This window comes from Agelaius phoeniceus, chromosome 1 (genome assembly GCF_051311805.1).
Source record: "Agelaius phoeniceus isolate bAgePho1 chromosome 1, bAgePho1.hap1, whole genome shotgun sequence".
In the NCBI taxonomy this organism is placed as follows: Eukaryota; Metazoa; Chordata; class Aves; order Passeriformes; family Icteridae; genus Agelaius; species Agelaius phoeniceus.
The window spans coordinates 20,580,937-20,869,294 of record NC_135265.1 but is presented as its reverse complement, the minus strand read 5'-3'; the positions used below and the strand labels follow the sequence as shown (position 1 = coordinate 20,869,294).

The 288,358-nt window shown below is 37.7% G+C and overlaps 7 protein-coding genes across 9 annotated transcripts; 6 read left to right on the top strand and 1 right to left on the bottom strand.

Moving 5' to 3' along the window:
• Positions 1–1,110: 1,110 nt before the first annotated feature.
• Positions 1,111–19,737, bottom strand: HACD1 (3-hydroxyacyl-CoA dehydratase 1). The gene is made up of 7 exons (XM_054641430.2): positions 19,369–19,737; positions 15,155–15,272; positions 13,932–13,950; positions 13,762–13,850; positions 10,900–11,021; positions 8,191–8,369; positions 1,111–6,716 (listed from the first exon to the last, which is right to left on the bottom strand). Exons 1-7 carry the CDS (start codon positions 19,497–19,499, stop codon positions 6,634–6,636), a joined length of 741 nt encoding a protein of 246 aa, XP_054497405.1. The 5' UTR covers positions 19,500–19,737; the 3' UTR covers positions 1,111–6,633.
• Positions 19,738–28,773: 9,036 nt separating this feature from the next.
• STAM (signal transducing adaptor molecule) lies at positions 28,774–61,839 on the top strand. Its single transcript, XM_054635590.2, has 14 exons — positions 28,774–28,974; positions 39,408–39,492; positions 45,995–46,070; positions 46,161–46,256; positions 46,784–46,930; positions 47,202–47,292; positions 48,299–48,491; positions 48,819–48,913; positions 50,104–50,192; positions 51,775–51,862; positions 54,379–54,433; positions 54,751–54,904; positions 55,422–55,597; positions 56,736–61,839. Exons 1-14 carry the CDS (start codon positions 28,935–28,937, stop codon positions 56,983–56,985), a joined length of 1,635 nt encoding a protein of 544 aa, XP_054491565.2. The 5' UTR covers positions 28,774–28,934; the 3' UTR covers positions 56,986–61,839.
• A 16,261-nt stretch (positions 61,840–78,100) lies between these two features.
• LOC129130975 (macrophage mannose receptor 1-like) lies at positions 78,101–133,829 on the top strand. Of its 2 annotated transcripts, XM_054649695.2 has the most exons (30): positions 78,101–78,713; positions 82,442–82,843; positions 84,341–84,514; positions 88,307–88,468; positions 91,532–91,645; positions 94,077–94,223; positions 98,646–98,828; positions 101,867–102,024; positions 105,108–105,221; positions 106,804–106,919; positions 108,268–108,416; positions 109,795–109,994; positions 110,898–111,022; positions 112,113–112,200; positions 113,105–113,249; positions 114,401–114,442; positions 114,559–114,722; positions 115,645–115,712; positions 116,684–116,784; positions 117,287–117,429; positions 118,134–118,248; positions 120,129–120,298; positions 122,294–122,396; positions 123,258–123,487; positions 124,593–124,758; positions 125,103–125,255; positions 126,102–126,218; positions 127,713–127,880; positions 130,375–130,434; positions 130,823–133,829. In XM_054649695.2, the coding sequence occupies exons 1-30, from the start codon at positions 78,650–78,652 to the stop codon at positions 131,071–131,073; spliced, it is 4,392 nt and encodes a 1,463-aa protein (XP_054505670.2). In that variant the 5' UTR covers positions 78,101–78,649; the 3' UTR covers positions 131,074–133,829. The 2 variants fall into 2 exon arrangements, with proteins under 2 accessions (XP_054505670.2, XP_077030338.1); XM_077174223.1 differs by lacking the exon at positions 105,108–105,221.
• Positions 133,830–136,321: 2,492 nt separating this feature from the next.
• Positions 136,322–167,904, top strand: LOC129130965 (macrophage mannose receptor 1-like). The gene is made up of 30 exons (XM_054649682.2): positions 136,322–136,501; positions 138,296–138,694; positions 139,951–140,124; positions 141,016–141,180; positions 141,467–141,583; positions 141,821–141,964; positions 143,305–143,487; positions 143,675–143,829; positions 144,607–144,720; positions 145,407–145,522; positions 146,339–146,487; positions 146,911–147,113; positions 147,484–147,605; positions 148,357–148,444; positions 149,128–149,272; positions 149,727–149,762; positions 149,851–150,020; positions 150,881–150,948; positions 152,608–152,708; positions 153,966–154,108; positions 155,046–155,160; positions 156,436–156,584; positions 158,093–158,195; positions 159,039–159,271; positions 160,731–160,896; positions 161,885–162,037; positions 162,282–162,398; positions 163,818–163,985; positions 165,888–165,929; positions 166,332–167,904. Exons 1-30 carry the CDS (start codon positions 136,441–136,443, stop codon positions 166,571–166,573), a joined length of 4,341 nt encoding a protein of 1,446 aa, XP_054505657.2. The 5' UTR covers positions 136,322–136,440; the 3' UTR covers positions 166,574–167,904.
• Positions 167,905–178,986: 11,082 nt separating this feature from the next.
• On the top strand, positions 178,987–212,132 carry LOC129134906 (macrophage mannose receptor 1-like). Its single transcript, XM_054654686.2, has 30 exons — positions 178,987–179,164; positions 180,970–181,371; positions 182,511–182,684; positions 184,187–184,345; positions 185,539–185,652; positions 186,120–186,254; positions 187,251–187,433; positions 187,964–188,121; positions 188,781–188,894; positions 189,227–189,342; positions 189,644–189,792; positions 193,065–193,264; positions 194,624–194,751; positions 195,354–195,441; positions 196,630–196,774; positions 197,822–197,857; positions 197,979–198,154; positions 198,679–198,746; positions 200,325–200,425; positions 201,423–201,559; positions 202,579–202,693; positions 203,201–203,397; positions 204,604–204,694; positions 206,043–206,275; positions 207,103–207,268; positions 208,353–208,505; positions 208,942–209,058; positions 209,270–209,431; positions 210,580–210,612; positions 211,223–212,132. Exons 1-30 carry the CDS (start codon positions 179,107–179,109, stop codon positions 211,390–211,392), a joined length of 4,278 nt encoding a protein of 1,425 aa, XP_054510661.2. The 5' UTR covers positions 178,987–179,106; the 3' UTR covers positions 211,393–212,132.
• Positions 212,133–214,286: 2,154 nt separating this feature from the next.
• On the top strand, positions 214,287–247,501 carry LOC129130987 (macrophage mannose receptor 1-like). The gene is made up of 29 exons (XM_054649714.2): positions 214,287–214,502; positions 215,723–215,896; positions 217,068–217,229; positions 218,152–218,265; positions 219,337–219,483; positions 220,636–220,818; positions 221,704–221,858; positions 223,005–223,118; positions 223,994–224,109; positions 225,040–225,188; positions 226,067–226,266; positions 227,546–227,673; positions 228,936–229,023; positions 229,528–229,672; positions 231,951–231,986; positions 232,084–232,247; positions 232,778–232,845; positions 233,633–233,733; positions 234,055–234,194; positions 235,319–235,433; positions 236,013–236,194; positions 236,834–236,936; positions 238,165–238,394; positions 240,360–240,525; positions 241,840–241,986; positions 243,060–243,176; positions 243,994–244,161; positions 245,994–246,023; positions 246,418–247,501. Exons 1-29 carry the CDS (start codon positions 214,442–214,444, stop codon positions 246,657–246,659), a joined length of 3,945 nt encoding a protein of 1,314 aa, XP_054505689.2. The 5' UTR covers positions 214,287–214,441; the 3' UTR covers positions 246,660–247,501.
• Positions 247,502–249,036: 1,535 nt separating this feature from the next.
• LOC129130959 (macrophage mannose receptor 1-like) lies at positions 249,037–280,715 on the top strand. 2 transcript variants are annotated; one of them, XM_077174207.1, is made up of 30 exons: positions 249,037–249,194; positions 251,501–251,896; positions 253,064–253,237; positions 254,212–254,370; positions 255,189–255,302; positions 256,424–256,570; positions 257,534–257,707; positions 258,257–258,414; positions 258,830–258,940; positions 260,039–260,154; positions 260,569–260,717; positions 261,565–261,764; positions 262,072–262,199; positions 262,817–262,904; positions 263,487–263,622; positions 265,740–265,778; positions 265,885–266,048; positions 267,122–267,189; positions 267,600–267,700; positions 268,443–268,585; positions 269,692–269,797; positions 270,580–270,776; positions 272,295–272,397; positions 273,063–273,295; positions 274,436–274,601; positions 275,945–276,097; positions 277,564–277,680; positions 277,934–278,101; positions 279,181–279,216; positions 279,631–280,715. In XM_077174207.1, exons 1-30 carry the CDS (start codon positions 249,125–249,127, stop codon positions 279,828–279,830), a joined length of 4,314 nt encoding a protein of 1,437 aa, XP_077030322.1. In that variant the 5' UTR covers positions 249,037–249,124; the 3' UTR covers positions 279,831–280,715. The 2 variants fall into 2 exon arrangements, with proteins under 2 accessions (XP_077030322.1, XP_054505644.2); XM_054649669.2 differs by having other exon boundaries at positions 257,525–257,707.
• The last annotated feature ends 7,643 nt before the right edge of the window (positions 280,716–288,358 follow it).

Sequence of the window (288,358 nt, the reverse complement as noted above, 5' to 3'; positions counted from 1 at the left end):
GGGATGATCTACCCTGCCTATTTTTAATGGGATGTCTCACTGGGCCTAGATTAATTTCAGAAATTAAAGTCACTTATGTAGATATGTGAAGGGAGTTTCTACAACTCTGCTGAATTCAAATTGGTATAATGCAATACTGGTGTACTACTGGAGATTTCCAGGTGTTCTGGAGCATTGTGCAGGGAGCAGTGATGGGCACCCTGCAAAGCTGGGAGGAAGTGTGCCACAATGCACAACAAGCACAGGCTCTCTCCCAGACAGTACTAACAGGAAAGCTACAGCTTACTCTTTTCCTGGTAAATCCAGAATTACACAGAACAGAATAAACAAATGTCTTTGTTCCCATCACACTCCTGTGGAGATCAGTGGATGTTCTTTCACTAGCTTCTATAGAAACCTCGGTAGAGGGCCCGGATACACGGAAATCCTGTCCTGTAAATTTAGATCAGAAGACCATTTCTGTGACTTCTAGATTAGGAGATCTACATCTCCATTATAATACATCTGACTAACAGGATTTAAGCTTTATATGCAGTTAAACTCCTTGGGGTTCCAACCACTTGATTCCTAATTCAAAAGAAGTAGGTGCGAATGCTCACAAACTGCTTTCTCATACTGTCATGGCAACGAAATCCTCATAGCTGCAATGTCATTGTTAGTCACATGGCAAAGGACAGACAGAGGATGTTCTCTGCCTCCACCCCTCTCAAAGGTTAATACCACCAAAGAGTCCTGTTCCAAAACACTGAAACATCTACTACTGGAACATCTATTTCAGGATGACTGTAATCCATTTTTTTTCGTACATATTGGTATTCTCTTGAATGCCCTCTGTTTTCTGCTCTTCTTTGATAAACCAATATTATTACTACTCAAACCTACCTGGTTTTTATGGAATATATTTTAAGAAATATGAAAAAACTGTCTGGGTAAGAGTAAATAGGGGACCTCAAGATTAATTTGTTACAGGGGACCTCACAATAATTTGTGAAATAATTCTAAATAAAAAAGTATCCTATTTGTAGACAGTACCAATGTGGTATAATATGCTGAATGTTTATAGGAATTGACTTCTACATGCTAAAAAAAATTTAGAAAATCAACTAGAACAAAGTTTAAAATACGTCTTTTAATTGATGATTAATTTCTACAGTGCTACAGAATTAACAGGCACTAAAACAAATATCTGAATCTATAGATCAAAAAAAATTGTACTTCTTGCAAATAAGTAAGTTATTAGAAGTATCATATTGTGTTGCTTTCCTGTCCGTGTAAACTTCTAATGATAATGCATTTTAGAAGAAATAACAATAATAAGCAGTTGCAGTGCATTTACATAATTAAGAAACTTGCAGTACAATTCTATACATATACATTCTATACACTTAGATAAATTTTTCTGCTCTTACACTTTTACAAAGCCATAAACTGAAAAGACATTCAAATACATTCAAGACCAAACAGAGAGGCAGGAGAGTATGAATAAAAGGACAGCATGTTTCAGATGGTACAACATGACACAGAAAGTATTGTACATCACCAGCCACTACCAGCTGCAGGTGTGAAATTGACAGCAACTTCCTCGAGAGGGCTGGAGTCACCCAACATTCAGTTCTCTGCAGTTCTCTCAGCACAGCTCTCAGTTCACTTGCCAGATTTGCTTTTGTGACCTAAGAGCTCTGTTCATCTGGGAAGCCATAGGGATGAATCAGCTGGGGACATCTGCAGAGCTGGCACTCCTGAAGGTGCTCGAGACCCCAGACTGGCACTGGTGGCACCGCGGTGCCCGACGCCGACCCGAGAGTGCCATCCACTGTGGAGCTGTGCCCTCCTGGAAGCAAGCTCAAGGAGCTGCCCTTGGCACACTGAAACTGCCCTTCGGCAGCCTGGCAAAGCATGGCAGGCAGTAACAATACTGAAACTCACTTGAGCAAGAGAACACAGAGCTCTGCAGAAAAATGGGGAGTTTGTTCTTTAAACAGCCATTGTAACAAACACAGAATGAAACATTTTAATGGGCTACAGTTAATCATCTATAAAAACTGCAGGTTCAGCACGAATTTAAATTGTAAATTGGTAATAAATAATACAGTAAGTCTCAGCACATTTTAAAATATACATTACGAAATAAACTTTGATTTTCAGAAAAGCTTTCACCTTTTTTCTTAAAAAAACCCACTTAAAAAATCCTGTATGAAATGCAGCCAGTTTGCCTGCCTGAATATTTTGATTTATGAGGCCCTACTGCCTAGTGCAGAACATTTATTTGTATTAACTTTCCTTTCTTTTTTCCTTTCTGAGGCAGATTAAGCAAGAGCTCAATTCAAAAACTGTTAACATCATTTAAACTAATTTGAAATTATAAATTATTGTAGCAATTGTGAATTGGTTTCATTCTGGTTTATTGAGTAACCATACACATATCCTAATATCCAGTGAAGTAAGCTACTGTGAAGACCAAGAGTACAACAATCAGAGCAGTAGCTAGACCTAGATTTAAAATGTACAGATTTCCATCTGGTCACAGAAAAGGTCTCCATGCATCTCTCTGTTAACTAGACTTGCAATCTATCCATGAACATGAACCTGGCTAAATGTTACGTTCGATGGGAATGAGAAACAGCACCCTGCACCATTTCTCCAAGTCAGTTTATGTTGAACTGAGCTGTTGAGATTGGTGTGCCATGCCCATCCTGGCAGACCTGTATATCTCAAGACATGCAGGCCAAGAGATAGCAAACCACAGCTGAGTGGAGTGGGAAAGCCTCTCTGTAACACACCCCCTGTGCACAGCAGAGATCCTCCAGCTGATCCCCTGAGCTCCCTCAGCAGACAGCAATGACAGCACACTGAGCTTCCTCTCATCTCACATCCTGCAGGGTGGGAGAAATTACATCTATCAGCTACTGCTCACCACGGCCTCAGTGATAACACAGAAGATGCAATAGCTCAGCACCATGTTCCTTGCTGCTGCCCATGCCCTGAAGCTGGGATCTGACCTCCAAACATTCCGGGCTGAGCTGTGAAACAACCCAATCTGTCCCAAAACAGCTTTTCACAGTATGTGAGTGCTGGGAAAAACCTCAAGAAATCCAGCTGCTTTCAGGTAAATTTTATACAAAAGATGGTTTCTGTTTCTACCAATAGTAGTAAAAGTCACCTGATTAAAAGGAATCTCCCTATTTCTATATGCTGCTATTCAAAAAGTTTCATAAAGCCATGCTCTATATAAATTCATTTCAGAAGGCCTATATAGAACAAGTAAGAAAATACCTTTATAAGGACAATTTGTGAAAGACTACATGAAAACATTAGAGATGCTGATGTTTGAATACATTCCTAATCTTATATAAGCAGGAGGATTTAAATGCTTTAGAAAACTAGGAATAATGCAGAGAGGAAGAAAAAAGACAGATGTAAAAAAGAAGTTGGAAAGAGAGCACCATATGAAAATCATACTTAAGTTTTAATGTCCATTTGCCAGGTTAATTAAATGTTTCAAGATGGTATATTGAAATTGAAATATAGCTACCTAGGATAAAATCCTAGCTCATCTGAAGTCAATAGCAAGAAGATTTTACCTGCAATTCTCACTATGTTTCAGAAGATATGTTAACAGAACCAGCAACCAGACAAGAGGAAAAGGCCTCAAGCTGTGTCAGGGGAGGTTCAGGTCGGACATCAGGAAGAATTTCTCCATGGAAAGGCTGGTCAGGCACTGGAACTGGCTCCCTGGGGAGGTGGTGGAGTCACCACCCCTGGAAGCATTAAAGAAGCAGCTGGACATGGCACTTAGTGCTACAGTCTACTTGATGTGGTGGTGTTCAGTCAAAGGCTGGACTTGGTGACCTTGGAGGTCTTTTCCAACCTTACTGATTCTGTGAAAAGGAGGCTTCAGTGAAAGGTTTCAGTCAAAAAACAGGAGGAAGAAAAGAACATGTTGCTTACTTTTTTTTGGTAAATATCATGTAAACTAATCTACATGGCAATCTCTCTGGTCAATGAAACATTGAATGTGATACTGTGAGTAAATTTTAGCTTTACTTTTATTAATGCATTATTTAGTAAGACTGTTTTGTAGCTGTAAATCCAGTTTTAAATTGTATCATTACCTTGTACATTGTTGCTTTATGGAAGTAGCAAGATTGTAGCAAACAGTATTGGTGTTTTTCATTTCATACGTACAAAAGGATATAAAAATAGGTCACTGATTAACATATGATAATATCCTTAGGCCACGATGAAAACAAATATAATACACTTTTATAGTGCAAGCATTTCCTTTAGTAAGAATACTATCTACAGGATACACTCATCTGATCAAGGATTTCAAAATCACATCCTTAGGTATCCAATGCATTTTCAATGAATTGATAGCTATGGTCTTCAGTGAGCTGCCCTGACAGTAAAGAGAGACACAGAACTTAATCTAATCTTAGTTTTTCATATTTCATCACACTCTTCTGTTTGCTAATGGAGATATATTTCCCAAAACTGCCAATATGTTCCTCATAGTTTATAAAACAGTACTGAAAGAATGTTGGACACATACAACTGCTAGTCTGAACACATAGTAACACAACTATTTTGTGATTCAGTGTTGTAAATGTAATTTATATTTTAAACTTTTAATAATTTTAGCTGCATATAAAACAGAAGCAGTAAGTTAAATTAGAGCACCGTGTGTGAAATTTAAGGAATATAAAGATTACACCTTTTAACATTTAAAGAAATACAACTGTTCTGTCTCAAGTCCACTATGCACCTGTCACATAAAAGGAAACTCATTTACGTGTAATGAAGACATACATAAATATCACAAATCCAAGTCACAACATGGAATTCAAAAGTTAGGGATATAGTAAATCCTTGCTTTTTTATTAAATTACTTGATACACCTTATTCTGGCATATCTACAAATTTCAAAAAGCTGTATTATCACAGTATCATTGAAGCTAAAAATGGAAACTGCCTATTCAAATATGTAGTTCAATCTCTTGCCAACTTTAACTGAAACCCTTCCAAGACACTGCGTGCATTGATAAGCATTACTGTGTCATTCCATAATTGATCTAATCAGTAAGACCTTTCTTCTGATATTCATTGGCACTTTACCTTGTTCCAAATTCATCATAGCTACACCTCCATACTTAGAAAAGCTCTTCCATGTATTTATCATAGAAAAAAGAATTACACATATTAGCAACTCAATCTTTCCGACTTCCTTCTCACTTCAACTAGTTTTGTTATTGTTCTCTGAGCTTTCAGAAGATTATCCAATTCTTCATCCCTGAGGTAGCCAAAACCTAAGACTGTACTCCAGAAATTACCTCAGCAACCACAAGTATTCTGATTTACAGCTGCCTGATGCAGCTCTTCCACATATGCATACGCTTCTTTTGACATCAGTGAAGCCAGAAACAAGACAGGTTTGCTGCCTACGTTTTCAAGGCTTCGTACCACATTACCACGTTTCAATCTTCTCTCTCTCACTCAGTATCCAAGTTTCCTCAAATGCATCACCTTTTCTCTGAATCTGCTAGGCTTTTAGATCAAAATCTTCCAATTTGTTGGACCTCTCCCACTCAAGTATCATATAGTATAAAATCACCTCTAACTTCTATCAATATACTGTAGATCCTTCCTGCAGATTATTGAAGACATGAAATAGAATTAGGTCAACACAGTATAAACAATTAATGGGGAGGGAGCAATTAAAATTGCCCAGTGGGATGAATCAAAGCACAATTTATATTTTAAGATTATATTTTAAATATATTTTATCCCTTCGAGCTATTGAAAAGAAGTCAAATATCTCACCATAGCTACAGATTTTCAATGCAATACTGATTTTTCTGCATACATACTTTAAATGTAGAACGGCAAACATGCTGACAATCAGCTTTGCTCTGCAAAGGAGTCCCATTCCAGCCACTGATTAGAGAAAGGAAGGCACAACCTGTCTTCTCCTCAGCACAAACTTTTAACCAGTTAATATTATATCTATTACCCTAAGTACCTTTCAAATTACAAATAAAAATACAGGGAGGTCTAAATTTGCACTGACAATCAAGAATTCAACTCTTTTCAAAAGTCCTTCTGGAATTCTGCATGTGATACTGTAATTCAAAAAATGTTAAACAACGTGCTACAGTACTTATAATTGGAAAGGTATTACTTAATATAAAGCTTAAATACCATTCAATTCACCTAGTCTATGAAAAACATCATTACCTAATTTACACTCTGATTTCCAGAAGACTCACTTTCAGTACAACTTATCAACACTTCTTCTGTTCTTGATAATGACTACAGGTCATTACAGAACTTTCAGAACAGAAGGCACAGCAGCCAACTATTCTAATTCTTAAAGCTACTCATCAACCTATTGAAAATAAGAAAATATTTCTTTGAAGAAATGAACAATTAAAAACCAAAGTGAATCTGAGGATGAAAAGGTAGGTCTCAAAAGATATTAATTGCAAAAATAATACAGTCCACAGGCACAGGCACAGTTGTTTATTCTTGTTCCATGTTTTAAAACTTGGACTCAGAAAAATCAGAGGAAGTTTTGGGTCTTTACCCTCTCTTCTTTTCCTTTCCACTGAAAGCACCATGGTTACACAGCTTGATTCAATCGTCCTTTTCCACAATCACTTCTCCATGAAGCACCCTTCTTCTCTGCCGCAGCATGTGGAAGTACAGTTGTGGAAATACTTGATCAAAGCATAAGAGAAAGCAAATTAGATGGAAAAATTCAACAGATCACATAATGGAAAACCACTATTTTACAGAATGATGAACTGAGTAAAAATTATGGCACACAGTGGTTGAGTTGATTAAGGTGAATAATAACAAATCATGAACATTGCAGTGATTTAAAAAACAATAATTAGTCAAATTATAATACCCTGTGTTCAAGGAACTTCACTCCAACAGTTTCCTTGTAGAAACAGGATTTAACCACATTCTGGTAGTGCTTGATAATTTCAAATCTGTCCTAAGCATTTTTGAAGACTTGGAGGAGGATACAAAGTTACCCCATTTGTTCAAGTCTGAAGTTAGGAGATCCCTCTTTGCTGTCCCTCTGTCATCTATTATATTACTGTCCTACTGACAGAGTTGATCCTTATATTTAATGGCTAGAAAACTGGGTTTATTCCTGAAGTATTGTTACATAAACAGATGTAAAACTCTTAGTAAGTTACCACACCTTAGAATATTTTTTGTTGACACAAAACCCTCTTGTTGGCCTTCATGACTTCTTGGAACCAAAAATTTAAGTGTGTGTTCATATTGTAAAAGTCCGTATTGAATGCTGCCTTCTCAAATGAATACCTTTCATGAATGCAGATCACAGACCCTTTAATTTCAGTTTTCCTGCTTTTCAATTTCTCTCTAATCTGCTGCCTTAATGTACTTAAAATGTATTTTAAAATATTATATATTCTATCATTAATATTATCTAAAATATTACATTTGCCTAGTTTGGTCTAGCCCTATTCATGGTGGAATATCTGGTATATCAGGTTACTTTCTCCTTGTCTTCACTGCTTAGGTAGCAGTGGAGATAACACTGGAAGTGAAAGACAAATAAGATACTCTCTCTACTGTTGCCTCCATGGTTTCTGGCATGCATAAGTACAAGGGCAAACTGATTAAACCAGGGACTGCAGATGTTCAGAGAGGTTTGGGGGGGGGGAGTGGGATTGATTTCTGTGAAAATGAAATCTTAGAGAGTACTGCTTCAAGTTTTTCCTGAGCATGCTTGAATGATGGTTTTTCCAAGGTAAATGGTTATTAGTAGTAAAAAGCCACAGCAAATCTCTGGCACAACTTGCAGGACCATTTTAAAGTCATTATTTCAAAGTGGGAGAGGCACTAGAAAGTCCCAGTGACACAGTTACAGACATATCTGCGTGTAAGCAGCAACTTTTCTTACTTTGTCCAAGTCTGAGAAATAATTTTAGCACGTTCATTGAAAATTTTAAGACAGATTATGTTCCTAAGCAGATAACAGGACAGAAAATTTCAGCCTAACCAATTAAAGCACATAAAGCTTGGAACAACAGAAAGGAGGTTCTTACAGTAGAAAGTGTTCAGCAAATTTTAATACAGGTAGTTTTTATAGCATTGCTGAGGATTTATTTTTATGATTTTAAAATGTTTCTACAGTTAAAAAGTACTTACATGGCACATAGGAGAACATGACAATAATAAGGAAGTAATAGTAGTCAAAGGAGACATTGTATTTGTTGGGAAGTCTCAGTGAAAACATTCCTGTTTTCTTCACGTAGGGTAAAGCAGCATATATGGTTAGCAGTTCACCTGCAACTCCAGCAGGATACAAAACGATAAAAAAGTTGTATCTGCATTGAAAAATAATAATAATAAAAAAAAACCTTGTGAGAAACACTCCATAAACTTAAAATTTTCTCTTGTTATTAGTGGCACAGAAATGTATTAAAGTAGTTCCTGCACCAGAATCAGGGATCACATCCTGACTTTACATAAAATATCAGTTTCAGTTACTTTCAGTAGAGTTGCTTAGATTGACAAGAGAATGCATTCCTCAGTGCTTTGTTTAAAATCAGTGAAGTATCAGAACGTTTTTATCTCTTTCTAATAGAACAACCCTCAAATTTTTAGCCTCCAATAATGATTTTTTTAAAATGGACTATTCTTACCCCTGTTGTCACTGACACAATTCAGACCAGGACTGAATGTCAGATGATCCTACATATTTTCATCACAGTGCACACTCACTGGGTCAACTGTATGTAGTACAACTTGTTTGAAGATAATGGCAATGTTGAAAAGTATCAGAAGCCTGTTTTACTCACTACAACATGGGAATACTACATTTACCACTAATGGAAATTGGAATAAAAAGAGAAAAGAAAATTACTGTGCCAGAAACTTATCAGATCCATTTTAAAGTTGAGATAATGTTCAAATAAAAGGCAAAGCATCCAGTTGATAGAAAATGTGGTTTGAATGCCAAAGGCCACATAGGCAGTGACAAAATGAAAATCGTAATCAATAGGTTATGTGCTGTCCTTTCACACAGTGCACCATGGATATGCAGGTTCTCCTATGGAACAATTCTCCAGTTCATATAGGGAACAGCAATGAGAGCTGTCACACAGAGACAAAGGTACAATGTGCACTCCCTGACCAAAAGAAATAACATCCAAAACAGCAGCAAATAAGCATGAAATCCTCCTAGAAGCAGAAGGGCTTAGAAGACTCACAGATGAGGGGAATCACAGAATAGTTCAGGTTGGAAGGGACCACAATGAGTCACCTGGTCCCAACCCACTCCAGCAGGGTTATCCTAAGGCACATGGAACAGGATTGTGTCCAGATGGGTTTTGAATATCTCCAGTGAAGGAGACACTGGGTTGTCTCTCTGGACAATCTGTTCCAGTGCTTGGTCACCTGCACAGTAAAGAAGTTCTTCCTCATGTTCAGGTGGCATTTCCTGTGCATCAGTTTCTGCCCTTTGCCTCCTGTCCTATTGCTTGGCAGCACTGAGAAGAATGTAGATTAGATAAGAAGGAACTAATACCTTACATATTGTTTCATATTGTTTTTCTTGATGCAGTTATAAGCTAAAGATCAGACATTCCATCTCTCTTGGTACTGAATTCATGCCCAATTGTGGTATTTGTTTATCCATAAATCTTGAAGGGATATTTTAGACTCTATGAAAAAATAATATATTTTCAAATGTTTTATTTATATTAATATTTGACCATACGCCTTTTCAGTGAGAATGTTGGTTTTCCCTACTGTGTATATTAAGGAAACAAAATTCTGTTATTTTAAGGCACACTGACCTGATGGCAAAAATTATTATCTGTCAATGTAGTTTGTTCTGAGTGCATTTCTCTTTCTGAAGTCTGTAAAAAGAACTACTGATGATAGCCAATCTGGCTATCTTTAAGTTTGTCATTTAGTGCTTAAGCAAGTCTCTCACTTAGGCACTCGCAAAAAGGAAATTTTTTACAAGAATGGACATAAATATCAGACATATCAAAGAAGTGCATTAGAAGCCTCAAACCTGCATTATCTACAAAACAAAAATAAAGGAACATAACAAACAAACTCTCTTAGATAAGAGTCGCCTGTACTGAATGTAGGCTAGATATTCTTCTTCTAACATAATAAGTCTGCCTTACATGTATTTTTCAAATAATGACTACATAGGATACTATTCCAGTCAAGTCTCCTGATAAACACACACAGTCTCTGTAGTGTATGTGATCTAGTGGTCGACCTTAAGAATGCTTCAAAATCAAGACAGTTTTGATTTGGAACTCAATTTTTGTGGCCTAAACTAAGTCAGTATTTAACTTCACTATATATATAATCTTACAAAAGCTCTGATAATATATACATATATTCACTATATATATAATCTTACAAAAGCTCTGATAAAGCAGAACTTCTTATAAAGTAATAACACAGATTGAATGACAACAACTCCCCCATTTTCAAAAAACTAACATCCACAAAGACTAGCACAGGTGCTTAATTTTGGGCACTGTATTCAGAGCATCGTAAACAGTCATACTGCAAATTAAAAGATGAGATAAAATTAAAAAGATAGAGAAAAAAATTAGAGTAAATGAAAAAAAAATTAGAGTAAGTGAAAGCAGAGTTCAAACTGTGAGAAACAGAAAGCAAAGAAAAAACCATACTCCATAAACCTCAGCTAAAATATTTTAACATATTAAACCAAGCAGCAATGATCTCAAATACAGACAGCAACTGACTTGCACTTTGCTGACACATAACCAAAGCTCAAACATCTGCTCTCCTGTGTGTTAGTTCAGCATGCGTGAAACCAACATGCACAGAACCATAAGAAACTCAAGTGCAAGACATCTCCACCTGGCCCATTTAATGAAGTATGGCAAATGGTTGAGCAGGTTGAATGTGTAGAAGGAATATCGAGTAATCTCTGTCACAGTCCATACGACCAGAAAAAGAATAACGCTCTCCTCATTCTGGATCTGCAGAAGTATAAAGAACCAACATTTTCTTCATCCTTAGGCTTCTTTTCTGTGCAAACTGCAACAGACTTCTCTTTAAGATATATAGAACAGAACTAATACCTTGTAAAGAAAGACAATTTTGGCACAAAAGTGATATGCTGAAACTATGACCATGTACAGTTCATTATCATATGTGATCACTAACACACAGACACTTATCAACTGAGCAATCTTCCTCCATTATGCAAATATCAAAATATAAAGCCCTATAATTATGCTTATTCTTCCTCTGTGTTCTCTACCTACATTCCACTAGACTATCTAACTATCCCTCTTCTATTTTTGGTTTATCTACTTGTTTATATTTTTCCTCCTCAAAACAGCAAGAACAACAAAATGCTACGGAAGGTATGTTCTTCTCATAATCACTTTTTAATCATTCTGTATTTCACTACTCCATTTCCTAGGTTTTCTCTTACTTTTCATCTTGCTTCTTCTTCAATATATAATGCACATCTCCATGAAACTTTAGACAAAAGGAATTGCTTTATATAACCTACTAACTGGAACTTGGTCACAGAAGATCAAGGTTGGCAGACTTCAGGGAGCTCTAAGATAGTTAAGGAGCTGGAGCACAGATGGCTCACTAAATGAAGAGTAGTTGGTAGATCAGGAGCTTTGGGTAAACTCACTCAACAATCCCATGTAAGATTTAAGTTCTGAGTCATTAAACTGCCTCATCAGTAAGTAGCACATCTCTGCTGTTTCAAAACACCAGTTCTTTTTCACTCTGAGTGAACAAATAAACAAAAGTCCCCAAATACAGAGAAGGCACCTGGGGATCTATTACAAACACTACCTTCTGTGAGGAAAAATTACACACAAGTAATTTTCTTTCCTTTAAGAGGGGAGGAATTTTGTAATACACTTCTACACTTCTATGAAGGCTGAAAAGCTCCAGGGATGTCTGTGAAATAGAATAAAGCAACACAAGTTTTGTTAAAATTATAAAAGAGGGAAATGATTTTTCAAAATAAAATGCAACTTGGTGACAAAGCTTAATATATCTCCAAGATGCTGAAAATCCACAACTCTGACAAAAGTCAAAAAGAATTATAAGTGCTCAAAAATCACACCCTCAATGTGTCAGTCAAAGAAGGTGCAATTTTAGCAGAAGGATCTCACCAACATCATAAAGAAAATGGAGACATAAAAATAGCACCAAAATCACAAACAAATAGCAGCAACTGAAGTGCAAAGACACCCAAACAAATAAGCAAAGGTAAAGACAGAATTAGGCTGTTCTTTGCCTCATGCAATTAGAGACAAACATTGATAACTCAAACTTGGATTCATGTCACAGTGCTAAATCCAAGCAGAAGAGCTTTAAATAAGTATGCAGAGAATTCCTATCTGCTGCCTTGCAAATCTGCAGTCAAGTGGGGAGGTCTGGCTCTGGCTATTATCACTGACGTGCCTCTCACCACCTAAAGTGACCCTGAACATTCATGCCTGCTAAGCAATAACAGCGTGAAATACAATCAGACATACATTCAAATGTATTTCTTCTTGGACACAGATTGGCCTACAGTAGTGTAGATAGAGGAAATAAAAGAAATTTCTGGATATGCTTAAGATTTAGTCCACTGCAGATAGTAAAAAAGGCAAAATGCAGTGCTATAGTCCAGCTCATGTGTAGATATTCAGTAGAGGAATCTTGTTAATCTTTGAGACATTTTGCCTTACAGAAAAACATAAAAAGTTAGCTTACAAGAAAAAAAACTAAACCAAACTAAAACAAAACCAAAAAAACTCCAAATCAAACTGAAAAAACAAACAACAACAAGAAAAAAGAAGGACAAAAAAATTAACCTTATGAGAACCCTATTTAATTTATTCCATGTCAAAGGAAAAGATGCAGTGTAGAAAAGAAGTCCTCCTGTGAAATGAAATGAAGATTTGATAACTGAGGCAGGTGCAAGGATAATTCATCTGCAGAAAGGCCTATGCCATCTGCTGGTGAGACAGTTTAATGGCTCAGCTTTTCAAGTTCTGAAGAATTCAGGAGCTCAAAACCTATCACTTAGTTTTTTATACACCTTTCATAGAAAGCACACCTCACAAATTGAACCTGTTGTCCTTACCTACTAGTTGTGAACTGCTTGCTTCATTCTACTAATGGATCACTAACCTTACAACAGCCACCCAAAGCCAGGCAAATAACCATTGTCATTTACACAGGTCCTTAAGTGCCATTGTGACACACTGGATGTCATCAAATTAACAATCTTAACAGATTACCATAACATTAAAATTTTGTGAAGGTTTCTAAAAAAATAGCAAAATCACTACCATGTTTATCCATGTGAATTCAAGACATAGATTTAAAGACATAAATTTACCTTTTATTTAGATTAATTCAGCAAGTGCTAATTAAAATTTTTGAAAGGGAACTGTTAACACTAGGGTAGTTTTGCTTGTAAATAATAGGAGTAGTCATTGATTTCATTTAGGCAAACCACAGAGGGCACGATGCTGAAAACACTGCTGATTCACAGCTATGACCCAGACTCTGTCTCCTGGCAAGAATCACACAAATTCTATTTTGTAACCCTAACTTCCAAAATTGCACTCAAATATGTAAGCATTCTTTACAGGAATAGAATTAATTTTTAGCTTGGTCTTCCTTGTGAAATGAGAACTGTAGTAATAGCTTCTCCTTAAAAGCAATCAAAACATAATTTGCTCAGACACATACCTGTTTTATACTGTGTGCAATGAACCACACCATGAAGATTCTGGAACTCACTTGGACCCCAGTCACAAGCACAGATGTGCGAACTATTCCTTAAAAAGAGAAACATGTTATCTCTGCTCCACAATTCGTGTTTTAACTAGCTACAGGAGAAACTAAAACAAAGAACTCACCAACTGCACAGTGGATTACCTGTAAATAAAAATGTCAGAGGTTACTGATGTGTGGCATGTTACTAGCTACCCTATAAACATGGCCTTTTGATATTAATATAAACCTAGGGTCAATTCTGGTTTTTGTCTCCCACTAACAGTCTTAAAAAGAAATACATGGCAGAGCCCTGGCAATAAGTATTGGGATGGTCTCAATATCTGAGCTGTGCAAATACATGAAAGACATTCAATTTAATTGTAAATATTAGACATTTAGATATTTACAAAGCATTTTATTCAACTAGTAAGCTTCTCTTCCTTTACCTTATTCAAAGAAGAATTTTACAGGACAGTGTAGAGGAAGCCACATAATGAACGCTAAACACACAACAATTTTAAAATGTTCTGCATTTATTACAGATTAATAATATTAATATGCTTTTGTCAATGACAGCTATGAATCTTTAGACACAATGTATTTTCTGGTCAGTAATGTTTAGCAAATGAAGTGCTTTTCATAATTTTGGCAGGTTTGAATAGAATTACAGTGAAAGTTTAACAGCACAAAAGCTTATATGCAGCTGACATGATTTTAACAGTTGTTTGAACTAGAGATGTTGTAGGCAGATTGAGAAAAAAAAATTAAAATGTAGATAGACATTCTTTGCTGTGCCTGGGAAAGAACTGCAAGTGCTCCATAAACCCAGCAATAAAGCTTCATTCCACAGATGTACCAGAACTGAGACCACTAGTGCACAGTTTGCAAAAGTATTACTTAAAGAATACTTTGCAAATCTTGAACAGACCCTGTAGCAATGGATTATATGGGGTGCGTGAATCCTGTCTTGAAATAAGCAGAAGCAGGAAAGACACAGAAGGATAGTAAGCCCAGTATAAATAAAATATTCTTTATATATATTCAATCTCTGAGATGGTGATATCTACTACATTAGAGGGCTGATCTGCTGGCTGTAATGCCTTCAAGATTTTGTCTTTTGCATTAAAGACTCAAATCAAAGCAGTTCCCAGGCACTGATTTAAAGAAATATTAGAATTAGGTCTGAAAACCACATGCTGATTTGTTTCAAGTAATCACCTTGTCCCACCCCCAAAGCTTCATTAAATAAGAAAGTAAAAAGGACTTTTAGAACTGATATAATATTCTTATTTTAAATTCAGGATAATAATGTGTTTTGCCTATGATATGCAGCATCCAGTAAAGCAAACTAAGGTTTAAAATTTACCTCAAGCAAAGCAAATGTCTGGAAAAATTTAAGCGTCTTTTGAACGCTTCTGAATAAGCCTCTATGTGTTCCTTTCTGTATATAAAACCGCACCATGGCAATACCTAATACCAGCCACCTATAAAAGAAAGAGAATGGATACATTTCAAATTAGAATTCTAAAAATATCCATCCATCGTAAATAATTTAGTAGACTATTTTTCTTCACAGGTTAACTTTGATTCTTCACTTGTCAGTGTTCTTAGATCATCAAAAAATATCTTTAGACATAAATAGTATATAATATTATGTAAACATTACACTCATCTCTTTACTTGGAAAATAATGGAGAATAACTTGCTGCCTTCTGAAGACTGACTTAATTGAGGGAACCCCCCAAAACCACCCATCCATCAGACTTTTCTCCAGCAGTGACTACATATTTTTATGTAAATTTTTATGCATCTATTAAATCCTCATGCATCTTGACTATTAAATACTGTTATTTGAAACCACATGGTGAGCTTGGCACTGAAGTCACTGTTTGAGTTGCAAGTTTCTCAAAGTAAAGGACTGGAATTTATTCACGTCAGTTTTACATTTTTCATTTTCATAAAATCATTTGTGATTTTAATGCTCTTGTTTGTGATTGTCCAAACAAAGGTACCACTATAATTATGTTTTCCAAAGTGTTGAGAAGTATTTTAAAAGTTGACTTAAAAATCAGACTCCAAAGTGCTGAAAGATGGATGTTCTATGCTCCTGACCTCAAGAAACATATGTAACTAGCACATTTGAGGGTGTTGGATAAATTTATTTTGGTTTTTTTTTAGGAAACTGAACAATGATGCCAACTAATAACCCTTCCAATGTAAAGAAAGAAAAAGTAACAGTATCTTTTAATCATAGTAGAATTTGACATAAAATTTAAATTGAGATTTAGAATGGAAATTGAGATAAAAAAATAAACATCTAAATTGTGGGTTGATCCCACCACATGCCCAGACTCTGTAAAATAATCCAAGGCATGAGGAATTCCTTCCATGTAATAAACCCATTTTTATATAATAAGGATTTTCAAAACAGTGTACTATATTTTCCTTAATCATGGGATTGATTGGGTAGGAATGGAACTTAGAGATCATCTAGTTCCAACCCCCTCTGCCACAAGCAGGGACACCTTCTACTAGACAAGGTCACTCAGGGCCCCATTCAACCTGTCTTTGAGCACTTCCAGGAATGGGGCATCCAGGAGTTCTTTGGGCACCCTCTGCAAGTGCTTCACTACCCTCTGAGTAAAGAATTTCTTCCCAATATCTAATCTAAAGCTGCCTTCTTTCAGTTCAAACCCATTATACTTTATTCTAGTGATAGTCTCTATCACTACAGGCGCTTGTGAAAAGTCCCTCTCCAGCTCTCTTGTGGGCTCCCTTCAGGAACTGAAATTATGTCACCCTGGAGCCTTCCATTCTCCAGACTGAAAAAACCCAACTCTCTCAGCCTTTCAGACCTTTGTTCTTAAAACATCACATTAGCAAGAAGCCTGAAAACATCAGGTTTCAATCCAAAAAAACTAAGTACAAAAATTCTTTAACACAGACCTAGGCATAGCAAGAGCTATGGATGGCTATTTGGAGAGGTAAAAATAAAAATCAAAAATGACAAAAATTTTAGTTTAATGTCTTCTCTGAAATTGCTGGAAACAATTACTCAGTCCTTTCATTCTCCACAAAGCCATGGCAAGTATATTCTGCAGCAACATGAACTCTGGCTAAGGAAGGGCCCAGCAGAAGGGCTTCAGAAATACTCAGAGACAGATTCAGAGAGATTATAAACATTCAGAGAAATATTTACATAAACATTTGGACAAATATTTAACTCATCCTCTTGTAGCCCTCCCTGAGCATAAGGTAGAGGCTAGCACTGGAAAGAGGGTACCTGGAAACAGTAATCTTTGGTCAGACCCACTGTGCCTGGATCTGACAGCTCCTGGCTCACCTCGCATGGCACGGACGTCAGTGTCAGCCCCTCTCCAGCTCCCTACGCACAGCGGCCTCTGCTATGCAGGCACTTGGTGTGCCCCATTCCAGCACTTCATGACAGCATTTCAAACTCACATGGAGCTAGTCAGGCTTCCCCACACAGCAGGAATGATTCCCCTCTTTGATCCCTTCTACTTTAAGCCCGTGAATCTGATCTGTCAGCGCTCCAAAATCTTCCCCTGCAAGTGTTACTTAGATTTTATGTCGGATTTTAAATATGAGTGCATTTATTTCTGGTTGTCTCCAACCCCTGTGGAAACAAGGAATTACTGGAATATCACTGGTAGTCTTTCACAGTGGAGCTGCCCCGTTTTACAGTGAGGTGTTTGACAAGAGGAAGGTGATGGTGAGTTTACATCCAGCTGGCAGCACAAATGTGGCAGCAACAGCTCTGTATGTGACCTAGACTGAGAAGTCATAATATATTTAACCTAACAAGGCATTTTCTGCATCTCATTCCACAACCAAAGCATAAGCATTGCAGAGAGAAGTAATCTTGGACAACACTCAGAATCAAAGATGGCAAGTGTGTTTTTCTTAAAGGATTTTTTATGTGGACATAAATTTCTGTAGATAGATTTATTCAGCTGTCCATGGCTTTGACTTTGGATCTCAGGAAAGTCTTCGTACTGATTATTACAAATCACCAGGAAATGGAAAACACCTTCTGTAATAAAGGCAGCATCTCAGTTGGGACTTTCAACAAAACTGAGTATTGATCTGTCATTTTAGTCCCTTAAATCTGTTTAGAAACAAAGATAAGCTGCAGGTTTTTTTATTAGAATGGTTGTTAACATGTAGTTATGCATTAGTTTGTTAAAATTCCAGAAACATTTTGATATATTGCACTACCACCTGGACAACTGGACAAATATGCTGTTCTAGTTAAATATTTATCCTGTGTAGTGTCTCTGTTCAGTATACCTGTATTTCAAATATGTATTTTTCTCTTAAATTGTACCCATAAATGATTATAAGAATTTATTCCAACCTCTTTTTTTTTTTCTGCTTCCACATAAAATATCCAATTTTGTGTGTCCTAATTTCTTTTGATATTAATGGAAAATGAGAGAGAAGGAAGTGGGAGATACTGATGCAGCACCTAAGGTCAAAACTAATATGGTTCGATAATCTTTTAGAGACATATAAAAGTCAGTGGCAAGAGTCAGTGTTCATTAGCAAATTCACACATGGAGCACAAGACTGGTAATTCAATGAGGTAACATTAACCTCACGTAAAAGCACTTTTCGAAAAGTGCTGCAGTAATATATGAACAGACTTTAATAAATAATCAAGATTCACAGTTGCTAGTGAGAAGAAAGCCATTACGATCACATTCCTGGCTTTCTCCAGCAGTGCTTGAGCTCCTGCCTCAACTGCGGCGTGTTAAGTTTACTCTACGGGATTCAAAGGGCAGTGAGACCACCCATTAGTAACCAACGTAAAACTGTTCTCATGATGAATATCACACTGGAAGTTGTAAATTTTTCATTCTTAGCTTTCTTTTAAACATGCGGAAATGAATAGGTTGAGTTTTTTTCCCCCAGGAGTTAGTGAACAGTGAAAATTTTCAAGAAGTGAGAACATGTGCTTCGAGTAAACCTGACTGCCCTTATGATCTGTTATTCAAAATCAATACCCTCTTTCCTCACAGCAAAGCCTCGCAGCACGGAGCACAAGCTCAAAGGAACCTCCTGGGCTACTGTTCTGTCTGCCCCGGTCCCCGCTCATCGCTCCTGCCCGCGGGCCGGGCTGCCTTTGGACAGCTCTGCCTGCGGGCAGCCGGGGCGGGCTCTGCTCGCTCGCAGCCAGGGCGCACCGACCCGCCCCTCACGGGACCCCGGCCCTGGAGCCCCCGGGGCACCGCGGAGCGCTGTCGGCTCCCCGCGGGCGCCCGGCAGCCCCGTCCGCATCCGGGAGGCCGCTCCGCGGGACGCGGCTCCCCCGCCCGGCATTCCGGTCCCGGCTATACTTAACCTCCGCGGCGGGCGCGGGGTGACGCGCCGGCGGCCGGCAGCGCTGCACCGTATTAGGCAATGCTCGGCAGGCGAGGAGAGCCCCGCTGCCGGCGGCTCCCCCGCGTCCCGGCTCTCCCGCCCGGCCCCGCCGGGCCCCCGCCTCGCCCCGGCCGCGCCGCCCCCGCTCCGCCGCCCCGCGCCCGCGGAGGCGCCGCGCCGCCCGCGCCCGCTCACCCCGCGGTCATGGCGACGTTGTAGAAGATGAGCCATGTCGTGGCCAGGACGCCCAGCTTCTTCTTCTTCTTGCCGTTCTCCTTCTCCTCCACCGCGCCGTTGCCGCCTCCGTCCTCCTCGCTGGACGCCATGGTTCCCCGGCCGGGAGCGCGGCGCGCACGGCGGGGAGGAGGGGCTCCCTCCGCGGCGGGGCTGGGGCCGCGCTGACAGCCGGACCGGGCGCTGTCTCTCACCCCATCTGTCTTCCCCGAGGGCCGCCGCCGCCGCCAGCGGCTCACATGGCCCTGCGCGCTCCTCCCTCCGCGCCGCGGGGCTCCCCGGGTCAGCCGGAGCCTGCGGGGGCGGGTGAGCCTCCATCGGCCGGGAGATCCTGGTGGGATGGTACCTGGCGTCAGGCAGCAGCAGCGGGAACAGCCCACCTCAGAAAAGGTGACAGAAAATAGCGCAGTTCTTGGAAACACAGAAATAGGTGTCTGAGACTGGGAACACCTGGGAGTCTGGCCAGAGACCGACTGATGGGAATATGCCCAGGCCCCCATCTCAGAGGCCAAACAGCCACCTGCCAGGGTGACAGTCTGGTAGGTCTCTATAAATACCACCCTCAATACATGAGGAACACTAAGGCTCCCACCTGAGAAGGGGAAATTTCTTCCAAGGGCTTGAAGAGCACCAGGTGGCAGACTGAAGGATGAGATTTGAGTAGGCAAGTTACCTTGTAAATGTCTGCTCTCTGTGCAAGTGCAAAGGGAAGCTAAGCCAGCACAGGTAGCATTGGTGGGACTGGCTCTGGAAGGGGGACAGCCTTAGCCTGACTTGTGACATGATGCTTCAAAAGTGTGGGCTGCACCCACTATCCTGACACCTGGCACTGTCTCTGCTAGTTTGGGGATGCAGGCTCCTCATTTCCACAGCTAAGCATGGTGACCATGACCTCTCAGCCCAAATACCTCAGACACAGGCATATACAGACAGAAGAATTCAAAATCTGGGTCAGGATATCTTTGAAATGCTACTTGTTCAGCAGAATTTAAAGAGTCCAAGTCTATCTACTTTAGAAGGGGATGGGTATTTCAATGCTGAAGACACCTGGACGTCTCAGGATGAGGGTCTTCATGTAAAGATAAGCAGATGTGCCAACAAAACCTAAGTCTCCCCCTACTCACCAAGCACACAAGCAGATGTTCATCTTTCAGCCTCAAAGCCCACACCCACTGGCAACAGCAAATGTATAATGTGCAAAATGAGCAGTTGGCAAAAGAGCACATTATATATGTTCTTAGATTACACTAGGTATCAATATTACACATGCACAGCTGCTTTTTGTGTTCAAGAAATAAATATAATCCAGTTTGAGAATCCTGTAGTTAAAAAATCAAGACAAAGAATTTACACACAGGATTGAATGACCCAACTCAGTAATTTTTGCCAATACTGGTTAATCTGAGCCTATATGTCATCTCAATGTGACAGCTATAAGTTGGTTTAAAATTTACTTTTCAAAAATATTTTCAATATTTATTATTTTAATTCTGGATATTCCTGCTATCTTACTTACATGTTTTCTCCACTTGAATTCCTCTTTCTTCAAACCATTCTAATTTTTGGCTTTGACAATGTAGTCTGGAAAGAGGCATCAAAAATTAACCACGTTATGAGCAAGGTGGTTTTTTTCTCATTTGATTTTGTCAAATTTAGGAATTCATTAACTGATGAAGACTTTCTTAAATTATGATACATGGAGAAAGGCATGACTCAATCCCAATTTTTAATCAGTTTGGGGTTTTTTTACTACTTTTAGCTGTCCTTTGCTATGTTTCTTTTTAGATTTTTTCACAGCAGATTTGAGGCAACAGATCCTATTTTCTTTCTGAAGTAAAAATTTTCCATTTTTAAATCCCTTCTTGGATGTTTTCCATGCTTTTGATCAGAATCTTTTGAAATTTGATAAGTAGTTTGTCTAATTCTCATCAGAATTCTGTATTACTTTCCTTCCCCTATTTATTTGCTCAGATTTATTGATTTTGGATATACACATTATCTTCTATGATGACTGGGTTTGTCTTCTGTTAATTTAGTCAATTCAGAAGTCAGTGGTGAGGAAAGTGTCTCAATGTGTTTGCTCTAATATTGTGGTTACTATTTATTAAGCTTACGGTTTCTCTTGCTATCACACCACTCAATCACCCAATTGATGAAAACTTTCTCAATATCCCCATAATCTTTTCTTGGATTGAAATAAACGAAACTTTTTGTTCAATTTGCAAGATTTTTCATCCCCATTTGGCTATGTTTCCCAAACATTTATTAAAGTATTAAGAACAAAACATATCGCAGACCTTTCATAAACACCCAATTGCTGTAATTTTTCTGTAATAAAGTTGCCCCTTGTTTCTACTTCCCATGTTTTAATCCATGGAGATATTTCATTCCTTAATCTGTAACTACTTCATATCTTAGGTAGTTCCTGTGTGACATTTTTCAGCAGCATTTTCAAAGCATATTTGTTGTGTTAATCCTTTTTTTTTTTTTACAAATCTGTTTTTATAATTGCATGTTCCCAGGAATTTCAATAAATTAGTTGAAATGTAATTTCTTTTTCATGTTTCCTACTGTTATTCTTTAAACCATGATATCTGTCAATTACAATGTATGTATTTGTGGTTACTAGTCTGTATTTTCTGAATCCTTTATTTAAATTTGATAAAGTGTCAGCTATTTTCAAAGCATTAAGTACAGTATCTTTACTTAATTAGAAATAATGTTTTTATAGTAGCAAAATTATTTAATCTAATATTTCAACTTTGGCTAGCGCCTTTTGATCCCCAAAAATCTCAAAATTATTAATAAGATAGATTTTCTTTACATACAGAAATTTAATCAATAAAAGTGAATAACCTTATATATTAATGTCACTATCTAAATCAGCTTTTAAAATCAGTTATGACTGGCTTATCAATTGAGGTGATCTTTGTTGTTATTCAAACACAAACCAACCTTTCCAATAAATTTCAAGACAGTCAGCTCAAGGTCTTTTATGTTGTAGGTGAGAGCATCATTGTGTTTCATATTCATTCTCAACCTTCCCTGGCAGTTTACCTTTATTTATTCTAGCTCCAAATCGTCAACACTGCTATACTGTTACTACAAAAATAGGTGGTTTTCTTGGTCTTCTTCATGATTGTTATTATCAGTATATATTTTACTTCTAGATTCCTATTGCACACACAGATACTCAAAACCTTATAAAGCTGAATAAACCTTATAAAGTTTTTACTTTCAATCTATTTCCAGAAATACAAAGTGAAGCTTATATGAGATTATTTTCTAATGAAATGTTCTACAGTGTTCTGGGGTTTTTGTTACAAAATTTATCTATTCAATATGGAAACACTTCTATGGAATGAAAAATTGTAGTGCTCTGAAAAAATTATAATGACTTATCAGCTCCACTATCACAGGGGAAAGTCATCTATTATTGAATGCTTCAAGAACTACTTGATATGAACCCTGCAGAATTACCTTTATACTTCAGACTAGTTAAATGTTAGACAGCAACTTAAAATCCTGGCAAAAGGAATTTGTTAAAAAACTTAACAGCTTCAATTCTGCTTGTGCTTCTGCCCTGCCTTCAGTTAAGGTTCCCAACACACTGCAAGAGCAATGTGTTTAGACAACAGACTTTATATATACTACTTGTACACTATTCTAGGTTTATGGTATGTAGGACTCAATGAGATATTCAAGCATAAATGCAAATAAACAGAATTTTGTCTAAATTAAACAACACTCTGTGTGTGTCTTTTAGTGTATTCATCCAGTTGTGTATATATAATTTTTAATTTACTATGCTAGGAATTTGATAGAAGATGCTTTCAAAAGATGTGGTGCATAATGGATTGCACAAATCTTGTGGGAAGAACTAGAGGATCTCATATTTGGCACTTCTAAAGCAGTTGGAGTTTTGCACTGCTACTGCAAAATAAATGATTCATATTAAGCCTCTGACTGTACAGCTAAGTAGTCAGCAAAGGAAAAGAAATGTGATAAACATAGGCTGAAGTGGAATTTTATAATTCTGTTATAAAAATACAAAAATTTTGGTGTGAACATTTGAATTTTTTTGTATGGAAGTTATTGATTCTACATATCCGAAACCTTATTAAATGTTCTGAAAAGCACATTAAGTCTGTGATGCCCTTGTGTATTGTTGTATTTAATCTTCTACAGGAACAAAACCATAATGCAAACTGCAATGCTGAAGAACAAACACATGTTAAAGGGAGATGGCTATCCTGTTCATTTGAGTTTGGTTTATCTGAGTTTTTGATTTATCCAAACTCAGTGTACTTTTTGCTATAATAGATTAATTGAACTCCGTACAACAATTATTTTCATTGGGATATTTTAGATATTATGTGATCTGCACAGTTGGAACCTTTGCACACTGCAGACTGGCTGTATCAAGAAGCTAACTCCACTTTAATATTATAATTTTATAATGATTAAAACTGAAATTAGTACTATTAGTTTCAATTGTACTGTTCATGTGAGTAAAATAAAATACACTTTGGAAATACCTTGCCCAAGAGATATCAGGCAAGTTTTTCACAGGGTTTCACAAAACACACTTCAATAATATTAAAAATCCCTTCTGATTTTTTGTATATTTCAATGGTAGCTTGCTTGTGTGAGAGCTACAATCTCTACAGAGGAGACCACTTCCATTATTAGTTTCAGAGCGGGCACAATCTAAGCTTGTTATTTAGTTTTATTTCAGAGCTTGAGTTAAAAAGGGCTCTTTATCAAGTGATTAGTGTTCCAATTTGATGCCTGCTGTGGTCAGTAGAAGTATTTCTATTTCCTTCTTCAAAGAGTGGCAAAGAACAAAAAGATTAATTTTAACCTCATCATTGGTTGAAAACTGGTCCGAGTTATCAGCATGAAAAAGTGACCATATTGGGTGTAGTCAGTTTGGCCACACTGAGAACAGGTGTTTGTGCCAAAAAAAGCACTAGGACAAGTGGTTCCCTACAGCAGTGTCAGGAAGCTGGCACAGAGTGATGCTCTGGCCAGCATCCCCAGGGAAGCCCAGGCACCCAGAGATCCCAGCAGCCAGCACCTCACAGGTTATCTGCCTTTCACAGGTTTATCACTACACATTACCATAAGAGTACTCAAGCAAATAGCATGGACACATTTTTGTGTTTGACTTCAGTGAACTTGTTATTCAAAAATATTTAACAAAACTTCAGTGTAAATACATGAAGTATTACTTCATGTCAGTTGCTTTGAAATTACTGCTTTGAATTCAGAGAAATTGAGGAAGATATAAACCCTTGTTTCTGGCATCTGTGTGCAAATATTAACTAGAAGGTTGCACATCACAATTTTTAATGTGGACAGGGCAAACTGAACTATTTTATGAAATTTATTAGTAGAATCTTTGCCTAGTTCTAAGATTACATGGGTTTGAAGGAATTCCAGTTATATGCTTCATATAATTCTACTTGCATTCTTCATAAATATTAAGACAAAAGGACAATTAAATAATTTTAGTCTGATTTCCTTACAGCAGACACCAGACTTACTGTATTGATGTGTTTCATATATTTTCTCTATACATAATGAAATAGATAAGAATACTGTAAGCCATGCTGCTTGGACACTTGCAAAATATTAGAACATATACAATAAGATTATAGATGGGAAGTAAATCACTGTGGTCCAGTAGCTAAAGCATTTACATGTGCCCTGCAACTGGGAGACATTTTGTCTTCGTCATATCATCATATCCTTATGCAGTACAGCATCTTGTATGCCATCCAAAACATTTTGTACTTGCCCTGTCAAAGACAAAAGCTGTGATTAAATGGATGGCTGGCACTTGGTCTATTCTGAGCCTTTCTGTTTTCCTTTGATTATCCTTTCTTCACAGTTCCAAAAGCAATGCACACAGTGGACTATAATGAAAATGCAGCTAAAGTAAAGGTCAGTGGGACTGAGTTGTGAGACAATCATTGTTCTTCCTATCTGTCTCCTTGCTGGAAGTGTACTGGCTTGACTTTTTCCTGGCATCATACACCTCATTTTTACAATGCAGCAGCTACAAAACTAAGATATGCTAAAACAAATGGGCATGACAAATAAAATACTACCCCAGAAAACTGGAGCTGCAGTGGGCCTCCATGGCTATGATGGCACTGTCTTATTTTAAGAAAATGCTTGTCTAATGCAGATGGGTGTCAACTGAGTGATGGTAAAGAATATTAGAACTTCCCCAGAAGATTGTTATTTACAAGTTGCTCCTCTTAGCTATCCTTTCCTAGTGAAGACTATATAGAAATGAATAATTGTATATCATCAGAATCCAGAATTTACTTTCATATGGATAAACTCTTGTCATATTTAAAAAATAAGTAATAAATTATATAAACAAACAACATAAATAAAACAGTTAATCAAATTTAAATGTATGTCACATCTTTAAAATCCAGGAAGTGTGTTATGCTGGAAATTAACTGAATACCTGCCTTTATGAGACTCTGCCTGGAGTACTGGATTCAGCTCTGGATAGCCAACATAAGAAGGATGTGGACCTGCTGGAGTGAGTGCAGAGGAGGTCATGAATATGATCAGAGGGCTGGAGCAGCTCTGCTGTGGAGAAGGGCTGAGAGAGTTGGGGCTGTGCAGACTGGAAAGAGAAGGCTCTGGGACACTCATTGCAACCTTCTGGTAACTGAAGGGTCCCTGCAAGAAAGTTGGAGAGGGACTTTTTAACAAGGACGTTGTAGAGACACAGCAATAAGACAAGGGGTAATGGCTTTAAACTGAAACAGAGTGGATTTAGATGAGATATTGGGAAGAAATTATTTACTGTCAGGGCGGTAAGGCTCTGGAACATGTTGCCCAGAGAAGTTGTGGGTGCCCTATACCTGGCAGTGGTTCAAAGATTGAACAGGGGTATGAGCAACCTGGTGTAGTGGAAAGTGTCCCTGCCTGTGGCAGGTGCATTCTAACCCAAGGCATTCTATGATCTCTCAGCTGTATCTGAACAACAGCACTATATAAAAAGAGAAGTGTGCAAAGAAAAAATGTCTGCACCAGCTGTCTGAGACTGCTTACTTCAGACAAAAGTAGCACGTATTTAAAAAAAAAACCCACCCTACTTAAAACTTGCTATAAGGTTGTCTAGAGACAAGCCCTAAGTCAGAGAACTGTTGGACAGATAGACTCATCTGTGAAATGAACAGAGTCACTGTTGCAGAGGCCATCTTCAGAATGAGGTCCAAAATAGAACAGATGAATAATCCCCTGGACATGCCTGTTTTTCCTGCCCCAGACCGCTGCAGTACTGTCCCCAGCCATGCCTTCCCACCTCTTCACATGCCTGATCTAATTCCAAGGTGAGTCAGAGATGTGACATGATCCAACAGGGAACTTCTCTGCAGTGAAGTAGTTTTCAGCTGGATCAGCTGATTGTGCAACCACAAATGAAATGGATCAAATTCCAAATCTAATACAAGAAATGTGGTGGCAGCACATAGTTGTGGGCACAGGGCAGTGTTGCTACATTCTCTTTCAGCTGTAGATCCCCCAAAATTAGATGCAATTTGAGACTGTACCTTTGATCTATACGCCTTACTTTTAGATAGCTAACTTGGGCAGCAGTAGGAAATAATACAAGTATTTTGAACTACATCCAGTAAAGATGTAGTTCACACCTGTTTATTAATAGCATATAGATTAACACACCTGTTTTTAATAGCATATTCATTATACTACTCACACATAAGGTGGAAAAGCTGGTTTCTATAGCCATTTATGTCTGAGAGGGCAAACCCCACACTTCCTGGGAGAGTGCCCTACCTACCACCCATTGCTGTGCCATGGAAAAATGATTGAGCCATGAGACAGGGAAAAGAGAGAGATACAATACAATACAGAGTTTTGGAAGGATTTCCCACTATGTCTACAGTAAAAAAATCATTACAGAATCAAAATATGAGCCATGATTACAGACCCTTGAGATGCTTCCTGGTATAGACTGCCTTTTTACAAAATGTTGAGTAGGGTACTGGGAAGGAAAGTTGGGTTGGAATGCTTTTAGGCTGAAAGCAGTCCAAACCCAGTTCTCCACGAGTGTTGTGTTAGCTGCTCCTACAGAACTACTGAATAAAAGCTCTGCTTATTTTGAAAGGTTTCCTACAACTAGTTTTGAACCCCTCAGAAAGAAGGGATGAGAAAGGAGGGGATAAAACAGGCTCAAAGAGCATCTACCGTATTTCTTTTGTGAACATAATGGGGGATGATGAATGGGGAGGAGGTAAAGCATCCTCTGAGGATATCTAGTTATTGAATTGAGGTAGAATCCAAAGAAAACATGCAATTCCTTACAAGTAGTCAGATCTACACAGTAGATCAGTGCTGACCTGCATTAGCTACTGAAAACAATTTCTATGGATAGGTAAACAAACAGAACTAGAGGTCTGAGAAAAAACCTGTAGTAAAATAACAAAGTGCCTAGTGACTGTAAATCCTTGAGGGAAGGGGCTTGGTGTGCAGTTTTCATTTGATGTGTCAGAAGTCTGCCTAATGCATGCAATCACATTCATTATTGAGCGTGGTTAGTGTTATTGATTGCATCTAGTGTTTCTGCCCTCCAAACAGCTTTCTTTATTTCTTGTTTGCACGCCTGTGATATGCCCCTATTGCTCTGTGTCTCTTTCCCCAAGTGTATACATAAGCCTAGTTTTACTTAATTTGCAATCTAACTAGTTCAGAGTAATCGAACAGTACTAAAAGGCCTTTAGGTTAATGACTTAGAGTTTTATGTGACAGCAAGAATAGGCAGAACGTGTCTTATCCTATGAGTCATATTGTTAACGTGGGACACACCCCACTGAAGCCAGCAACAGAGGCTTACAAAAGTGGAGCACCAAGATAGGCAAGCAGAGGCCAGGGGATATTCCAGGCCCTGTGAGCAGCTGATATCGGCTGCTCTCCATGGGATGTGACCGCGGAGAACGGCTCAGGCTCCCGAGCGATGCTCTGAGGGATGCTGGCATAACCACCCGCCTGCCCCTTGCCGTCAGGCTAACCCATGTCACAAGCACTATGGCATTACCGAGGAAAATATTTAGTCAGACCAACGTATAGGGAAGCTCCAAAAATCCTCCATAGAGAGCAGATGTGTCTGGATACAAAACCGTCTCGCCTCCCGAGCAGGGGGGAGGAAAGAACTCCACATAAGTAAACAATATAAACCCCCGCCTAGCGTAGCCGTGCCGGGGCTAAGATGCCCGCCTGGGGTGGTGGGCGGGCCGGCCCGGGTGTCGCTGCCGGGCCCGGGTGTCGCTGCCTGGCCCCCGCGGAAGGCGGCGGGCCCAGCCCCGGTTCCCGGCGTGCTGCGCGGGAGGCGGCGCCCGGCCCTGGGAGGAGGTGGCGGCGGAGCTGCCCGGGGCGGGAGGAGGAGCCGCCGCCGCCGCCGCCGCCGCCGAGGGCTGCTCTCTCTCGCCGCCGCCGCTGCTGCCGCGCCGCCGGGAGGGGCGGCCGCCCCCCGCCCCGCCATGCCGCTTTTCGCCACCAACCCCTTCGACCAGGATGTGGGTGAGTGGCTCCCGCGGCCCGGCCTCCCCTGAGGTAACCCCGCGGGCGGCCGGCCCTCCCAGCCGCTCTGGCTCCATCCCCCGAGGGCGGCCGGCCCGCTGTCCCGGCCCTGCGCTGCTGGGCTCCCGCTGGCGCCCGGCCGGGCAGCGGGAGCAGCGGCGGCGGCCCGGCGGGCGCGGTGCGGCGGGAGGGCCGGGCCGGGCCGGGCCGGGCGGGCTGGGTTGGGGCCGCGTCCCGGCGGGCGCCGGCCGAGGACAGCGCCGGGGCCCTTGTGGCCTTGCGGGCCGCGGGGCTGAGCGCGGGGATGCTCCTGGGGGACGGGCTGGCCTGCTCAGCACGAGTAACACTGCAGCACAGCAAAACAAGTAGTGCGAAAGGTCCGCGCCGGAGTGTTTTTGAAAGGCTGAACAGTAAAAAGCACCATCTACAGTTGCTTCACAGACAGGCATGAGAAAATCATTAAAGCGTTTTGTATTTAGTTCTCTAAAGGGGATTCCTGTGGGAGCTTTTTCTTTTCCTTTCAAGTAAAGCTTGACGTGCTGAGCTCAGGTGTTATCCCCACCTTGCTTGTTCCAAGGCCAGACTAGATGGAAAGGAAGTATCTTGCTTTTACACTACAAAAATTGTACTTAATGCTGATGTGTCGAAACTGAAGATAAAATAACATATAGATAGTTAATAATTAGTTTTGTGTGTTTTATTTGAGATTGTGTAATATGGTTTGGTTTTGACGTCTCTTTTGCTTTGAGCCATTAAAGGCTTTGTTTGGGGAATCCCATAATATACTTTTTCTCCTGTGCGGATAAGTACACCCCTTGGTTATTTTCTTACAGAAGTGTAACATTGTATAAGTCTCTTGAAACTAATTTCTTTAGTAGTATTAAACTAGCTGTAACTTTCAACTAAAGATACATTGTTTCTAAATGTTTATCAGACGTCTGACGTTTAGGCTCCAATTCAATTCTTCCAGCTCTTCAAAGAAATACCAACTCAAAACCGTTTGAAAAGTATGTAACCTTTCAGGAGAAAGGAATAGTGCCTAAAAAAAGTACTGAGACATAAATTCTGTGTGTATGTTATCAGAAATTCTTAGTTTATTGCATCAAAATAAGACATAGCTCTGTCTTCTCATTTTGAACTGTTAACACTTTTAAACTGAAGACTGCGCTCCAATTAATGATTTTGTTGGTAGCAAACTTGACTGACTTATTTTGGAAAGCAGTAAAAAATTCTTCTTAGTTATTCTGCTGTCTTCTAGTGTAATTTGGCAGCTGAAAGTGAGGAAGAGATTGTACTGCTTGACAGTTTTCCATGAACTATTAGAGAATTATTTGAACTAATAAGATTAAAAAGTGATAGGCTCAGGTTCTGGCAGGTGTTCACTTTTTTCTTCCTGGTGCTTCTGGCTGGCAGGGACGCTCAGACTGCTTGAAGGGGTCTCTAGAGCTCAGTTCACTGGATGTGCTCCTCAGCACTGCCAGTCTCAAGGCAGGGCAGTAGCACCCATCAGTTGCTTTTTTCCAGGTGCAGAAGATGCCAACCCCTTACCTACTGTGCTTGCCTAATATGATCAACAGGGAAGAATTTTCAAAAGTGTTATTCTGTAAACCATATGAGGAGATAGAAATAACCACTCAGTACCAAATCGTTCTTGGAAAAGCAGAGAGTGGGCAATGAGCTGATTTTCACTGGTAGACAGCCTCTTTCTTTTGGTCCCTTTCATGGTGTCCTGAGGGAGACTGAAGGAGCAGCAGGTTGTTCAGCTGGTGACAGCCTACTTTCAGGAGCCTGCTGCCTTTATCCATCACTTAACTGGATTTGTGCCAGGGAGATGGGAATGATGAAGTTTCCCAGAAAGCGTCCCTGGGCTCTTCTTCTCTGGGGCCCTTTGGGAATTTGCTATTATCTGGATGAATTTTTTGGCAGGCTTCATAAGACAGCATCAGCTGTAGAGTAAGCTATCATGTTCTCAGGAAACTTCCAAAAGTTGTCAAGACATAGTGCTATTTTTCATTTGTTTTCTGTGAGTGAAAGTTGAGTGCTCTGCTTTTGTTCTTAACCAGCAAGAAAGTTTTCTTTTTAAAATCAGATTCCTGAAGCAGAAAGGCAGTCAGCAGCTATTCTTAATTTCATATGAATTAGGACATTGGTGTAGTTGATAGTATTGCAATAGCTGTGCATTCTTGTCTACTGAACAGCTGATCAGCACTGTGGAGTAGTTGGAAATTATCTTGGAATGATTTAGGATAATGGATTGCAGAGAACATATCTGGAACTAAATTGTTTTCCATCATTTTGAGGAGCATAAGTATGTCTTACATTCAGGACAAATTTTTGTTTGTCTGGCCAGCTAGCAACATTTGGCTAGTCCTGTTAGTATGCTGCTGCAGTGGAACCTGGTCATCCATAATAGTTTACCATTTGTGCCAACTGTTTTTTTTTTTTTTTTTTTGGTGTAGCTGGCTAAAGAACGTTGTTTAGGACTGCTATTAAATTAATAATACTAAAGAATGCCCAGAGATTTGAGAAGGTTAACCATTGTCATCCTCAAGAGTCCAAATATCTGGATGAAGCCCAAATACTTTTCATTTTCTGAAGTTTCTTTTTTACCGTATTTAGGAATATTTCAACAGGAAGGGATGCTAATCAGTGGTGACACAAGTTTTCACAATCAAGTTGGGGAACCTTTGATGATGTGCCCAAGTAAGAAATGTAATAATGGAATTAAAAAAAAAAATCACCAAGAACTGGGCCTGTTGAGAGTATAATTAAGAAACTCTAATCTTCCATTTAAGGAGTTAGAATTAAAAATGTGCTTATTAGGTTTGTAGGCTTTCTATTTCTGCTATATTTTTCAATCTTAATAATAAAATTATTCCCAGTGAGTTGTTCCTGAGAAATGCAGATTTATCTGTAAGTTTGACCCAGGTAAAATAATGGTGACATTTTCTTTAAGAACCAAAAGACTGTCTACTAATCTGTCATGACAGGCTTATTAGTAATGTAGTGGTGCTTAGGCTAGGTTTGATGAAGAATTTACTTGTAAAACAGTTCTCAAGTGTCATTTAGATATTATCTCAAGAATAAAATCTGTAATTCAGGTTCTGGTATAAGGTGTCATAGAAATCACACATGATATTAGGAGAAGGTGTTAAAAAACATGGTGGATTGGGTTGTTTTTCCTTACACACAGTAAAGGATGAAGGTATTCGCACTTGCTCTGGATGTTACTCTGGATGGTTTGAGGCAGCACAGGATTGAAAAGAAATTCAGGCTTGTTATTACCAGTAATAGGAAATTATGCAGGTGGTTTAGTAAGATAGTAGAACTTGATGTGACTTGTAATCATTTTCCCCGTGTTTTATTAACTCTAGCAGTTGTTGATAATTTTATCCTATCAACTCTTCAAATATTTAATAATATGCTTGAATTACATATGATCAGCCTATAGTTTGATACTCTTAGAATGTATGAAATGGTTTGACCATGATTCCCATGGTGCAATTTCTTGAAATAAAATCCTCTTGCTATTTAAGCTCATTGTTCTTTAGATTTATCCCCTTGCTTAGTCAACATTTTCAAAATGTCCAGTTACATGTCTCTCTGAGCTGAACTTTTTTGCTGGGCCAGGTTGGCCAAAAGAAGGGAAAATTGTCATCGATTGAGTTCCTTGACCCCAGATCATTATGGAGATTGAGTTTCTTGACCCCAGATTATTATGAGTTTACATCTGGCTGCAAAGAAAGATGAATTCCAAAGATTGGTTCAGCTTGTCATGAGACTGACACTTTTTTGCCTGAGTTGGCCTGCTGTTTTTCTCAGCTTTGTTTTACAAAGGACATTAACTGTGAGCAAACAGAGAGACCGAGTAGAAAATGTGTGGAAAAGGAGCTATATCCACCCCCCTTTTCAGTAATTTATGCATATTTATGAAAACCAGGAGCTTCTTACTTAAAGATACCTTTGGTGATAGGTCCTCAGTGAAAAATGGCAATGCTGACAGGGTAAGACTAAGTGGAATACCCCTTCAGTGTATCAGCCAACAAAAAAAAAAAATCTTTTCCACTGTCAATTAGCAGGCTGTCAGTTCAGGTGGGCACTTTGAAACCAACATAGTATGTTCCATAGTGAAAGACTGCACTTTTCTGGTAATTCTTTCTTTTCTTCCAGGGAGGAACTGTCACTTAAGTAGTTCTCCTTTCAGCTGTGACAGTGTGTATTATAATACCAAAATTTAGAAGAATCAAAGTAGATCTTCAACATGTAAAATCTGTTCCTCTAACTGATAAAAATAACACTGCATACCTGATGTGGAAAATTAAGTTTCTTGCTGATCTTCCTTCTGAAATTCTTCTTGTACTGTGGCTTGGCTTGTGGGCTTCTGCAAGTATATCCTGGCACTTTTTGTTCATATGACATGCCTGTGATACACCTTGTTTACAGACTATTCATCCTTCTGATGTATCTCTAATGTGCTCACCTTCCTGTTGTATTGTAATATTTCTGGGTGAAAGGTAGTGTGAGTCCTCTGGATTTGTTAGGGTTTGTGTGAGAGATCTAAACATCTAAATTATTTTTGCTCAGCTAGTCTTACAATTTCAGCCTTTTTTAACCAGGTTGTGAATCCTTTTGTCTTCATTCTGCTCAGTTCATTGTACTGAGGGATGTTCATTTTTGCTGGGCCCCTGTAAGCACGGTGAGATCCTGCACGGTTTTCTGAAGGAATGGGCTGAGGTGGCCTCAGTCACTGCTGCTTGCTTTGCCTTGGATCAGCTGCAGGGCTTTCACCTCCTACAATTGCTCCCAGAAGGACTTGGGAACACTGCACATGTACAGTTAAACTGCAGAAGTTGGTTAATAGCTTTATCAAAGTTAATGGTACATGGAATTCAAGTTTCTCTCTGTGGTGTCATTGCCTGTTAGGGGTGAGTTTCAATCTTGTCTGAATGGAGTCTGGTTGGACATATTCTTCTTGTGCAGTTCTGAGCATGTTAGTGAAATGCAAAGTGGTAAATATTCAAGTGATGGCTTCTGTAGAATGGACCAACAAATGTACTTGTTCTTTTTATTTGACAGACAAAAAGAGCAAAACTTAAGTGCATTTAACTTCAGTGATGGGGAGTGGCATGAATCCAAAGTTCTCAGCAAGTCCCTGCAAAAAGAAAGAAAAAATTGCAGTCACTTTAGTCTTTAAGGGCTATTTAAACTATATTGTGTTGGAATTTTAGTGTTTGTAATTTCATAGGGAAGGGGAAATTCTTTAGTTAGCCATATGAAGAAAAGAAAACTTTGAGCAGAAAAGGAGAGAAGGCTTAGGGGAGTATTGAATTTTTCATTAAATCTGTGTTATTTATAATGATATAAGAGATTTTTGAGGATTTTTATCATGCTAGAAAGTTGTAATATGACTTTGTGAGTTGAAGACTTTCTTTAGCTATTCTTTTGAAGACTTTCTGTAGCCATTTGTCTCTTTGTAATTGAAGTTACAACTTCAGTATTTCATTTTAATGATGTCCAACTGTGAAAATGATGTTACATCCATGAATAGAGTAATAGCAAATAATAAGTAGGATGGTTGAAAACCTTATATTGGTAGAATTTTCTGACAGCTTTTACTGCTGCTTGTTTTAACTGCTTCAAATAATGTACATTTTAAGTGTTGGGTTTGAAGGTATTTTGATCTAGCTTTGTTATTTCTTGAAATTCTACTAGTTTTAACATCTTTGAGACTTCATTGCAGAAAAATAGCTCAGTTCTTAGACTGGGGTTTTTCTTTCAAAATAAACTTCACTAAAAACTGAAGCTTGGGAAGCTCAAGCCTGCCAAGAACTCCCTCTGAAAATGGTGTTAGCAATGGATAGTCACTAAGTTTTCTGCCCTTAGAAATGCATCATGTGGTTCACTGCAGTATCCAAACAGTCATGAGAGTATTTACTCTTGCAAATTTCTGTTAAGGCAGTAAAATGCTATTGTTAAGATGCAGAACTAAGGCAGTGACTAGCACATATTTCCATGGCAAATCTGCAGCAATATTTATATTCCTTCAACCAGCACCTAAAGCATCAACTACTAAATCTGGCAATGGATTTTTTTCAACGTGCACTACCTTTCTTCTGGCTAATAGTACTTTGTAAATCTGATGATAAATTTCTTTTAGGACAGGCATGTATTTTAGGTAATATTTATTTTTATTTCTGAGAAAAGGTGGTTTTTTTTTTCTTTCTTCTGTCCTAAAATAATCAACTGCAATTGTGTTTTGAATGTAATAGGGAACTTCAAATAGAATCAGAATGCAAATAATTTTTGCTTTGCCTATAATTTATAAATAATGCATAAAACCAGAGGAGCAAACAGAATTTTATTAATGCTCCAAGCATTCAGGTTTGTGTAAATTAGAGGGAAATGGGGCCTCAACACACTTAATGAACCTTAGGACACAAGGAGAGGCAGGGTGATTTAGATATCCCAAAAGAGCTGTGCAATAGCCTGTGTACTTTCAACGAATGCATAAGGAATTAAACTCATATATTTAGATCTTTTTGGCCTGGCTTCTCATTCAATAGGTGTAACTGTCTTCTGGACTTTAGGTACAGTATTTCAGTGAGATATTTCATTTCTATGGCATTTGTAATGAGGAATGATGTTTTCCTTAGAAGCCAGGTGCTATTCAGTGCCATGAAAAAAGATACAATATATGTTTGGAAGAATTATTTCAACATGTAGGTGCTTTATTTAAAGGACATTATATTCTACAGATTATTGAGAAGCTAAAGATACAAACACAGCTGAGATTTCCGTCAAATGAGGTGCATTTTGCTTCAGAATGTTTTATTTGTTCTGTGTGTGATTTATGACAATGTTTGTGTGGTTGGAGCACCAATTCTGACTCAGGAGTTACAAAGCTGCAAATTGTTGGTCACTGAAAGGTGTGTTGGTAGGAAAGTACAATTAATGCTTACCTTGTTCTCTTTTATGTTTTCCTAGGTGTCTGGTGTAGGTATAATATATATTTTAGAGATTGAATGTTGGGCAAGTTGGAACTGGTCTGGCCCAGTATGGCTAGTGTTCTGAATGCAGAAGTGTAAGGAGAGAGGCGTAGTGATTCCAAGGTCTGTGCCTTGCAAAATGGCCAAAAAATGATATAAGTTTTTTGTCTCTTCTGTCTTTGTTTTAGGAACTAAATAAATTGTTGAAATAATTTAGAAAGGTGTGTGCCCAATCATTGTTGGTTTTGACCAAAGAACCCATAGATCCAGTTATTGTTTTCCTCTGAAATTGTGGCTCCTATGAATATGTGTGTGTGTCTTTATGGAATTACTGGTAAGAAAAGAATTTTAAATAACTCCTGAAAAAATAAAGGTGAGCGGTAAAGGCAAGTAATGAAAAAAAAAAAACCAACCAAAGAAAAAAACAGTTTAAAAAATGTAAAACTACTATTTTACTAACTACTATTAATAGTAATTAGGATTAATAATAACTATTAATTACTACAAATTAACCTGACACAACATATGATTGTACAGTCTTGCACTGCTTAAAATTACTATTGTAGGCCTTGCTTGTGCTCTGAAAACAATGCCTTGAATTTGAGTGATGCAGCCTCATGGAAGAGAGCTGTGATGTAGTCCTTTTTCCTTTGTGTTTGGCATAGCATTAGTAAGAGGCCTTTTTTGTGGACAGTCAGCTCAGACAGTTGCTGCCAACATTCTCAGTATGTTCTTAACTTTTAACTTCCCTTGTTTGAGACAGAATTTAAGTAGAATTCCAGAGGCAATTTTTTTTTCTCTTGTCTTACCATTAATTTTGTTATCTGATTGATTTATTGGATTGTTACTACAGAAGACTGAAAGTATACAGTGAAATTTGGTTTCAGGCTGAAATTTACTAAGAAACTATCTAATGTTTGTTGGTGGAGGAAATATCCTAGGGGAAGGCATTACAAGCAAATGGCACTTTTTATATAGGACTAACTTCGACTGCCAAGGAAGAACGTGGTCATAGCAAAAAACTTGTAATTGTACTCATAGAGAAATTTGCAAAATGTTCTCATTGATAATTAAAATAAAGGCTATAATTGGTGTAGTTAATGTGGATCAGGGATTTCATCAATCGCTATCTTATTTGTAGTTTTAGCCAAAGTATTTAAATTAGCATAAAGCACAGTTTGCTGTTATAGTAAAACATTAAACATGCTTTAGTTTACTCCTTGGTTTTTAGAATACATAATTGATTGCTATGTCATATCTCTTTGCTGACATAGTGAGGAAAGAAGGATCAATTGTTGTCAAAAATACAGACAACTGTCTGTTATGTAGAACAATGGAAAATACCAAGGTTCCAGTTCCATTGGATTGCTCATCTCTCTGCTAAAGGATGTGCCAACTGAAGTGCAGCATTGGGCAAGAGTGACCAGTGTGGGTTTGTGAGCTCGGGGCTTGGCAGGAGCTGAAGGCTTTGGAGAGAACTGTGCAGGCATTCTTTGACTGGAGCTGGTACAGCTCCAGTAGAGCAGCAATGAACTGAAGCAGTGGAGTCCTGGAAGTAAACTGCCTCCATGTGGTCTGTTTTGTGTGTCTCTGGACTGTGCTTATCAGCTGCTTTCAGTCTGAGGAACGCAGTGTAGGAAACTCAGGCTCTGAGTTTCCTAAAAAAAAAAAGCAGTTCTGGTGCTACAGAGTGGAGACTGTCTTTGGAGCAGAACAGCTGCTGTGTGCATAGACTGCAATTTCAGAAGACTGCCTTGGTCTGTGATGGTTCATGCAAGGCATTGAGTTCAAGTGTCTTACCTGAAAATCACAAATCTCTATGACTGTTAGTCATAAGCATGAATTGGAACAAGAGCAGACTGAAGGGAAAATGAAGTGGTTGGTTGATCAGCTGGTATATCTTAGTACTAGATGTTAGCATGATGTCTACCCATCATTTTTGATATTTCTGTTGATTATGAATGCTTTTTCTAATCAAACAAGTTTTCTGATAGGTTTTAGAGAGAAGAGGTAATGTCCCTCTACTTTATCTGAGAGAACATACAGAATAGTAACTAACTTCCATTTAGGATTTCCCTATACTGTTTTGCTCTTTACTTGCATCAGGCCATAGAGCTGATGTGTTATCATTTCAGTTGTATATATGTCAGTGTTGAATTTTTCCTCAGAAATACTTTGGGAGCACATAAACATAGAGTTTTGCTTTTCTGCATTTTTGTTTGAATTAAGAAATGAATTAACTGTAACCTACATCAATTTGTAGGAAACTCATTCATAAGAAAAACTATCAATTTAGATATGAGGAATCCTTGTAATTTGTGGAGATTAGATGTTTTACTTTGTCTTTGTCTTTGCAATTTTGCCAGTGCTAATCTAGATAATGAATCTTTCCTGGCAGAGAAGTTTTTATAGGAAATCTTTGGTTCCTTTCATAAAGCTAAGTAGTCCAAGACATTCCCTGAAGGATGGTATTTACTGCTGAGGCATATTTTGTGTTTTGTAGATGAAGCTGTAAACATTAGATGAAGAGCAGGGATGGGAAACAAAGTTTCTGTATTATTCTATGCCCATTGTAGTACTTTTTGGTTAGTAATTAAAAATGCTGGGACATTCCTTTATGCTCTCCAGTCCTGAGCTGATGTATCAGTGTTTAGATAATCTTCTATTGAGCTGCAGTGTAAGGCCCAGTTTCCTTTAATGCTTTTATTTATTGTTATCCTTACTGTAATTAAGCTTTTGTGGGAGGACAAATAGAGAGGGAGTCTATTTTTTTCTTCTGACATTGAATATATTTCTTCTCTATCTCCTCTCTCTATTTCTTTAGTCTTTACCAGGGACTATTGTCCTATTCAAAAAATTTGGAAGAAAGAGTCACAGTGGCTTCTTTGAAATTAACTTTGTTTTAGCAGTCTTTATAGCTGAAAAGAAACAGTGAAATATTCCATCCAAAGCAGAAGTAAGAATGGGAATATAGAAGTTTAGTGATTATGATGACTTTTTAAATCTTTCTTGTTGAGATGTAATACATGAAAGGAAATGCAAGACGCAGCACTTTAGTGTCTGAGGAGGTGATAAATTCAGTTGTATCTGACTCTGCAAACAGTGAACCAATGCTTTGGGTATTCATATCCTATTAAACTTTATACTTCAAATGGAAAAAAATCTATTGATAGTTATACTGCTTGTGTCATATTTTGTGTGCATCTTTATGATGTGATAAAACAACCTCAAAATATATTTGCTTATTAATTAAAATTAATGGTCACAAGTGAACATTAGAAAATTAAAAGGAATTAGATACAACATTGTTAATATATGAGTTTTATTAAGTATAGGGATTTTTCATACATTTAGAACTATACAAAGAGGTAATACATCAATGTCTTTGCTAACAATTAAATTTTTTAAAAAATTTGTATTTTGATTTATTTGTACTTTATTTATCAGAGAAAGCAACCAGTGAGATGAACACTGCAGAGGACTGGGGCCTCATCTTAGACATCTGTGATAAAGTTGGACAGTCACGCACAGGGTAAGTAACTTCAGGAATTTCCTCCCCAAACGTTTTTAATTCTGTTACTTCAGTCTCATACCAAGGTGAGAGGACTGAATTTTTTGTTATCTTCTACAAACTTCTACAACAGCTGAATTTAACTTAAATTGATTACAAATAAAAGGAAAGTGTATGGGGTTTCTGCTGAAATATTTTGCAATCCTTACTTTGGATATACTGGCTGATGTGTTAAAATTAGGACTTGTGTACAGCAGCTTTCCGCCAGTGTAGCAGATAAAATAAATGGATATGTTTTAGCAGTATCCCTGTAAACCAGGAAGCTTCATGAGGCATTTTTCTTACAGAATCATAATCTAAGTTGGAAGTGACCTCCAGAGGTCATCTAGTCCAACCCCCCAGCTTCAAACAGGTCTAATTAGATCAGGTTGCTCAGGACCGTGTCGAGTCTTGAATGCCTCCAAGGTCAAAGGTTCTGCAACTTCTGTGGGCAGCATGTTTCAGTATTTAACTAGTTCTACTTACTAAGTAAGGAGATAAAAAAAACAATCTGTTTGCAATTTTTACGGTTCCAACTTGTCGGTTGCATCTTGCCCTGTGACTCTGCAGCTCTAAGAAAGGATCTGGCTGCATCTTCTGTGTATACTCTGATTAATTGCTTGTTGAAAGCAGTAAGCCCCACTTTTTGGCTGCCTTTCTCAAAGCTGAAAGCGCCTCTCTCATCTTTTCCTTGTATGTGACCCTCCCTGACTGTCCTGGCAGCTATCTATTTGACTTAGGGCAGTGTGTAAATAGCCTTCTTGCTCTGGGGAGCACCAAAGTGGACAAAATGCTCCAGATGCAATCTTACAAGTGCAAAATGGAGGGAAAAGGGTCACTTTCCTGACCTTATTGGTTGTGCTGGCCCATAGTTTCAGCTGGGATGTGGTTGGTTGTCTTAGCTGCCAGGCTGTGCTGCTGACACTTCTCACCCAATAGAACCTGCAGATAATTTCCTACTTTTCATGTGGTCAGCTCCTGGCTTCATTGAAAATGCAGTACCTTATCCTTGTTCTTATTGAATTTCCAGTGTGCCCATTTCTCCAGCCTGTCCAGGTCCCTCTGAACATTATCCATGGCCTCTAGTGTACTGATATGTTCCCCTTCAACTTGCTCTGGTCAGTAAGTTACTGAGAGTACTGTTGTTCCCAGCAGAAATCCCTGAAGGATTCCAGCCTGCTAGCTGGAATTTGCACTACAGGTGACAACTCTTTGAGCCTAGGAGACCAGTTTTCCACCCACTTTTATCCAGCCCATATTTCACTGGCTATGTGATAAGGACACAACAAAGGCATCAGCTGTATGTCAAATATTTGCTAAAACCAGGGTATAAAGCATCTGCTGCCCTCCATTGTTCTCACCATCAGACCACCAGTGTCTTTGTCACAGAAAACAACAAGGCTTTGTGTTTCTTCTCCTTGTTTTCAGAAGCTATTCTCTGCCAGCAGGGCTTTGGAAAATGTACATTTTGGAGATGTGATACTAAATTAAACACATCTTAATATGGGCTGCTAATGTTTCATGTTTGATTATTTACTGAACTCTTTCATAGAATTTATGCCTGAAATTACTTTTTGGACAAGAAAAGATAAAGTATAATTTGAACTAGCAACTAAAAAATACAGTTTAAAGACAATTTCAGAGTATTTATAGTGCTTTCAGTCAGTGTAGTATTAGGACTTGGAAATGTTTAAAATACACCTTTTTGAAGCATTTCTTGTAAAAAATTTAGGAATGGAACAAACTCAAGAAGAAAGTTTTGCTACTGATGCAGTGGAAGGCTTCTCTGAGAGTGACTTGGATTGCCTTGTTAGAACTGCTAGAAGCAGTATGAGATGCCAGACAACACAGTCCCACCTGGGACTTTTGTTCCTAAGGACAGGTTTGCAAATAATCTTATTCCTTGGGATTAGAAATGGTCTCTGGAGGAGTACATAAAAATAGCACAGCATATTGAGACTTCTCTGCTGTTGAGTATAACTGTAGTTAAGATAACAGCTGGCAAGTTGTTAATAATGTTTCATATTAGTCTTTATATGTAAAATTGCATTTCTATTCCTTGAGCACGCTGATGCCAAGCTTGTAACAGTAACTATATTATTGAATGTTTCAGTATTCTATTTAATCACTGAAAGCCTTTCCACAGATGAAATTTAGAACAGCAACATAGCCTGAACAGTGCTCGAATGTGTGTAGCTGCAAGAGACAGCAGTACAGATAAAGCTAGAGATCTGGTAATATGGAGATAAATTCTTAGGATTTCTGAGGTTTGTTTGTGTTTTGGTCTTTTTCTTTTGTGTATTTGTAGTTTAATCTTTTTCTTAATAAAATTGTTTTATAAAAGAGAAGTGGGACTTTAACCTTTGTAGTATTTATCCTGCTTGTAATAGGCTGCCAGCTGACTTGTTGCTTAAATTCAGATTCTTTTAAAACTTGCTGAGAGTGGGTTTTCTTTATTTTTAATGGATTATGTCATGCAGTAGTAAGGTAAAGCAATACAGTGTTTCCCATTAAGAAGTTTAAATGAGATATGCTTAGCTGTTTGAAATTCTCCTGCAGTTTAAGTTCCTCTTACAAGGATGCAAGTCTTCTTAACTGGGATTGGCTTTAATTTTTTAACCAATTCTGCTCTAGTACAAGCTGTTTGTTACTGTTCTTGGCAGAAGTTTAGATTACAAAAATCTCTCTTTTGTGGATTTTCTTTGTAGTAGTCTACAAACTCCATTGCATCCTGCAGCATTCTAGATGTGGATTGCCTTACACCTGAAGCCACAGCAGCCTAGAAAAACACTTATTCATTAAGTAGCACTTCTGGTATAGCACATTGTCTGCAAACTTGTTGGCATCCAGATTAATTGTTGGAAACCTGTTATGCTACAAAGGTGTTGCATTTTCTCATAAGATAAATTAGTTCCAGTTCCATAACATAATTGCTACTGTTATTTTTTATGTTGTAATTCTCTCCATACCAAGAATTACAAATTGCTGAAAATGTTATCTTGCTTACTTTAATCCAAACAACTAAAATAGATTTTTAGCAAGTTAGAATTCCATTGAATCCCTCTCTTTGACTACTTTCTTGGTTTTTTGTGAATTTCAAAATCAGAGTTGTTATTAGAATTTTTATAGAAAACACAGGAAAGACAGAAAATATGTCATATTTTAAACAGTATGACTTGTTTACAATAGCCTATATGAAATACTACTCTATGTAGTACAGAATTAACATTTTCTGCATGCTTCACATATCAGGTTCTTAGATGATCTAAAATTTGTCTAATGATGAGACAACACTTTTTTTTAATCTCTGAATTTCCATTAGGAGCTCATACAGCTCAGCAGTTGCACATCACATTGTTTGCATCCTGTTTTTTGCCAATATTAGCTCAATGAGCAAGTTGCCTTTTCAGCATAGAAACATGATTAAAACAAAGGTTTTACTGTTAGAGGCAATCCTTTCTGCCTCCTGGTTTTGTACAGCATTCTTTAAAACTTGTTAATTTTAAAATTTTTTAAAATTTTAATCACATGAAGTGATTCTTGAGGCCATCCTTTGCAGGGCCAGGAGTTGGACTTCAATGATCTTTGAGGGTCCCTTCCAACTCAGGATGTTCTATGATTGTATATTTGACTGGCATTTTAAATCTGACTACAGGAAAGGTATCAATTTTTGCATAGTGTTGCTTTTCTACAATGAAAATGCTTACAAAACTGAAGCTATAGTTTATCATCTCAGAATAAAATAACAGTATGAAATTTGGATGGTTCATTAAACAGAATAAAAGGAAAAATCAATGGACAGGTATGGTATATTTTAGCAAAGATGCCCCCCCTTCTTCAGTAATTTCAATGCTAGCCAATCGGGTTTGCATCTGGCTTTGAGACACTTGTACTGTTTATTTCATGAGACATACCAGTCTACATTGAAACTTTCACAACTTCAGGTTTTTTCAAGAAAAGTTACTTAAAAAAAAAAAAAGATGTCTGAAAAAAATGGAGTCAGTGGCTGAGAGGCTGCACCAAGTGTTGAGAAAATAGAAACGTTCATTGCAGTGCTCTCTGTTGGGGGTGGGTATTGGCAAATTGTCTTTGAGAAATGGTTTGTCCATATTGCTGCTTGCCTAACTTTGTCTTGATTCCTTAGGGATTAATCACTGCCTCAGCAAGTCAGTGTTCTGGTTAGCTGTTTCTTCTTTGGTTGTTTTCGTGCTTGTTCATGCAAGAGAGAGCAGCAAACTTGCTTACTTGATAGTTTTCCATTGTGTCTTCCATTTTCCCCCCTCACATTACACAATCTCAATTTTGCATTGTAATTGCAGTGTATGTCTCTAGGCTGACCAGGAAGCTTAATGACCAGCCTGTTTCTGAAGCTGCAAGGAGGAAAGCTGTGTCCCACAGAGTTACCTTAAACTGTAAATGAACAATAAATTCCTGAACATATCTGAAATGTTTTGTGCAGAGTAGTATTTTATATTGCAAATGCTGCTAATTGTGTCCTTGTTAAATATAATATAATCAGATTTTTTTTCTACTTTCTAAAACTAAATCTGAAATTCATTGAGTATTTTCTATATGAATTGGTTTATGATACTATATGATGCCACATATGATACATAGCTTCTATTATATCTTGCCATATTTTCACCCTACTTATTTGTTATAACTACTCATTGTGGTGCCTCTGAAATTATCATCATTGGAGTGGACCTGTGGCCAAATATTTGTATAGTACAATTTGGAGAGATGCCTAATAAGTAGACAGAATTCTACACTCATAGAGTGCATGCTTTCCTCTGGTTTCTGCATAGTGCTTCTCATAATTTATGCACTAAATTATGTGATGAATTAATTAGAAGTAAAAATAAGAATTACAGGCCTGTCTAGAATAGGTCTTCTTACTCTGTGTGACTAAAGATTGGTACACCTGGATTATTTTCCTATCTACATGTAATCAAAATTTTTCTTATTTTAAACATTTGAGTATTTAAAAACATTTAACACTCAAGCATTGATCATTTCTTTTAAATATATAAACAAGTAGATTGTACTTGAGACAAGTGGATGATCATTTGGCTTTGAGGCTTTCTTCTAACTTTTAATATTACTTTGGATTCCTTTGTAAAAAACATCATAGGCTAATGATCCTGTTCCTGAACTGCTAAGTTCTTGATCCTGCACCCTGCCTTTATAAATACTGGCTTCACAATGGGCAAGAACTTTTTTGAGCTTGCAATCATATCACATTGTTAATCCTACTCATAAACTAATGGTTAAAGAAAGCAGTTATTTCTAACAATTTTAGCTTGTATTCTTTCTCAACTAAAGTGAACATATGAGAAGTCTTGGATAATTAATGGATAAAAGGTAGCACTTGCCTTAAAGCCTTCATCTGTAATAATTGGTATGTGAAGGTATACACTGAATGATATGTACTTGTGCTGTGTGACAGCACTTTCTATAATTAGTGGCACTAAATATGAGGTGGACATTTCTGTAAAATGTAGACACTGCCAAATATAGTATAGCCAAGCAGTGATGTAACTAATACCTGAGTTTCATGTTAGTTTTTGGATATCAGTTCAACAGAAAAATACTTTTGCTTCCAAAGACAGCCATGCTATAAATGTGTAAACTCCATAAGTGTGTAAAATCTCTTAGTTTAGATTTACCTTCTCTTTTCCTCCTTCTTTACTTACCCTCTTCCAGGGTTATCTTTCCAGGGCTGTTCAACAGATAATGATTTTATGCCCTTGAAAATTCCTACTTCAGCTTGGCTCAGCTTTCCATTACTTTATAGATGGAACAAAGTGTCAGAAAGCAGAAAGTCACATACATTTTAATATGTTAAACTTTCTGAAGTCCCTTTTCAAATTATTTGTTGAAGTTGCTTTTCATGTTATTTCTATCTACCACAACATAGGTAAGACTTGAATTCTGTATTTAATTGTTTTGTAACTTTAATGTAGATTGTCTAACAGGTTTTTTTAGAAATTATTGGTTCATTACATGTCTTCTTTATTAATGTTATTCTGTAGATTAAAAGAGACTTTGAGGAATATGGCGGTAATTCAAAATAAAAGGGTGTTGATAAATCAGTATGTAAAGAAATGTTCTTACATAAATATGTGAAATATAGAGGAGTAGATGCATGGACTAAAGAGAATTCCAGTTCTCTAATTGTAAGGGATTTTATGCATTTCTGGAGTATTTACAGTAATTTGCTCTAAGTACAAGAAGTAATATAAATTACTGAAAGGTTTTGATAATTAAGAGAGATACAAATCCTACAGATAGAAATGGCTACAACTGTTTATGCTGTTTAATTTATTTTTAAATGTTCTTGTTTTAAATTATAAGCTACTAAATAATTTACTCACGGTGTTCAGGAGATCTTGCTGTCTGTTAATGTTGTCAGCATTGTCATGTGTGCAGTAGGAAATGTTCATTCCATTCCATATTTTTAAAGCTGGACTGTGTTTTTCAGGCCTAAGGACTGCCTCCGCTCTATTATGAAGAGAGTGAACCATAAAGATCCGCACGTCGCTATGCAAGCATTAACAGTAGGTTCTTTTTCATGTAGTTCATTTTCTTCCTGAAATGTTATATTGCAAAAAAAAATCTCTAATCTCCTTTAATCTTTCTTTCATTAGCTTCTAGGAGCATGTGTATCAAACTGTGGCAAAATCTTTCATTTAGAAGTCTGTTCAAGAGATTTTGCCAGTGAAGTAAGCAATGTGTTGAATAAGGTAATGTATTGCATTGACTTTTACGTTTCACTTGTAAGTGAAATTAGGTAGTGAATTGGGATAATCTGAAAGTGGAATGGAATCTACTTTTAGAGGACTGGAAAGAGGGGGGAGGGGAAGGAGAGAAGATTACTGTAAAGACTGTGGCTCTCAGAACTTCCTGAATGCCACTTCATACTAGTTAACATAGGTATTCTGTCTGGGGGAGGTGTGGCGTGTTAATTTATAAATAAGCTACTATATTTTCACTTTAAATAACATCAGTAAAACATTAAATACAAATATGATGAAATGGAGATAGAACAGGGGGTTCTATGTAATCTTATTTTACTTTATTTTGGGCCTAGCACATACTGTACTGGCACAAACACAATGCCGATGTATAATTCTCCCTTTCTAATAAAGACTGAGTGCTAAACTTGACTACAAAGTAAGGTATCTATGTTTTATATTGACAGTAACATGCAATTACTTGAAATTAAGACCAGATTCTTACATCATTTAACTAGTTTCTATTGTCCATGCAGGGTCATCCAAAAGTTTGTGAAAAGCTGAAAGCCCTTATGGTGGAATGGACTGATGAATTCAAGAATGACCCACAGCTTAGTTTAATATCTGCTATGATAAAAAATCTTAAGGAGCAAGGAGTTACTTTCCCAGCTATTGGTTCACAGGTATATTAGATTTTTGTGGTTGTTGTCAAAGTGTTTCACAAATTCTTTTTATCCTTAGCTCTGCATTTTACAGTTTGTAGTCTTGAATTCTAGAATGTTTGGCAAACAAAATGGAAGCTACCTTGTCTTAATAAAACATTTCTTTGAGGAGTGAAATGGTCAAAATTATTTTAGATTTTTATGTAGCAGATGAATACAAAGCAAAATGGTGAACTTAATGCACTGTCAGTTTTTTCTTGGATTCATTTTTACATCTTTTACTTTTGACTAGGCTGCTGAACAGGCAAAAGCAAGTCCAGCTCTAGTTGCCAAAGATCCTGGTACAGTAGCCACCAAAAAGGAAGAGGAGGATTTAGCTAAAGGTGAGTGCATTTATTTGCTGACATGATGCATATTGATTTATTTAAATGAACAGTAGTCAATCTGTATGTGTTACTAATGGTTTCTTCAATAGTCAACCCCCCAAAGTCTACATTTAAAGAGATCTGTGTCTCAAACCATATCTGCATGAGTTTCATAGTATTTGTCTCCACACTGCCCCTTCTTAAATATGATCCATTTTTTTCTGCAAACTTGAGCTGAGTTTAATATGAGTGAAACTTCTCTGCTCAGTCAAGCTCAATTGAAAATGACCCAGAAATATGAAATTATTCAAGGAATGATAGGGAGGGAAATAAAGGAAGGGGCAAATTTTTGCTTGTTTAAGCAAAAAATCGTTTTGTTAATTATGAATTAAGGAGGGACTTTACTGTGAAGGTGACCAAGCCCTAGCACAGGTTATCATGGGATAACCATGATAACCTGGTTCCCAAGGATATCATGGTGTCTTTTTTCTTGGAGATATTAAAAAGTTGTTGTTGGCAGTCAGCTGTAGTGACCCTGCATGAGCAGGGGATTGGACCAGATGACTTCCATGGGTGCCTTCCTACCTCAGCCAATCTCTGTAAATCTGATTCTGTGAATCCAGGCTAAGGGCTTCTGTCTAACAGAGAACCAGTGTGCACTGGAACAGATGTATCTTTTTAATGCTTCAAGCAATCTGGAAAAGTTCAACATGGTGTAAGATGTAAAATAAGAATGTAAATATTTTACATCGGTTCAAGGTTGTAACAATAATATACTTTGTGGAGTTATTATATTTGTTCTTAAATGCTATTTAATCATCCTGTCCATGTTGGAAGCCTCAGTAAATCCACAGACAGAATTCTGCTCTCTTTGTTATTTTCCATTAATTCTAAGAGACAGACACAAAGTCATTAAAATGCAACAGGAATAGAATTATACTAAAAGTTTTCACAGAATTAAATTTTCATATCCATCAGCCCATTTTTATAGGGAATTTTCATCTGAGTAACTCTTCTTTTGTAGCTATTGAGCTGTCACTAAAAGAACAAAGGCAACAGCAGACAGCACTTTCCAGTTTGTATCCAAGCACCTCAAGCCTTTTAACAAACCACAAACATGAGGGCCGAAAGGTTCGTGCAATCTACGATTTTGAGGCTGCTGAAGATAATGAACTAACTTTTAAAGCTGGAGAACTTATAACTATACTTGATGACAGGTAAGTTATGTAGAAAGCCTACTAGAATTATGTTAAACTGTAAAAATTAATTAGAAAAAATTATATCTTCTATGTAGAAGCATACCTTGAAATGCAATGAATGGAAATGTATTTTTGTATTAATACTTTATTTTGTTATCTTCTCAATTTTTTACAAATAAATATATTTGCATAAAATTTCCTGTGTAAAGATTTCTGCATATATGCAAGTTATATTCATGTGCTAGTAATATAAAAGCCTTTACTGTGCAATTCCTAGGAAAGTTCCATGTGAGTATGGGATTTCTGATGTATGGGGTCTTTACTTATTTTTTTTTTAATCTTTAGTGATCCAAATTGGTGGAAAGGTGAAACTCATCAGGGTATAGGATTGTTTCCATCTAATTTTGTAACAGCTGATCTTTCTGCTGAGCCTGAAATGAGTAAGTAACATTACATTTATATATATATATATGTTTAACTCTGCCATGATTTCCTTCCCCTTATGATAGGGTTCAGTTGCAAGTGAATGTGATCATTGAAGTAAAAGTGAAGAGCCCTTGCTATGCTATCACAAACAACAGTCAGACCAAGGTTGCCCAAACTGTCTTCTGCTGAAAAATGCTGCTGTCTGCTGCTGCCTTTGTCAGCAGCTTCTTTGAGACTCATGAAATCACTCCATTGACACCTAGACAGACATGGACAACAGCAGCTTTTTCTCCAAATGGCCTTTTTGTCCAGTTGCAATGGTACATATCTAATTGAGGTGGAACTGCAGGCCCCATGGCAGATAGGACTTGGAGACAGATTACCAGTGTTCAAATAGTTCAAGAAACCTACCTATTGTAGGTATGTACCTGTGCATAGTGGACAGAGGGATTTTCTGCATGCAGCTTATTTATATCCATCCAATCTACTTTAAATATTTAATAAAAATATTAAATATGAGATAAGACTTCAAGATTTCTGTAAATCTCATGGGTTTGCAAGATTAATCTTCTGTGCTCTCAATTTGAGGGTGCTAGAAGTATGAGCAGGTCAGCAGAATTATATGCTGTACCAGTCATTTGTGCTATGCTAAGACTATCTAATAAGAGTCATATTTGGCTTTTTTGCTAAATATAGAGCTTTTTTGTGCTAGTCTCCACTACAGAGGAATGAGATGCTTTGCATATAGGATTTGGTGAAGAAAGAATAGAGAATCTTGACACCTTTTCAATTGTGGACTTTGCTTTGGAGAAAAGAAGGCTCAGTTTGTCATAGATGATTTTATCAGTTTAATCTTAAACTTGACTTGGTAGCCCTATTTTTTCCAGTCAATTTTTCTGAGTCTTTTATCCTGATAACCTTTTAATATATGTTATGTATAGGGAGACTATGATAAAGCCATTTACTTGCTAAAACATATTTCTGCTGAGGTTGTGTGAACTGATCTATTTTTTATAATGTGATTTACAGATAAGAAAATTATTTAGGTCTGTGGCTTTCAAATGTCAATAAAATACTAATTTTTAAAATTTTCACAGTAGAGATTTCAAATGCAAGGAACCTAAAACCTATACTAGTTGTATAATATTTATGTCATTGTTTATTTTTTCTTTTGTAAAATTAAATCTGGCTGTTTATCTTACAGTGAAAGCTGAGAAGAAAACAGTGCAGTTCAGTGATGAAGTTCAAGTAGAGACAATAGAACCTGAGCCAGAACCAGTTTATATTGATGAAGTAAGCATGGCAAAAATCCTGATTGGTATAAAATGCACTGCTGGGACATTTAAATATGTGATGTTTAACCCTTTCATCTCATACTTCAAAAATGTGATAAAAAGAGCATGGAAAGAGAGTTTTCATTAAAGTAATAAATAAAATCTTCAGTATTCTCTTTTGTTTAAGAGTCTTGAAGTTTTTAGGAATTTGTGAAACTGAATTTACAACTGCATTCCATTTAGGGCCCTACTTGAGGGTTGTACATCTGTTTACCTCCAAGCTAGAATCATAGTGCTGAGTGGTACATCTACTTTCAAATTTTGCTTAAAGTACTTCAGGATACCATAGAGATACTCATCTTGACTGCTCACTTAGATTTATTTCCAGTGTAATCATCACTGTCTACCCTCAGACTGAAAGATCTCTTTCTGTTCCTGAAAAGTCTAAAATTCTGTTTCTGTGTAAGTAATATTTAGTAAGATATTTACAATCTCACCACGGTGATCCTGTAAGGTTTCCAGGAACATTCAGTCCAGGAAATTTTCCCCCCCCTTTTTTTTTTCTTTTTTACCTCAACCTGGGTTCTGTCATTGTTTTTTTGAAATGAGAAATCAGTTACTGTCTTCCTGAAGTCCTATTTAAATCCCACCTCAAAAACTCTTCTTCCCAGGAGGTACTAAGTTTGTAACCTGCTGATATAGATTATCTGAGACCTGCCTTGAGCTTTCAGCCTTCCAGCTTTTGTTTTCTGTGAGTCCATTGTTGATTTTCAGTGTCTTCTTTTGTTTTTGAATTGGCCACAGTATAATTTTTAAGGAAGTAGTTAATTTGACTTTTCCCAAACTTTCCATGGTTTAAGGAGGACAAAGCATGGTTTTCCTTTATACAACCTATATAACTCAATGTGAAAAAGGCTATTTATTTGATAGTACTCAGCTAATAAATGATTAAAAAAATTTACATATTATGTTTTTGGTACTTTACCAATATAGTTCAGTCCAAGACATATTTTTCAAAGACTTTATGCCTGTTTGTTTTCTAACCTTTGATGTTTTTATTACAAAAGGGTTGCACTTAAACTCCTTACTTAACTTATTCTGAAGTAAATCCTGAGATGCCTCCAAACATCATCTTAAAACAACACTTCATTACATTGGTAATGACATGGCTCATATGCTGAATAGGCCTCATGCACTTAAAATTTCTTTTCAGTGAATTTGAAGTACTTTCTCAATGTCTTCTGTCAAAATATTTCCACTAATCCCACTAGGTGGTGGTATTGCATATGTAATATCTAGGCTGGAAAAATAGGAACTGCTCAGAAAATAATACATGTTTAGAAGGACTTCTAGGAATAAAGGAGTATTGTGTACATTCCACTTGTTACAACTATTTTTTCTCATTTAGCATTTTCTTGTTAAGTATCTTCATTCCTGTAAAGTAGCATATATAATTTGCAATTTCTTAAAGTTAGTCTAGTTGATTCTGAAGTGCCAAGAGATCAAAATGGCTGTTGTGAACAGCTGCTTTAATTAACTATCCTGAAAGTGCTAATTCCCTTGCTGCCACATTTGCCCTAATAATACAATTTGTGTTTCAGGATAAAATGGACCAACTCTTGCAGATGTTACAAAGTGCTGATCCATCTGATGACCAGCCAGATCTCCCAGAACTGCTTCATCTTGAGGGTAACAAAAAAGAATGATTTTTTTCATTATTGTATTCCTCAGTGGTAATTTTCTGTATCAATGCAGATTGAAACTAAGCTGAAACTACTTCAGTTTCGTGTGCATGCGAGAAGCATGCCTGAGAAAAGTACCTGAGCCATAATTATCTTCTCACTTCTTGTTTCCCACATCCATGAGACCAAAGTCAAAAATATTAACTTAAAACAAATCTACTTTTCTCTACTGTTTCCTAAATTATTTTCCCTTTTCAAGACACAGAAATACTTGGTCATATTCATTCATAATTTTTTTCCTTCACAGGGTAGCACAGCATGAGTGGCAAAAGGAGTGTCAGGAAGATTCCATGAGAGGAAGCAGAAATACTAGAGAGATTTAGAATAGACCTGTGGGTGTCCCACATGCCTTTCACTTGCATGTGTATTTCTGGAGGAGTTGCATATTAACAAATAACTCATAGAGTGCTACAAATTATCCTACTCTTTGAGTCATTGTTTAGACTACCTCTTCATAGAGACATTATAGATCATTTTACCTAGGCTGATAGATGCACCAAAATTTTTAAATTTTGGATAAGGAAGAAAAGAAACTTCCCAATTACGAGACAGAACATAGGCTTAAAGTGACAATTCAGATGACACCAGACTTTGTTACAAAAATGGCAGTTTCTACATCTATCTAGAAGTTAATAATTAATTAGGTTTGTAAACTTTTAGATATCTCCCATCTTTCCACACCCATCTGGTTCATCATGTCTGTAAATGAATCCTGTTTCAGAAACTCACATCAGCAACATGTCTACACATATTCTAGTTCCACTTAAACTAAAGAGAGGTAAAAAGAAACATGACTGGTTTTATTCTTTCAAGTCCCAAACATAGCTATAGAGGCTGTTGTCTAAGAAGCAGATTGCCTGTATCTGATCCAGGACAGAGGCAGAGAAATTAAAGGTATGCTTGTCAACCAGCCTACAGATATGGCTTACCTTAGGAGTTGCTTCAAAATACATTGTGAGATCATTAAAGCAATGCTGAATTTTATATTGAACCATGGGACTGCTCCTGGAATCTGAAGGCAATAGTGTGGTCAGGTGATTACTCCCCAGCTACCTGCAACAGCACATGTCAAACTTATGGCTGCATATAGTTCTACAATGGTAATTCAAGATTACTTGCTATACACTTAATTAGGCTTTGGTGAACTACTGGTTTTGGCATAGGTTCTGAAAATTTTGCTGTAGATGTGTTTTGAGTTCTTGGTTCCTACCAGTGGTGGCAGATGCTGATCAAAGACATTTGTGACTGGACATGTGGATGGCAGAAGAAAATAAAGTGGTTTTCTATCAAATGTTGATCAGCATCTGCCACCACTGGTAGGAACCAAGGACTCAAAACATATCTATAGCAAAAATTTGACAGAAAAATCACTTCATTTTCTTCTGCCATCCACATGTCCAGTCACAAATGTCTTTGAACTGGAGAGCTCATCCTAATGTGTTCAGGAGCCCAGAGTTTGTAGTTGGCAGCAGAGCAGTCATCATGTTAACAGACATCTAAGCAATCCTTGTGATGCCTTTTGTCACACTTTGTGCTATACATAAAAGCAGGCAGAACTTTGACAGCTTTTACATCTTTGTACAACATTTCTGCCAATGTATTTCTGATCCCAGGTTCAAAGAAGCAGATGGGTACCTCTCATACAACTCCTCTTGCACCTGGAGTTGCCTTCAAGGAACTCAGTAATGATGTCCTGTCACTTGTCATGGCTCAGATGTTTTCAGGACCTTCTGCATTTCTAATATCCTAAATTTTCCTTTCAGCTTCTGTGTCTGTTTATTTTACATTTGACAAACTCTGCCTTTCTGCTAATTAGCCATGGTTTGCTTGGCAGGTAGATGAGCTCCATTTCCTTGTGCTGAAAGGAGGCAAGGGGTGTGCATTTTTGTTTATTTTAATGCTTTTTCATTCTGATTCTGAAAAATTTTGTGTTGTTTTTTGCACATGTCACTGGTTTGAAAGAGCCCATTCCCCCAGTTAGAATTCTAGTGAGACTAATGTTCAATTAGTGTCTTTGATGTGCAGATTGAATCATTGCAACCAGTGTTCTCCTTCATTGTTTTCATAGTCTTCTTGTAGCAAAATTGGATGAGCACATGATCTAGGTTGCAGTGCCAAATCTTCTTCCTTTAAGAAGAGATTTCAATTCATGTGGACCTTTAATGCAAAATAGTTTTAGTTTCATACTTCCTGGATGTTAAATGTGCTTTGTTTCATTTTATTTTTATTTTTAAATATATTTTTAAAATTGTACCAGTACTGAAAACTTTAGCTGGGTCTCACTTTTGAATTGTTCATGATGCTACCTCTGTTATTAAAAATTTTTTGACATACAGCTTATAGTAATGAACTAAAACAAAATTGGATGAGCATCTATTTCTATCTATTTTTTTTATTGCTTTCTGACTTTGCAGTATGGAAACATTTATTACTCTGATATATTTTAATGTGTTTCTATTCTAGCAATGTGCCACCAGATGGGACCTCTCATAGATGAAAAATTGGAGGATATAGACAGGTAAAAAGAAAAGTCATGTGCTTTGACCGAAATTAAAATTCATTCTTAGAAACCAGAGTTATTACTTGATAATACTGTAATTTCTATGAATACTGGCAAAGAAAATATGTGAAGAGGTCTGAAGATTTTTTTCCCATAGTCACATAACAATTTATAGTGTTATACCATTTGACTTTCTGTCACTTGTCAAGCATCAGTTCACAATAAAAAAAAGTTGCTTAACACACTTAATGAAATTACTCTATGTTGTCTGTCCTATAATAAAGTTATCTAAATTGTAAAATGAATGTATTATAACTGTAATATATATTTTCTAGGAAACATTCAGAACTGTCAGAGCTCAATGTGAAAGCAATGGAGGCTCTTTCTTTGTATAACAAATTGATGAATGAGGACCCAATGTATTCCATGTATGCAAAACTACAAAACCAGCAGTATTACATGCAGTCATCTGGTGTTTCTGGCTCTCAGGTATGGATGTAGCCTTTAATAGCCATTGACCTTATCAAGTTCACACTGACTGAGCAGTGTTTTCTCTTAGTTTTTTTGCACAATATGTAAAAAAAATAAAAATGAAAGCATTTGTTTTCAGCTACAAGCTTTGGATGCTCTTCTTTTGTGGGTTCTAATGCATTTGGTGTTTTTCTGCTCAGTTCCTTCTGATCAAGGAAAAAGCCCATCCTGGGCTTTAAGTTGCATAAAATTAAAAACTAAAACTGCCAGGACTTTGCATAGTGGGTCAAAGAAAATAAGCAACAAAAGGAGTACAATTTCTCCCTATCTACTCATAGATAATTCAATATGAAAATGATGCTTTGAAAGAATTACTATTTTTAACTTCAGTAATTTAAATGCTAAGTGCTCTTCAGTGATCTTTAAAAAAAAAGGAAACGAAAAGATTTGAGAAGACTTTAAGTTCTAAAGTCAGATATTAAATAGCAAATTTTTTTGTATTTTATTTCTAATACTGCTTTATTTAACTTCCTAGGTTTACCCAGGGCAAACTCAAGGTAATGCATATTTGGTGGCAGGGAGTGCACAGATGGGCCCCATTCAAGGTTACAATCTTCCTCCAGAACAGCTCCCTTCTCTCAGCCAAGGCACAGTTACTCCATCTGCCAGCTCAGTAATTCCTGGTCAGCCTGCACAGACGTCTTACACAAAGTAATTTTAAATATTTTTCTATTCAAGTTTAAATCAATTTAAACAGAGACTCTTTTTTAAATTACAGGAGTATAATAAAGACAACTGAATGATACTTTAGTGCAATCATTTCCAGAGTGCTTTTTATTGGTGTCATGTATTTGGTAAAAATTCCTGACAAACTTGAGTTTTTTATTGTTTCTTTTTAATTTTATATAGTTTTAAATTTTCTGTATACAAAATATGTAATTTATGTAGCTCTATGCTTTTTAATATAAACCAGAGAAAATTATACAGACATTATTTAGTAGAATTAGTAGTAACTTTTAATATAGTTTTAATGGTGAAGATTATATGCTGCTCTGGCTGGCTCTGCATAATTTCTGAGTGTAAATTCTACTGCTCATTTGTCAAATATCTTACTACAGAAGAATGGGGAGAATTCTGCTCATTTTGGGAAAGAAATGAATGGGCAATGAATACTGACTAAAGCTTATACAGCTTGCCCAAATAAGGAAGCTAAAAGAGGCTTTTTACATTGGCTGGATGGGCAAAGATGCAAAGTTTTGGTTCAGTTACCTATATTGTGGAAAGATTTGTGGGTTTTTGTTAATTGCTTTTTGTTTGTTTGGGTTTTTTTGGTTTTGTTTACTCTCTATGGAGAGTAATTTTATTCTAAAAAGTTGGGAGACACATCCATCTGAGTTATTAAAGTATTTGTTAGTCTTTGTCCCCAGAGGTACTTATTTGGGATATCAAAGCATACAATGATAAAGTGAATTTCTGCATATTCATCTGACTTATTTTGCTATTTAAAACAATTTGTTGGGTTTTGGTTTTTTTCATGAATAGATTGGAAGATAGATGGTACTCCATATTGCACCTTAAAATAAATCAGAAGTACAGATACATGGTCTAATTTTAAATTCATGGGGAGTGTCTACTGTATGTTTAAATCTGAGGAGTGTGTTTGAGTTTTAATGGGAATACTCATTGGCTAGTTTAAAATATGCAGTGTGTCCAGAGTTAGAAGATTTTTGTGTGTATAAATAGAACAACTGAAGAAGCAATAAAGTTTTGCTGTTCTGTTGGTAAATGGTTTGTTAATTCTACTTTAAATATGTTTTCTCTCATTTTTGTTGTTTGGTTTTTTTTTCAGTGCAATGGTTGGTTCTGTTGCTGGAAGTACCTTCTCTAACCAGCCTTCAGTGTATAGTCCACCACCTGGTACTGTTGATGTTGCTGCTTATCAGAATGCTGGAACTAATATGCCCCAGGTGCCAAACTATAACTTAGCATCTACAGCTCTGCCCCAGACAGCAGGCAGTCAGCAAGCACCTCCACAACAGCCACAGCCTCCACCACCTCAACAAGCACAGCACAGTTACTCACAGAAGGCTCTGCTATAGGATCCAGGACTTGTGATTCCTAATCTTCTTTAACCTCTGCTAAAGGCGGTTGGCGATTCTATGAGTTCCTTCATTTAATCTCTTAAACTTTGTTTATCCTCAGCTTAATAAGAATCTCTCTTGGTGAACAAGTTCAATTTGCACTGACTTTTTAGGATTTTTTTTTTTAATTTTGCGGAAGAACTGATATATTTAGGAAATTTAATTCCTTTTAAAATGCCTAAAATTGGTACAAGATTATTTATGTATGGTTAAATTGGCTAGTTTGTGAAAACTCAACCATGGCAAACTGTTGTGGCATATATGTTATGTACATATAGTGTGTGATTGCAGTAGTGCCCATTTCGTATAATTATGGTGGTCATGTGAATATATTTAACACAATGTTTAAAAATAATTTGCTTTACTATTTTATTTTAATCATGAACTGACAACCATATTTCATAGTTTTGTCTAGTTTTAAGACAGATGCAATGTCTTTTTCCAGTGCAGGAAAAACAGTAATTCTGCATATCATGGTTACAATTACAAGCTAAGGTCTATATATGAATTGATAAACTTATCTAAGTTTCACTACTTCTTGAATTGAACACAAATGTATCATGACTATTAGATAGCTTATCTACCAAAGTAAACTTGTTAACTAGTAAATAATTTGGGGGGATAAAAGCAAATTATGATTCTGCTTTGGACATAATTACTAACTTAAAACTACTATTCAGAGGCTGCTAAACATGTAATGGGACCATGAAACAGAACAGCATTTTATCATGAGAAGCATGTAATTTATTTTTCCAAGTTGTTTTTTAAAATGAGAACCACAACTGTATTCTATGTGTGTTGGTAGAGATTACACCAAAGAAAGACAGAGGAATTGATTTGAAAGAGAAACAATGGAGTTTTAAACTGGAACACACAGCATGAATTACACTATTTTATTCAAGTCTTCTTAATTAGAACATGGAGAATTGTGGACATGTAAATCACTTTGCTGAACAAACCTTCAGGGCTTCATTATATCTCTTGTGGCCTTGCTTAACAATTTGTTCTGTTTACTGTTCTAACACAAACACTTCTGCCTTAAATGTCTGTTTCAATTTCCAGTTGTACCATTTGAGTTTATTAGCCCTTTTATAATTTGAATAGTTCATGAGGCATCTCATCTAAATCCACTTTTAGGTTACTTTAAATTCTCTTCTGCAGCAACATGCATTAGCCTGTTTTAAACCCTTGTGTTCCTCAGTAACTTAGCCACATGGCTTTGTAAATCATGGTATTTTCTTTCTGTGGATGAGGTGCTGCAAAAGAAATGTGGTAATGGAAGGCAGCATTTCAGGTGTGCTTGAGCAGAGTTTCTTGTACAAAGACTGTTGTTAATTTGTGTTTGTATTCCATCTTGTAATGCATCCTGGTTTCATCTTTTCCAGCAGCTCTACTTTTCACTAGAGCAATACTGGGTGGCTTCAACATCAGATCTGGTTTTAGTCCTGTGTGTATGTCAGAAGTTGTTTGTTATGTGTACTATATTTTAGTGTGATGCTTCTGGAATTAAATGTTGCAATTGTACATTATACTATAAAATGAGCTCTGTTATGCCATGTACTCCTGCATCTGTTCACAGTTACCTAACATTCCTTTGTTTCACTATTTTAATTGACATCAGTGTTTTGCCAAATACTTTAAGATGACTGCTTTGCATAACTTCTGACTGGGGTGCTTACAAAACGTGCCCATGGTTGATCTTTTCCCATTGTGGATGTTCTAGCCAGCTGCTTGATCTAATGCTAGGGTTTTCACATATTTGTTTTCTCTAAAATTTCTAAGCATCCTTGCAAACAGTCATTAATTATTTCAGTGCTTGGTGTCATCACAAAAGGCTGTGAAATTTGAAAGGAAATACTAAAGAAAAAAATAATAATCTGACATACTGTGTCATGGATGACTTTTTATGGATCGAAGAAGTGATGTTTTTAGAAAGAACTTGTAGTATAATTTAGATAGTGTTCTCTGTGTGCATTAGGTATCTTATTCCAAAATCAGATAGTCAATGTATAGAAATGTATAATTTATACACAAAAGTGAAAATAATTTTTATTCCATTGTTCTTAGTCCCTAATTCAAGAAGAAGCTTGAAGCATCAAGATAGTCTTTTTGATATTAACAATTGTATTCTTAGGTTTTCATATGTTGTGTCACATGTTCCCTAATAAGGGTATGTGGAACTTCCATACAGAAATGACCCAGAAAAAAACCATTTTGTTTTTAAAACTTTTGAAGTTTTTCCTTGATTTACAGAAATGCTGGATCCTGGTTTCTCATTTGAACACTGAACCCTTATGTGCATCACAGTTTTTCTGCTCTCTCTTCTTATTTTGGTCATTCATCCATTTTTATGAAAATTAAAATCACCTTTCATGTTCATAATGACAAAAAAACCCACTTGCTAAAATTCAGTGCCCCTTTAAATTCAATGTAATGAAAGTTGTGAAAAAAGATAGACATTTTCTATTTTCCTCCATACTTTTATTAAAGTCACTGCTCTAAGGTATCTCCTGTAGCAGGCTGGGAATTTTAGTTGACTTTGAATCAGAGTTCATTGTCTATAACTGGTGGAGTAGGTCACTAGAATTTTAGGTTCTGAGTCTTAGTGTTTCTGTTGCAATGTACATTTTCCATTTCACGTGCAATTTTTGGATTAAATTGAATTTGGAGCTGTATTACTTCATGTTGATTTTTTTAATCAGAAAATGTCTTTCTGCTTGGTTGTGCCCTGTATGCTTGATACTCTGAAGTGATGCCTTCTACTTTGCTAGATGCTGTCACTGTATGAATTCTGCAGTCATCCTCTAATATTCTCTCTTACAGCTTAGAAATGATACTTCAGTTCACCTCCTCTCTGCTGGTTTGTTATCATGAACCTGGAGATGTCATTGCTGTTGCTTCTCTGCCATGATTTATTCTCAGATTCCTTGTTCCTGCATTGTTTTGACCAAGTTCACTTATGTTCTACCTTATTATGGTGTTGAACACTGAAATGTTAGTGAGCAGGGGAAAGCACTCGTACAGCTATTGTGTGGAAAAGCTTTTTAGCAATTAAATAAAGTGTCAGAATGTAAACTGTTTGAAAGTAAGGAATCATTGGAAATGTTATTCATGTTCCAAGAGAAGACCTGATTTTTGAATGTCTTGTTTCTTTACATGTAAATTGTCAGTTTAAGGCTAAAATGTCTTCCAGATACTTTGTATAACCCTTTTTTACTTAACCCTTTCTTTAAGGAATACAAAAATACTAATTAACTTCAGAAGGGGCATTTCAGTGTCTTGGTTGGCAGGAATTGGAGCAAACTCTGGAAAGTGCCTTCTGTGCATTTCACTTTTATGAGCAAAGTTTTTCTAGCCATGTGTATCATCTCAATTTATGTGGGCATGACAAAGGTATAAGATTTACTGTAAAACCTCCCAAGAAAAATACTGGGGTACTATGTTAAAATTTTCTGTATTGACATCATGGCAGTGTGTTCCAGAGTGTGCAGGAACAGTCACAATATATTTGCCCAACTCTGTTTAGTAACTGGTGCTGTGTAGATGTGTCTGTAATGTCATTGGCCAAAGCACATAGCAGTAAAAAGGAGCAAAATGTAAGAATTCCTGCATGTTTCAACAGGTGTGGAGCAGCATACTGCCTTCATGTCACAGTATTTATGTCTAAATACTGTTCATGAATTTTGAGGCAGGGAGAACTAAATAAATTTGAGCTTCAGAAAATTCTGCCAGATTGCAAATGGTTAGATGTAACAGAGATGGATTTGCTTTTAATACCATATACATATTTTGCTGATCAACTCTAGGCTGCTACTGTAGTTCTCTGATTTCCTCTAGATGGCAGGAGCATCAGATTTACACTGGAGAACTGCTTAATACCTCATTCTCCAATTTTTTTAGTAATTTCTCTAATATCACTTTATTTTTCACTCATATTTCAAAGATATCCGTGCAGTCTTTATATACAAAGGTCTTATCTTATTCCTTCTCTGCTGGGGTTCACAGAATGAAAAAGGCATCTCTAGTTAGAGCAGCTACACTGGCACTTTGAATTACACAACTGCACCTTCCTTTGGAGAATATGTATGTATCTGTTTTGAAGAGCAAGGAAGCATAATTTTTCCAGTTAAGAACTGCAAGAGTTATTTTTAAAGATAAAGGTGGAATAAAAGTTACAAAAACCTTCATTGCCAACAGCAGGCAGAATCATTTTTTACTTTGTTATTCAACCTTAGTAAAGCTGATCAACTCCACACTACAGCTACTCCTTTCTCATTTTCAGCTGCAGTGAAGAATATTGACCTTCATACATACACTGTCCAACACCATAGGAAAACATGGAGAAAGCCTTGACATTTGAACTTTTGCTTCAGTATGTAAAAACACTACGTACATTTTTGAAAAAACCTTGTTTCTTAAATTAGGATGGTTGTGTTTAAAAACATTCCATTTGCTACTATGTAAATTGCAGATCTAAAATTACCTTTTCATGCTGCTTCCTTGGCAAAAAGGTGGTAGCAGTTTTTGTTCTATCCTGCATGTTCTTCTGGAATCCAAATATTTTTTGTCTATGTCATGAAAAATAAAAACCTGCTGCAGTCTGCTTTGGTTTTAATAAAGTGTACACAGTAGCAAAGTGCATTTTTGTTTGGCTTTGTTTGTTTTGATGCTCCCTTTGATGTTGGCATATGTATATATTTAGATATACTGCACTGTTGTACAAGAATTGTTTTAGTAAATAACACTATTTGTAAAAACTGTTAATTGTTTTTGGTATGAATGCAAAATATTAAAGTTGGAGTATTTAGTTCATTATGTTGCAAAGTCAATTTATAAATTTTATAGAAGAATATTCTGAAAAGAACTTCTTTTGCTGGAAAGACTTAGAGATACAATAAGCAAGGTCTGTTAAAAGTACTTACATTTTCTGGTTTCAGATGGGGTGGAGGTGGGCTCTTTGTTCTGGTTGGGGAGGATTCGTAGGCTTTTTGTTCTTGTTTGATGCTTACACATAAATTACATTATCTTTTTAAACACAGTCTCTCATTGATTTCCTTCAGCTAACCCAGATAATCCATTGTAGATGTTATTTTGAGTATGCTGCATGTCCTCTATCTGTTGGTAAATACAGCATCAGTATTTTAAAGAGATTTTAAAGAACAAATGGAAACAATTGTGTCTGTACTGTCTGATGTATATATTTGGTTACAGATGAATAAGCTGATTCTATGGTAGCTTGACAGTTTGGTAGCTTGACAGTTCATTCCATTTCTGATGACAGCAACACAAAGTAGTGTAGAACCTGGTGTTCTGATCAATGTGAAGTGTCTTGAAGATCAGGCTAAAACCTGGTTTATGAATCTTAAAGTGCTGTCAGAATTGAAGCTTAATAGACTTGACAGCTGTATGCTGCGTTCTTAGAACAATGATAAGCATTAATTTCTTGCTTAAATTGATGTAGACACCATGCATGGGACTTTGGGAGCAGTGGGCAGCAGTATCAGTTTGCCTGTTCTTAGGGTGTCTTCCTAAAAATGTGAGGCAAACCCCTTAGAACAAGAGGTTATCTGGATTGTGGGTTAGTTCAGTAGCATAATTTGTGCCTTTCAAGAGAATGTCTATTCAGTTGATAGAATTAAAAGTTCTGCAGATTGTGTAGAAATGAAACTTGTTCTGTTTTGGATCAAGGAGAGGCAATTAATGTTGAGTTTACTGCCTATCTCTTAGGTAAAAAGCATTTCTGTTGGGATGCCTATGATTAAAATAGATTTTGGGAGTTTGTTTCATAGTATTTAAAGTTTATTGTAAAATCTGTTGCTATGAACCTGGGCAAGAGATAATATAAGCATGAAGTCTGTATTTGAGGAGCTGGAACCAACTCTTAAACTTTTGAAGAACTGGTTCATATATAATCTCTCTTCATAGCACTCACTTCATATCATATTTATGAAGCTGGAGACCTTAATGAATTGTCTTATTACTCAAACTAGTTTTTGAAATCTTATTCTACTCTGTTGCAGGATAAAGATTTTTCTCTCTCACAATATTTTTAAATTCAAATTTAGATTTTTTTAAGTCGAGTCTGTTTTTGTTGATACTGATTGTGATCTGTGTTTTAAATGAGAAACGAGAATTAAGCCATTATGAGAGAACCTGTGGGAGAACTCCCACTAATTAAGGCTGATTTGTACTTTTTAAAATTCGCATCAACCCTGGGACTGTACATGGGCAACACACACTAATGCAGATAATCCCATAGGGCTAAAAAAGACAAATGCAATTTTAGCATGCAATCTTCTGATATATATGGAATGTGGTGATTGTGTCACCTAATATTTTGCTTATTTGGCTTAACCCTGTTCAGCATGGGTTTGAGTCCTTCTGCATGCATCTTTGATTGCTACCAAACAGTGCAGCTTGGTGCCTACGCCCCATGTGCCCATGCTGGTGACACCCATTGCCTTGGCAGCTGTGCTGCAGAGCCCTGCAGAGGAGCAGAGCACAGCAGCAAGGTGGAGGGTGCTTGGCAGAGCCTGCTGTCATTGGCACACTGCTCAGTAGCACAAACTGGCTGCTCAGTGTCTCTGTTTATCACTTTCTGGCTACAGGAAGCATATATATCAAGGAATGGAAGCCTTCAATACACACATACCTGGACCACTCACAGTTCTGAAGCTTGATTTACTAACAACACTCTGATTGCTACTGAAATCACACTGGAATCTATTTCTGGCCCGTTGTGGTGGCTCACCCCTGTTGACTCATGCATCCTCAGGTATTTGTGGATTATGCAGATGTGTTTTATTTTGCAGTCTGTCAGACTGCCCCAAATTACTGTGCTTTTTAAAGAAGTGTGAACATTTAGTTCCCTTGGTTTTAATGGCTTTTAGACTTGTGAAAATTTCCCCAAATTAGTTTTTTCTTTGCCTTGTGAAACGCTGTCATAGTTGATGCTGAAGAATGGTTAGGCAAATTCTTCAGCAAAAATCATATGGCCTGAGGATTAATAGGTAATACAATGATTTTCATAAAAAAAGGGAAGTCTCCAGAGAATAGCAGAGAAGTCAGTGTTTCTCTGAACCTGAGTTTGAACACAGGATCAGGAGCAAGCATCTCACTGAAATGTGCTATTGAAACTTCCAGATAAGTTGGTTGGGTTCTTTTTCAGAGAAATCATGGCTAGTGTCTAAAAAACTTGTTAGGGGTGTGTTTGTTCAGAGAACTCCCTTTCTTCCTGGTGGGGTGAGGCAAAACAATTAGTGAAGAATTTTTTGTTTTATTCAAGTCCACAATCTAACATTTTAGCCAGTTTCTTGCAGCTTCTGTGGAGTCATGATTTATATTATCTGATTGTCTGGCTAATGATACTCCACTCTATCCACTGGGTTATTGCATTAGTAATTTTTAAACTCTTGCTGCTCACTTGAGTATGAAGTAGGTGATTTTAATTTAGTAGTTTATTTTAGTAAGCTTGTTCTCTCAAAACAGACATGCTTTCTACTCTTGAGCACTTCTTATCTTCTGGATAATCAAGACCTTCTGTAAATATTAGCTCTTCCTTCCAAGGTTTCAGAGTCCCACTGATCACTTTAGGGGGCAGCTATGTGTCCTAGTTGTTCAGACCAGCTCCTGATTGCCTCTTCCAAAAACTAGACTCCTTGAATTTGTCCATCTGTGGGGCTCAATTTGACACCAGATTTGTTCCAAAGCTTTCTTTATTCAAGACAGACAGTAGGTAGCATGAAACAATTTTGTGTATCTGTGAACAATAGAGTTGAGCAGCATTCAGTGGACTCCTGTAGTGCAGCAGCGATACAGAAAGTCCAAATCTCAGCTCTCCCCTATATATATATTCAATCAGTTTCATGTAGTATATGTATTTCCTAATGGTTATCTCCTTTCATATGCTTTCCATTCTTGATCCTTACAGCAAGCATGCCCAGAAATACTAATGGTTAATCATAAATCTAATTAATTTAATATATACACATACATGCAACCTCTCTCTCTTTGGATATTTCTAGTCTGTAGATTGTCCTTCCACATAATGCAGATGTCTTATGGAGCCTTTTACCTTGTTTTCTGAAATGCAGACAGTCCTGATCTTTAACCTCTGAAGTAGTGTCCCTCGTCACGGGTTCAGTCATACAATTGCTGGAACTGGGCTTTGTATGTTTCACGTTTCTGCAATATCCCTTTGCCCTATGGGGTATCCTTTTCACAACACCTTGCCATTAACTTGGGATCACTGCTTTCTTACTTTATTTTCTCTTCATCAGTGGTGCAGTTTCATCAAGGGAATTGGCCAGATTTCACCCAGGAAAGAAGCACCTCTGTTCTTGGGGATTGAAGTTTGGTTCTAAGTTGTTTAATGATACATGCTGGTAGTTCCATCCTACTTGCTAATTCTATTCATTGCAGGATTCAGAAACTCAGATACTGTAGTATGTGTGGCAAGTCCATAATAAAATTTTATGAGTAATTTTCTGTGAAAACACACAGAGGAACTGTGTGTTCCTTTCAAGATTTACAAAATCATAGAATGGTCTGGGTGGAAAGGGACCTTAAAGATTATCTAGTTCCAAACCTCCTGTCATGGAGAGAGACACCTTCCACTTTCTCAGAACCACATTCAGCCTGGCCTTGAATACTTCCAGGGAGGGGGCATCCACAACTTCCCTGGACGTGTTCTTACCTGTTGTTAAGAACTGTTATTGCATTGCAATACAGTTTCACATGTAGGCAGCAGTCAAGTAAAACCAGTGTTGATCTCCTACGTGTTCAATTTCATTTTTATAATGTTCTACTGCTGCATTAAGGAATATGATCTCCTGGCTCATCACAGTCAGTTTTTATCAGCAACCCTACTGCATGTTCCACAACAGTAAATCCTGTAGGCTTAAAAATCTTTCCTATCACCAGAGTCAGAAAAAAGTCTACCTTTCATGATTCCTTCTTAAACTCTGGGATCCTTCAGGACAGCTGTAGCATTTACATATTCGCAGAATATTTAAGCCTTCCTCATGCTCAGAGTTTACTAAAATATCAAAAATTGTCTCAATTTTTTTCTTCCACTGGTGTTACAAAGTCCTTTGGAAAATAAAGGACTTGGCCCCTGAGGTACAATAGTCTTGGGTTAATTTCTCTTAAAAATAATAATCAGTTTTGCATAAGATCAGTATCTCACCACAAGACTAAAGAGATTGTATTTCATTTGAGAAAGTTGGAAAGAAAGTATCTTTGTCTTCTTTGGTAGGAGAATGCTCTATTCAGGTATTGATACAGATGTCACCTTTTGGCTTATGCTTTGCATTGATAGTAATCTTTCCCTCACTGATTTTTCAATCTTTCAGTGATTGTGACTCCCAGTGCAAAACTAAGGGTTGTTGTGCTGTAAATTGGATCTTGACTACAGATTCAGTCTCTCATAATTACCCAGAAATACTTTGTCTGAATTTCTCAGCTAACTCGACAGGCTATCCATAGCTTGTTACAGGTTTTAAGTCTTTTATTTTCTTTGTAACATTTGTTTATCCTGCAGAAAGGAGCAGAAGAGGCAGCTGTTGAAGGTAACTCTGGCAAAATATGGAATGTAGTAGTCAATGTTTTTGGGTAATGTTCTACTTTGGAATAGCAATGACAAGCAAGAGACCATCATGGAATGGTTTTAGTCCCTATTCTTACTGATTTACTGTCAAATGTGGCTTCACTTTGAGCATGACAGGTGGGGCAGGGCATTTAGGAACTGAGAAAGGTGGAGAGGTTGAAAAAAAGCAAGAGAGAACTGGAGGTGAATGATGCAATTAGGAGAGACAAGAAGAAGACTGTGCAAATAAATGAATCTTTAATAATAAAGCTTGGTTTGTAGGAGGACACACATGCTTTGTTCAGAGAGGATTCATCCATACAAAGCCTCAGTTTCTGTAAACCAAGCAGTATTTTAAGTCTGTGTCAAAAGTAAATCAGGCCTCTGAGTGAAATCAAAGTTCTGATTGGCATGTTCTGTAATTTCAAGAGATTTACAGAAGTTTTCTACTTTGGGCGCATTAGTTAAACATCTCACCCAGAAGAATTATTAAAACAAACAAAATTTAAGGATGTTTAGGGGAAGCCTTTTTGGACCATGTTTTGACTCCCATGGTCTGTGATATCTTAAACACTTAATGTTCACCTTTAGTTGTTTACATTTGCACTGAGTGGTTTGTAGGGAGAATCAGATTTTATGATTTATGAAGCTCTTCAGCTTTCTTTCCCCCCTATACCTATGTTTTCTGTTTGCTACTTGGATCTCAGCTTTAAAAGTGTAAAGGAAGCTCAGGATGTATATGTGGAGCATGGTTTACTGTATCCTGCTTTGTTGCCTGTGTGACATTTGCTGATTTGGTTTCCTGTGAAAACTGATGGATCAGCTCACTTCTGGTCATAGATAACAGGCAGGAAGAGCTGCCAGGACTCCTAAGAAGAATAGTCCATTAAAATCCTGCATGCAGAACAGAGCTGAAGTGAGTATTTTTATTTTAGGAAGAAAAAGCAAATGCCATGTTTTGATACTGCAGAAGGAAGCTCTTCTCAGAAAATACAGATATTTTGAATTGTTCATGATTTCAAACCCATTACTCTACAGAAAGCTTAGATAAGGTGACAATGTCAGAATGAAACACAGAGAGGATGAAGCTGCTGTCTCATGGCTGTCTGGGCTGCTTGGCAGGCTGCCACAGTGGGGCTGCCTGAGCAGCTACACACTGCACTGGGGGAAACAACAAATGGCACATTGCTGCTGTACCTTCAGAAGCAGACTCTGAGATTCTCTTGTGCTGGACTGAATGCTGCAGATATCTAATTTCTGGTGGAGGAAACCTAGCTTGGGTCTAAATGCAGATGGCATAGCTGGCTACTAATCAGCAAAAATTTGGTTTGTTTTATTTAGGAGCTCTCAAAGTGCTTGAAATAACAGAATTAATTTGAAATATTTAAAAGTTTCTTATATGAAATAATGGAGATGGAAAATTGTAGAAAAGATATTGACAAAATAAGTCTCAAAAAAGGCAAATACCCCATCAGGAAACTATTCTTAACCTATTAATTATTTTAATTTGATTTTTTTTTTCTTATTTAACTGCCATTTAATCAGTCTTGCAACTCCACATTCAGGATTAAACTAACATCTAGGTTTCATATTTTCAAAGTTGTTATACCTAACTCCCACTGAAATGAGGCATCAAAATAAATTTGCCACAACTGTTGCTGATCTCTTGCTATTAGCCAAGGCACCAGGAAAGGCAGATACCAAATCCAAAATCTGTCTGGTTTGGGATTCTTTCTATGAAAATACCAACAGAAATTGGAGTCTAGCCCACCCACTGACAACCTGTATCTGTATGAAAACTGGAGATGAAGCTCTCCTGGTAACAGAACTGCTGCTATTTGGTCAAGGAGGAGGTACAGGACTATTTTGTAGGAGAGATGGGGAGATTGTATGAGGCTCCTCAGCCCTGTAGTGCTGTCAGTATCCCCATGTGTGAGGGCTGGTCTCCACTGCTGGTGCAAAAAAGAATGTAATAATCACAGAAAATACTATGAAAGTATTGTATCCTGAGTAGTTTTATTGGACAGGACACTTTCCCAGTAGGACCCAGGTGCTGCTGCCTTCTGTTTTGGTCTTTGATGTGGTTTTCAGACCCACCTGGCTCCCTGCTCTTCTGAAGGAAGCTTTCATGATTGTATTTAATTGGTCCATCTGCAAACAAGTTTTATCATGATGGAACCATCTCACCCAGGAGTCACCATCATCTTGCAAGTATTGATAGACCTTCACAGGACACTACATCAGCATGACTTAAACTGGAGAAATGAGGCATGTGGTGACTGCCATGTACCATGAACAAGTAATCTGAGTCCCTTGCTCAGGTGCTTCTGGCCTGAGTCATTTCAGTACTGGCTCACCCAGCACTTTTCAGGTGGCAGGTGCTGTAGTGATTATATGTATTTAACATATTTTATTAACTGTAATATTTTTTCTTGACTTTGGAGCTAAAAAAAAAAATCAAGGCAAGACTGGTGAATTTCACAGAAATTTATTATCTACAGATTTAGATTCACCCCTTCTACGTTACCAAAATTTCATAAGAGAGCAACTTAAACTTCTCTTTTCTCTTTATCTTGTCCCACTAAGCCTTGTGCAGGAGACACGACACCAAGAAGAAGTGCTAAACTCTTGATCTCTTGGAGCCACACTGCCCTGAAGTTCAGTTACAGAGGAGTAGATGGAGGAAAAGTTGAAAAGGTTCATTATTGCAACTCCAGCAGGCTCCTGAGATCCAGGGAAGGATTAAGCCCCAAAATATGCTTTACACCAGTCCCAGCTTGGTGCTCCAGCATGTGCCTTCTCACAGCAGCACTCAGCAGTGCTGAGCTCCTCCTCACCTCCAGCAGCTCTGCTCCCTCTGCCAGAGCTTCTCCCACACACCAGGTGGTACCAGCCTCCCTCCCTCTAGCCCTGTCTCACAGGTCACCCTCCTTCCCACACAGCTCTTTAGGCTACAATCTACAGGTTCTTACATGGCCTTTATTTCACTGGAAGTAGGCTGGGGGAGAACAACTTTGAGATTCTGATCTACTTTTTGGCTCATAAGTTTCATTGTATTGAGTATTCAATATACATTTCACCCCATAAACTTCTCTAGTAAGGGGAAGGAAGTAGTAACTGTGTCATTTGAAGGATGAGTTAAGCATGGGATTATGAGGCTGGGTACCTGGACTGGCTTTATGCTCAGCTGTGGGTGCTCATGGGGCTGGTGTTGTTCTTTGGTGATGCTGCAGTGACAGGACTCGTGCTCAGGTCTGAAATTCTCTGTGGGAAGCAGCCCTGGCTCTGCACACACCCGATGCAGCCTGCTGAGCTCTAAGGATCACCCTATGCTTGTGAAGCCACCATGACAATCACTCTCCAAACAGATTTAATGAGCTGCATCTGAATGCACAAACAATTTTGGACTAAACAAAGTGACATTATTTGGTGACTAAACAATGTCAAATAAAAAACATGATTGTCAATCTTGGCCATAGGGGAGACAAACCCAGCACATTTATGAGTAAAGCAGAAGGTGAGCTGTGGTGGGACAGGAGCCACCTCATGGTGCTGGATTTGGCCCAAGGGGAAGTCACTGAGGCATGGAAATTCTATTCTGTTCTGCAGGAGATATTGCCAAAATAATAATCCTGTTGTTGAAATTAGAATGAAATATAAACATGATCTGTGAAATAAAATTTTATTTCCCCTCCTACTATGCTGAAGCTTCAATAATGTGTGCTCAGTGACTGTTTAGTTTGTGTAATAATTCATAATATTTCAGTCTTTGCTAACTTTCTGAGAAAAAAAATTGATAAAATGATAAAATGCAGACAGCATAAACATAAAGACTTCTTGAATCAGACAGGTTTGAACATTAAATCATATACAAAACTGCAGTTCTCAGTACCTTTACTGAAATTAGGTAAATCTCCACTAAATAATCTGATATTCTGACTATGGGTAAATCCCATTCCATGGGTAACATTTCATAAATCTGGGGCTGGCAGCAATTTGTAAAAATTATCTGACTGACATTAGGGATAGTATAATCTGCTTTAAAAATACATGCTTTTTAAAATTCATATTATTGTTTAATTTCATAGTTCTTTGGGAAATTGCACTGAAATCTGTTTCCTTTCTTTTATGTCAGGTGTGTGGTATTTTGCTACTATAACCATCCTGAATGAGTATTCAGGCTGGCATAGACTTACTGGCATACTGATCATGGTTGTAGACTATTATTTAAAGTACAGGGTATTAAAACATTGCTCAACAACAGCTCAACAGAAGATTTGCCAAAAGAATGATTTAAAGATTTCTTGGTATCCTCTTAATACTTACAGGGATGCCAGAGTATTCCTATTCTAGTGAGACAAACCCGTGGTTAAGGAGTGTGGCCTATAATTTGATTATTTGAAGTTAAAAAGCCCAAGCAAACAAAGCCCTAAGTAACTCTCCTCTCTGTAAAGAAAGAGTGGAATCTCTAACTGTTGATCCCTTAACCTCCCCCTTGGATGTTTCTTCCTAAATACTTTCTCCTACTGTTTTATTTCTCTAATGAAGGTTTCTGAAGGACCTCTGTGCTCATGTCATGGCTCTATTTTGAGTTGATAATGACAGTGGATATGAAGATTGTTGTTTCTGAATTAAACTGGGTTCTCTTTGGCATATTTTATTTGTGATGTGGCAAAAAGAACATACAAATCAGCTCTGGATCTTTTCCTATCATCTGATACTTTTTTCTATCATGTGTCATCTTTTGCTATCCATTTCTAAAATACCTATTCCTCTTCATGCTTTAGAAAACACTGTTTCATATATTTACTGCAACAATTCTCCTACATCTCCTTTTAACCATGGTAAACAACCAGAAATGAACATCTCAAGGCAGTAACTGTTATAAGTAGGTTATGGCATTATTTTAATTTCAAGTGTGTCCTACTCTACTCCCACTGAGTGCCAAATTTTAGATATTAGAATTATTTTTTCCCCTGGAAGAGTGGTTAGACATTGGTATAATTGGCCAAGGATGTGATGGACTCTTCCACTGTCTCTGGAAGAATTCAAGAGATGTCTGGATTTGGAGATTTGGTTTAGGGGAGATTGTAGTGTTGTTACTTTGATGGATGGACTTGATGATCTTTAAGGTCTCTTCCAAACTTGATGATTCTCTGTGATTATTATGCTTGGAGAAATCTTATAGCCCACTGGTGCACTCACAAAGTTATGTTTTTTAAGGATTAAAGATATGTTTTCATTTTGTTTAGAGAGGTAGTCTTATCAGAAGGCTTATTGTGCCTAGACAAAAAAGACATGGCAGTCCAGTATTTGTCTCTTGTGCAGGTAACAGAGCCATGGGTCCCACTGTTCTAACATGTAGAACACTTAATTAAAGAAAAATTCCCACAGTGATAGTTAGGAGTGACTTATTACTACAGAATTAGAAAGAAAGTGGAATAGGCTGTGATGATCAAAAAATGCTTCTACAGTAGAATTCCCTTTCTGCCTTCTGGCTGCAGGGAATTTGTAGTATGGATTTATTGTAATTAAAAAAAGGAAGACATGTAGGGTTTCACAATAAAGGCTTGAGGTGTTGTCTTGAGAAAAAAAAATTAAAAAGTCATTCTGATTTAATATTTATTCTTTTGTATTACTCAGCACAAGGATGTATCTATCCTGTTCAGGAATACAGGCTCAGGCTCGAGTTAGGTAAGACCAAGCACAAGAGTATGACATCTAAATTGGTCCTCTATTTATTGCTCCTTCTTTGCTCCATCCACTGACAGCAAAGGGAGGTTAGGGTGACTGTACTGCAGCTTTAGGACACGTAAGACCTAGATATATTTGTGCATTTTCTTTTTTTTTTTTCTTTTATTTTTTCTTTTGGTGGGATTTAAAGTGATTATAGATGAATTTGATTTCTTGACAGTGTATTACTGCATTATTTTTCCTTTTTTTTTTCTCACCAGTGGTCACAATTTGTTCTTAAGATAATGGTATTGTAAAACCAGTGCTGGACTGGATCCTACTTACGTGTTTTGTTCATTGCTCCCATTGTTGTGTGTTGTGTGCTTGCAGAAGTCAACAAGATGAGCTTAAGCCTTGCAAAGCAAGAAATTAGATGGAAAAGTTCTCAAAGTGTCATAACTCTTCCTACTACTAGCTCCTCTATGGAGGAAATGTGTCTGATTCAGCTTTAGTTACAATCAAAATAAACTGTGGTGGCTGTTGATCCACACCCAGCATTCACAGATCTGTGTCCTGGCTCTGTTAGTTTATACACAACACTGTAAGAGCTAAACAATTTTGCCTCAGCTTGATAGATACATTTAGTTTGACTGTCATTGAAAATTCTTTGAGAAAATTTAAGATTTCTGTCCATTTTCTGGGATTTTCCTCTTAGCTCTTAACTCCTTTTGAACCTGAAAGATTTTGGTTTCAATGAAAAACAAAATCTCTCACTCCTAAATACTAATTAGAATGTATAGAATAGTAAAGTTATTGAAACCATCTGAATAAATAATGTTTTAATCTGTGTCTGTGGTAGTTTTACCCCAGCTGGCAGCTCAACCCCACACAGCTGCTCACTCACTGTCCTGCAGCAGGATGGGGGAGAGAACAGGAGGGTGAAAGTGAGAAAACTCCTAGGCTGAGATAAAGATATTTTAATAGGGAAAGTAAAAGGCTACATGAACAAAACAACAAAAAAAGGATTTTTTTCCCACTACATTCCAGTGGCAGACGGGTGTCCATCTACTTCCCAAGGAAATCAGGGCCTTGGGATGACAGACACCATAACTCTGAACGTCCCCCCTTGTGGCAGGTTTGGTGTTGGTTAATCACTAACACACTCCTTGTTGTCAAATCCTTGTTGTGAGACAGCATTAGGGGAAAGGTAAAGTAGGCTCAAAACTTTAAAAGGGTATAAAGAAAATGTTATTAAAAGTAACTAAAAGAAAGGAAAATAATCGAAACAACCCCCTCAGAACATTTCTCCTCCCCCTACAACCTTTTCTTTCCTATTGACGATGTCAAGAAACTAAACCTAAAATTTCCAGTCAGTTTACTACTTCTAAAATAATCTTTTTTCAGCTCACTTAGGGAGAGAAGCTCCTCTTGTTAAGGTTATGGAGATTTCTCCACAAGAGGAATGAAAACAGTTCTCTCATAACTCTCTATTTGTCACGAATAACAGCCACCCAAGGAACCCTATTATTGTAAAGTCCTTCCCATTTCCACAAGCCTTCCCACAACTTATCAATAAACTATGTCAACTTATAAAATTTTATTTTAAAGATAGGTTATTTAAAAGTAAAAATTATCATTATCTATTTCTAAAATCATATTCATCCCTAAAAACAAAAATCATCTTCTTCTCCTAAAAACACAAAACTACTCTTCTCTTTCTCTGTTCAAACTTCTCATAAAATCACAACTACTTCAGAATCTACTTAACATAAAAGCCTTTATTCAATATTAATTTGAATGCTTTAATCTCCCCATATCATACATTATAAGAAAAAAAGTCTTTTCTCCATAACTTGAAAAAAATTTCAACCCCAAAATCTAGATATCTCCTCATTCCCTCCTAAGAACTTAACTTCTTCCTCACTAACCTCAATATCTTCATATTATTCCTTTACATACTTACATCTTATTCCTTACTCTCACTCAAAAAAATTAAAACACTAGAAATATTAACATCACACCTAAAGCCTACCTAACCCACCAATAATTTATAACAAAAAGCTATAACTAGACTATATCAAAATCAGCCTCATAATTAATCTTTTGTTTTCTACATAAACTACAAAAGTGTCTAGTCTCAACCACACTGAAAAAACTGCCTGATGACAAAATCTTCACAACCACAACCTACCCTACTCCGACCCAGACTCCACAACCTCCCCATCTTCTTACCCAACAACTATTAAGACCCAACCCACAACAAAACAAAACCAATAAAAGGAACCGATGAACAACCTAAAAAGAAAAAAAGGAACCCAATCCACAACAAAACCACCCAACCCAACCTAACCAAAACAAAAAAGTCAAAACCGAAACATACTACATCCTCACCAACCAAAAAAAAAAAAACAAAACAAAAGGAAATCCCCGAAGTTTTTAATCTTTAACATGTATATTTCACAAAAACATATCCAACTTCTCAATAATTCAACAAACTATAAATTACACAAAAAACTTTGCATCACTTTCCTAAATTTCCTCCCATTCCAAACCATAACACCCCTTCCTTCTCCCCAGATTTTATGGCTGAGCATGACATCATAGAGTGTGGAATATCTCTTTGGTCCACTGGGACCAACTGTCCTGGCTGTGTTCTCTCCCAGCTTCTGCCCACCCTAGCCTGCTCACTGATGGGGTAGCATGAGAAGCAGAAAATGCCTTCAGGCTGTGCAAAACTGTTCAGTAAAAACTAAAACATCCCTGTGTTATCAGCCCTGTTTTGGTCATAAACCCAAAACATATCACCATCTGAGCTGCTACAAAGAAAATTAACTCCATCCCAGTCAGAACCAGTATAGTATCTAATTTTAATTATCTTCTTACAATAGGACAATCTTCTAGAAAGCTCTCTCTCCCAAATCATTCAGAAGTGTGAAAATGATGTTTAAATACTCTAAGATGACTAACGAAATACAAAAATGGTTTTAGGTTTCCATTGCAGGTAACCCACTGCAGCACCCATGCAAATATTTTTAATGTGTAGATAACTATTGAATACTATCTGAGAGATACATGTTCCCACAGGAAACATCAAAAAACATCTTGGATGCAAATGTAAAAGCATGGATAGTAATCCACTTGATTTCCTTCCACAAATACAGTATGGGAATATTACGCTTCAAGTCTGGATATGATTTAATTTAGCACTGAACTTTCCATTTTCCATCTGCTATAAAAGTCAAGGGCCACTGTGGCTTCAGGATTTCAAAGTATTTTACCAGGAAGAATGACCTGGAACTGGAACTGGATGTGCCACAAGAAAAGAGGGTCTGACCTGCCTCTGAGGAATTCAAGCCTTTCTGTTCTGTGTGAATGTCAGCTGGCTTCCTACCCACAGGAAAGATGGAAACATATGTCTATCTAGGACATGTACCCCACCATTAGTTATTTAGCAGATTGAGCTTTTGGTAGCTTTTTGCCTTCAAATCACCACAGCCTGAGACTTGGCTGAATACTTTTGTCTCAGAAGAGAGAAAATCTTTTCCTTTGACTATATTGGATCAGAATATCTAATTCATAATGAAAGAGGGAGCCAGATCCAGATGTAATTACTGATGAGTGTGCTGCAGATGAGACACAGAGGCTACATGGATAAGCTCATCAAGACCTGTGCTGCCCTAAACAGGGGCTATGTGTAGACATATGTATACACACATAGACATATAGGTGTGTATCACACATGTCTGTGTCAAAATGCCTTTGAACTGGTAATATCTCCAGTATATATATCCAGTGAGTGTAAGGAACAATGAGAAAAAGGCAGTTTTAAGATCAGGAAGGGAGGCTGCAATACTTGGAAGTAGGTCTTCTGAAGTCTCATTTTGGTTGGAGAGACCTTGGGAAGCCATCTAAAATGACCTCCTCTTTAAAGAAGGGCTGACTTGGATCAGGTTGCTCATTATCATGTCCAGTTCAGTTTTGAGAAACTCCAAGAATAGCCTAAAACAGTTTCTTATGTCACTTAGAGGAATAGCTCATTCCTCATAAAGCCACTGACAGCCAAAGAGGTATCACTTCTACTTAATTCCCTTTTTCTGCCTATTTGTGCAACACATTTATTCATTTAAGTTACATGCAGCCTTTGTTGCATGTAATCATCATATAATCAGTCTTACATAACCATGTAAAGTCTTTGGTGGCAGTTTTATATTTTATTTCAGGACTGAACTTCACGCAGCATCTCCCTTCTCTGCTTATCTTGAGCCAAAAGAATGCCACAAATACCCAAACTTTCAGTGATTGTCTTAGAAATAGCAGGGTTCTATTAGGGCAGCAGCACTTTTCTGAGTCTTCTGACTTGTTCCTTTTAACACCAGATGTTTTCCTGGGCTTTTGGGTTTTGCAAATAATTAGGGAAAAATAAATATCTCCCATACACTACAGCAAGAGATTAAGTTTCCCACATGACAATACATCAACACAACAATACAGAACATTGCTGATTATGGCTGAAATACTTCCCACCTCCTGTCTCTGGGCCAGGCTGTTCCTGACCTTTCTGTGGTTCTACAGATGTTGAGAGAAATTATGAAGCACTTCCTCTTTACACCCCTGATGTAGCCCCCAAGAGGACCCAGCACAGCTGAAGTGCCTGGCTGGAATCCTTTCCAATGTTAACAGGAGTTTCTTTGACTTCAAATGAGCTTGTTTTTCATCTCCATTGTTTCTTTTTCTCTTATAATAGTGTCAAAGTACCTTCTTACTCTGTTCTGCCTCTTTCCAAACCAATCTCATATTGGTGTTTCCTGGATGTGCTGTACTTTCCCACCCAGAACTTCCATCAAGAATGATTTGGATGCTTATTTAATACTTATCAGAGATTTCCAAGTGCATGACAACACAGGGGTAGAGCCTGCTGCATAACAGGCTTCATACACATTGTAGGTCTGATGCCTTACAGGTTCACAGAATCATAAGGTTGGAAAAGACCTCTAAGATCATTGAGTCCAACCATTAATCCAGCTCTTCCAAGCCCACCATTAAATCATGCCTCTAAGCACCACATCTCCACATTTTTAAACACTTCCAGGGATGGTTATTCCACCATTTCCCTGGGCAGCCTGTTGCAGTGCTTGACCACTATTTCAGCAAATAAATTCTTCCTAATATCCAATCTAAACCTCCTCTGGTGCAATTTTATGTCATTTCCTCTTGTCCTGTTCCTTGTCTCCTGGGAGAGAGACCAACCCCTGCCTCACCAAGCCCTTCTTTCAGGGAGCTGTAGAGAGCAGCAAGGTGCTCCCTGAGCCTCATGTATGCCCCATCAAAATATCCAGTAAGTCCCATATGTTACAAAAGCCTCTCTATGTAAAACAACAGTAGGAATGGTGTTTTCAATCTGTTTGGGACTCTTCAGACTGTACATTGATGGTGATCTCAAAGAAGTAGCATGCTGCTCTGCATCCAGCACAGCAAGAAGCTGTAAAATCACCAAGGCTGGCTATGCCCTAAAGGCGCCTTTTCAGAAAGACCATTTAATTCCAGGCAGGTGCTTCAGCTTGTGGAACCCAGCTAGGAGGCAAGGTTTTGCCTTTCCCGCGCCGATTCACGAGCAAGATTTGAGTTCTGTTAACAGCAGATAGTGCCATCACTGTCGGTAGAATAAACAAACAAACAAATCTGCTGAAGTTCATTTATTGGGCTTCAGAGAATGCCTCTTAGGGTCCTTAAACCCCCTCGTCCCCTCCTCGGCAGCCGCGCCCCGCTCCCGCTGGCGCCCGGGGGAGGCGTGATGGGCACGGGGGCGCAGCCCAGATCCCGGGATGCCAGAAGTAGGTCTGTGCTCCTTCTGCAGCCCGCGCTCTGAGCAGCAACACGGGCTTTCGAGCAGGGGATTTTTCTTTGAGACTTGAGTTTCTTCCCCTTATCTTTCTCCTTTCCTTACCCCAGAAGAAAAGGAGAGGGATATCCTCCTCCCTCCGAGCGGGGCTGGCTAATTTTCTTGGAAGACAAACCACTGACCCAGATGCAACGCTGTCAGAGTCGCAAAGGGGATAAAAACAAAACAAAACAAACAAACGCCGCGCACAACGGCAACAACGATAGAAGCAGCGCCTCTCTCAGCTATCGCCGCTTTATCACCTGCACATGCCTGGAAGAAGGCTCTTTCCTCCGCTAAGGGAAAAAAATCAGCTTAGGAAAGCAAAGTTTGAACAGCGAATTCCTGTTATTTCAAAACGCCCCATGTGACAGGATATTTCCTTATCATTTGGAGCCCAGAGTTTTCCCCTGATCCAGCGGCCCTCCACAGGCGCGGCGGAGCTGCCCGCGGGACGCCCTCTGCTCCCAGCCCGGGGCTCGGCCATGGCTCCGTCCCCGCTCCTGCTGCTGCTCCTCGGACTGCTCCCCCGGGCTGCTCCGCTGCTCGGTAAGTGCCCGCAGGGGCTGTGCGGGCGAGGCCAGCCGAAAAACCAGGGATCACCCAGAGCCGAACCTGCTCTGGGGCTGGCGGGGGGCGTGCGGAGGAGCCGCGGGTGCAGGTGAAGCTCACGACCATTTAAAGCCTCTCTGCGGCTGATGGAGGCGGCCTCCCCTCGGCACCCCCTCCTCGCCCGCACCCAGGGGTGCCCGGCGGGCAGAGCTGCCCGGCAGGGCGGCCTTTTGGGTGCCCGTGGCGCTGGGGACGCCGAACAGGGCTGTCACCGGCGCTGCCTCAGTTTCCCCCACCGCTCCAATGAGCCCCTGTTTGATTTGACACCATCACCAGCTTTCCCTCACAAACCTGCTCACGGCAGAGGTTTGCAGAAGCGCCCGGTACTGGCGGCTCTGCTTGTCCTCCAGCCCTCTTGGACAGGCCCTGGTTTTGACAGATGGCTTTCATGGCCATGGAATGTTAGGGTAGCTGAGGTGCTAGGATGGATAGAGGTGTGAGAACAGGGGGAAGTTGTGTTGGAAGGTGATACCTGGAGTTTTTACCCACTTACTCTGAGATTTGCCATGATTTCCAGCTCACAGCTATGTTTCAGTGAAAGTTTTGCACTTGCACTTTCTGAAAACCTTTCAGCATCCTTTGCTCTCTGGGTTGAGATCTAGCAATGCAAATCTTTGTAGCACTGCCTTGTAACCTTTCCTTGTGTAACCACCAGCAATCAGTTTTGGCCACCTGGCAGGCAAGAGCCTGTGTAGGGAAGACAGTCACCCTACCTGCATCTGCCTCCTTGCTCTTTCCTCTTTTGCTTCTGTCTTTGGGTCTGTTTTTTTGGTGCTCTCCATTAGTGTTTTACACTGGTAGCACTTCACTGGCTGCTCAAATTACTGCCTTATTTACGCTCACATAATCTGTGAAGGCTTGGAAATGCTGCAGAGTGTGAAATCAGTTTGGCATTCTGGAAATCTCTGCCATGGAAATGATACTGTCTGGTGAGATTCTGCAGTACTTGGCACAATTCTTAACTACAACTTGGGGCCAGAGATAGATAGGCAAATAGTCACAGTGGGGTGAGTAAAGAAAAATGAAAGTCTGTGAGAAAAATTCTTTGGGATCTACTTGGGACATTTGAGGGAAAAGATGCTAGATCTCCTTGGATGGCTGCTTGTGCACTGGTAGTGGTGAAGTTGTTTCCTAAGCCTGGCAGGTTCTTATGCATTTTAAAGACCTTCCTTCCAGGAGTAAGTTTCAAAATACGACTCACTGTTAGGAATAGGTTTAATTCAAAGTACTAACATTGTGGTACTCATGAGCACACTGTGGTGGACCCTAAAGTGTTCCACCCACTGTTCATCTGTGGTGAAGAACGGCACCTGTCACAGAGCTCTATAACAAATGTTGCTGCAGAACAGTAAAACACAGCTAATGGTGCTATGTGTGGTTCTGCTCAGCCCATTTCCCAGATACAGCTCATCATGTTGGCAAGAGTTGTGTCAAGTGTCTACAGAGAGGACTTGGCAGGGCAGAGGAAGTGCTGCACAAATACCTGGTTTGTTTCTTCTAGACAATCTAATTATTCACACAGATACTATTATATGGGAATCCCCTTTGGTGAGCAGGATGGCAGAATAAACAGAAATGAAGCTGCAAACTTGAGCAATACAGCACTAAGTTACAAGTCTGCTTGGTGGCCATGGATTAGAGAGGAGCAACACTGGGGGAAAGGATATCCTGCAATTACAGCCTCAGCCACAGTTGCTCCAGCATCCTGCTCCCTCTTGTTCTATTCTCCTGTTTTGGTGTCAGCTTATTTTCGATGCCTCCTTGGCTGAGCTGGCCTTTTAACTGCTTGCATATGCACTACTGCCTGCATTGGGAATATGCCCTTGTATAAGCAGGTGGGTTGGGTTTACACACTTCTAATCCCTTGTAAAGGCACCGTTGGAATAGTAGAGAGCCTCAGTTTTGTGCCCCTCTCCATCCCCACTGGCCGGACTGCTTTGTTTAGCTTTTTAACTTCATTTTTGAAGCCAAAACTCATGCTTGGATACAGTGATCCAGGCTTTTGACTTAGGGATACTTTTTTCATGTGAAATAGCATCTTCTCTTTAACATCACAAGAACCAGAAAATAAGGGCTGTTATTTTAGGCCACAGATACAATTTTAGCAGTTTGAAAAATCAGGTAGCGTTATCTACACATGCGAAATTATTTGACATCTCTTTTATCCAGAAACTTTGAACATGATTTCAGGAAAAGGAGAGTTGCAAGCACTGCATATATCAGTTTACAGTAACATTGTGCTAAATGCTAGCAGAAAAGCAGAATAAAAAGAAGTTGTCATCAGGAGTGATAATTATACATTTCCTTGTATTGTCTGTGAGTAAAACAGATTGGCAAAAGACAGCAAGTTCTGCCTCCAGTGCTCATCAGTTTTACATTACTTCCCAGTGAGTTGGAAGCCAAAGGACAAGAGAAGGAAGCTGAACTATAGATGAGATACGTCTAGGTCAGCTCTTTCTCTGAGAGAGAGATTATTTGTTCCCAGATTGTTCTTCTGCAGAATGATCATTTCCACATTAGAGCCTCAGCAGAGGAAGGAAGACTTTTGTGGTTAACCTGTTTTCCCCTTAACTATTTCTCCATTATAGAATTTGATAAGTTTGGTAATCATACACTCAAATAAATAGTGTTTTAATCAGTTTCCATCCCATATAAATTAATATTTCTCCTTCCTATCTCATAGCCAGGTAAAATACAGCTTTAAAATGTTATACAACCTGTTACCTTCCATGAAAGAGCATGATAAAGTTCCTGTGCCAAAAGGTATCTCAGGTGAATCAGAGAGGGGAAATTTTCAGTCTTTCAGCAAGACTGGCTCAGAAATGTTACACTCATAGCACATCCATGTGCAAAAGATGCTAAAACTTTTCAAGTGGCTACAGTTTTGAAACCAACCTTGAAGATGTGAAAATGCATGCTGTGAAGCACTGTTTACTGAGAGGGAGAAATAACCTGGGAAGCTATGAAGAGCTTTGCATATTTTCATAAGTCATGAAGAGGCATAACTGGTGATGGCAAATCCCACTGCTGTTGGTATTTCAGTCATAATGGAGAGATGCAAGAAAGAAGTCACTGATGACTGAATTGAAAAATAAATTTGTTCTATAAGAAGCTTGAGTATAAAGCTTAAAAACATATCCTTCTCCTCAGTTAATAACTTAAAGATTTTAGCAGGGCTTTTGAGACCAGAGCTCCCCACTGTGAGGAAATGGTGCCTGAAGAACTTAGGGACTGTTGTCATCTCCCCAGGCCTGGGAGCCAGTGCTGCTGGAGAGTTCAGTGTCAGGATCTGCTCTCTACAGTGTCCATGCTCCCTCATTTCAGTAATTCCCACGGGTGCAGCTTGGATTAACACCATGAGTGTGTTTCTCTCTTCACTTTAACCCAAGCTTTAAACCTACAGGAGACACTAGGTCTACACCTCTGCTGCCTTGTGCTTTTGTGTGTAGATGCTTTCACTGCCACAAACCAGTTGAAATGTCCTCACATCTGAGCTAGTTGCACCATACAGCCACTTCAACAGGTGAAAGTGTAGTCCACACCTTCTTTTGCTGAACAGATAATGAGATTTGCACATCAAGAGGAGTGTCCAGATTCATATTTCATTTAGATAGCAGGTAAGATTATTTCAAACCAAATCATTCCAGTGCTTGTTTTTTTTACAGATACTAGCATCTTCTTAATATATAATGAAGATCACAAGCGCTGTGTACTGGCTCAAAGTTCTAATTCAGTGACTACTGCCCCTTGTGTTCAAGAAAATGAGGCACAACAATTCAGGTGGGTCTCAGATCACCAGCTTATGAGCATAGCATTCAAATTGTGCTTGGGAGTGCCTTCGAAGAAAGACTGGGTTCCCATCACTCTGTACCCTTGTGACAAGGCTAGTGAACTTCAGCGATGGGAATGCAGAAATGAGACTCTCTTTGCAATCCAAGGGGAAGATTTGTTTTTCAACTATGGAAACAAGAAGGAAAGGAATATTATGCTGTACAAGGGATCTGGTTTATGGAGTAGGTGGAAAGTCTACGGAACCACAGACGATCTGTGTTCTCGAGGCTATGAAGGTAAAGTTCTGTAAATTAATTTCTGTATTTCAAACTCGTTTTTATGTGCAGATAATTAAAACATTTTTATGTGTAGAAGAATTTTCTTAATCTTATTAATGATCAGTGAGTGTGAATTCAGGTGAAATAAACAATACTTGAGTGGGTGTGCCTTTCGTTTTTTGAGTACTTCAGTTTGGTTTTTTATAAATTAGTCAAAGTGCTGATAGATGATTAACCATGCATGGTAGTGATTCCTTTGGAGAGAACAAAAAATTCTATGGTTATTCAAAACACGTGTACAACTATTACACAGGAGTTGATGATAACTTTTACTATTTACTACATGTGTACAGAAAGACACAGTGTAAGTGTTTAGTCTGTTGGTTATTTTTTTTTCCTTAGGATGTAAATATTAACTGGCAGTAAGATATTTCACTCTTGATATGTTAATTTCCAGTGTATTGCAGATGTCTTCCTAGGTGTTTGAAGGGAGTCTCAGAGTTGGTGCTAAAATGTTAGACAAAGAAATGAGATATTTTAAATTGTTAAATTTGAATAAGATATTTTAAATAGTTAAATTTGAAAAAGTTATGTATAATGCATCTCTCTCTATATATATTCATCTCCATATATATATTCATGATAAGTATCTGAAAATATATTTGACTTCCCATTTAGTATTTTTTGATAAACAGAAATGGTCACAGAGGGAGGTATGGATGCAGTTTCTGTGGTTTACACTATGACTGATTACAGTACTAGTCCTTGGCCAGAAGCCAGAATAGAAGAACCCTAGCAAAGCAAATTATGTGAAAGAAGGCAGGGGGGAGATGTAATAATGTCCTGCTTTTCCTTCCTCCTCTGTTTTCTAGCAGCTCTGTGAGACAGTGACCCTGATATGTAACCTTTCCAGAAATCCTTGTCAGGTCCAGTTCCCCTGTATGTCCTTCCATCAATGAATGTACATTATATATGCACACACAGAAAGCTGCTTTAGTTACTCTCATAAGTTCCATTGAGTCAGGTTTCTGATAAAACAAAAAGTGTTTTTACATGCAAATATAAAATTTGTTTGGGCATAATATATTGGAGTCACTCTATGGCATATATCTTTCAAGTTTACGTGGACATGCTCTTCCAGGTCCAAAATGATCAGCAGTTGGCTGGGTTACTGACAGAACATTCAACAGTCTTTTGCACTTTAAAAAATGGCATGAGTGTGTGTGTTTTGTACTTTTGATTGTTATGCATGGGAAATTTAGCATGGGACTGTACTTGTCTTAGCTCAGTTGTGGTCTGTTGTCTCCCTTAGCAACAAAAATTTGTCTCACTATGAACATGGGTATCAGCTTTGCCCTGGAGTAAAATGAGCAATGTTCCAGTTCTAGTACAGCTGTATACTAAGCTAGCAAGCTTTCCTTGCTATAATATTTTTAATAGGATCGTAAAGACGAACTCCTATATATCTCATGCTTATTAATTTTTATGCATTTTTGAATTGTTGTGTCTCCTTAGATACCTACACAGTGAAAGGAAATGACAATGGAGCCCCTTGCGTGTTTCCTTTTAAGTTTGGTGGTAAATGGTATGCTGACTGCACAGATGCTGGCAGATCAGATGGCTGGTTCTGGTGTGGAACCACCTCAGACTATGATGTTGACAGGAAGTATGGATTTTGCCCAATGAAATGTAAGATTTTTACATTCACAGTTCTGCTGTGCTCTTACTCAGCTGCCTGGAAATATGTCCATAACGTCTGCTTTATAGTTTGAAATGTCTCTGTTTTGCCTGCTTTCCATTTAAAAGCAACATAAATATCCAAACATAGGACCCATCATAAAAAACATTGCCCAATTATTTTTGGGTGAAAGTATTTTAATCGTATTCTGGAATCTCTATGTACACCATTTACTTAAATAGAAAGTAAATTAGATGCTTACATTAGAATAAGTGGCATATATAAAAGGTCAAAAAGTAGAAATCTATGAAGTGGAACTGAAAGCTGGAATACAGTTTCATTGAAAATTAAATTTACTTTGGGGAATGAGTTGCCTTTTAGACATGAAGGAACTTTCATGAACTCTTTAGTACATCCCAGTGCTTCCCAAATATGTGTACTATATTTTAGTTCTGTCTTTTAACTCAATTAGAAGTATTTTTATTCTAAATTCCTTGGTTTGCATATACTTGATGTTTAAATTGCAGTATTATCAAAATGCAGAACTTTATTTAGAAATGTTGATTCTTCTTTAAGGAAATGGGAGTAATTTATGCCTGCATGTATTTGAATTCTTTTAAATTCTAATGAATTTTCTCTGGACCTCTGTAAAATATGTAGTAAACATTTTGTCTGCAAGCTGTTTCTTCTGTCATGCTGAGAAGGGTAGCACTTTCCCCTCCTTTCTTCTTTATTATTGTGTTTTGCTGTAAAGCTCCAGCTGACTGCAAGCAGAGATAAGAAGAAAAATATGCCTTTCCTTTGATGTGAAGAAAACTGTTTGGGTTGATCTTACTGGTTTGATGACAAAATACTGGTGTCCTTTCCTGATTTCCATGAATGTTGCATTCAGTATTTCAGAAAATAAAAGCTGCACTTTTTTTTTTTTTTCTTCTATGCCAGTATCATTTTCAGGACAATAAAAACATGCCGGGAATAGCAATCCCATTAATAAAGCACATGCAAAGCTGGCTTAAGAATACTCCCTGTTTAATATTATTTGAGTACAAGAAATAGGAGGCATCATTAAAATTTTTTTTAATTCTTTGGCATAATTCAAGGAAATCCATTCAGATGGCAGTGATTGTTTTTGGAAAAAGCTGTTTTATGCTGACTGCCTGCATGTTTCCTTCCTGATTCTTCAGTACTAGCTATAAAATATTCAGGTTTGGGTCATATATTTTAGTGAGAGACAGCCCATAGCAGTAGAAGTTTTAGTCATCCCTATGAAAGAGAAATGAATGAGATGTGAGAGTGTGATAAGTTAATAAACTTCAGCAACACCTTTGAAAATAGGATGTTTAAGTTTGTGTGTGTGTTAAAGTTTATTTACTAAGAATAAAGTGTTGTTTCCTAAACTGTCTTCTTAAACAGACCAAGGGTGCAAACATGAAAATATGTGATGCAAACTCTTGCAGCTGCTCATACTGGGGCCAGGGCCTTAAGTGAAATGTCTGTGGCTGACCCAGTCACTTCTCATTGTGACCAAAACCACCTCAGATGTTCTCCAAAATGAACAGGGCATGAGGCTGCACCTGCGACAGTTATTAAAATCAATAGAGGTGGAGAAATTTTATCAGTGGAGGTGCCATAATTGTGATTATGACCCTTTATTTGGTGATTTAGAAAGAGATGCTGAGACAGTAACAGCAGAAGTTTAACCCCAAGTAAAGGAACTGAGCAGAAACAGAGCAAACAATTTTTAGTAGCCCAGGAAATGCTGCTTCTTTATAGGTTACACCATGTCTTTTTGAACTGTATGCTGCTCTTGAAAGAAGGTCTTGGAAGAAAACAAGTTGCACAGTGTAAGACCATCAGGACAGTGACTCAACATGTACCTATGGATCCATTCCAGTGGGAAAAAGTCCATTGAGGCCTCTCTTGACAGATGAAGGAAAAAACCCTTCTGAAGGGTTTTTTATGCATTAAGCAATGCATAAAAATGCAGGTGACTAGGACAGAAACAAAACCTGCAGAAAATAAATGCATGCTGAATTAATCTGTGTAGGGATAGAGTTCAGATTTTTATTAATTTTCTACTTATGTCCTGAGGACAGGTGTGATTTAACATTAATTTAGCTTAGGTGCTAAAATATATTATTCCAGGAAAGCATTTCATCTTTTTGTTTCTCTGGGGAACTAAGCTTTAAACAATAGCATATAGGCTTTAAACAATAGCAGATTTTCCAAAATCCTGCTCTGCAATCCTGCATTTGAACTCCTAAAACTCAGGCATCTTAAAAGCAAATTTTCCAAGACTTAGAAATGAGTTTGATTTTTATGAAAGGCCAAAATTCTACAAGAGAGCACCATATGGAAGTCAGCTATAAATTATGAGACAGGGGAACTGAGATGGAAGGTTGGATGAATGCCCAAGACTTGTTTACCTCTTCTCTGTAATAATTACACAAGATTTATAAACCCCTTACTATCAAATCAGAGCCAGTTTTCTTTACTGAATTATAGATTTTACTATTTTTGCAATATTAATTTTATCCCAGGCTTGTGCACAGGGATTTATGGTCTTTTAGAGTAGCAAAAAAGTTTTGATTCTGATAGTTATAAAATATTTTGGACAGAAGTTGATTTGCGGATAATGATAATCACATGAAAGTTATCATTTTTACTGAAATGTCATTATTACAGTAGGTTATATTTTATTTATTTTAAAAATAATGTGAAAAGAAGCACTTTATATTACCTATAGGCAATCAGATTTAATACAGGAAAAAGTGGAACTGGTTAAGTGACCTCCTGGTATTTAACATGTATCATGCTTTGTTTTGAGTTTTGTTTATTGTCCCGTTTCCCTCTGTTTGCAGACTGAAGTATTCTGAGCATTCTGAATTTAGATGAGACCTCTTTCTCTCAGTTTTTCAGATTGCAGCTTGAGAAGCTGATAAAGGCTTCAGGAATTCAGGTTTTTTTCCTTGTTGGCAGACATGCACTGATCTCTGCTGTGTTCTGCTTTAGTCATGCAACTTTATTCCCTTTATGTGATATTTCGCTCAGTGCTGGGACCTCACGTAGGTTCCATTTTTGGCAGATCAAGATCACACTGTTTTCTATTTCTTGTTTGTGGAGAAACAATTGAGATGAGGCAGGAGAGACTGCAGCAGTGTAAAGAGTGTGGTACCTTCTGGGGCAGCTTCTACTGTTGGGTCCTTTTGGGTGGTGCTTTCACTGGCATTGCCTGAAAGTGCCAATTCAGGTATTCAAGGAGTTCAGTCAGGCTATGTGGCAGAGGAGAAATTCATGCCATGTCAGACACATGCTTAAGGAATGAGGAATTGCAGGGGAATGTGAGATGGATACTGATGATGTCAGCTTTGCATTCAGCACTTGGGTCTGATTACCACAATCACAGTAAGAAAATCCATAGCCACTTTACATAGTGACCCAAATTAGTAAAAAATTTGGTGTTTATCTCAGAAAATAAGGTCAGCTTTATATATACCTTAGGTAGCATCAGCCTGAAAATTTTTAGTCTTTTTCTCCACATTCACAAATCAACTCTTTTATGGCATGTTTTTATCCACTTAAACAGCAGATTCTTTTGTACCAGAGAAAACAGTGACCTTGTTTCATACCCTGTCTGCTGTCCTGGATCTACTATTACCTTAGAGAACCTCAGGATTCCTTTCAAACCATTTGTCTATAGCAGTGTTCGGGCATTTTTTGTCTTTTGCTATGCAATTTTTTTGGTATGTTTTATCTGGTTCTGTCTTTATGATGAGTTACAGCATTTTTGTCTCTCCCTGTAGTTACTAGTAATGATTTGTGGAACACAGACCCTTTAACAAATGTCCAGTACCAGATAAACTCTGAGACAGCTCTGAAGTGGCATCAGGCAAGAAAAAGCTGTCAGCAGCAGAAGGCAGAGCTATTAAGCATCACAGAGTTACATGAACAAACATACCTTACAGGTAGGTTAATATTATCCATAATTTCCTTAAAAAAGTGTATTATTGCAACAGTGACACTAATATGGCATGTTCCATCTTGAAGATTATATTTTTTCAATTCTGGTAATTAGTAAATTGAAATTGTTACATTGAATGATTCATCTGGAAATATAGGACAGATAATATTTATTTTATCATGATTAAATATTGCCATAAGCTAATAGTGACATAAAAAATACTTCAATTAAGTAACATAGGCAATAAAGAATGGATTTTGGAAAGCAGAAAAATGCAAAGCAGTTTGTAAACTGAATATGCAGATATCAAGATTACATCCTTTTTGCATTCTTCTTGTAGTGTGTATTAGTCAGCAGCTTCGCCTATTTCAGTAAAGCCATTACATCTTCAGTATATCCTAAAATATGAAAAGAGAAACAACGAATAAACAAAAGGACTTATAAATATTCTTTTTTTGTTTCAATCTCTTTCAATGTTTTTTGGAAGGCGTTTCCACACTTCTCCTATGAGAAAATTCTTAAATTTTTTGAATATATTTACATTCTACATTGAGAAAGTCCTCTTTATTACCTTCTCAGCCTGTGTACAAACATGAAATAGTTCACTGATTCATTTATTAAATAGATTAGAAAATATTTTGAATATGGTACATCAGTTGAAAGATAAAATATTCTATACCATAACCTATATGTTGTACTCTCTAAATTTGTAGAATAAGAGGATTAGAGAATGGTTTGGGTAGAAAGGTGAACATTTAAAGATCATCTAGTCCAACCTCTCTGCCATGGTATAGGACATGGATTTGACTGCATTGCTCAAAGTCCCATCTAACCTTACCTTGAACATTTTCAATGATGAGGATCAACAATTTCTCAGGGCAACCTGTTCCATCAACATTGTAAAAAATGCCTTCATTATATCCAATCTAAATCTGCCCTCTTTCATTTTTAAACTATTAACCCTTCACCTGTCACTACAAGCCCTAGTAAAAAGTCTTCCTCCAAATTTACTAAAAGTCCTTTGAATTTATTGAAAAGCCGTGACACAGTCTCCCCAGAGCCTTCTCCTCTGCAGGCTAAACAACCCCAGCTCTCTGAGCCATTCTTCACAGGAGGGATGTTTCAGCCCTCTGATGAATCTTCCTGCCTCCTCTGGAGTTGCTCCATGCCTTTCTTGTACTGGGGACCCCACAGTTGAACACAGCACTCCGAGTGGATCCCCCAGAGAAGGGTGAGGGTCAGAATCCTTTCCCTTGCCCTGCTGCCCATGCTGCTTTGGAGGCAGCCCAGGACAAGTTTGGCTTTCTGGGCTGTGAGTGCACATGGCCAGGTCATGTCCAGCTTTTCATCCATGAAGTCCTTCTCTGCTCACAATCCATTCATCCCCTAGTCCATGTTGATATTGTGAATTTCCATGACCCAGGGACAGGACCTGGTGCTTGGCCTTGTTGAATTTCACGTGGCTGCCACAGGCCCACTCCTCCAGCCTGTCAGAGGCCTCTGGTTGCCATTGCTTCCCTCCATGAGCCAAACACACCTCTCAGCTGGGTGTCATCTGCAAACTTGCTCAGGGGGCACCCAGTCCCACTGCTATGTGAGTGACCTAGATATTGATAATATTGGTCCCAATCCAGACCCTAGAGGGACTCCACTTGTTACTGGTTTCCATTTGGATTCTAAGCCATTGACTGTAGCTCTTTAGATGAGCCATCCAGCCAATTCCTTATCCATCTAGAAGTCCTTCAATCAAATTCATATTTCTCCACTTTAGAGGAATGAGAAATGTATTTTTTAAGCTATGAACAATTTGTTCTGTCTAAACTTCCATTTTCAATTTAAAAATTTGGTCAAAACATGGGTTGTTTTCAAATGATTGTGAGAAAATTGCTCTTGAAATTAGTGCTCAAGGGAGCAAACTGGTGCTGGCACAGAAGGTAGTTATTAGTTGATATGTTTTAATAGCAAATTGATAGATATGGCTGCTAAATGTATGTGAATATCAGTTTTTCATTATACAACTGTCCTGGCAGTACTAGGATTTCCTGTCATGCTCAGTTCTCAGTTTCTCCTAACTACAAACTGTTTTTCCATAAGAAGTAATAGAGCATGTTAATGTGTTGATGCAAAACCAGGTCTGAAATTCCAATTCTTTCCAGTCAACTACCTCTCCTTTTAAGTTTGCCATGCTTCAAGTGCTACCCATCATTGTGGTGTCAAAGGCAGCTACAAACTGCAACATCTTGGAAGGATGCCATCAGTAGAAGCAGAAACAAATGATACATATTGCACAATGATTTTCTGTGAAATATGCAGAAACACACTTAAATTTAAAAAATCAGCATGCATCCAGCTGCTCTTCCAAGCCTTATACTGAGGGCAGAGATAGATAATTGATTATAGCAGACTATGTATAATGCTCAGCAGGGCCATACATAAGCAAGATATTTCTAAGTGCTTTTCAGAGCTAGAGGAATAAATGTGAGCTGTTTTTTTTTTTTTTTGAAAGCTTAACATTGGCTAACTGACTTAACATTGGCTAAAGAACTGAAACCAGATTAGTCTGAAAAAGTGCTGTTGAAAAGGTGGTGTTTGCAATGATTGCGTTTTAATGTATTTTGATAAATGAGAATAGGTTTTTACACTGTGAAACTCATACTTGTTAATTTTATGGAAGAGAAAATACACACTGGGAAACTATGTCTTTCATTTTAGAAAACTGATTTTTGGTTTTGTGATCTTTTCTGCAACTTTATCCATTTAATATTTTATAGTTCCAAAAAAAAACAAGTTTCATGTTTTTTTTATCAATGGTAGCAGAGTCATTTTGTTTTCTGTTGTAATAAAATTCTCCAAACCTAAATATGTCAAAACTCTAAAACTAAACTGACCAATGTAGGATGACTTTTTTATCAGGTTTAGCATAACCACCTTAACTAGAATGTTAAAAATTGTTAAAACTTGTACTAGGGAAAAAGAGAAGGCTTAACAAGAATTCAGCTCTCAAGTTTTGAGGAGTGTTTTCTCTTGCTGTGGACTTGCAATGTCTCTCTCTGTCTCTGTTACCCAGGTCTGACTCGCACACTGAGTTCAGCTCTCTGGTTTGGCCTCAACAGTTTGAATTTCAACAGTGGATGGCAATGGGTTGGTGGGGCTCCTTTTCGGTACTTAAACTGGGTTCCAGGTAAGATTGTATGCTTTGCTACTCAGTTCAAAAGGCAAAAATTTGGTCATTGTGTAACAAGTATGCTTTCTAGCATTCTATTCTCCTGCTATTATTGAACTTGTTTTGATGCTCAAAGATTGTGATTGTGATTTGAACACTGTGAGTAATGGCCCTTATGCTAGGGATATGGCCCAGGCTTAATTTATTATTCATAATGGAAATGGTAGGCTCAAAACCCATAGGAAAGTTTTAAGTAATTTGTTGACACTTCATTTGCTTATCTTCCTAATTTATTTTATTTTTGAATGTGGAAGAAATCAAGTGCTGTAGAAGTCTTCATTTGTGAGATTAGAATGATCAGTGGTGGGGTTTTCTGTTTGTTTGTTTGTTTGTTTTCCCCTTTTCTTCAAATTCCTCTCCAATTTGTTTTTGTTCTTTTGTTCAATTTTTTTTTTTTAATTTGCTTCAAGAACAGCTTTTCGTTTTCATTTGGGATTAACCTACCCTCAAAAGTAACACATATCAAGCTGAACATTTGAGGCTAGACTTCTTTGACAGAAGCCCAGCTACTCCACAGCTGTGGCTGCAGTGTTGAACTCTGGTGCCATCATTAGAAAGTTTCTGTGCAATCTGTGCACATGGTGAAGGGCTGCATCTCTGGTTGACTATTCAGAGTGCCTATGTAATAGTGGTTTTTTGCAGGACCCTTGCCTTGTTCCTTTGCACTGGCTGTTCAGGGAGCTTTTGGAGACTAATTTAAAGTAGGTGTCTGAAGTTCTGCAGTGTAAATGCTCTTTATCTTCACTGAGCATTTAATCATTAGTAACTAAAAGTGCATGCTCCAGTGTATCACCCAGGGCCTTCCTTGGGTAGGTAAGGCCAAAAGCACATTTTAGGTGGACAAACTTTGTGAGTAGGCAAGCTCTGAAGAGAGAATTGAACTACTTTATAAATAGCTCTCCAGTGGGGTGAGCACACAGGCAAACAGATGAACTGCAAGTTGCTGTGGAGGTATTTACAGGTCTGTAGTCTGAGTGCACTGATGAGAACCTGCATGTAAGGAGCACTGGGGGAAACAGTTGTGAGATGGAGCCAAAGCAGCAAGAGGAGCTGTTCATGGTTGTTAAAACTGCAGAAAACTCTCAGCTGCACTGTAAAGAATTAAATAGTTAAGATGGGGTTTTATGTAACAGAAATGGACTCCATTTATCCTTAACTCCTTACAGTCCTTAATTTCATTCAAAGGTAATACTCTACTCTTATGTCCATATAACACATCTTATATTTGTGCTACCTCCTTCATGACTTTATGTTGGCTCTGCCTCTCTGTCTCATCCCCATTACACTGAACGCTGAAGAACTAGCTGCTTTTTTACTAACAAATTTTAAAAGAATTTGTGGAAACTTCCTATTTTTCCATCACACTAGCCCTAAAGTAATAGAAAAAAAATTGAACTGTTATCAGTTTTTAAACAAAGCTAATTGTTTAAAACAAACAAAATCAGTGTTTAAACAAAGCTAATTTTGCTTAGAGATTTTGGGGATCTAGCTGCCAATAGCTGTACTTCTTTGTGCAATAAAACAATTAAAATTGTATTTTTGAAGTAAGCATATATATTTCTCCTATGGGAAGAAAATAGAGCATGACTGCAAATATAAGACTGTATTTAATCTAAAGTAATGAAATCATAATGATATAAGAAAATTTCAGTGAACAATCTTGAACTCTAAAAATATTGTTCTGTTTTGATTATTCTGTGTAGCACCAATGCTTGTTATGCAGCATAGTGGTGTATGGTCAGAAATTAAAGAAAAAACATGCTAAGTTTAATAACAGTATGTCAGATCTTGAAAAGTTCACCTGGTTTATTGCTGAAATTTATTCTGTTCTACAGCTTCTACTTTTCTTCTAGGTGTTTTTGTTAGTATTAATGCTAACCAACTATAACAAAAATATATCAATATCCTGATATTGTCATGTTGTTTAGACAAATGAAGTTCACATCTGCAAAATTATTACTTATTATTTTTCTTATACTGAGTACAGAACTTGACTAGCTTATGGAACAGGTTTTTTTTTACCTGAAGACTGTCCTCTGGAACTTAGACATTCTCTATTTAGAAAAGGAAAAATCCCAAAGAAAATAAACACATACACTGTAACACCTTCTACCAGGACTTTGAACATCTAAGGGGCTGTTAAATTATGAATTTGCAACTTATGACTACTGTGGAAAAATTTTCTCTTAAGGGAATGAACTTCCCCCTTCAGGTTAAAGGACTGTCATGTACCACAGTTGTCTATGTTTTAATGCAATTTATGGTTGAATTACGGACCAGAAGGGAATGTGAGAGTTGGGAGGATAACCATGTTGTGCTTATACTCTGTTGTTGATGAGAATTGTGGTGGTATTTTTTTGTTTTGTTTGTTTTTTTTTCTTTTTTTAAGGCCATCCTTCTCCAGAACCTGGAAAAATCTGTGGTGCATTGAATCCTGGCAAAGGTGCTAAGTGGGAGAACTGGGAATGTGATAAGAAACTTGGCTATATTTGTAAACGAGGAAATGCTACTTTAGAATCTTTCATTATTCCTAGAGGTAGGTTTGGTAATAAACCCTCAACAAATTCTTTGTGACCAGTGTTTTCTATCTGTAACTGGAATAGATGTTATTGCATGTGGCAAAACCAAGCAAAGGACTCTGTAGACTGTGGTTTGACCAAAATTCCCTCTAAAAGTAAACAGTGTGTACTTCCTTTTTGCTCTGGTCTCCCTATTTCCTGTGTAATAATCTTCAGTCATCTTGAGAACTCCACAATTTTGCAATTTAGAACTCTTTTCCAAAACCAAGCAGAACTGTCTGATTCTGACTATAAAATCATAAAAAAATGAATTTAATGTTTTTAAAATGATGCATTTCTCTCAAAACCCATGTACACAATGAAACTAATCCACTTCCTGTAATTTTTACTACTTATGAGTTGGTGCAAGTCAGTAGTGGAATAGAACAATGTTTTTAAATTCTTTTGAATTAGATATTTTTAATGTACCTACATGTCTTATAGAGATCTTTATATAGAAATATAAAAATATTCATTTGTATACATATAAAAGCATATACAATCCTTTAAGAAATTATTTAAAATATATATTTATATACACTTTTTCAGAAGAAATGTAACTCTGAACCTTGCCTCACGTACTTAAGAAAGACAGAAGAGTGATAGGATTTATTTTTACCTCTTTCCTTGTTATCTCTCAGTGTACTAGAAACACCTTGTAACTTACTCCTTTGTTTCATCACTCCTTCTTTCTGTTCTTTCCAAGTTCCTTTCTTTTTCAGGTCATACCTGTATGTCTTAAATCCACTGATATTATTTTGTATAGGCTTTGGAAGCAGAAGGTTAAACTGGAATTAGATTTCCAGTTAATTGATTAATATGCATCACTACTTGCAAAGCAGATGGTTTGGAAAATCAGTGTTTGATGTTTGGCTTAAAGAACAGTTAATGTTTTTTAATTTTTTTTTTTGCTTTTGCCAATATACAATCAGTCCTGTTAAAAACACTTAGGACAGAGAATTCTGCCTCATTTTTTTGCTTTGTTGCAAAGAGAAAAAACCACAAGAATTAGCTGGTGTCTTGCTAATTAGATATTGAAATACATATTAATTAATTAATTAAATTGATGATTTGGTATTGAAATCAAGTACATTCATTGCTTTAGCTGAGAAAGACTTCAATGCATGTTAAAATTGTTTCCTAATTTAAGATGTAAAGTTTCATTACTTTAAGTACTTTAATGTAAAGTATTTGTATACAGGTGATACCCAAATAGTTTCATTTATGGAAGTTGTTTTAGGTTGTTGGACTGGCCACTGCTCAGCTTTTCAGGTTTCATACATCAGTTCTGAAACACTGATGCCTATAAATATAATGTCACTTTAAGACTGGCTGTTACATTATTTCTATTTAAATTCAGGGGTTTTTTTTGGAGAAAGGTATGTGTCTAATGATCATTACTCTCTTTTGCATTCAGCTTTTGTTCCTAACCCCCACCTCCACCCTCCAATTAACCAGCAATTTGAAGGAAGAGAAAAAAGTTTTCAATTAAACAGAAATTGCTGAGTAAACACTGTGACAGATAAACCAGAGATTGGCAGTAGTTCAATTAATAAAATATTTTCCAAAATGTCCCATGGGGGGAAGTAATAAAAGGAGTAAGTATGGAATCATGCAAGGTGTTAGATGCCCTCATCTTCTAAAGGTGTAAAGGAAAACTCATAGCAGATTATGTTTTCCTGAGTTAAGAAATAAATTAATTGCAAATTCATACATGCACTTAGTTGTTCACCTGACATTAAACACAAAGAAAAGCCTTTGAAATTTTAATCCTGGGAGTTATAATTATGTCTAACAGGGCAGCATGTGAGACAGAGGAACGTTTTACAGCAGAATGTAATCACGCTTGTGTTCAAAACAAAGTAGGGAAAAATCTTTACAGAATATTTATTTTCATTACAGATGGGTTTTCATAAAACAAACACCTGCAGGATTGCTTTGGTTTTGTTTTTTGCTTCTTGTAACAAAATATTTTTTCCAGCAGGGGGCCACATCATGTTGTACATCAAAGTATCTTTGGCCTACAGAGCATTTGTTCTGTAACCCAGCAAAGTATATTAATAGAAATGTATTAATTTCAAATTCAAAATGCTGAAAGGAAAGGCTGTCTATTTATCAATCACTCCACAAAGTGACTGCCAACGTAGATTTCATCCCAAGCCAATGAAGTGTGGTGATCCTAAAGCACAGTTTACACCTGTTTCTTTAAATATTTGGTTAGAAGAAATAAATGCTCTTATTGTTATTGCTGAGATGCTGTGCATCTCTGTCTTATCAGACCACATAGGATGGGTTTAAGAGAGAAATTTGAATTTCAGAATCATAAGACTGAATTCAGCTAGTGCTTTCACCCTTTTAGACACACAAGTGAAGCACTGTGAGAGTTCTCAGACTTCAGAAAGTCAAGCTTACAAGAAAGTCAGCTGCACAAGAGTACCTGCTCTATATTTGAGGAATAACTATCCTACAGCTGCAGGCCAATACATTTATCAGCTTGACATTTAGAATAATATTGTTTGAATGTTAATGTAATATTATCTTTTACCTTTTATTCATGATAATTTGTATTGCTTCTTTTGTTTGAGTGAAATGATGTCCAGGGAGTAGTACTTGTTTGCATTAGGATGGAAAAGTGAACTGGATGGCTTTGAGTTGTCTAGTAGTCTCTTTAAAAGTAGAATGGGGAAGTACAGAGTTAATTTTTGCTGAGTAGCTGAAATGAAGAACTAAAGTTTCTTGTACTAAGAAATCCCCAGCAATGTAATTCAATAAGACTTACACCAAAGAAGCTAGACCATCAACATTTTTTTTCTTTTTTGTGGCCTGCAACAAGTTCCGTCTTGTTACTGGGTCTACAAGCAAAAGTTTTGCTGTCCTGCCATAGCTGCTTTAGTGTTTAGTGGGTAATATTGTCACAGTCTGCATCCAATTGAAAAAGAGATGCTCATGGACTCATTGAGACATAAATACCTTTGTGACTCTCTCTGTGGCTATGTCTGAACTGCTGATTTCTGTTCTACGCAGTGTTTGTAGTTTGCAGAAGGGTATGTTGAGTGTTCTCTGATTTATGGCAAAGCACTGCACAATGCACATGCTCAGAGCAGGTATAAGATGGATTAGGCAGCTCTCTGAAGCATCAGACTAACTCCTACAACAGCGTTTGTCACCTCCGTGTCGCTCGTTTCTCCCAGCTTCACCACGTACATTTAGTTTGTTTTCCTGGGGTTCCCCCACCCTCTATTTCACCTTTTCCTCTCCTTTAGCAGACTTGAGAAGTCTCTGCCCAAGCATTTCCCCTTGTCCTGGGGAAAAAAAGTAGTTTTACTCGAACTTTGTGAGAACATGCTGGCACTTTTTAGTTGCAGGTCTGAAAGAGCAGGTACTGTTTATAATAGAAACATGAGTTTGAGTGTTATGACACTAAGTATCTATTAATCATCAGTATCATCCAGTTGAAACGGGATATGTGCCTGCAACAAGGGCTTGATCGGTCATTAGTTTGGGTGCCTATTTAAACATTTCTACAGGATACAGCACACTGTTAAACACATTGTTCCTTCTTCTGATATATACAAGGTTTTTTTGCCAGCAGAATTTCTGAAAACCTGCTGTCCTTGTTCTACTCTATATATTGGTGTTTGCTAAATCCATCTGCTGATTATAAATAAAGAGCTGCAAGAATCATAATTTGTTTCTACAACAGCAATACTCTGTTTGTTACATGTTCAGGTGGCACTCCTTCTGAGGTTGAATTGTTTGCTGAACAGTAATGTGTTTGTTGGCAATACCCTGGTGCTCTTCTACTGAGCTTCTGAAAGCAAGTTTTAAGCATAAATTGTTTACTTTGACAACATAATTTTCTCAGTTAAGCTTCTGAAAAGGATTCCTAAATGCAGTAGTCTTATTTGGATTCTCTTAGGATTATGTATAATCAGTTATTTCTTTCAGTAGTCTAGCAGATGGGCTAATCCATAAAGTGCCTAAGTTTTTTTGAAAAATAATTACCCCCATAAATATGTATTGTAAAGTCAGGTAGTCAGGTTCTTAACATATAGCATGGTGGTTAAAGAGGGGTGCTGACATCAGTGTAGAAAAATGATAAAGCACTGTTCTGCAGCCCTTACATTTTAGTATGCATATACCCATGCACCTAAAAGACAAAACCGTGTTTTAATTGTCTTTTCTCAAGCTGCAAGCACTTGAGTAGTGTTTTTTAAGTACAGTGTGGAAGCTTCAATTATTCATGCAGATTTTTATCACTGTATATATTTTTCATCTTTGCTGTTCTTTGTGAAGAAAATATATGATTAAATTTTTTTGTTAAATATTTTCTGATCTGATGTTTAGTCTTTAGTTGAGAACAGAATTCTGAAACTCTTCATGGGAATTTTTCTTTTCAGAGACTAATGTGCCCATTAAGTGTCCTCAACAATGGATGTCATATGCTGGTCACTGTTATATAATTCATAGGGACCCCAAAATATGGAAAGATGCCTTAACATCTTGCAGGAAAGAGGATGGAGATCTGGCAAGCATCCATAATGTTGAAGAATACAGCTTTGTTATTTCTCAACTTGGGTACCGTGAGTATTTTTTCACAATAACATGTATCTATATATACTAAGTAAAGAAAGTGTTTTGAACATGTTAATAAAATGAGGAGACTGTTTAGAAATACTAGTTGTCCTGATCACAGGGTAAAGAAGGAGTTGAATTTTAAATTTAAAAAAACAAAGAATAAGATATAATAATATTCTATAATTGTCCTGACCACAGAGCTCAAAAGGACTTTAGTTTTAAATTTAAAAAGATCAGAGAAAACAAGAACACAGAATAGGAGCACAAAACCCAAACAGGCTTTACTGCCACTAAAAGCTGTGGTCAGTGATGCAAATTGCATTATCTTCAAACTCCTATTTCTAAGGATCTGCTTCTCCTCCCTTTCTCCTTCTATATAGGTTATAGCAATTTAAAACTTTTTCATAAGATAAAAGGATTTTACAATCAATGTTCAAAAATAAATGGGGGGAAGTGAGGTCTGCTGGTCCAGGACAGTTTGGGAAGATCTGTGTCCTTATTAACACTGCCACATCCTTAATCTTTCAAGTCATGCTGGTTGTGTTTCTCCTGAAACACAAATCCATCTGTCCCAGTACATGGATTCAGATCCATATCTCAATACAAATCAAATGTGTCCCATATCAAATACAGTGTTTATGTGCTTGGTTTGTGAGCACATATTTGAGTTGTTGCAAGGCAAGTTAGTCTGCAGGTGCAAGATGTGTTCATCAGGAGAATGCAGCCATGCTGACTCTGAGGCAATTTCATGGTGGCTATTGCTTTGCATGAACCTGCTCTTGCACGAGGGAACACTTAACTGCTTTTTGATGGAAGAAGCAGGTTCCCACCTACGTGTGCTCTGGGCAGTGACTGATCCTATGTGTGCTTTCAGTGCCAGGTAAAGATGAGTTGTTTATCCTTGACTTAAAGTGTAGCCATGTGCTTTGAGCTGTAGCATAGCAACAGTCCTGGAGTGGAAATCCCAAAACAGCTGATATGCTTTACTTTTGTATCCTAGCTACCTCCAATGCAACTCGTGCTTAACTTCACGTTCCTGAAAGAGTAACTTGGTCTCTCATGAAACTTTTACTCTTTTAAAAGATAGTCTTAGGAAAGATGGGACCTCTTGATGAGACATCAGGACATTTGATAGAAGTTAGATTCTAAAGGAAACTAGTTGTATTTTCACCTTACTTATACAAAGTAGGTTATTTCATAGTTTGATACCTCCAAAGACCTTTCCTGAACTGACTGCTATTCTGTTTCTGTAAAACTGGGTGTTTTTGAAAGGAAAATAATCATGAAGGAAACCAGGCTTCTCACAAATGACACACTAGCAGCAACAGACTATTTTGAAAGTGTTCTTTTCAGAGGAGTAAAATTGGAACTACTAAAGAAGCCTTTTATGACAATTTATGACTGAGTCAGATTACCCTTGTTCACCACTGAGAGAGAGGAGAACACCATGTATTGCAATGCCTAGAAAAATCTTGTCTGCATCAGAGCACTGCTGTACAGAAAGAACAAAAATTATCTTTGTGCCAAACAATTCACAGTCCCATGATAAAACAAAGGAAGAAGGGGTACAATGAGATGAATATTGTCATGGTAGCTGAGCTTTTGTTGGCATCACCCACAAAGGAGAACTTTAGAGAGGAACATGAAGAATAAAGAAGTGCATTCTGGATGTTTACACGGAAGTCCAGCATGTGACATGGCACAAATGTGGCCCAGAGCATGACTGAGAATGGGAAGCAGCTTTACAAATTGCTGTAAAAAACCCTCTCTTGGTATTTAGTCATACAGCTGTAGACATGATTGCAAAAAAGAAGCAGTTCTTCTAGTGAGGAAAAAGATGTTATGTAGGAAGAGATTTACATGGCTTATTTAGATGGCTTTGATGTAGTTATTTTGTTGAAGAATGTTGTTTATTGCTCATATTACCATGGTGTGAGCCCACCACTGTAGGAACTCTGAGCATGGACAATGCCTCTGCTGTCCTAAATGCTCAGTAAACACAGACAGAAAGATTTTAAGAGGTAACTGAACAAAAATAAATTAAAGATCATGGATGGCAGTGAGAAAGGAAGGAATGAGAGCATGATGGGCAGTAGAATTGGATCAGCTTTCAATGTGATAGCAGAAGTGTTTCAACAAGGGTACTGAACTGTAATTTTGGGAGACTTCTGAACATAAAATGCAGCCTGCAAGAAAGGGTAAAGGTGTGTGTTTGAAAATGGAGCCTGAGAATTTGAAGTCTTAGGGGTGGAGAAATGGTGAGAAATGGTAAGAAATTATGGGTGTGCTATGGGGGCTGATCACACTTAGGTGTAATAAAGGCAAGAGAGTCAAAGGAGGGAAGGAGAGAGGACAGAGAACTGACTCTGTCATTCAAGTGACTGACTGGGAGAGTGATATTTGCAGTATCTCAGTTGGTCAGAATGGGAAACCTCTCAGAAACAGATAGTGTGAAGTAAATTCCTTGACCAATCCTGCAGTTTCCTTCAAGCCAAAAGTCAACAGCTAACTCATTTAACTGTAAAGTGAAAAAAATCCAACAACCACATTAATTCCACTTTACTCTGATATGAAATAAAATATAGGAACACATATAATGGAAAAACTTGCAAGTACTCTGGTTTCCAGCTCTAAAAGACATCACTGGGTGTCTTAGCATTAGAAAATAGGACATTTATTTCTTCACTATACTAAAAGTAGGAGGAAAAGGGGACCTAATATCTTATTTAGATGTTTATTCATACCTTGTTAAAAGAGTTTTGAATCAGAAAAAACCATGACCCTTGTTGTGTTGCAAAATAATTCAGAAAAGGGAGTATTTTGGTTGTTTTCTGTGAAGTTGAACACCCTTATTTTATTGCCACTTTGGTGACTGGCCTTTCCTGATGACTGGAGTGGGTATGTGAGAATCAGTCTGACCTCTATGAGGCTGAGAACCCTAATTTCCTGGCTGCCTTTTCAACTTCCTGAGAATAAATTTTTTTCTTTTCCACAAAGAAGAAATTTCACATTATGTGACAGGATTGTTAATTGCATGTTTCAGAGCCATCTGATGAGCTGTGGATTGGGTTGAATGACCTCAAGGTTCAGATGTATTTTGAATGGAGTGATGGAACACCTGTCACCTACACTAAGTGGCTTCCTGGAGAACCCACCCATGCAAACAACAGGCAAGAGGACTGTGTTGTTATGAAGGGAAAGGTAAAGTCACATAGCTATTGACTAAATTGTCTTAAGATTTCCTTTTTGTTTTGAGTTTTTTCTATGCAAAACCAAATAAAAGACAAGTTTAAAAATGGGGATATTACTGCTTGAAGGAGCCTACTTTGGAGTCAGAAATTAATTTTTTGAGAAAGGGTCTCTAAGTTTTCCCAAAAATTTCACTGTCTTCCCTGAGAAGAAGAAAAGTAATAGCAACTGCCCCTCAAGATCCATAGCTCTGGATTTCAGTTTGTGAATGTGGACTTTCTTTTAAAAGAATCTTATAATTACACCAGGAAGCAGATGAACATGTAAATGTGTTTCTTCAGGAAGCTAAAAAGACCCTTGGGATATGTTTGGGTTTTTACGTTCTGACTGAATATGGGATTTGCCTTATAAAATTGCACTAGCAAATTTTTATCATTGCTAGAGAGAAGTAATCTCTTCAGAAGAAAATAAAAATCTTAATTTTATTTTTCTAAGCAAAGTTATAAATCTTGGATCCAGATGGTTTATTTGCTATGCTGTAGCTACACTGCACATGAAGAGCTGTGAGAAAAGTAATAAGGTATTTAGCAGTAGCAATAGTGAAAGCCTTTCCTGAAGTGACTCTATACCTACAGTTTAAAGGCTGCTTTGAAAGGGCTGTCTGCTGGAATCTAGCAATGATCAGTGACCTAGGAGCATTACAGGAACAGAGATAATACTGGGCATAAAAGTCAGTCTGTGTTGATGTTGTATTTTTCCTTTTTATGAGTTAAAAATATTAAACTTACCACCTCCTTTAGAGTTTGCCTATTTTATCAGGAGGGAAAAAAGCATGTACACATACCAAAGGTATTTTCTTATTTTGCAAAATTAGCAATGCATAACTAATTTGACTTTCTCAGTTTGCTGATATTTACCTACTTAAGTATATTTATGTTTCCATAGCTGATATTTTTGGGTTGATCAGTCCTTGGTGGAAGCCATGTGAATCTATGACTTATTTTTATGGAACAAAGCCTTGCCCTGTCTGTAACATCACCTTTTTCAAGGAAGTGTTTGGGTTTAGTTAATGAGAAAGTAAGAGAACAGAGATATAGTCACAAAAGGCTGCTCATAAGACAAGGTAAGAAGTAGCTAGAAATTACTGCATGAATTTCCCACTGAAAACATAGTTATGGAAAGGCAGCAAGCGATCTTCCTGCAACTAGACACCTGTCACAGCATAGGTTGCAGCACGTGTCACAGTTGAGATGGCCACAATACACAGAGTATCACATACAATAGCCACAGTACACAGAGTATCATACACAATAGCAGAAGGCTTCAACCCACAGAGTAACATCACACCTCATCTGGAGGCTCCAGGCATCCGCCCATACAGAGTAACATCCTACCACATCAGAAGGCTTCAAGCATCTGCTCTTCTTGTTCTTTAGCCCTTTTATACCCCTCATGTTGATGCAGTGCACCTGTGTGCCCTCTCTTCCCTTTGGTGGTTGGTCAGTGCCCCAACTCCATGTGCCATTGCTGTCAGTGCTGCTCACCTGCTCCTCACAGCTGTGCCCACTGGGGATGGGGCTCAGTGCCCCTGGGCACTCCATGTGCCATTGCTGTCAGTGCTGCTCACCTGCTCCTCACAGCTGTGCCCACTGGGGATGGGGCTCAGTGCCCCTGGGCACTCCCTGTGCCATTGCTGTCAGTGCTGCTCACCTGCTCCTCACAGCTGCACCCACTGGGGATGGGGCTCAGTGCCCCTGGGCACTCCATGTGCCATTGCTGTCAGTGCTGCTCACCTGCTCCTCACAGCTGCACCCACTGGGGATGGGGCTCAGTGCCCCTGGGCACTCCATGGGCCATTGCTGTCAGTGCTGCTCACCTGCTCCTCACAGCTGTGCCCACTGGGGATGGGGCTCAGTGCCCCTGGGCACTCCATGTGCCATTGCTGTCAGTGCTGCTCACCTGCTCCTCACAGCTGTGCCCACTGGGGATGGGGCTCACTGCAGCCCCACTCCCAATTACCACAAACTGTGTGCCTACAGAGACCCACAGCTTCAGAGCAGGTCTTCCTGTGTTGAGGAAGTCTGAAGGTATTGCAAAGCTAATTTCTCCCAGACTGAGAAGGTCAGGGATTTAGGTGATAATTTGAAGGGTCTGCTAACCTTATGAGAAAACATGGTAGGGAATGATGTGACAGCCACCAATGGACTTTCCCTGCAGTAAGCACAGGACAGACACAAACTCCAGGTGAACACCCAAGACTTTGTTGTTGTAAGCAGATGTGTTGAGCTTTGGGAGAGTTTTTGCTGGAAGCAGGGTTTCTTGAGTGTCTTGAGAACTTGGAATATTGTGGCACAATTGTCTGTGTATTAACATGATGATTATTTTACATTTCTGGCGGGGAGGGGGGTTTGAAAGAATAAAACAAATGAAAAAAGAAAAAAAAGAAATTGCCATCAACTGCTATGAAATTACAGTTGTAAAGGTGTAGTCTTCAAGGTACAGGTGAATGATGCACAGGTTTCCCTTTGTCTCCTAATATCTTAGTTCATCTGTTCAGCCAAAATGTACATAAAATATTTTGGGAATATGGTGTCATGTTCCTTACATTCAGTACAACTCCCACTGAATGTCATTGTTTCTTCTGAGAACCTGCAGTATGAGGAATAAGAATGTTAATTCTAACTTTGACAAAGAACTTTTTATCTTCAAAGTTTTGTGTAAGTATTAACTAAGGAATGCAGTCTCCTGGTGTTGTTTTTTTGCTGTTAGAGCTGAATTTCTCTGGGGATAGCTGATATCTCCCTTTCCTCCAACATGATTATTAAATCAGCAGTGTTTGTAAAGATGGTATATTGCAGTCATTCTCAAGGGATTGCTTTTCAGAAAGGCATATAATCAAAGAAAGTGTAAGTCAATGGTAAATCATCTCCAGAAGAAGTGAGATAGGAATAAGACTTTGCAATTAAGTATTGAACTTAGGTGAAGGATTTTCTCCATTGAAAACTAGCAAAAAATTATTAAATACTTAGAAGCATAAACCAGGTTTTTTTTGGAGATTAAAGCCTGGTTGACTGAGGTTCTGTTTGTATGTTCAGGATGGATTTTGGGCAGACCATTCTTGTGAAAAGAAAATTGGCTACATCTGTAAAAGGAAACCTATGTCAGATGCTCCTACAGAAGAGGAAACTATTGACATGGGCTGCCAGAGAGTAAGTGAAGAAAAACCTGTCTGATCGGAATAGGCTGCTAAGAATGATAAAAAAGAGAAACTGTCACCTAGGTGGCAGAAAAAACATGAAAAATAGCTTCTGTTTCATCATAATCAGAAGAGTTTGCCTTCTCATTTCTATGGCAGAATGATTAAACATGACTAAATCTAATCTATTACTGTCATTTGGCTCTTAATACTCACTTTCTTTTTCCAGAACTTAAATCTCAAACCTCTTTTCCCTGCAGCAGGCCATTTATTGGCATTCAAGCTTCCCTTAAGATCTTGCCTGTGCCATCAGCTGCACTTCAGCTCTGGCTACAGTTTTCTACAAAATTGTTCATAGCAGGAAGGGTGTCCCTGTCTAAATACTGTTCTCAGGGCTTTGCTGTGGTCTCTGGCAGTGCTCTCTACTTTGAATAACTTATTACCACTGAAGAAAAAAAGTCTATTGTGCTTCTTCTGAAACTTCAGCAGATCTATTTTTTACTTGCTTGCTTTCTAATGACATAACACCCAGTAATTACAAAAAACTACTGAAATTTATTATGTCACAGGAAATCTTATTGAGTATTTGTTTTCCTTGAAGAAACTGCCTTTTCTTCCAAGTCTGCTTTACACAACTTCAGAAAAAGCCTTTGATGATTATTCCCAGTATTTGTAAAGAGTACCTGGAATCCTTACAAGTGTTGGAGGAAATAAAGTGTTCCTCCTATTACAGATGTTATCATTGCCTACCAAATGAAGTGCATGCTTGTAGGAAAAAAAAATCTCTCAAAAGTGAGAAATTAAAAACCATCAGAAGAAAATTTTTGTCAACTGTGACTGATCACAGTAACCTGTTGTTCTATTATTTTTCTAGAGTCTCATATTGTTGTTATCAGATTTCTAAAGTCCATACCTCTTTGGTGTATTCTTACAGCTGCAGATCTTCACAGCACAGACTCCTTCTTCTGCATGTTGTTCTCTCTCAGTTCAGGGCTCTCCCTGACTGGCTAACCCACACCCTTTTATCCCAGTTATCTTCACTGGTTACAGCTGCAGCCCAATTAAGGACAACCGGGACCTCTGGGGCAAAGCCTCTATACAGATATTTAAATACATTTCCTCTACCATATTAACCTTCTCTGAGAGCATGTTCCCGAGTAAATGATATTTGAATGACAAAACTTTGGGACTGAGTTTTAATGTTAGCTAAGAATTAACAAACTTCTTTGAGGCATCATTCCCTTTCTGAAAATTCAAGCTGGAGTTTGCTTTTCAAGACTGTCCTCGTGATTTCATGTTGCCTATGTGCTGGTTATAATCCTGTTCTGAGCACAAAAAGTGCACAGCAAAAGCTCTCATCCCTTTGTGAGTGGAATACATTGATTGAAAATTAATTAGATTTGAAAAATTGTTTTGTGAAACAAAATTCTAAAAAGCTTTGATCTTGCTTGCTTCCACTCTGACTTTTTCAGTTACATTGTCCCTTTGACTAGTGGTTAGGTAATGGTGGTATAAATCAGTTTTCTGTTTTGTTGATTCCCTTTCCCTTTCCTTTTCCCTTTCCCTTTGTGATCACTTCATATTTATTTTGACAGGGCTGGAAAAGACATGGTTTTTATTGTTACTTCATTGGAAATACATTTGTAACATTTTTTCAAGCAAATCAAACCTGTGGAAGTCATCAGGCTTTTTTAGCAACAGTTGAAGACAGGTATGTAAATGTCTACATGTCTGAGGGGGTCAGAGGATGAGGATTCAACTTCTAGCATCACCTGCATACCAGAATAAAGACTCTGACTGGGCAAGCATCTAGCTTTAGAGGACAGCTATCTGTCAATACAGAACTTCTCACAGTTTTTACATGTAAATTCAAATCCAGGAATCTGGTTTATACTGAAAGTAGGTCGTGGCTGTGAAATCAGTATTGATATAGATGGTATTGATATAGATGGTTTTGTCAAATAAAAAGTAGAATTATATCTTCTACTTCTTAATTGTGGTGGCTTACTTGAGTAAGGCATATAGAATCCAATTTTGAGTATTAAATGAAGAGATATGGCTCTGAATTCCTTTCAAAAGGTAGTACAAATGAGCAAGAGGATATAATTTTCAACTATCTGGTCTTTGAATTGAGGTACTTTAAAAAAATTGAGAAATCAAATGATGTAAAGCACTTGGTACACTTGGTACCTGAAAATCTGTCACAACGCAGCCAGGGTTCAGTGAGTGCAAAATTTCTGGAGAAGCGGTGCACATTACTGTATGTGAAATATAGGAAAAATAAAAAGTTTAAGAAACAAAATATTTTTCTTGCAGATGACTTGATGCCTTATAAAATCTCTTATTTGTTTCTATATAATCAAAATTGGTATATTCTACTGTGAAAGCTCCAGCTGTCATGAATAGTAGCTCTATAAACACAGCACTGCAGCTGCCATAAAAATGTTTTAACATTAATGTGGCCTTCGGACTACACCTTGTTAGGAGGAGACTTTTTTATTTGCTCTGATTTCTTAAGAGCTGTTTGTTTAAACACCATAGTGAACTATGACAAGCTTTACCTCTACATAGGTTTCTTTGCTAAATATAACTTTTCTTGCCAATCATTGGATCTAATTTACAGTGTTCCTTAGTTTTATAATTTAGTATCATACTACTTTAGCCTCTACTTTTTGTAACTACAGTAACTCTGGGATTCCTTTTTCAGTTTTGGATTTTTCTGAAGCGAGAAGTAATAAAATACAAGAGTACTAGAAACTCACAAAATAAGTGATATAAAACATAAGGCATGTCAGGTTTCTTCTTTACCATCAATTTCCTGTCAGTCCAAGATTAGGCCATCTTAATCACTGGGCATCTGAGAAAAAGCAAAATACTCTGATATTGAAGCTTTCAAAATATCTATTATTTAATGGTTTTGCTAAATTCTTTGCTAAAGAAAATCCATTCAAACTACACTTTCAAGAAAGTGCAGCTCTAATTCTGAGAAAATAAGCCTTTTCCAACTTTTAAAAAATAAATTTAACAGTATTAATTTATTGGCTGATTTTTTTTAACAGATATGAACAAGCTTATCTGACCAGCCTGGTTGGGCTGAAAACAGAAAGATACTTTTGGATTGGACTTTCAGATGTAGAAGAAAAGGGAACATTCAAGTGGTCTAATGGTGAATCTGTCTTATTTACACACTGGAATTCTGAAATGCCTGGTAGGTATGACTCTGTGCTCTTTAATTGGTCCAAGGCCTGAAATAAATCGCTCACTGCTTGAAGATTTTTCCTTAGTGCTCTCTTGATGACATAATGGCCAATGGCTTTCAAATACATCAGGCTGCTCTCCCCAAGAATCCAGCGTGGCTGGAAAGTTCCTGCCTAGTGCTGAAATGAGCTTTTAGTATGAGTTTTGGAAGAAACTTCATTGAGATCAAGTTTCTGATTTGCAGCTGTTCTGGGGAAGTCTGTACCTGTACTGCTCTGGAGGAGCAATCTCTGCAGGCCCAGTGACCCTCCTTGCAAGTCCTGCTTGTTCAGCCATATCTCAGCACACTCGTTCACTGCATGTTCTGAGTGTGTGGGATATCAGCATGCATCAAGCATCTCTGAGTCCTAGAGAAAATGGGATTGTAAGGCCAAAGAGGGCCAAAATATAACAATGGGAGGTCATTTAATCTGAGATGATCACATCAGAAAGGGGGTGGTAATTAGTGTTCAAAGTTCTGGTATGTTGCATGTGCTTTTCAGGAGGTTCTCTGATTTTGTTTAATTTCAGTAACTAATTGCTGATTTGAATGTGGCAGGTGAAGTGGTAAGGCTATGTAGGCTTATATATACCTAGTTAGTTCTTGAAAATTTTAAGTCAAAATAGAAAAAAATTGAGAAACTAGCTCTAACCACATTCAGTTTTAGGGGAGAATTTCTCGGATCTAAGGTTATGATCTGGCGAGAGTCAGCCACTGCAGGCGATTTGGTGTGAAGCATAATTCAGTATTTCAGAGTGGATGAACTACAGATTTTTTTGTCTTTTTTTTTTCTTCATGAATTAGAATCATAGAATCACAGAATGGTATCTAGTCCCCACCCACTGCCATAGACACCTTTCACTAGACCAGGTTGCTCAAATTCAAGTCCAACCTGACCTTGATATCTTTCATGAATGGGGCATCTACAACTTCTCCACAGAACCTGTTCCACCTATTTACTACATTCATAATAAAAAAAATTCATTCCTTATGCCCAGTCTGAATCTACCTTCTTTCATTTTAAAATTATTGTTTCTTGTTCTGTTGCTATAATCTCTGGTAAAAAGTCTTCACCTTATAAGCACTCTTTAGATACTGAGTAGTCAAGGTAATGTTTCCCTGGAGTCTTCTATTCTCCAGGCTGAACAGCCCCATTCCCTAAGCCTCTCTTTGTAGGAGAGATGTTCCATCCTTCTGATAATTTTTGTGGTCCTCCCAGGGACCTGCTCTAACAGAAACATTTTTGACTCTGTACAACAACTTTATTTCTGCCAGGATAGAATATGAAATTTTCTAACTTCTTATATCACCCTAAATGGCATTTTTGTGCATTCCTGTTTACAATCAGGAAGAAAGCCAGGCTGTGTTGCCATGAGGACTGGAATAGCAGGTGGATTATGGGATGTAATAAAATGTGAAGAAAAGGCAAAGTTCATATGCAAAGTGTGGGCAGAAGGAGTGACACTTCCACCCATTCCCACAACAACTCCTATTCCCCGGTGTCCAGAAGGCTGGGACTCAAACAATCGTATCAGCTTCTGTTTCAAAGTAAGTATGTTGGTTATTTCTAATGTTGTCATTAAGGTAGTTTCTGTTTGCTTTACACACACGTGAATAGCTCAGTTTGCCAGAGCATAGTGCTTATAATGCCAAGGTTGCAGGTTTGATCCCTGTGGGTCTCTTAAACTCAGAATATTCTGTGTTCCCAATACAGATTGGCATATGTGTGTCCTATTGTTTCATAATCTTTTTTTCCAGATTATATGTAGAAGTCTTCTTCCTTTCTACTGAAATGCTCATAGTTTTCTTTATTCTGTTAAAGACTAATCTACAGGTTTGACCTTCTGTTCTTAAATTACAGTTCTGGTAAGTTTGTGGTCTGGTTGCTGTCTTGCAGTAGACACTCCTATCAGCAATGCACTGTGCTAACTTGACTTAAAGAGCTCATTCCAAGGCTGTGCTTCACAGAGAGCACTCCTAAGCCCCGTACTCAAAGTTTCTGTAACCCCCACGGAATATAATTGTAAATCAACTGCTTTTGGGTAGCTAATATATAGTAGAGGTGGCCTTTGAGTCTTAGCAAAATGCATGTATTGTACATGAATATCTGTATAGAGGCTTTGCTCCTGGAGGTCCCGGTTGCCCTTGATGGGCTGCAGCTGTGATGTCCATAATTGGGCTGCAGCTGTAACCAATGAAGATAACTGCGATAAAAGGGGGTGGGATAGCCAGTCAGGGAGAGCCTTGGAGGAGCCTTGAACTGAGAGTGAACATGTAGATGGAGTCTGTGTTGTGAAGATCTGCAACCATAAGAACGCACCGAGAAGTCATGGACTTTAGAAATCCGATAACAACAGTATGGGACTCTAGAAATAGAACAACAACACTAATATTTCTTGATCTTGAGCTCTATGTGGTCTGTTTTTTCTGATGGCACGATGGTGTCTGTAGCCTTTTTCCAGAGCAGAGCACAAGAAGACGTGGCTGGAATCGCAGGCGTTTTGCCGCTCCGTCGGGGGGGATCTGGCCTCCATTAACGGCAAGGAGGAGCAGTACGTGATCTGGCGCTCCATCGCGTGAGTGTCCGCGGGGACAGCGCCTCGCCTCAGCACCGCCGGGGCTTCCTCAAACAGTTCTTCTTAGCTGTTGTTGGCTTTGCTTCTGTGAGAGCCAGTCTGCAGCCCCTGTCTGTGTCAAACGCACAGCAAAAGTGTAGGGCTGATGAAGTAGTTGCATGACTAGCAGCAATAACCTCAAAAGGTTGTGCTGAAATGGCATTGGCTAGATATCTAGTTAAGGCAACATTTATCATCTGAAGTAAAGCTATTTACTGTGGAGTTGTTGATATCATAAAATTACTAGAGATGCCAGTCATTTTCAGCTAAGTATACAAAAATGGTAAGAGTTTAATAAATCTGGATAATATGTTGATTTTTTGTCACTTTTATGAACTAATAAAAAAGCAGAGGCAACTTCAGGTTAATTTTTTTTTTTACATCAGGAAGGTAAATAAGGTTAGTAAGTCCCTGAACTGCAAAAAACAGGTGTGAGATTTCTAAATAAGATGAAAAGCTAACACTTGCAATATGACCCCAAGAAACCAGGCTCAAGGATCTTGTACATCCCTGGCTAACCAAGAAGCAAGACTGAAGCATCAAGGCCCTGCAAAAAGCTATGACCATACTAAAATCCCAGTTGTGTATTTACAGTAGGAAGATTCTTAGATGCATCTTTGCCACAAATTAACTGAATATATTCAGATTAATCAGTAAAGTGTGCCTGCTTGCAGGCAAGGATTAGTTGAAGGTGATATTTTTAAAATGTGATTCAACTGCAGAAAGTAACTCTCTGTTTGAAAGCTTTAAGTGCCTTTACAGAGAAAATGAGGAGTTGAGAAATGGAGCAACAGTAGCCAGTGAACCATTATACAAAGGCATTAAGCCACTTTATGTGCAGGAGCTGTATCTGGTGATTTTCTTGATCTGTATTTCAATCTGAGTTAACGCATAATGATAACAGCTAGAAGGAGCTGCATTTTAATTTATTTCCACCTTGTTTTTTTTAACAGCATTACGTTATTTTTAGAGAACTCTAAACTGTAGTAAATGATAGATTGTTAAAAATATTGTAGTGCCCTTATTAGTATTGGTACTTTTTTTTTTTTAGAAACAATGGCTATTACCACCAGAATTTCTGGATAGGTTTATATTACTTGAATCCTGATGATGGCTTTGCTTGGAGTGATGGATCTCCAGTGAGTAATTTAAATTTCTGCAGCTGTTATTTTGCATTCCCTGTGCTTCTTATTTATGTGTAGTGTATGTGTTTCTGTGTATTTTTATGCTTAATCATGACCCTCTGTATTGTGCACTCTTTAGGAAAGCTAATGAATAGCAATTTCATGGTTTGATATTTTTGGCTAAAGCATACTGATTTTTGATAAGAAGATACACATTGAATCAACAAGGAAACTAAATACATGCAGACTGAAAGGATATTCTTATGAATGCAAGGATTTTTTGTGTAAAATAGTCTTTCTTTAGTTGATATTTTCTTTGCTCATTATCTGCAATGGCTTACATGCCATGGAGATGAAGACACTTTTTTAATGCCAGTTTGATTTACTTTAAGGTATAAAACCGTAGAAATGAAAGTGATTTTGGAGATGTAGGTGTACTTGATACAAGGTTGGTCAAGATATATTGATGGGGATTGTCAGTACAGAAACCTGAAACTGGATTTTATATAGGAAAATTAGAATAACAGTAATACTTCTTCTGAGGCAAATGCCAACATTTTTATTGCATCTCAGTAACATCCTATTCTACTCATATTGTATATTTAACTAGTTTAATATCAAGATGTAGCATGCCACAACATTGTTATTAAATGTATTTTAAAGAATTTAGGTCCCATAAAAAATGTTTATATTCTTCCAAGTGTGTACGAAAACAACTGTTACCTAAACTGCAATCCATTTGCCATCTGAAAAAAGTTTGAAGTGTCAGCATTTGCACAGGAGGATCCTCGTTTCACCCTCAGTTTTTCACCTGACAATAGGAACAATTTGTAGGTCTGTGCTTTGATGCTGTCTCCTCCCTCTCTCCCTTACTTTATTTCCATATAACAGAATCTTCACAAAACTTCTTCTGTCATAGGTGAGGTATGAAAACTGGGGCTTTGGAGAACCAAATAATTATCAAGGAGTTGAACTTTGTACAGAGATCAGTGGTGAATCCAGCATGCTTTGGAATGACAGGCACTGTGATTATATGTATGGATGGATTTGCCAAATAAGAAAAGGTATTGCTCACTCCGGCATATTAGTGTAATAAGAAGATGTTCTTGGTTGACTTTTATCTTGTAAGAAACAAAAATTTTCAAAGCCTCTTTTAAGAATAGTTCCCTCCTTCACTTGCTTTAGGTGCTGTTTTGTTTGATAAGAATGTGTAGTTTGAGGATGGAGCCTGATTTCAAGATATTTTATATCTATATTCACATGTTGATTACTTGCTGAATTCTCATGAAATATGTGTTTGGATGCTTTTTATTTACTGAAGATATCAAGACAATATCTATAATTTAGGGAGCACTTGAGTTTCACTAGCAGTGCATGTATTTACATTTGAGCTTTTTAGAAAGTGCAGCACATTTAAGTGATTTACTGCATTCTTATAGTGGGACAGAGAGGAGCAAAATAAAGATGTTGCATTATATTATTGACAATAAATATCAGCTCTGCCTTTTATTGGTAAGATAACTTCTTAGGCATAGATTTTCTTAATAAATGTCATTACTACAGAGATTTTAGTAAAAAACTAATTGCTAAGCCTAAACTGACAGAGGTTTTCTGTATAATAAATTCCTTTCCTGGGACACTAATGATGACATCAAAGATCCCATCTCCATGATGCCATAGTAAAAAAAATAGTGAGATTTTATCTGGGGAAATTTGTAAGATCAAGGTAGAAGTTACTCTCAACCAGAGAAAGGTGGAAAGAACCTCACCCTGTAGTAGTTAGGGCCCCCCATCAGATGATAACCCAGCCTGCATTCCTGCTGCCTGTGGTTTAAGTCAGAATTCAAGTATTTGTGGCCAGGGGAAGAGAGAGAGATGGAGATCCAGGACAATTGTCTTAACACAGTTAATGCTTTGGGACATAGGGTTTACTGCTTTCAATGAGTAAAAAATTACTTGATTCAGGTAAAGTTCAAGGTATTTATAATACTTTGCATGTAAGGAATATCCTCAGGGAACAAAACTACATATTTAAAATGGAATATTATATAAAAAATGAGAGATTTAGATTATTTAGTTCCTTCTGCATTTTGCTGTTAAATCCATTGCTAACTGTGAAAGTCGATATCAGTATTAAAACATGCCTGTCAGTCACAGTAAATATCTTTTCTTCAGACAGAAGGTATACAATCATAATAAATATTTTTTGTCACAGGGGCAAGTGTGAAGCCTGAACCAACAGAATCTCCTACACCCGGTAGGTGTTACTGCTTTGCACTTTGTGTGTGTTTGTGTTCAAAAGCATTAAAATATTATTAAGGAGGACTCTTGTATCTCAGGAGCAGAATAGTTAGCTTGGCAATTCTCTTGCAGAATACAGGACTACTGAGGATGGATGGATCATACATGAAGACAAACAGTACTATTTCAGCACGGAGACTGTCCCTATGGAAGTGGGTCGTGAGTTCTGCAAAAAGAACTTTGGAGACCTTTCTGTCATTGAGAGTGAAAGTGAAAGAAAGTTCCTCTGGCGATATGTAAGAAAAATCATTAATATCATTAATACTATGGAATAAACCATCCAAAACAACTGTGCATGTGCTCAGATCCTTTTCACCATGGTGCTCTCCCTACAAGTTTTGATAGTGAAGTTGCAGTTGCACTAAGCCAGATTAATATGAAGAACAAACTAATGCTAACTTTTAAGGGATCTGTGGCTTCATTTTAGCAAAATAGATTACACCGATGAGTTATGATTGTGTAGGATATCTTAAGTAGTGTGGATCAAAGCAGCAGTTGACTTACATGCAACACTCAGAACACTGGATTTAAATCTTATCTGTTTAGCTGAGCTATAGTCTACCTAGTGTCTTTTTGGTCCTCAAGTTTGCTCCTTTGCCTCCTTCTTCTGAGAATATAATTATGGAGAGAGAAGAAACTGGGACATAGATTATGCCATGAGAAAGAGCTTTGAAATCCTATTTCCTATATAATTGGAATTGTTTGCTTTTTATGCTGGCTGAGGTCAACATATTTTTAATCAGGAATGTGCTTAAAAGTTGTATTTGAACAACAAAGGACACTTCCTGAGCTGGCTGAAGAGTGATAGTGAGAGGCCACAAGGACATGTATCAATTGATATCCAAAATATAGGAAGGGGCTTGTCATTGCAAGAAATTAGTCAGATAATGTCCACTGCAGAGACTGTGCAATAGGTGCTGATTTCAGTGGCTTTCAAGTAAAATGTGAGAAGTGTTGATACAGTGACCACACCTTTTGGCCAATGGTGAAGTTTGACTGTGGGCTGTCAGCTGTGAGCTGCTTTAACTTAAACGTTGAAGCTAGAGAATATATCCAGTTCATATTCTCTGTCAGTTAGTGGTATATGACTCATCAGTAACACAGTGGGTTTATATGACAATAGAGGGCATTTGTACAATTTTAATTTTTGCATTCTAGATATTGAAAAATGGCAAAGAGGATGCATATTTCATTGGTTTACAACTGAGTATTGACCAACGTACGAGGTAGGTCATACCAAGTTTTGAGTCATAATTTAAAAATTATTGTATTCTCAAGTGGTTTAACTACATCTTAATTTAGCTCTAGATTATCCAGAAGAAATGCCGCATGTTTCCTAAATAGAATTCACTCAAAGCTAGACAAAAAATTACACTGCAGCTAATGTATTTTGAATTTTTATTCAGGAATTCTACTTTCCTTTATTATTTGATCTATACTGAAAATATAAGTAGATGTTCTAGCTGTAAATATAGAAAACTTTTGTAGGTAAAAATGTTCTTTTACCCCATCCTTAACCTTTGAAAACAGACTCTAATAAAGGAACAAATGAAACTTATTTTCTTTTTCTAGAGCAATGATAGCAGTGGCACTGTGAGGTCAAGCAGGTTTTCTGCAAGCCTTTCTGAATGTCAGGATGCAGCACCATATTGATTTGACATGTAATGTTTATTTAAGCCTGCATTGAGTTCAGTCTGTGTTTGAGGTGCCTGGATAGATGGCTAGTAGTTCTCAGGTCTCCTTATAGTTCACAATAACAATGAGGGACCTACATAGGACAATTAGGATGTTAGGCGAGCCTCTGAAAATGAGGTGTTTCGGCCTTGCTGGTTTTATAGGGACCCTAAGATGAATATACTTTTAAGTACCTTGTGCATGTGTCTGAAGGATGAGCCTGGGCACCTCTGTCGCTTGCAGACCACTAGAAAGAAGTGTCCTAATAATTTTCCTGGTTACAATTTTGTTTTTCATTGCCTAATCTACATGGATGTTCAGCTTTTACAGTGTTTGTATTTTATGTTGTATGTCTTTGAGCAGAGTAAGTTTAATGCAACTAGTAAAGAGGCAATTTAGTCAAAAAACTTTGTACATTTTACTGTGAACAGTTATATTAAGCATATTAAAAAGTTACTTTTTTAACACAGAAGAAGTTCTATTTTATGTTAAAACGGCATTTTGTTGGATTGTTTTTCTTAAGCTGGATGGATGGCACTCCAGTCAATTATTTGGCATGGGCACCGCATGAACCTAACTTTGCAAATAATGATGAAAACTGTGTTGTTATGTATAAGAATTTAGGTGAGTTTTTTATGTTTTTCATGAATTTCATTATTTGTGCGTTTGCGTCACAACTTTTTTTCTTCTGCGAAGCATCCTTTCTTCCTGGGTTTTTTTTTTTCCTCTTTTACAAAAAGTTATTTAGGTAGACCATAGTATTACTTACAGAACTTAATAGTTTCATACTCTTGTGCTTACCTGAAGCCTAACATGGGTATGTTAGAGATCTGTGGCCAGGGGTGTATGGTTGTGATTGCTGGTTTATATTTTTTATTAAAATTGACCTAATTTGTCACTATGAAATTTCTAGTACCTGGTTCTACAAAGCTTTTAATGTTATGTAATTACAGCTAAAAAGTGGCATGTTTTTCCTAGACACTCATTTTGAGTGATAATAAACTGGAAGACAGCTTTGATCTTATCTTTCAACTAAAAGCACTGTATGTGAGAATGTGTGAAACAGATTTCCATTAACCAACTTGAGATGTGGTGTCATGCAGTTCCCCATTTATCTTACACCCAGGATTTTGGAATGATATAAACTGTGGCTATCCAAATCCCTACATATGTGAAAGGCACAACAGTTCCATTAATTCAACTGTTCCTCCAACAACATTTCCAAGTCCAAGAGGATGTCGTCCAACCTGGCTTTCTTTTCGTAACAAGGTACCATAACAAATACAGTCTGTGCTGGATGTTTGGAAAAGCATTAAATAGAAAACAAGGGAATTTTTACATCATACTGTTTCTTATTTAAACAGAATGTTGTTACTTTTATGCAGAGAGCTATGACATGTGCATGCTTTTCTTTGTTTGCCTATCCATTGTTTTGCAGGAAAAATGCTTTTCTGATGCTTCTAATGAAGCAAATTCAGTTGCAGTTGATGAAAGAAAATTCTCTAGTCAGCTCTTCAAATGTTTTGATACACATTTAGTCAGAATTCCTAAAGTATTGATACCTTGATCTTGGTGTTTTTTAACCAAACCGTAATCCTTTTTACTGACTACATTTTGTCTTCCTTAACTTTACTAACATGGTATGTGTTGTAGAATAAAATTAATAATCAGGCAGACTAAGATCAGTCATGCATAACTTAGCACTGTCAGCTGTCTGTAGAAAAGTCAGGATTTGCTTGTTTTCTATGGATTTCAGATCAAATCTAGTTGTTGAGCAAAACACTTTAGTGAGACTTGTAATTTTATATAGAACTAGCACCAACACAAAAGCTCATTGAAAGTTGAATGTATTTTTTCAGATAAATGTATTATTTTACTGCCTTTTTTTCCATCCTGCTCTGTTTAAAACAGTGATTATCAATTGAGGGATATTGGAGTGAAGATAATATATAGAGAATTTGTTCATATTTTAGTGTTACAAAATATTTGGATCTACAGAAGAGGAACGTGTTACTTGGCATGCTGCACGAACAGCTTGCATGAATTTAGGAGGAAACCTGGCCTCGATCCCTAATGAGCAAGTGCAAGGTACTGTGCACAGTTTTGTAGCAGCTAGATGAGATGACATTTAATCCTTACAGGCTAGCTGGGGTTTTTGTCTGAATATGAACAGATTTGAATAATGATTGCATATTTGATTTTTGTTCCAAAACATATAATTTTTAGAAATCTACAATGAGGTCTTCACTTGAATCTACCAAATTTTAGAGTTGGCTCAGAGAGATATATGTGTATATTGTTCTGGCAGCCAAAATAGTGGTTTTTCCTGCTTGCATATGATGCCAGCTGGACCCTGCAATTTCCAATCCAAACAATATGGTTTCACTAGGTGGCATTAACTTGCTGCATGGCTTTCCTATTAAATCAAGTAGAACACCTTTAGGATGAGAGCCTGCCTGTGGGCAACTTGGAACAGGTTTGAGTGCTCACAACCATACCCAGAGCTCTCCACACAGAAGTGCCACTCTCTTCACTGGAGGAGCTTATTGCGATGAAGCCAAGAGCTGCATCCATGCCTCAGGGAGATGAGAGGGGGAAAGCTACCCCATGCTTGAATAAACAAGGCACACGTCCAAACTAAAAACAGGGAAAGACCTTGATAGATGTTAGACTGACTTTGACTGGTAGACCTTTTTCTTAGGCATACTGTTTTATCTTAAGTGTGAATGTGATGAAAAAAAAATGCTGCAAAACACATACTGTCTGTGAACTCAAGAGAGCACATTGAAAACTCAACCATTGTAAAACAATGCATTGAAGTCTGAGCAATTAAATAGTTTTAATTTAAACTGCTGATAAGTATTTAGCACAAATTATGTTTTCTACTTGTGAAGAGCTGAAGAATCAAACTTCCATTTTTCAAACAATTATATTCTTATTTTACATAATTTCTGCACTGGTTAATTCATGCACAGGACTTGAATTCTAGGTAAAAGAGAAATGAGGAATGGAGCTAATAGCACGAAACTCTTATCATTGCAGGAAGTGCAGGCATAAAGGCCTGAGTTCCTGTTACAGTTTTTGGCAATGCTAATGTTTGACAAAAAAACCTATAGATTTCATTCCTGGAGGAGTAAGCTGCATACATTTAAAATTCTGAAGGAAGGTGAATGATTAACTGAGCAAGCAGAAATGAATCTATTCTTTTCAGAGGAAAAAAATATTCATAACCATGACTGCAGCAGTTGGCAAAAGCCATGGTATATTCATTTTATCACCAAATTCAATGTATCATGGATTAGTAGATTTAATACAATTAATAATGTTCATGATAGATGAATATCAGCTGACCTAGCCTGCTCTATTTGTGAGCTTGCCACCTTAGCTACGACACATCAGCACCCACCTGTGCAAAGCAGTGACAATTATTTGCTTTTGTTTAATAGTTCTGTTAAGTCTCATTTGGAGCATGTTTCTTGTGCATTTTGCTCCCTGCCAAGGCAGTGCAGGCTCAGGAGCAGGCTCTGGCTCTGGAGCAGCACTGCTTATGCAGATACACAAATGGCAGGAGATCGGTGGTGATGTTGTGTCACTGGAGAGCAACCTCTCTTGTGGGATTATGAAAAATGTGTGGGATCCCCACAGCTGTTAATGTCTTGAACTAGGATTTAAAAGTGTTCTTGGGACATTATAAAAACAATTTCTATCATGTTTTTGGGATTCATTCCAGTACCAGCTTATATGCTTAGATGAAGTATTTTGCCCAAAGCCACAGTTGTATATCTACTTACCCATTAATCAAATTCAACATTCATCTCCTTTTCATCTCACCTGCTTGTGTTATCAGCAGTGGAGTGTTCTGTATTTCAGAAAGAGTATTTAATATCACCAATCTCTGTGGGGCCAAATATTTAAACTGTCCTATATTAAAATTGTTTGCCTTTTTCTTTTAATTTTTTTTATTCTAGCTTTCCTTACCTTCCATTTAAAAGATTTTGCCACTGAGACATGGATTGGATTAAATGATATAAATCATGAAATGAGGTTCCTCTGGACAGATGGAACAGGGGTTTACTTTACAAACTGGGCCAAAGGCTTCCCGTCAGGCCATACGGGTTTATATGCATACAGCGGCCAGGTAAATAGCAATCACAAATTGTTCACTGAAATTTGATTTTATAGAATCATTTAGTTTGGAAAAGGCTTCTAAGATTGTTTAGTTCAATCATTAATACAGCACTGCCGAAGCCACCACTAAACCATGTCCCTAAGTGCTGCATCTACATATCTTTTGAATACCTCCAGGGATGGTGACTTAAACACTTTTCCCTGGGCAGCCTGTTCCAATGCCTGAAAACTCTTTTGATGATGAAATTTTTCATAATATCCAATCTTGTTGAGTCAACTTTGGGCCATTTCCTCTTGTTCTATCACTTGTTATACTAGGGAAAAGAGATCAATACCCTAAGATTGAATTCATGCATTTGTGGTGATTTTAGGTATGTCACTGCTTGACTTACTACTTTCATACTTGTATACATGTTGGATCTAAATCCAGGTAGAGTGAAGCTTTTGAGCCCTTGTGCAGTTTCTGTATCAGCTGGTGACAGCATCCGTGGAGTGCTCATACACAGACTTGTTTCAGTTTTCAGTTTGTGAGGACTCCACAGCTTTCGTGTTCAGCCTGTGTTCTCTCATGGGCTGTGTAAAGAGGGCAGTGGTTCTCCTGCCCCATGGCATTTTTCCCAAAAGCACAACAATGGGAACATCCTCCCAGTCCTCTGGTGACAGCTGTGCGGGAACTTGGCAGGCTTCCCAGTTGGCATGTAGTTTGCAAGGAGGCATTCACAAACATTCCCCTGACACAGGTGTCTTACAGCAAATAAGCAAATTCTGCTGGTCACAGTTGCAGAAAAAACACAAGTCTATAAAAAGACAGCCATTCAATTTTTACAAGGGAAAAACCCCTGAACCACCAGAAAATCACTTTCTCTATTTCTCTGTCAACAAACTGATGTGATAGGTCACAGAGTTCCTTTCTCTCTGATCATGTGTGTGTACTCTGGAAGTACAGCACTTTATAGTGCTAACTCTATTTCTCTTGAATGACATTTTTAATGTAGAAATTTGATTTTTATGTGTAATATCCTTTTCCATGTCTTTGAAAGGAGCACCTGTGAACTTCTTATCTCTAAAGGAGGAAGAAAATTAGGTAGAATTTGGAGTTCTAAAGGAAAATATTTCAAAAATGCTACTTCTCAAAAAAATATGTTTGTCTCTTTTTTATGGGAAGTAATAGGATTTTATTAAGTCTTATGTGACAACTTTTAAAGTCCCTTTTTCATAAATTTTATATTTGCTTTTAAGTCTACTTGATCTTACCAAAAAACATTATCATAGTTAGTAAAAATTAGTATGCAACTGTTCAGTTGGAAAGATTTAAATCCAAATGGTTTTCACCCAGAAATGATGTAAGTATCTGAACATCTTCTCAGATGAAACAGAAAAAAACCCAACCAAGTAAACAATAAAATAAATATGGGTGTTTCATTGCACAAAGCCACCCTGCATGATTTTGCACTAATCACTGTTTATTTAATATGTGCTAATCTAATTTCTAGCTATTGTGTCCATGTCAGAGAAGTTGAAATGTCACAGTAAGGCTGGAACTGACAGCAGTGGCTGCCTTTGGGCAGGAGCTGTTCTAACATTGCTGTGTGTACTATTACAGCATGAAATAATAAATTGTTGCATTGCAATTTAAGCGTTCTGTTTTATTTCTGGGGCAAAGTTATCCAGTCTTTTCTGCAATGATTGATCTAATTTCTCTTTAAATTGTCTGTGACTCCTCTCCATGCTGTATGCCTGGGGATTGAGAATACTAGAGTTCCTCTGGTCCTCTTACTCACCCCAATGTAGTGCAATAGAAAATAACAAAGAAGCTTGTGAAGTGTAAGAGGAGCAGAACTTCCACATCACTTGTGTAACCTAAAGATTGCGCTCTTAAATGTTACAAAGATATGAGACGAAAATTACAGCATTACTTGTGTCTGAAGATGCAAATGGGAGTCAAAAGTTTCTTATTTGCTTATTCTAGCTATTTTTAACTGGTGTTGTATCTCTTTGCCTTGAGGCTGATTGTGTTGCCATGAAAAACAAATCTGTTAAGGAAGCAGGGAAGTGGGCTGATCAGAGTTGTGATAACAGCAGAGGATATATATGCCAAATTAATGCAGGTAATTCTCTTTCTAATTAAAACCAAACCCTTTTCTTCTTTTTTTTTTTTTTTCAGAGGAAATTGCTTAAGTATGTGGGTTTAAACATGATTTTGCTTCCAATAAAGATAAATGCATGAATTGTTCTTCTGTCAGGAAGAAAAGGGTCAAATAGTCACTTTTGTCAGAAGTCCAGTTAGTCACTGCTCTCATCTGACCCTTCCCAGAAAATGCTGTGTTGCTATTTTCCTGAGCTGGAATTTGTATCTGCATCTTTGTGTCATAACCCTTGATATGACATTTGTTCCATAGTTTTTTATTTTTCTGAGTACATTGGCTTTCAAAACATGTTATGGAAAATACTGGTTTGTACATGTAGCATAAACTCTCTGGAATGAGACTGTAACCTGTCTGCACTGAACTTGAGAAAAATTGCCTCTAAAAAAGAGATTAAAAATATTTAAATCTGTCCTCTGTTTAAGTATCTGCATAATTTTCAAGGACTGGTCTGTTGTGACCATTTTATTTCTTGGAAAAAAAATCTTTGGGAAACCAAACAGCTTCTGCAACCATTTCATTTTATGAAAAAAATCATGACCTAATCTTAAGTAATTTCAGTAATACTATTCTTGATTATTACACAGAATGTTCCTTTACTCTTTATCAGAAGTTGCTTTAAGCAGCTCTTTTCCTTTCTACAGCTTTGTAATTGAATTTTACTACTGTTGCTAGCTTAAAGCATAGTGCATCTTACCAATGCTGATTGTAAACCAGGGATATGAAATAAGGAAGACTTTTGTTTAGTTCCATTTGCAACCACAGTGAAATCATACTCCCCTTTTGAACAAGTATATGGCTATTTTTTCATCCCTTATTTTACAGATGCTGAATTTCTGCCTTCTACAACTTCATCCCCATCCAACATTATCCGTTATGGGAATAGTAGTTACTTGTTCATCCACACCAAAATGACATGGGAGGATGCACGGAAAAACTGCAAACAAAATCAATTTGACCTTTCCAGTGTCTTAGACACCTACAGTCATTCGTTCCTGTGGCTGAAGATATTAAAGTATGGGGTGCCTGTGTGGATTGGTCTTAACAGCAATGTGGTAAGAACATTAAACTAATTGAACATGATGCTGCTTTTCTCATGGAACATGTCAGGAACCTAAAAGTCTTATCATCTCTCTTTAGTGTAGCTTATTAATGCAAAGTATTTAGGTCCAATATGGAAGCAAATATATACATCTGCTTCCATATTGGACCTAAATACTTTGTGCTGTCAGAGGAATCCATCCTCTTCTGTTAATCTGATTAAATTGTATATGTTGCACATGCTTTTCACACTTTTGCTATGATATTCCACTCTGTGCACTTCCAAATAAGGCATTTTAGTCTAGCATCTTGGAATATCTCTTTATATATTTCAGGTATAAGTGTGATATATATGTGATATAATCCTGATATTTTAGAATTTACAGAAGAAAACATCTATTTTAATAACGATACCTAATTTTGAGAAGTATAAGAAGGTGCTATTACTATGAATATTTTAACATTTTTGAGGATATTTAGCAAAATAATTAATTACTTTACCTAGTTTAATTGTATTTGTCTCCCTTTTCTCAGTTGTTTGGTATTTTAATACTTTCTGCAAATTTAAATAAGATATCTTTTTCTTCTTGGCACAGACACTTGTTCCACACACTCAGTTTGGCTGAGCAAATGAAAAAAAACCCCAAACATAGCACAACACTTCCCAAAAATCAGAAGATGCCTCTAACATTAATCAGCAGGATAAAGGAGTTAACCAGCTTTGGTGGGAAATGATTACAGATTTAAATGTATTTCAAGTAAAAATAATCTACATGTCTTGAAACTTCTGGGGAAAGAGGTAGTGCAAAAATTAGTCATCAGAATTTCACTCCCACAATTTATTTTAAATGAAATTGTTATTAGTCTTAAATTAAAGGTATTGTTAAGTTCAACATTAACTCAATGTCACTTTGCATTTCATTTTGCTGAGAAGTACTTGCTGCACTGCTGTATTTCTCAATAAATATCTGTTTGTCACAACAAAAATGTCAAAGTTTGAGCCATTTGTATTTGTTATTGGTTTCTAGGAAAAGCCCCAGTCCTTTTAGCACAAAGTACTATGTAGACAGAGTAGATTGATAGAGTTTAATCATTCCAGCTGATGTTTCTTTTCCTTAGACCAATGGGCATTATGAATGGATTGATAACTGGAGAATGAAGTACACAAAATGGGCTGAAGGGGAGCCAAAGCAAAAACTAGGCTGTGTCTATCTTGACGTTACTGGAGTCTGGAAGACAGGATTCTGCAATGAAAGTTACTTCTCTGTTTGCAAAAAATCTGATGGTAAGAAGTTGAAATCTCATCGTTGCAATTTAATAAACATCTCATTAGAGATGTTGGGGTTTATTTTCAGAGCTAAATAGATGAAATCATTAGAATTTACTTAGGTTGAATTGGGCTACTTTAAAGTTAGAGCTACTGTGACTGTGAATAGCTATCACTTTATATCAAGTGTTAGTTATCACTTTATATCTAGTTTTAGACAAATTTTGCAAAGCTAAGACTCACACTACTCTGCTATTTATTTTCCTATTGAATAAACTTGCAATGTCAAAACCTGCAAAAATCAAAAGGCAGTGAATGTAAGGACGTAGTCACATGGTTTTTTTTTAACTATTTTTAATCAGTTCAAGCTCCCACTGAGCCCCCTCAGCTTCCAGGAAAGTGTCCTGAGTCAGAAGGACACAGATCTTGGATCCCTTTCCGAGGTCATTGCTACTACATTGAATCTTCATCTTCAAGAAACTGGGCCCAGGCATCTTTAGAATGCCTTCGACTAGGTGAGTATCCTACTTTTCCTAAAACAAGTATCAAAAGTATCAAGTAACAAAACCTACTTGTTTTCCTAACTGTGGAAAGCTGAACATGTTTTATGTGTTTTTGTGAGTTCAAGGATGGTCCAAGTGTTGGACAAGACAGTTGCATCCAATTATTGCCTTAATTGGAGAAGTAATGGAAAAACTATGGCCCGCACTGCCTCATGCATGTGGGACCAGGCATGAGAGGAGCTGTGTGGCCTGGAGTGAAGGTCATGAAAATAGAAATCTTGTACTTTGAACCTGATAGGAGATAAAACAGCTTCATCCACAGCAGTCACTAAAGCTTAATGGAATTTGTATCTTTTGTATTCTTGATCTAATTTCTCCCTTGATTATTGCAGTTTTATACCACTGGAGTGAAAGATGTTTACTCTGGATAATATATGAGTAAACTAGGGCTGTTGTGCAGTTTCATTCTCTCAACTTCCTTATTTTGGAAAGTGATGAAGATTGATTTTGATGGATTTCATATGTCTGCAGCATTGTTGTTTATGGCATTGGTGGCAATGTGACATAGGTGCCTGGTCTCCCATCAGATTATGCTGAGATCACTCATTCACTCTCCAGCAGAATATATTATAGCTTTATCTTCACTGGAAATATATATTTTCACGTAGTCAATAAGAACCTACCAGTGAAACCCACGGCACATGTAGACACCTGGTACTGGGTGAGAAGATTCCCCTTCTCTTTTCTGATACTCAGAAAGTTGAAGCATTTTGTTGAAGCAATTTGTTGACAGGGAAATGAGAATGTTTTCCCTTGTGAAGCATCTCTAAGAGATTTTTCTTTCCCTGCGTCTTCCAGGTGCCTCTTTGGTCTCAGTTGAAGACTCAGCTGAAGCCAACTTTCTGACCTACAACCTTGAACCACTTGAAGGCAAAACATCAACATTTTGGACAGGAATGTACAGAAATGTGGATGGTACTTTCTCTACTTTTAATGTCTTTTTTTTTTAGTGACTAATTACTGCAAGCTTTTTGACATGAGTGTTGAAAATTTCATGCTATAATTCTGTAATAAAGAAGATAAAGCCAGATAGAATAGGCAAGAGGCTGCTTTAATTAAATCCTATATTTGATGATTATTGCTTTCACATTAATGCAATTAATGTTCAGTTAGATAGATATTTCTATCATTATGATAGACTTTAAAGTACAGTCTTATACTGTTCAGGTAAAAAAAATACCAGTATAACTGTCAGTGGCAGGGTTGCAAAATAGTTCAGGTGACTTGAGGTGGGATTTTCTTGAGTTTTGGAAGATTATTTTTGCAACTGCCTACCCAAGCATTTAAATGACAAACTTCTTAGGGATAAGACAACTTTTCAATTACATTGCTTGAATCTTAACCAGGAATAGCGAAAATTTTTGGTAAAGGAAAGAATTCAAGGGTAGTCATTTATATGCATGACACACAGAGGAAAGCTGAGGTTTACTCATGCGATCAGTTGACACAAGAAGTGTTTCTTAAAGTGGCTCTAGAGCAGTGTAGAGCAGCACACTTCTCACAGTAATCATAAACACAAGAGTTCTTCAGCTCTTCCTTCTAGATAGTGATTCTAGATAGTGATTCACTCTAGATAGTGATTATAGCAATTTCAGCATAACTGCATAGCTAAATTTCATACCTTTATGTGTGTATCCAGATTGTATTCAGTTGCCATGTCCTCACAGAAAGGGTGTCAGGAATTATTTAAAAATAAAACAAAACAAAAAAACCCCAAAATATATAGAATCTTATAAAAATCAAAATACAATTTTCATGCTGAGTGTAAGAATTTGCTTGAGTACAACTTACAGTCACAAGGAGTACATTTACTCTAAATAAATAGCACTATTAAAAGAAAGAAAAAAAAAAAAAGGAACCGGAAGGAAGAAGCAGAAAGTCCAAAGCATAGCTGAGCAACAGTGATCACAAGATTTTGGAAGGAGATCTATAAAAAGGAAGATCATCTGTGTAAAGCTTGTGTAAAGGAGTAGAAACTGGAAACAAATGAAATAAAATTGGACCTAGAAAGACTTTGGTGTGGGATTTGAAAAGAGTAACACAAAACCTTCCTACAAATTACTGAAATAAAGAGCATTCTGTTGAAGTTATATTTTAACATTACTTATTTCTATAAATGGAATGAATAATTGACACTGCACTATTGCTATCACTTGTGGGAGATTCTTCTTGGAACTTGCCTTTGCAACACCATAAGCTAGATTTGTCTGCCATTTTTCAAATATTGATATTATATCATTTACATAAAAACTTAGGGGCAACATGTTGTGCCAGAAGTAAATAGTTTAGTGGTCTGTCTCCAAAAGTGGTGACAAGTAAATTTCTCAGGAAGGCGATAAATATGGAGCATGTGAAAGTATGGAAATTAAGACTATCTTTTTTTCCCCTATTCAATGTTTTTTCTATTAGGACTATGGTTGTGGCTAGACGGCAGTGCAGTGAATTTTGTCAACTGGAATGTAGGAGAACCTTCTTCTCAGCAAAATGAGCACTGTGTTGAAATGTATGCAGACTCTGGGTATTGGAATAATTTCTATTGCTCTTCCTACAAAGGATATATTTGTAAAAAGCCAAAAAGTAAGTGTTGCATTTATGAATTTGTTTTATGTATGGAATATGCTCTCTGTAAGCTAGTACTAGTAGATGGCTGTTACACACAATGCATTTCAGCTGGATGTTCTGAGTTTCTGTATATGCCAAAGGATGCACATTTCCATGACAACAAAAAGATAGAATGACTCTTCAGAAAGTAGTTCTGGACAGTAGTCAAGTCCCTTAAGAATTGCTTTTAGGAGACTGTGTTCATATTTTAGCTGTACCTGGTGTATACACTTGATGAGTTTGCATGTTTTCTATTGACAATTGTTGAGAAATCACAGTGTGAGGACCATGCCTTGTGTACAAAAATCTGCCTCATCTATATGCAAACATATTCCTCAGGGTATCCCCTCTGCTCTGCCCATTGTTTATTTCCCTCTGCCGGTCTCATGTGCATGTGTTTTCTGAGTTTTATTAATTGAATATTTATTAATTATTTCTATTAATTTAATATTTATAAATTGTGACTTATTTAACAGCTTGGGATCTTTTGTCTCTATGTCCTCCTGTTGTGAAAAGATGAATGAATGAAAAACAAAGCAAATAGCATAGTTTGAATGTGCTAAACTGAACGTGCCCTGAAAAAACTGAATGTGCAAATTTGACAGTGGGGACGTCTAGTGTATACATATTCCTAAAAGTCATCATAATAATTTCTTTCCGCATATATTGCAAAATCAAAATCTCTTACTTATGCTTCCTAAGAAGGTTGAAATGTGTAGCTGCAATATACTGACTTCCTCTACAATACTGGAAATGGGAGAAATTTTGCTATCCTTTCTGTAAATTTGTTCTCATGCAAAATTATTCTTACTTACTCAAATGCTTGTAATGGTGACTGTGTCTTTTACAGGAAGCACTGCAACATCTCAGTATATCCACCCTTTCAGAGTCCATTTATCAATCTTTTTGTATTGTCATTGACAAATAGTCATAGACATGGGTACCAAGTGTTAGAATAAATCGCCACTGCTCCTTTTGGACCATTCAGTTCAATTATTTCTGCTGCTACTGGCATTCACCTGTTTTGATGCTGACCAAAGAGCTGAAGCAGACGAAAGCTAGTTACTTTTTTCTAGGATTAGCTTTAGCCAGTCTAGTCTACTAATCTGGAATGCCACAGATTCAACCTAATTCCAGTGTCAATGCCAGGATTATATAGTCACTCACCCCAAATCAGGACACGATCTAGTCCTACATTGTTATAGACATGCAGCTTTTCTTGACATAGTTTTTCCGAACTGTGACAATGCTCCACGTGCAGAATTTAAACAAACTGTTACAGCTACAGACCAATAAATGGAGCATTAGAAGCATGGTTTTACCAAGTTGCACTGGATATTGCTGGCTATGTTTGCTGTTTTCTGAAGAGACTGAAACACAAAAACATGACGGAAGTCTTCCCATAGAATAGATGCTGTTTTCTGTTTAATTTGTTGAGCTAATTTTTACCACAGTAATTTGAGAGTTCTGTAGCAGGTCTATTCCACAAAGTACCTAACTTTATTTCTTAAGTGAGGAGATGCTCAGTCTGGGGAAGACAAGACTCTAGGGAGACCTTAGAGCACCTAAAGGGGGCTCACGAGACAGCTGGAGAGGAACTTCTTATAAGGGCTAGTGACAATCCAAGGATGGAAATTCACAACCTCCCTGGGCAGCCTGTGCCAGTGCTCAGTCACCCTCACAGTGAAAAAGTCTTTCCTGATATTCAGAGGGAGCATCTTTGTGTTGCACAGTGGTGCTCACACCACTGGGCAGCACTATCAAAAAGATGTAAGTGGGGACTGGTAAAATAATTTAAATTCCTGAGCTCACCTTTTTCAGAATGAAACATGATTCATTGATTCAAGACTTAATAATAAACTGATGTTATATCCACATGGCAAAATAAATACCTTCATCTTAAATGATGGTTCATTTACCCAGCAAGACAGATTTCATGGCCCTGATGTTAAAATTTAAATGAGCTACAAACCTTTTAGTTCAGATGTGATACATGCTAGGGCACTGTGAAATTCATGAGTGATTTCAAGTGTCTATGCAGGTAAGCCATCAATGTCTATTGGAAAACCAAATTTATTACATTTTCTGTGTTTATGTAACAGGTACTAGAATAATTTTTATTTATATTGAGGACTGTGTTTGACCATGTCTATCCTCAAGATGCTGTATAGGTTTTCTTTTGGTTTCATTCTGATGTCTGGATCAGTCTTCGTGGAGCTTTTTGATATTATTTTTTTGTTAGTTTGTGTAAATAGCTACATATGAGACCAAAATACACTAGAGCGCTGTGCTATGCCTTAGGTGTATATAATTTTGTATGAACTAAACCCAAGTGTTTTCAGTATTTAGTGGTTTGTATTACCATATATCTATCTGAGCATGATTTTCAGTATATTCCAAGATATATAAATAAATAATGTAGAAATAAATAATAATACAAAAATATAATTATTTTTTTAATATTTTCAAGTTCCAGCAACTGAAATGCCACCAGCATCTGAAATGCCACCCGCTGAAATACCTACAATGGGTAAGAATATTGTCTCTCAAGTAGAAAAAAACTAGTCCCACATAAGATCATAAACCAAGAATATTTTGTACTATGTCTCAAATTTTCCGTTTTACCGAAACTTATTTACTTATTTCCTAGAATGACACTGTTTCCAATAAGTACACAATATAGTCTATTTAGGTGCATCTCCAAATGCAGACTAAAAAAATAATAATAGTTTGTGATATGGCATGCAATATTAGTGATTTAAAATCAAGTTATTTTATGTTGCTCCCTCTTCTTCTCATTACATCAAAACAAATTAACCCCTTTTTCTCAGAAGATCATGCATTCTAAAGAACTTGCTTCCAGTAATCAGATAAAGACTTCTGTAGCATTCTCTTGATTTCTTCCTGTTTGTTTTCAGTAATGACAAAAGATGAGAAGGCTTCTACCCTAAACCACAGCAAAACAGCAGTTATAGTTATTGTTGGTATCATCATCCTGGTTGGAAGTGGCCTTGCAGGATATCTCTTCTACAAAAGAAGGAAGAATTGCTTGCCAACAAATGACAGCTTTGAGAATAATTTGTATTTTAATGGTGATGCAGTTCCTGGAATTAGTGACACAAAGGATCTTGTAACCAACATAGAGCAGAATGAACATGCAACACTGTAATGTAACAAAAGGAAATGTAATGTAATATGTAATATAAAATGTAATGTAATAAAATGTGCCTTGTTTTATTTAAAATTATGCAATTAGAATGAAGCCAAAGGTATTTTCTCATGTGCGATTACTGTACTAGCCTGTTTCTGTGTATAATGTCATACACTGCATTTTTTTTTATTTTGTAGCCATTATATAAAGTGAAAGATTTCAGGTCTCAGGATTTGATGATCACCCTGGTGAATGTTGGTCTTAAAAAAAGTGGTAATGTTGACTAATTATTAAATGGAACAGTAGAAATGGATAAAATAAAGTAAAATCCAAGAGCCCCTTGAAGAACACACATAAGATTTGACATTTCTGCATCAGATTTGTTTCAAACCATGCTATTGAACTCGAAGCTATTCAGTAAGCATCTTCTAATTTTACCATCTTTCAAGTATTCCCACGGACTTAAGTACAGGCGAGGTCACTAGAGAATAAGTCTGTATTTGGGCACATTTCCCCTTTGGCCCACATGGGCAAAAAGACCTTTGTGATATTTCAGTTCCACAACTTCATACAATACAGAAAATCAAGAATGAAGTACTTGCAGTTTATGAATTCTAGGATTTTACCAGGTGAAATCTGGGGGCAGACCTCTGGAGTGGAAAAGTGTGGTTGATAGTACCTGCCAGTTGTGGCTGGCCACAAGTGGGTTTGTTGGTGAGAGGTGATGAAGGCAAAAGGTGATGAAGGTAAAGGTGATGAAGGCAAAACTTCCCTCTTACCAGGCAGCAGTTACTGGTGAGAGGGAGGAAGATTGCCTATGTATGTTCTGAGGCTTCTGGGAGCAGAAGGTTTCTGCAGAGCTGTTATGGTGATCACATGCTGGTACTGCTCTCTACAGCTTCTCAGTAAGTAGCATAGGTTTGTGGGATGTGTGCTGCAAGTAAAGAACAATTTAGCTTTACCAATATAATAATTACTACTGATTTTATTTGCTTTCAAACATGGTTAAATTGGCTACTATTTATGGACATCTTCTATTCCCCAAGGAGTTTATATTCCTAATTTTTGTAAATCCTGTAAAATGTAAATCATATGTGATTCCTCACTTGCTTACAAAGGTTTGCAAGAATTGACTTGGTGGTTTCAGATTTTGCTCCATGAAATAAAAAATAACTATCCTTGATTTTTAAAATAGGTTTATATTTTATAGTCTCATCTATATAAGACACTGCAACATGATAAAGTGAAAAAAGAGATGATACCTCAGGGGAGACATTCCAGGAAAAGTTGTTAACAAGTATTATATTAACCATATTTTCCTGAATCTGTCCCAGGATTAAATCTGCTTAAAGACAAAACAAAAATGTGAGTTGAGGGATTTAGTAAAAGTCTTAAATTACATACATATGTAGGTAAGATGGGAAAATTTGTCCTGGAACTCCTTTTCTCTGGCTCTGCTCTCTTTCTCCCAGCTGTTTCCTTGCACTGTTCCTACTGTTGTTTCCATTTTTAATATGCAATTGTTTAAGCATGTTTTTTCAAGGATCAGTACCTCTAATGGTTTTTTATGCCATCTGATGCAGCTTCTGACTGATTAATGATACTAAGGGTCATGTTGTTTCAGTTCTACAGAGGAGTGGTGCCAGGCAGAAATTTATGTGAAACAGACAATGAAAGGCCAAGAGAGCCTGACTGAAATCCCAGCCTCACTGTGCTGGCTGTTGAGCAAACAACAAACAGGTGCAGTCTCACCTAAAAGAAGCTCAGTCCTCTTCTGGGCCCTGCACAATCTTAAAATGGTGTCTATACACTGACTCATTCTTCCAGATAACCTTTATTCCCATGCACATATGCAAAGGTATGGTTGCAAAGAAGACAAAAATAGAGGGGATATCTCATTTCTGGTTCTTTGCCATACTTATTAAGTACATCACTAAAAAGTGTCAAGGAGGGAATATAACCATTGGAGCCTGGATAATTCTGAGCTCATTCATTCATTTATTTTTCCTGAAATCCAGCATTGTCTCTGAGCTGAGGAGAATTAAAAATGCCATGCTTGTTAATAGCTGGCAGTAGATGTAGGTGCTTCTGTTCAGTTCTGCTCTCCTATCCAAACAGCTATAGAAAAATAGAGAAGGTTCCAAACAAGAAGCCCTACTCTGAAGATGGAGCTGCTTAGCCTGCTCATTTTAGAAAGAGTGTAAGTTAAAAAGACTTGAAAGATTTTCAGAAGAGGGGGAAATTTAAACTGCATGGCTTACGGTATTTCCTATTTCAAGACAATGGAATTGAAGCAAATTTCCCATTAAAAAGACTGATACAGAAACAGTAGCATTTACAGCACAGGAAATCTTCACAGTTCCATGTCATAAGCAGAAAGTGAGCACTGATGCTTTATACACAAACTATAACAGAAATTTTTGAATAGAAGGTAACTTGAACACTTTAAACAATATCTAATTCATATAAGATCAAATGAAAAGCTTTTACCTAGGAACATAGATAAGTAAAATATGCTTCTCTATTTGACTGGAAAAAAGAAATGTGTCTTACTGGAAATGAGTCATGTTCATATGGACACACTCTAATTTTATATTTTACATATTCTGATCCTTCACCAAATCTTTCAAGCATTTTCTGCTACTGACTGCTATTCATATTGGGACTGGTCAGGTGCCTTAGAATTTAACTGTTGCTCTTGTGATCTCTTACCTTGTCTCCCAAGTAGATGATGCTACATAGGGGAGGTCTCAGGCTGTATTTTGCATACACACACACACACACACATCTATCTATCTATCTATCTATCTATCTATCTATCTATCTATGTATATATATATATATACACATATATATATATATATGTATATTCACAGAGGAATTGGGTTCTTGCTTTTCTGAAACATACTTGCTGTAAAAACAAGGAAAATAATTCCTTGAAAAACAAGACGATGAATAGTATGAACAAGGGAATATGAACAGAAAAGCAAATAAATGTTTTGACAGATCCCTAAGAGTTTATATCTATAATCCTCTGATGCTGCCAAGATTTCTTACATTTGATCAGGTGGTATAGAAAAATGAAAGGAAAAAAAATCATTCATTATGTAATGTGAAAATAGAAAAATAGAAAGGTTGTTCCCTTTTTTTTTTAGGCTAGAATGTTCCTACTGAGGTTTAGAGTGGCTTTTTTTGAAAGAAATAAATGTTTATAACTTGGAAACTGTGATTGTCCTATGTGTGGGGATTCTGGACTGAAATCTTATATCAAGTTATAGCAGGCTAAATGATCACAAAATTACTTTCATATTTTAATATAAGTGGTTTTTTTAAAAAATGAATATAGAGAAGCATCCAGTTGAATCCAGATGGCCTCACCCATCCATTTCTGTGAGCACCTGAGGAATGACTTGATGGTAATATTCAATAGTGTGTAAGGTTTTGTCTCTTCACATCGCTGTGTTTCTTGGTACACTTGTGTTTAATTCTCATTTCCCTTTTCTCTGAAAAAGTTTGGGCTTTAGAAGAAAGGTGGTGAATCTGCACACTGTGAGTGTAACTTCCTGCCTGGGAGCAGAGACTGCCAGAGGAACAGTGCTGACTCAACACAAACTCCAGCAGCTTTTGTTCCTCGCCACTTTTAAAACGTCAGGCTGTGCCTTGCCAAATGGCAGATCCTGGAGCACATCTTCCCAGCCCTCTGGTTTTCTTTCCTGCTTTGTGGCCTGTGATGCAATCTGCTCAAACACATAAACACAGAGGTAAAGCTGACTTTGGTATGTTTTACACTTGTTCAGCCTCTCTCAACAGATTATCAGTGCCAGTCCCTCACCAACCACTGATCCTTGTTCAGAACAGAGCCAGTTTCCTTTTCTCTGTTGTAATTATCCTTGTTACACCCTGGTAGTTTTGGACGTTCTGAGATGCACAACCACATGACATATTTGTCTTGCTCCTGAACAAGGAGGGAAGGAAAGATGGAAAATTGAGGTTGCATGTTCAAACACTCTGGTGTTGGGGAGTACCAGAATGCTTGACTGCAGCCATCCTTACATATGGATCATAACTTAGTGAGTAATTGGATTCTGCTGCTTTGTGGAGCAGCCTCATTTCTTCCTCTTTGCTCACGTCTCAGTATCCTTTTCAGGCTCCCTTCTCTGCATGGCTTTGTTCTAGCTGTGTCTGCTGGCCTTGAGGTCCCACCATTCTCCCTCACTGTTGTGGCTTTGTTCTACTCCAATTCCCTGCATACATTATCAGACCCAGTCATTCACCTACATCTGAGTCAGAGTAATAGAAGCAAAGTCCCACAACTTCATGTGGGTGTCCAGGGTTTTCACTGCAATTTTGCTGCAGATGCAATATTGGGGAAGGTATGCCACACCAGCCTCTCCTGGAGGTATGGGAAATGAAATTTTTCAAAGTCCATGTGCAAAAACTGATGCAAAGCTTCCTACCAGAGTTCCTTTTCTTGTCCCTGTGCCCTAAGATTTTTGAGGTCTTTAAACTATCGTGGAGAAAAATTTATGAAAGTAAACATCAGAATTTTGTCAGAATGCCTGTAGGGTGTATACTTTATGGGGTGCAAACTTTCACAGACTAGTGGCATTAAAAATGAGGCAGTATTCCTCATCAGTTTCATTTTCCTCACTAGCAATAACTGAAAATCCAGTATTTCCCAGTTACAGGTTCTTTTCTTCCTAGAATTGCGTATATTCTTTCCCAATTTTTTTCAGCTGTTGCTGTCATTTGGGTAATTATTCCTGCATATAGTCAAGAATGGAGCAAAACAAAGAATAGGGGTCTCCTGAAGAACACAGATCTGACTTTCTACAGCTTTTTTTTTTCCTTTTCTGTGGAATTTCAAGCATGGAAAATTTTGTTTCTGTCTGACTCCAAGGTCATAGTTACTTCATTTGCATGGTGTCCCACCAGGTTTTTCACAATACTGCAGTGCACTCTGGCTTTTTTCATCATGCATTGATACAGACAAATCTTTCTCTTCTTTTTTACTTCTTTTATTTATTTCTGCAAATGAGACAGTAATCTCACCTTTTGTTAAAAATAATGATCTGAATTATAAGGTTTGTCTTAAAAAATCCACACTAAAATCTTACCTGTTAAAACTTATACTTCCATGGCAAATTTTTATACATTAGAAAAACTAGCTTAGGAAGCAAAGTTTGCTCATTAATGTATTATTTCAAAATTACTCATGTGACATGAGACAGTTCCTTATTTGAAGCTCAGAACTTCCCTGTATCTGTTGGGTCTTAAAAAGGGTTTGTTAATCCACTTCAGTGCAGTGGGATTTTCTTGCAAGGCACTGATTTGGTCCTTAGGATCAACACGAGGTGAAGGGAAGAAAGGAGTGAAATATTTGCCATGTCTCTCTACTTGTCCCTGATTTTTCTTCTCTCCATTAGTACATCTCTTCAAATGTCTGGTAAGTCTTTGTCCTCTGCTTTGTGTGGAGGTTCTCAAGTTCTTTAATGTGTGTTCTAGTTATCTCCCTTAGTGGGCAGTGAATTTAGATCTAGTCACAGCTTATGATTTGAAAATATTATGTTCAGCTTGAAGTTTGGTAATATCTGCATAGGCATTCTCTTTCCTTAACCCAGGTTTCAATGTGGTACATGAGTGAAAGGAATATGCCAATAGATGTGGCCATAACCTCGGCAGTGCTGATTCTTGAGAAAGCAGACAAAATCTGATTTCACTTTACTCCATCAGAGGCTAGAAGAGTTCAGTACAGAGCAGTGAACCCTCAGCATGCACAGAACTACTGGCTGATGTGTGCTTTGAATTTCTTGGCAGCTCATATAGGCCATAGCATACTGATCAGTGCATATTGAAAACTCATTTCCAAGCTGAGAGCTTTAGGAAGGACCTCAAAATCTCCCATCCATTAGATCTCACACCCTCCTACTGCTGAGATGAAAAAGAAATGACACTGTGTCTTTTCCATGGCAAGTTCCCAGCTAGAGAGCTCTGGAAGTCCAGTACTATTGCTCGAATGGCAGCAGGGACCATCCAATGCACCAAGGATCTAATCCACCACAGGGAATTTCTTCTGGGCATGCTTTTGGGTGAGACCAAGCCAGCTCTAACCCATCCCCTGCTAACTTGCCCACGAATCACTGCAGCCAGAGAGCTCTGTCAGGGAAAATATTACCTGGCTTGTTCTGGTCTATAGCCTCTCAGAGCAACAACACCAAGGCTGTTCAACCATTTCCTGTCAGCTTTGGGATGGGAGGGTTATGAAGGCCCAGCTAAGTACTCTGGCCTTGGCAAGAACTCTTGGGTAAAAGTTGATGGCACTGCCGAGTGAGTTAGGTGATGTTATCTGTCACCTGGAAGAGAGAAAAGGGATGCAAGCTGAGATGCAAAAGGAGTGAAGATTTGGAGGAGGTTTTGTTGAAGCTGATCTTAAGAAAGAAACAAAACCCTGATGTTCAGTGTCTCACATTTCTATTTACAAATGTAGTTATTAATAGCACTTAGGATACTGGCGTAGTTTAACTGTTCTTAGAACTGATGATGCTGCAAGTTGTGGCTTCCCTCCTGAGAAACTTACAAATAAAACTCTGGGAAGAAATGAATTTTTGCACAGCTGCTAAAAATTTCCAAGATAATTAACCAAAAATGAAAAATACACCATTTTCATGGTGAGCTGAAAACTACAGTGTTTTTCTGGGCCAAATTTAATTTTTTTTTTTTTAATTTTGAGTGTGTAAATGATTTTTAATAGTTCTAAAGCAAAAAAATACTCTTACTTGCAGAATTAAAGCCCATTTAAATATGACTTTGTGGAACTTTGAAGAAATGATGAAATGTAGTGAAGGTCATTTTTGACATGCTTTTTGAGACCACTGTGGTTTCAGGAGGGATATGAAGAAGAGCAATTTCACTTGAAAGAGCTCTATTTTCAGCTCTTGTGTTTTTTCATTTTAAGAATATCTTCATAAATATCCTTCATACCAATGATTAACTTCTCTTGATTTATCTCTCTATGAACTATATATGCCATTTTGGGTTTTTTTTGGTTTGTTTGGTTTTGTTGGTTGGTTGGTTGGTTTGGGTTTTTTTTGGTTTTTTTTTTTTTTTTTTGGTTGGTTTTGGTGTTTGGTTTGTTTTTTTTGTTTTTGGGTATGACAGCAGACTGTCATATAGCAACTAATTGCCTTTATCTCCTAAGAAACTTCTTCTTAAATGTTTGCATTATCATTTAATTTTATAGGTCAGGGAATATTTTCAATCTATAATGAAGATAACAAGCTCTGTGCCCAAGCTCAGAACTCTAGCTCAGTCATAACCACCACTTGTGATGAGCATGATGAGTTTCAGAAGTTCAGGTGGGTCTCTCCCACTCAGCTGCTGAGCATGGCACTCAAGCTGTGCCTGGGAGTGCTCGCCAAGGACGACGAGGCGGCCGTCACCTTGGAATCCTGCAACAGGACAAACGAACTCCAGTGGTGGGAGTGCAGAAATGAGACACTTGCAACCCATGGCAAGGATTTATTTCTCAACTATGGCAAGGGGAAGGGGAAGAAAATGAGACTGTCCAAAGTATCCAGCAAAGGGAGCAGGTGGAAAATCCATGGAAGTGCAGACAGTGTGTGCTCTCAGCGCTATGAGGGTGAGTACCGAAATTCCATCTCTGTTTCTTGGTAACTTGACTGCCCCTTCCTACAAAGCATGACACTGCCTTCTGGACAGGCAGCAACCATTTTCTTAGAGTGACATCAGCAGAGGAGCTAATTATAAATAGGATGTAGAAATGAAAGGTGAATATGTCTGTATACTTTTCAGCAAATATAGCTGTATACATTTCTACATACCTTGTAAAATCCAATTCTTTCAAAGGATAGAATAAAATTACAAAGGCCCATGATGCAAACATAAGGAAGACTGGGAATTCTGTTCGTACAACAACAGCAAAAGGAAACCTATGGCTGTTTTAAAATATGTCTGATCAATTTGAAGAGATTATTGTTTTATATTTAGTTTTTATTGTTGCTTTTATTTAGTTTGACCATCAATAATCTCTAAGAAGTGAATATCTAGTTTAGACAGATGGAATTCACAATTAACATTATTTACCTAGTGTTTCCCAGGCCAAATTTAAAAAAAAAAAGTAGAAAAAAAAACAAAAGGAAAAATGGTGCATAATGGTTTAGGATGCAATGTTTTATTACCCTGTAAAAAGACCCCTAGAGAGTAAGATCTCCTTTTCCTACAATTTTATGGCTCTTGGGCTATGTAGAGGGGGCATTCAGGATCAAGTAACCAATGTCCTTTTTGTTGTGACACTGGTATGTTGGGAATTTCAATAACAATAGAATACATTTTTGTTGTACACTACAGCTGTTGCACAGGAATGAAGTTTGTCATAATTTTGTACAGACGACAGCAAATTAGAGTGGAGAGTGATGGAAGGGTCACTTCCTAGCAGAGTCCTTGCAAATTTAAAATACAGCTTCCTCTCATGAAGACTAATAAAAATCTTGTGATATCTCCTTTCAACAAGTTTTTTTTCAACAATGCAGGGGAAACAAAAGAGAATATATATATTATCTAAGGACAGAAGTATATATGTCATGGGAAAAGCTGAGTCACAGGGACCTCTGACACAATTGTCCAGAAAGCAATGGCATGACAAAGTTATACAGAAATTAATTTGAGGCCCAATTAAGCTTTTGAGAGTCTAAGTTCTGAATAGTCCATAGTCATACCTGACTGGCACAACCTTTAGAGGTTCAGGGTAACAAAGCACTGGTGTGTTGAGCCCTGCATGACTCAGTTTTGTCCATGGAAAATTGGCTGTGAGTGTCACTGTGGTGAGCATGGGATGCCAGCTGACTGTTGAGTATTGATCTCTGCTTTTCTCCATAGACATCTATACCCTGGGAGGAAATGCCTTTGGTGCACCCTGTGTGTTCCCTTTTAAGCACCAGGGGAAGTGGTATGCTGAATGCATCCCTCGGAGGGATGATGCAGACTCTCTCTGGTGTGCAACTTCTTCAGATTTTGATAAAGACCAGTTGTTTGGAAACTGCCCACTAAAAGGTAATATATTTATAAAAATCTCAGGAAAGTTGTTAAGCAAAAGTGCCATCCGCTGTCGTGGTCAAGATGCTCTTGGGATGTGGAGGTAGCATTGGACAGTGAGCTGAATTCTGGCTTTCCTGGTTCACTGGTGGGCTGTGCAACAAGGACATGAGGCATCTGCTCTGCACTCCCACTGTCCTACAGCGTCCCCAAGACTGGTACTTACAGGGAGTATTCTGAGGGTGGTGACTGGGACTGATGGATAAAGGAAGAGGAAACCTCTAGGCCTGGGTTTCAAGACAAAAGGAAGTGCAGTGGATGAGGAAGGTGAGATTTATCATGAGACTGTGGTGTATTACAGGATGGAGGAGAGAACAGGAAGGCTTTAGTGAAGGAAAGGGTGCAGGACACACTGAAGGCAGTGACCTTCACCTGCCTTCAGTGCTTCCATACACAAATTCCCTGCCCTTTCATTCCCATTCCACATATGATTGTGTGGAAATGGCAATTTATGTTTTATTGGGTGGTCTGGAAGACCATAAGAGGGATCTGAAGGTAAGAAATAGGTGTGGAGACCAAAACTTCTATATAGTGAAAAGAGAAATACTTGTAGAGGTAGAATTTATCAGTGAGTGGGTTAATGTGGACTGAAATGTGAGAAGTAGGTGAGTTACATAAATAAAAAGGAACAGGGTCAATGTAGAAAAATTATGTTTGTGAGGATAAATAATTCCTTATGTGATTAAAATATTTTTAATACTGAATGGACAAAGTATACATATGTGAGGCAAAAGCTACTTAAAAATTATCAAATCACAAAGTTATATAGTTTTAGTCTGCAGCAAAGATTTATTTTCTGGGTTAGTAAGCATGATTATCTTGTCAAATTTCTGGTATCATCTTTTATAGACACCACCCACAATAACTTTTGGAAAACAAATCCTGTGACAGAAACACGCTATCAGATAAACTCAGAGTCACTTTTGACATGGCACCAAGCAAGAAAAAGCTGCCAGCAGCAGGATGCAGAATTATTGAGCATCACAGACCTTCGTGAAGAAATGTATTTATTAGGTAAAGTAAAAATACCCTAAAATAATAATAATAAAAAAATGCACTCTTTAAAATGTAAGCCATATCCAAGGCTTTAACATGGATACTTATATTTATCTCATAAGATAGGTCTCAGTGACATAAGAATTCTTCTTCTCACAAAACTCTGTATTAAAATAATGGAAATAATGTAACTTACACTAAAAAAATATATTACTCATGCTTTAAAATATTATTTCCAGTTTTATTGAATAATTTTAAAAAATCAGAGTAATTTAAAACCTGACTATTTGTTTTGGCCATTTAGGGCTCACTAGTGACCTGGGCATCAATGCAAAGCTCTGGATTGGTCTCTATGGTGCACTTGACAGTGGCTGGAAGTGGACTGGGGGAAGTCCTTTCAGATACCTCAACTGGGCCCCAGGTAAGTGCACTTTTCTTAAATGATGATCAACATCTGGGCCAAAATTTCCTCCCCTTCTCTCTCCTTCTCTCCCCTCCCCATCACAGTGATGCTCCCTTGTCACACCTCTTGGGATTTTTCACTCTAAAGAATGATACTCCTGTGGCTTTGCAGCTGCAAAGGTCTTGCTCATTCCCTCCTGTGAAGAGGTGAAAAGTTTCACTGTTAACAGGGGGATTCTGTTGCTTTTTTTTAAAGGAAATCCTTCTATGGAATCTGGAAAAATATGTGGGACCTTCCAAGGTAGAAATGGCAAATGGGAAAACCAGCTGTGTGATCGGAAACTGGGGTATATCTGCCAAAAGAGAAACACCTCCTTGGATTCTTTCACCATTGCCTCAGGTACACTGTCAAAAGCTAAGGATGCTTTTACAGTCAGTGAGTAATACTGGGAGGATGTCATAAAAGGCTACATATTGACAAAACAAAAGGCTTACACTTGTTGATTTGGGTCAAATATTGAGAAGATTTTAATTTTCTGGCTCATTTTAAAGATGATGTCTAAATGTTGTTCAACATTTGGAAAAGAGCCCAGGGTACCAAAGAAGGCAGGATTAGGTGTTTAGCCATGTTATTCAGACCATGAAATACCGATAAATATCCTCTGCTCTGATATATACTCTAAACCTATGTCCTGCTAAAGCCAGAGTTCATGCTCCCCTGCTCTCTGTGACCCTTTTTGTTCTATTCTGAAAGGAAAAAATCAGACTATGCATCAGGAACCTTTCTCCTGCTCTCTTTTTACTTGAGGCAGAGTAGGTCTTAGCTATGTGAAGAAATAGGTGTGCAGTTTCTTAACTGGGAATTCCCAGCATGTAACTGACTTCACAGTACCTCCCTCCCCTAATATATATGAGTATCTGAGATTATACAGCTCAGGGGAGCATGCATATTCTGTACTTTCTGGCTGTATCCAGGCAGCTCACTTGGAAAGGTTTCTGACCCTGCTAACCATCAAAGCATGTCTGGATGTTGCTCAGGGGAATGCAATTTGCCCAGGTCCAAGCCATGTCCAGGGAGCATGAGACAAAGCAGGACCACACACCAGTTCTGGGCACACGTCCTCCACACATCCTCCCCTCTTCAGTTTGCTCTGTAGGTGCAGAGCATGGGAACTTTCCAAGCAATGGAAGATGGGCTGGCTATACTGAATTCATACCAAGAAATCAGTGTTGAACAAAGTGTGTGGTATTTCTGTGCAGCTGGAATGCCTGGTATAACATTTCTGGTATAATGTAGCTGTGTCTGGACTCTCTGATATATGGTATGGGCTGTGTAGGAGCTCCAAATGGCTCCTGAGCACCTCCTGTTTCCAGAAGAAAGAAAAAAAGCTTTAAAACTCACCAAGATAGAGTCCCTGAGCAGAAAAAGAGGCTCTTTTCTGTAGAACTTGGCTGTGTCCAGAGCCTCACTGAAAGGGATTTAATGTGGGGTTGTGCCCTCTACATTTGGATGCCAAATTACTCAGTGTTTACTTAATCCTGTAAAACAGTTTTTTGGAAGCTCCAAGCACAAATAGGAGGGAAAAATTTGTTTTTTAATCTTTGTACCCCCAGACTTTGGCTTCTCTCCTCTTTTAGTATGTGCTCCAATATTTCAAATTTGTATCAGCACAGGTAATTTTATTTTTGATGTGAATAAAACACTGAATAGAATGTCTCATTAATATCATAATTTTTTAGGTGATTCAAAGCATTTTAAATGCCCCAGAGAATGGGTGGCCTATGCAGGTCATTGCTACAGAATTTATAGAACACCAAAAATATGGAAAGAAGCCCAGTCTTCCTGTAGAAAAGAGGATGGAGAGCTGGCAAGCATTCATAATATTGAAGAGTACAGTTTTACAGTGTCACAGCTCGGGTACAGTGAGTATTCCTGAAGATCACTTTCTTTTTTTTTTTTTTTTAATCTGGGGTTATGCTGTTGCTATTATTCATTTAATCATTATAACCATAGTATTTTCTTTTAAGTTCTTCAGTCAAAAGTGGGTGTGAGATGTAATTATTCCATTATAAGATATATCCATACCTACAATTAACTCTGTGTTCCCAGAGCCAGATGATGAACTCTGGATTGGTCTAAATGACTTCAGGATTCAAATGTACTTTGAATGGAGTGATGGCACACCTGTGACTTATACCAAATGGCACCATGGAGACCCAACCCACACTTGGAATAAGGCAGACTGCATCCTTATGAAGGGACAGGTAAAAATCCCTTCCCTGCTCTCATACTTTGTTCTGGCATTTTGCTTCCTAAAATGTAAATGTTCATGATTAAAAAAAAAAAAAAAAAAAAAAAAGAACTTGGTTTGATTTAGGATATCTGGATATACCAGATCTAGGAAGCTGTGTGATGTACCAGAAGCAGTGCACTGCATGGAGACTTTGTCTTCTCTGAGGCAATTCCCAAATTTCCATCTGAAATTGGTTGAAATCACTCATCATCCACATGGAACGTGACTGATCATAAATGAATAGATTCTTGGAGCATGGACTTTCTCATTTTTTTCTCTAAAACTACTCAAATACATGGGCTTTAGAGTTACTTTGGAGGCACAAACCCAGATTTTCTTTTGTTTTCTACTCATTATAAAAAGAAAAGGGTAATGTTGTGGAAAAAGACTTACACAAGACATTTTTTCATATTTTATGTTTGGTTTATCAAGCACTTCCTTGCCATAGTCATCTGGTTATATGACCATAATAGATGCTATGCTGGTGAGAATAGGGAGGAACCTAATGTTTCTTTCCTGCTTTCATTAGTCCCTGAATCTTTAATGGATTCATTCTCACATCTCTGAGGAAATATGGCCCTTACTCTATGTATTTGTGAGTTTTGGAGAAAAAACCAAGGCAAGGAAGAGAGCTGAAGCAGTCTCAGCCATAGGAAGACAGAAGGGTTCTTTCTGAGGATGGATATTCTTGTTGGACCTGAATTGTCTCTAGCTTTCACTTCTCTTTGTGGTTTCTTACAATACTTAGGATGGATCCTGGGCTGACAGTGCCTGTGATATGAAATTTGGCTACATCTGTAAAAGGAAACCCTTGGCTGAAGAACGTGGGGAAGCTGAAGTTACTTACCCAGGCTGCCCAAAAGTAAGTGTAAAACAAAAGCAGTAAAAGATGCTTGTGTATTACTTTCACTCCCATGATAATAACTATGACAGAAGTAAATTGTTTTGACTGTTCTTGGTGGAGCCTAGAAAGCTGTTAATTTCATAGGTATTGATACTTAGACAGATAGGGAAAATTTTGCTTTATTTAATGAAATATAGATTGACTTCTTTTTTGTATTCCCTTACAAGTGTATTTAAACTCAGCTCTCTCCTACTGCAGAGCTGCCCCCATAAAAGCCACTCTCTGCAGAGCAGTCTTTTCAGGGTGTAACACACATGTCAAGGCTTGCATGCCTCCTCAGTTCCATCAGTCTGCCACAGGAATCAGGAATATTTGAGCTGATTGTTTTGCAGGTTGTAAGCTCTTGTAACAGCTACTGAGGAGGCAGAGCAAGCTTTACACAGGGAGCTGCAAGGTGGCTGTGGCTGCCAGTCCCAAGGCATAACCATGGCTCACTGTTTGCAAAGACCCCTGGTGTGTCCTGTATCAAGGGGCAAGACATGGAATTATGGTCACAAAAGCTATGTTTGATTGTGCTCTTGGTTCCTTTCATGGCCTTTGGGCTCAGTTTTGACTTGGGGTGTGGCACTAGTGTGGCTTTTGGAAGTGCACAAAGCCATGCAATCTGACAGCCTCTCTGCACATCTCTGCTTTTACACTGACAGGGCTGGATGAAGCATGGCTTTTACTGTTACTCCTTGGTGCAGCTGCCAACAACATTTTCAGATGCAAAAAAAGTTTGTGAAGAAAACAAAGGTTACCTGGCTACTGTAAGAGACAGGTATGGAAACATAATTCTTGTCCTCTAATGTGTGTAACCAGGATGGAAGTATTAAACAGAAATTTCTTCTTACTTAGCAGTTATTCTGTTTATCTAGTGTGACACCCAGGGTCTTTCACAATGTCTATCTAGTGTGACACCACTCTTTCCCAGGAAAATTTAAGGCAGAGCTGATGAAGTATTGCATAATACATCAGGGGCTTTAGGGTCATCAATACAAACATTCATGCTATTGCTACTACACTTACGTGTTGTTGACTAGGGGAATTAAAAAATTTCCTGATAACAATCCCAGATTGACAGATTGTTTTCAAACTCTTTGAATTAAAAATAAACATATAACCATGGAAATATTTATTTTTCTTGGATTCAAGCTTTTCAGCCTTTTTTTTTTCTTTCTTTGCAACAGCCAGATCTGGAAGAATTTTAGAATAAAAGTAGATTTTTTTCCCCACAGTAACAAGATTTAAAGATCTAGAACTTATCATAAAGCTCAGTAAAATACTGTAGCTCTTATTTATACAGAATGAGAAATATATACACATTACCTTAAGTATTATTTGGCTTGTGTTCATTGCAAAGTATAAAAGGTCAATAGAATCATCCTAAATTCTAGATATAGATTGGTGAAATATAAGGAAAAAATTATTTTTTATGATAATTAGAACTACAGAAATAAGATAATTACCCTTGCTTCATTTTGTACATATTGACAAATCACCATAAATTTACCAGATTTGCTACCATGAACTGTTTGAAGAAATGAATAAATTCTGATAAAATGTGATACAACAGTTTGGTGTTTACTCTTTGCAGATATGAACAAGCTTTTCTGACCTCCATTATTGGATTCAAACCAGAAAAATACTTCTGGATTGGTCTTTCAGATGTGGAAGAGCAGGGAACATTCAAGTGGGCCAGTGGAGATCCTGTCAGCTTCACTCACTGGAATGTGGGAATGCCTGGTAAGTGCCATGGGGGCCATTGAGTTCCTGCTCTGGGGAATGACAAGGTGAGGGTTTGAAAGCTAAAAAGTGGTTTAGAAACTCTGTCATAAAGCAGAAGAAAGGGTAATGCTCTTTCTATTTGTGCTAAAGAGATAGATCAGGGATTGTGGTAACACCTGCTAGAAGATCACTTGGGACTGCACATGTCTGTTGGCATCATTAGGTTTTTGTTGTTTGATGGGTATTTTTAAGTAACTCCTAGCATAACATAAGAGAAACTCACATTACAAAAATCTTTTAATGATTAATAGGAAGGCATATGAGCTATTGTGAGCTACTGATATCCAAATACAGCAAGAACAGGTTACTCCTAAATAAGCAGTAGATATTTTGAGAAGATGCAGTCATCAATAAAATTTAACACCTTTATGTTTTATGAAGGTGAGGAGTCAGGCTGCGTGGCCATGGCAACAGGACGTTCAGCTGGATTATGGGATATTTTGAACTGTGAAGAGACAAACACATTTCTCTGCAAGCAGCTGGTGGAGGGAATCACTCCCCCTCCTCCTCCTCCAACAACATCCCCTCTCCTGTTTTGCCCAGAGGGATGGCAGTCTGTTTCTCAGAGCAGCTTCTGCTTCAAAGTAGGTGTTTCATTTCTGAATGCAAGTGTTTGCCATTTAAATAAGAATATATTTTGTTCATGCATGGAAGGTAGATCCCTCCCTATTTGACAGACAGTCTGTGGTAACGTGTCTCCAGCCATCCCCAAGTGGTATGGCTGGGAAATGTTGGAAAAAAGCTGTATGTGTGTGAAGTTTGGAGCCACAAGAACTCTGAGATGACAGGAAAGGCAATAACCAAATTTGATAGACAACCATAGGTCGAATGGTTAAACAATTAAATAGTCAGTAATAGAATGAGACCAGAAGATCAGAAGCAACACAGAAGACTACATTTGTGTTTTTAAATATCTGTAATATTCAATACAGTATCTAATTGCCCACTTTCTAGATTTTTCAGGGAGGAAGGGAAAAAATGCAAACGTGGTTTGAAGCAAGAGATTTTTGCAGAACTATTGGAGGAGATCTTGCATGTATCCACAGTGAAGAAGAACAGAACCTGATAGCTAGACTGTAAGTATTTGCAAAGTCCATCATTTAAATAGAAGAAGAAAAAAAATTTAAAAATGCCTCTCTGAAAGACATAAAGGATTTCTGATGATCAGTTTCTACTTTACAAAGATTTTGTAAAAAGTGGCAGGAAAAAATGGGTAAAAAGAGGTGAGCAAAAAGTTTTCTTGACACACCTCTGGGAAGGTGATGCCATGCACTAAAGTTGCCTGAACAAAAACAAAATTGAGAGAAAAATCATCAAAATTGGTTTTAAGTGAAGTTAATTCAAAGAGATAAAACAGATTTTCTTATCTCATTTGCAGCTGATCAGTAGATAAAATATTCTTGATTAAAAGAATGCTTTGTGCTGGTTTCCTACCTTAACTAAGGGGGAAAATTGGAAGACTAAGAAAAGCCTGACCTATTGATATGATTATATACATGTTTATATCAAATCCATGAGGGCAGGCATGTCTGAATTTGAATGCCTAAGCTACTTAGTGGAACCAAGACCTTTAAATATATTTTCTTTTAACTCAGTTTTTGTGGATTTATGGCATTTGTGATCATTCCTATAAAGTTCTGTGTTTCACTGGTTCCTAGAACATGTAGTGCCAGGCTGTTTTCCCCCACATGACAATTGAATGATTCCTTTATATGATTGTCTCAAATTATACTTAGAGTATCAAGTGTGCTGACAATGATATAATGCTGTACATTCCCCTTCTCTGTTTCATGGTGTGTCTGATTCTCTCTATTTGTAATCATTCAGAGACAGAGGTTATATTCACTATTCTTACTGGATGGGTTTAAGTGCCTTGGACTCTGATAGTGGATTTACATGGAGTGATGGCTCACCAGTGAGTAAATAATTTGTTATTCTAGCTTTTTGACTCTTTCTTTTTTATGTCTCTCTTGGCAGAAAGCTCTCATAACTCCTATATAAAATACAAGTACCCTTAAGTATTTAGTACCTGATTCCTTTGCAGGAATTAGTGTTAAATGTTCTATTAGTTCATAGTTATAAATAAAAATACAGCATTTACAGTAATGAAAGGTGGTGGAGTCTAGCTCCTGCTTCAAGCAAGTCTGATTGGGCTAATCTCTATATTCCCATTCATCATTTGCTGCAATAAATAATTTTGTACATTGACACCAGTTCAGCTTTGTTGCCCTCATTGTCTTAAGTAGATCAAGATCTGCCAGGCCCAAGGCCATATGGCAGCACCAATGGATTGTCTTGGGTTGGAACATCTGAACAGGACAAACAACCCAGAAATCAGAGAACATGTTCCTTTTTAGAGCTTGACAGGAGAACATCAACTCTCCTGGTAACAAATGGGGCAAGAACTTCTGATTTACTACCATGGCTTATAAACACACAGATGAATTATTCCATTCAAGTGTCATGGAATTGTCCTTAAAAGGTCTGGCATTACAAAACAAGATGAACCATGAAATCAAATTAAGTACATTCTTCTTTAACAGAATGATTGTTTCCTCTTAAAAGGAAAATAGTAACAAAGTTGTGTTTTCCCTACAGGTAAATTTTGAAAAATGGTCACATGGAGAACCAAACAATTATGATGGGAATGAAAAATGTGGCGTGTTTACTGGCTATCTCAATATGAACTGGAATGATTTATTTTGTGAACACATGCTGGACTTTGTTTGCCAAATTAAAAAAGGTAAGATAACTTTCTCTCTTTAGCAACTTTTAGAGGTAGATGAGAACATCCTTCCAGGTCAGATCACACTATCTACATGTGTTAAAGACAGCTGTGCCATCCATCACAATAAAACAGTTTATATGTATAATTTCAGTAAAGGCAGTTGAAAACTATTAATTAATCCATGAAATACACTGGCAGGTTTGGAAGGTATATACAGTATGTTGGGGAAGAGAAACACAGCAGCCTAAAGTTGGGCAGTTTCTGTAAGCTTAACTTATGATGAGCTCTAACATGGTGTTTGCTGAATGTAGCCCTTTTTTTCATATATTCTGAGAAATTCTGTGACAAAAATAAGCATATACTGAGTAACCCTTAAGATTATTTGCAATTAAAATGCTGACTACTGTGTAAATATAATTTAGAGAGAGCTGAGAAACATAATATACTCAAATATTGATTTATATTGCAGGAACCTCACCAAAACCGGAGCCTAATTCCACATTCAGTAAGTCTTGTACATCCAATGAAAAAAATGTAATTAACATGTAATGAAGTTAATTTCTATTACAGGTAATTAATGTTTTCATTTGCAGATGATGAATATGCTGTTGGTGAAGATGACTGGATAATATACAAACACAAAGAATACTACTTCAGCAGAGAAGCGATGTCTATGGAAAGAGCCAGAGACTTTTGCAAGAAGAATGGTGGTGACCTTGTTGTCATTGAGAGTGAAACTGAAAAAAATTTTCTTTGGAAATATGTAAGAAACATGTTTGTTTGAAAAATGCACCATTTTCTGTGAACTGAGGCACATTTTTTCATCTTGTTTGTGAAATATTAGAAAGTGGTCCCCATCATAAAAAAAAAAAAAAATCAGTTCCACCTTTCATCTTTCATTGGCTTATCTATTTAAAGCTTTATTATAATAATTATTTTAATAGCTTGCTATATATAGACAAATTCTCAGCTTCCTTTCAAGAATGTTCTCAGGGCGCAACTTTCAAAGACTTTGCTCTCTTTAGCTGAAAGCTGCAATTACTAATTATGGTTTTTTCTAACTCATTCTTTTCCGAGAATTCAATAAAAGCTCTTTGTCAAAGTAGATCTCATATTGGCAGCAAAAGGTTTAAGTTAGGATGTTGTCTTATAGCAAAGGAATGGCCTGGTGACGATATACTGTTTTGGAATAAAATAAAATCAAATTTTATTACATTCTTTCCTCCACATGACTAAGTACAAACCCCCATGATTAACTGGGAGCCTTTCAGCAAATTCTCACAATGTTTTCCTAAAACTCTCAAAAATATTGCTATAAGCCTTAAGAGGTCATTCTTGCCTTCTTAACATAGCTTTTTTTTCTCAATTTCTTTTTCAGATAATTTGCACCTTTTTTTGGTTGTTGTTGTTTTTGTTTTGTGTTAGTTTTTTTTAATTTCCGATAGTTACATACTGAAAATTAGAGGAAAATTTTTCATTTTGCAGTTTGGGCGCATAATTCCAGCAACTCCCTGCACATTACATACTATGCAATTTAGCAATAGAAACTTCAGCATTTTTGGAACTTAATTTTATTTGAAATCTGTTTTATTACAGCTAAGTAAATTTGTTTGTTTGTTTTAGATTTTCTATAAAGACTGGGGGAACAACTTCTACATTGGCTTAAGCGTGAGCCTTGACAGAACATTCCGGTAAGTAAAAACAAATTAATTTTTTCATACTCATAATGTATTCACATTTAACATGGTTGGCTCTAGGAGACAATTGAAATCCAATGACTAACACAACCTGTAGACAGGTTTATGTCCTCACATAAGGTTTTAGAATGGGATTCTGCTTCTCAGCAAAGCACTTCACCCATCATATTTCCACTATCAATTTTTACCTCTTTTGGTTCTTTAATGCTTTTGTGTTCTGAGGCTGAATTGTTGTATTACAGTAAGTGAGGAGTCATCCTCTTTTATTTGGTTGGAGGTCTTCAGCATATTCCAGACACTACTTGTAGGCATTACTTAATGTTGAAATGATCAAAGAAAAAGAACACTAGAAACCTGCAGTGAGAAGCACCAAAGTGGTTTTTAGAGGCAAAATATCAATCCTGGAGAGCCCTTGTTTGGTTTTCCAGATGGTTTTACTCTCAGAGTTCAGGGCAGGACAGCTTCAGGTGACATGGAGTCGCTACTCCTCTACAAATGTTTTTGGAAACAAAGTGCGCTGGAATTATCTTAAATGTCCCCTGGAGCCTTGGATGTGTTGCAGACATGTCTCCTGTGGCATTCTTCTCTCCCACTGCATCTTTTTCTAGTGGATTATTCTGGGATTCAAAGCTTGGTCAGATGAGTCTCAGCCTCTTCATTTTAGTCTTTCTTCTGTTGTCACAGGTTGTCTTTGTTGGCCACAAACCACAGAGACTCTGTAGTCTCAGCTCCTGGAGATTCTGCTTTCTACATCACATTCACTGCTCAGATGATCCTTGTTTTCCCAGTCCTCCCTTGTTCCCTCACTAGTTTCATTCTCTTCCCTGTTGGATGAAGGTGTCACTATTTGCTGTGTACTCTTTCTCCTGGTTTATTAGGTACTGGTTTTTCTAATTTGACTCAGGAGGTTTGCAAGCAGCTAGGCATCCTGATGGACTCCTAATCTGTAATTAACTTCCAAAAGCATGCATGTACTTACTCAGTCTCCAAAATTGGAAAAACATTGAATCGTCCTGGAGGTGTTACTGCCTGAAGATTGTTAGTCTTGTCTGATTCATCACTTGACTTCCGGCACACTGAGGCCTTTTCACTTTTTTCTTGGCTACTTTTTGAAAATAAGCCCGTGAATCAATCATCAAACTAAGAATCAATTGATGCATAATTGGAAAAAATAGCAAATAGGTAAACAACATTAAAGATTTCCTATGCTTAACAAAATGCTTCCAAGGGGTTCCCAGTATATTGTTCAAGACCCTTTCTTACCCTACAAGAACTTATATTATTGTTTTTCACCCAGGAAATTGCTAAAATAAGCTCAAGTGTCTGTTTCTGTGCTCCAGAGAAATCCAGGTCAAGTCCTTGACTGGTGCATTTCCAGAACTCTATCAGTGTTTAGAGACCAAGACAAGTTGGGACCACCAGTAAAGATGATTTGTTCAGACCTGGTCTGAGTCAACACTGTAGGCAGTTGATATGAAAATAGTTTTCACTAATTCCAAGTGGAAGGTCTTGGTTTCCTTTTAACAGAGAAAAACATGTGTTTTTAAGCTGTGGTACACAAAACTTAAAATACAAAACTCCAATGTATCCTTTGCAAAGAAATACTGACTAATTCAACTTAGAATTATAATTCCCTCAAATGACTTCTTTCAGGTGGATGGATGGAACATCAGTGAACTATGTTGCCTGGGCTCCAAATGAACCCAATTTTGCAAATAATGATGAAAACTGTGTGGTCATGTATACCCATACAGGTGGGTGCTGTAACAACATTCAATCTGCAGAATATGCCTTAGGCCTGGGTGGGCTGTGGGGGCAAGGCTGGGTGGGTTAATATACTGAGCAGGCTGATGTTTCATAATGTTAAAAAAGCAAAGGAAAATGAATTGTAGTCTCTTCTTTCATTTATGTACTTTAAAAAAATTGAACTCTATGTAGCTAACACATTGAATTACACATGCAATTTTGTAAGAAAATTTCTAAGTGAATAAATAAATCAGGTAAGCATCAGACAATTGGCAGAGAGGGTCAGCATTTTTTCTGCTCTAACCTCTGTCCATTTTATTTTTAGGAGTCCACCTTCCCAGGATATTAGCGATCTGCTTTTGTTTCTGCAGTTCCTAATAACTGAGAATTTGGCCATGGCTTGGATTATTATTAAGCAATGTTATACAATATTTAAATTAAAAGAAAATATTTTTTAATATCCATTAATACAGAGAACTGGAAGCAATTGTGTTTATACGAGCCAAGAACTTAGTCTTTTTTTGGCCCAGTAAACCTCTTCTACTTTTAAACATTTCTGGTCTCAAAATCTATAGCTGAGGTGATTTTCCAAGGCTCTCTTAGAGGTGAATGAAAGGATATGGACACTTTTGGGGAGTAAATATTATGTCCTGTTTTGAAAACCTTCTTTCAGATAAGTCATTTCCTTAACTTCTCTGAATTAAAATGACAATATCTCCATTAAACATTAGGTGTGAAAAATTCTGCTGTAGGTAGTTACTTGTAAATGTCTGCAGCCAATTAAACATATGTCATTTTCTTATTCATTCCTGATCTGTAAAATGAGGATGATGATGTTAATGTTATCATCTTGCATCGCACTCCAATAGGCAGAAAATATATCAGAAAACTCAAGGACTGTGAGAAGCTCAGGTGGGAAGGTACCCAGGACTGAGCGCCTTATATACACAGAGCAATTCCAGAGACTTTACAGATCTCAAAAGATTTAAGCATTTGAACTAAAACTCCTGTCTGTCAATGCAATGGTTTTGAAATATTGAAATATCTCTGTTTCTAGACAAGTTATTTATATTCTAAATTTTGCTGGAAATGTGAATATTTTGAAGAAACAGACATACAACAACTTATTGTTCCTGGGGGAGAGAAACACAAATGCTGCAACAAGTTTTGCTTCCTACAATAGATTTTCTTTGGGAAAGGACACTTTTTATTTCAGTCTTGTTTGCATTTTGTTTTGTTTTGTTCTAATTCTAATTTGCTTTCAGGTACATGGAATGATATCAACTGTGGCAGTGTTGAGTTATTCATTTGTGAAAGGCTTAACAACACTGTTCGTCCAACTGTTGCTCCCACTTCACCACCGCCAAAGGGTGGGTGTACAGAAGACTGGCTCCTCTTTGATAACAAGGTGCAGTATGAAATATCAATATATTGTATTTTTAAAAGAGCAGAATGAAAAAAAAATCTTTGAATCAGTTTTTCAATAGTAGCAGGGTTTTTAGTTATCACAAATTTGGTTGAGCAAAAATATTTCAGTTTGATAGAGATCCTTTGTTTGAGATCCACTGGCTGTTGTCTTCCTTTCCCTTCTCTCTCTCAGTCCTGAGGAAAGGCCACAAATGCAGTGTCTTCCATTTCATGGTGCTCTCTCAAGCTAAAATCTCTCTCTCTTCCTCACTTCCTGGAAGAGGAGCTTCAAAGTCTCTTCCCTTATCTCTTCCCTTAATGTTCATATACCACTTCTGCCCACCTTCCATTTTCCTCAATTTTTCCACAAATTAACTGCTTGATTTTTCAGTTGCATGCTTTAGGTAGCACATTTGGGTTGCATGACTCTGACAAAGCTGTCTAATGACTTAAGCCTCATAAGATCATATTACAAGAAATGATAAATTCATGGCTTTCTTTACAATGTTGGAATAATTTTCTTTCTGTGATTTTCCTGTAAGAACCAAATCCTGTTTGACAAATAGGGCAACAGAAGATGACATATTTTGCTTCAATAACATATCTTTTTTGTTTTCTGAGGTCTTCTTCAGCATTCCTGTCATGGTCACATCTCAGAATTATGCTCAGAAAGTTTAATGCAATTTCTGCCGAGATCAGTAGACTGACATATCTCTTCTTTTAAATATATGCCAAAATATTGGGTTTTATACTCATTTTATAGTACAGGTCTTCTCTGTCATTTAAACCTAAAGACAAGGTAGAAAGTACTGTTAAATTAGCTAACCTCTCTTTTTACCTAAAATATCCAGTTTATTTTGTTTGCTACAAACAGAGATATTTTCATCAGAAATTAAAACAGCGTCTAGATTCAGATTTGGCACACTTCTCTTTTCCAGTGTTTTAAAGTCTTTGGCTTTAATGAAAATGATACGTTGACATGGCATGCTGCACGCAACAACTGCATTGATCTTGGAGGAAATCTGGCTACTATATCAAAAAAGGAAGAGCAAGGTATAATGTAACAATGTTTTGATAATGGTGACACATCATGTAATTTCTGATAAAAAGATTTAAAAATATGTTAGAGCTTCTGACATATATGCAGTTATTTATTCCATATCAATACAAATGTATGCCGAATGAGAAATTACACCTTTGGAAAAATGCTTGCACAGTGTCTTGATTATATCTTAAAATCATAGTTTGGAGGTTAATATAGGACATACTGCTGAAATATCATTTTTTTTATTAGAGTATTGTCATATAATTAAATGTCCACTTTTTTTTTTTTTTTTTTAAGAAACTATCTGATCCTTGAGGTGACATCCATCTCTGGCAGAATGTCACCTCATAGGTTCCACCTCTAGTAGAATCTGTGATTCCATGATTCTATGATTCTATGCCAAAATGTCACACAAAAGGAGTAATATCCAAACCCAAATCACTGGGCATGTAGCTGCTGAGCCAGATGCTGTGGGTGCCAGTGCAGGGCACATCCTCAGGAAGCAGGAGGCTCCAGTGCTGGAGTCCCAGCTTCCCCCTGTTCCCCTTGTTCTGCTGCAGCTCAGCACCTGCTGCTCTTGCTGCTCAGCATGTTGCAAATGTTTTAAGAGACCTCATTTTTGCTTGGGAGTTGTGCTGTCTCAGGTCCTGAGGGATGCACATGGATCTCCTACCTCACTCCGTCAGTGTTAGTGTTTTAAATTTCTTTTTTGTAGCAGAGGAATGAGATTACATCGGTGGAAAGTCAGTCTTGGTAGGAATTAAGGAGAGCAGCATCTGGTATTCCACAAATTCATACATACTTGGTTCATACATACTTAGTTACTAAGTAAGGTTTATTTTGTGTTATGCCTGTTTAGAAATTAAGTTATTAAGTCAGGATAAAAAAGAATTAACCAAAGAAGGAAAGGGAGTGCACACTCAGTGGACTCGATTTCTATGTGCCAAGGCTTAGTGTACTCATGTTAATTTCTGTAATATATTAGAACATTTTCCATGCTTCCTCAGATGATGAACAACATAGAAGAGTGTACAAATAAGTTCCTGTTTCATTAAAAATTTGCCCATCCTTGAATTTGTATACACTTTTTTCCAATTTTAACTTCAGATGACTGATGTTAAATATCTGTTAATATATATAAATTTTATTTTTGTCATGAGATTGGCACCTCATTATTAAGAGAAAACTCATCATCCTGGTTTCAGGCACTCCAAAGTCTGTGGCATTGGGGAAGAGTGCATTCAGTTTCCTTCCTTATACCATTTTTCTTTTTTTCCCTTCAGCTTTCCTTATGTCCCTCTTAAAAAATGCTGCAACTGATGCTTGGATTGGACTGAATGACATAAATCAGGAGCACACATACCTGTGGACAGATGGAAGCCCAGTAGACTATACAAACTGGGCAAAAGGTTCCCGAAGTTATTATAGTATGGTAAGCTTCAATTTCTGTTTGTCACTTAAACATTACAACTTTGGTAGATGAGCAAAATGTATGTAGCTACAATTGTATATCTGTCTTTTCCTTTATGAAGATTTTTACTAGTCTCATTGCTCTTTAAAAGCGGAGTATCCATGTGGGAGATGTATCTACACACTTTTTTTCAGCTTCTGTATTTGTCATGGTTCTGTGTGAGCCCAGACAGAGGTTTGGAAGAATTGTGCAAAACTCAGACATGTGAGCAATTTCCCTCACTTTTCCATGATTCATCGGGATATTCAAATTAACCATAGCATAAACAATAGAATTTTGGGATGCAGTGAGTGTTATTTAGATTTGATGAAAATACTTAGATAATTACATGCATTGACATTTCTTGGAACTGAGCCTGTCAAGATAAATGAATTGAATGAAATACTCAAAAGAGGGAGTCTGAGTCTTCCTTTCTAATTTTTATCTTTCCCTAATCTTCATTTTGAAAAATCCTTTCTCTATGCTTTGAAACTTCTGACATCTCTCTACCTATTGTGTGTAAGACAGAACATAGTGTTACTCAGTAATTGTGAAATGGCCAAGGTAAAATACTGCCCAATAGTATTGTTTCTATACCCCTGTGCTAGCTCTACCAAGTTTTTCTCTTTTCATTAAGAGTATTGCTTCATATTCAGTTAAAATGGAAAAGGGTTCTTTGAGGTCCAGCTACCATCAGGCTAGAGCAGGGTTTTAGAATCTCCAGGGCTTCCCCATCTCACACCTGCCTGTGCTTTCTGCAGAAGGCTGTGACCATTCCCCTCCAGAAATCACTGCACATACAACTTCTGTCTCTTGCAGACAAGACCTGGGCTAGTGCCAGAAGGGGGTTTGGAGGCAGCATAAGGTTACAATGAGGCAAGGGGGGGACAGCTCCTGCCTTCCCCTGCAGGAGGCCAAGCCACATCTTGTGCTGTGGGAGGAGAGGAGGAAGGTAAAGGGTCCAAAGCACAGCAGAAAGGGTGTGGGAGTTTCCCCAACAACGGGTTGTTTCTGACAAACTACCTCTACATTACTGCACTGTGGTGACCACTTTGCTTCCTAGTCCTGAACTGGGGCAGAAGGAGGAATTCAGCCCTCGAGGTAAGCTTCAGTGCTGAGGAGCAATTCCCCACAACTTCCAGGAAAACAGCAGCAGATCTGTGGGCCAGCACACACATGGGAACCCACGCACAGGCACACACATTCAGGGCCATGCACAGAGCTATGTACACCCAGGTGGCCCCAGACACATCCTCCTACCTCTGTGCTTTGCAGCTCCCTCCATCATCCAAGGGCAGACTTTCCTGGGGCTGAGTTGCAAAGGCCTATGGCCATACAATGTGTCTGACCATTGGTTGTATGAGTTTTATGAACTTCATATTATTCCTCTGTATGTGCTTGTATGTGACACATGAGTCTATGTGCCCAGAAGTAGGAATGCTTTCTACCTACCCACATCTTCTTTCTTGTTAATCTCACTTGTCTTGTAGGATGATTGTGTCTTTTTGATTAAGAACCCTATTGAACAGGCAGGGAAATGGAAAGATGAAGGGTGTAAAGCAAGCAAAAGTTACATCTGCCAAAAAAGTTCTGGTAAGTTTTCTTTCACTACTTTCTAAAAAGTTCTGGTAAGTTTTCTTCCACCACTTAGACCTGATTTATTGTGGTAATTTCAAACTGGTGCTAAAAGTGCATAAACAAGTGCTTTCCTGTAACTCTGCCCTAACCTAACTGAAATTAATGACAGTATCACATGCATTATGGACCATTTTAACAAGATGATCACACATTTTAGTTCTTTGGAGAAAATCTTTTAATTTTTTTCTATTTCAAAAACTAGACCAGTAAATAACAACAACAACAACAACAAAATAGAGCTATGTATCATCATGTAGTTTACTACTTTTAGCAATCAAAGGTGGCTGAGTGAATTGTCTTTACATCTTCAAAACTGGAATTTTTAATGGTATACTAAAAACACTGCAAGTTCTTTATATTTTTAGAACTTCCCTGCTTGATTTCCTTTGCATTCTTTCTTAGACAATTTCAGCAGCAGCAGTCACATCCCTCTGCTTGCTCATGGTGTGTTTATCATACCCTGTTCCTTGTCAGAAATACAACAAATGCCAATATATAATTGAAAAATTGAAGGAATTGTTCCCTTTAATGCCCTACATATGGTACAATATGATTTAGGTAGGTCTGTGCTTAAAAGGTATATTTTTGGGCATGATGCTTATGCTAAAAAGTCATTCTGACAAGTATTAGAAAATTTTGTCACAGTACATGAACATGTGGCTTTCACCACCGCAGAGATTTTTGGATATATTTTAATTTGCTATTGCAGTTTGTCTTAATTCCAGTATACTAGATCTTCTCTCAGGGTTATAAGTCTGAGCCAATATAGATTTTTGGTTGTTCTTTTGCTTGTTACAGACCCCAAACTGCCGCACTCCCGACCCACAGATCCGGCATTTGGCTTTAACAATTATGGTGATGACCGCTACGAAGTCATCAACTACAAAATGAGCTGGGAAAAAGCAGAGAAGAACTGCAGGGACCAGTCTGCAGAACTGGCCAGTATCCTGGATCCTTATGCTGAATCTTTCCTGTGGTTACAAATATTAAAGCACGGGGAGCCTGTATGGATTGGCCTTAACAGCAACATAGTGAGTCCAACCCAATTGCTTGTGACAGTCATAGCATTGCCTTAGATAAACTATTGGTCAGATCCATAGATATGTGACAGGAATCAAAATCTTGCAGAGGTTCCTGACTTCCCTCCACTTGAGGGGAGTTACACATCTAAATGTTTGTCCATACTGTAAACAAGAACTGCCACAGCCCACGCTTCAAAGACCTGAGTGGCTTCAGTGGTAAAAGCGGCAATGAAGCTCTCACTTCCTCCTCCATGGTCTACCACATGTTCCTGTGGTGGAGCAGTGCTTTCTGAAGGTATACTGTGGAGCACACCAAAGGAAAAAAATGAGTTAAAAATAGTTCTTTCTTTGTGAGTTCAAGTTTTTGTTTCAATTCACAGCCCAGCAGTACATGAGCTCATGCTGGGCAATAGTGGAACGAGCAGGGCTCTGGCAATGAGGACTCCTTAGGCTGGCTTTTGGAGCTGCAGCTGGTGCCTTGTGTAAAACTGCCAACAAACTCAGCTAAGAGTGGAAAGGTCTGAAATGGGAAGCATCAACAGAGGCATGTAAAAAAGAACACAGATAAATAAAATGTAGCTGGATATTTTTGGAATTGAAGCTGGGCAGAAATCAAGTGGAGAGAGGTAGAGCAAGAGCTTGGTGGGACACAGGTCTGAGATAGGGCACAGGTGCTGAGGCGAGAGGAACCTGAGCTGCACCTTAGTGAGAACACTGGGGAACTGGGATTAGGCAGGAATCTGGAATGAAACATGGCCAAGGGTCTCAAAGCAGACAGGAAAGGAGATAGCACAAGTAACACGATGGTAGGAAGGAAGGATCTAGGCTGCACAGGATGGGGTAGCAGAAGCCATGGGTGTGACTGATGTCAGTTATCCTCTGCAAACACTGGTGAAATCCACTGACCAAATACATGCTTAGCTCATCTCTGGTAGCTGGCCCATGCAAGACCCACAAACTTACCACAAGCCCAGTTAACATGGGTGGCAGAGTTCTGTGGTCCAGCCCCAAGGAAAGCCTCATGAGTTTTCTCTCTCCAGTGAAACCTCACATTTTCCTCTTTGCTTTCTAAATACCTAGAGAAGCCTATGTTAGAGGAATAGTTTCTCTGCAATCTTTATTTGATCTGTGTGTATATGTGGACTCATTTGATGAAATCTTCATCTGTATATTCACATTTATTACCTCAAGACCCTTTGCCCACTTAGGGCATGAGACAAATGGTGTGAATTGAATAATATAGGCTGCATGCTAAACATCTGTAGGACCACAGATGTGGTCCACCTACCACCTGCTGTGGAGAGTGGGAGTATGGAACAGTTTCTTATACATTCATTACATAATCTTGTGCAAGAAACCATGATTCTCATTTTTTTCCCCACCTTTTGCATGCATTCAAGTGCAATCTTAATGTTCTTCCAATCTAATTACTGTATGTGACATAATCATAATTGTGATTTGCTTTTAGACTGGTGGCCAATATGTATGGTCAGATAGAAGGAGGAGCAGATATCTTAACTGGGGCAGTGGAGAACCAAATAAAAACAAAGCCTGTGTCTATTTAGATTTGGATGGTTTTTGGAAGACAGCATCTTGCAATGAAACATTTTTATCCCTCTGTAAGCAATCTAATGGTAAGTTCTGAAATGGACAAATGTGTTTTGGGAGGTTGGAATTTGAGTTAATGTCTTTATTTGGATTTAGTTTTTCCACATATGCAGAGGTTGTGATAGACAGTGTATGCCTTGTGATAAACTCTTACTTTTTTTAAGGAGTAGATCCAGTCTGATCCAGTCTGTCTTGTGTGATTTCCAGACACTCCATTTCACAGGCCAGTCAACACATGCACATAAAAAGACAGCTGCAATATTTCATGCCACATGCCATAGTGGTTTTTTGCATCCATGTTTGTCAAGAACTACAAAATCAATCAACTTTAGCCTAACTATAAATATATTAATTATATACTTTCACATTTAAAAGTATCTTTTGAAATATTGTGAGTTAAGAAACTTCTGTCAGTGTAGGAGCCAAATCAATTAGTTTGTTGTTTCTCCCCAAATACATCAGTGCTCAAATATTACATGTAATTTTCAAACATGTTATAAATGATATATGAAAATCATAATTTCCGTGCCATAATTTAAAAAAAAAATATTCTAATTTAAGCTCTGTTTTGGCTCTAACTGGGTGATGCAATAGGCTAGAAATTCTGGTTTTATGTTGATTAGGCTCTATGATGCACAAGGGCATGAATACACAACTTCTCTGACTTTTCTAGAAAATGGCCAGACACAAGCCACAGAGTTGTGTTGAGGTCCTTATGTATGCTGACTCATTCCTCATCCTGTTTCACAAATTTTAGGTAAAAATTGGAGTGTTGAAGACAATTGCAATTAGACTGGTGTAAGCCTCCTTTAGCAGACTGGACAACCAGCTCCAACCAGGAAAGCTTATTACTAGTTTGTCAAGCTTAATTCAATACTTAATAATTAGTTTAGTCTATGGGATATTCCTTTTCCTGGAATAAATGTCGTATTTGTGGGGTTGATGTGTGGTCCAGGAGTACATGTTTCCCTTAGGTTTTAAAACTCCACTGAAACCTGTGTGTCTTCCTAATAGAGTTAATCCCTAGTGAGCCACCTCAGCTTCCTGGGAAGTGTCCTGAACCAAAGCGTGGTAGATCCTGGATTCCCTTCCGTGGGCACTGTTACTATGTTCACACCACTTCTGAGGAAAGTTGGCCTGATGCTTCCATGATGTGCATTCAAATGGGTAAGTACCCTTTTATATTAGGATATTTTACAGGTTGTTTCTTTGGTTTTTTAATCCAGAACCAAATGATAATACTTAATGCGTGTATCAATTATAAGCTACACCAGATTTAAATTTATTATCAACCATTTTTACTATATGGTAATGCTGATCATGCAGCATGTAATTATTTTTTACTGAGATAATTAATTTATAATGAAAAATCTCACTGATATTGTATGTAATCTTTAATTGATATTTTTAGGTGCCTCTCTGGTTTCCATAGAAGATTCGGCTGAAATGAATTTTCTCTTACTTTACTTATCTCCACTTGCAAGTGACTTCAGAAAGTTTTGGATAGGATTGTTCAAAAATATTGATGGTAATTATTTCACAATGCATACTGAGATGAATATAGAAACTAAGTAAAGAGAGTGAATACTAACACACTAAATAATAGTACAAATATGCTAAATGTTTAATAAATAATCAGTGAAAAAAACCTTATAAACATTCAATAGCTTTTCTGCTGAAACATGTAAAACATAAACCAGCAAGAGGCCTATCTTTCTGTATCTTTGTTGCAATTAGAGTACATTTGTCTGTAAAAGGTTTTAGATTAGCACTGCAGTAGTTGACTAAAAATGTTTCTTATTGCCTTTTTAAACTCAAAATACTTGACATTTAACCACTGTAGTATTTTAAGCAAAATGTTGTCTTGTCATTAAATGCTGAGTTAAATGAAATTTAAATTTATTTCTAAACACAGGGCATGGCATCTCATATGAGCTGCCTAGAAAAATTTATTAACCTAAATTTCAATGGTTTTTTCCATAAAATTTTGGTAGAACCTTTCAGTTTTATCCAAATATATTTAATGGGGTTGTGTTTTTTTGTTTTTTTTTTTAACTGCTGTAACTGCAAGTTTGGTACTCTATTCTATATCATCATAATTCTGAATACAGTTTTTCTTGGCAGACTTTGAGGGTAAACCTCCAGACTGAGTCTAGACTGGGCTCCAACTTCTGCTCAAGTCTGTGTTCTCTCAGCACCAGGAATGGTGGGGCAGGTTGATCTGCTCTAGCTGAAAATGAGCGCTACAAAAGCAGTGACCTGTTCCTGACCTGTCCCCTACAGTGTCACACCTCCACACTGTGCAAGCAGGGGCAGGAGGGAGGTGCAGCTGCAGGGGAGGGACGGAGGAAGTGGCACTGAGGCAGCTGGATATACCAGGATATGCTGCCACAAAAGCTCACAGAGAGGCAGGGAAGATAGCTATTATTCCTAATTGATATGAGATGCATGACAGTCAGCAGATGAGATGATTAACGAGAGAGCTAATTCAATTTGCAAAGATAATTAATTAATCCAGCTCTAATAAAGTAGCTATTTGCTGATCTTGAATATGCACATAAAGAAAATCTCCTGAGCATTCTGTATGCTGGCACTGCTGATACTGGCTTGTACAGATGCTCTGCTTTTATTAAGGTTCCCAGGCACAGTCCTGGGTGCAGGCTTCAGCTAAAGGTCCCTGGCAAGCTGGACAGGTCTTCCTTACATCAGTGACAGCTGTGAACACTAGTGAAGTTAACTTTGTGAACATTTGCATTTGGTACACTCCCACCTGAAAAGTGCTGAGTGTTAAAAGAGTGAGAAATAAGTGCTTTAGAGTGAGAAATAGGGGCTTGGTGATACCAGTTTAATCAATTAAAAAATCCCAGATCTGATCTGTCATTGTGACCAGTAGACTAGAAGTTATTCTCCACTTCATTCACTCACTAAGTAATACATCTGATTTTAGGAGAATGGATATGGATGGACAAAAGTGCAGTAGAATATGTCAACTGGGAGAAAGGAGAGCCTACAGTACTTTTTGATGAACACTGTGTTGACATGGACGTCTCAAGCGGAACCTGGAGGACCTATTACTGCTCTGTTGACCAGAATTTTATTTGCAAAATCCCCAAAAGTAAGTTTTGAATTTCTGTGCTTTGGGTTATTTTCAAAGAAGTGGTTGATGTACATCAGGCCATCAGTGTTTAGGCACTGGATGCACTTCATGCATTGATGTTGATGCATGTGCATCTGAATCAAAGCCAAGAGTAATTTCTGTTTAAAATAGTGAGAAATAATGTTGGAGAATAATCTGAGTCACTGTTCCCTCCCCTCAGTTTAAAAGCATTGGCTTCTGGGCATTTACTGGGCCCTGGGGTAGGGAAGGACAAATCATCTGCTGACAGTGCAGAGAAGATTCATGGATATTATGGTTAGAGTGCAAGGAGCAGTAGATGATGAACAGATGATCAAACTGGAGAGTGCTGAGGGGAAAGGCAGATACTCTCCTGATAGGTAAGCTGAGGGGGAGCAGTGCAAAGTCACTGAGCTCCTGCAGAGAGAAGGTAGGTGCTGCTGGTGGGGACAGTACCACCATGGTGAATTGTGCTGGGATCTGCTGGATGAGCAAGAAGAAAGCATCAGAGGGTGGGCAGTGGGGCTTAATTCATTTCTCTGCTGACAGGGGAGCAGTGAGACAAGTCAGGACAACCAGACAGCATGGTATGCTTCATTTATAATGGTTACTTGTGGCCCTTTGGTGTTTTAGATGACAAGTGCTGAGGAATCTGGGTGTCGCAGGCTGGGGCGAGTACTTTCACAGCAGTACTGCATAAAACATGAAGGATGTAAGTCTGCACACATGCAGCTGTCGAGGTCAATGTTTGCACACAACAGCTGGGAGACAGTGTGGAGTAGGTCACGTTTACTACTGGCTAACAGATCCACCACACAAATGTAATTCTGCCTGTGGATCCTCACATGTTGGCAGGTTGGCAATGGAGTCATCCATCACTTTTTAGGGCCCAGCCAGTCAGTCCAGCAAGCAATTAACTGAATCATACCCCCAAGCAATGGAGGGAGGAAAAGGAATTGGCCTAAAAATACAGCTAAAGTGCTAAGTACAACTGTGCTTTTCATTTTTGCAAGTGTAAAAATTGGAATTCTTTAGTGTGAAGTGTTAAGCTTTACCCTGTGGAAGAGTAAAAACTTTGAACACAATCTACCTTACATAAAAAGTGTTCAAAGCAATGAATGACAACAGTTAGTCTTGTCTACAAACGTTTTTAGCAAGTATATTTCATGGATTCAGCATCATTTGTCAAAATACATTTTCATATATTTTTTCAAGTGCACATACTTTGTACAGCTCTGGGGCCCCCAGCACAAGAAAAACTCAACTATGTTATTTTTAAACCTTTTGAAATAACCTACTTTTAAAATAGCCTACTCAGCTTGATTCAGAGAAGGATTTTGAAGATGATCTGAGGGCTGGAGCACCTCCCATATGAGCAGAGGCTGGGGGAGCTGGGGTTGTCTAGTCTGGAGTGGAGAAGAATCCAGGAAGACCTTATAGCACTTTCCAGTTCCTAATGGGGGCCCACGAGAGGGCTGGAGAGGGACTTTTTCAAGGGCATGGAGTGACAAGACAAGGGACTTTAAAATAAAAATGAGTATGTTTAGATTCTATATTAGGAGGAAATTCTTTAATGTGAAGGTGGTGAGCAACTGGGACAGGTTGTCCAGAGAAGTTGTGGATACCCAGCCCTGGAAATGTTCAAAGCCAGGTTGGGTAGGGGCTTGTGAGAAACTTGGTCTCTGGAAGGTGTCCCTGTCCAGGGCAGGGGCTTGGAAGTCAATGATCTTTAAAGCTCTTTCCAACCCAAACCATTCTATGATTCTATGATTATTTAATAGCAAAAATTTAAAAATTTTTACTTTGTGTTATGAACAAAAAGTAAAAATTATGTATGCAGAATTTATTTCATTGAACTGTTGCTTTCAAACTGTATAATATACATATTTCTTAATTTTGAAGTTGCTGAAGTTGAGCCAACCCATGATTCACCTGTCAATAATGGTAAGTTGGTTTCTTTTAAGCCAAATAAGCAGAAATTTCAATAGGTTTATAGGCATTCATTATTTACAAGTGGAATTTCCTCCAGAAATTTTCATTTTAATACCCATATAACTGTCATGATTATTTTATTTTAAATCTGTTTAAAATGAGAGCACTTCTCTCAAACTGGATGTCTTCTTTTTTTTTTCCTTACAAGTTGTATATCTAGTACAACATAATGTTCCTTAGAACAGATTGGGCCAAATTTTGCATTATTTAGCTGGAGCATGCATCAATTTTAACTGCTATTATGATTGTTCAGTACTTTTGTTTCAACTCAGTTGCTTACTTAGGGAAATATTTGTTGTATGCAACAACACTCTCTGGGCATCTGTAGCAATTGTTGTGTTTTGTCTTCTACAGCATCAAGAAACGAAGCTCCTGCTGCTTCATCATCAAGTGGTTTAGGTGGGATGATTTTTGTACTGGTCTTCCTTCTGCTAGCTGGCACTGGCCTCACATTGTACTGTTTCTATAAAAGAAGACGTGATCGACAAATGTTTACAGCTGGGTTTGACAATGCCATATACCGTGGTGACATTGGAACTCATGAATCAAATTGTCTTGTGACCAATATTGAAGAAAATGAGCAGGCAACAATTTAATAGGCAGGGTAATCTTGGGCTTGATTTTAAAAAGAACTAAAGTGTTGGCATACATAAAAATTCTTAAGGAAAAGGAAAGCAATTTTCTCCTGTGTAAATTCTATTTAATTTTGCATGGGGTGCTTCTTGCTTTCTCTACTAGCAGGACCAAGCAAACTTGCCAGGCAGATCCAGAGATCTGCTCACAAACTTTAGTACCTGGGAGGGTTGCTGAGCTTTCACACAGACCTGGAACTATGTTGTGTCAGCCAACATTCAGGCAGCTCCAGCCACCACACATGTCCAACATCATCTTTAGGCACAAGAACTGTGTTCATCATATTCAGTTGTGAGAATATGGTCCTTAGCATGTTCCAAAAAGTTTATCCAGACCTGTAGGTACCCTGAAAATGTCCTGTTGATGTCCAGTGCAGACTGGCAGAATTGCACAGGTTGGACAGGATGTCCAAGCTCACCTGGTGCAGATCCCTGTTTGAAGCAAGACTAGGTCCTAGCCTCAGCCAGGCAACTGCTCCAGAACTGTGGGTCCCTGTCTTCTCTTTGCTACTGAGGTACCACAGAAACTCTTTGTGTTGCCCATAATATCAGAATTAACATAATTTCCTCCTCTGTTTATGACTGATGAAAAGCAAAGTGTAAATTGTATTTCTTCTGTGCTGTAGTTCTGTAACATATGCATTGAAAAAACAATTATGATGAGAGGTGGGGATGTATTGTGAATATCGTCGTTTATCATAAACAGTCAAGTAGTTTAAACAGTCAAGTAGGGATCTCAAAGGATGCTGCAAAAGGGCAGGAAGGAAAGAGAAATTATACTTAATTCACACCTGAACGTTGACATAAAATGTATTCTTGATATCTCCAATGCCAGTGTAGATTTCATAATTTTTTAGGCCATTTTGTCAAAGCCTAATGACTTTAGAAAGTCTTTTCTAATTTCTAACCAAATTCTCCCTGTGCAAGTCTGTTTTAAACTTTTGAGTCTCATTCTAGACTTCCATCATGATGGACCTGATGGCATTGCATCTTATATAGGTCTACTGATATAATTCTCAGGCTTCATAAACCTTAAAATAGTCTCACATACAGGTGTTTTTTATTTTTACTTTCCAAGTGTCTTTCATGCCAAATGCAAACAACCAAATGGCTCAAAGCTCTTAGTGCAGTGGATGTCCTTATTTAATTTGATACTTTTTGATATTTTAATCTTTTGACTGGTTTTAATTGTGTTTAAGTTAAAATATTTTGTGTGTGTATGAAAAACATGTAAATAAGTTTTTATTCTGTGTTGGTTCACTAAATGGGAATTAAAAGACTGATTCTAAGTAAAAGTGTGTGTCTCTTCTTAAACAGAACAATTTATCATAAAAGGAAAAAGAGAAAGGAGGGATGGGGCTCTTAAATTTTTATACACAAATGAGCACCACTTTTCGTAGTCTAGCATGTTCTTAAATGCTCCTTAACAATCTGTGAAACTGTCTCATTGCTTCTTTATCTGTAACATTTGAAGGTTTTACTTGTCTAATGAAAGTATTGTAATTTAAGCTGGTCTGCACTAGTAGTTTCTGAGACAGGTTTTATATATTGATGGCCCTTTCATATCTCCTCTCAGTATTTGCTGATAGCAACGCTAGCTCTTCCTTCTGCATTTCAGTGGCTGCATCTTCCAGGTCTCTCCTTCCTTCTGCTGTTCCCTTCTAGACCCTGTGCTGTGGTATGTGGGTCCTTCTGACAGTGCACTACACCAGATAAGGTAAGGTAAGGTAGATAGATAGACAGATAGATAGATAGATAGATAGATAGATAGATAGATAGATAGATAGATAGATAAGGTATTTCAGCTGAGATCCTCGCAGCACTGAGCAGATTAAAAAGATTTAATCCACCCTTGTAACACCTTCCATAAAGGACCCTTCTGTCTAGCTTGTCTGAATTGGTTCCACAGGATGCATAATTTTGGAAAAAGTGGCTACCAGAAAACAATAGGCCAAACCCAGGAAATATCCCTAATGAGAATTTAATTAGTGAAAGTTTCCAAGGACTGATAAGCCTTTGCAGTCCTTTTGCATTTGTGAGAATTGAACCCAGAGTTCACCAGGTCTATACAGAGTTTCTAGTGTGACAAGCATCAGCAGAGAGAGGATTGTGTATCTTTGACCATATTGGAGACAGCAGTGGCTGATGCCTGGTGTTGAAAAGTAAGACCCTCTGAGAGAACTATCCAGACATCTCCTGAGAAATATCTGGAGTGCCAGTATGGCTCTTTGAAACTGAGTGTACAGCTGGGATTAGTTTCAGAATATTGGTCCAACCAATATTGATCATTGCCTGTGAGTGAACTCTGTGAGTGAAGAAGTGAATGTGCTGTGTGAATAGCTGCTTGTTATTAGAGGAGCTTCATTCTATTCATAATAAGAGCTTGTTAGAGAAAAACCCAAACAAACAGAACAACTTGTTTTAAGAAACACAGTTGATGATCTGCATTTCTTCCCTATCAGTGAAGCAGGAATTTACAAGAAAGTTTAGTTTTCCATACATCCTAATTTGATGGATTTTCTTCTCAAACTTCATGGTTACTTGTAGGTTTTTTATTACAAATTATTCTCCTGCAGCTAGATTTCTGAAAGAAAGCTGCCATTCCCACTATTTCCTACCAAATCCTAGCTACTAGACCAACTCCAAGAATGCTCATCAGGCAAGACAGGTCCAATACCTAGTTTACAGACTACTTGTGTGGAGGTAGGAAAGAGGTACTCGTCAAATGCTTGGACACAGAATTTAGTGGTAAAAGCAATCTTTCCACCAGGCCAAAGAACCTTTGGTGTTACACTGCTGTAAACAGAAATGTGGGAAACACAATTTGTCAACATGTTCTGCTTCCACATGGACTCTGGATTTGGTCTTACATGCAACAAAATAGCATTTGTAAAATGCCTCTCCAAAGATGTTGGCACCTACTTTCTCAGTCGCTTGCCCTTGTTTTCTCTGTATGAGGATGGTACTTTAGAGAGAATGTCCTGTCTTTTCTCATCTATTTTCATTATATCCCTAGCCTATAACATGGATGAAAAAGTAATTGTTTCTCTACTTGAATTTACTATAATGTAAGATGTAGTAACTGCCTTTAAGGAAGGGAAAAGCTGTGAAAAATTCACCATTGTAACTTTCTCTAAGGTCAGACAGTGATAGAGCCATGGCAGACACATATACAAGGAAGAATGGAGCATCCTTCTCCAAAAAAATAATACCAGTTTACAGAGAAAATTTGCTAATATCAGTATCAGTACCTATTAGATTCAGGCCCCTGGCTAAACATGAGTCTAAAAAGAAACTGTTGTACTACAAGTCTTTATTTTTGTCATTTAATTTTCTGAAACTAGGGGACTGAAAAAGGAAGTGAAGAGTAATTTGGAGCAAAATGTAAGGAAGTTCTATAAATACAAAGAGAATAGATAGATGTGAAATGATCTAGTGCCTTCAGGCCAGATTCCAATGGGCAAGAGCCAGATTTTCCGGGGTCAATAGGAAAGGTGCAAACTGCTCCATAAGCAGAACGTGTTCCCGATGTCACTGCATCCGGACAGAGGAAGAGTTAGTGTTCATTTTGTCTCTTCACAGCTGTGTCCTTATCTAACACATCCAGCTTTCTGGGCACAAGTTTTTGCTGTGCACAACTATTCACTCTCTGTTATATAATCTTTTGAAGGAGTTGGTTAGTGCTTTAAGGATGTGGTTAGTGGTTCTGGTTCCTCTGAGGAAATATTTGCTCTCATTTCTGGAGAAAGCACACAGTGCAACCATTATGCTGGCTTTTTACCCAGACTATAGATCTAGACATCCAGATGAAATCCATCTCACCTACTTTAAGAACCGACTGACATAATTTTATGTTTATAGTTGATAATCAGGAATATATGTGGAGGACTTGCAGTTGTTTTGTTGCCCACCAGAAGAGGCAAATGATGACAAAGAGGCTCTAGACATTGGAGGGAATAATATTCAGTAACTGGAGGAAAAAGAATTTGTGCAGTGGGAAACAGTGACTGAGGTTGGTAAGAGGATGGCAAACAAAAATACAATGCAAAGTGTCCAAACAAAGGAGATTGAAGGGAAAGGTTGACCTAGAAATGAAGGAGTTTGAATTGAGCCAGAAGTGCTGACCATTCCTAGGAGAGAGAGGCAAGGCTGAACATGGCAAAGCAGAGATCCGGGAAATGCAGATCCTGCAGGGAAAAGTGCAGGAGGATGAGACTTCTGGTCATGGGGAAGGAATAGAGGGTTGAATTTACTTTGCATATGAGAATTAAAAAAAAAGCTGATATACATAAAGTGAACTGTTGCCTCAGGAACACTGTTCTGACCAGGAAAGAGAGTGTGTGTGAGGATGGAGAAGGGCTGGAGAGTGTAAGATCTTTGTATGTTTGTTCCTATTTGCCTGGGTATTCTTGTGTTCTTTGGAAAGGCCACAGCTTGGGTATCAGAGCTGGTATCACAGGGCAGAGCCATCTAGAAAAATGAGGTGATGGTTTCTTTCTTGAGAGTGGTGAGTATGCAAAGGATGTGGCTGGTGCTTCAGAGCATCAGGCTAGAGTGCAGAGGTTGGGAGGGAACCTGGGGTTTTCCTAAGAGGAACAGAAAGTGGACCTGTGGGGAAGCCTCCGGGGCAATGGAAAGGAAGAGGTTTTTGTTAGAGTGCTACAGAGGAACTGTGTGGGTTGTTTTGCAACCCAAGAAGCCACTGAGAGAAAGCTCACAGCAAGCACTTTCTCTGCAAAGCTACTGTGAAAAGTGGAGAAGTTTGTTTTTAAACATCTTGTTAGAGAACAAACACCCCCTGCTGTTCGTTGCCTCTGCAACACGTTCAGTTTGAAGAAAAGGTGCTGATATTTCAACCTGCTGGATCTGTCCCCCTTGGGGTTCACGCTCGGTGGGTGCTGGGAAACGAGAACAAAAGTCAAAAGAAAAGGAAAGAAAAGGTATATTGGCCTGTAATTAGTGATGGGAGTGAGGGGAGTGAATAATCTGTCAAAGGGCAAATGGGATAGTAAAAATGAGGCTCGATTACACATCTCCCATCTGCCCAAGGATTTCTCCTCCACTCCACGCGGGGAAAATTTTTTTTTTTTAAATTCTAGGCAGTGGGAATAGTCCAGAACAGAACTTTTCTCCTAATAGTAGCGCTTTTCATTTCAGAGCTACCACACAGAGATGGTCATGCTTGTCAGGCTGCTTTTGAAAGTAAGCTTCTGTCAAAGGCACCACTTGCTTTGTACATGGGCTTAATCATACATTTAAAAGTGCACAAAATTTAGGGTCTATTCAGAGTTAAATCCATTTCCAACAAAATTTTAACAGGAAGTGGGAAATTAGAAATGTGCAATCTCCTTATGTTGCAAAGATAACAAAAGACTGGAAGAGACCATTTATCTTCTTGACTGTTTATTTGCCAAAGCACGTTCATTTACTTCATATAACAGTGAAACTGTTATTCTTAGTTGGAATGAAAAAGAATTGATTATGCCACAAAGAAATGGCTACATTATAATTACTTTACTGAATATGTGAAATTCAATGATATAGAAACTTAGCATAGTGACACAAATTGGGAAGGTCTTTTAAACATATGAGGAAGCAAGATAAAAAGGAAGGAAATCCTAAAATTTTGCTTGAAAGCCATTTGCATTCACTTAAAGAATCACAAGAGAAAACCACAGTCTATGAATTTTCTTCCTTCAATAATTTTCCATTGCTTCTTGTGCGTTTTTATAATTTGATTAAAACTGCATTGGCTACTATAATAATTTCAATTCCAGAAGCTGAGTATTTTCTTATAACTCCAACTATTCATAACTTGCTTTTTCCTCAGTTATTCATATGGTGTTTGATAGTTCAGACAACTAAAGTGTCATTCAGAGTGAATTTCATAGATGGTTTCTGCCTGTTCTCACATTTAGTGTGTTCAACATAACATGACATTCTGCTCTTGTTCTCATGCCAACACAGCTTGACTCATAATTTTTCAACTGATGACTTCTAAAAGAAACATATCTGAAGAACAATGCACTTCTTTTCTCTAAATGGCCTAGTGGTAGACTATTATGATTTAGTTCAGAGGAATAAAATGTGGATTCACTCCTTTCCATGAGGAGCACTGTGTGTATTTTTTACTACTACTTTCATTAAAAGAAATTTTCTCCGATTAGTCTTTCCTTACTTTGGAATCTTCAATTTTGCATTTAATTTCTCAAGTCAATTACTGTATATTCTTAATGAAGTTCATTCTGCATTTTAGTCTTTGGATGCTTCCTGCTGCCCCTCTGTGCCCCACTATTTGGACTTTACCAGGAAGTGTACCTGCCCAGAAACTGCAGGACTGGATGTCTTCTAAACAGTGGTGAAAATAGTCCACATATGTTTCCATATGTAAAAATGCCTGAAATGAAAAGCCACATTCATGCTGCTCTGACTATTAAGTACAGCTACTGATAAAGAGTAAGAATGAAAGAAATTTGGAAGAGCCATCCTATTTTGTGAAGTAGTCTGTCCAAAACATGAACTAAAAGTCCTGTATGACTGGTAATGCTTTAGGAAAAGCCCTGAAATTGCTGGAATAGGGATGGAGATGGTACTGAAAGAAAGGAATTCCTTACTCTATGCTTTGAAATATTCTCATTATTTTTACTGTGTTCAGGGGAAGCTGTCTGTCTGCTCTTCATTAGTGAGTGAGTGGTTTTGCTGTAGCTCTGCAATGCCCATGAGATCAGCCATGGACATTCCCAGCCTCTCCAGAGGCAGAGCAGGTGCAAGGACAGCACACAAGGGTCTCTGGCACCTTTCTTGCCCTTTGAAGCAGGTCAGCCTGGGCACAAGGCTTTGGTTGCAGACAGGAGTGAGGTGATCCCAGGCTAGTTTGGGTCAATGGCTCTGGCATGTGGACCCCAAGCAGCTTCCCTGACATGCTGCTGCACTTTAGAGATGCAGCATCTTTCATTTACCACTGAGTGGAGTCCTTAGCAAGACTACAGATGTGCAAGTCTGGATTCCCCAATTGCTGTGTGACATTTTGCTCAGAGCAGCTTGGCAGTGAAGCTGTGCCTGGCATCACAGCCAGATTGCTCAGGGCATGGGTGAGTGCTATGCTTGTCATCAGGGTACCACAAGGAGAGGGTTATCTTTTCCACCACTGTCAAATACAGTTTCTATCAAGTATTAAATACAGATTTTTGTTTTGTTTGTTTAACAATTGAGAGGGATGCTTATAAAACAATATTAATTTCAAAATTTGTGTATCTTTACTATCTATATTTCACTGGACCTTTCTTTGGACAATGTCTTAAGTCAGATACACACCCTGGGTCTCTTCCTGTGGATGTGTTTAGTACATTGACCCACTTGGAAAGCTGGGCTGATGCTCCCATATATTCAAATCCCATGGTCAGGTAGATGAGTGCTTCCAGTAGGTTGTAAAAGCTGCATTCCAAATCAAGGTTGAAACCAGATGTGAGCTTTCAAGAAATTGGGGTCCCAATTCTTCAGAAATTAATTATATTGCAAACGCAAAATAAAACCACAACAATCAAATAGTCCAAAGGAATCAATTGTGAAAAGAAAATAAGGAAATAGGAGCTAAAAGCAGCTATTTTCCTCATCCTCATATTTCTGAGTGGCTGTAGGTACCTGTTTGTCATTCTGCAGTCACTTATATTGTCTCCCAGTATCAGATTCTCTTCCAAGACTTCTATCTGCCTCTCAGTACTCCTTCCTGTTAGTACCTTAACCCCTGCAATTGCCTGTTTTCCTCCATCTCTTCATGAAGAGACTGATGTGCAGGGTCCCCCAATGAGTGCCCACTACCTACTGGTCTCTGCAAAAGGAGATTGCCATGGAGGAGCACACATGGATCCAGTCTCTCCCTTCATATCACTCCTGTTTGTGTGAATGGACAGAGGAAGCAGAGGCAAGCACAGAAGATGCTTCACCTGGTGTGTGCAGAAAAGTTGGTGATGATGCATCACATGGGAGCATCCTTTCTCAGAGATACTCGAATTGTGAGGTTCAGCAAGGCAATTGCAAAAATAGCAATTATAATTGCTAACAAACAGCATTGTGCCAATCTGTTGTTGTGCTGCAACTACCAAGTTCTTACCTTGTACTTTATATTCTTATAAAAACAAACATTATATAAATCTTCAGTACACAGACACACACCTACTGGAATGTGTTACTTCCATGTCACATTAATTGTATTGTGAAACAATGTGTCACTTCATATCATTAAGCTTCAAAATACCTTATTTTCAGTTTAGGAGGGATTTTAAAGATGCTTGAATAAATGTGCTCTCTATGGTTCTGAATGCCACTGAAAGAGAAGTGTGAATGCCTTTTTGTTTTTTTTCAAATGCTAAAGCACACAATACAAGGCATGATGTAATTTAAAGCTTAAAGGTCTTCAAATTTTGTATATCCTGTGAATAGAAACCTATAATCATATACATAGGAGAAATAGGGAATTGAAAAGGTCCTGCCCAAAAGTAGTGTCAGCTAAAACTGACCAGCTGCTGAAAGATCCAGCCCCTCTTTTAAAATTTCCAACAGCAACCATGATTTCACCTCTTTCTGGGGCAGCCTTGCCAACACTTCTGTACTGATAATGTTGGAGTGCTTTGCTGTGTTGCTGGCTCCTTAGCACAGCTGACCTAGAGTGCCCCAAATAATCTCTTGGTTGCTCCAGAGCAGGCTGGCATCAGTTGTGTTCAACCTGCTTCATGGGAATGGTCCCTGGCATGTTTGACATGCCAAACTGCACCTAGAAACCCCTTTGGGGAAGTGTTCACTGTCGTGGGTGAAGGACACATGCCTGCACTCATTTACAGAATAGACAGCCCTGCAATATTGCCTTTTCCTGAGTACTATTTAATTTAAATTAGTGTGCCTAGTTACCAGCTGGGCTTAAACCATGAAACTAAGCTTAAATAATTTATTAAGTACATTTTCCCATTATTTGAGCTGTTAACATACAGAATGGCACCAAATCTTTCCATAAAACCCTTCTCAGTACACCTGCCAACTCAACATAAGTTACTAATTACTGTTCTTTTTTTAGGGCTATGATTCCTTATTATCTAGTCATCATCTCATGACTAGCAAATAGTACTTTTTTTTCTATTACTTTTTCAGGAATTCAAGTTAGCCTGCTTGTGTTATAATTCCTTGGTGTTTTGATGCATTTAAACCTTGCCTAGCTTCCCCCGGTGTTTACTGAGAATCCCCAGTTTCTCCAAGTATTACAGCTTGTCTCTAAGAGTTAAAAATAATCAAATTCAAAAAACAAAAAATGGGGTTGCCTTGCAGCCCAAACATCACATTAGGTTTTCATCTTTAATCTATCCTATTTTTTTTACACAGAGTTGGGCACAATTTGTGTAAACTAAACAATGCTTCTGGTATAGAAAATGGTCTTGCAAATATTTCCTTATCCTCCATTGTTTACAGGCCTCCTGATGAAGGATGAAGTGTCTGACAAAATGCTATGGAAATGAAGAGCAGTTTTAAACATTGCATGCTATGTTTTGGTAGGAAGCATTAAGTTCATGAGTGCAGCAACACTGCCTCCTGTGAAATGAGGAGAAAAATGTATTCGGCACTGCAGCTTTCCAGAACAGACTTAAGTGTGATAGACTGTGATGCTGCCAAGTAAATGTGTGAGATTATTGAAAATGTGAGCAAGAGCTCCAACTCATTTTAAATGCACATTGGCTTCATAAGATGGAAAATCAGCTAAATTAAGGGTACATGCAGTGATCTGAACAGCATCCAAAAAAAAAAACAAACCTACTTTGATGGATGATGTGCCTACTTCAACGAATATTCAGAGAAAAGTGGTGACTGAAAAAATCCTGGCATTGGCTGCAGATAATGTGGCCTTGGATAGTCCTTTAGTTGGAAGCTGGCTCTGACTTGAGTTTGAAGCTTTGACCAGTGCTTACCAGCTTTCTAGTGGCAATTCAGATAATCCTAGCAGTTTTTAATGCAGTGTACCATGACAGAAGGTCTTGTATCTGAAGATCTGAAAATATTTTTCTAGATGTCATATAGACTTCACAACACGATAATTTTGTGCAAATGCAAAAATTAGAGGACTTATGGTTTGACTGTGGAAGGGAGGAGCACCAGATAGGTGGCACAAGGGCAGAGCTGGGAACAGATGAATGTTTTTTTTCCCACATGTGTTCAAAATCAGGGCAGCTTTGGGTAGTGCTCTGGTCTGATGAATTATTTTTTAAGGTGATTACACGTAGTGGTTTTAAGGTGCTAGCAGTGGCTTCAGTTTACTGACTGTTCATCTGTTCCCTATAGTCAAGGTGTTGTGGAATACCAGCAATGGGTAAAGGAAGCTGAATCTTATTCTTCCAAAATTCCTGAATGTGGTGCCAGGTTTAACTCAGGTAAGATCATTCCCCACCCCTTTTTTGTGTCCATACAGCAAGGAGTGGGTGAGAGAAGAGAGAGAGAAGAATTAGGGAGTGGCTGCTCTCACTGGATGCCCGTGGCTGGTGGCTGGGCTAGCACATGCCTGGCCTCAACTCCCTGCAGCACGAGTAGTTTGCATTGTCAGCACTAACAAAGCAAACAAAACTTGTCCTGAAAATGGGATCTGAACTGTAAATCCCATCCATGACCATTACCCTCCTAGCTCCTTACCACTCAGTTGATTGTGTTCCTAAATGTGGATTAATTTAGGGAAAGGATGGGTGCCTTTCTCTCCAAAACAGGAAATTCAGCACAAATGGTGTGACCAACATAGTGTGCCCAGGGCATGTTCAGGCTAAGTAAGGTGATAGTTTCAGCATTAGACAGTCCTGAGAAATAGGTAAACTGAACTGATGACAGCCATAGGCAAATCACTGTCTGCTCCTACAGAGCAGGAAGTGACATCCAAATGACAAAAGGAAGTAAAAAAGAAGAAAATGCACTGCAGTGATATTACAATGCCTGGAAGAGCTGTGAGAGATTTAGATGCCCTTTATAACAAGGAAATCTGGAAACTACTTCAGATTAAAGCCAGCCCTTACAGCTGTTTACAGAACTCCTTTTGATATTTTATTTGAACTAGTGTGTGCGAGTTACCAGGGTAAAAAAAAACAAAACAAAAACAAACCAAAGAAAACCACAAAACCTAAACCCTACATATCTTTTAATAGTTTTGCAGTTAAGAGATTCCTTTGGTAACGGTCCATGTGAATGCCTGCTCTCTCTCTATCTCCTTCTGTGCTGTCAATTATGAAATTTCCTTCCTCTTTCAGAAAATAGGCTTGATACAATTGTATTTGGAAGGTTTGTGAGGAGGGGAAGAAGTCTGGTGTCTTCTTTGCCAATGGTTGTAAAGAAACTTCAGTCACTCCCCCCAACAGAGGCTGACAGATAGGTCAGGCTATGAATCTGTATTGGGCATTAGGATATTTTTCAGATATGGAATTTTTCACACACCCTTGTTACCCATCTTTAAAATCATGTTCTGAACCTCACCAATCCACAAGCAGTGGGGGAAGAAAATGTTTTAAATACATTTTCCTGCCAACATTCCTGCTTCAGCATGTTTTTCTAAGATATTCAAGACAAATTTTGTGTTTAAATTTGGTAGGGAATTCTAGAAAATTAAAAGGACTTTAAAATCTTGGAAAAAAAGGTCACAGAGTCATAGAATACCTTCAGTTGGAAAGAATTCATATGGATCATCAAGGACAATTCCCTGTTCGTCACAGGACACCCTAACACTAAACTATATGACTAAAAGTATTGCCCAGATGCTCCTTGAAGTGCTTGCCCATGGGAAAATGGTAGAGACTTTTTTTTTTAATAAGAAAGGAAACAGTGATAAAGCAAAGGAAGAAAACAAAGACTAATTGTAGAGATAACATAAAGAACAGGCATTTTCCCAGTTATTTTTATAACTATATACTGGTATCCAGGAAATATGATTGGACTAATTATTTGTTCTTCCACTATCCATTATTTAAACAATAGTCCAAAAATGCATGTGGATTATTTCCAATGATTGCTGAGCTCAGTTAACAAGAAGCGGCTAAAAGGTGGTACAAAAGGTTGATGAGTGTATCTGCAAACCAGCATTCAGATGTAAGATTTAAAAGCTAAGGCAGAATTTCTGTCTTTAGTATTTAGTTGTTGATTTGATCCCACAAGTTCCACACATCTCCTCAGCAGAGACAGTGGGAATGTAGTGTGATAAAAACTTGGGATCACCCACTTTCCCAAGGAAGGAAGGTTTGCCCTCAGTGAGATGCCATTCTTTTCTGAGGGTAGAATTTGTGCCACGTAGTCCTGTTTTTTAGAAATGTGGCATGTGACAGAATATTTCCTTATTTAGCACTTGGAGTGTTTACCCAACCATCCAGCCTGCAAAACTGAGGAGGACCAGCCGCTGTCCTCTCCTCAGCAGGACTTTACCACCAGCAACTCTCCCCATCCAGGTTTTGCAGAAAGGAGGGAAAGGAAAGGAAACAGCATTTCCAATTATGTTCTCTGGGCTCTTGCTTGTTCTCTCTCTTGTTCACAGCTCTTTGCAGCTGGTGGGTAAGTGCCTCCTGCTTGCTTCCTGTGGAGGTTGTCGTGAAGGTGCTTCCACTCCTCTGGCTTTTCTGGGGATTGTGGTTCTGTGGTACTGCCAATATGTACATTATTAGTGTGGGGATGGGGAACCTCTTAATGGCAGGCAAGAGGCTGGGGAACAACCTCACAGGAAAAAAGAAATGGTTAGAGAAAGAACCAGAGACTCAATCCTTAATGGCTTTATTAATATATAGTGGCACTATCATTTCAATAACCCCAGAAGATCAGACCTAATAAAATGCATGTTTAAAAGCTGTTTTAAGAAATTATTTAATTTTTTACAACTGATTTTTGAGCTGTTGGTGTCTGGGTAATGCTTTGCAAAATCAGACAGGGAAAATCTTCAGGAGTGGTGAAATGCAGAAATATTGGCAGGATATTAAGATATTTACAAATGATGGCTGTAAAGGGGGTTTCATCCACTGTTTTGAACAGACTCATTGAATTCACTGACATTGATAAAGTGGATGGATTTTTTAAAAATAAAATTGGACTAAGTTTAGGAAATATCTTGTGGAATTGCAGTGTACAACACTACAGCAATCCCTTTAGCTGCACTTCTCTTGTAAGTATTCTGCAGACCTGAATGTTTAAGGTTAAATCCTTTCATCTTTCTTACTTCTGAGGATTTTCACAGATTGTCTCAGAGTATATGGTATTTTTTTAATCACAACAGTATCCCTGCAGGCCAGAAGAATTATTTTCAGTGTACTGTATATTATCAATTAAATTGACTTCAATCCTTTTGCAAGCTTTTTAAGGAAATGTCTTTAACTTCTTAAATACATTTTTATTAAATATGACACCCACTGCTCAAGACATGTATCAGGGATGAAAACTGGTTATGAATCCCACAAGCTTTGGCAGGAAATACAACCAGCTGGATCACAAAGTACAAGACAAGGCAGCAGAGCAAATTCACAGGCACGGTTCACAACTGCTGCTGATAAACTCATTGCAGGACTGAAATTAGTTCCCCTGTTTCTACCTTACCTTGCAGCCAATGCTTCAGGCTTGATCAGATAAACTTCCTGGAGAGCTGGGGACCCAATTTCTGGTGCAGGTGCACCTTCTAACTTCCACCAGCCTTTAGACACTGGCAAGTGCCAGATGCTAGTACTGCCCAGTCTTTGCTACTTTCTCAGACTGCAACTGGCTTCCCAAAGTCATTCCTAGTTTTATAGTGTGTGGCTCATAGTAGGGGATGGCAGATCTTGTAGTCAGCAAAGCTGAGGAGCCCAAGTGACCCCTGAGAAGCCCAGACTGGTTCACTCACATTTATATGATGAAAAGAAAGGAAAGGTGGATTTGGGGAAGGGGAGGCAAATGGCTCAGCAAAGATGGCTGTGTGCCCACTAGGAGATCTGTAAGATCTGGAAGGGTGAGAAAAGTTCTTAGAGATCAGAGGTCTATGAGGCCATGCCTCTGGGGATAGGTTGGATGGAACAAGGCAATGGTAATGGCAGTGTGGCTGAGGTAATTCACTGATGTGAAACCATCCAACAAGCTGTGCTCAGCTGCTGCTGCTGCCCACCACTGATCCACAGCATGGTGATGTATAGCCATGACATATATTTTCTATTGTCTACTTTATTTTTAATCAGTAGAATTGATGTTGCTCTGGACCCTGTTGAAGAATAGAGTGTTTTTATCTGACATGAATGCAATGACTTCTTGTACATGTGAATAGGAAGCGGAATAATATCACATATCCACTATACATATATATTCTATAATAACTATTTGCTATGTGTTGTTTTGTTTTACAGACATTAAAACATTTTTACTGTATAATAAAGTCAACAGGCTCTGTCTTGAGGCATCTATTGCACAGTCAGTTAGAACTGCCACTTGCAATCAAGACAACGAATCACAAAAATTCAGGTGGATCACAGATCATCAGCTTATGAGTGTGAAACTTAAACTATGCCTGGGGGTGCCATTGAAGAAGGATCAGGCCATGGTCACCCTGTATCCCTGTAATCCAAAAAGTGAGCTCCAGTGGTGGGAATGCAGAAATGAAAGCCTCCTTGCAATCCAAGGAGAAGATTTATTTTTCAGTCCTGGCAATGAAGAATATGATAACGTTTTGTTAAAGAAGGAGCTGAGTGCAAAGAATAAATGGAATATATATGGGGCCATCGATATTTTATGTTCCCAAGGATATGAAGGTACAAAAAATTTATTCTTTCCTCCTTTGCATTAATTACTTTGTGAGTGTTAGAATATTTAGGATCTTTGGCTCTGACTATTCTGACTCCTTCACTGACCACCAGAGTTTTAGAAAATCCATGCATTGAGGTACTTAACTTTGAATTAAATGTAATATTTATGTCCAAGCATGTATTACATACACACACTTTTTCAGGCTATGCATTATAGTACATTAATATTTCAAGTACTATATAGAGGGTACATGTACCCTCTATATATTATATAAACACATATTATTAGTGAATGTGTATATACATATTACTCTCATACTATGTATAGCATTCTGTACTATGTATAAGAATTCTCTAAAGTCACTATTTCTCACCATATTGTGTCACTAAATTATTAACAGAGCACATAAACACTGATAAGTTTCTTATACAGTCACAGGGTTATGAAATTTACATCCCCATGAAGGAAGGACAATATGGGAGTGCTGAGAAAGGTCTGAAAGTTCTGATTTAAGCAGAGGAAGCATGGCTTTTTTGATTCAGCCGATGAGGACGCTCATGGAGTAATTACAGTCACCAGTGCAATTACCTTTTTTGGTTAGCTGAAGTCTGATTTTTCTGAATGGCATTCCCAAATCCAGAATGAATGCTCTAAAAGCCCCTCACAGGATATTTGAATGCTGAACTCTTAGCTTTACATGTGGGAAGCTGCTTCACTGTACGAGATACTTAGAATAGTCACTGAAATAAAACCACAGAGAGATAGTCTAATATATGTTTACTTTTTTCCCCAGGAATCAAGACTTATATATTAGTTCCTGCTCTTGCACATGTTATATAAATCTTAACAATGTTTGAAATAGAAGTATCTTAGGGTAAAGCTCTAGATCCTTATTAAGATTGTAAAAGAGTCTTGGTCAGAAATTTAATTATAGACTTCATCCATGATATATTACTTTATTATCAGAATAGCACTGCTCTAAAATATATGTCAGCAGCTGAAGTCTGAAAAAGTGCTGGTTTTTTTATGATTATGGGACAGGAACCATTGAAAACACTTTGAGGTGCAATTCTGCCCCAGACCTTACTTTTTCCCCACTTTACATTCATTTGTTGCTTTTCATACTCATGTTTTGTCTCCTCAGAGACCTTCACGCTGCAGGGAAATGCTTTTGGGGCGCCGTGTGTGTTCCCTTTCGTGTACGATCAGCAGTGGTGGGGGGAGTGCACGGCCGCGGGCCGCGCCGATGGCCGGCTCTGGTGCGCCACCACCGCCGACTACGACACGGACCAGAGATATGGCTTCTGCCCCTCCTCAGGTGAGGCACCTGCTCCCTCCCAGGTGCCCTTTAGTGGGCCTCTGGCAAACCTGCATGAGCAGAATATGATTGTCTGCATAAGAACTACTCATAACTCACGAGATGTGATTTAGTATATGATGCGTAGCCGCGGGCCGCAGGTCACTATGCAAAGAAATGACATGTTGCACAAAGATGTGAAGAGAGTGATTGAAGAGTAAATCAGCATTCAGTTCCCACTTGCTGTGGGGGTGTTGCTGAGCAGCACAATAATTCTAAGCTCCTTACTGCTTCCCAGCCAGGATGTGTGCTGTCACTGTGGTACAACCCTTCTCTGGGGACTCCCGCTGTGGTGGATGTGGGCACAAAAAAGAGCACTGTAGGAAGATTGATGTTGAAGTTAATGTTTCAATTTGCATGATTCTCATGTGAACATATTTTTTTGCTAAAGTGGAATGTGTCCTTGTATCCATGCTTTTAAGCCCTGTTCATATTGTCCAGGAAGTGGCCTTTCCACTCCATTGACATCTGCCTGGCATTTCTCTGCAGTTTCAATCACTTTCTTTGATTTCTGTGGTCACTTCTCTGTCTATCTCCCTTTACAGCCTGGAGAGCTTTGCATTCATGATGTTGAAATCTCCACCTGACACATTTCATCTTTCCTTTGTATTTCTCCCCATGGCTCCTGTTCAGCATTGTCTTCTTTTATTAGAATGGCCTTTACTCCACTTGATTTAAAGTGGACTTTCAGTGTGGCACACAGTTGACTAGGGACTCAACTGTGCTTTCCAGGTTCCTGCAGAGATATCTCACACACTGACCCCTGAAGGTGTGACATAGGGTCATTGAATAATTTTCAGAGTTTTCAGAAAGCTCTGTAGTCCTAGCTTTCAGTTCTTTTTTTAAAAATTCATCTTCATACTGAGTTTTGGGAATGATCAACTTCATGATAAAATTTTGTGTTGTGCTTGATTGAGAATGTTGATATCTTCAACAAATCAAAGATGTAAAGGTAATCAGAGGAGGAGCATGGTGCTGCTCAGCACCATTGCTGTGTGACAGGCACATCCAGAGGCTCTTTGAATGGGAATGGGAGTTATCTATGAAAGGTTTTGATGCTAAATTCAGGTCTATAATTAGTTCTTACAGCTCTCAGTGGAAGCTGCTGTCCAGAGAGAGAAGGAAATGTTGCACAAATATTTCAAAATGTTCTCCTGGGACTTCTCTCACACAATGTATTGACACTCCATGCAATGTATTTTCCTCTGTAATCACTTGCCCTGTGGTAATTCCTGTCTCTCTTCATGGAACAGGAGGCAGTATAGGCTACCTTTACCTGTCAGCTTACTGGCCTTAATTTTGTCCTTCCCCATCTGCTCATAACATTTTCAGTGGTCTTGAAAGAGCAGCCCAGGTGAAATTTATGGAGACGAATGAAAACCTGCTACACAGAACAAGAACCTGCAGCTCAGTTTTCTGTTGGCAATTTACTATGACCTCTGCTGTTATTATTCTTTCTACAGATCAAGACAGCACATGGACTACAGATCTATCAACAAATATTCACTACCAAATAAATTTTGACTCAGCTCTCACATGGCACCAAGCCAGGAAGAGCTGTCAGCAGCAAAACGCAGAATTACTGAGTATCACAGACATTCATGAACAAACATACCTTAAAGGTAAGGCAGTAGAGCAAACCCTGGGTTACATTCAGGATCTGTTCAGGCCATCATAATAGCTAAGGATTATTTAGCATGATTTTGGCCATTGCCTTTGGACCTAAATATGTGTGGGCAAGAAAACAAAATATTTTAGAATTTGCAAGTTTATATCAAAATTGCTGCAAAATTTACAGAGAATTCAAAGTATTCCAGCATCCTGCAAGTGTGTTACTCTGGTTTTTTAAGAGTTTCTAAGCCTTCTGATGTTGACATTCTTGTAGTGAACTTTCTCACACACTTTCTGTAAATAACTCATTGTTTTGCATTCCTTTATGGAGGAAGAGAGAGTTGATAGACTGTTGGTTTGTCCAGTGTCATTAGAGAGGTGGCACTGTCACCCTCCAATCCACTGTCACTTTTGGAAAACTATAAATGTTGGAGTCAGAAAATAAACTTCCCTTTTTTCTTCACCTTGAGAATGGTGGTGAGCTTGTGTTCTTTCGTGTCCTATACCGACATAAGTGTAACAGTTTGACTTCATATTTACAAATATTACAAATCTTATTTTATATATATATTTTTTTAATGGAGGAAAAAATCCTGAAAAATAAATAAAAGACTTACTTTTGATCAAAAGGAAACTTAAAAAAAAATAAAAGAAAGAAAAAAAGATTAATCTTTATACCAAAATAAGGACTTGCTTTGTTTCAAATGCTGTTTTGACAGCTGCTTTTTTCATTCTCTTGGCAAACTGAAAAATATCAGTTATTTATAGATATCAAATTGCAGCCTTATGTATCCACATATAGATGAAGAAATTATATGGAAGAAATATTTATTGCTGGTTTTAAGGATTAATTTAACTTCTAACAAATTTTTATTATTGTTTATATTTATACTCTACCAATAATTCTACTTCTATGTACAGAATTTAGCCTGTTCTGCAGAAACAATTTTGTTTTGAATATACTCTGTGGATATAATCTGTGTTCATTTTGCATTAGTTGACAGAATAAAACAGGGAGTTTCTGTTTGTTTGCTTTCTTACAGTATTCAAACTTTGGCATATTTCAATGTATTAGGTTCCATAGTATGTACAGATATTTACAATTTTCTATTTAGGAATACAAGTCCTCCTAGAGACATTGTTAGTGACCATTGTTAATACAAATGAGATTTATAAAATAATTCCTCTTATTTTTGTAACTTAGAATTAACAGAAGATACAGATTCTGCACTGTGGATTGGACTCAACAGACTGGACTTGAGTAGTGGATGGGAGTGGATTGGAGGCAGCCCTTTCCAGTACTTAAACTGGGCTCCAGGTAGATGTGACTTTGTTTGATTTTGTATTTCCAGAGAGAAAAGATACATAACTCAAATACTCCTGTAATCTTTACTATCAGGCAGTTAAGCCATGAGATAAGTATTTTAGCTTTTATTGCTTTAGCTTTAGAAAAATCTCTTTTTCTATAGCAATATAAGACAGAAACCTTCAATGTATTGCAAAAATATTTTAGCTATGAAAGCAACACTGCCTATCCCAAAAATATTCAGTCTTCCATTTCTTGACTAGCAGCTGAAGTATGAGTTTACAGGTTTGTATCCTCTTACCTAACTTACATACTACACTTCATACAGACATTTCCACTACTGGAAACACTAACCAAACCTGGGAAAGACATGACCTCCATCACTTCATCCAGGAGTGGTCTCTCATGTGTATTTTAGTCCTTAGAGCTCTGTTTTTCATTCAGAAAAGTTCATTTTTTTCTCTGTACTTTTCCCAAAGGAAGTCCATCTCCAGAATCTGGAAAGCTCTGTGTGGTTTTGAATCCTGAAACAAAAGCTAAATGGCAAAACTGGGAATGTGATCAGAAACTTGGCTATATTTGTAAGAAAAGGAACTTTACTTTGGTTCCTTCAGGTATGTTGATATATATTGATAATGAAAGTAGAAGATGTTATCTGTATCACTAATCATATTGACAAGGATGAACAGAAGAATTTTATTAGAAATAGAACTATTTCTTGTTTCTCTAGTTTCCTTTTTACAACCATTGCAACCTTTCTAGTCTGATCTCCAATTCCACAACACAAAGACTGAAACAGAGAAAAGCAAAGAATTTCCAACTAGTCACTCCTGTCTGTGTCTCAGGGGCCAGGTCTCCCCTTTATGTCCACAGACTTCTGACTGTCAAAAGGGAGAACAATCCAAAAATTATTTTTCAGAAGCGGGACATTAGTAAATATAAGCCCAAGAAAGAAAGATGCCAAACTTAGTGTAGTTCTAAGTCATTCTCCATGACTTGTGGTCAACCAGCACCCAGACAAGCAAGTTCAGAGTTCACTGCAGAAGTGATGGAAGATCAAGACAGTGAAAGATCAACACATTGAAGTGAGAAAAGATATTTTAAGTGTATGAATATATGGTGTGACACCATATATTCATCTAGCTATAAATTTGTCTTGATGGCTTTTACTCTATCAATATACTTAATCCTTTGAAAATTCATTAAACTTCTACACTTAGCTGCAGATAATGTCTGATTTCTCCTGTCTGACAAATAAGTACTAGGTGATACAGAAGCTAATAAAATTAATGAATTACAAAAATAATACATTTGATTAATACATTACAAAATTAACATATTTGTTGCAAATATTTGACTAAACTTATAATTTGTATTAGATATTACTTGTATTAAAAAGCTTTCCTTCTCCAAGCTAAAAATCACCTGGTTTAGAGAATCACATTTATGTCTACTGCATTTTGTATTCTGTGTTCATCATTTCTTAATGATGGGAATTTCAAAAGAAAATTCTTAGTTTAGAACTTTTGCACATATGAGGTGGAAATATTTTCAGTGTCATGTCCCTTGCACAGCATTTGGAGCTGTAAAGCCTTGGGATGTGTTCCTAGGTGACCCTGGGCCTGTTACCTGCCCAGCTGGATGGGTGTCCTATGTGGATCACTGCTACAAGATCTTCAGGGACAGCAAAGGATGGGAAGGAGCTCTGACCTCTTGTCAGAAGGAAGGGAGTCACTTGGCCAGCATCCAAAGCCTTGAGGAGCACAGCTTTATGGTGTCTCAGCTTGGGTACAGTGAGTATTTCCAGGGGGTCTCTTGCCTTTGCCTGTATGGGAAACAAGACATTGATAGTTCCTGATGAATTCTGCATGTTGTCAAAACTCTGATTTTTTTATTGCCAGAATAATTGATCTAGGTCCGGGGGGCTGCGCTTAGGGGCTTTCAACATTTTTTTCATTTTGTTGAAAGAAGCTTAAAACATTCACACTCCAAGTTACATAAAAGCAGTATTCTAAAATTTGACCAATGCAATGGAACTGAAAAGTAACTACTCAGACTTCTATCCTACCATCATGGTGTATCAGCATTAGGCTGGTAATTCACACCCACTGTTATGAGGAGGAAGAACAACATTTTTCACCCAGTGCAAGAATTTCCTTACAGCCTAATTTTCCAAAGCATACAGTCTTGTATTATTTTATAAAATTATCATAGAACATGCTGCATAAATTTGTGAAAAGAATTGTATGTCCAAAGCCTAATGGTTGGTGCTGTGAAAAGGGTGGAGTGCCAAAAGAGGTCTTATCTCTGTTTCCATCTTCAGAGCCAACAGACAAGCTGTGGATTGGGCTGAATGACCGTAAGGTTCAAATGTATTTTGAGTGGAGTGATGGTAGCCCAGTGACCTACACAAAATGGCACCTGGGAGAGCCATCCACTACAAACAACAGGCCAGAAGATTGTGTCCTGATCAAGGGCCAGGTGACATTGCTCAATACATATTGTACTTCCATACTGAAAATAACTACTTAATAAAAGAATAACATGCTCCGTTATTTCAGCAAATGGCTAAAGCCGGAAGAAAGAGATGTAGGGATTGAATTGAATGAGATTGAGAATGAGATTGAATGTGACCTTTAAAAAAACCAAAGCATTACTGCATCACTGGTGAAATTTTCTCTTTAAGTACATCTGAAAGTCACAAATGAAATTATTAGGGCTACAAACCAGGTCTCTGAAGGTATTTTGAGAACATGATCTCCTTTTCCTCTGGTGGTAATGATGGTATATGGGGATCTCTGATTCTTGTTGGCTTCTCTTTGCCTGCTTCTTTGCCATCCCATAGCACAACTGCCTGTGCAGGACTCAGCACAACAGGTCAGGGAGCAGCTCCATGAACCCTTCTCCCCTCTTATCCCTGCCAGCTGAGGCTATACTGCTATAGCCCAGTCTACTCTTTCACAGAATGTGAGCAGATTTGGTTTTGATATCATATAGGAAAATTAGATAAGGAAAAATATTCAATTTAAAAATAAAGGAGAAAGACGACAAATAATTTTCATTATAAAGAAAGACATTATTTATCTCCTTTAGATTATTCATCTTTATCTTATTTTATTTCAAACTTTTCCCTGGCACAGAATGGCTATTGGGCAGACCATGTCTGTGACAAGAAGGCTGGCTACATTTGTAAAAGAAAAGCTACGTCACAAACAGCTGGAGAACAAGAAAGTAGCCTTGCAGGTTGCAAAAAAGTAAGTGTGGGAGAATGGAACATCAGTTTCTCAGATGAAATAGGTACATTGAGAATCCATTAGAATTATTTGAATTATTTGTATTATTTACATGGAAGGGTTTTTTGTTTTATTTATTATTAAATTTCTCCCTCTATCTCAGTTACTCTAAATTTTAAAAAACTATTTACAGAAACCACTTAGGAGGAATCTGTAATTTCACTGCAAAAAGTTTCTCATTCATAAAACTCATGATCATTGTGCTTCATTAATTTTTAAATGTCATATTTCACTTAATACATGGTACCCCAATTATTTAAAATTTGTATGAAAATCCCAAAATCATGTTACAGGGCTGGAGAAGATATGGGATCTACTGCTATTTTATTGGACATGTTCCAGCAACATTTTCAGAAGCAAACACCACTTGTGAAGGAGAAGAAGGTTACTTAGCCACAGTTGAAAGTAGGTATGATAATGACTTTTTTCTTTGCTTTTAAATATCTAAAGATTATATCTTATGAAATATTCCTAGAAAAGCTAACACAACACCAAGCAGCAAAATGGTTAAGTAACAGATGAGGTCTCTAGTTGAATAGCAAAAAAGTCTTGCTTTTTTATGTTGTTCATATGGAATCTGAATCCCATGTGGGGTCTTCTCCCCGAGCCTGAGGCAAGGAATAAGAGAAAAAATCCATCATCACATTAGACTGACAGGATTTGGGTAAATGCCTTTGTTTTCACTTGCATTTTGATGATGTTTTTTACAGATATGAACAAGCCTATCTGACTAGCCTTGTTGGGCTGAGGCCTGAGAAGTATTTCTGGCTTGGCCTCTCTGATGTGCAGGATCAAGGCACTTTCAGCTGGGCCAATGGTGAAGCTGTCTCCTTCACACACTGGGATGCAGGAATGCCTGGTAGGTGCTGTGGTGAGGGATGGTGGGTGCTCTCTGACAAGGTGGTCCCTATTTAGGTTGGTATATAGTCCTCTGAATTTTATGTTTTAGACTTTTGGTATATTTTACAAGTACTTGCAGTTTTTCATATCCCATATTCTAATTTCAAAGGGAAAATTTTAAACTGCACTTTCATATTAGAACATCTGATATATTTACCCATAAGATAAGGTTTTGGCCTGTCTTCACAGGGAGATAAAAGGAGTTACAAATGGGTCCTAAGACTATTCCACACTTGTCCCTCTAGTGAAAAAGTTAGCCTGGGAGAAGAGATTGAAACAGAGCAACTGGAATATGGATTTTAAGTTAGAATTACAAACTCAAAGTATCAAAAATCACTGTGCCATTATTATTTTTATGTGTGATACTAAGAAAACTGCATTAATGGGTTCATACTGTGCAGAAACACAGAAAACAAGATTTCATTATGCCATGAGGAAATCTTTTTGTGGGATATGCTACGTTCCTCTCAGTGATTATTTGTCTGAAGTCTTTCTTGAAAACCTATAAAATATAAAATAAAAACAATAAAAAAATATGAAAGACAAAGACTAACAAAACCTTAGCAAATACCATAAGAAAAAATCTTGCCAGGGAGTCTCTGCTGTCAGAAGATGATCAGAGCATGAGGAGAGCACACAGAGGTCATGTTAAGGAATCTTCCCTCTCTGACCATCCAAGTGCCACTCTGGAGTCACACTCACACCACCTGAGCTGGGACCAAGGTGCTCCCCAGCTATGTCGTGAACGGCGGGAGAAATGCGACACACCATACGCGTGAATAGCAAATCTCGAAGTTTATTGAAACTCTACACATATTTATATTGGTGTTAATGAAGCTTATACATATTGCAAAAGCTGAGCTCATTATTGGTTAAAGCACACTTAGATCAACCACACCTACTTCTATCTTCTAGCAATTATTTTGCTTCTATGTTTGCATTCTTCTAACTTCTCTACCTAAGATAACTACATTTTCTGGCAAGCGATTTTCTCCCCCGTCTTCCTGTTTCAGAGAAAGTCACTGTGACCTTTGTCAGTGATTGGACACTGGTTGCTCGGTTCCCAGCTTGTTTCCCCTATCTTTATCCATTGGTATCACATCGAAACGTCCTTTCTCAGCTAACCAATTATCCAAAAAGCTCTCTACACAGCTACACCCCCACACTCACACAGTCAGACAAGGTTTCCTCAACAGCTTGAACCCAGGTTTCCCCAGATTTTTTGGTCACTAAAATAATTCAAACATGGTGCAATAATAAAATAACAGCTTGAGCTGAGTGCTTCCAGGGAAGGTCCATGAACAGAGGAAACCCTGGGCTGTTTTACAGTCTAAATGCAGCAATGTCTGGGGTCCTTGGCCCCTGCTGAGCCTTTGGGTGTCCAGTCATCTGCTGGACCACTGGTGCCTGTGCCTTTTGCTATGCAAAGGGTCAGCACCAGTTCACAGCCCTTTGCCTTGGGTCCCACCAGCCAGAGCTCAATCTTGAGTTGGCACTGCAGCTTGTAAACCAAACTACCCACAGCAAATTCATTCCTCAACAATCAGGCTGGTATAGTAAAGAAAAATCTGTTTCCTTGCATCTGTGTTCACTGAGAAGAAAATGGACTTTCTGTGCTGGAAAGTTTCTTTGTGAGGGTATCTTTGAAGAGTCTATTTCAAGCTGAAATATCAAGAAAATAGATTATGGAGGAAATTTGATGGCATGAAGTCAGGACTAAGCATGGCTGCAGAAGTATCCAGGAACTGTTAAGATTACATGAAATTAACCCTTCTCTTTAATGTGTAAAGAGAGCTTTAGCTTTGGCTTTCCTGCTAAAGCTGCCTTGACATCTAAGCTTTGCTAGAAGACAAATTTGGTGCCAACATTTAAAATGATTACAGATATGGGGAAATACATATCTGTATGATAGAGATATGGGGAAATACAGATGAATAAGTCATTAGTAAATTAACGGAATCTGAAATAAAGAATAAATAGTGGGAAAGATACATAAAATCACTTCTGGAAAGGGAGGTCATGCTTATAGGTCTCTCAGAGCTCCACACAGTATGTGAAAGCATATGAATGAGGGAAATCTAGTTAGTGTGGTCTATCTCAATTACCAAAAGCCTTTCAGCTAATCTAATATAAAACAGAAAAGCTCTTACATGAATAAAAATATTGATAAAAAGGGACTGACTGGAAAGTGGATTTTTTTAATGGGGTCTATTTTTTAACTGAGGAACTGTGTTCACCAACAGAACCCCATAATGACCTGTGCCAAAGCCCATGCTGTTCAATATATTTGCAGACCATGTGGAAAATGTGCAGTCATGAAGTGGCAAGATTTGCTGATGAGAGTAAATTATTTCTGATAGCAAAGATGTGCCTGTGAGAAAACTCAGGACGGTATCAGAAGAATAAGTGACTGAGCATGATCAGTAAAACAGTAGGTGAATTTTGATGCAGGCAAAGGATGCCCTTAGGAACAAACACATGTATTAAATTGCCATAAAATGATGGATCTATAGCTGAATTTCATTTCAGCTCATGGCACCATGGTAAACAGGTCCATTAAGACATCAGGTCTGTGCCCAACAGAAATTAAAAAAAAAAACAAACGAAATCCCCAAATAAAATGCTAAAAATACTTAGGAAATTAAGAAAGAGCACAAATATGCCATTGAATAAGCCCATTTTGTGCATTTGACTGCATCTTGTGTGATGTAGGCAGCTCTGTCTCCCTCTGAGAGAGCAATCTAAAATTACAGCAAGCATCATGGGACAAATTTCACCCTGAAGCTGTCTAGGTTTGCATCCCTGCCCTCTGTATGTGCCAGTGGGGCTGCTGCCATCTATGTGAAAACAACTCGTGCCCAAGGTAATGTTATCTCATGTAAAACACGCTTAACATAAATAGAAATGAGATTCTCACTTGAAAACACAAGATTTCACTGTAAAAACTCTCACTCTACTTTCTATCCAAAGAATTAATTATGCAGGATATTTAAAATTAAAAAAAAAGAAAAGTAGAATTCTATATTGATCTTGACCTCCTCAAACAGAAAATGCTACTCTGCCTGTATGAAAACCACCTAAAATACAAATTTTCTTTTCAAATGTTACTGCATGGCAAAAAGTGAATGGCTGCTGCTCAAAGATTCTGACAGAATTAAATAATTCACACTTTAGAAAATATCCAGCATGTTTGTTTTTGGGTTTTCTTATGGTCTTTTTTTTCCCTTAAAGGAAATAATCCAGGATGTGTAGCCATGAAAACAGGGACTGCAGCTGGATTATGGGATGTTCTTGACTGCGAGACAAAGCAAAAATATATTTGCAAACAGTGGGCAAAGGGTGCAACAGTTCCACCTGTTCCAACTACTGCTCTGGTCCCCACATGCCCTGAAGGTTGGGTATCAAACAACTATAGAAGTTCCTGTTTTAAAGTAAGTGCCTAAATAGTTAAAAGAAGAAGCTTGGGTGGGGAAAAAATAAAAAAGAAAAAAAAAAGAACTGACATCTTCATTTTGCAATATCTGAGATTGGAATAGAGTAAAAAACAAAACCCCCAGAATTCTTCTAAGGAAAATATCCATGAGGGGGGAGAAACTAAGAAAGAAAGATAAGGTTGAAGGGAGGGAAGGGAAGGGAGGGGAGAAGGGCACAGGAAAGAAAATGAGGAAGTTTGTGCTTCAGGGGTTGAAGGAACTGGAGCAGGAAATGGAAGAAGAGGAACAAAAATATCAAGGGCCCAGAAAGAGAAAAAGAAAAAGAAAAAGAAAAGAAAAAACAGGAAACAACTCTATATTAAATTATTAAAAGAAAAATGTCAAAATTCTGTATGAAACAGCAGAGGCAGAAAAGCTGGTTTGTTGGTGCTGCTCTTTATGCCTGTTGTGCAAAGGTGTGTTTGCCTGAGACATGGGCCAGTTCAGGGAACAAACAGAGAAACAGTGAAGTGTAGCATCCAGCAGCACAATGCCTCAGGCTGGAGCTTGCTAAAATCAGCACATTACCCCACAAAAAAAAGGATAAAAAGTCACGTGAAAGGTTAATTAAACCAGTGTTTATGAAGGACATTTACTGGAGAGATTCTCATGCAAAGCTACAGAAAATTTGTGTTTGAAGTACAGTCAGCTGTATCTGAGCAGGTATAAAAAAGGAGTTTGAACAAGAAATGAGTGTAATGTGCAAACAGTGATTTGGGATCGTGCAAAGTTGAAATGTGCTAAGTGTAAGGTGTTAATATTTTTATCACTTTATTGAATTAATGAGTCCTTCTCCTTTTTTTTTAATAATTTCTTTCAAATTCATCTGGAATGCTATTTATTTGAGCTCCTTTATCCCCAAATCATAATTTTAACTTTGGTCAAAATCTGTGCTTATTGTCTCTTAAATCAGTTAGAGATCATACTGCAAATGTAAAGTGGGAGTTGTAAATAACCATGAGGTCATTCTTTTGCTTGAATCTTCAGACTCCTCCCAAACCATTTTGCCTCTCAAACACAGCTACTCTTCTTTCCCTTCATATGGAAGCTGGCTTGGGTTCTTCTTCAGTTAAAACAAATTAAAGAGAGTTGGGGAGCAGTATTTCCTTTTCTCCTCTAGCAATTCCTTTTTTCTTACCACTATGCTAAGTAGGTAGGCAGCTGTAGTGTAAAAATTCTAGAAACCAGTGGGAAATGCTATTTCTCTTAGGAACTTTTACTCAGCTCATATGAAACCTCATTTATGTTTAAGCAAGACTATAATTCTTTAATTATTGTAACATGTATATAATATGTTTTAAATTAATTTCCCCATAGTGTTTTTGCAGATCAACTATTAGAAAGAAATCATGGTTTGAAGCTCGAGATTTTTGCAGACAAATAGGAGGGGATCTGGTCACCATTAACACTAAGGAGGAGATGCCATTACTAATTGAAGCAATAAGGTTGGTATTTGACATGTGTTTACCATACCAGATTCAAAAACTTTTCATATGAACTATTATGAATGATCCTAGATGACTTCTAAAATGTATGGATTCCTCACAAGCCAAAAGACCTGTGATACTTTGAAATTTATCTATTCAGTACTCTTTTAACCTTTTCATGGAAAAAAGAGCGATTTGTGTCAAGAAAAATTTTTAAAAAATCTCCACCAGTATCAGGATTACTAGATTTAGTTTAGAAACATGAAATTAGTGGTATTTCTACAATGGTAGAAAATATGATCAATGTATCTACTTGAAGTAGGCATGTATCAACTTTTCAGTGGTCAGTGCTGAAACCACTTTTTGAATCTGTGAAGGTTTTCCCTGCCTGAATAGTACATTAGGGCAATACATGATCAATGCTATCAATAAGTATGATAACTAAGCTATTGACACTGAACCAGAGAAATATTACACATTTCTATGAAGAACACGTGTATGCACTTCACCAAAGATTATAGGGAAATTTGCAACTTCACTGCTTTTACAATGTGGTCTAGGAAGTTCAACTATGTATTTCTGGATGTTTACTCACTGCTCTGTTCTGTACTTTCTTTTAGAGCCAGTCACTGTATGTTTGAAACAGTTTGGCTTGGTATAATTTCCTTGAATCCAGATGAAGGATTTGCCTGGAGTGATGGCTCTCCAGTGAGTATCTTAATTTTTCATCATATTTGTTTGCTTAAGATACTTTGGGATTTGTATATGTACTTTTTGGCTTTTTGCTGTTATCCTCATTTAAGAAACCACCAATCTTACAAACATTCATGTAGCTGCTAATCTGTATTGTCATGACTAATATCACAGCTAAACATTTGAATACATGGAAATTATCTGCATCTCATCAGATTCTGTAGGTTTTCTGTGTAACACTCCAATTTATTTTCTCTTCTGAGAAGATAATATTTACACCTAAGGTCAAAACATAAAAACATAAATGTCTAAAAAGTTAATGAAACAGCGAGCATGTTTCCCAGTGTACTCCTGAATCCCCCAGTAAGTGACGGCTCAGGGTCTTTTAAAACTGGAGCTCATATCTGTAATTTTAATTTATTTATTTATGGGAATTTATCCAGTCACCTCTTGAGCCCATGCAAGTATCAACAGCTGTGAAGAACATTCCTTAGGAGTCTACTCTTTATTACCCTCCATTTACTACTACTCCCTATTCTTTGGGTTTTTTTAACACAAGCAAGGATCTTTTATCTTATCCTGTTCACATTACTTTCCACAAAAGTTTAAGAAAGGGATGTTATCAAGAATTCTTGGCAATAATAGGTAGGTTGTATCACATGTGTCTCCCTTACCACTTGGATGTCAGTCTCTTCAGAGGTACATCCTCTAGATTTGTAGGACATGACTTCCCTCCCTAAAGTCATAATCCCATCCTCATTAACCACAGGGAAGGGAAAAAGTAATGCTGAATTGGTGCATGACATGGTCACTGCCACCAGAGAGATGCTGGACAATGTAATTTTGAACCAGGTCAGGTGTGGAGTGAAAAGTACCCTGTCTGCACATAATTAGCACGAGTGATGTGTGGGTAAAGTTCACAGCTAGGCAAAGTTCATTAGAAACAGCTCCTCTGCCTCTTTCTCTTCTGTGTATGGCTCAGTGCACAAACAAAAAAGCCCTCCATGGCAAGGCAGCCATGTCTGAACACTGACATCATTGGCCTACTGTAAAATCCTTATCCTTATAGCTTTCCCTGCATTTCCAGCTCTTTTTAGCTAAAACCAGAATCTTTGAGACAAAAGCAATTAGTTTCCATTTTCCAGGGGAAAGTACAGCTACCAAAAGAGATGGAAAGAGTAACAAAGTTGATTTCTTCTATAGGTTAGGTACACAAACTGGGATGGTAGTCCAAGGAACTCAGGACGACTCCAGTTTTGTGGCTCATTCCATCGTGGGCGAGATTCTGAACCATGGTCTCTTTCGGTCTGTCAAGTGCAGCATAACTGGGTTTGCCAAATAAAACAAGGTAGATTTCTTCTTTTTTGGCAAGAAGATTAAAAAACTTTAATTATTAGTTTCTTTCTAAGTTAAGTTACTGGAGAAAGAGGCAAAATTTTGAAGAACTACTTTTTCCAAATGGAGGTCAAGAGCATTAAGTAAAATATTATGGGCTGAGATTTTTCAATTATGAATGATAGGAATGAATTGAAGATTTTTTTACATAAAATGGGGTGTATAAATAATCCACATATTTGCAAGATTACAATTTTTTTTAATATTAACTATCTTTTGCTTTTATTTTTATAATGTTGGAGTTAAGGAGTTGTAAGGGCTAGCATTTTATTCCTTACAATACTAGTTTTTACATTAATACAGGTGAAGCTAAAAATCAAGTATCATACTTTGTCAGATTTCTTGGTACTTCAGGTTCTCCTGTAGAATTATTCAGGATTCAACTGGTTTTGGAAAAGCAATGCTTCATAGCAATGCTATTTCTTTTTCTATCCCAACCAGAAATAATTCACAGTTATTTTATATTTTTATATCATCTATACATATATCTATACCTAGATATATATATATGCACATACATAAAGTCATATTTCCTTTTGTTTATGAATATTACTCAGACACTTTTTTTTGGTAGAGCTAAAATAAATTTAGTGGAAATTTTCTCCCTCCTGATGAAAATACCCCCAGGTGAATTATGGAATATCTACTTATGGATCAGTAAAGGAGCTGTATGCCACAGTTTAAAGTGTTTCAGATAAGTCTGCTGTGACTTACAGGCTTGGAAGAGCAATTTTCCCTTGCCTTGCTTTGTGCAGGAATGTGATTCAGCCAAAGCTATGGCTTTGCTGAAGTGAAGCACTGCTTATGATACAAAGGTAAAGTAGATGACCTTGCATATTGAGCAATGTGAAGTTGAACTGTGTGGCTAAACCTGCTTACTAGTCAATTGCAATGGGGTGAAGAATCCTGCTCTATTCCTATTTCTTCTTGCAGTCAGTCATAAGCTACATCATAACACTCTAAAGAGATGTATCATGCCTTCTATTTTCTTCTTTTGCAGGAGTGTTATTAAAACCTGAACCAATTGACACATATGGTAGGTCTTTGTATCTAATTTTTTTTTATTATTAATAATTTTTGTCCTAAAATTGTTATTCTACAAAAAGCTTCTGTGTTCAACATATATAAAATTTAAGGGTACCTTATTTATCTTCCAGAATATAAAACCACTGGAGATGGATGGGTCATATATGAAGATAAGCTCTACTATATCAGCAAAGAACAGGTCTCCATGGAAAGAGCCCAAGAGTTTTGCAGGAAGAATTCTGCAGACCTTGCTGTTGTTAATAGTAACAGTGAGAGAAGGTTCCTGAAGAGAGCACTAAAAGAAAATGTAAGAATCATTATAAACAGACTGCGTAAAGCAGAAACGCTTTTGACAAACTGCTTGTAAAACTTGAGTTGTCTCAGAAGCAGAGGCATCAGCATTTTTGTTAATGAAATATTCCCAAAAACACCCTTAGATCCCGTGGGATTAGGCCTCCCCCGCTCCACGCCAGCTGAACTGATGCAGTTGACAGGAAGAGTGATGTGGGAAGGGACCAACTGTCTTGGAAAGCAGCTGGCCTTCGAGGGAAAATAAAAAAGGACTACCACTTTCTGACTCAAAATCTGCTTCTTTTCTACTCCATCCTAAGGGCCTTCAGAGCTGCAGGTCTTGGCTCTGATATCCCAGATGAAAACCTGACTTCTGTGCCTGAGCATATAAACACGTTACAATGGTTAACTGCAAGCAGGTGCTTTACTGCTGTGGACTTCAGTGGCTGCTCTGTGCACCTAATCAATGGTGAATCAATTTCTGCTTGTTTTGCTTCAAAGATTTCTTTTTTAAATTGAAGTTGTGTCTTTATGATTTAGGAGAGCTATAGGAGAGAGCCAACAGGATACTTCATTGGTCTAAGAATGAGCCTTGATAAAAAGTTCAGGTAAGTTAAGATGACTGGTGCAGCTTCTAACACATAGAAACAAATGGAATATTTATGAAGCTGGAGGGAATCAATATTCTCTTGAAGGTCTGAAGGCTGTTCCACATACCATGTACAAAGCAAAATGGAATAGTCCTAGAATATTCTAAAGTGCAGTAGTTTCCCCAAAAGGAAATAGTAAATGAACCTTTTTTTCCCTTGAGTAAGCACTTAGCCAAAGAAAATCTTGGTAGCTCCATTGTCCGTATACACTGTCTCAAGTTTCTTTTAGAGATTTGTCCCATAAATTGGAGTGATACTTTGCTATACTGAATTTTATACATATGAACATGCACACATACACTTAAAACATGCCCTATATCATAGGGTTTGGCTTTCTTATTCTTTTTATCTATATATCAGAGGGGTTCTCCAGAGTTAGGAAGACACAGACCATGACTACAAAAGGCAGTCTCTGCAAACTCCTATTCCAAGAGAAAAGTTAGCAGAAATTTACAGTACAGAAACAATTACAAGTATTCTGAAAAGACCAACACACAAATCAACTCAAAACTATGCTGAGATACCAAAGAGCATGATACACTGCTTACCTTCTGACCTGCTAGTTAGGATGTGCCTCCTAGTTAGGTGAAAAAAAGTCCTTCTGAAGTTGATCTGGAAAAGGTTAGAGGAGATTTGACTTTAACCTTTCTATTTTAATGCCACTGTTGAATGTATGCAAGTCACCTACCTTGAGAAAGGCAGAAGAGGAGTGGGGAGAGAAGTTGATAGTGACTGAGTTGGTAAATGACTTTAACCTCCTGATTTAGGAGTCAAACTAGGGATGTAGAGCATTCCATGGGTCCACTGAGAATCTCCTTTATTTAGAACAATTGTATCAGCAGCAGCAAGACATAGATGATACAGCTGAAATTTTTCCCACTTCAGGCTTATTGATCTAAATTCTGAAATATTGATTAAAACGTGGTAAAAACCTCCTCTTCCTCCAATAGCAATATATTAAAGTAAAAAGCAGGTAAACTGAGGAAAAAAGTTGCAACTTTTGTACTTTAGAAAGGACAGTTTTAAAGTTGACAAAATGTCCTTTAGTTTACAGAAAAATAGAACACTCCCCCCTACTCCCCCCATAGAGCAGAGTAAATCCAGAGAAAAGTATTTTCATTCTTGTTTTCACCTACGAAAACACCACAAATGCTCAGACTGAAAAGCATATTACCTAGGAATAAAATAGTTATTGTAATAGCTATTAATTTAAAATTTTAATATCCTTCTCTTTAGTATGTGTTATGAATAACTGATTTTGATTACTCTGATTAAATGTTGTCAAAACAATTGTGGCCATTAACAGAAAATATGCTTGGTGTATTCTTTTTCTAATTTGAAACCAGAAATATTTTACAGAAATGTCTTTAAATTAGAATAATCAAGTAAAGGAAGGGCAATCTCTAATAGCCCCTCCCATTGTAGTCAGTTTCCATAAATCCTCATAGACATTCTTACTCATGAGGTGTTCATTAAGACTACCATGTCACAAATGAGGATATTAATTAATAACTACTTGTATATCTTTTCTTTAAGCTGGGTGGATGGAACTCCAGTAACCTATGTGGCCTGGGCTCCTAATGAACCTAACTTTGCAAATAATGAGGAAAATTGTGTGGTTATGCTGTCAGAGCATGGTAAGTGACAATACAAAACTATTAGATTTTATTTGTCTCTGCTGGGATTATAACTAGTGCTGTCAAATATCTGCTGTCAACTGTCACACAATCTTTGGCAGCTGTTTTCTGCAATTTCTTTCCAGTGATAAGCCAACACAATGCAGTAACTCTTCCCAGTCATGAGACCACCAGCCATGGAAGAGTCTATGCCCTTAGAATGGGGAGATTTCAGTACCATGAGTAATTTAAAGCAGAGGTTTCCTTCTGGTTTTTTTTCCTTTTTACAGGGCTTTTCACTACTTCTCTCAGTAAAAATTTGAATAGTCTGTCTTCTCTACTATGAACTTAAGAAAGTATTTATAGCAGCTACAGGAAATGGGAGTTGAAGGTACAAGTCAATGAGGAAACAAACAAATACATTTAATGTCCTAAGATATGTTTACAAGTATACCAGAATTTCTTGCATATCCTAGAGCTCTACTTCCTCTTGGGTCTATTTCTGTAACTTTTAATGAGGCTAGTGGGAATTTAGTATATATGTAGTATTTAGTGGAAGTCTCTTATGTTTTACAAATAATCCATGAGGTATGTTTGAAGATCTATTGTGCCATTAGATTGATCTGGTATTTCTCCTCTCATCAATTTCTGAACCTTTTTTTTTTCAAATTTGCTTACTGGCGTATTTCCCCTGTTGCCTGCAATGTGATGATGCCAGAGCTCACAAAAACCCCCATGAACAGGTATAGACACTGTGGAGAGAGCTCAAGGAACAGATGGGTCAGGGAGCTGAACAAGGAGCAGATGGGTCAGGGAGCTCAAATTAAGTGCAAGGGGCTACAGTGCTGTTACTATTAGAGCATACTTGAAGGTGCCATGTTACTTTGCCTTCAGCTCAAGCTGTAGCCTGAAATACAAAATAGAGAAAATTGTGTTTATTTTTTAAAAAAGTGATAAATTATTATTACTAAATATTGTATACTGTAACATGTTGAATTTTTTTTCTTTTTTTTTCCAGGCTTGTGGAATGACATTAACTGTGGTTCTGCCAATAAATTTGTATGTGAAAAACATAACAGTTCTATTAATTCAACATTACCTACTCCATTGCCTCCCGGAGGATGTCCAGAAAGTTGGATTTTTTTTAACAACAAGGTATGTCAACAAACATCTTCAGTAAATTGTGTAAAGCAGTAGAACTAAAGAGAAAATACTGAAAACCTCACATTTTTTTATGAATATAAAATAAATCTGGAAAGTAATTACTTAGTCAAAATGTGTAGACTGGATGGCTGGGCTTTTTTTGAGGTGACTTAGACATCTAACTTTGCAGAGATTAAAAGTAGATGTATGCTGAGTACATTTCAGAGAGCATAGTCTGTGCAGGCTTAAAATACACTGTTACTGGTTAAGAAAACCTCTCCTCCTCTCTTCATGTACCTTAATTTGTTTAGAAATGCAAGTTTGTAATGGTCAATCTTGTAAAAAAGGTGGAAAGGTTTAGAAAGAATGTATTTGAAATCCCTTCTGCCTGTAGGGGTTCACAAAGCTTTGAATTCAGAAAGATGATGCCTATTACAATTGTTTTGAGGACAGCTTTGCTCTCAGACACAGTCTGGAAGTACTCATCGCTGTAAGACAAGAGTTTGTACCAATCTGAGTTGAAGCTCCATCTACCAAAGGCTATTTTGTCTACTTTATGTACGCTGTGCTGTTATTGCATCCTCAGAGTGCTAAGTCAATGTGCCAAAGGATATTTCACACCTTTTGGCAGGATGAGCAGTTGTAACCAGAGTCATCAGAAGGAGGACAAAGACCAGTAGAGATAATTCCCTGCAGCTGTGTCACCCAAAGCCACATTTTCTTGGTTTCCAATGATGCCTCTATTACTGCAGGAAGAAGGCAGATGAAAATGTGAAAAGTGATTATGTACTTGACCTCGTTACAATCAGTTCATTTGATTCCAGACTCCCAGATTACACCTTGTACAATGAGGAGGGATAAGTGTATGCCTGGGTCTGCCTATCCAGACTTTCTACTCTTGAGCTCTGTCACTCATTCTAGCCCTGATTTCTTTTTCTGCAGAAAAGTGCATCCTAGAGCTAATTGATAACATTCACATATAATAGTTCCAATCTTTGCTAGTTTGAAAAAAGTGCTTGATTTGTTTCCAGTGTTTCAAAGTATTTGCTTCCAATTTAACAAGAAATCTCACATGGCATGCTGCACAAGATATTTGCTTCAATTTGGGAGGAAACCTGGCTACTATACCAAATGAACAAGTACAAGGTATGTATATGGGCTCTATTGAAAGGAAAAAAAACCTCAATCTCTCACTAAAGAAACTGCTACACTCTCCAATATGAAATATGGGATTACCTGATGAAAATTGCTAATTAGCCAGGTCACTCCATGGTTTATTTTAGCTTCAAACTCCAAGGCAATAACTAAAATTATTACATTTAAGAAATAAAGTTTGTTTTCTAGTTCTTTCAGCTACTTTGTTTTCATGAAACTTCCAGTGTGTTCTGAGGGTGGTTCCACAGATCTCTCATACTGACAGAAATCTGTATTGCCTGTTTCTCTCACTGGCAACAGGACTTTTTGAAACTCTATATGTGCATACACAGTGGGGAAGGGATGCTTATCTAAACATTTAATTAATGGCAGATGGGCTGTGTAGGGGAAAATGTTATCCTTTCATTACATCCTCTACTTTGGGCATTTGCATATTTTCACTCTTTTGGGCAAGTCACAATGAGTTTTCCTTAATGAGAAATCTTTGCTTCTCTCCAGCTTTCCTTTTCTATCATTTGAAGCACGCCACAACTAATGTGTGGATTGGGATGAATGATATCAACAGAGAGTCTACATTTCTTTGGGCAGATGGAAGCACTGTTTCCTACACCAACTGGGTTAATGGTGCACCAGAAAAGCAGCAAAGCTACTTTGACTATTTTGAGTTTGAAAGCTTGACAGATGATGCTCTGGAGGTAAAGGAAATTTAAGGAACTTCTATACCTTGGGCAGCTAGTTGATTTTCCTAAGAGAAAATTTACAGCAGCAATAATAGGATGCTGAAACAAGTCCTTTTGTAAGCACAATGGGGTTTAGTAAATCATCTGATAATGATTCCAAATACACTCAAATATTTGGCAAAGGTTCTGTAGAAGAGGGATTTTAAGCCTTCCATTCGAACTATTGCAAAAAAACAGCTCTGTGAAAGAAGCTTGGAGAAACTTATACCATTCCTCCCCAAAATGCATTAATGCAAACACTAAAGCTGCAACACCAAACAAAGACAAGGCATGATAAACCAAAATTAAGATTTTTGATGCTACAATAATTTGGCTGTGTGTATGTCCCAACTTCTGGCTAATGGTCTCCCACAATGCTTTACTCATTTCTGATGGTACAAATTGATATCTTCAGTGAAATTACTCTCTCTCCGCAGAAACTCAGGCTCTTTTCCAAAGGTGGTAATTTCTGAGGAAATGATTGGCAGTTATTCACCCAAGATTTTTAACATTTGCCATCAGTCAACTTTAGCTGATGACTAAAGCTTATTTAAATCAGCATCAAGAAAAAACTTGGATGACATGCCAAAAGACTGTCATGGCCAATCTTGAAATCAGGGGAGTCATGAAGGAAATACTGGAGCAAGAAAACATTAGGAAGTAAATAGAAAATATTTTGTTGCATCTGATAATGGTGACTTGATAATGACTATAAACAACCAGTAAAGAGCATCTGCTTTCTGCAAGAGAGTCTGCTTCAATTAGACTAGTGTAGACTAGAGCTTTTAACAGTAGTCCTTATATTTTTTTTCTCATTGATAAAAATGTTTTGAAACAGATCTACATAACTCGAAATCAGAACAGAGAAGATTTATTATAGGTACCTTAGTCACTTATACAGTCTTTATGGGGTTCTTAATAAAACTGGTACAATGGGTTTTAATTGAGTTCTTTCAGACCTTAACTGGCACCAGTGGAAGCCTGGTTCAAATTTAAGAGGTCACTACTAAATACCAGGTCAAGCTGCTTGGCAGAAACCTAGGAAATTTGAACTAATTTCACAGGTGTCCAGTGGGCTCCTCTCCTCTCTGCCATCAGGGCTGCACTAGCAGTACAGGAGCTTCAGCTCACCCCCTCCCCACTGCCTCTTGTAATGGCTGTGCCTCTTCCCCTCCCCTGCAGACAGATTGTGTCTTCATCATGAAGTCAGATGGGAGGTGGAGAGATGATAGCTGTGACAACGAAAGAGGCTACGTGTGCCAGATGAATTCATGTGAGTTCTGTTCCACCCAGTCTCCTAAAGAGGAGGAATACCTTGGTTAGATAAGATGAGTATATAACCTGATGTGATTCCTTCCAGCTTTGAGTCTCCTTCTGAATCTCAGGCTTTCAGACCTCCATCAGTGTTAAGGCAGTGCTATGTTTAAAGTACTAATTGTTTCACAGAAATTGCTGGAGAGGAGCCACTATCTTAATCAGGGGTTTTGTACCTAATCATAAGTAATACTAGAGAATAATAAATGAAAATGACTTTTTTTTTCTCAGTGAAGTATAAGATGTTTAGGCATCCTAAGTGCAGTATAAATCATGTTCTTGCTGTGATCTTCCCATTCTCTTGGATGAATCTGAGCAGAGCATTTAATCCTCTCTCACAATTTCTACTGAATGCCATGTGATGTCAATCAAAATGTACAGCTTCTTGGATGTGGCTTTATTGTAGAAGAATATTGTTATGTTTTTTACACCAAAATGAATAATGAATGTTGACTCTACTCCTGTAGAATTTTAATTATACAAATCACACCTGTCCAAGCATATAATGAGAGTAGAGAAGACAAAGCATTGATAACAAAAATATTTTGCCTCATAATTTTATTAAGGTAAAAATTATTCCCTGATCCCTCACTTCAGTCTGTTCATTCTCAGCACAGCTAACATGCTTGCAAGAAGACCCTCTCCCTGCACAGAAAGATATAGTTTTATGGAGGCATTTTTAATTTTCTTGATCCCAGTTCCAGCTCTTCTGAATACATTTATAATCACAAGTGTGGAAATGTACACTGCCTGACTCAAACATGCAGGCAGCATTCTGGCAACCCTTACAGACAGGCCAAGAAGTTGGAGTGAACAGTGAGTGGTGATCAATTAACAACAGGTCTCAAAGTCTTAGGCTGAGTCTAGAGATTACAACAGTTAATGCCTTAAATGCCTTGTCTTAAGTTCTATCCACCAGCAATCAGAAATAAATGTATACTCAGATATTCAGATTTAGTCAAATAACTTAAAGAACAAAATCTGAAATATGCAATCTAGGAGTCTTAAACTGGACCAGTCAAGTCTACAGAAAGTATACTCTACTTCAGGGCATCCAGGATTTCATTCATCTTATTACATTAACAAATGTGCTCCATGTCTTGAAATTATGTTTTGCTTTACTTTGGGGGGGGTTGGGGGTGGTATTTGGTTTGTTTGTTTTTATTTTGTTTTTGTTGTTGTTTTGTTCATGAGCTTAAAAAAGATTTTGACTTATTGACTAGGACCTTTTGACCAATCTTTTATAGCTTGCATGCTGCAGAAGAGCGATATGTTGCAAATTTATCCATTCAGTTTTTCCTCCATAGTTCCCTCACAGCCTGAATTACCAACAACAAATCCAGCCTCTGGCTTTACTCGTTATGGTGACAGTAGCTATTCAGTCATTTCATCTGAAATGCAATGGGAAGAGGCCAGAAGAAATTGCCAAGACAAATCTGCAGAACTTGCCAGCATTTCAGATGCCTACATCCACTCATTCTTGTGGATCCAGATGCTGAAATATGGAAAACCTGTATGGATTGGTCTTAACAGCAATATGGTAAGTGCTGGATAGATGGGAGGCGCAGGTGCTCAGGGAATATTCCTGCTCTAATAGTCCTCTGGACAGCCAGTTTTGAACAGTGGAGCAATTGTATTCCAAATGGCTTCACTGTGTAAATGCACAGAAATATAGGGGTACTATTAGAATAAGTCAAGGATTTTCATCACCAAACAGAGTGAAAAATCACAAAAAATGTTAGCAAGAAGCGAAAGGTAAAGTAAGGTAGAAAGTTCTAGAAACAGTAACAGAAGTCAAGCTGCAGACTGAGAGTCAGAAAGTGCAGCTGTCATGAAGAGACTGTTGGCCACCCTGAAAGTCAAACGCCCTGCTATACAGGAGGATACTTAGAGCTATTAATATATTAATAGAAGTTACTGTGAGTATTAGGGAGATATTTTAAGATTTAAGCTGATGTTTAGTGTTTAATGTCAAGTAATCTTTTTGCACAAATAGCTCCGAATTTTAATTTAAATAAAGCAGAGCAGAGGACAAATTCTCTGTAATTGCTTCTCTTGATGTAGGATTTACTAAATGACCTAAGATGGCCTCATCTGACTTTCTTACCCTATTGTAGAAGTTTATTACTTCAGAAAAACCCTCCCAAAAGCAATGCAGTGTTGAACACTGTTCATATGTAGTTCTTGTGTAACTCAAATTGCCCGGGGACATTGCTTAGAACAGTGAATGGGGTTTTAAAAAATGGCCCTTTTTTTCAAAAAAAAATCAAATAGACATATGATTATATTTACATTATATTTATGTGGCAGAACTTTTTATGTAAAAAAAAACCCCAACAACTATTACCAGAATTCCTTTGTTTTCAGACTGGTGGCTATTACAAATGGACCAATAACTGGAAAACCAGGTACACAAAATGGGCAGCTGGGGAACCAAAGGAAAACAATGCTTGTGTTTATCTTGATCTTGATGGTACTTGGAAAACAGCATCTTGCAATGAAAGCTACTTTTCAGTTTGCATGATATCAGATGGTAAGCAAAGGCATGTAACAATTTCAAAGACATATTCCTAATTCTGTAAGCCTGCCTAATCCTTGAGACTTTGCTCTGGTTTGGGCTACTCCTGCAGAGGACTATGCTTCAGGGTAGCACCTACCTCCCAGCAGAATGTGGACATTTGCTATTGGATGATGACTGAATTTAGGCACAGGAAAGGCTCTTGTACAAATCCATATGGCTGCACTGTTATCATGGTAAAACTGCTTTCATGAGATGAAGCTCTATCTTCAAGGTATAGCTTGCTCTTTACAAGACATGACCATAAATCACACGAGTCTGTGTAATGTAAGTATGTGCTGGGTTTGTGCACTGACTGTATAAACTTCAGCTAGGGAAGGTCACACACCAAGTATCACTCAGCCAAAACACAGCCAAGAGTTTCACTTCCATTCACTATTGCTAGAGCTAAAACTGTAAGAGCCTTGGCAAAGTGAATGCTACTTTAACTCTTTGCAGATATGTGCAGAGACACGTTTGCATCTAGATTTTGTATAATTGTGCTTTTTCCCCTCCTTTATGTCTTAAGGCTGCATATATTTGGTCTGCTTATGCAGTGCAAGATCCATCAAAGTGAATTGGAGTTGCACCCATGATCAGAAACAGAGTCTGGTTTGGCAGAGGCACGCTCCACTGATGGCTTTTTTTAATCTATAAAGTGACAACATTAAGAGACCAAGCAGCCAGACAACATGGGACTATGGCATTAATGATTCATTAGCCTACAACAGCTTCTGTGTTGTGAAAATGCAAATTTGAGATTTGTATCATCCCTCAGGGTTTGCTTTCCTCACAGCACTTCCAAGGCAGTTAGTTAGATGTTGCAGAATGCAATTTGATTCCTTGTCCTGAGAAATGTGATTTGAGAAATAAGATGTTTAACACTTTTGACTGGTTGGCTCTCCCTATTGTCTGGGTTGAGGGAATGTGGGAATAGTCATGAGTAGATGTCAAGACAAATAAAGCAGGGTGAAAGAAATCCTACACTATTTACACCCATATCATAGAATCAGAGATGATCACAATGCAATACCAATTTCATCCCATATGGCTTCTTTAGAGATAGCTCCTACTGACCCTGCTGAGCTGCCTGGAGAATGTCCTGAAGGAGATGAACTCCAAACGTGGATCCCTTACCATGATCACTGCTACTACCTTGAAGCATCAGCTGGGAGAACTTGGGGGCTGGCCTCCCTTGAGTGTGCTCACTTAGGTGAGAGCCTTCATTATCAACTAGAAAGATTTATACCAATGTTTATACAAAACTATCATAAAAATGTAAAGATATTGATTTAAAAAAAAAAAAAACGAATTTTTTTTTTTTTTACCTACTAAGCTATTCTAAGTCTGGCACAATGAAAATAAGCTGACATGAGTCACTTTGTGCAGCCTTCTGTCCTCTCAGGTCTACAGCTTCCCTGTGTATGAGTTCCCCACTATGTCCTGGCTTGTGGGATACCATCCTGGGGGCAGCAGTGGGAGCCACAGCCTCCAACTACCTCCAGGTCACTGTCTTCTGCAAGAAGCAGTGGAGACACCAACAGAGCAGCACTAGTATAGGAGCTATTGTTCGTACAGACTAAAAAGAGGAGGTCATTACAGTGCTTTCTTATGTAGGTTATGGTTATTTGCTTATTAATGTCTTTTAGGAGCTACCTTGGTTTCAGTAGAAAACATGGATGAATCTCACTTTCTGACTCATAGAATTCAACCACTTGGAAATAAAGTAGGAGGCTTTTGGATAGGACTTTACCAGAATGTGGAAGGTATGTCTAAATTTCAATTTTTATTGGAAAAGTTCATTGCTAATACAAGAAAATTTTACAAAAAAATTTTACAAAAAACTCCAACAACATGGGTTTCTGCTGAAGAGTGGCTTTGCTATAGTTATAGAAAGTAAATTGCAGAGCTAAGGAGTTAAAATATTAATGAAATAGATAAGACTTAATTTTTTTTACTCTGCGAGTTGCTCTCTAGGCCAGTGGTTGTGGCTAGATAATGCTGTCCTGGACTTTGTTAACTGGGAGGAGAAAGAGTTCGATGTAGAGCATCAGTGTGTGGAAATAACTGCACCATCTGGCTATTGGGACAAAAGTGATTGCTCTGCTGAAAAAGGATTTATCTGCAAAAAACCCAAAGGTAAGTCCTCAGTGTGTTAGCCCTTCGTGATAAAGCCAGTTTTAAGATTTTATTTTTCAGATGAAAAGTTGAAAAAAATTTATTTCAATGCTAAAGATATCTCAAGACATGCTAGGTGGTGAAAAAATGACTGAAAATTTGGGGTTAGCATTTACTCATTTTCCAAGTAGTCTTTAATCAGAAAAAGATGCTGAACTGTAACCAAGAAATAGTCATCTCCCATGCACTGTTAATTTCTATGCTTAAATCAGCACATGCCCATGGCAGTAAATCAATTAATCCTTATTAAAGACTTGCTGAAAACATCCAAATTACATCCCATCCTACATAGTACTAAAATAATAAGGAATCTCTAAAGTTCATCCATTGAATCATACAGAGTTCCCATATGTACTATTTCCTGCCTTAGTAGGAATTACTGTTGTTTTGTATCTATTCATTTTGCATTCTACTTTACTTTCACTTTACATTTTGCCTTTATAAATTCTCCTCTGGGTATCAAGGGTGTTTGCAAACTAATGTAGAAGATCCAAGAGGAGAAATATTTTCATGATAATTTAGAACTCTTTAATTCTATGTGTATAATTCTTCATTTCTGAGTGCCAAACTGGGGTTTTTTTGCAGTTCTTCAACAGCAACAAGACAATGCTATAAAGGTCTTTCATTTTTCTCTGTCTTACACAGAGTTGAATAGGAAGATTACTCATGTGATTCAGTAGGTGTTGTCTTGGGAAGACATTTTGAAATCAAAAATTTTGTAGCAGCTAGACATGCAGATCTTCCCAAATTATGCCATGTAAAACTATTGTCCAGAGTGATATATTATGTTTTTAGTACATTAAAATTAATATTTCAGGAAAAATGTGAAAAGATGTTTTGAATGAACATAGAAAAGAATCAATATTTTAAAGTTGGTAATATAAAAACAATATAAAGTTTCAAAAGTGGATAAAGTAATGTTAAGTAGGAAGGTGAAAGCTTAGCAATGTATTTTTCGCCTCAATTTTTTGCCTTTTATAGCAGACATATATGTTACTAATGCAGTGGTAGAACTTCAGGGGGTTTTGTTCCTGTACTATTTTTGCAAACAATCAAACATACAGATTCTAATAAAATGTCCTGTGATTTCTCTCTGAAATTCATTGAAGCTGAACTGAATGGGAGTCCTAGAAAGCAAAAAGGTAAGAGCTTTTATAAGAAAACTAAGAAAAATCTAGAGGAAGAACTTAAAATGAGTTTTCTGAAACCGCTGTCTTTTAGAGAACAAGCCCTACTGAGGGTTGCACAGTTATCAGTCACTCAGGGTGACCCCACGGTGCCTTTCAGATGCACAGGAGCACTCACCTGCTCTTGGCCAGTGGGAACTGGCAAGTTCAGCAGTGACCACACTTGAGAAGAAGTTTGAGAACAGCTACAGAGTGCTTTAACAGGCTGTTAGCAAGTATGTAGATGTATATGAAAGATTCTTACAAAGATATTATTGTAAATCATGCAACAAAAATATTGTAAAACTAATTCCCAATAATTAGCATCCCATACCCATCTAAGACATACGTTTCCATTACATTCTTACGAGCATCTATTGCATGCATTGTACATCACTGTACCCTAGATCCACTAAAACCACATTAGCTTTAGGAACAGAGACCTGACTACTGATCAGCAGCAATTCAGGGCTCAGATTTACAGCCTTCAAGTTCAGGCAGGAGAGGGCATCTCCTTCATGCTTTTCTTGTTGTATGTGGATATAAAACTAGTATGGTTTCTCACAGTTATATGGATTCATTTCAGGCAAAGAAAAGAATGAAGAGACTCGCCCACCTGTTCATGTCTCTGTTTGGCCACTCATTTTCTTGGCTGTTTTAACTGTTTTTGGAGCTGGCATGGCAGCCTATTTCTACAAAAGAAAGAGACAAAACCAGCTCTCAACAGATTCTGGCAATGAAACATTATTAAGATGATGCCTTGGTGACAGAAGAATTGGTGAGAATGGTCCTGTGGCATGTTACTTGGAGCAGCAAGTTATTCGCTGAAATTAAAGGATGTATCTGTTAAAAGTCTGTAATGAGATCTTAAGAGAGATCTAGTGTAACCTTACATTAAAAATTACACAAATTAAAGCACTTTCCTCTTTTAGCATTAGCTGTTTTGTTTTTTTATCATGCATATTTTACAAGGTCAGAATTAGAGTTTGATGTTACAATTTTGTAATGGTCAAGATGTCCTCAAGTGCCTTAGCAAGGATGGTCGTGCAAAAAAACTTGTCAAAAACAATTACATGTACTGAAAAAGGACTATGAAAGTCAACTAGTAAGAATGAATGCCCAATAAAGTGTGAATTCCATTTAGAACTGCCTTGCTGTGACATTGTGGACACTAAAAAAATCTCAAAAATTAGAACCTGTCTAACTCTTTTGCAAACCTGAACACATTTAACTCCACAAACTTCACTGTGTCAGACCAGTACTTTTACTGTTCTTTATGGCTAAATGCTATTACACTTATAAAATTGCCTCACATTCATTTCTCAGAAAACTTTGGGATAGAAAACCTTGTCATGTTCATTTTCTGCTATGGAAAACACAGTTATGTCAGCAAAGAATATTAGGACCAGGTATAAGTTGTAATCATTTTCAATTCTAAGATGTGATTTTTAACTGTATTATGTTCCTTTACATGAATTAAAATATTCTTACCCTGACATTTTTGCTTCTTTTTTGTTAATGCTTTGAAATAAATAAATAAATAAATGAATAAATAAATTTTCTATTAATATAATTTTCAGCTTCAGCATTCCCTGTGAATCAAGTGAGGAGAAAGGGGAAGGGGGGTGCTCCTGTCAACACAATCACTCTTTTGTCAATAACAAGAAGGGCTTCTCTCCTCACCACTTTGAATTCAGATGGAATAAGCACCAACTTCCCATTTTTAAATGCAAGAAAAAGGAACTGAAAACTAAGGAATGCAGCAGATGGTTCTGTACTAGAAATCTGTGAGAGGCTAAATTTTAGATGTCAGAAAAACAGTAGAAAGCATTACAAGGTAGCTTTTAAGTGAGATGTAAATAGAAACTAAATGCTTTATGAGAGACAGTGCTTAGCAGATATCCCCAGGAAACAACCTGCCTTCCCCAGGCTGCACAGAGTCTATTGAGCAAGCTGGAAAATTGGGAAAAAAAAAAAAAGAACCAGAAAAAACCCCCCAACCAATGAATGAAATTGCTTTCCTAAGCACTGAAATCCAGTTTTCTTGGTGCAAATACGAGCAAGAGTGTTGGACACTGTTGAGAACGGGTTATTGCACAATGTGTTATGCAACACACAAGACACTGACCCCAAAAGGTTTGCAACTGGCATGAGGCTAGTTGGTCATGCCAAAGGGGGAGCTCTGAAGTACTCAATTCCTCTTTTATCCTACCCCAGTGTCTGCATTAATCTTTCCCCACCACTTAGCCCTGGATGACTCCTCACAAACATCCATTTATACCATCCATTTATACCATCCATTTATACCATTTATACCCAGAAAGCCCAGTTTGAACTCGACCCAGGCTGGCACTTATTAAGCAAAATGAGAGAACTGAACAGGAATTGTTTCCTCTAAGTATTTCACCTTGGGATTTCCTTTGTCAGAGAATTTACTTTTTTTTATTTTAGATGTATCTGAAATATGGTTTCACTCAGTAAAGTCAGCTTTTATTTGTGCCCCACCACATTGGTGCCTGTGGCACCATTCAGCTCTATGACTTAGAGCTACTCTTGCAAGACTTGCTCATGCTAAACCCTCCCTTCATGTGACCTGCAAATAAAATAGTTATTATTAAACAATTCATTCAATTCCTAACTTTGCTGTAATCCAGACACTTTTTTTTAGAAAATATTTTTCTCTCTTACTACTTTCTACAGCCAAGTCAACAAGTTTGTCTGGTTCTTGCAATAGTTTTCCCCAACACTCTTTTAAAAAGAAAAGCAATGATAGTTGCTCCTCCTATGACATCTACTGTTCAGCTGCTATATATATCTCACTACTGGCTATTTCATTTCTTGATTTTTTTCAATTTTGCTATCACAATTTTTAATTTTACTAATGTAAATAAACAGAAGGAATAGCAGGACTTGTGAACATTTGCAGTAGGGCTTTGCAGCATATTTGTACAAAACCTGCCATGTCAATACAAGTCTTCAGATGAGCACTTTGCTCACAGGTTAAAGGGATTTAGCATGTCTTTGGCTTTGTCTTGAAACAGCCTCATTAGGAATTTCTCAGATAGATAAACATATCCTTTTACTTGGTAAAGTCTTAAAGTATTCCAGGCAAAAATTTCCTTTCTGTTACATGGAACCTTACCACTAGACTACAGTGTTGAACATCACTTTTTTCAGGTCTTTGACAAACAATTATGAACAAACCAGCCCCAAAGTGGGATGAAATAAACCAACATAATAATGCTAATTTTGCCTCAAAGTGAGCGAGAGCTCATAATGCACCAAAACCTGCAGTTTCTGCAAAGTTTGCTCTCTTTCTTCTACATATGTAGTGCTGTGACATTATTGCAATATATTGAACCACTGGGATTTTGTCTCTGTTTCTGAGATGTAAGGGTTAAAATGGAGGGCTTTAATTGATGATATTTCACTTTGGGTTTCTTGTCCCCAATTCTCAAGTTGCTTTTCCAGGTCTCTCCTGTGTAGCACCCCAACAACTAACTTGAATTAAAGTTAGCAATGTCACAGAAGATGACAAATGTCTCCACCTCTAGCTACAAGGAGGGAGACTTCAGTTTTGGAAGGGACTTGCTCTTCAAAGAGAGCAGTGTTTACAGTGTGCACTCCAGCTATTTCAAAATACCATGTGACAGGACATTTCCTTATTTAGAGTACAGATCTTTATCCATCAACCCGTTGACACAGAGAAGAACCCATCACTAACTGCAGAGAGAAGGATTTTTATATATTGCCAATCTTCTAATCCAACTTTTGGCAGAAGAATGGGAAGCAAGTTACATTTGCAATGAGTTTCTCCAGGTTTCTAGTTTTCCTTTCCCTCATGCAATGTTCACTACAGTCATCAGGTAAGTTTCCTGTTAGTTTTGTATTAGACTAGATATGAAAATGCTTTACCTTAGGCAGCTTTACAGTTTTTATGCATAGATTGATTATTTTGTATGTTGTATCATATTTGATACATGATCTAAAATATATGTTGGGTACCCTGGCAGTTCTTAATTCACAGAATAAAAGGGTGGAGGATTTAGGGATGATGGAAAAATTGAGGTAATAAGAGAAGGATCTTTAAACTGGAATTTCTTTCTGTGGAAATATTAAATCAGATGGCATTGTGTGGGAGGGAAATGAAAGATGAGGAAGCATGGACTGCTTTCCATTTACCTTCCTCATCACACCCATGGTGCAGTGATCAGTTGAGGGATTTACATATTTGCAGGATAGCTGTGTGAGTTTCTCTTTCTGCCCCACAACATGAGGTATGAGAAGGAAGAACTGGCTCCTCCCCTCCAGCCACACCAAATTAGAAGAACAGCTCTACTCTCAAGATGTTTATCAGTCATTGGGTAGAGTTATAGAGAGAAATGGTAAAGCAGTAATGTGTGGAGAACTGAGTGGAGGAATGAGTTTGCATGAATGTGAGACTGAGAGTCTATATCAGAAATGTCACCATAAAAGAACATTCCCATAATACTGTAATAGTTTAAAAATATGAAACATTCCTAACCTTAAAGGATCTGGGTTTAGAATGAATCTGCAAGACTTCTCCAAGTGGAGAAATGTGCAACTGAAACCTAAACTTTTCACTGTGTAAATATGCTCATGACAATCTGGTCTGTATTTTCTCTGGTCAGCCACCCTTTTTCTTTTAACACTAAGGAATAGGTGGGGTGAAAGAGTGGTAGATGGACAGAGTAATAAAGCAAATAAAGCAAACTTACTGAACTGTGCAGAAAACAAAAATGCAGTGAATGTATTGTTTCTATTCTTGCAGTTTTTCTCTCTTCAGGAACTACAAGGTATCACCGACTTTTCATCACAGAATTTGATTTGCCTACAGTGTATACATATCAAACTCTAACCACAGTATTTAAACTTCTCATTTTACTAAAACATTTTATTTAATATCTGTAGCCATGCTAGGGAGGAAATTATAATAAAAAGAAATTTTAAAAGATTGCATAACTTCTCAATTTGGATAGACAAATAGATAGTTCCATTATTAGAAATTTAGATATATGATTTTAATGTTATTTTCATGTCCTTTAACACTTTTATTCCCTCCTAGTTACTTTTACATTACGAGGAAATGCCAATGGACAGCCTTGTGTATTCCCTTTCAAATACAAAGACAGGCAGTACAATGAGTGCACAGATGTTGGCAGGTCAGACGGGCTGCTCTGGTGTGCAACAACTGCAGATTTTGATGCTGATAAACTCTATGGATTTTGCCCACTGATAAGTAAGTCTTGCATTTCATTCATTAACTTGTCATGAAATGTTGTTGAGCAGACCATCTCTTGAGCTACCTGGTTTTTATGAGCTACCAGCTGCACACCTGCCTGCCTGACCTTGTTAGAGTAGCCCAAATGAAAATCACCTGGCAGGACACTAGTCCCAATGGCCAAGAGCTCTCTCTGAAGGGAATGGCGAGCAAGAGGTGCCACTGAAGAGAGGTTCAGCCCAGAAAGGTTCTGACTCAAATGCTGGAGGTGACTGTTTCCCTCAGTGAAACAGAGGGGTGAAGAGGTTCTTTTGTGGGACTTAAGTGCATGGCATGAACAGCATGAATTTAGACATCTGTCTTATTATTTAGACATTCATCTTCCTTTCAAAAAATTCCTATTTCTCTTCCTTCCTCAGTCATTCCCCATAGGTCAATTCTCACTTAAACTGCGTTTTTCTATTTTCCCTTCAATTTTCTACCTTATTCTAGTTTCCTATTGCTAGCCTACACAAAAATGCTGCTGTGAGAATTATCTTCCTCTCCCAACTTTGTTATGTCTTCTGCACTGAACTTATGTTTGGATCTTTCCAGTTCAGGACACAAACATTGGTCTCACCAATGCCCTTCCCAATAACACAGCAGCTTCACCAGGTTTGGTGAGTTGCTCTGCAAAGACAGCAGTTGAGCTGTAAATTGGTGTTACACAGAATTCTTCTGTCGTTTCTCAAGCTGTCAAAGGCCACTTTCTGTCATTTTTGGAAAAACTGCTTCTCTTGATGGTGAGCTAAGAGGGAATTGCTACCCATTCCTACCCTGGAGGCATGAAGAGCCTCCAGGGTCATAGTTCACATCCATACTTGCTTTTCTCCTCTGACTTTACCCTGGAATCTCTTTATTTCAATCAATAGATATGTCTGGTTTACCTAGAATTGCATGTGCAGTATGAGAAAATTCAAAAGCAAATATTGGGAAAAAAATTCACTCCTTTCTAAAAATATAGAAATCTTATATAGTATTTTTAATTTAAAAAAAACCCATTATTCTAATTTGATGCCTAGATTTATTTCTTTTTTTTCCCTGATGCTTAGCATGCATCTTTAAAGATTCTGCATTATTACAAACTTTATTGTCTTTTAGTTGGTACATGTGAGTCCACTAGAACAGAGCTCTATGTCACTTCTTCCAGATGACACCAAAAGATTTTGGACAGAAGATGTTTCCACCGGCATTCACTATCAGATAAACTCAGAATCAGCTCTAACATGGCACCAAGCAAGGAAAAGCTGTCAGCAGCAAAATGCAGAACTACTAAGCATTACAGAGACTCAGGAGCAAGCATATATAGGAGGTAAAAGGACAGAGAACAAGACCTTAAAGAACGCTGTGATGAAGCGGTGGGCTGCCTTGTCACCTGCCTCTGGGAAGAAAGAGGGCAGGGTGTCAGGGTGGTTGGGCAGCCAGCAAAGGGACATGGTCTGAACTGCCCTTCCACTGCCTGGGGCTTTTTAATGAAGCAGTGCTCACAAACCTCTTTGGCAGGGAAATGTCCCCATGCCAGCATTGAGCTCCAGGTGGGAGCTCCTGCAGCTCCTACAGTCGGTCCCAGGGGAAGGGTTTCCTCTGCCCACCTTTGTGCAAAGGCACTCAAACCTGACCAGGGCTGGGGGCTGGTCCTCTAATTTACCTTTTCCCACTGTGCTTCAAGGATTATTAATGTTTTCAGGAGAACATATGATGATGGTTAGATTGGTCCTAATATGGACACATTTGCATACATAAAATCAAAATAACTCCAGTGGATTTCAGGTACAGGTATCACAGCATCTGTTTGGTTATAAATATTGTAAAGGAGGCTTTGAAAGGACTCCCATAGCAAAAAAGCTAGAAAAAAACTTATTGACAAATAGACTTTTTCTTTTATTCCATTAAATCTGTTACAGAAGACTTTTAGCAAAATTCCCTTATGAATATCAGGGCTTTTTTACATGTCCTGTGTTCTAATAAAAGATAGTGAGAAAAATAAAGTCTTATTTAAATAGTGAAATAAGATGTTGATTTGCCCTACTAAGATCTCTGGTCAATCAATATAGATTCATTTACAAATTTTACTTTTTGTAATCAATGTATCTCAGTAATGCAGAAAGTACTGATCTGGGGCTGGTTTAAAATAAGAAATATGAATTTCTTACTTTACACCTAATTTCTTTTAGATGATCTTACTGTGAATAAGAATAGAGAGATACAACTGACGGATTTTTTTTCTAATTTAGAGCTAACTAAAGAATTTGGTTTTGCCTTCTGGATTGGATTGAATGCTTTGGATTTCAACAGTGGATGGCAATGGGCTGGGGGCAGCCCTTTCAGATATTTAAACTGGGCTCCAGGTAAGAGATGTATCTAATTTGTAATCTTTGAATTAATTCTGATAAGACACCAACTAATATAAACTGCCCTACCTAACTTTATTTCAGGAAAGCCCATTCTGATTTACAATAGTTCAAGATCTAGATCTGTGTTTTAAGATGAAACTTTCAAATTACAAAGTTCATTGTGGATATAAGTTATACCATATTATTCTATTCTCTTATCAAACCAGAGAGCTTGTTTATGAAAGCAGAGTGTCATTGGAGTGATACATAACCCTACACATCAAAGATCAGAATTTTCCATAACATGTTGTCCATGAGTCTGAATAGCAAATAATGCTCCATGTTGTTTGGACAAATTCTAAACACTATTGAGAAGCTTAGGGGGCCAGCTTATAATTCCTCAACAGTTTATGCAAAATTGCACTGGGCCACTTCAGGAAGGGAAAAGGAGTGGGTTTATGGTGTTCCTCATACAGGAGGAGCTCTTCTCTTTGCTTTTTGGGTTTTTTTGGTTCTGTATTTGCTTTGTGCCATGAGTATTCCAAGCTGTCTCCTGATTTGGAAAAGTTTCAAGGTGTCAAATGAAAAATTAAACTCTCCTCTAAGTTTTCAAGGGCTGTATCAAGAAATTTCCTTTGCAGCTTACAGAGGTTTGTACACATTGCAACAGAAAATAAAAAAGCTATTTCATAGGAAAGCAGAACTGCGAAACTCTTGAAATATACTGGAAGGATAATATAGCTTAAAACTCAATATTCAAAAGTTTGGAAGTTTTTGACACAAGATAAATGTCCAGTTTCAGCAGTTCTTCCTGTAAGAACAAGAGTGTCAGGAAAAGAATAAGACATTTCCCAGTACTATCCTGATAACAAAGTCAGTGGAGGGTCATTATTTCTCTCTCAGATTATTGACTAAAGGTAGCATTGTACAAACTTCAAGGCAGTTATCCTGTAGGGACAGCTATTTCCTATTAGTGATTCAAGGAATCATAAAAAGCAAATGTGTCTACTGGTAATATGATGTTTCTGTTAATATTTTTTTATTAATTTCTTGCTGTGATATTCTATTTTCTCTTTTTACTTAAAGGAAGTCCCTTCCTGCTCCCTGGGAAAATCTGCGGACTGTTGAATCCCAGAAAGAATGGTAAATGGGAAAACCAGGCATGCAACCAGAGACTAGGCTACATTTGTAAAAAAGGATCCTTCAGTTCAAAGTCTGACATTATGCCCAAAGGTAGGTTAGTCAAGTAAAAAGAAAGTTTTTTATGACTTCTAGAAAGAGAAACTTGTATGCAACATTATTTTTTAACAAAGATGTTAGAAACTTTCGAAAAACACAGCTATACACCACACACACACTTTTATATGCTGCCTTGTTTCTCCCTTTGTGTAATAGGAGAATATTATTATTTTGTTCCATCACTCTGCCTTTCATTCTTGAAAGACAGATTGTAGATGCTCCATCATGGTAACCAGAGCCAAAAGGCAAATTTGCATAAATATGGTAGAAATATTATTCTCCTTTGCTCCAAATGAATACCTGCAGTTACTCATGTATTCATGAAAAAAGTCCTCCTGTGTCTGATGTCTGCAGTTTGCAGTGATTTGGTTTCACATGAGCAGAGCAGGAGCAGCAGCAACACTGACACAGACCTCGTTGCATCTGTGGGCTCCCCCATTGCACCAGCTTGGCTGTGAACATGGCCCAGGTGAGAGGGGTCCCCTGGAGACTGTCACCTGGGAATGTTGTAAAATCTACTTTTCAATAATGAGTTACACTAACAAAAGTAGAGAAATAAATTCAGAGAATCTTTATTCCAGTATTAACATTAAAAAGAAACAGAATTCTATTTTTAAAGCAAGACCAAGGTACGTTTTTAAGAATATAAGTTATAAAAAGGCCACTGAGAGGATATGAAAATCCTGCTAATTTACAAGGTTTACAGACCTGCAGTTGTCAAAGAACTGCTTCATGCTTTTCCATACCTGAAAATAAGTTTGTTGTGAGAAACCATAGAACAGCAGGCAGAGCCAAAGTGAGTCACCACAGTCACCACAAGACTGAGTGACTCTAGGGGACAAAGAGAGGAGAGGCTGATGTCTGCTTTGTTCTCTCTTTTCTCACAGATCATTATTTCAAATTGCATTTCTGAAACAATGTGGGCATTTTTAAGTGGTTCTCTGTTTAAGGAGAATTCATTATATTTACATATTTAGCATCCTGTGCCTTAACGATATTTGCTTTTAATTTGAATGTATTTTGCATTGCCAACTACAGCTTTATGTTTATTCATACAGTTCCATTTTTGTAAAGTGTACTCAAGAGACCTCATCCTAGTGTCCTCTAATTTCCTCTTTATTCTGAAAAATTGTGTTCTAATTTTAGGGGAATTGAGGCCTGTTCAGTGCACGGATGGCTGGTGGCCATATGCAGGTCACTGCTACAGCATACACCGGGACCCCAAAACATGGAAAGATGCTCTGTCTTCATGTAAAAAGCAAGATGGAGATTTGGCAAGCATCCACAACATTGCTGAATACAGCTTTCTAGTGTCACAGCTTGGTTACAGTGAGTATATATGTAAGCCTGTATTGCATTTGCTCCATCTGTGACATAAAAGATGAACTTCATATTAAAGTTTAATATTTCTCTAAATATCACAAGTGAAAGACTGAGTCTGACTTATCATGCTCTTTTATGTTGTTGCTGATGCATAAATACAGAATTATATCTATGTTTATCAAGAAATAAACCACGTTGTAAAACATTACAAAGGAGGAGAAGAAAACAAAAAAACCCAGTATTTTTTCCTGAGACACATAAAGATCTCTAATGACTGCACTTTTGGCACCTATATTCTGTGTACAAGGCTTTAGAACTGAGCTACAAACCTAGAAGATAAGCTTTTGCTAAGATTCAAACCTCTTGCTGATGCTAACCTCTTGCTATATATCCTTCTAAGAAAAAAATATCTTTTCACTTTTGATACGCCTTGGATCTGCAGTAACCAGTTCTGACACTGCAGATGCTGGCCTTGGTGAACACACCTGATGGGCCAACACCTGATGGGCCAACAAGTGTTCTAATGTCCTGGCAGGTCTCTTCATGGCTTGGACTCAGTGTGATCTCCTGAGAGATGGGACGCCAACAGCCGTTCAGTGTCTTCATGCTCAGGACTATTTTGGTGTTCTGAATCACACAAAGCTTGCAAAAATCTTCTGCCACCTGTAAAGAGCCTTATGATCATTAAAATCATCATTTCTGAATGAAATCTGATGGTTTTTCCCCAATATATCTCTCATAGAGATCTAAGAGGAAACAGCATTTTTATAAAAGCGCAAAGACCACCTCTTGTGTACCGCATGCCAAATTTATCACTCCCTGTTGTTCTGCATGTGGAAGCATTCACTGCACGATGGAAAATAACCAAACCTATTTGTTGTCATGCTTCAGAGCCAACAGAAGAGCTGTGGCTGGGTCTGAATGACCTGAAGACTCACTTCTACTTCGAGTGGAGTGATGGGACCCCTGTGACCTTCACCAAATGGCAGCGCCGGCATCCCACCTACACCCGCGGTGTGGAGCACTGCGCCGCCATGAAGGGGCAGGTACAGCATGCACCCCTCTCACAGCACTGCAAATTTCTGACTGCAACCACCCAAAATCACTTATGTGCTTATGCAGGGATCATTCCTTATGCTATCTTGAAGTAGTTTTGCTGCAAAATTAGGTATCAATCAGAAGACAAGTTCAGAGGTCAGGAGACATCAGAAGGAGAGGAAGCATTTTCCTGGTATCCCCTTCTGAAATTCCTTGTCTGGTGAAAATTCTGATCCAGAAATTTTACATTAAATTCTTTCCCTTGGTTTCAGCAAAGAAAAAGCTTAAGCTCTGGGAGAGGAATAGGGATGAACTAGTTTATACCCTATGTGGATACTGTAGGTGTTATTTGCATGCCTCATATTCCAATCAGACAATTTTGTCCCTCAATGTCATGTCACTGAGACCTGGCACTAGGAGACGTTTCTCTAGTTGTCATCTACCTGCCAAAAAAATAATGTAAAATTCTATAGTATTTCTGACTGCTTGACTCACAAATTTTATTTTCTTGCAAGATGGGATTGTTTGATACATTTACCTGCAGATGCATGCACATGTATGCACACACAAAAAGTGTCATGAATTTTGAAAGAAAAAAATTTAAAATGCTGGTATTAAATGTATGCTGTCAGTGACAGAACTTTTATGTCATAGAATAATGTTAATGTTTGTCAGTATTAGGCACCAAAAGAATTGATCCTATATCAGATTTTATGGGGGGATGAGGGGAAAGCTCTTCTTAAATAGACTATATTTTTTTAAAATAGTCAGTCACATTCAGATTCTTTGATGGATAAAATAGTTAAATTTACTGCAAGCCTAGCAGATGTGCATTAGTTTCGTTTAATTAATCTTTTTTCCAGCAGTGTAGTGAAATAGTCTTCTCCAAAAGCAGATCCTATGCACAGATGAAATGGATCTTTGCAAACCCTTTCATTTAAAAGTTATGGTAAGAAGTATTGTTGAAACTTCTAATGTTAATTTCCTTCTTTCACCTCAAAACAGCATTAAAATGGATCTTAAACTAGTACTTAGAGATGTGTCTACTTGTTTTAATAAATCTCCAGCTGGCCTTGTGAAGAAAGAGAAAAACCACTATTTGTGCTTATTAATGCCCTTTCTTGACATTTTTTTCCTTCTCCCTGCTATTCTAGGATGGATTCTGGGCAACTGATGCTTGTAATAAGCAACTTGGTTGCATCTGTAAAAAGAAGCCTTCATCACAATCCTCTGCAAAGGAGACAATCGAGGACCTAGGCTGCCAGAAAGTAAATGCTCTCTCATAAATAATAATCTTTGAAAAAATGTACAGGAATTACTTTGCTAGTTCTTGCTTCTTTTGTATACTGTCTTTGCATCTTATAGAAAATCTACTCTTGAGGCAACCTGGGCTCTTCCTGGTAGCAGTTTACTAATACCATTTTTCATTTCTGTTCTGAAAATTTTCAAGAAAGCTGAGATTCATGGATGTATAAGTGAATGCCCTCCATCCCCAGATGAGCTGCCCTGTGATTCAGAAAAGCATTGTGTCTGTATTGGTCAGCAGAGATCTCTGTAAGAGCAGGAAGAAGTGGGGTTGTTTTACTGATATTCCTCCTTTCTGCTCTCCCTGGAAACAAGCACTTCTGGATTCCTCTTGGCTCAGAAAATCTCCTCACTCCTTGTACTTGGGAGTGACAGGGACAGCTCTGGGGGGCTGTGCTTGTATGCAAATTAATTTCTGTATTGCAATATTTTGGTATTTCATTATGTCTGATTGTGCAGCTCTGGAAAGCTGGAGCTGCAGGTCCCCCTGAATAAATCACAGGCTCCTTATAGACTCAGTTTGCAGAACCTCAATCTTAGAGAGCCCTGGAAAGCCACAGCAAATAGCATAGCCACAATTTTCTTTGAAAAGTCATGTATACAAAAATGAGATGAAAACTGAGATCTTAATGTCATCACTTAAACAAAAAGGCCTCATGTAGGAATGAAGAGCATCAAAGAAAAAGCTTTTATTTACTAACAGATAAGCCCAATCTCATCTTATTTTAAATTCAGCTGCAACAAACTGAGCATTTACTATTTATACACATAAGAGCAGAGAAATTTCTATATTGAAGTGTCTTTCCATTGCACATTAAAAATCTTATGTTTGTCACAGGGTTGGAAAAGATATGGTGTTCACTGTTACTTGGTGGGTTCTGCACTTTTGACATTCTCAGAAGCAAATAAGACATGTGAACAGAGCAAAGCTTATCTAGCTACGGTGGAAAGCAGGTGGGAAAATAACTTCTTTAAAAATCAATGCTTTTAATGGAGAAACTCCCAAGAATTTTCCATTTTTTGATCCCATCAAAGTGTTTTATCAGCATTTTCAAAAAACATTATTGTAGCAAGGCATTCAAAGATAATCCATGCAGGAAAATTAAACCCAAACCAAACATCTCAATGTTGTATGGCTATCACTTAATCTATTACAGCAAATTTCAAATCTCAGGGCTTCTTGAATTAAACAGTTTCCTCTTATCTTTCAATTCATAATTAAAGCAACTTCTGGCTTTGGTGGAGTTTTTGGGGGTTTTTTTTTGCTTGTTTGGTTGGGTTCTTTTGGGTTTTTTGGTTTGCTGGGATTTTTTTCTGTTGGAAAGTAGGTACTACAATTTTCATCTACTTATTGGTAGATGATAGGTAGTTTCTCATTATGATAGGAAAACTTTAATAAAAATATTTTCCTAAACTACCTTCTGAGGAAAATTCTGAACAAATGTAGGAAATCTTCCCCAGAACCTGCCCTCTCCCAGAGCCAGAATGGATCATCTCTAATCTACCTACATCCCTGTCAGCCTTCAGAGGCTACATGGCCCCTAAGGAACAGAACTGCCTTCAGAGGTGATGGGTAGCAGCAAAGCTGACAGCTTGGTCCTGTCTTGGTGGTCTGTTTGAGGCACTTCAGAGATTTGGAAAGACAGTGAAAAGAGTAGAATACAACTAGAAGCCCATGGGAGCAGCAATTTGTGATGTTTCAGATGCATTCAGCTGTAAGGAGAGAGCTGTCCCTCATTAAATTCTTTTGACTGCAGTTTAAAGGGTTTTGTTTGGACTTCACTGAGGAGCTTGTGTTTTGGGGTCATGTTAACACTCCTCTGTATCACTTAAATGAATATTGCACACTAACAGGCTGTGAATGGACACTGTTTCCCACTGCAGAAATGAGCAAGCCTTTCTGATTAGTCTGACGGGGCTGAGGTCTGAAGAACATTTCTGGATTGGTCTCTCTGACACAGAAGAACGAGGGAGTTTCAGGTGGACCAATGGAGAAACTGCTCATTTCACACACTGGAACACAGCCATGCCAGGTAAGCTCTGCATGGGCTCAGCCCCTGCCACAGGAGTGCAGCTGCAGCTCACACAGGTTTGTGCTCCCATTCCCCTGGTTAGAAATTAGAGTGGGGACTGTGTTTTGTGCCTGTGGCTGTAGGTGGCCAATACCATCACTGTGCCACTGTGCCTGACACCAGTGCACCCAGCACTGTCACAGCTGAGCTACAGGTGGTGGTGTAAGTCAACCTCCTGCCAAGGTGTGCAGAGACAGATTTTGGTAGGGTAGACTGAAGGCAATACTGTGTAGGAGTTAACATGGTCCATGGTATAATTATTTTTGCCATTTTTAACACCAGTTAACAGCAGCTCATCAGCTTTAGAAAAATTATTCTGGACAGATTTTTGACCCACAATGTGCACATGTGAGAAATGAGCAGTGAACATGAAACAGTTTGGCATTTCAGCAATACAGCTCAGCAGCTATCTGTGAGCTCTTGCCTTCACACAGCTAGTTATGCCTTAAAACAAACCTGCTGTACTTGACATCACCCTTCTTGAAATTGAGTTACCAGGATATTGAGAACTCCGAAGTACTTGTTAGGTCATCTATTATGCATGTAAATTTAATCAAGGGCCATTTCCCCAGTGATTTCCCCTGGGTTGGCAGATAAGGAAGATTTGTTTTCTGAAGCTGCAAATCTCTGGTTTTGGTAAAGCTGTGTCTGTGAGACTCATTGGCCCATACCTGGCCTCTGACAGTTGATATTAAAAATAGTTTTATATACAGGATATTTTTAATATTCATAGTCTGCATTATTCTTTTCATAATTTCCTATTAATAAAAGCAAAGCTCTCATTCCTTAGACAACAATTAAGGCTTTGATTTTACTCATTTCTTTTCCACATCGCAAAGGGAAAGAGCAAGGCTGTGTTGTCATGGGAACTGGAATTGCAGCTGGATTATGGGATGTTGTTAGCTGTGAGAAGACATCAAATTACCTTTGCAAACAGCGGGCAGCAGGAGTGCCACCTCCGGCCCCTCCAGGCCAGGTGCCTGCGGCCGCGTGTGCCGAAGGCTGGGACAGAGCCTCGCGGGCAGACTCGTGCCTCAAAGTAAGTGTGTGCCCACTTCCCTGGGAGCCCCAGCATGGCCCAGACCAGGGGACAGCGCCCTGGTCACCAGGATGCTGGGACATTATTTGGGAATGATCTTCTCTTTGGTATTCAAAGTGAGAAAACATGGGGGAAAAAATCCATCAAATGTAACGGAAGTCAGCAATGGAAAATTGTGAACACAGAGTGCCATAAATATGCTTTCTTTTATCTACATGCCAGGTGAGAATCTCACCTAATTTATTTGCTTCCAGGAGTTTGGAACTTCAGAAAAAACATCATATTTATTACATCTCAAGAGCTGGCAGTGTCATTTACATAAAACTATGTTTTTGAGGGAAAACATGCCCCTCTGACACCCTTTTCCCACACAGCATGTAATACTTGTAGCAATACTTTTGGATCTGGGTTTAGTTGGTGACTCTTTCCAGCAAGTAAAACTTTTGAGCATTCTCTTGATTTAGCTAAAAATCCCTTAAAAAGCTCTTGCAAAGGACAAAAGGAAAGAAAAGGCAAAACAAATCAACTAAATAAATATGCAGCATTGCTTTTGCATGTCTTTACATAAGTCTGCTCTCACTTTCTTTCCTGAGATTCTCTGCCTGTTGGGAGACCAGAGCTGATTTTATTCCTGTATTTACAGGAGTCTGAGCTTCTTTGTCACATGTAATTATGATTAAATGGTTCTGCCATTTACCAAATTGTTAATTATTGTTTCTATAAAATGTCAAGCACTTAGTCCTGTTAAACATATCCTTAGTCCAAGAATGTATGTTCCTCTTGGCAGAAAGTGTATTTTGTATTTGCATGCTTTCACCTCAATACAAAAACCTCTTCCTCAGCTGGGGTCCACAACCTTCTGTATCCATTTTATCTTTTCCAGTCCAACTCATTGACTTACCCTTCCCCTTTCTTTTCTCAAAAATCTTCTGCTTTCTACTGCAAAAATGCCATGGTTGAGTTTTTCCATCTTTTTTTTGAACTTTTCAGTGGACAAAGTTCCAATTAAGTTACAGATTAGTTTTTTCTCTTCTGTACATTCTGATACTTTTTGTTCTCCTCAGATGCCTATACTACTTTTGCCTTATTTTAAAATAGATGATGCTAAGAAAAAATATTTACACGTCACATTTTTAATGTTTAATATTAGAGGCTTGGACAGGTGTCATGTTGTCTCACTCAAGAATAAAGGTGTGCTAAAATGATGCCGATTTTAATTACAAATATTTTATAAGCTTCACAAATTTACTATTTTATTTTTACTTTTTGTTCTCAATAGTTTTTTGTGAGAGAGGGAAACCAAAAGAAGTCTTGGTTTGAAGCTGAAGAATTCTGTAGAGAAATAGGTGGAAATCTGGTCACAATCAATACAAGAGAAGATCAAATTTTATTATGGCAATTAGCTTCGTGAGTACTTGCATAAGGATTCTTTTTTATGTTCCTGCTATGGTAAATAAAAATTACTTAAAACATATCTGGAGCTGAACAAGTAAGTGAATAAAAATAGCCAAATTTAAATTACATTGATACAAAATTTCAGCATCCTGTAACATTGCTTTAAAAAAAAATCTTGGGTATTTCAGAGGCTTAATATTTTGGTAATTTTCATCAAAGGTTTTAGAAAGGCTGTTTTCCAGATTTATAAATTTCTTACATGTTAGTCCTCTTCCTAAAGGGAGAAAATAAAACATTCAGCTCTGACTGGCATTTGTAGCTGTCTGCAAATCTTCTTTGACCAACTTATTCAAAAAATCCCTTGAGCTACTGTGTAATGTATACCAAAATTCAAGGACTTAACGTGATTTTTTTTTTCTGACTATAAACTAAAGAATCCTGAAATCAAAGAGTAATTCATTTCAGTTAACCTTTGGTAGCATTGTAGATGCCATGTCTTGCTCATGACGTATAAACTGTGACATTATTTTCCCCTCAAATTAGACCAATATTTTGATTGTATTTCATAAGGTCAAGACAGGTCAATGACACCTAATATAGAGCTTTTAACCAAAACTGTTTCACATAGTGGAGAATTGGGGTTTACTTTCTGAAACAGATTTAAAATTTTCCTATTGAGAAGTTTTTGTGATCTTACCCTTAATTTTTATATATATTTCGGTATTGTGATCACCTGAATGTGGTTTTATTTGTCTGTTAAGTCTCTGCTTTAGAGTATAAAATATTTGTGGAAGGAAATCTTTGTGTTATGCAGTGACTGAAATAGTAATTTTATTTGGTCCATAGGCATGACAAGATAAAGAGCATGAAATATTAACTAAACTACTTAGGAAGAGCTAAGAAGAAAATGAAACCAGTTGAAAATCAATCCTCACTATCCTTATTAGTTAAATAAACATCTATTTATGCTTTACTTTTGCTAAAGTCTCGGTCTTTCACCTCATACTACAACCGAGATCTGTGCTACATCCACAGGGATGGGAACCTGAGCTGGCTCTGGGCCATATCACTTTAACTTATTTTTAAATATGAGAAGTCTTAGCCCAACACAGAGCACTATCACCTCCCTGACAGAGTGCAGGGAGTGAGCTTGGCTTTGGCCACAGCTCTCAGTTCAGGTGTGACAGAAAGCAGGATACTTCTGTGCTTTTCAGGATTTATATCCCAGCCTTTCTTTCTATGCTTATATATCTATATTGTATGAATTATTTTAGGGACAAAGGACTCAACACTCAGGCTTTCTGGATTGGTTTGTTTCTCTTAAATCCTGATGAAGGATTTTCCTGGATTGATGGCTCCCCTGTGAGTATTTATTTGCTGGATATTAATTGACTTTCTGTCTTTTAGAAGATAGAATATATACTGAGTAGCTGCAGTGCACTGTCCTAACACGGCATTGCCTGTGTTTCACCCCTGGTACCATGTTATATCCCACCTTTGACAGTCTGTGCCCTTAGATCTTTACAGCCTCCCAAAATGGGCACTGCTGTGTGGCAGTTCAGGGAAGTCCAGTTGCAAACTTTCACAAAACAAGATAAATGTGGCTCCCTCTGTCCATCAGTTTTTCTTTTATCAAACACATGGTTTTCTATACCATGTAGTCCCTTCGCCTTCTTCAGGGGGTGGTGGGGAAAGTAACCTGACCAGCATAACCTTCACAGCTCCCTCAGGTCTGTTTGAACTCCTAGTGATCCTATAAAAAAGGTACTTGAGATGATGAGATACTGAAATTGTGTCACAATTGCAATCTCAATAACTTCTATTCAGCTCAAATCACTCAGTAACTGATATGTATTTCCAACACAGGTAATTTATGAGAACTGGGAGGAAGATGAACCCAACAACTACAAAGAACTTGAACATTGTGTTATGTTTAATAGATCACCCCAAATGCGCTGGAACGACTTGCACTGTGAACATTTACTTAATTGGATTTGTGAAACAAAAGAAGGTATTATTACTTCCCCATTTAATTGGAGCAATAAACACAAGCTTAAAAAGCAAATTTTATGGATTTAAACAAATTGAAAGGAAGAAAGACACTGGGAATTGTTCATTTTAAAACCAGTTGCAGTGAAGGCAACACATAAAGCAGGCAGAATGAATTGAAATATTTCTCTTGTCCTTGGGTTCAGGAGTGACCCTATTACTTCATCTCTAGTTTTATCTCTTTCTAGAATGGCTTCAATAAATTTGTGAAGCAAAGGTACTTATCCCCTTTCCTTTTATTACTCCCTCTATTTCTATCTATCTGCTTCAGTCTTCCCTGGGATAGCTGCAGACACAGGACACAGAGTTCTCTCTAGGGACTTGAAAAAAGCTTTGCTTACCACTGTGAAACAACTAATGAGAACCAAGGGGGGGATAAGAACCAGCAACTCTGAAAACCCAATCTGATCAAAAGTGGAGGTTGGTATAACCTTGATGGACTCCTGCATCCACCAGCCTTGCCTGGAAAGCAGGGCCCCAGTGCCAAAACTCCCCCACCTGGTGCCAGGCCCACAAAATGGACCTGACAGATGTTGAGGTGCCCCCCAGCAGGAGATAGGAATGGGGTCTGTGTGGCCTGAAGAGATCAAGTGACAGCTGACAATGAAAGAACTTGTTTTGCTTGCTCAGTTCTACTTCTACATCCCTGCTTCCTGGTTGCAAACTGAGTATTTGTATGCATCTCCATGGAGAAGGAGATTTTTAAAACCTTCTTGAAACAACAAGAAAGTTGGATACACACAGGGAACTGGGAGGCACAATAGGAAGGTGGAGGGATAAGCAATTACATAGAAACACTGAGTGTGTCTAATATTTGATGACTCTGCCAACAAAACCCTTGAAGGGTGAATAAGGCACCATGGTAACATTGAAAAATTGCTTAACCAAAAAGGAAGAATCACTGTTCCCTTTTGGTAAATTAGTCACACAAGTGCACCATCCAAGCCCTGATTTCTGCATACCAGCTCAAAGCAGCACATCCTGTGCAGCCCTTTCTGGCACACTGAGGCTGCTGCTTTGGATGGATGTGTCCCTCTGCTCTTGGTGAGATTACTCAGAAGGAGCTCAGAAACCACGACACAAAGACTCTGATCAGTTTATCTTCATCCTAGATGACCTTTCAAAAGCAAGAAAAAAAAAATCAAGGAATTAGTCTTGTAATTGTGAATCTAGATTATGTGAGGAGCAGCATGAGAGAAGACGTGCTCAGATGTGAATTCCCTCATGTGCACTCAAGACACCTATTTACAAAAGATATTCCAGCTTTCTAAAAACAATGAATGTTACAATTATGTTAGGATTAAACAATAAAATCAAAATGACCAGAAGTATATAAATTAATAATGAAGACACTGAGATAATTTTAGTTCTATTTTTCACTAAATACTTAACAAGTAAGTGTTTAAATGATCCCAAAATAATTTTACTTGATTTTTCTTTTTTGTTGTTGTTTATTTCTCATCAAACTATTTCTATCATTTCTATAATAATGTGTTTCTGTCCATCAAACCACAGAAGAAATGTGAGAATCAGTAGTCCAGAGGTACAAAATAACAGGCATTCATATGAAAGCAGAGTTTCCTTTGAGAAGCTATAGCTGGCTCTGGGAATACAGCTAATTTGCTTCCTCCTGATTCAATTTGTAATCAGATACTTGAGCTTGATGTCTATTGGCTCTCCAGGACTCTTAAAAACAGACTGTCCTAGTAAAAGCCAAGTCATCAGGAAAGGAAGAATTCATTGACACACTGGAAGTTACATCTGACTTTAACAATAAACCAGCATTTCATTTTCAGTACTTGTAGTCTATTACCATCTCAGTAAGCTTTAGAATTTACTATATTGGATTATTTTGTTTGGCTCTAATCCCAATAATATTTAAAAAAAAAGTAATCATAGAGTATCAAGTGAAAATGCTAAAACAAATTCTCAAAGTAATTTTTGTTTAATCTACCACAAATTTACTGTGAAATATGTATTTTTTGACACAGTGCTTTTGGATGTACATTACTGTAATGTACATATTTTTCACTAGCTAAATATTTCTAAATTATACACTTACTTTAATATGGCAGAATGTGCTCTAAATTCTTGAAAATTATCTGATTCATAGTTTGCTTGGTGGGTTTGGCTTTTTCCCATCTATTTTGCAAAGCATATGAAACTACTTAAAGCAAACATTTCTGATTTTCTTTTTTTTTAATTTGGGATGTTGCTTATGAAAATCTCCTATTTTACAGGTACATTGATAAAGCCTGAAGCAAACTACAAGCTTGGTAGGTTTTTTTCCTCTTTCACAAAGATTATTGTATAGTTTTCAGACTTTGTACAGACCAGATAGGAAAGCACTATATATGATTCTTTATCTTTCAGACTATCAGCTCACCAGTGACGGATGGATTATATATGAAAATAAGCAGTACTATTTCAGCAAAGAACATGTCCATATGGAAGAAGCACGGAGAATTTGTCAGAAGAATTTTGCTGATCTTATTGTCATTGAGAAAGAAAGCAAAAGACGATTTCTGTGGCACTATGTAAGCAGAAAGCCTATTAATTATATATATAATTCAATATATATATTGAAGTTTGAAGCACAGCTGGTGATAAAACACAGGGAACATACTAAATATTTAGCAAGGCTGGAATCCTGAGCTATTGTCCTATATTACTTATTTATAGAGCAATAGATTTGTTCAGACCTGTAAAATTACTATTGTTTTTAATAGGTAGAGGAAAATGCACATATTAAAGAGGTATGAAAATATTAAAGGTGCAACAAAGGATAGTTCAGGCCCAGGTAGCTTATCTTTTCTAATATATGTAGTGTTCAGCACAGTGATAGTTGCTTTCCTGTCCAGTGGATTCCTCACTCCAGGATGTTCCACATATCTCTGTTGCCTGCTTGAAACCTAAATCTGAACCTACCATTTGCTTATGTGAGATTCCAATTAAAAAAAAAAAAAAAAAGGAAAAATAAATCACAGGTATGATTAATTGCCTTTCAGATTTTTACTTGACATTGAGGAGCAATTTAGTGCTTAACTATTAATTATTTCTATTTTAGATTTACACAAAACACAGAAGAAAATCATTTTTCATTGGCTTAATTGTCAGCTTTGATCAGAGATTCAGGTGAGTAAAGAAGAACTGCTAATGGACAAAAAATGATGGGAATTTCATCTTCAGGAAGCATTTCTGTGTGCTTTCATCTTATAAGTTAAAAACTGTTGTACAACTGACTTCTGGATAGTTTTAAGGAGATGTCTCAGATCCAAAGTATTGCATTCTTCTGTATTTAAGCAGAGAAATTCATTTTCCTTCCAAACTTGGGAGAGCAAACTCAATAAAAATTCATGGCTAAGATTCAGCTCACTTAATGCTTTACACTGCAAGGACTGCAACCCTGCATAAGTAGGGAGGACAAGCAGCTAATTTTAAGATGTAATTTACCTGACCCACACTTGACATCAACCTAAGGGTGAGATTCACCCTGACCAGATCTCCAACGGCTACAGAGAAAGCCTGGGAAATTTTGATTAAATGTATATATAAAGGTTAAATCAAATTATTCCTACATGGTTCAAGTTACGTGAGCTGGAAGCAAGAAGTGTAAGTAGCATCTACTCCAACAGTTTTCTGAAATTTCTGGCAGGAAACTTGTTTTAACATCCATTTGTAGAAGACTTTCAGGAGGACACCTTTCTGGGATGTGAAGGACGTCCACCCATGCCCTGAATGTGGCAGTACTAAACAGATGAGAGGCAGCAGTAGGGCTGTGGCTATGTCCCCCCAGGATATGTAGAGCTTTTGCCCTCTGGTCACTGCTAATACCATGCTTAGCCCTGTGCCCAAACAGACCTTGTGAGTAACTGACTGCTGAGATGTCTGCTGGCAGCCACTGTCCCCTTGTGTCTTCCAGATGGCTGGATGACAGCCCAGTGAATTACGTTGCCTGGGCTCCAAATGAACCCAATTTTGCAAACAATGATGAAAACTGTGTGATAATGTCAGAAGATTTTGGTGAGTAAAATAGCAACAAGAAATATTTGGGTAAAATTTAGCATCAAAATCCAAAATGTTTGGTACATACTTAAATTTGAGGCTACCCCACAGAGAGGTAGTTCAACAATACTGACATTTTTTCATAACACACTCAAGTTTGAAACTGTGTCATCACTTAGAAAAGAAACATATTACAGAGGAAGGGGGAGTGTATTTGGGTAAACATGTTTCATTTGTGCTTTATGAATGCCATCTGAGCCTGATTGCTGTAGTGGTTACACAAGAGTTTCTCTCTATTCTGCAATCTTTAAACAATTATCTGTATTCCATTTCTTTCAGGCTTATGGAAAGACATAAGTTGTGCTGTGAAAAATGCCTTTATCTGTGAAAGGCAAAATTCAACTTACTCAGGATTTGCTCCTTCTGTACTTCCACCTCTGGGAGGATGTCCTGAAACTTGGCTTTTGTTTGAAAATAAGGTACAGAAATAAATATCAGACATATTTAGCAAATTTGTTCTAGGTGAAGAAAACAACTATCCCTTTTATCTCATGAAATAAATTCTTTCTCTTTAAACACCAATTTACTAAGAAGTATGCTAGTTAGCAGTGTACTGCATTTTCAGGTTGGCAAATTTGTAACTAAATATTAAAAAAGAGGTGATTTGAATGTTCAAAATAAGTGACCAGGTGTCTTTAGCTATAGCTACTTTTCTAGTTTCTAGATACTTCTGCTTATTTTAGGCATTTTTACTGCATGGAAATCCTGATCCATTATCCTTATCTGTAAATGTAACCCTGTTTTTCTGAGTAACAATGATGAAAAAATGAAAGGTCACACTTTTCATAAGTAATTGGCCATCACAGCAACTCATCCTAAGCTGAGTAACACAAAAAGCAATAAATGTCAAATCAAATATAAAAGACAAGCAAGCATTGCTTTCTGCTAAGTTAAGCAAAAAAACCTGAACATACGAACTTTTCAAAAACCCAAAAAGCAAACAGAGGAAACCCAAAAGTCAATTCCACAATTCCACAATGCAATCAATAGGAGAAGTTTTTATGCATTCAAAAAAAAAAAAAGGGCATGAGGAGGGAGGAGCCATGTCTTCTGTCCCTCAGAAGATACACAAAAAATATTTTACACTGCTATTCAGGGAAAACACCCTTTCAGAAGGGCACTTCTTCCTGACACTGTTCCACTCATGTGAGTTCTCACATGAGCTGAGGTTTTAGCACTCCATCTGTGGTATATAATTGAAAAAACTTGACCCGAGAAATTACTACCTGCTCCAAATTAGGTTCACAATCAGGAAATAGTTCCAGTCCCTCAAAAATTCTACTTTTCAGCAATTTAATTCCTCAAAAGCTTTTGGTGGTTGTCTGTTCTTTCCCAGCAGTGACCCCACACGATGGTAGGTGCTGTGCACATATCACTGGGATTGGCTGGGTCTCCTTCCTGCTGGCTGACAATATTTGTGTTCCAGCAGATCCCCCATCTGCAGCTCTTTGCATGCAGGGACTAGCACGGAATTAATCCAAACCAATGTTCTTAATATTCTTCGACACCCAGAAGTCTGTCTAATCCTTTATTCTCTCCACAGTGTTATAAAATATTTGGATCCAGAGAAGAAGAGAAACTAACTTGGCACTCAGCAAGAAGTGTTTGTAGAGAATTAGGGGGAAATTTGGCCTCTATACACAATAACCAAGTGCAAGGTATGACACGTGAGCCTTACAGCACTGCATATGAAGCCACATATTTCACCATCTAACGATGAGCCTGAACCTGCCTCTAGACCTAAATAACCTGTGAAGAAAGACCTGGAGGTGTTTGATCCAGAGGGAAGACTGGAGTGAGATATTATGACATTTCCCAAGTTTTGGCAAATGTCATCTGTGGAAGGAATAGAATAATCTATTGCCCATGGTTGGGGAAGATGGGATAAATTGTAATAGTTTATAGTCATGAAATGCTCACAGATATTCAAGTTAGACATTAAACAGACATCCATCAGAAATTACATATCTGCAGTTGATGCTACCTTGGGAAAGAAATGTTTTCCTTTTTTCCCCCCTCTTTTTTTCCCTGAAATCAAACTGCTTCAGTTTGATTACCCATTGTAATTTTTTCTTTTACCATTCACTCATAGCCTAATAACACTGAGGTTGGTATTTCCAATATACTTAGAAAATGAATGCTTGTTGTTTTATTCATAATTTGATTTACGTGGAATTTGAAAAAAAGGAAACTCTTCAGGTACTTTTTATTTTATTTTTAAATCTATTTTCTATCAGCTTTCCTCACCTTCCACCTAAAGGATGTTGCCAATGAAACATGGATTGGGCTGAATGACATTAACAGTGAGAATACATATCTCTGGACAGACGGAAGCATTTTTGACTATTCAAATTGGGCCCCAGGATTCCCATTCAGAGATAATTTCATGGTGGTTGACTGGAAGTATATTACAATAGAGGTAAACAAATAAATCAGAAAATGCATAACATAAATGACATAATGTTTGAGTATACCAGCCTGACTTCTGTCTCAGCAAAGATCTGATCCTTAATGGCTTAAAGCAGAAGTGAATGGAAATTTCAAAGATCAAATTTTTAAAGCTTTAATCAGAAATTAATAGGCCTGTTTAGTATCTAGGCCTTATCTCCTTTGTCAAAGTCTAGAAATGCAGAAAAGGAATCTTTACTGCTAGAATTAATTACACTTTTTATAATTATTGTATTTTAGTGAAAATATTCAGTGTTACTAGTTGTGCTTTTTATTCTGGTTTATTGTTTTTCCTTGTATGATGCAAATCCAAATGAAACTCCAACAAATTCAGTACCGATTACCATTAACTCCATAGTAAAAACAGCTTCAATACATTCCAAGGAATTTTAATTAATGGATAAAAGTTCTTGCGGCAATCTGCCAATGAAAGTACATTTGCTCAAGATATATAATAGAATACATTTAATTTCCAACAAGCAGTGCATGAAAAGAACCAGAAAACTAGAAGACAAAGCTATTAAATTTTTCTCCTCACACCTATTTCTATTATTTTGCCGGAAATTTTGCATTTTATCAGCAACAATTCTATTTTTCATTTTTTCCCCAGACTGATTGTATTGCAATGACAAGAAGATCTGTAGATCATGCAGGATTATGGGAAAATACTGACTGCCAGCATAATAAAAGCTATATTTGCCAGATGGACAGCGGTAAGTTTTATTTTCCACTTTTTTTTCTTTTGTTGCAAAACATTTACTGAACAATGCAACCATTACAACTCAGAGAAGCTGACCTCACCTACGCTGCAGACACCCACACTTAAATCATGTGCCTGGCACGCAGATGCTTTGAAGATAGGATTCACCTTCTTAATCATAAGAAAAATGCCCAAACCAGGTTCCTAGAAGGTCTCTGCCTTCAAAATGCCTGTTTTCTCTATTAACAGAAATGTGTAACCATCTGTGCTTTACCCAACTATCACAGAGACCTGAATGCAATTATTTTGCAAATACAATACAAAAAGACAAATCCCTCAGTGACCTCCAGCTGGGGGTCAACCGGGGCCAATTAAACTGATTGGTTTGCTCATCAGTCTCTAGCAAGGCCTTCATATCACAAGAACAGCAATACTCAGAAGGACAAAAGTTCCAGTTTTCTTCATGGGGCCTTAGGGTGGGAGACACATCCGGAGCACAGCTGCACTGCAGAGTCTGCAGGAACAAAAACAGGGAACTGCTGAGCAGCAAGGCAAAATAGAGGAAGAAGCCACAGCTGGGTCAGATGATTCACAGCTCTGTCCCATGCAAGTGCAGAAAGCTGCATGAGGATGGCACCAGCAAAAAAAATTGCCAGGGCATCCTCATCAATGACTGAATACAAAGTTTGCATCTTTTCTTGTGCCCCCATCACTACCTCTAGGCCCTTGTCTTCTACTTCTGCATATATAATTATAGGTACAAATACAGTTTCCTTTTTCACTTCATCCTACAAGGGAAGGATGTAGCAGCATGGTCATAAAATTTCTTTAGAAAGACATTATTTTGAGACTGAAGTGGTGTGAAGATTTTCGTCCTGTCATCATGCCTGGTAAAAACTTCACCTGCACTGTGGTGGAGGGACATGGAGAGCTTTGGGAGGAGGATCATGGTGGAATTAGTATTGGCATAATTTAATCTGGACAGTCTTTGTCTATAGATACACACAGCTCATGCTCTGCCTCTCTCTAATCCTTGAATGTGTTTTTACACCATAGTTTAAAATAATTCCAAACGCCATTAAAATAAATCTCTTTGGCTCTATGTAAGAAATGCTGTTACTTGATGCTTGTGCTGCCATGTTATATTCATCTGTTACTTAAAAGTAATACTGCTATCCAGCAGCTAGTAAATTTTCACTGTTTTCTCCTATTCCTTTCAAATTTGTACCTCTTTCCTACAGAGCCTGAACTGTTTCACCCCACAAGTGCTCCAGATTTCGATTTTGTCCACTATGGTAACAGCAGCTATTTAATCATTCCTTCTAAAATGAATTGGGAAGAAGCAAGAAAAGCATGCAAGGAGAAATCTTCAGAGCTTGCCAGCATTTTTGATTATTACAGTAATATATTCTTGGTGCTGCAGGCAGTGCAGTATGGAGAGCCCTTATGGATTGGGCTCAACAGCAATGCGGTAAGATTAAATTAATAGCTGAGAAAGTTAAATGCTGCTACTATTAGCAGGAAATGTATAGCATGAACAGATTTAGAAACCTAGGAATGGTGGACAGTCTCACATCTTTTAAATTCATTGATCTTAAATCATTAGACTCCATTTTAAGCAATGGAGAAGGATGAGAACCTTTGGTGGTGATGGACTCTCTTTACTAGTTCTATGTGAATCTTGGAAACTTAGGTAAAAACATTTGGTAAACTTTCAGATGGCCATTTTTAGGAGTGGTGACCCCTACCCAACGAGTTCAAGATGGTCAGAAGAGCTAGTGCCTCATGATCATTGGCAGCTGTAGCTTTTCCATTACATTTTGGTTCAAGAGGGTTCATAGGCCAAACCACACACCTTTGAACACACACTCTTGGTTATACCTGCTGGTCCTAAAGCTTAAAATCAGTAAAAGCTATATTGCACCAGATGTAGTGAATACTGAGATCCAGGCCCACTTCTTTGTAAGGCAACACTCAAGTGACAATCACTCTTATTAGCTCTGTGACTGAGTGAAAAATTGAACTTCAGCTTCCTCACTGAATATGCAGTTGCTAAATGCACTAAATTATCATGTTTCTATTTCATTGTTCTTTGATCTGACTAAACTGCCTTGATAATAAAAATTAGTTTCTTCATCAATAATAGTCATCTTAACTATTCATTGTTTTTACTAATTGTGATTCCACTCTGATATATAACACTGCAAAACATGTCTGAAATTCAGTATCCCTAGGGATAGTTATAATAAATATTGTGTAAAAATAGCATTTCCACTTATATGATGCAGCAACACTCTGATAAAGCCCCTCAGAAGCCTGAAAAAATTGTCTGATAAAATGAACTTGTTCCTGAACAGTACATATTTCCACAGTTCTAACAGTGTCATCTCTTCCTCCATCAGAAAAAAAATGCTCACATAAGTGATGGGAAGTCACCAACCTTAAAAGAAATCCTTCCACTAGCAAAAGTCCACAGGGCATCTCTACCCAAACCAAAATAGTAGTGTTTAAGTCCACTTGACACAAAAGTTGGTTGTTTTTAGTCATAGCAATATGATTTAGAAAGCAGCTAAAATCTCATTTTGATTAAGCTTGAATCACCAGACAGTCCCCTGGTACTTATAAACAAGCCATCCTTGATCTTGCAGGGTCAAGCTTTGTGGTTCCTCCTTTTCCCCAGGCAGTGAGTGACCTTGCCCTGATGATGCCAAGCTCAGTATGACCTTGTGCACCTGGCATCCCTCTTGACACAGCTAGACACTGCAGTGAGATCACATCTTATCCCCCTCTTTTTATTGCCAGCAATATATTGTCTGTGTCTTTTCCCTTTTCCTTGTAATTCTTCTGATTCTTCGTGGAAAGGAAAAAAGGGGAGGAGGAAGAAAGACTAAACAAAGACTCAAGAATTCCTGCTTGACATATTTCTCTTTTGCTTCTCACAAAGTAATAATTTTCTCTAGTTCCTCATAGTGATGGCTGCAGTTTACTCCTGAATGTTTCTCCTCAAAACTGCTGGAGCTTAGAATCCTTGTCTGATAGCCAACTCTGAGATCCATTTCCACCTGAGCTTTCCACTGGTTTCATGTTCTTGGTCTTCCTGCTTCTTCATGGTCTTCCTGCTTTTCCTGGAGATCTGACTCTTCTGGGATGGTGATTCCACCTTACAATATTGTCTGACAAGGGACTGAGTCCCCAGGGAGCATTATTTAGCCTTTGAAACAATTCCATGGGCTGTTCCAGCATGGGAGCCATCCTGCTGTGTCTGGCTTTTATGTTGCTGAGTCCTGATTCAACCAGTATTTTAACAGTACTAGGACAGATACACAAACTGAGCTGCCTGTATCACTTTGAAAATGTGCTTCTGTATGACTGCATTTAGGTGAAACAGCAGACAAGAGTTTACAAAAGTTAGGTCAAGTGTCTGTTTCAATTTCAGAATTATGGATATTATAGATGGACCAATAAAAGGAAAGTAAGCTTTTCTAAGTGGGACTATGGAGAACCAAAACAGAAAACAGCCTGTGTCTATCTATCACTCTCTGGGAAATGGAAAACAGCACGTTGTAATGAGAAACATCTTTCTGTCTGCAAAAAATCTGAGGGTAAGCAATGGCAATGACTTTTGGTTTTATGGCAGAAACCTTGCTTTGTCTGCTTTGCCTGAATTAGAAATTTCTAAGTATATATCAAGAATAATAAGGCTGGGTATGTACGGTTAATACATTTATTTTGCATGAAAATGTGTTATTTTGATGGAGTTGGCATTCACCAGCCAAGATCTTGCCATTTTACTGGACTGGAGTGATAGCTGCCATGGGGGCAGGCAGACAGATCATAGAGGTTGTGGGAACATCAGGCATCTCACATTGAGTCTAGAATGTAAAGTGTTTTGCTGACAGAGGTTTTATGGGAAGGTCAGTAATCAGTGAATTCCACTGAGTATAAAATGAATTTCATTTCTTCAATATAAACACATCATTCCTACAATGGTTGTTACTTCATTGCTATTGGATTCCAAAAACTGGATATAGGAGAAAGAGTTGTATCTGATTAGAAAGGGTCTGTAATTGGCCCTAAAATAAGTTCATACTTCATAGGGTTTGTATGGGAAGAATACTACACAATAAAACTACAGGCAAACCTCAGGATGGGACTGGATTTTTGCTTTCTCATTTGTATTAGAATAACATCTGTTAGCTCCAGTGACACACACTTAATGGAAACTCAGTTTATTTGGGGAGTTTTGGGTTTGTTTTTGTTTTGGGTTGGAGATTTTGTGGGTTTTTTAATTAGTTGGTTGTTTTTTCTTTTCTTTTCTGGGCCCAGCTTTGGACTTCAAAGCTGTTAATTTGCAACTTTTGTTTTAAAACCACAAGTACTAAGTGACAATGTTGCCTTTTCTTTTCATAATGTCATTGCTTGTAGGAAAATGAGGGGTTACTACATAAATTATCAATGAGCCTCAGATTACTCTATGCTTTGTCAGATATAAAGATGTTCAGAAATTTGGATTGTTCTCTTGAGGAAAATATTAAATGGGGCATTTCTATTATATGATACTTCATTTTAAATAAAACTTACTTAAACTTTTTGAGAGTTTGGGAGTTTTCTAGGGATTATAACAAAACAAACGAGAACCAAAATTCTTGAACACTCAAGTATCCTTGAAACAGTCCAAGTTTGATTTAGTTAGTAACAGAGAAGAGCACAGATTCACACTGAGTCATCCTCTCACAGCTGACCAGTCCTGATCCTCATTATCACTCTTGACTTAGACACTGATAATTCTAGCGCTGTGTGCCAAAAAATACTTTAAACTCTTTTAAGATAAGGTGGTTTTAATGTTTGATTTCATATATGAAGAACTGCAATCCTTACTGAATGAAAAAGTATTTATAATATCTCATTTCTTCTAGATGTAGTTCCTTCTGATCCCCCCCAGGATGTTGGACAATGTCCTGAATCTGATCACATATCTTGGATTCCTTTCCGAAGCCACTGCTATAACTTCAATGCCAATGAAATGAGCTGGGCTCAGTCTGTGACTCAGTGCATTCAATCAGGTAATTATTATTTGTACCCAAATATAGAACTTCAATCTTGACATTAAAAAGAAGTCTTGAAAAAATCTTGAAAAGTAATAATGCAAAATCTACAAATATTAAAAATAAGGAATAAATGTCTCATTTATTTTTTACTGTTATGTGCTTTTCAATTATGTTGTGTTTAAGCTGATTTCCTTGTTCTATTTTTCCAGCTGTGCTTGTTTCTTGTTATAATTCTTCATTCACAAAAATCTCTCTCTTTAGTAAAATCTTAAATTTTACGTGATTTGAAAAAACTCACTTCTTTCTGGATTTATCCTTTCTTTTCCATATCTTTCTCTACACAATAGGCAAAGTAAATATCATAATACCAATCACTCATTTTTAACATGGGCTGTGTGATCTGAAAGGGGTTGATCCAAAAGAGGTTGAATGTGCTGCCTGGTAGCCCCTGCTCTATCAGCAAGGCTCCCTGGCAGAGTGCAGAGCCTGGGGAGGGAAAATGCTTCCCTCCTTCTCCTTGGAGGCATCTGTTCCTGGCCAAGACCAGGAGCAGTACCTTGGAACTCTTTCACCTTTGCTGCTGAGTCATCAGCTATCTCATGCATGTCTCAGGATGCCAGGAAAGAGAAAATAAATGGATCCTTTGTTTCATCCCTTTTTAGATCCTCTTAGCCCTCTTACGCTACCACAACTGCCACAAAAATTAATACATTGGTTTGAACTGCAGATTTGTTTGTTGCACAGCATTTCATGCTACATGTTACTCTGTCAAACCATGAAGAACAAATGAATAATCACTCATAATTCCTATGAACAGTAACATCCAGTCACTTGAAAACATAGTGCACCTTGCCTGTTGTTTAAAAGTCTTCATCTTCTCCATCTTCTCTGTGTGTCTTTCACTTAGATAAGATCTCTCACTGTCTGTGCTGCTCCCCCACAGCTGGACACTACCTTGTGGTCTCTATTTAAATCCTTCTTTACTCCCTACCAGTGGGAGAGGTTTTTTTATTAACCTTAACCTGTCTCAAAATCTGCAACTATGTTGGGGATATCTTCAATCATCTTCTACTGGCTTTTTTTTATAGGTGGTATGTTGGCTTCTGTAGAAGATCTGCATGAATCAAACTTTTTAATAGAACATGCAGATTTATATGCAAGCAAGACAAGTGGCTTCTGGATAGGAATATACAGAAATGTAAATGGTAACTGTTTTAAATTCTATAAATAACCATAAACAGACTTTATTAAATGGAAAAAATATTAATAAAATTAATAGGTTTTAAGCAACCAAATGAAGTAGAGTTGGAGTTCAGACCTGAGTCCTCTCAGAGGTTGTCTCCTATTCCTGGTCTGTGAGAAAGTCCTGACTGGCTCTCATCTTCTCTTGGCTGGGGAAGACCTGTGGGAGTCCAGCCTGAGCCCACAATATCAAGATCCTCTGTGACTCTATAGGGAGAAAACTAGGCTCTTGCTAAAGCATGCAGTAGAAAATATGCATGTGGAAGAAAACACTGTTATCAGACTACAAGCAGTCAGAAAGGGTTTTATTTTAGATTATTTTAAGCCCATTGAAGCATCAAAAAATTTTTTTTAGAGTTTATTAAAAAAGTTTTAACTTTAACTAAAAGTATGATCAGCATTACAGTAAAAGCTGCTTGATTTTCACTGAGTGGTGATGAAATAATAATTGAGAAATTTTTTATAAAAATTCTGAATTTAATTTTTTCAGTTTGAAATTTTAATATCCTAGGCGAACATATGGAGAAATATAAATTATAACTGTGGTATTATTATAACTGATAAATCTGCAAATCATAATTTGGGAAAGCTATTATATTGTTGTTGAGACAAGAATCAAATGGGATAAAATGCATCAAAAAAAACCAACCACGGGTGGAATTTCTGAAGAAAGCAGTATTGCTTTATAGGCTGAAGAAAGTAATATTATGTCAATATCCAGTAAGATGAAGACCTTACCTGTGGATCTAGTAGTATTGATATTAACATTTGCCACATCAGGGCAGCTGCTTTGGCAAGACAACAGTGCCTTAGACTTTGTCAACTGGGCTGAGGGGCAGCCCTCGGGGGACGAGCTGGCTTTCTGTGTGGAGCTGTCTGCAGCCACGGGCTACTGGAGTGTCCTGCCCTGCTCTTCCCAAAAGGGCTTTATTTGTAAGAAACCAAAGAGTAAGTGACTTCTTTAATATTCCCTCTTTCCATTTATAGTTTTATTTCAGTAGTAATAGCACGATATGAGTGTTGCAAAGGACTGAAACATTTTTCAATGTTCAGACAAAAATAATACCAAGTGTATTGTTTTTTGTTAGCCCTGTTTATGTTTTCTAGCTTCATAACCTCAGATTTTCTTACTCTGTATTTTCTTACTTAAATATTTCCCAAAAAAACCCCAAATTTCTTTATTTTTTTGTTCCCCTCTAACATAAACACATTTTTTTTTCTACTGAAATTCCTATTTTCTTTCTATGCAACAAGAGTGGCATCAATAATTTGCTATCCTTCCTCTTGCTATGCCATGATACATGCTGTTCCAGCAAGAGATGGATGAAGCAATTCTGTTTAAATAGGAGCGGAAGTGCAATCCAGAGAGCATATAGTGACCTTTGAAAAGAGTAGAAGTGTTTTGGTTAGCTTTTTTTTTTTTTTTTTAATATTGTATTTCTGTATAACTGAGCACCATCTGCTTTAGTCAGGAAGTAGAAATATCAGAATATTGTGAGCCAAGCAAGCATGTGGTATTTTGGAGTTTAACTGTTAATTCTGCGGAAAAGTCCAATTTCCTGCCCTGTTTCACAACCCCAAGGTTCAGGATGTTTCTGAGGTTCAGTCCTTTCCCCCACCAAAGCAAACCTGCAGCTGGTGGGGGAAGCAGCAATCACAGCACTGTTCAGGGCATGCTCTTGAAAGGAAAAATCTGCTTTTAGGACAATGTCTAGTTTTCTTTGCAGGCAACAGACACTACTGAATGTCAGCTCTTTGCTGCCAGACATCAGAAAGCAGAAACTCACTATCACCACACACTTGGTTTGATGGGTTTCACTGTGAGTGGCCCTGATGCACAATGCCAGGGTACAGAGGGTATTTATTCCCTGACACCAGCTTCCCCAGCAGAACGGGTGTTTATTCCATTTCAGCCAGCTCTGTGCCCTTTTGAGAGACAAATTTAACAGCTGCTTCTCATTCGTGCTCACAAACACACAGAGCCCAATGCATTGCCCTGGCTCTGCTGCAGCAGCCCAGCTCCTGGAGCATCCCTGGGCTCCCGCTGCCCACGGGGAGAGCCATGGCCATCATCCAGCATCATCCAGCAGCTCCCAGCATCATCCAGCATCACCCAGCATCATCCAGCAGCTCCTAGCAGCTCCCAGCAGCTCCCAGCATCATTCAGCAGCTCCCAACAGCTCCCAGCAGCTTCCAGCATCACCCAGCATCATTCAGCATCATCCTGCAGCTCCCAGCATCACCCAGCCATCTGGCCGGGAAAAGCCTTGCAGACGGCGCCCTCTGTGCACAGCCAGGAAAAGCTGCACTAGAAAGCTTGAGTTTATACGTGTAATTATAGATGCAAGTAAATTATGGTAAATTAAGACCTGCTGCGTCTCAAAAGAGTTGTGTGTGATACAGGAAAGCTCAACTGTCCTCAGCAGTCAATCAGGTTTTCCCAGACTCCACAAGACCCGGTGGAAAGGGCAAGGTTAATTAATCAGGGAGAAGAGTCCTCTTGAAAAAGTCAGGACCCACTACTACTTAGCTTGGAGATATTCTGGTTATTAAAAAAGAAGCAAGAAGGGGGATTGAATATGCAAAACACTGCAGTTTTATTGAAGGGAATATGGGGTTAAAAATCTTTTGTGCCTTTTCAGCTCTCCTAATTTAGCAGATGTGTTTCCAGAAGTGATGATGATGTGCAGGTTACCAGACCTTTTGCTAATATCAAACTGTCAGGAAGAAAATGCGACCTTTCTAGATTTTGACTAAACATTTGTCTTTTTCTTTGACAGCTATTCTTAAAGCAGCTGGAGATATGGAAGGTAGGATTTTTTTTCCCTTCCAATTAATTTCAAAGATATGCACTTAAATTTAATACTATTTATTTAGTTTTATATATATATTTCTTTTTTTTTTTAGTATGAGCTGTATTTACTTAGTTGCCATTGAATTTTTTCCCAGCCTAATTTATCAGTAGCTGCAAGACCCTTAGGGAATCCCAAAATAATCAAGTTACTTGGCAAATTGATCACCCCCTGTCTGATCCTCCTTTTGTAAGATCCTCCTTTTGGAAATATCTATGAGGAAGACTGACACAGAGAAATTACAATAGATTTTCCACCTGGTAATTAAGGAAGAAATTATTGTTTTCAATAGTCTTATATTTATTTGTGGCTACAGCTCATTCATTTCTATTTACTTTTTATTTATTTACAGATGCCAAAAAGAACAAAGCCAGTGGTCACCTGAATATGTGGATACTACTTATTCTGGTCCTCATAATTTTATTGGGGGTGGGCTTCATGATTTATTTCTTGTTCAAAAGCAAAATTGGAAGTGGAACTGGAAGAGAGGTGGGGCGGAGCAGCAGGCAGCTGGAATACACCCGTGCCCTAAGTTCAGGGGACAATGGAAATGATGCTACCAGCAACGAAGAAAATGAACACAGTCATGTCTGATGGGATAACACAGCCAAACTCAATGGTTAAGCTGAAAAAAATATAGCTGAACAAAAGGAAACCTTAGTGTCTCTTAGGTGCACGTAACTTTTACTATGAAGTAAAATTGGCAATTATTTCTTTGGTAAAGATTAGGAACTATTGCTGTATGCTCCTCAATAAATACTCTCAGGTATTTATTGACTTAGAACTGTGCAAAATGGCTAATCAAGCAAGTAAGAACAATAACAGAACTTTAGATTTTAAAAGTTATGGGTTACTTATTCAGGAATTTGTGACAGCATCACATACAGAGTCAAAACTAACACTGAATGCTCTTTGCAAAGCACTCAGCCCTAGTTCCTGCACTTTGAGAGTATCTCACCTTACTGTTCTGAAGCATGCACACTGTTACTTAAGGGATGTTTGGAATAAACATCCAGAGATTTACATGAATTGTTTGTCCCCATTGCTGCCCTTGTCTTAGACCCTTAACACAAATTTCTTCCTCGTGATGGTATTATAAATGAGATCCAAATACTTGTCCTTCATTCATGGCTTCAACTTGAATTTTGCAAAACAAATAAATCTTTACATACAGTCTTATTCTATGACTTTGAATGTTTTTTATCAATTATGAACATGAGACTATATCAATAAACAATCTACATATTACACAATAACATTTCAGTGTTTAATTAGCATGTGGAGATGATACATGGTTTGTTGATCCAATGAGTCTTCTTCCTTAAAGAAGAGGCTGACAGGAAGAGACACAGAAATGTGAACAAGGCATATGACTAAAAAATTCATAAATAAACTATAAAATAAAGTAGTTGCCAAATAAATTCTGAAATAATGCATTCCTGGTTTTATTCCACTTGATCACTCATTTTAGGATAGCTTTGCTTACTATCCTCCACTTCTCTGATAAATGCATTGACAACTGGGCACTGTGTCCATGATTCAAGGCCAGTAAAAAGGGCACGAAACAGTGCCTTGCTAGTGAAATGTTTTAGAGATTTACTGAGATGTTTAAGTTTTTCTAGGAATTCTCTGTTGTCTATGGCATTCTGAAGAAAAAAAAAAAGATCTCAAGGATCTCTGGGAATGCAAACCTTTAGAAAGTGCATAAGAACTGCAGAGGAGATGTTACATTGGATTGATTGGATTGACAATTTATAGATATGTCAATTAAACAAAACATATTGCAGAGGATAAGGAATAAAGGCCATTTTTTACTCAAACTACTTTTAATGACAGTCCTCTTGATCTTCTTTTCTCCCCTTCATGTAAGTTACAAATAATACACTTTTTAATTTTTTTTTTTTAATAGAGAACTGGATTCTGTGCTATTTGATGGCTGATAAAGGCAAAGTAAATGAAAATAATAAACAGCTGAAAAAATCCATCATAATATCATTATTTAAATGTTTTATATTTTTTATTGATAAAACAACTCCAAAGACTGTATTGTGTGAATGAGTTTCTTCTTTATTATTAAGTGATGCTTTGCTCTTGCAGAAAATACTGTGAGATTTGTCTTCATAATAAAGCCAAGAAAAATGAGAGAAAATGTGAAGGGCAATTTCAGTTGAATTTCTTTCCTCCCTTTTTTTCAAAATTACTAAGAGGTTGTACATCATAGCTGTAGTTCATTTCCACTTAATAAATGGCTGAAGCTCACTTGTAAAATTTGAAACTATTCCTCTATTCTTGTCTCATTTATGCTTGGTACAAAGAAAGAATAAAGTATTAAAGTTCATTTGTACTTTATGAAGGAAATAATTTTGAAAGGCAGTTTTTTCCAAAATCACAGAAAGATTTTTAAAGATTTGGCTAATTTCTTTTGGTTCTTCTAAGATAAATTCACATGAAATAACAGCACACTAGTTCTACTAGCAGATACACCAGATAGATAAAGGCAGGTGTATGCATTTTGTCAAGTGACTGAGCAAAATTAAATTGTCCCGTGGGGGTTAATTTTTCATACTGAAATATTCAATATTGCTCACTGCAGTAAATTAAATCAACATATCTTTTGCAGCAGTGAAGACCTTTCTGGCTAAGAAATTTGCATATATTTTTCTCTAAGTTTCTCAGGTACATATATCTGACATTTAAGATACATCCATTTAAAGTGCACTCCCTGCTTCTTTGTCTTTGAGGGTCAGAAAGTTACAATTCCAGCCCAGAACCAAGAAAGTTCAAATAATTCAGTGGAATGATCTTGAACTGTTCAAACTTTGCCACTTGCATTTGAATAGATGGAAACTTCACTTTCAGATGCAAAGTTTGAATTTTGTAATTATTTATAGATTTCAAAATACCACATGTGACAGGATATTTCCTTATTTAGAGCCCAGAGTTTTCTTTTCCAACTAAAAATCTCCGAAACCGAGAAGGAGCCAGCACCAGCTGATTCTTTAAGGACCTCTACTGCAGCAATTAATTTCATCTCATGTCTTTGTGAATAAGAAGACAGAATGAAGAACTTGACCTTTTCTACAGTTTTAGTTTTCCTCTCATTTGTTCATACCGCTTTTCCGACACTTGGTGAGTCTATATTTTACTATCCCCTGCAAAAGTGGATGTGAAAGTGGGCATCTTTGTTGTCTTGCTGGTTTCTCAGAATCTTTAAGAGTTTCACATAGATTTACTACTCTACATTTCATATTTCTGCTAATGGGAGTGGTCCACAGAAGTTTCCACAAAACAGATACAGAGATGTTGATTTACTTTTAAAGAGAGGAGAATATTCAAAATGGGTTAAAGCTGGGAATCAGAAGTCAGGACTGAGTCACACCTGTGAATAAAGATTGCCTTTTGGGTACAACTTATTTATTGGTTATGTTTGCTACTATAAAGTAGATGGACTTCACAGTGTATCCCATAGTCTTTGTCTATATGTGTGACTGACTTACAAAAAAATGAAAAGCATAAAGGAATTAAATAGGGTGTTGCATAAAGGAATTAAATAGGGTGTTGCACTTGGAGATAGTGGATCTCCTAGCCTTAGTATGAGATTGTGTGGGATGAGGTGGAACTTGTGGACTGATGTAAGGTGTAGCAATGCAGCTGAGAAGAAACCAGTAAAAGAAAATTGGAAATATTTGAGAGTCAAGAACAGCTGTGGAATAACTACTCCAGCAATAAGAGTAAAGATGAGAGGGATACTTAAGGCTCTGAAGTTGGCCAAAGACAGACCACAGCCCCTTTTTTAAGTAAGTATGCTGATAATTTTCAAAGATGTGTTTACTTTATCCTTCAGTTCATTAGATTTGTGGAGTGGGATACATATCACAGCTTCCAAAAGCAGACACTGTTCCATGTGAGCTGTGACAGCATTACCTTGTGCAAAAAGGGGGTCTCCCACCTGCTCTGTGAGCTGGGAACCTGACTCAAAAGCAGAAACCTCACAGTTTCCAGCAAGAACTCCTATTATTAGATCAAAAATTCAGTGAGGGACAATGGTATTTATGGGACTACACTAAGAACTTATTTACTGAGCAGTAAGAAATTAAAGACTTGATAATATTTAAAACTTTTTGCCTAAATGGACAAGGAAAGAAGAAACTAAGTCTCAGCTTTAAATTTAGATTTGCAGAAGTGAAACTCCTATATATTACTGAGCTGGTTGAAGTAATACAGGGACATTCTGGAAGAGCTCAAGAACTATTCTTTCTGTCATACCCTTCCAGAATTTCCCAGAGACTTTCTCCTCTGTTCACTACCCAACATTGGCTTGCCCTAACATCCTACACTTGTCCTAAAAATTTACTTTTGTGTGTGGAGGGGAATCTCACTGCCTCTTGTGAGCTATTCTCTCAGATGGACATGGCAGTGATGCTGCATCTCTGTATCCAGGTGTGAATTTGAGGCACGGAGGGCTGAAGGGCAAAACCTTTCCCTCCAGTTCTATAGGTCCTAGAATACCTTGTAGTCCAAATTTCAATCCCTCATGACCCAAAGCCAGTGAGAGCTGCATGCTACCTGACATTTTTAGGATCATGCAGCTGTTTGCCCAGGAGGGTTTGCTTTGTGTGCCACAGCAGAGCTGCAGTTGTGGACAGCCCTTCCCAGCAGGGTTTACTAATCTCAATGGATTACAACATCAGGCTGCCTGTTACCCTTTGGGAGTGTAAACTACCTTGTGTGGCACTCACAATGCACAGGCCCACACCTACAGTATCTATACAGTATCTATATCTATATCAGTGTTTGTTCTTGTGACAATGCTTGTGATTTATTGTGCAAATTAGGTTGACTTCTTATGATAGATGTGCTAAGGAAAGGATAGTGGATCAAGGCAAGGTAACAAGTCGCTATTACATGGTTTTTATTTCCAAAAAAATCCCCAAACCATAACAGAACATGTAAATTCCAGAAGGAGCAAGAGTCACAGAAGGCTCACTCACTAATTCCATTAGGCACAAATGGGACCCCTTGGAGATGTATATCACAGGAGCTAAATCTATAATGCATGAAAGTGATGGCCAACTTCCAAATTTTCAGTAAAGGTCTCTTTTGTAAGTCTTGAACAAAATGTGCATTTCAGAAGAAGATAAAATTCCATTTTTATAATCATATATTTGAAGCTGTCTTAATGTAGTTTTTGTGTTCCTATTCCCCTGTATTGTGTTCCCATGTATTTACTGAGCTGTACTTACTTTTCCTTCTCAGAATGAAACGTGTCTTGAAAATCCCATCTGATCCTTGTAAAAATTTGCATCCTCCTGACATGAGTCAGAATAGAATCATAGCATAGATCAACATAGAATAAACAGCACATTTTTCTCCTCACAAGCTCCCTTTACCATGTGCTCACCCTAACCAGTTATTCTGAATGCTTTGTTTTACAGACAAGGAAGTATTCTTAATATTCAATGAGGATACTAAATTCTGTTTAATTGCTCAGAGTCCTGAGGCAGTCACAACAGCTGCTTGCAAGAAAAGCAGTGACTTACAAAAATTCAGGTGGGTCTCTGATCATCAGTTAATGAGCATGGCATTTGCACAGTGCTTGGGAGTGCCCAGCAAGAGAAACCAGGCAAAAATTTCTCTGTACCCATGCAACAAGAAAAGTGAACTCCAGAAATGGGAATGCAGAAATGCAGCCTTGGCACTCCAAGGGGAAGATTTATTTCTCAGTGCTGGCAAAAAAAGAGAAAATATTGTGCTGAAAACAAGATCAGAGGCAAAGGATAAATGGAAGATCTATGGAACCATGGATAATTTGTGCTCTCAAAGCTATGAAGGTAAAGTTTAAAGGTTATTTTTGGTGGTTTATTGAATCTACGTGTTTGCCATCAAGATAGGGTCTTTTATTTTCTGCCCTTCTTAGCCTAGTACCAGCTTTTTCCCCCTGAAGCAATGGTGGGATAGAGAATGATTTGTTTATTTATTCAGGCCTGTATCACTCCATCCTAGAGAAAAATAGCTGCTTAGGTTCAGGCAGAATACAGTATGTGCAAATAATGTGCATATTTTTTGTTCTTTACTTTTAAAGCAAATGTGGATGTAGGTCTTTTTTAAATTGTAAGTGTTAATCACTCCTCCCAGTGGTGCCTAGCAATAACACAATGGGCAGAAACTGAAGCACACAAAGTTCTGCTTGAACAAGAGGAAGAACTTCTCTTACCAAGCACTGGAACAGATTGTCCAGAGATGTTGTGGAGTTTCCCTCACCGGAGATATCCAACAGCCATCTGCACACCATGCTGGGCCATGTGCTCTGGGATGGCCCTGCTTGAAATGGGGGCTTGGACCTGATAATCCTCTGTGATCCCTTCCAACCTGAACCATTCTATGATTCTGTGACTTTGCAATGAAAGCACTTTATTTAGCTGCATACTATTACTACCAAGATTGTATTAGTATTATTGGATGAAAGGGAAAAAAATCTCTAGTTTAATACATCAATATTAAATGTAAGGAAATAATTCCATGCATAGTACCTTCAGTTGCCCTATGAGATTTCAGATGCCAAAAAATCCCACAACATTAAGCCCCATGAAGTGGAAGTTAAGGCACATGATAAAAAGATAACATTATTTTTAGAAAATTATATATGAGATAAATACATATATATTATATTATTATATTGTTACGTATAATATATAATATATATGTTATATTAATATATACTATATTATATATGAGATAAAAATCACTGCAGCTCTTTCAATAGTTGTCTACAGCATGAAACTGCTCAATCTCTAGTTGGTACAGCTAATGAAATACCCCAGAAGCAAAGGGTAAATTGTGAAACCTACCAAGAATTTCTGTGGAAGACATTGCTGGTCACAGCAGTTCCCCAATTACACTGCTGTAACACTTGTCATGCTTTCTCCACGTAGTGTCACGGAGAGTACGGACACCCATACTCACAAAGCTACATTAAAACTTCTCTTTTTCCCCCTCAGACATGTTTACACTGTTAGGAAATTCCAATGGAGCTCCGTGTGCCTTCCCCTTCCTTTTGAGTGGAAGATGGTATGCTGAGTGCACAGCTGCTGGCAGGTCAGATGGTTTGTTCTGGTGTGCAACAACTCCCAACTTCGATGAGGACCACTTGTTTGGGTTCTGTCCAGCTGCCAGTAAGTCCCACATGCTGACATAGACCCTGCAACACAACACTGCTACATAAATATATTAATATTGGGATACTGTTAATGCAGAAAGCAAAAACCTTGCAGTGGCCTAAATTTTACCCAAAAATGTCTTTTCCATGCAGTAACATTCCTGAGAGAAATAACAAATCTACTTGCTAATAGCCTGCAGTAAGGTTGAAAGGTGTCTGGATGTGTCCATCACTAGTTGAGTGAGGAAAAAACAGTGTGCTTTAAATATGACTCTCTTCAGCATAGAACCACCTGAAAATTGAGATGCCATTCACAGTGGTGCTTTATTGCAGTCAGGCTCAAGACTGAGCTGAGTGTTTGAGGTGTGGCCCCACCAGTGCATAGCCAGAGGGGCAATCACTGTTCCTGCTGGCCACACTGCTGCTGATACAGGCCAAGATGCTGTTGGCCTTCTTGGCCACCTGGGCACTCTCTGGCTGACCTTTGTCTGGTTATCAACCAGCACCCCCAAGTCCATTTCCACTGGACATCTTTCCAGCTGCTCTTCCCCAGGCCTATAGCATTGTTAATGTGATTAGTTATGGCATAATTTCACAAGAAAGGTTTCATTACTGCAAATGTTTGTATTTCAGTTGTGCTCCAGCCAAGAATAAACTTGGGCATAGCCTATGAGCTTCTGAACACGTTCTCAGGGTAGACAATGACCAAGACACAGTTTTGATTTATTGGCCTCTTTACAATATTCTTTTTCTCCTGGAGGTTATAAAATTTGAAGGGGAAAGTGCAAATAAAGGATAAAAGGCTTATCACTGATAATGTCAATGACACACCTTCTTTTCTTAACAAAGATCAAGATAACTTGTGGGTCTGAGCCTTAATTGCTCCAAAATGTTATTTCACAAATAAGCTTGCAGTTAAATTTTGCCATAACACTTTGTGTAGAATGTTTATGACAAACTAAGGTACTAAATCACCTTTCTCTCACACAGACATTGACAGATTTTGGAACACAGATCCTTTGACAGGAGCCTACTACCAGATAAACCACCAGTCAGCTCTCACATGGCACCAAGCAAGGAAGAGCTGTCAGCAACAGAATGCAGAATTATTAAGCGTCACGGAGATACATGAACAAATATATCTTAGAGGTGAACTAATAAGCAAGATTCAGTAAAAACTCTTTTGAAAGGTTTTTTTTACTGATTACAAATGTTTCAATGCTTTAATCATATTACAGTGAATAGCTGATGTAAGAAAATGGTATGTACACTAATTAGAAATAACAAAATTACATTACATTAAGCTTTTTATCAATGGAACTTCAGTAAGTTGTGGAATTACTATTTGAAATTATTTATATTATTATTATTATTTTATAAAAAAATATCTAAGGATTTCTAGCTAAATATGCAAAAATTAGCTCAAGCTCAGAAAGCATCAGAAAAATCCCACAAAAGGGAATTAAAGAAACATTTTAGGAGACAGCCATTATATGGCAATTACATTCTATGATTATATTTTGTGTTAATAAATCAGTATTCTTCATGTATATCTAATGAAATAGTTGTTTTGAAATACAATATAAATTTTATACAGATTATACATTTATGCACACTATAGAACAAAGGTCCTATATCAATTGCACCTCAACCAAGAAAATTTATAACACTATTAATAATAGAAATTCAATCTTTCATTTTTCAAAACTTATTGTGTATCTATAACTGTAGAATAGCATTAAGTTCAGATAAACAAATATGTAAAATAGGTAAAATATGTAAAATAACCTTTTTCAATTCTCTACACTCTATCTACAGAAAAACCCTCTGAGTTTATTACCAGTAAACATGAATTCTGCACTGAGCTTACCAATCACTAGGCATACTTTTACTATCTTCTTTTAAACTTAAAAATGCTACGTTTTCCTAGCAAATCTCATTAGAATTAAATTCTTTTGGTTATCTAGATTTGATTGACAGCAAGAGATCCCCTCTCTGGATTGGGCTTAACAGTCTGAATCTCAACAGTGGCTGGCAGTGGAGTGGTGGCTTTCCCTTCAGATACTTTAACTGGGCACCAGGTAGTAATCTTTTTAAACAATTTTTGGAATTATAATCTGAGAATTATGCTTTTCTTCACTAGATATAACTCACAGAATTTCAAGCAGAAGACCTCAATAACCTCATCTCCTATCAGAGGCAGATAAAGTAAAACACCCTAGTTGAGCTGTGTCATACTGGGAATGCCTTCAAGCCAGTGAAATCCTCTGTCCCTACAACTTTCACGGGGTTATCAGACCCTGCATCCTGCAAGGACTCAGCTGCCCCTGAGCATTGCCCTTGCAAAGCCTTCCTCTTCACTTCTTATGCTTTTTTACTCTTCTCCTCTCATTCAAGAGTTCATGGCATTGACAGTTTATCTTTGAAAGTCAATTATTGCCATGGCAACAGCTGGTTGCACCAAATTCAGAATAAATTCAGGCATAGTCCAACTTTCAGCCTTCCCAAGACTCAGAGGTGCCGCCTGCACAGAAGATGAAGGGAAAGCCCAGGGTTGCTGAGTCTGGTGCAAGACTTTTTACCTTCTGTTGAGCTGGTCAAACTCCTCAAGCTTTGCAGGGCCAAGAGGTTGGCTCTCAGGTCACTCAGCCCGCAGCCCCAGGGCTCCGGTGTCCCCACACAGGGGCTGTGGTCAGGAGCTAATCCACACACTTCCAGTTCACTGCAGAATTAAGTTGCAACTTTTGTGGGGAGAGGGAAAAAAAAGCAATTCATCACACTGTGGGCCTGTCTGAGAAGAAAACACTGACCATTCCCCAGGGATAGTGGTCTGGAAAAAAATGGTCTGGAAAAACTCTGGGGGTGTTGGTGGAAAAGGCAGGCAGAGGAGAGATAGCAATTGTGAGGAGATGTCAGGAGGTTCTACTTGCAGCAAGGAGCAAATCTGCATTCAAATTGCAAAGGGCCATGCAAAAAGGACCACTATTCTGTAATCAAAAGTGTGAATTATGCAATAAGCATCAAAAGAAATATTTTGATGAGTACTTCTAAATTACATTTCATTATCTCTGGTAGAAAAATAATTGTAGGAGTGAAATGAGCCCATAATTGACACATGAAAAGGTGATCAGTAAATTGCTCTTTTAGCTGCTGACATAAACCCTGTGCTACATAAAAATAATTTGGTTTTTATCCCATGAAGGAAGCCCTGAGCCTGAATCTGAAAAACTCTGTGCAGTACTAAACCCCAGAAGAGATGCTAAATGGGAAAACCAGCCCTGTGAGCTGAAACTTGGCTATATTTGTAAAAAGGAAAAATCTACAAAGGATCCTTTAATTCTTCCATCGGGTATGTCAAGCAAATAAAAAACCTTTTGATAAAGGCATAATTTGTGTCACTAAAGTAAAATTTAATGGCTATTTAAAATAAAAAGAAAAAGCAAGCATTGAAATGTGGTTTTCTGCTATGATGACAGGTACACAACATAGCATATTGTTATTTCTTTAGCAAAATCTATTTAAATACTGAAAACGTTCCTGGAGCCCACTAAGCACACAAGCATTGTTTTACTTTATGTTATTATTCACAATTCCAGAGACACTGGGTTAAGCCATTGAGTTTCATGAAAGTATCATGGTCTGCATGGACATGAAAAAAAGTTAGAGGTGCTTCACCCTTCCTGCAGTGCATTCTAATGGAAACACTGAGGTTTGTCACAGAAGGCTCGGGAAAATGGCATCAGTAGGCTCAGAGCAAATTCTTGACGGCAAAAAGATGATAATGTTTTTTAGATTGCTATAAATATTTCTAAAATTTTGATCTAGAAAGATGGCAGAAAGGAGCTTCCTTTGGACCACTTTTCTGCTATACTTCTCTCTGGTTTATTTAGTGAGACTTGTCATGGAAAGCCATGTGTGCAGAGAATGACTTGTGCTGCAGTAATAATGCCTTTCCTTTATGAAATATAAAAAACATATTTGGGTAGGGTATATTATGTGGAAATGCTGCACATGAAATTCCATAATATTCCTCTGGCCAGTGAGTACTTCACACCAGTGAAGTCCAGTAACAACTGGCTCCAGTCTTTTCCTCTTTTGTTTAAATGCACTTTGCTTTCAGTAAAAGTACCAACAGCAACAACATACAGATTAAAACACACATGTAAGGAATGAAGTACTGCTTCTTTGTTACCACCTCCTTTTCATTCTAATTTGTTAATTAGCTAAATTTGAAGTGTAATTGCAGTTATTCTAGACTTCAGTTTGCACCATTTAAAAACTTGACATATCTATTGATTTTGAGGAGATGTAGAGTCTGTTAAATGCCCAGAAGACTGGTTGCCCTATGGAGGTCACTGTTTCATGGTTCATAGAGACCCCAAAGAATGGAGAGAAGCCCTGATTTCCTGCAATGAGAGCAATGGTGACCTGGCCAGTATCCACAACCCTGAGGAGCATGGCTTCATACTGTCTCAGCTTGGCTATAGTGAGTATTTCTACAGGACAGTGTTTGGTACAAATAGAGAACTGCACTACTAGAAATCTTACAGGATTTAAATAAAATAATTATTTCTTGCTTTTTATGAATATTTATAGGGAAAGCCACAGATTTATAGGTTAGAAAAACCTGAAAGCCAAAAACTCGCAAGAGGAGTCATTATGGTCTTTTCATTTTCATTTTAATTATTTCCATTTTGATTTTCATTTGTTTTTCACTGCATGAAGTCACTTGAAGGAAATAACAGCTCTAGTCACTGCAGCATTTGAATGGATTATCTGCACCAGACACCTTGTAGCTGTAGATACAGTAATGTACTTTACTGATAAAGCTGACAAATCTCATTTCCTAATGGTATCTCATTTTTAACTTCTTGAAAGAAGAATTAGAATTACATTTTAAAATAAACTCCTCTGTCTTTTAATACAGATGAATTTGCATTGCAGCATTGCAATTTCAGCTCATCTCCATAAAATCTTGCTCCTATGGACTGTTTCAACTTGGGTAGTAATAACACAAATGAATTTCTGTTCTTAGGAGCTGTGGATGAGCTGTGGATTGGCCTGAATGACCTCAAAATTCAAATGTACTTTGAATGGAGTGATGGGACTCCTGTGACATATACTAAGTGGTTGCCTGGAGAACCAACCCATGAAGTCACTGGCCAAGAAGATTGTGTCTTTATGGCAGGAAAGGTGAATTATTCCACACGAATCATACAGCGTAGCACTGCACTATTTGACTTTTGGCTACACTTCTAGTGAGATTTTTAATGCAATTTAGCATAGTTGCTAAGTTGCATAGAATCAAAAGAAGTTATCTTTATTCCCTCAGACATATGGTTGTTCTAAATTAAATTTAGAATGAAATTCCATATAAATAGTAAATGTTCATATTTGATTGTGAGTGTACATTATAGGCCAAGCAAACCTTAACAGTCTGACTGTGCCACTTAGCTTAACATAACCTCACCTCCAAGCTCAAATACCTGGAATCTCCTAAAAGGCACAGCTATTCACATTGAAACAGTATTTTGAAAAGAATGACAATGTTTCTAAAGTAAAAAGTTTCTGCCTCACTGCTTTTCACCTCTTCCCAAACTGCAACTAGGATGGATACTGGGCAGACAGTGCCTGTGACAGGATGTTAGGCTACATCTGCAGAAGAGACCCACTGCAAGGAGTTTCTCAAACAGCAAAGACTGATCCTGCCTGCCTGAAGGTAAGAAGAAAGCATAACCAAGAATCTGGTTAGCAAAACTTCACAAGCTCCCAAGCTCCTCTTGACATTGAAATGATCTTTTATTTTTTTCCTTTTCATTCCTAACAAGTGTTATTGCAGAACCAATTCAGGGTACATTCCCATATAAGGAATAATAATAAGTCAGGCCTATTACCTCTCAGAACTTTCTGTGAAAGGGGCTAAAGCCAATGCTGTGTTTGTCTGTATATTTGTTACATTGTTCTACAACCATCTGTGGTTATTGAACATGTAGTAGGGACTGGTAACAATTCTGGACTATGCAGCATGATGCCAGATGATGACAAATCTCACTACTGAAGCCAAATCAAAACAATAAAGTCCTTTATATAAATGAAATTGTTTTGAGCAAGTTATTGTATCCTACCACTTTTTTTTACTTTTTTTCCCTCTTTATACTTTCCTAATCCTTTATACTCCTATTCTATATTTAGTAACCTTTCCCACAAGCCCCTATGGGGAACAGAGCTGAGACTCGTTGTGCTCAATGGAGTTAAGCAGTAGCCAAATGCTGAACACAGAGTTTATTTACCTTTCTTGGGTGCAGCAAGCAAATCTTGAGATGGTATAAAAGGAAAAAGTTACCTGAAATTCAGCTGTAATTTTGAATATTTTGCCCTTCAGTGGTTTCTATGTTACCTCTTCAGTCAGACTTTTTAGGTGACCTGATGTATTAAATCAATTAATTAGTCTACTTACTGTTCCTTTAGCCTTGAAAACATAGGAAACTTGAGCCAGCATCTCTACTATAATACAGACTGCTCTTTTTTTGTTCTGAGCAAAGAATAACTTTATTCATCTCTGAGTCCCTCTGACTTTTTTACCAGTAAAAATGTATCCATTAATTTCAAAAAAGTGAGAGTCATAGGCATTAAATCTTTTCTTTCTGCACTGAATGTTTGCTAAGCTGAATTTCCATTGGTACACTGGAATTCAGATTTATACATAATCATGTTAAATTATATTAAAAAAATGTTGGCTTATGTGTATTCATTGAAATTCAAGTGCTAGAATGTATGTGGTTTTTAATTGCAAGTTTATTTCATGTGTTCTTGACAGGGTTGGAAAAGATATGGGTTTTACTGCTACCTGGTTGGACATACCTCTGTAACATTTTCAGAAGCAAAGAAAACCTGTGAAAGGAGCAGTGGTTATTTAACAAGTATAGCAGACAGGTATGAAAAGACTTTAAAAATTCTATATCTGATGCAATAATATTGGAATTTTAAAAAAGAATTGAGAACTTTTTGAAAAAAAACCAAACCAGAAAAACCCCTGTATATCCTTTGTATGAAGAAAAAAAAAATAAACATAGTATGGCTTTTCTTACTAAAAACGATTTATACCTCAATGTTTTTTTAGTACTTTACTTTGACAGAACAGACAACAGCAACTTTGCCTCTGTAAGGAATAGTTTTCCAGTATAGCACAGCTCCACCCCCTACTGCAGCTGGGACCCAGTTGAACAACATGTTCTCCATAAGAGGAAATTTAATGGAGAATCTATTCATTCTAGCTGTGTGAAGTTTGGATGCTGAGGAGTGGGAGAAGGAAGGAAAGCTGGGTTTAATCCCATCCTGTCATTTCAGATATGAGCAAGCCTACCTGACCAGCCTCATTGGTCTGAGCTCTGAGAAGTATTTTTGGATTGGTCTCTCAGACATGGAAGAGCAAGGGATTTTCAAGTGGGTGACTGGAGAAGGTGTTCTGTACGCAAACTGGAATGCAGCAATGCCTGGTACTCTGCTGATGCCAAATGATTTTTGCCTTTTTCTTTTTTATATATTCTCTGTATTCTTTACACATATATTATGCTTATTATGATATTAGAAGCTAGTCCCAGTGCTTTTCCTTATCTTTTCCCTATGCAGAAGGACAAAACATATTCCAGAGCTCCAAGCCCCATGGGATACAAGGCCCCCACCCTATCTTGTTTTTTCTGGGAACCTAGGCAGAAAAATAGCACTTCAAGACATATTTTCATAAACAAAGTTTAGTTTCCATCTGAGGGGGGAGGATGTTCATAAATCTGTGGACCCAGATGGGATCCATCCCAGGGTGATGAGAGTTCAGAAAGGATACTCAGGCCTTGGAATGGGCTGCCCAGGGAAGTGGTTGAGTTACCATCCCTGGATGTTTTTACAAGATGTGAAGACGTGTAGATGTGGCACTGATGGCTTAGTGGTGGACCTGTGTTAATTGGTTGGACTCTACAATCTTACAGATCTTTTCCAACCTAAATTATGCTATGATTTTCTATGATGCCATGAAAATATTTATTTTCTGATTTCTCATTGTTTCCAAGAGCAAAATCAAATTGAGCAGAAACGATGAAATCCCTTCCAGCGTTAGCAATGTGCTGCCAAAGCCTTGCCACAAGTGGGAGAGGAAAGAGGCAGGCAAGGAGTTATTTATGCACTCAAAGTGAAGGATTTGCTGGTTTCCTCTTTTCACTAAGCTCCTCCTCTGAGTGGACACTACACTTAATATTTCAAATAGTCTCTTGTAAATTAATTATATGAGCCATAAAAATGTCAAAGAGCTTCTTTAAAAAACATTTCAACTTTATTTTTTATCTTGTAAAGGGAAGGAAGCGGGTTGTGTTGCCCTTAGGACTGGAAATGCAGCTGGACTATGGGACGTTCAGAACTGTGAAGTAAAGGCGAAATTTCTCTGCAAAAAATTAGCTGAAAAAGTCACTGTTCCTGCTGTTTCTGAAACAGTTTCTGATTTCAAATGTCCCTTGGGTTGGGATACAAGCAATAGCACTAATTCCTGCTTCAGAGTAAGTATTGTTTTTTGCCATAATCCTACCTGGGAAAAAGGACAGCAAAATAATTGCCAAATTATTGCCAAATAAATAGGCAATCTAAACATCACAGAATGGCACAATGTAGCAAGCTTTTACACAGCTATTCAAATATCACTGCAGCTTTCACTCTATCAGTGGTAAGTAAGGTCATCCAATTACTCTTGAATCCAGACTGTAATGAATAACTGTAATGGAAGGTTTACTTATTTTTCTTATGCAAGGCAGCCAGCAGATTTATGTTTAGCACACTGAAAACACAGTGTTCTACCTGCATCTACAGGGATTTGTGAGAGAAGAAGACAAAAAAAAAACATGGTTTGAAGCCCGAGATTTCTGCAGAGAAATAGGAGGAGACCTGGCTGCCATTAGAAATGAAGAAGAGCAAACAGTGATAGAAAACTTAATAAAGTAAGGAAGCAAACTGTCTAATAATTGATATTTCGGTGTAACAACACATGATACAATAATAAATAATGGTACTATTGTTTTGCTCCTGAGATAATTATTTAAAAATCTATCTGGTTTTCACCCTAACAATAAGAAAAGTAACTGAGAAAATGTCTCGTATGAGTAATGTTTTCAAAGAATTTTTGGAGCTCCTAAAATTTCATAACCTGCAAACATTTTAAATTCAGATAAAAACTAGTCCAACAACAGAATTTGTTGAATGCTTCTCCACAGACCCTATTCTAAGTTTGCTTAGTGAATAATTTTGAAACAAAATTTTGTCTTTTAGTAGCCTGAGCATTTTATTTCTGAGAAAAAACCACTATAATCACAACATCAGTGCAGAAAAATAACATGCTTTGTTTTCAATACAACCATTTGCAGAGCAGGAAATTTTAAGGTGTGAACTTCATGTACTTGCCAATTGGAGTTTGCTGATCAACAATACTTTTTATTTTTAAAATTTCTGCATTGAAGTGTTCAATAAGTGTCAGAGTTATTGTCTCATGTAACTTTTATAATTGAGCAGAGCTAACAACATGTCTCCTTTTTAACTGTATATTTTTTTCACACTCCAGAAAGAAATCTCCATCATTTCAGCCTTTCTGGATAGGTTTGCAGTGTTTGGATCCTGATGGTGGACTTTCCTGGAGTGATGGTTCTCCGGTGAGTGTTTCACCATGCCGGTTTCCTTCTGTCCTGGACATTTTTTTCTGTTGAAGTTTCCATGACTGGTGTGTATAAAAGGTGTAAAAGAATTTCCAAAAATGCCTATTTTGCATCTGGGTAACTCTGAATCATTATTCTTCATACTAGATTGGAAAAAAACGAGAGAGGCCAATAAACCCTGAGGTTATACCATCACAAAAGTGATAAAAGACAAAGGACTACTCTCAGCTACAGAAATGATTATCCAAGTCACTAATATATGAGAAAGGTCTCTCCTGGTTTTGTTAGTCTCTGGTGATAAATTGCCAGAAACTTTTTCCTGCTTTTTATTTATTTTATTTGGACTCAGTTGAGTCCAATTTTTGTGGGACTGCTACAGTCTGTTAGATGCTGCATGAACTCAGAGCCTTTCTTTCCTCTTGCAGAGTGTTTGTAATTTAGTAGCTCACATTGGCTTCACAGCCAGAGGAGGAGGAAAAGGAGTGGTTGGAAACTTTTGCTCTACTTCTCATTCCTTACAGAGGACAGTTTTTCCCCCTGTAGATTAAAATAAAAACCACAGGTGTGTTTTCTCTGTAGGTGAATTATAAAGCAAGAGATTATTTTTATGATATCGCATTTCAAAATTGTGGAGCAATCAGTGAAAACCCTTCCTTGTCATGGATTTATGAGCACTGTGAATACAGTCATAACTGGATTTGTGAAATAAAAAAAGGTAGGTTACTTTTTACTCTAAACTCACCTTAGAAAGAAATTCAAGTTAAATCCATTCTATCATAACAGGAAACTCTACAAGTTACATACTGGTAGAAAGTTTTGTTTATTTCACATGAATTTTGCACACAGAAAAGTAGGTCAAGACCTTTGGTATACAAGATTTCAGCTGTTAACCATAAACTTTTTTGTTTCATTATAAAAAGCATATTCCATGATAAGCTTTACTAAAATTACACTTCTCTATGTAAATGTGTAATAATAGAAAATATGATTAAAGCAATCTTAAGAGCTTACCTTGCAATATTCACTACTCTGCACAAAAGCAGATTTTTGTCAAAACAAAAATTCTGACTGAGGGAGGAAGAGAGGACTACAATTCAAAGGGGAAAAAAAATATAAAAAGAAGAAGCAAAATATTATTTTGAATTTCCATATCCTTAGTGAAGTGAAACTTCACTCCTCCGCTCGAATGTTGGTACACAACGGCCCAGTAGCCACCTACTCTAAATTAAACAACACTACCAGCATTATAGAATCAGTCTTTCTGTAAGATGACATGTAAAGACAAGCCTGTAACAACAGGCCCGCTGCAACAAGAAGATGGTAATGAAAGCTTCAAAATTTAAGACAGTTTCACATCTTCATCACATACTAGTAGAAAAATCTCCACTTCTCTTTTTTTTCTTTTTTTTTTTTTCTCAGCTATTGTTTGGAAAAATATTCAGTGAAATTAGAGAGGAATAGCTATGTGTTGGGCTACATATTTTACTTCCCACAGTAACAGCAATGTTCCTCTGGTGGCTCCCTGGGCTCCTTCACACTAGTTTCAATTGCTGCTTTTCTAAAAGACATAATTTCTGTGCTGCTGAATTATTCAAAACAATTTTCTAACCAAGGCACATAGTCTCAGCTTCTTATACTTATAAAGCAGTAATCATAGACCTCTATCTCAGAGAGATGTTGTGAAGATACTTTTCCTGTTAAGTTCCTTTGTGAGTTCTCACCTGCATAATCACCACGGCTAAAAATCATTAGCAAAGTGTCAATAGTAGCTGTTTACTGTTAATTAGTAGTAGCATATGAATGGCAGAAATTACAGCCTGAAGAAATTGCCATCATTAGTCAGCAGTGCAGAATGGCATGCTGAAATAGACAGATTACTTCATACTTCCAGAACAGATATATAGATTATATTTAAATCTTGTAGCCATTTTTTTAAGGTTGTAACCAATCATACGATAGATTATTTTTAAAAGCTGACTTTTTTTTTTTTTAACCCAAGCATATGTTCACACACTTAATAAAATGTAATTACGCCTACAGAAACACAATATATTCCTGTGGGGAAAAAACATAGAATCACAGAATGGGGTGAGTTGGAAAGGACCTTAAAGATCATCCAGTTCCAACTCCCAGCCTTTGACCAGGTTGCTCAGAGCCCCATTCAGATGGCCTGGAGATTGTAAAGGTGACATTTATTTTACATTTTTATAGCTCTTGGCCCTAAATGTTTAGAGAAACATTTCTCCAATATCACACTCCATGTGATGTGGAAATTTTTTGTTTAAAGTATTTTTCAAAAAGTGGTAATGTTATTCTTGTTGAAGCAACTACACTGAAAAAAAGTTTAACTAACAAATAAATACTAATGAACTGTTAAATACAAATAATAAATATACATTATAAATAGATGTAAAAAAAGCAAAAATTTGTTTAGCATTTGAATTTCTTGTTCAACTACAACACAATGTCCATAAAGAATTGTTCAAAGTCTACCAACGTTGGAGTATTTTCTCTATGTAGTGTTCTTTCAGAAACAAATATTCATTCAGACTAACTTCAGCCGTCCAATTTAGGCAATATTCAAGATATTCAAGATGCACTTATCAAAAATCTACCAAGACAGAGATGTAAGCCTGTAATGCATCTTTTATTCACCAAGCATCCATTTTTAACTTTGCACTAAAGATACCATATAATTATATTCTGCATTGAATATGTAAAATGTGAAAAGTTAATAGACATTAAAATAATTTCCATTAATCGAACACTTATAGTGGCTCGATGTTTGGGAAATATTTTACATCATCTTCTTTTTATCCAATTTCATTACAGGGACACCCTTGAAACCAGAACCTCTGGGTCCTTCTACCAGTAAGCTTCTGTTTATTTTCACTTACCTGAAGGGTGGTGCAATGTAACACCACCAGCTTTGTGTAAGAACTGAGAAGAATGCAGAGATTTCTCTTCTGTGTTGCAGCATATGAAGTCACAGAAGATGGCTGGATTGTAAAAGGAGACAAAAAATATTTTTTCAGCCCAGAAAAGACCTCTATGGAGAAAGCCAGAACATTCTGCAGAAACAATCATGGAAATCTTGCTACTATTGAAAATAATAGTGAAAGAAAATTTTTGTGGAAATATGTAAGTAGAGATTTTGTTGTGTTATACACTACATTGCTTATATACCCTTTGTATGTATCCTCTGCTTGTGAAGTACAGAAGAATGTGCTTGTTGCATAATATTACCACTTTTACCAAATATTACTACTGCTAAAATTTTCTTAGGATTAGGTTTAATGATTCTATGAAAAAATATTTATTCTACTACATGAATCTTCAGGAAATAAAAAAAAAAACATGTAAAAGAACTCAATGTTTACTCAGATAGGTATATTCTTGTCTATTTTAGTCTGAATGGAGTTCTGAGCAAAACACATAAGGAGCAATGAATAGGCAAGGTAGGTGTAGTCTCAGAAAACTCTCCTTCTGACAGGGTGCTTGCCTCTACTCTGAATATCACATACTAGAACCCAGTGTTGCACATAGATCAGGCAGGCAACTGCCAGTGTAGCTTTGATGGTCCTGCCTGATGGTCATGTTGCTCTCCAAAACAGCTTTTCCAAGAAAGGCTGGTCCAGGTTAGACTGATCATTCCAACAATCCTTCGTGGATCAGTTTTCTGTACCATGACCGAAGCACAGCAGGGGAATGCTGACAACTTAATAGCATGGATGGTACCTCAAACCTCTGCCATAATCCTACTTGGTTTGCTAATACCACCATAGCCACACAACCACCTTTCTGAGCCACACTGTTAGATGTTTGCTTTTATTGTGTGGGAAAGGATATGACAGAAGGAGAGCTCAGACAGCTTGAGACACAAGAATTACATAGCTGCTTACAACCAGGAAAGGATCAAAAAATTTATACTTAATGTTTTTCTCAAGTCTTCTATGACTTTTTCTTCTTAAATTGAGAACAGAACTTTGAAAGCTTTGATCCTACCAGTAATTCAGCCAAAAATAGGAATGTCTCAACAAAAATAATAATAAAGCAAAACTATAAGTTGTACGTATCTCAGATGACTGTGCACAATCATTTAAAGAATATGTATTCATTTATTTGCTTCTGTAGAAAAATATTTACACTTTTTTTGTATCAGATGATTAATAAATATTATAAAATTATAATTAAAAATATATTTTTATGTTTAGATATTAAAAAACGGCCAACTGAACTCATATCTCATAGGATTAATCCAGAATGCTGATCAACAGTTCAGGTAGGTAAATAAGCTCCATCAAGATCCATAAAGAGCAGTTGTAGGAGTGTTGTACCGCCAAAGTTCCTTCTGGAGGAACCACTGCAAAGGAGTTAAATGCAGATACAGAGAGTGATAATGCTTGTTGGAATGTGTGCTCTCCCTTGGCTAAACTACACTGTACAAACACAGTTCTAAATTGAACTTTTGTATGCTATGAATACGTCAATATTATCGGTTAAAAATAAAGGTATTTTTGTCTTTGACTTGGTATGCAGGGATTTCATTATATAAGGTCTTTTAATTCTTATGGAAACTCAGTTTACAGAGAGACTCAGTTGTAATTTTTTGAAAATATTTTTAGTATGTTAAGGAAGATTTTTCTCAACTGTTTCATGGACATTGTCTCACCAACCACTTCTTTTTTTCAGCTGGATGAGTGGAAGCCCAGTGCACTATGCAGCTTGGGCACAGGGTGAGCCCAACTTTGCAGAAGCTCAGGAAAATTGTGTGGTTTTAAATAAAAAAGATGGTGAGTTACATAACTATGGTTTGTAAAGTAATTTTATGACTTCTGCTCTTCCAATGTTTGTTTAAAATCTCTTGTCAATTTTCACCCATTCTTTACCAGAAATTTTGAGAAATGTGCCTTCTTCTTATAAAGAATAGTTGTTATATCTGAGGTTTCTTCAGGGGCAATATTATCCATAAAAGTGGAGTCTAAGAAATTGATTTTAATGGAAATGCAGTGGCAATTTCATCACTGGTGTTTCAGCTGCACAAAGAAAATGTTCAATTCAAATCAACAGCAATTATTTTTTTAAATCATTATAATTAGATAATAGTGAATTGAAAATATTTCCTAATAATAGAAACTATTAGAACTTCAATAATAGTTTTATAATTTATTTTTGAACAACTAGATCATATTTTTAGTAATAAGAAAATTGTTAGCAAAGGAATAGAACATATATAGATTTTCACATTCTGTGGTGCTTTCACTGATTCAGCGTTACTTGACACTTGCATCTTTCAGTGCAACAAAGCTCTTAGGGAGGGTTTCACTGAGAGGCCACCCCATGTGGCCACTTCTCCCCCGTCACAGCAGGACCAAAGTGCCCCTGTATACAGGAACAACGGGAGGTAGAGCTGAGCTAAGGCAGGTTATCCCACATTCCCAGGCAGATTGCTTGTCAACTTCAGAAACCAGTTCACTTTCCCACAAATTTCAATCTTATTCAGTGTCTTAGTAGCTAAACTTTAATTGATTTCAGGCTTGTGGAATGATGTCAACTGTGGTTTTTCCAATGGCTACATCTGTGAGAGGCACAGGAGTTTTATAAATGCAACCCTTCCTTCAGCAGTACCTTCAGCTCCTGGAGGATGTCCTGCAGGTTGGATTTTATTTAAAAATCAGGTATGACACTTTCACCTAAGCACAATGATATTACTGCTTGGGAAAATACTTAAAGATACTCTTAAGGCCTTTTGTCTCTCAGATATGTTTTGTCAGTCGAATTATAAAATGAACCCATTGGCTAATTACTGCAAAATGATGGGTTTACAGATGTTTAATTGTTTTCTTGAGAAGTGGCCACCTGAGGCACATTGGGAAAACTGTTACATTGTATAGATGTTTCAAAAAACTGAAGAACTGAATTCATCTTAAAGCACTGGGCATAGCACAAAATCAGTCATTTGAGATGGAACAAAACAGAAATAAGACAATTTTTTTCTAAATAGGCTTCAATGTAATGCTTGCCTCTTCCCAAAAGAGACAAACTTGATGTGCTTAATAAGTGAAGGTTCTCTTTCCTAATACATACAGCATTATTATGAAGGCACCCACAGATATCACACCAGGTGAGTTTATGCCAGGTTACAGTCATCAAAGTTATTATTTCCACAAACCTTGCAAGATAATTCTCTGACTGTGCTACTGGCATGACACAGAGCAGAGGGTGAGCTGCAAACATGGAGGGCACATGAGGCACACTGGTAATTATCAGAACCTTTGAGGGTGAATATGTATTGGTAAAGTGATGGCTACACAGTTTTTAAAAAATGAGTCACATACTTCCATTAATGAGAGAGCTTTATAATGAAGAAGGCTGAATAGACACAGGAGTACTCTGACCACAGACACCAGGTCAAAAAGGGCTTTCAGAAACTTCCAGCAATTCCATGCCTGGGCTGGGCTTTTCCAACAGTTACAACTTTCAGTTGTGGTGGTGTATGGCTTCTAGAAATCTCTGAGTTAGGTAAAACATTAGATTCTGATCAGACTACTACTGTGGTTTGTAAATAGCCATTTGAGGTTTTTTATGACTTTCTTAATGCCTTGCAGAAAGACAGAGAGCAAATTTAAAACTTGTAAATGGTTTTGATTTGGCTCCAGATCCAAGTTAACTCAAAAAAATATTTTGGGGGTCTGAATTAGGCTGATTTTTATTTAAACTAGTGTAATTCATGCCTAAATTCTTTGTCCTGTCACTCTAACAGTCTATACTTATTTTTCCCTAGTGTTACAAATTTTTTGGCTCTAGCTATGATTACTGGATTACTGGAAGAAGAGTTTGCAGGAGCCTTGGAGGAGACTTGGCAAGCATACCTAATGAACAAGTTCAAGGTATAGTGCAACAGCCCCTTAGGTAATAGAGAGCCTTTACTCTGTATACAGTGGACATTTCCTGCAAAGAAGGCAAGTGTCAGTATGTAAATATATGCTTTTTATAATTTTGTATTCAAATTATGGTTATATGGCCATGGCATGAAATGTTTTTAGAACTGAAGAATCTGTTTGGGGCATGCTAGTCATGCTAAGGATTGCTTCTTCGTGTTACATGCAAAGTGTCTTACATTATTTATAGGCAAGAATTAAGATAAAATTAAAAATCTGGAACTGGCATTTATGGCTTTAGGCACAGAGAAAAAACAGAATGAATGGTCTGCTTGTGCCAGAAATAGAATGGGATGTGCTTCTATACCGCTGCCTAAATTCTGCAACTTTATTTAGTATAATGCCAGAGAAAGGCGTATTTTCACCTTGCCTGTGTTTCCTGGCTTCCATTTGCAGCTGTACATATTTCCATCAGTCAAGTGGCTCATCCTGACTGCTGAAATAAGTGAACTCTTTAGATATCATGGTGGTCAGACAGGCTTTTTTTTTCTCTTTCCTCTTTGCAATCTTGCTTCATTGTTCCCAAATACTTTGACTCTTTGAGATTTTTCATGGGTAAGGGCTTGGCATAACACTGAAATAATGAAATCAGGTAGATTTCTGATCAAATAAAATTAAAATGTTTTTATAAGATTTTAATGAAAAAAACAGTTAAGTATTTGTTTATAAGTTGATGTTTTGACTGATCACGTAACACAATAATTTTCTCCTCTATTGGCTTTTTATTTTAGCTTTTCTCACGTACCATTTGAAGGATGGTTCAAATGATCTTTGGATTGGCTTGAATGATCTGCTCAGTGAACTCAACTTTGTTTGGTCTGATGGAAGTGCTGTCTCATATACAAACTGGGCTAAAGGTTCCCCAAAACTTGTAGAACCTATTTTGTATGACAGTCTGCATCCAGAAGATGGCCAAAATCGGCAACAGGTAAATATTGCTTAGTGTTTGCCATCAAGTCTAAATCTAAGGAGCAATACCACTCCCAGTAAGCAGCTCAATTCAATGCAGACCCTGCCCCAGCCTTCTGCATTGGTTGGTCATCTATCTTTACTCTGGGACTAGACATAAAACCTTGCAATGTTTGAGTATTCTAGCTATATCAGAGCATAAAATGGCATTGCTGGAATCTTGTCAAAGTATTTGGCAAAATTGCAGAAATGGACAGATTGAATAAAAGATTGGATGTACTGAATAAAGTTAGCAAAGTTATTTTCTTTTTCATAGTAAATTGTTAATTTTTCAGAGGATTTAAATGGAACATTAGAATTTTAGAAGTCAACACACACTTTCATGTCTATGAAGGAACAAGAAAAGGATGCAAGAGGAAAGAGTTAAGCATTTTAACTTTTTCTCATTTTAAAATTGTAATTAAATTACTAGGGGCCAATAGATGTCAACTACTTTCTAAGCCCATCAAACCCTCTCCACTGCTAGCACTTAAACTAAACTTCATAATGCTGTAATCAAAATAGCATTCTACCTAACCATACCAATACAGACTGATCTGCACAGCCACATTGCCTATCTTCTATTTATTTCTATATCTTGCTTTCCAAACTCACCCTTCACAATGTATCATTCCACTCACTGTCTATTCTCCCACCATTTTTGCGTCCATACCTTTAGTGAAGTCAGGGATCTGGGCAACCAGCTTAATCTACACCTGAGCCAATTCATGTTGCTCTTCCCCATGTAGCCATTGGTCAAGGCATGCAGGAAGACATAAATGACACTGCACAAACCATAGCTCCACTGCAGCTCTAATAACACTAGGAAATACCAAGCAGGAAAAAAAATGTGCAAAGGTACATCCTGCTTTTCTCCTTCAAGACACTAATAGCTCTCTCCTTCAGAGGATCCTTTTCAAAGGCCCACAATTACCCCATGGCAGATTATCAGAGCAGATTGCAGCTTGTAATAAACTTGTAATAAATTTCAGCTTCTTAAGCTGATCTCATCTAGCTGAAAGAGAAATTCTAAGAATTAGAGCTGATGAGAGCTCTGCCAAGGACTGTAATCTAGGTGATTTTGTCAAGAATCAGCACTATTTCTAGCTGTCTTTGCATGTGAAATACAAAGGGCAACCTCTATTTCATCTTTATTCAAAACCTTACTGATAGTCACCCATCAGTTGGGATAGATAATGTGGAAGAAAGTTTTTGAAAATAATAACATCTTTCAAGTATTTCTCCTGGAAAATAACTAAATGAACAAGCGGGCTGAGCTGAATAATGTACAACATGGGAACTGGCCACCACAAGGGAGGTCAGAAAGGACAGAGAAGCATGAATGAAAGGTATTTCTAGAGTTGTAACACACCCTACAACACCAGAACAAAAAAAAAAAAACCCAAAAACAAAAACACAAACCTGAAACTACTCAGTTATAGTACGCTGTTGTATAACTTCTAACAGGCATGTATATTCTTGTCCTTACTTCCAACAGTTTGACTGTGTTTCTCTGAAGAGAGGTCCTGCTGATGACACAGGAAAATGGAATAATGAGGAGTGTTATAAGTCCAGAGGGTATATATGCCAGAAGGATAGTGGTGAGTTCTGTACTGTTAATCTTGAAAACAATAACATAAGGATTAAAAAAAATTTTAAAGTGTGTTGTTTAACACACTTTCAGTTTAGTTTTAGTTTGTTTCATTTTGTTTTGGTTTTTAGGTAAAGGATCAATAAAACCTAAGGGCTCATCTTGCCTCTCAGTGTTACTTAGCAATGTTTTTGAGAACGTAGCAGAATATGGGAAAAGAAAATTATTTTATTTTTAAAAGTGTAATTTAATAGATGATGCCCAAACAATTTTAATTACATACGTTCACGATGATCTGTAGGGCATCAAAACTAGTAAGTTTAACATTATTCATAAACACCTGATAGTCATTAAGCTGCAAAGAGTATTTTAAAAGCAGGTGGGACAGGTGTGTTATTTTTTAATGATGGTGTAAATTTATCTCTGCAATGTAAAATACTGTGCATTTATTGTCAGAGGTTGAAAAAACATTTCTTTTATCAGAACTGTTGTTTTGACTTTATATTTAATTATAAACAGCTAAGAAGATGTTCCATTCCATTAGTAATTTAATATTAGGTTTGTAAATAATGAAGATGTTACTCAATTCCTCAAATCAAATATGTAAATATGTGACTCCAGATTTAACTGCTCATGGGGCTTTTTTCTTTTTTTTTTTTTTCCTTTTTCCTACAGATCCTGAACTTTTTAAATCACCAGCAACTGTGCTGGACTTTGCTTTTGCCCCTTCTAGTGGGATTAGCTATTCTGTCACCTATTCCAAAATGAACTGGGAGGAAGCACACCAAAACTGCAATAACAATGCCTCAGAACTTGCCAGCATTTTAGACCCACATAGCCAGGCACTGTTGTTTCTACTTGCAAAGGAATATGGAGAGCCTCTGTGGATTGGTCTTAACAGCAACAGGGTAAGAACAAAGGCATTGCATACACACAGTCAGGCTGACACAGAACCTGATTTTACTTCATGCTCTCATCTTGTTGCCCATTGGGATTTCTGCCAGTGTAGTGCTGAAAACAGCATGTTACATCAATGTAACAGCCATTTGCACTGGAAATCTTCAAATAAGACTCATGCAATTAGAGATTTCATTTAGCACAAAGAAATGTTCCTGTAAAACCAGTATACAACAGTGCAGTGTGTTGTTTGGAGTCATTTAAAGTACCTCGGATATAAATTGTAAAATTTCCTACATTTTGAGTTGATTTTAATCTAAAAGTGATTCCAGGCACAATGTACATCCTGCCCTCCTGCCATGTGTTTATGTACCTCAGTGATCAGTGACAAGGTATCAGAGGTCACACATCTGCCACCTGACAAGGAACAATTTTTATATGTATGTTTCTGCTCACACATTTTACTAGAGTGGTCTTATTTATGGTAGCAATAGCAAACTACAGCTGTGAACAGAAACGGGGGTCAATTCTAGTAAAAGGAATATTGAGGCTATAGCATATGGTACATATTGACCATGGCTGTATTTCTTTTAATTTGAAAACACAATTGGCGTAACTGCTCCCATTAGAATATTATGGAAAAATAATCCCTTCTGTTTGTGAGATGTCTACATCAGTTGTATGACAGGAGAGGGTGAACATTTGGATGGTAGGTGTGTTTTGACAGGCTACACTCTTCATCATGAATCACAGTCACGACAACTACAACAAAAGCAATGGTGACCAGAGCTGCTTAAGAGCACTCCCACACACACTCCCATTCTCCATGCAGATGTTTGGGTGGTCATACCAACAGGATATCTCATCTGACTCCTAGTTTTAAGCCTTCTTTCATGTCCCCTTTTTCTTTCCCTTCCATTTCCCAATGCTTAAAAAAAATGCTCTGAACTAATGTTAGATATTTTTGAGGCATTCACATTTGTGGATGACAGACACTGTACATTTTGATCAGTTAGCATTTACAAGCTAAGAAGAGGCACTAGTAAGCAGATGATTCTACACAGGTTATGTGAGAGTCCTCTTGAGGATCCTGTATAGTAGCTGTGTCACTGTAAGCAAACATGAAATTACCATATAGATTTTACTTCCAGACCAATGGCAAGTATCAATGGATTGACAGGTGGAGTTTAGTTTACAGCAAGTGGGCCAGTGGAGAACCAAAGCAGACATTAGCATGTGTCTACCTAGACACTGATGGCACCTGGAAGACAGCTTCTTGCGAGGAAAAATTCTTTTCTGTCTGTAAAAAATCAGATGGTGAGTAACTCCAACATGTATCTTGACTAGAGGCTGTATAGTGCAATAAGCCACTGCAAAAATGCTTTATTAACACACCAGTATACAGGAAGACAGGATTACCTAACTAGTTCTAAATATTGACATGAATTCTTTCCAAAAGTTAATTGATTCATAGTAATTAACAAAAGCCTAACAACCAAAGGATTGAATATTCACTTTTTTAAACTATTCATCCTATTAGGAAAAGTAATTCACTTGCTATAAATTCTGTTTTTATTTGGCATTATAGGAAATTCCGTATCCAATTTGGGGTACCAAAGTTTGAAAAGCTTCTTGGTCAACTTGGGTTTTCAGATCACTGGGTAACAATAATTTAAAGAAAAGATTGGAGTTGGACAAAAGACTAAGATACCAAAGACTACGAGAAACCATATTATCAACACTAAATATTGAAAAATGAGCCTTACAGGATGTAATTTAATTTTTCTATGTGTCTGATATGAGTTGGAAAGGGGTAACAGACTTAAATACAGCAAGGAAATATCAGTACAGAAGTCTTTAATAAATATTCTGGACAGATCAGCAAATCTCCATCATTACAGCTTGCTAAGAACAGACAGGACTTATATCTGTCAAAAACAATATATCAGCTTCATGTGTCCTGTGAGCACAAAGATGAAGTAAATAATCCCTTGGAAAGCACAATCTTGTATAATTTATATGGAAATAAGCATAAATATTGACATGCTACACGCAAATTTTAGCTATATTCTTGCATTTTTCAACTTTATGGAAGGTCTTCAATCATAAGTCACATGACAAATTATATTCTAAGATGTTTTAATATGACAAAAAACCTCAAAATCATATATAATGTCTCTTTTAACTTTATGATTCTGGAAATCTCATTTGAGAGCTAAGTATTCCTTAGGGAAAAGCAACAGACTGTTGAAGACTTACAGGAAGAAAAGGTAATTTGGCAGAATATATAATTTACATTCCATCTGTACTTATCTACCCATCCAAAATCTTCCTATTATATAAGTCACCACGGAATGTATTCAGGATGCAGTTTAATAAAGTTCTGCAAGTTATGCTTAGTTATACCAACACTTTCACTCACAATCACAGTTTCTACTGTAAGGTTTTATAAGGTTTTGATATGGTCAAATCACATTGATAAATAAATATGAGGAAAATATTGTCTCAAACAGAAAGTCAGAATCATATTCAAGCTCTTCTTAGAACAGGCTTAATTTCCTCTAAAATTACAAACCTAACATTAGTTTTGTCATACTAGTATAAAGGGAAAGACAAGTTATATAAAATAGCTGGACTGCAACTACCTGATCTCTTACCAGTAATGGCCCCTACTGAACCCCCACAACTTCCTGGAAAATGCCCTGAATCAAGAGGACACAAATCTTGGATACCTTTCTCTGGTCACTGCTATTACTTTGAGGCCTCCAAGAAAAGAAGTTGGTCTCAAGCTCACGACGAATGTGCCCGACTAGGTGAGTGTTTAGGCTTAGAAAGACTGATGATGTAATTAAACACATAAAATAATGGATAATATTGCTAAGCAAACCTCAAATTACTTTAAAACTTCACATTTAATGCTTTTTTGGTTGCTTTTCTGAGCATACTTTTGCACAATAAATGTAACTTTTGTCAGAGACAGCAGCATCCCATATCTCAAATATCAGGTGAAATACGAGTATCTCAAAAATATTAAATTCCTACTAGTTTTATGGCAAAAAAATAATTAGATAGGGAAATAAACACTTTTACAGACCCGCTAAGGCACAGGCTGCAGCACTGGCTTTGCCTTCCCCAAGTAAAAGGGACTCCACATGCAGTGCAATCTGGGAGACAAAGTCATAGGATAGTCGTGTTTGTTAGCTACAGGGCACAGGTCATTAAGTGGATCTCAGTGGCTGGCAACAAATGAGATGTAGGAGCTGCTTATATTTCATGAACCAGTAAAACACACCCAGCCACGAAGTTCCTGCTCTGGAACAGCCCCATGCTGCCCCCATGGAAAGAAGAGCAGTACCTTCATCAGGGAAGGGAAAAGACACTTTGCTCCACATTTCTGAGGACTGCTGCAATGCAACACATATTGCACTGTGAGTAAGAATAAGAAACATTCTCTACATTTCCAAAGGCACTTCCTCATATATCTGAAAACATTGACCTATAACTGAGTAAACAGAAAAAATAGCTTTGTAAAGTCATTTTGCTCTACAGCTGTTTGGCAGCAGAATTCCTGGAGTGGTTTTGTAGAAAGATAAATCACATAATTACTACCAAAAGTAAACATTACACTAATAACCAGGATGAAAGGTTACAACTGGACACTGCTCTGTGTTCTAAATTCCTACACATTTGCCTGCCTGTTACCCACTGGCCAGGCCAGGAAGGTGGTCATTTCCTTGTACTCCCAACACAGCTTTGTGTATTTCCAGTGCCAGGCCATATGGCAATTATAAATCAACATCTGGACATCTTCTGGACTGCAGCCTCCATCTGCTGACACACCCTACCTAACCTGTTATCATCAGGCACTGCCAAAACTGCTGCCCAGCCACCAATGAGGGACAAAGCTGTAGTGGCAAGAAGCAGGGTGGTGACTACATCACATGTACTTGATTGAGCTTACTAGCACCACAATCTGGGATGTTGTCAGGCCTGTCCAAAAAGTATTGCAGGAGAGCAATTGTTCTTCTCTAAAATAGCAAAGACTAAAAAAATTCAGAAAATTTCAGAAAATCCATATCTTTGTGCAGATTTGCATCCATACAACACACAGTTATGCTAAAAAGAAATACCATACAGTGATACAATACCAACAACAAGACTAGTGAATAATATAGAAGAGTTGGTGTCTTTTATATACTTTTGCATATCTTTTATGTGTTTATTGACTTGAGCTTTAAGAAAAAGACGCACTGTGATGTGTTCCTTAATATTTTTTCAGGTGCTGATTTGGTATCGGTAGGAGGCTATAGTGAAGCAAACTTTCTGTCAGAAACCATTAAGATACTCCATGGAAAATCATTGAACTTCTGGGCAGGGCTAAAGAAAAATGACAGAGGTAATCACATTATCCTATCAAATGAAATTTCATGTTATGTTAAAAAGAAATCAACTTTGTACACTTAAAAGTACATCTATTTATATAAAAATTACACAAAGTTTATTTCAAATTATGCCTAAATATGCTTAAAATTATATTTGAAACATTTAACTGGCTATGCATGTTATAAATTTTTGTTTTCTCCATTACAACACATTCTATTTGTCTAGATCCATGTATTTTATGCATACATGTAAATTTTTAATATTAGGACAGTGGGTATGGACAGATAAATCTGCAATGGATTTTGTCAACTGGCAATTGGGAGAACCATCAAATCAAAGGCTTAAAGACTGTGGAGAGCTATGTGCATTGTCTGGCTTCTGGAACACCAACCTCTGTTCTTTCAAAAAAGGATATATCTGTAAAAAAAATAAAAGTAAGTAGTATTTCTAATATCTTAAATTTAATAATATCTAATAATGTATTTTCATTGTACAACACAGAAATGTAAAATACTCTAAATCTGTGTGCAAAACCAATTGACTCTAATGGCTGCCCAAATACTGGCAAGCCCCACATGGCTTCCAACTGCCTTCTCAGAAGGCTGTACCTCCCCTACGCTCTCTAGAACTACCATCAGCACTGTGCAGCCATCATAAATACTTCAGCCCCTGAGTTTAGGTGAAAGCTAAGCTCAAAAGCAACGCTTTGTCTACTTTCAGCTGAATGTATTCTCAAACAAAATCTTGTTCTGATGAGTGCAATGCAAACTGTCTTGTAGAAATGCTGGAATTGGTGATTCCTTTCCTTACTAATCACTGATCTGATGGATTACAGGAATATCATGGCAAACATTCTTGTGGCACTCTTTATCTACAGTGTGGTAGAATCATGTTTAAAAAATAATGGTAGTATCCTGATAGAAAAAATTATCATCAGTAAGAAAATGCATAAATTAGTTTACCAACTGAGATTAAATCAAACTAGTACAGAACATGGACATTTTGTTTGGTTAAACTTCATATTTCTGTTCACCTTTGTATTACCCGCTAAGTTCAGGAAGAGCAACTATGATAGGAACTGCATCCACATGGAATAGTTGCCTCTGACAGAAGGGGCTACAACAATAGAAAAGTCTTTTCAGCTCAGGTAAAATGCTCATGATGCACTGCTAACACTGAAGGCCTCCTTTCAGGAAACACTTTAAAATAACTAAGGATACTGTGGGGAGATTCTCAGAAATAAACATATTTGAAAACACTTTTTGAAATAACAGAAATCCGTCTCTACATGTTGTTTTGGGCATCATGACGGAGGAAATCAGATGCTCTTAGGATGAAAGACCAAATCATCCTACTAGAGTTTTACACATGCTTAGTTCCATCCCCCTGGAAGAGTGACCGTCATCAACATATGAATTTGGGGGAATCGTCAGGAACACTGGTACTCGGGAACTTTGAAATGCCTTTTTTTTAAAAAAGCATTCAGAATAAACTTTTTTTTTCCTTTCAAAAGCTCCTGAAAACAAAGAAATGTCAACAGAAAATACAGGTAAGCATACTTACTTTTAAGTAGAATAATAAGAGCATACTAAAATAAAACATGAATAGAATTACATAGTTTCACCGTATTTGTTTTGAGAGTGTTTAAAAATAAAAAGTGCATAAAGTTTTACTCGGTATCTCAATATAGGATATAGAGGTTATCCTGAAGTAAATATTTATTTACTTTTATGTTTACTTATGTTTACTTTAGTGCATTTTACTTTTATGTTTATATTTTTAAAATTGGGCTTTGATCAGATTTAATTATATTTTGTTTGGTATTCATAAAAAAAACAAAAAAAAGCACATGTTGAACTGATAATCTATGTGCATATTGAATTTTTTATCTTTCTTGTAACAGAAGAATTTATTACTAGGTTCTGATATCTTTTAACCTTTATTCCATTGTATATCCTTACAGAAAAGAAAATGGAGAAAGTACTTTCTGCTGGCATCATTTGGCTGCTCATTCTTCTAGCTCTTTCTATAATTGGAGCTGGAAGTGTAATTTATTTCTGCTTGAGGAGGAAAAGACAAAACCTGCCACATATTTCAACCAGAATGAGTGGATCAGAAGCAACTGTGGATATTCAAATAAAAGACAAACATTCAGACACATAGTCTGACCAAATGCCCATGTGATCCAACTACCAAAAACCAGGCTATAGATCAGTGAAATCTTACACCAGCTTTGTGTTTTCCTACCCAGATAATAGTCTCCTTTCTTCTCAAATACACACACATCTTTCAAAATTCCTTCCAAAGTGTTACAGAGTTGTTTAGTCTGGGGAATGTATATGTGTTTTTCATAGAAATGGGCATGGTGGAAAAGATGGCTCCAGAGGTGTTATGGGGAAAATTTGACAGATATTAATGATATGAAAATTACTTTATTTAGCTTAGTGTAGAAATTATCCATTTTTACACACAGGGGAAGTCATTTCTCATTACTTTAAATTATTTTCCCTGTGTGTTACTACAGTGGTATCTAGACTATGATGGGAATCACAGAATCACAGAATGAACTAGGCTGGAAAAGACCTTTGAGATCATCAAGTCCAACCTATGAAACAATGCTCATTTCAGGTTTTCAGCTTCATAGTTTATGATATATCTTTTAATTCATGTAAAAACTGTTATGATACCTGCATTTGTGCATTAAGTACTATTTGTTTACAAAAAAAAATGGGCAGAAAATTGTAAAAATTTGAAGAGGCTCATTTAATTTTACCTCCAGTCTAAATTTTTGAATTATGCCATTTCCTACGGCCATGCACTCTTCTAGTATTCTGCAAATACCTCTATTTTTTGGCAGTTCAAATTAATATTAAAGATAGAACAGGAGATGATCTTTCCATTGGGTTTTATTTCAGTAATGATTCTTTTAGCATACAGAGCTGCCCCTTTTTAAATCCAAGCATGTATAATAAATGGCTGTCTTATAGTGCTTTCTGTAATTCTTCAGTGCAGAGATATAAAATCAATGACATACTTTTTGAAAATACATTCCTTCTTTTTTGTTGTGATTTCATTTGACAAGGTGCTGCCTAGACCATTCTCAGCTTTTCTTCCATTGTACACAGTAGCGGGGTTTGCCTCAGGGGGCAGTTCATCATTCTGCATATTTAAGACATGCATCACCCCTCCTGAGAAATGGAAACACCTTTCCCCAAGCCACAAGAGGGCATGTGGAAATAACACTGAAGGCCATATGGAGGAGCAGGACTAGAGCAGAGGAGCTTCTACCAAATGAATGTATTGGGCAACAGATTCCTTCTTTGGCCCCTTGGCCCCTCTGTGAGAACTTCTTGCTGACTCCACATGCTTACAGACTCTGACTGACAAAAAGATGTGGCCGCACTAAAATCTCTGCAAGGGAAGAAAATACCTGGAATAAGTGGAACAGGTGTCTGCACCAGGACTTTTGTGTCTATGCCTGAGCAGCTTGAGAACACATTTGAATTACCTCTATTATTTACATTTCTTCTAGATATCTATCAAGCAATAAAGGCTTCTAATTAAAAACGTTATTGATAGTTACTTATAATGGAAGTACTCCCTTCCTCCAGGAATACTTCTTTCAGATATTTTAACAAGGGCTATCTTGAAATATGGGTCACCTCTGGTAACATTTCCTCCTCAGAGTTCAATTTTCCCCAGCATTCCTTTGCTGGATGGACACACATTATTCCAGACATTATTCTATACCTTTGGTTAAGCTGGTAAACAACTCTCACCAATCACACAAACAGAAAAATAACTGAAGAATATGTGGCTTTCCTTCTCTCACTTAACCAAGTAATGTTGTACATAAAAGACCTGGTTAGAAACAAACCAAACCAAACCAAACCAAACCAAACCAAACCAAACCAAACCAAACCAAACCAAACCAAACCACCAGAAAAACCCAAACACAAAACTCCCATCCACAGGTTATTTAAAATAGAACTAAAAATTAAGTAAACCAAGAGTCTATTTTACAATTTATGTCATTTGAACACTGTAAAGCCCAGAGATAACAGCCTTCAGAGATAACAATCCCTTAAGTTACTATAGTAAGTCCTGTAATATTCCTTGCAATAAAGAAAGTCATTGCCATTTTCAGGAGGAAATAGGAAATAGCTGTGAGAGCTTTGCACAAAACTGTGCAAATGAGAAAAACAACACCTGCTTCCCATGGAGATGACTAGAGATAAAATTGTTTCCTGGTATGTACTACAGATATCTGGGAATACAGGGTTCTGCTTGCCCTTTGGATGAGTTAGTAAGGCAAGCACTTTTCCTGGTCTATTTGCAAACATACATGCTGCTGGTCCTACTGTGTTTATGCCCAGCTTAGCGAATCTTATAAATTAAAGTTACCTTTCCGAAAAGAAAAAAAGGAAACATGCAATAGAAAAGACTGGGTTTTTTAAGATATTTTTAAGTTAACTATAAAAATTGGGAGTTTGTGACAGAAGCGTTCTGGTGACCAAATTCAGCACCTGGGAGCACCTGCTAATTCTGGGACCTTCAGAGAAGCCTGACACTACCACACAGGAAGCTTGGAGAGCTCAACAGTCAGGCTGCTTTGCATACCAGCTCTATGTGTTATTACATGAAAATATTTTGATATGTGTATATTTTTATGTCCAGCTACTCTATAGTTGGACTGAACATCATGACTGAAGAAAAACTGGACAGGATCACAGGCTAGACATGAAGTATGTTGCTGATCCCCCTGCAAGGTACTGAGAGACCAGAGCCTGATACAAAATGCCTCCTAGAGAAAGACAGAGAGCATTATAGTGAGAACAGCAGTGAAACTAAGTGAGCACAGAGTGAGCCAGTGCAGTGGTGCTCACACCTGGGGATAGGAGCTGAGAGCCAAAGCCCTGACCAGATCTGCTCACACCTGGCAGCCACTGTCATCATTAGCTGCTGTTTGCAGCATGGGACAGCAGTGCCAGAGCAAGGACACAGCATTCAGCCTATGGTCTCTCAAAGACTGAACAGCCACTGGGGAAGAGATCAATGCATGTGAGCACAGACTTTTCTGCATTTTTCATTTGGACCTGACAGTGGGTATGAGTAAGACATTGCCCACACACCTCACACGCTGCTCAGACACAGAAGAGGGCTGGGTTGCACTCAGTTAAACTCCACAAAACAAAGAAGGCTCTTAGGCCTTACCATGCCTAATCCCAAATCCCAGTATTTCTGCTCAAGTAAGTTGCTTGCATGGTTCTCTTTTCTTTCCAAAAAGTCCTGTATATTTAAAATTACTGTCCTGTCAGTTCAGTGCTAGGAATAGGAAAAAAATTGCCTATTGTGAATGCTGCTGTTTAAATTAAATTCAGAGTGGAGAAGACACCTCAGCACTGATGCATTTCATACTAATGTGTGTGATGTGGGATTTTTCTTCTCATTCTCATAAATAAATGGTGCCCAATTTTCCCTGGGTTTAATCATTACCACTTGCAATGACAACATAATCTCTTTCATATGTAGGCTCAGCTATCTAAAGAGCCTGAAGGCAATGGAATTAATCTCACATAATGTAGATGCCTAAAATGCAGCCATATCTAACTGAACTACTCACCCAAGGTCAGCACTGTGGTCAGCACAGAAGGATGGATACATTAGGGTGCAATTACTTGATCTGCTCTAGAGACTGAAGAGAACTCTAGACTCACTGACACAAAGTCTAAAACAATTATCTCACAGTAAATGAGTTCTGCAGAATCCACTTCTTTACTGATATCTTATGCAATTTTGTACAAAACACACTAATAGCTTTTAGTTGATTACAGTCATCATCAATAGCTCCAGGCCATTCAGAAAACTTCTATCAAAACAATTCCTTGTTGATTTTTTCCCCCTGTCTTGAAAATCATTGCTTTTGGAAACAAAGCATCTGTCAAACAAAAAAAATCTGTTGATTTTATTTTCCATACTAATTCAGAATACAGACTGAGCTGGTAGCATTTCTTAAGCAAATGTTAAGAACATAGACAGAAGCTCCTACAAAATTACAAATGAACTTCCAAGGCAAGCATCTGCCTTGGTACCTCCATAAACACTTCCTAACCTAGTGCCAGGACAGGTGAAAAATCAGTGAAGTGTGTCTGCTTATAATCTTGATACAATCTCTGTGTTTAATGCACACCAAACTGTTTCCCTGAGCAGCTACTGATGTGCTCACACCAGTGAACCCTTGGGAAGGTAAAGTTGTGCTGAGCATCAGAAATGAGGGCTCTGCCACCTCATTTCTGTCTCTCTTCTGTCTCCACCACTGATACACAGAGTAGAAAAACTGAGCATAAAAGTACTGCTCAGTCCCATACAGAGTGTTGCTGCTAAAAGTTTCCTCTCCTATTCTGCACAGACTGCCATAAAATCACTGCACCTGCTTTGGCTATATTCTGTTTATATTTCTCCCATCTCTTTCCTTCTGTATCCATGATCTTGACACTAAGCTGATAATTGCTGTTTACCAAGAATTGTTCAATTTTTAGTTCAGCTAAATCTAGACAGAATTTATTTTTAATTTCTGTAAGTCCCATTTCTGTTCACAATACCATAAATAAGTCTTATGGCATAGATATATAATGCCATAGATAAATCTTAACTACCATTTAAATATCATTACTTATTAATATTTGTATATCTCAGCCACTCTACCCAACGCTGTCCTCATGCAATGTAGGAAACATTTCTGAATTATATAGCTAATGGTTTCAAAGGATGCCATGTTCCAGTGGCAAAAAGTGATCAGAAATGGCTCATTACTTGAACTGTATTAACAAATAATTTTCAAATTGTTTGCACCAATACACAGATACAGGTGGGTAGAGAATGGACTGAGAGCAGCCCTCCTGAGGACTTGGGGATGGTGGATAAGAAGCTGGACATGAGCTGGCCATTTGCCCTTGCAACCCAGAAGGCCAAACCTCCCCTGGGCAGGAGAAGTGTAAGCAGCAGAGGAAGGAAGGTGATTCTCCCCCTCTACTCCTCTCTGGTGGGACCCCACCTGGAGTGCTGCATCCAGCTCTGGGGTCACTGGCACAGGAAGGACATGGACCTGCTGAGCCAAGTCCAGAGGAGGCCCCCAGGATGATGAGGGGGCTGGAACACCTCTGCTATGAAGACAGGCCAAGAGAGATGGGGTTGCTCAGCCTGCAGAAGAGAAGGCTCCAGGGAGACTTAGAGCACCTTAGCTACAGGAGGCTACAAGAGAGCTGGAGAAGGACTTTTTACAAGATCATGCAGTGATAGGACAAGGGAGAATGACTTTAAACTTAAAAAGGACAGGTTTAAATCAGATGTTAAAAAGAAATCCTTGACTGTGAGTTTGCTGAGACACTGAAACAGGTTGCCCAGAAAGTCATGGACCACCCCATCCCATTCTAGGATTCTATGAAATTAACTTATTGCTACATTCTTCTCCTTTTTCCCAACTAATTCTCTTTACCAAACCTTGCCATTTTCATAAATTTTGTCTCAATAAATATTTTTTAAAACATTTTCAAAGGAACATTGGTTTCTCACTTTTCACCCTCCAAAATACATCCAAGGTATCTTTTAGCAGCCAACTGCTTCCAGTTACTGGCAGTGATGATTACCACCAATATCTAGGTTATTTCCTTTCATGTCCAGTCTGAACTTTTCCTGGCACAGCTTTGAACCATTCTCTTAACAAGCACCTCTCTTCTCCCTCTAATTTTCTTTCCCTGCTGTGATTTTAGTATTAAGTTCAAAACTGAAACATTAGAAGGAGATCAAAGTATTACACCACAGATTTTCAGTACCTCTTTTTACATCAAGGAAAGTGGACTGGTGACTGCTGTTACCTAATTTGTCATATAGTTGTAGGGTTCTCTAAGAGAAAACTCACTCAATTTTCCAAACACTCCATCTACCACAGTTTAGAAGACACATTTAGAAAGATGTTTAAATGTAAGGTCTTCATGTAATAATCTCAGTACTTTTGTTAAACACTTGAGAATATTTTGCAAATTTTATGGTTGAGAAAGAGTATTTGAAATTTGACATATGATACAGTTTATTTTCATTTAGCACTCAAGCACAACCGAACAAGACTTTTTTTTCTAACTGAACATTACTTTTGTCCACTCACTAGAGGGTTTCTGCAATTCCCAGCTGTTCCTAACTTCGTAATTTATTTATAACTTTTCTACATATTCAGAGGAAATTGTTCAACTTCATTGCTTGATCCCTTTTTTAATAGAAAGAGAAATTGAATGGTTTACATTATTCTGGACTTTGTCTTTATTAAGTTCCAGGTATTTCTAGGTATAGTCCAGGTATTTGCAAAATGGAGACATTTTTTCCCACACTGACATTCAGATGACAAGTTGACACTGGCATCCCAATATTCCATGACCCACACACTGAGGACAGGGCTTCATCGAAGACCAGCTGACAAGTAAGCTTTTATTGTTCCCTCCTGGAACTGCAAAGCCAGTGAAGGATCCTCCCCATTCTGGAGTACTTCTAGATGTCTCTCATTGCTCTGGTTATTGGGGAACGACCATTGGAGACTGTGTCTTGTGAACAATGTAAGAACCCAGGTTTGGTGAGTGCCTCCAGGTCTGACACTGGCTGGCACTGCGGGCTTGTGGGGTCTCCAGGCTGGGAGATATTCACTGCCCCGCTCGGTGCCAGGAGCTGGACTGTGCGATTTCTCTTCCAACCCCACCCTGGGGTGACTCGGTGGCTTGGCCATCCTCTCCCTCTGCCCAGATAGCCAGGCTGGCGTCCGGTTCGGCCAAGCCTCACAAAGGAACAGTGCCCCAAAGCCAGGTGAGACCGAACCCTCTCTCTTCTCTCCTTTTCATTAAGCCCCAGGCTCCAAGTCCCGCAGCCTTCCCGACGCGGGGATCATCCCGGGGGGACTGCAGGGCCCGCACCTCACACCCGCCTCGGGCCGCTCCGCCAGCAGCGGCCCCGCTGCCCTCAAGCACTGCAAGCCTCCCCTGCTGCCTTGTGGGAGCTGCGGAAGCCAGCGGGGCTGTGTGGGGCTCCGAGTCCGACAGGGGCCGGGAATGGTGCTGAAGCGCCTACAGGAGGGGAAGGCAGGGCAGGGGAGGTCAGAGGAGTAGAGGAGTGGAGGGCAGCGGAGCGGAGTGGAGGGCAGGATAGAAGAAGGAAGGGGAGAGGAGCGGAAGAGAGAGTAGAGGAGGGCAGGGCAGAGGAGGAGGAGAGCATGGTACAGGAGGGCAGGGCAGCGCAGGGCAGAGGAGGGGAGAGCATGGTAGAAGGTACAGGGTGGGGCAGGGCAGAGGAGCGCCGGGGCCGGGGCCCGCATCAGCCGACGGCGCCATCTAGCGAGCGAGCCCGAGCGGAGCCGCAGCGCCGGCCGGGCCCCGGCGCGCCGGGCTGCCCCGCGGTTGTTGCCGCTGTCCGGGGCCAAGGGCAGCAGCTGAGCCTCGGCGGGGGCAGTTTTGCTCGGCAGGCGCGAATCCCCGAGCTCGCGGTGTCCGGGATGTGCCCAGCACGGGCTGGTCCTGGCAGGACGCGTGAGGCCCTGGGAGGCACGGCCTGGGCCCAAGGGAATGTGCTGCCCTGGGGATGAGAGGGAGCGGCTTCAGAGTCATCATTAATTTTTTAGCTGACGAATGAGATAATGACCCGGTCTTCTCTCTCCAGCTAAAATTGTCTGTTTTTCTAGCTCAAGGTTGTATATATAATTTTTTTCTTATGTCAATATGTAAGTGAAGCAGAACTAGTAAAATAATGGTAATTTTCTTCAGTTTCTCATTTCTACCTTTTTTCCCCCCTTCTCACAAGTCTTGTAGGACCATCACAGCAGTGTTCTAGGTAGGCATTTGTCATCATACATGACATTAGGATCAGTTTAAACAATATTAGCAACAGACAGAGAGGATGTGTTAGTGATTCACTGGTGGTTCTGGTTAGCAGCTCATTACATGGCAAATGAAAAACTGTGTGCCTCCATCTCCCTTGCTAATAAAGGCATAATGTGTGTTTGTCTCATAGAAGCATTATCAAGATCAGGTAATTGCTTTTAAGTCTTAAAATTGGAAAGTCTACAGAAATGCAAAGAACATTAGCTTATTATCATTAGAGATACAGAACTGACAGGAATTCTCCTGGCTCAATTTCAGAAACTTGTTTACACCAGACTTGGCCCTCTTGGGGATATAAATATGGTCACATTTATTTCCAACGTTTTTGTCATAATGTCAGGATGAAGATATTTGCTGACTGCATCACTTGTCTTTCTGTAAATGACCATTTATTGTCTTTCAGTAAATGTCCATTGTGTTGTTTTTATGGGCTTTTTTCAGACTTTAATGAGGTACATTTATTTCTTTACAGATTTCTGAGGAAGTGAAATGGAGTTGCAATTAGAAGCAATATGGCTTTGACACATCAGAGAGCATCAGTGTAACTGCAAACAGTACTTCTGGTTTTGTTGACTCTTTAAACTGTTTGCTAAGGTGGTATTGACTACAACAGATTGAGAGACTTCAAATTAATTAAGAATATTCAGTTATCTGCACAATGTTTAATGTATGGGTGGGTAGTCATGTAGACAGCACATGTGCATGTCCATCTCTGCTTTTTGTAGCAAAATCTCACAACAGAAGGCTAATCCATCCTAAGAACACAAGGCCCTGTAA

Excerpts from the sequence above, each read along its gene's own strand:
- HACD1 (XM_054641430.2), bottom strand. The coding sequence starts at position 19,499 with ATGGCGTCCAGCGAGGAGGACGGAGGCGGCAACGGCGCGGTGGAGGAG. Across the intron at positions 15,273-19,368 it reads AACGTCGCCATGACCGCGGG|GTGGCTGGTATTAGGTATTG; the intron begins GTGAGCGGGCGC and ends TTTCTTTTATAG. Across the intron at positions 11,022-13,761 it reads TTGCACACAGTATAAAACAG|ATCCAGAATGAGGAGAGCGT; the intron begins GTATGTGTCTGA and ends ATACTTCTGCAG.
- LOC129130987 (XM_054649714.2), top strand. The coding sequence starts at position 214,442 with ATGAGTTTCTCCAGGTTTCTAGTTTTCCTTTCCCTCATGCAATGTTCA. Across the intron at positions 232,846-233,632 it reads AGCTTTGATCAGAGATTCAG|ATGGCTGGATGACAGCCCAG; the intron begins GTGAGTAAAGAA and ends TGTGTCTTCCAG. Across the intron at positions 235,434-236,012 it reads ACACAATAACCAAGTGCAAG|CTTTCCTCACCTTCCACCTA; the intron begins GTATGACACGTG and ends ATTTTCTATCAG.
- LOC129130965 (XM_054649682.2), top strand. The coding sequence starts at position 136,441 with ATGTCTCTCTACTTGTCCCTGATTTTTCTTCTCTCCATTAGTACATCT. Across the intron at positions 144,721-145,406 it reads CTTACCCAGGCTGCCCAAAA|GGCTGGATGAAGCATGGCTT; the intron begins GTAAGTGTAAAA and ends TTACACTGACAG. Across the intron at positions 147,114-147,483 it reads AGAGCAGCTTCTGCTTCAAA|ATTTTTCAGGGAGGAAGGGA; the intron begins GTAGGTGTTTCA and ends CCCACTTTCTAG.
- LOC129130975 (XM_054649695.2), top strand. The coding sequence starts at position 78,650 with ATGGCTCCGTCCCCGCTCCTGCTGCTGCTCCTCGGACTGCTCCCCCGG. Across the intron at positions 123,488-124,592 it reads TTGGTCTTAACAGCAATGTG|ACCAATGGGCATTATGAATG; the intron begins GTAAGAACATTA and ends TCTTTTCCTTAG. Across the intron at positions 124,759-125,102 it reads TGTTTGCAAAAAATCTGATG|TTCAAGCTCCCACTGAGCCC; the intron begins GTAAGAAGTTGA and ends ATTTTTAATCAG.
- STAM (XM_054635590.2), top strand. The coding sequence starts at position 28,935 with ATGCCGCTTTTCGCCACCAACCCCTTCGACCAGGATGTGG. Across the intron at positions 46,257-46,783 it reads TAAGCAATGTGTTGAATAAG|GGTCATCCAAAAGTTTGTGA; the intron begins GTAATGTATTGC and ends TTGTCCATGCAG. Across the intron at positions 47,293-48,298 it reads AGAGGAGGATTTAGCTAAAG|CTATTGAGCTGTCACTAAAA; the intron begins GTGAGTGCATTT and ends CTTCTTTTGTAG.
- LOC129134906 (XM_054654686.2), top strand. The coding sequence starts at position 179,107 with ATGTTCTCTGGGCTCTTGCTTGTTCTCTCTCTTGTTCACAGCTCTTTG. Across the intron at positions 197,858-197,978 it reads TGAACCAATTGACACATATG|AATATAAAACCACTGGAGAT; the intron begins GTAGGTCTTTGT and ends TTTATCTTCCAG. Across the intron at positions 198,155-198,678 it reads AGAGAGCACTAAAAGAAAAT|GAGAGCTATAGGAGAGAGCC; the intron begins GTAAGAATCATT and ends TTTATGATTTAG.
- LOC129130959 (XM_054649669.2), top strand. The coding sequence starts at position 249,125 with ATGAAGAACTTGACCTTTTCTACAGTTTTAGTTTTCCTCTCATTTGTT. Across the intron at positions 251,897-253,063 it reads GTGCTCTCAAAGCTATGAAG|ACATGTTTACACTGTTAGGA; the intron begins GTAAAGTTTAAA and ends TTTCCCCCTCAG. Across the intron at positions 254,371-255,188 it reads TGAACAAATATATCTTAGAG|ATTTGATTGACAGCAAGAGA; the intron begins GTGAACTAATAA and ends TTGGTTATCTAG.